At 47.9% G+C, this 243,793-nt stretch overlaps 3 protein-coding genes across 9 annotated transcripts; 2 read left to right on the top strand and 1 right to left on the bottom strand.

Moving 5' to 3' along the window:
* The first annotated feature begins 795 nt into the window (after nucleotides 1-795).
* Nucleotides 796-8,528, top strand: LOC113875353 (bcl-2-binding component 3-like). The gene is made up of 2 exons (XM_027513669.1): nucleotides 796-829; nucleotides 7,918-8,528. The coding sequence occupies exons 1-2, from the start codon at nucleotides 796-798 to the stop codon at nucleotides 8,526-8,528; spliced, it is 645 nt and encodes a 214-aa protein (XP_027369470.1).
* ADCY7 (adenylate cyclase 7) lies at nucleotides 8,048-70,672 on the top strand. Of its 6 annotated transcripts, none has more exons than XM_027513623.1 (27): nucleotides 8,048-8,109; nucleotides 27,948-28,022; nucleotides 41,564-41,995; nucleotides 44,040-44,249; nucleotides 45,330-45,482; nucleotides 46,206-46,355; nucleotides 46,621-46,769; nucleotides 48,133-48,244; nucleotides 51,904-52,031; nucleotides 53,404-53,562; nucleotides 53,780-53,912; nucleotides 56,992-57,183; nucleotides 57,543-57,577; nucleotides 58,048-58,131; nucleotides 58,336-58,408; nucleotides 59,701-59,798; nucleotides 60,715-60,799; nucleotides 61,172-61,297; nucleotides 62,125-62,223; nucleotides 63,163-63,356; nucleotides 64,233-64,320; nucleotides 64,659-64,814; nucleotides 65,505-65,651; nucleotides 66,442-66,546; nucleotides 66,934-67,048; nucleotides 67,835-67,959; nucleotides 68,141-70,672. In XM_027513623.1, the coding sequence occupies exons 3-27, from the start codon at nucleotides 41,768-41,770 to the stop codon at nucleotides 68,285-68,287; spliced, it is 3,291 nt and encodes a 1,096-aa protein (XP_027369424.1). In that variant the 5' UTR covers nucleotides 8,048-8,109; nucleotides 27,948-28,022; nucleotides 41,564-41,767; the 3' UTR covers nucleotides 68,288-70,672. The 6 variants fall into 6 exon arrangements, with proteins under 6 accessions (XP_027369424.1, XP_027369421.1, XP_027369422.1 ...); XM_027513620.1 differs by having other exon boundaries at nucleotides 8,065-8,109; nucleotides 64,230-64,320; XM_027513619.1 differs by lacking the exon at nucleotides 8,048-8,109 and adding an exon at nucleotides 26,970-27,067 and having other exon boundaries at nucleotides 64,230-64,320.
* A 1,156-nt stretch (nucleotides 70,673-71,828) lies between these two features.
* On the bottom strand, nucleotides 71,829-116,934 carry BRD7 (bromodomain containing 7). 2 transcript variants are annotated; one of them, XM_027513625.1, is made up of 17 exons: nucleotides 116,668-116,934; nucleotides 116,017-116,225; nucleotides 98,662-98,791; nucleotides 98,290-98,347; nucleotides 94,482-94,626; nucleotides 90,529-90,639; nucleotides 83,766-83,950; nucleotides 82,631-82,754; nucleotides 81,920-81,995; nucleotides 79,075-79,182; nucleotides 78,556-78,691; nucleotides 76,847-76,958; nucleotides 75,463-75,519; nucleotides 73,416-73,530; nucleotides 72,980-73,123; nucleotides 72,479-72,622; nucleotides 71,829-72,170 (listed from the first exon to the last, which is right to left on the bottom strand). In XM_027513625.1, the coding sequence occupies exons 1-17, from the start codon at nucleotides 116,714-116,716 to the stop codon at nucleotides 72,115-72,117; spliced, it is 1,959 nt and encodes a 652-aa protein (XP_027369426.1). In that variant the 5' UTR covers nucleotides 116,717-116,934; the 3' UTR covers nucleotides 71,829-72,114. The 2 variants fall into 2 exon arrangements, with proteins under 2 accessions (XP_027369426.1, XP_027369427.1); XM_027513626.1 differs by having other exon boundaries at nucleotides 71,937-72,170; nucleotides 73,416-73,527.
* Nucleotides 116,935-243,793: the final 126,859 nt, after the last annotated feature.

The following is a 243,793-nucleotide window of genomic DNA, read 5'->3' as shown; positions in this document are numbered from 1 at the left end:
AAGTAACTAATTCAGACTTGAAAACAGGATTAAAATGTTGAAGAGAAACCCATCAGAAATGTCAATTTTTTTTAAAATTATGAAAGTATGATAACACATTTAAGGAGACTTTGAAACTACAGAGCAAAGTTATATATGCTGCTAAGTCGCTTCAGTCGTGTCCGACTCTGTGTGACCCCAGAGATGGCAGCCCACCAGGCTCAGCAGTCCCTGGGATTCTCCAGGCAAGAACACTGGAGTGGGTTGCCATTCCCTTCTCCAGTGCATGAAAGTGAAAAGTGAAAGTGAAGTCACTCAGTCGTGTCCGACTCTTAGCAACCCCATGGACTGCAGCCTACCCGGCTCTTCTGTCCCTGGGATTTTCCAGGCAAGAGTACTGGAGTGGGGTGCCATTGCCTTCTCCAAAGTTATATATAGTTCCACTGTCTATTACGGTTATTTAGGTAAATTAAGACTTCGATGGAGTTTCAATATCAACTACTCAAAATTTAATAGAATGAATAGAAAAGTAGGATATAGTAGGCCTGAAAAGCACTATGAACCAATTCAACATAATTAAAATTTATACAGTTTTCACACAACAGCAGGATACATTCTATTCAAGTTCCCATAGATTATAAACCAGGAGACACTGGAACATACCCAGGGACATAAAGAAAAGGTGCAAAAATTTCATGGTCTAAAGATACTGAAGTCATATAGTCTGTTCTCTTATCATTGTGGAATTTTGTTAGAAATCAATATCAAAAGATATTTGAAAATAACCCACATATTTCAAGTGCAATGTGACCAAAAATGTCAATGTTTAATGCCAACATTAATGTGAAAGGTAAGGAGAGGGTTAAAAGTATCAAGTGACCTAATCAAGTGGTGTATCAATACTCAAAAGAGTTATTGCTCAAGTTGGATTGCAAATCACTTTTGTACTTAAATCACTTAGCAGGTATCTTGAGGAATGTGGTTTCATGCAAGCACTCAAAATAGTTGAAAGGTGGTTACATCATGCATCTTGTTTTTAAAATCCAATTCAAGAAAACAGTGCTTTCACGTAAGTAGGCAAGGCATCTGTACAGGAAGATCCAAGTGATGGGGGAAAGGTAACGCAAAACAGCCTGTGGAGAAAGTGTGTAAGGCAGCCAGGCTGGCACAAGGGGGTCCTGACAGGTTGGGCTGGGCCCTGCCAAGGTGAGAAGCAGGTGGATCAGGCCAGAGCAGCAGTTTTGTTCATAGTTTGAAACCAATAGTTTTAAAAGTTTGTCTCCATTCCTTCTGCTTTCTACCTCCCCACATTTTGGGAGAGTAGAGTGTTTGCTTCCATGTCTCTAAATAATATATCTCTAATACTCTTCTTGATTTTTTCGTACTTGAAATTATGTATTGACTTCCCACCAACCCTGAATTCCTGTGCCCCAGCCTCCCAACAGTTACACTCAATTGTGCTTAGCAAGTGTACAGTGGTTACACTATCATTACTATGTGGATGCTGTTCTCATCCACTGAGATGTATAACTCTTTTTCTTTGTACAATTTTTGTTTGTTTTTCCTGGTGTTTTGTGTGTGTGTGTTTGTTTTTCCATGTTAATTCACCATCAGTTCAGTCGCTCAGTCGTGTCCTACTCTTTGCAACCCCATGAACTGCAGCATGCCAGGCCTCCCTGTCTAACACCAACTCCCGGAGCCCACCTAAACTCATGTCCATTGAGTCGGTGATGTCATCCAACCATCTCATCCTCTGTCGTCCCCTTCTCCTGCCCTCAATCTTTCCCAGCATCAGGGTCTTTTCAAATGAGTCAGCTCTTCGCATCAGGTGGCCAAAGTATTGGAGTTTCATAATTCACCATAAACTCTGCCAATTTCCCAAGTCTCTCCACATTCTAAGGTACATCAGAGGCATCTCCCCTGGAGCTTCTGTCCAGCTGTGCCTGTGCACATCACCCTGGTCTGTCCCACTTCCCACCTGGACATTCCCTTCAAGTTCCCTGTGTTGCACCTCCTGTTCTCTGTATCCTATGCTTCCCTCTTTTTGATAAACTCTCTCCTTTCATTAGCACACCCCCTCCCCCCGCCCAGTAGTTTGGGCTTCCCTCATAGCTCAGTCGGGAAATTATCTGCCTGCAATGCAGGAGACCTGGGTTCGATTCCTGGGTTGGGAAGATCCCCTGGAGAAGGAGGTGGCAACCCACTCCAATATTCTTGCCTGGAGAATCCCATTCACAGAGGAGCCTGGTGGGCTACAGTCCATGGGGGTCGCAAGAGTCAGACACGACTTAGCAACTAAACCACCACCAGCCGGTAGCTTCCTGGAAAAGGGTACACAGACAGTAAACACCTGAAAATGTCTTTGTTCTTCATTTATGCTCAACTGATTGGCTGGCTGGGTATAGAATTCTGAGTTGGAAAACATTTTTCCCTCAGAATTTGAAAGCATTCCTTCATCACTCTCACTGTTGTGAGAAAAGCTGGTTGTGACCTTTTTTTTTTTTTCCCTTTCTTTCAAAATGTTTAAGATCTTCTCTTTGGTTCTCAATGGCCTGAAATTTCACTACTATGGAACTGTGGTGGTTCTGTTTCAAACAGCTGTACTGGGCATTAGATAGCATCACATGAACTTCAGTGCTGAGAAACCCTGAATTCTTATCCAGTCTGGCATTGCATGATCTTTATTACTGGAAAATCTTGCATTTTTTATCTTCCTCTCTTCTGTTTTCTCAGGAATGCCAGTTATTCTGATAACTGTGTCTATTGGACTGATCTCTCATTTTCTTATCTCTTCTTCTCTATTTTCCATCTCTGACTTTTTATTCAACTTAACTTTATCTTCCAACCCTTTTAATGGCTTTTCATTTTAGCTATCATGTTTCATTTGAGGTTTTTTTTTCCCCTCAGATGTTCCTTGTCAAAAAGTAGTATCCTATATGATTTTGTGGTTATGACAAATTTTTGACTCTCTGAAAGTATTAGTGATACAGGTTTTGCCTGTATAGTCTCTGTGAACTTTTTCCTCCCTCCTATTGTCTTGGACTCTGTTTTTCAGGGTTAGAGGCTTTCTTCGGATTCCTGGTGTTTTCTCGTTGCCTACATGTGTGTAAAGAATGGGGCCTAACAAGTTCGTGGGACACTCTGGACCCAGTGTGGCATCCAGCTGTGTGCTTCTCTCAGGGTGATCAGGCTTGATGGGGGTCAGGGGAGGGTCTTCAGGGGCTCCCCACAGAATCCCTTCAGCCTGGGAGGAAGAGTCTGGCTGCCAACATCCTGGGAGCTAGCTGAGTGAGTGGGGAAGAGGGCTGGCTTGGGCAAGGGGGGCAAGGCTGGCTATGTCTCAGTTTTCCATATAAATTTGCCTTTTAAATTTCTCTTTTCTGACAGCTGGACTTGGCGTAGTCCATTCCAGAGACTTGTTTTAGCTTTTCCAGAGAAAACCCTTGCAGACTTCTGTGTGAATGAGGAGGGGTACCCAGCTGGGGGTGGGCGGGGACGTTGGTGGTCAGGGTGGGGGAGAGGCTGGCAGTCTTCACTGCTCCTGAGGTTTTCAAACTACCTTCTTTACTTGAACCCTATGATGCTTCCTGAGATACTTGGCACTTCCACTTTTCAAGACTTTGGAGCTTATCCCAGTATAATTGGGATTGAGTGTTCGTTTCCCCAACTGCCAGGGGAAGATTCAGTTTCTCATGTCTGCCAAGTCAGCACCACTGAAAAGCCTGCTTTTCACCTTCCAAATCTGTTTTTTCTTCATTTTCTTCATTCTTATGGGACTTAAAAAATGCTTTTATTGCTGTTTTAGTAGGTTTAAGGAGGCAGCAGTAAACAACGGGTTCAGTCTACCATCTTTTCTGACCAGTTTTTTGCCTTCAATTTTATTGAGATACAACTGACATACAGCACTGTGAAAGTCTAAAGGGTGCAGCATAATAATTTGACCTGGCGAGTTTTCTAATATAAAATTGGGTTGCCAAGGAGAAGGGTGTAGGAGACTATATCCCAAACCTTGAGAATGAGTTATCTCAGGGAGTGGCATTTCATCCTTCTTATCCTTGGATTGTTTCATTTTTCTACTGTGAAGTACATTTCCCCTTTCTAATTTAAAATTGATATCCACACAGCCCATACACAGGTACTCACAGGGCATCTGTCCATGGCAAGACTGCTAAAGGGAGTGAGGACAAGAATAAAGCTCCTTCTTCCTTAGGGGTAAGTAACAAGGACCATCTGGCTGGGAAGGTGGACGCTGCTCCACATAGTAATGAGTGAAGAAGTTGGACCAGGTCTGAAATGACAAGCACCAACCTCAGGAAACTTGTGTGCTGTCCTGCCCAGCCTGATAAGGAGACGGGTTGAGTTTGCTGAGATAGGCAAATCATAACTTCTTCTGTCGTGATTTATTTTAGGTTTTTGAATCTTCTTCTCCCTACACAAGTGAAACAAGGCCCCTGAACTGTTGTCTACCATAGGAATTCATTCAGGCAACAAACGTTGATGGTTTTCTAGCAGCAGACACTGGCCCTGTGGAGGGGGGTGGGGTACACTGCCCCTGGGGCAGTTAGAGGGACTCTTCAGACAAATGTGTTTTCAACACTGTGGATAATTAAAATCACAAACATGCTTGATGTGGGCATTTGGAGACCCACTTACCTGGACAGACACGTGCAACTTTTAACTACAACCCTTCAGTGTGGATTTGACTTCCTATGCAGGCTTCTCCAATCCAAAATTACTAAAGTACCTTCTTTTGTAAGTTTTGTTTTCATGAACAAAGATCTTGAGTCTATTGGTTGACTGTTGTTGTTACTGGTCTTTTAGTATGGTGTGAGTTCCATTTATCCTTACAATTTAGAATATACTATATTGCCTTTTTGGCTTCCCAGGTGGCTCAGTGGTAAAGAATCCACTGTACCTACCACGTAGGAGATGCAGGTTCGACCCCTGGGCTGGAAAGATCCCCTGGAGATGGAAATGGCAACCCATTCCAGTATTCTTGCCTGGAGAATCCCCATGCACAGAGGAGCCTGGTGAGCAACAGTCCATGGGGTCTCAGAGTTGGACACAACTTAGCAACTAAACAACAATAACAAGAGGTGCTATGTATCAATAATAATTCTGCCTCTGCTACTGTCTGACTCTGTGAGACCCCATAGACGGCAGCCCACCAGGCTCCCCCATCCCTGGGATTCTCCAGGCAAGAACACTGGAGTGGGTTGCCATTTCCTTCTCCAATGCATGAAAGTGAAAAGTGAAAGTGAAGTCGCTCAGTCATGTATATTGATGAAGCCATTCCTTCCCTTTCTGATTTCAAGTGCCATCCTTGACACGAACTAAACTCATGTGGGGGTTTTTACTAATGCATGTTCACAGACCCACCCCAGGACCAGAATCTCTGGGAATAGGATCCACCCATAGTTGGAGACCAGTGCCTTAGAGCCTTCTACACAGGCTGGCTCAGTCGAGTCTGGCTCTGGGGCCCCAGGAACCACAGCCCGCCAGGCTCCTCTGTCCATGGGATTTTTCTGGCAAGAATACTAGAGTGGGTTGCCATTTCCTTCTCCAGGAGACCTTCCTGAGCCAGGGATGGAACCCTCATCTCCTTCTTTCTGAGGGGATTCTTCACTGCTGAGCCTCCAGAGAAGCCCCACCCAGGAGCTGGGTAGAAGGTAAAACTCTTGGTGGCCACACCAGAACTGCTGCATCTGAAATTCAAAGTTGGGCCCGGCAGTGTGCGTTTTCACCAGGCTTCTGGGTGATTCTCATGCTGGCCACAGTTTGAGAATCACTGACCAAGGACTTAGGATGCAAGAAGGCAGCCACTGAGGTGACCACAGCACTGATGGGGTGATGGAACTATCCTGGCAGTTCTTGGTGAGCACTGAGGCAGGCGTCATGGTTAACTCACTTTCTCCAGCTCTGCTTTTCTGTTTGCTGTCAAGAGAATTGGTCATAGAGTTGCATAAAGATGACACACACATGCACACATGCAAAGGTGGGAGGTCGTAGAATCGCTCCCTGCCCTGACCGCCCCCCCCTCCCCCCGCCCCGCCACACACACCATGAGGGGCTGAAGGCTTCCAGCTGAAGGACTGCAGAGAGATTGCTGAACATAAGCCCCAGCTGGGTCATCGGATGCCTAGGGCCCCGCCTCTCTCTCTAGGGAACACACTGCCCCAGGGCAGAGGCACTCACTGTTCTTGAGGCCTTGGAGCACACAGGTGGGTCCTCTCACTTCCTGAGTGGTGGCGGGGGGGAGGGGCTGCAGGAGGTGGCGGGCACGGAGCCTGAGCTGGTTCTGCTGAGGATTAGGTCTGCCTGCCCTGGCTTCCCATTTCCTGTGGAGGAAGTCCCAGCCACTAGGAAGACCTTCCCCTGTGAGCCCTGGGGAAGCAGCAGTGACCTGTCAGGGCTCCAGCCCAGAAGGCCAGGGGCCACCTTCTGGAGACCCAGAGGCTGTGGGAGCCTGAGGCGGTGCCCGGCCTGTCTCTGGGGAACGAGGCAAGGCTTGCTGCTGACAGACAGAAGGCTCCGCTGGGATCTTCCCACCTGCCACCTGAAATGGACATCACCTTCCAGTGTCCCATCATCTGATTCCTCAAGGTCCAAAGTAGGTGGCCTCTGGGCTGGGTTCTAAGTCCACTGTGGGGTCAAGGCTGTGACACACACGCTCAGGGTTTCATCCCCGGGGGGTTACCTCCGGGTACCTGACTCCAGGATTCCATCACACGGTCCCAAGTAGACCACAGTTCATCAACCGGCTTTTCACAGGATCACCTGGGGGTTCGTTCAGTTGCAGACTCCTAGGCATCTTTCCTCAGAGAAGGCAATGGCACCCCACTCCAGTACTCTTGCCTGGAAAATCCCATGGATGGAGGAGCCTGGTAGGCTGCAGTCCGTGGGGTCACTAGGAGTTGGATACGACTGAGCGACTTCACTTTCACTTTTCACTTTCATGCGTTGGAGAAAGAAATGGCAACCCACTCCAGTATTCTTGCCTGGAGAATCCCGGGGACGGGGAGCCTGGTGGGCTGCCATCTATGGGGTCGCACAGAGTCGGACACGACTAAAGCGACTTAGCAGCAGCAGGCATCTTTCCTGTGGGGCTCTGGCCTCTGAGGTTGGACCTGAGATATGGGTATAACAGGGGCTCACTTGATTCCTCTCAGCAAAACGGGAGCCCCCAGTTAACACGGTGGGCATAAGGGCGCTTCGGACAAGTGGGAAGAGAGAAACTCATGCAGGTCTATGAGCTAAATGCCCTCCTCATCTTGATTACCCCTTCAGTCAGTTTCTGTCCCTCCCAGCCGTGACTCAAGAGGAGGGTTTTCTTGCTCTTCCAGCCTTGGTGCTTCGGAAACAGGACAGCGGTTTTTTTGTTTTTTTTTTGCTGCCAGTTCTGGGGCCCCACCCTGGGTTGTCGGCAGCAGTGAGTGGGGTCATGACAGGGTTACGACACCTACTTTCTGAGGACAACTACTTTCTGAGGCAGGCTTGGTCTTCCTGGTGCCAGAGAAGAAAGTCAATCAAGGCCAGACTCGCGGTTGGGGTGGATCGGACCTCCAGACCCCCTAGGAGTTGAAGGCCCGAATGAAACAGTAGGTTGCGACTCATTTCCCTCATCTTGGCAGGAGGGTACCAGACCACAGTCTATGGATCCTTCTAGAAACGGGCGTTGCTAGTGGGGGTGGGGTGGGAAATCGGAGCAGAAACAGCTGAAAGAGTTTGCTAGAAAGTGTTTCCCTCCGGGCGGGTGAGGCTGCACCTGGCGCGTCCAGACACGTGCGTGACTTTGAGGAAGAAATGAGTTTGGAGAAGGTTTTATTTCCTGCCCACGTTCCCAGGGCGCCTGGCCGCTGGCTCCCACATCCGCGTGGGCAGGCGGGCGCCGGCCGTGGGGTGTCCGCGTTTTCAGCCTTTCTGGGGGAAACCGAGCAGGGCGGCGGCACGCGGCGCTCCCTCCCGGCCGCGAGGTCGCGGGCTCGGGGCTGGGCCGGGCGGCCAGCGGGGGGCGCCTGCGGCCGCTCCGCCGCCCCCGCCCGCATCGCGCGATCCGGCCCGCGGCGGCGCGGCCACTCGGGCGGCGGAGCGGCGGGAGCGGGAGCCGCGCGGAGCGGAGCGGGCCGGCAGGTGAGCGCGCGCCGGCGCCGGCGGGGAGAGGCGCGGCCGGCCGGGCCGAGGGGGCGCGCGGCCGCCAGTCGGGTCCTCGGACCCCAGCGCGGCGGGGCGTGGGCGTGGGGGGCGCGTCTGCGGCTTCCTCGCCTCCCGCCCGCCGGGGCCGCACCCAGACGGAGGGGTGGGTGTGGGCCGGGGCGGCTGCAGCCCGGCCCCGCGCTCGGCCTGCCTTTTCCCCGTCTCAGGAGCCGGGAGAGGCCAGCAACTTGCCCTCGGAGCCGCCCCCACCCAGGTCTTGCTCTTTCTCCAGCCCGAGCTTGGGTAGGGTCTTCTCAGATGTCCCCCTCCGTCAGGTACTTCGGGGAAGACCCTGGCCCAGACAGGACCCCAGCGCAGGAACTGGGCCCAACTCCACTCTCCGGATGACAGACTGAGACCTCACTGAGGGGCGTGGCTCTGTGCTCCCCGGGTCCGGCACCCTCCGACCGCTCTGTTGAGATGCCCATTGGGTTATGATGGTAAAGAGGGGCTGGTTTGTCGGGTTTCCTAGGCTCTGAAAAGGCAGGGGCCCCTGGAAGACCAATGTACTCTGTTTAAAGTAAGAAATAACTCAGAGAGAAAACTCAGGTAAGGACAAGACTAAGGGCTGGCTAGAAGCCGTCCAGCTACAGCCAGCAGTGAGCAGGACCCCCTTGCCTGTGGGGGGCCAGGGCAGTGTGTAGATGGAGAGCTGGCAAGACAGAAACCTAATCTTTCACGTGAAAGGGAAGCTAACCATCCCTGGTTGGGAGTGAAATGCTGGAGGCTTTCTCAGTGTGGGCTCTAGTTGTTCTCTCTCCTGGTTTATATCTTTGATCCCCTTTCCCAAAGGCCAAGAACACTTGTTCTTTCTGCAGCCAAGAGCCAAAGCTGGAAAATGAGAGTTGGGGCCGTTTCATTACAAGTAGAGCCTTTAAGGTGAGAGCCACAGGTGCCCTTAGAGGTTGGGCTGTGTCTGGAATCCCCAGATCTGGACTGGCCTTAGGTTCAGGGCCCTCATGGCTTGCTGAAGCCTCACACCTGGTCCAGGATGATGTTCAACAGAAACATGCATGAATGAATGAGCAGCTGTGAAGCTGAGGGGACTTGACAAGCTGGGGCTCTGGGCCCTGAGAGGAGGGCCTCTGGCATTCAGTCACTGCTTTTCCACGTGGCCAGGTGCCCTCCTAGGAGAGGGGAGCGTGTCCCACTGTGGACCTGGAACTCTCAGGGCAGATCCCTGGTGGAGTGAGGAGGCCTCATTGGAGTGGCAAGCTGGGTCTACAGGGGGCCTTTTGGATCTGCCTCCCACTGTGCTGAATGTTTAGGTTCCTCAGTGGCTAGATCTTCCTCAGCCCTTGATGCCCTCGGGCTTATAAGCATGGTTGTTCTTGGGCCTTTTATGGAGGAAGGCAAGAAGAGGCGAGAGAGTTCTAATTTCTGAGGCCAGATGGCTTACAGAGCTGTGGCATGTTCCTTGTACCATTTGATCCTGTGAGTTAGGACAGGAATGATCAACACCGTTTACGAGTGGGAAAGCTGAAGTCTTCAAAGGGCTTGTAGCAAGTTAGGCCTGGAGTGGGGACTAGGGCCTGGCCTTCTGGTCTTCCTGTCCAGTTTTGGCCTGGTTCTGGTGGAGTCTCGGTGCCCATTAGGAGCCTGATCCCACCCCGCAGGCAGTCTCAAGCGGGCCCGTTAAATCCCCCTCAAGAGTGAAACATACTGCCTGTCCACCTACCTGCCCAACTCTTCCTTCTTCCTGTTCCTACCCCTCACTGGGGGATGCTCTGGGGTTTTGCTACTGACCCTACCTTTTGGAACCCCTTCTTTTGTAACTGGGCTCAAAGGAACTGCAAATGGGGGGGTAAAGACTTACATAGCCTCCATGGCAACTCCAACAAGGGAGCCTTGAATGGCCTGCCTGGGCAGGAGGCAGAACAGCGAGTTAGACGTGGTCCCTGCAGTCGGAAGCCTGCTGGCTAAGAGCGGTGACAGTGCTTACAGTTTAGTCCCAAACACCCCTGTAGAGAGAGGCTCACAGAGTAGGCAGGCCATCTGTCTAGGGTAGATGGAGGCGTCTTCATTGCGATATCTTTTCGGGGGGGGGGGGGCTCTGTTAATAGATCCTTTTCTTATTTATTCATGCTTTCTGTATTTTCAACATTGTCTACAATGAAGAAGAAAAGCAAAACTCTCTTGTTTGTTCTGGAAGTGTTTCAAGAGCTATTCTAGCTTCTGAAACTTTGAATTGGGCTTGCAGGTGAGGTCTGTAAACTTCCAAATTTAATAGGATGTGCAAAAGGAAGGTGCCAGGATTTTGAGCTATTTCAGCACAAATTAGCCTCTCGAGTGGCCTAGAACTCAGGCAGTAGACGACACTTGGATCTATTGCAAAGCCTCTTGTTGGCAGCATCACCTCTCCTGCTGCGAGTCTGCTGGTATTTGTGGCTCACAACTGACTGTTGAAGAGCTGTCTGATGGGGCCTGGCTGGCGGGTGGACGGGAGCCAGAGGTGATGGAGGCAAGGTTGGTGGCAGTTTCCAGCCCTGAGCCACGCCCATCTGGGAATCAAAGAGAGTGGTTTCCTAAGCTGATGCCGCCTGGTCTGGGTTGGAATTGGGGCAGGGGCTTTGGCCAGAGAAGAATGGATGAGTCCACATCTCTGGGGGTCCTCACTGAGGAAGCTGAGTTTCATTTCCTGAGCGTGATCAGCCCACAGCCTCCTGCTCCTCTCTGCATGTAACACAGGCTGCGTGATGCCCTGGAGTCCTGAGTCCTCTCTGCTCCTTGCGGTGAAAACTCCACTCCCACCTCCAGCCCTTGCCCCTCCTTCTTCCTATAAACACTTGTCTCCAGTCAACTCTCTCATGTATGTTAGGACATGCTCAATGCCCTCTTGGACAAGTGACCCCAGGGATGGTGTGGGCCAGGGGCATGGCTGGGGGCCCTTTTGATTTCAGGCTCTGCCCCTTGCGTGTTTGTTTTCCTTAGATTTTTGGACATGGGCATTTGAACCTTGACTGTCACTTTAAGAGGGGAAATAGAAAGGCAGGAGCTGTGGTCCTCCCAGCTCTCCACTGCCTAGCTTGTATAGAGGGAGCTAAATGGGGCCTCTCAGGTTAGGGTGGGCATTTGGCCAGGGCCCTTGCCAAGTGTGGGGAGCTGGCAGTGGGAGGTCCAGCCAGTGTGTGCACAGGAGGCCACCCCTTCAGTTAATGACCACCTGCTGACTGAGGTGGCTATGAGCAGCCATCTACCTGTTTGCAGAGAGAGGCACTGTTTTCAGTGATTAACAACAAAGGCTAGTATTTGCAAGCTTTTATGCCTGGAGGACAAGAACACAGACTCTGGAGGGCATCTCTCGGGCTTGAGTCCAAGCTTAACATTTCCTACCTGTGTGACTTTGGGCAGGTGCTTCAACCTCTCTGAGCTTGTTTCTTATCAATAAAAAGGAGATGGAATAAGAATACTTATCTCCAAAGTCAGGAACAGCTCCTGATTAAAAGAGACCAAAGTGACATGACAACCAAATGCAATATATGAATCTGTGCTGAAACAAATTACATAAAGAATGTTATTAGGACAGCTGATGAAATTAGATATGGACTGTAGATTAGACTCAGACTGTAAAGAAGCTGCCTACAGTGCAGGAGACCTGAGTTCGATCCCTGGGTCAGGAAGATCCCCTGGAGAAGGAAATGGCAACTCATTCCAGTAATTTTGCCTAGAGAATTCCATGGACAGAGGAGCCTGGTGGGCTACAGTCCACGGGGTTGCAAAGACACATGACTGAGCGACTCACACTTATAGATTAAAGTATATTAATATTAAGTGAACAAATTAATATTAAGGACCAAATATAGGGCCTTGTTCTTAGGAAATATGCACTGAAGTATTTAGAAGCTCACTGTATAAGCAGCCCACTCTCAAATATTAAAGAGAAACATATGTATAGACAGATAATAAAAGTGATAAATAAATGATACAAATAGGCAAATCTGAATTAAAGTATAGGAGAGTTCTTTGTAGTTTTCATATAACTTTTCTGAAAGTTTGAAACTATTTCAAAATACAAAGTTAAAAGAATGCCTATGGTTAACTCATGTTACTTAGTGCCTGGCACTCATTGAATTTAGCTGCTGTTGTTACTGTTGCTTTTTATTATCATTAATATGGACAAAGTGTATCTTATTTCCTTGTTACAATACCTTGGGCTATTTTTCCACTTTACAGATGACAGTTGAATCCCAGAGAGATTAAGTCATCAGGGCCACACAGCATTGAGTCCAGAGAACCTATAGGAGAACTGCTTGAAATTTATTTTGGATTAATTGCCAGCATCTGAAACCATGAGATTTTATGTAAAAACCCAGATTTCTTTTTTTTTTCAGTTATATATGTAACATATTTGTAGTTACATATATAAATTTTAATATGTATTTATTTTTCAGATTCTTTTCCATTATAATTACTAGGTATTGAATATAGTTCCCCAAGCTATGCAGAAAATCCTTATCTATTTTATATATAGCCGTGTGTATCTGTTAATCCTAAAACAAACAAAAAAATGAAGTTGCTAATTCATGTCCAACTCTTTGCAACCCCAAGGACTGCAGCCCGCCAGGCTCCTCAGTCCAAGGGATTCTCCAGGCAAGACTCCTGGAATGGGTTGCCATTTCCTTCTCCAGAGGATCTTCCTGACCCAGGGATTGAACCCAAGTCTCCTGAATTGCAGGTGATCTCCTGCATTGCAGGCAGATTCTTTTACCGACTGGAACACTAGGGAAGCCCCCCGTTAATCTGATACCCCTAATTTACCCACCCCCTCTTCTCTTTGGGAATTGTAAATTTGTTTTCCAGGTCTGTGAGTCTGTTTCTGTAAAAACCAGATTTCTGATTTCCTTTGATAACTCAGAAGGCTTGCAGCATTGGCCACACTCCTTTGTGACAGCTGCTGGGTGAAGCTTGGCAGCAGAGCATCCTCACACAGAGCTTCCAGTTTGCCCTGGTGCCCAGACAGCCAGCCTGCCTCACTGGTTGATGTCTGCTCTGGCCTCTGGGGGATCTGAGTTTGCTGTCTGAGGGGAGTGTCAGTGTACATCTGATCCCAGGGCGCCAGGTCCGGAGGCTGGGGCTCTCCCCACCCCCACCCACTCCCCCTTGAAGTGGGTGCACCTCCTTGGCCCAGCCTGCACTTGAGCACCTGCCAGGTGTGTGGGGAGAGGCTGGGGGCTGCAGGCAGGCGGAGCAGGAGCCCGAAGGTGTGTAGCTCCCGCCTGCTCTGTCCTGCCAAGTTCCTATCTCCCCTCCATGCTGCCTGCAGCCTCAGCAGTGCTCCTGGCTCTGCAGAAGTGGTACAGGGTGGTTTGCTGATACCCCATGAAGAACTCTCAGAAGGGCCCCCAGGATGCAGTCTTCGTCTTGGCTTGGTGTATGTAGGTGGGTGATTATTTCTCTTCTCTGAGTCTCTGGGTCTTCCTCTGTAAAATGGGGCTGTACTGCCTCCATGAAGGATTGGAGGCTGGCACATCAGGTGGGGGTCTGGGGATATGGTCGTAGGACTTCCCTGGCAGCTCAGATGGTAAAGCATCTGCCTACAATGCAGGAGACCCGGGTTCAATCCCTGAGTCAGGAAGATCATCTGGAGAAGGAAATGGCAACCCCCTCTAGTACTCTTGCTTAAGAGAATCCCATGGACAGAGGAGCCTGGCGGGCTACAGTCCATGCGGTCGCAAAGAGTTGGACAGGACTGAGCCATTTCACTTTCTTTTTCTCTCACTGTTTCACTCCACGTTTGGCCTCTGATGCCCCTGGTCCCCAAGAGGCAGAGGAATGAGCAAAGGCTGGGAGTGAGGGCACTGGCCCACAGGGAGTGGGGCAGGGAGGCTGGGCAGGTGTTGTTCCTGTGGCCTTGTGGGTGTGCCTTATTGTCCCCAGTCTCACAGAGGAGGGGACAGGCCCCATGGCCAGGCGGGAGGGGCTTGCCTGGTGGGTTTGGTGTCTGACAGACGGGGAAACTGAGGCTCAGAGAGGCAGGGTGACCGTGGGGAGTCCCACACAGCCAGGCAGCTTCTGCCTCCTGGGCCAAGACCCTGAGCTGCGTTCCTGGGGAGGAGGAGAGGATCAGCTCATTTCTTATTTTCAGATGGCTTGGATTTTATGTTAATTACAGAAATAATTCTCATTTATTATTAAAAAGCAGAAAACCTAAGCAGTTGAGTGGGGGAGATAAACCAGAATCTGTGCTCATTAATGTAACCCATTACTGCCTTGGTGTAATCTTTCCAGATGATTTCTTGTTTTTTTTTTTTTTTTTTAACGTGTGACAAGAAGAAAAAAAATGAATATCACATTTCTTATTCTGTCCCGCTTACTCCCAGGCTTTGGGAGTAGAGGTGTTAGGTTTCCCAGACACGTATTGGGCTCATCCCAGCGTTTTGTACACCAGGAACCCTGACTGATTTTCTCAGCCCTGCTCTTGCTGGACACTTAGATTTTCTCCAGTAGTTCTGCAGTTAGATCTCTGCGCTAAGGAGCCCATAGCTGTCTTTGTACACACTTGGGATTCTTTTCTGTAGGGTGAATTAAGACAGGTCCACTTCTCACCTTGAAGGCTGGATGCAGGTTTGTGGTAGGGCTGTGTCTGGGGGCGTGGAGGTCTTGGGCGCCGAGAGCAACTCCCTCCTCCATAAACTGCTTTGTGGTCAGAGGATGAGACAGGGAGGGGTGCCCACTGGAGGGCTTTGCCAGGAGAGGGGTTAAGGTGCCGCCGTCCAGGCTGGTACTGGAAGCCTTTAAGCTCCTGTGGGGGAGGCGGGTGGAGGCGAAGGAGAAGGTGGCCTGCGCTCCGGGCTGGTCCAAGGTTGGTGGCGCCTGCAACCCCACAGCCTGTTCTGCTTCTGCAGAGGGGCCTGGGGTCGTCTGTGCCCATGCTCGGGGGTCAGGCTAGGAGTGCATCCTTGTGATTTGGGGGACAGGGTAGCAAGCTCTCCCCCACCCCTTCCAGGGAGCCAGGCTGAGACTGCTTCTGTGCTTCCAGCTTTGAGACTCCCTGGGGGTGGGGGGACATTTTTCGTCTGTAGGGAGGGGCTGGAAATGATACCAGCATTGAGCGACTCAGATGGGAGAGCCGATGCCAGAGCCCTGCCAGTGACTGTTTCAGCATTGCGTTATGGAGAAACTAGACGCCCACGAAGGAAGACAGAGCAGCATGCCTGCCCACACACACTTAGCCCCCAGATGTCACGGCTTCCAGCCCGGGCCACCCTAGAGCCACCTCTGCTCCCACGCACTTCCCCCTTCCAGACCTCACGTCACTTCATCTGTGGGAATGGTAGTACAGCCATGCCTCTTTTTATTGTGCTTTGTAGGTAAATTCTGTGTGTGTGTTTTTCTTTCTTTTTTTTTAAAAAACAAATTGAAGGCTTGTGGCCACCTTGTCTTGTCAGATGATGGTTTGCATTTTTTAGCAATAACGTATTTTAAAATTAAGGTATGTACGTTTTTTAGATATAATGCTGTTCCACACTTAACAGACTACAGTCTAGTGTAAACATGACATTTATATGCACTGGGAAACCAAAAAATTTGTGTGACTCACCTTGTTGACATATTTGTTTATTGCAGTGATCTGGAACTGAACCTGCAATACTGAGAAAGTATTCTTGTTTATATTCCTAAAAGAGAAGGAATTAAAAAAAAGAAAGAAAAAAAAAAGTATTATCTCCACATCTAAAACTTAGCAATATTCTTTAAAATTATAGCTATCCAGCCAATGTATTATGTTCAGATTTCCAATTGTTACATACAGGTCAAAAATAAAATTTAAAAAATATTTTAGTTTTTAAAATCAGAATTCAAATGACGTCTACATAATGGGATATCTTTAATGGGTTGATATCTTTCTCCAGTCTTCTTTAATCCGTAGTTTTGATATTCATTCATTGTCTCTCTTGTGCCAGATGTTCTGCTTTTTTGAGCTCTCTATAATGATCAACACATTCTTTATCCACCAAACCTCCTATAAATTGGTAGTTGTGTCTCTAGCCTTGATCTACTTTAGCTTCGACTACCCCCACCCCTGGAGAAGGAAATGGCAACCCACTCCAATGTTCTTGCCTGGAGAATCCCATGGATGGAGGAACCTGGCGGGCTACAGTCCATGGGGTCTCAAAGAGTCCGAAAGGACTGATGCACAGCACACGCCCACCCCGCCCTGCGGCCACCACAAGAGCACTTTGGAGAGGGGGTTGCAAACTTCTGTTGGGAGGCTTGCATTGTCTGGGACAATCTCTTCTTGTAATCTTAAGTGGCTTTGAGATAGTAGTATTTTTCATTATTATAAAAACCTTTCATTTTCACCTGGTTACAAGTGGTGCTGAGTGAGTGGAGAACTTCCAGACTCAGGCCGCTGTTTTTCCTCATTCCTGCTTTTTTTCCATAGTAGTTGCTTTTCCCCATTAATCTTTTAATTACTCGGGTAGTGTACTTTTATTAGAAAAAATTGGAAAACAGGCATAAACAAGAAAAGTGTGAAATTAAAACTATGCTGAATTTTATCACCTGATGATAACCCCTAAGATTTGGAGTATATCCTTTCAGACTTTCTTGTGTGGAATATATATATACACACACACCCGTGTATGTGCATCTGTGATACTGTTAAATGAAAGGTGGAACTCTGCACACGGGTGTGTTTTCACCTTGTGGCATCTCCATAACTTCCTCCCCAGGATCTGTAGGGAGGGACGTGGTCTTTCTCCCTGTCCCTCAGTGGTTCACACCGGGCGGAGTGTGGGGAAGGACAGGCGGCTGCGGGTGTAGCCCAGCTGCCAAGTTTTTCAAAGGAAGTAAGGACTTTTGGTTGGCAGGGCAGTTGCTTTCACATCTGTTCTTTTAGGATTCTCTGCAGTTGCTCAACACACTGTGACCGGGCTTACCCCTTTCCTTGTCCAAAGTCCTGTCCCGGAGGCCTGGCAGAGGCTGGGGCCAGGGGGTGGTCATGGGAGCCAGCCCCCTGCCTCCTGGTAGGCTGTGCCACCAACAGGATGCAGGGTTGTTCATCTTTCCTTGTCTGGCATTGGAACTGGGACAAGGAGCAGCTGTTTAGATCTCTACACAGGCGGGACAGTGGCTAAGGGAGCCGACTTTGGGAGCAAAGATGCTGTTTACTTCTTAGCACATGTGTTTTTTTTGGAGTGGTTTGGTAGCTCACCCCAAGTCACCCCTTAGGACCACCACTGATTAGGAGTGAAGGCCCTTGTTCCATCTTGTAACTTGGAGGATATAAGTGAAGGAGTGAGCCAGAGCATCTCCATATGTTTCCCGCCTGAGCAGGGAAGGGATCTTAGCACATCTCTGAGTCTGCAGTCAACCGAGAAGAGATGAAGGCAGAGGCGCGGGAGGTGAGTCGCTGCACTGGAATGCAACCCCCTTGGGCCCCAACCCAGCAGTGTGAAAAGTCCATCTGGGAGGAGGGTGAGTGACGGGACCACAAGCTTGTGCCTGCCTCAGCGAGGCTGTCTCCTTGAGGATCTCACTTTGGTCCCCCTGGCCCAGCGCATGGAAGAGCTGAGGGCCTGAAGGAGGGGCAGCCAGGAGACGTGATGCCAGTACTGGGCCAGACTGCTCTGTCCTCCCAGGCCGAGTGAGTGCTGCTGTCTGCACAGAGAGTGGGTTCTGTTTTTCTGCTCTGCATTCTTGTTAGAAGACTCTGGGGGCAGATCAGTTTGGCAGAAATGTACAAAGCCCTCTTGAGTGCCTGGTGCTTGGTGGTGGTGGTGGGGGGGGATGCTGCTGGAAGAGAAGAGGTCACCCCTCCCCCCGTCACTCCTGATCAGGTAGGGATGCTGCAGTGCCAGTGCATCAGTCCAGTCTTGACAGGGGCTGGAGGATGCGCTTCCGAGGTGGCTCAGACGTGTGGGTGGCGGGTCGATGCTGGCTGTGGGCAGGAGGCCTCAGTTCTTACCACAGGACTGCTTGAGTGCCCTCATGGGCAGCTGGCTGGCTTCCCCTAGCGTGAGTAATCCAAGGGGGAGCAAGGTGGAAGCCGCAGTATCTTTCATAACTTCAGAAGACAAGCATGTGATGTCTATGGTATTTTGTTGGTCACCCAGGTAATGTGGGAGGGCACCATACAAGGGCGTGGATACCAGGAGGCAAGGGTCACTGGGGCTGCCTACCGCCATGGCCCCAGCAGCTTCCAGCTCTTATTCTCCCAGCCTAGTGAAATGAGAGCACCTTTTTTTTTTTTCATTGAGTTCCTACAAAAGTCCCAGAATTGAGCATTTTAAGTCACCTGCCACTTTAGGGGTCACTCTTTGAGTCACTCTAGGGGAAGCCAGCCAGCATGTCATGAGGACACTCGAGCAGTCCTGTAGTGAGAACTGAGGCCTCTTGCTCACAGCCAGCATTCCTGCCCATTCCCCAGTGGACACTGACCAGAAGCCCACCCCTGAAGGGCTGACTACCCGTAGGAACAGGGAGCTGTTACTGGACGTGGAAGCTGCGGAAGGAGTAGGGCAGTGTGTATCCTCTAAGGAGAGCCCTGTGGTCCAGAGGAGGTGACGATGGGACATTGCTTCCGGAAAGGTGGCATTTGTCCTTGTCTTGGCAGGATGAGTAGCATTTTAACCATCCCAAGTGGCAGGAAGGCCTGAGCCAGGGCACAGCGAGGTGAGGCAGCTGGATCGTGGGGTCACGGGAGATCAGGCTGCAGAGATGACTTGGGCCAGGCATGGTGGTGGGTCAAGCGGAGGAGCCAGGATTTGACTCAGGAGACACCAAGAAGCCATGGAAGGTCTCTGACCAGGGCAGGCATGCAATAGAGCCAGGATCTAGAGAACACCCTCTGTCTGGCCCTCCTTGTCTTCGGCTATAATTGAGCACTTACCGTGTACCCTACACACATTTCTCACTTAACCCTCACAGCCTCCCAAGGTGTTGGATGACATCACCCTGACTTTATGATGGGCCAAGGTCCCTCGATGGGGCCTCTGACTGCAGAGCTCTCGGCCTCTTCATCCCATATTCATGGGACAAAGGACTGTCATGAGAGTGAATCACCAGCCTGATTGCTTGGACCCTTCTCAGGGCTCCTCTGGGGTGTGGCAACTCTCGTATGGATGGTTTCCGTGTCCGCATTCCCTCCCAGACATCTGCCTGGGGTGCTGTGGGGTTTCTTCCCTAGGGGGAAGGGCTTGACATCTGGGTTTGTCAACTGGGGCCAAACTATTTGCTCAGTGTTCAGTGTTATTTGTCTCTTGGCCGACTGCCAACCATGCCTGCCTTGTTTTCGTTGCAGTTTTATTCCATCTTGCCCACCATTTCACGGCCTTGCCACTCTCTTGTGTGGGGACTGGTGGCTCCCACGCAGCAGCCAGGCACTGACTAGGCCATCTCCCTGGCCTGAGATACCCTCTCGTGGGCCTCTTCCTCCTCTAGGTGGGTGAGGTCTCTCTCCCTTGAGCTCTGGACCACGTATCTTGCCTTCAAGGATGCCCCTCCCAGATCTTTGTGCCATGTCATCGGTGGGCACATCTTAGCCTGGAGCTTGCCTGGCAGGGGGTGTGTCCAAGTCATGCTTGTGTCCCCAGCACCCGAGACGGGTCTTGCCCACAGGGAGGAGAGGGGGTGTTGCGGAGTGAGAGGGGAGGGGCTGGTTGTGCTGTGCGCCTGGCACCTTGAGTGAAGGAAAGCCAGCCTTCCTGGCCTGAGGCTGAGGAAGCCCACAGCTGCCCCTCCCTGGGGGGAGTTTCTCCAGCAGGAGCAGCCTGACTCCAGGGAAGCCATTCTTTGCACCTGGGGAGGGTCATGATGTGAGTGATTGAAAGCACCAGCTATAGAGTCAGACAGACCTGAGTTTCAGTTCTGGCTCTTCCCGTTGTTTCTTTTTTTGTTTTAGCTGTGTGTGCTTGCGCGAGTGAGTAACCTCTCTGAGTCTCAGTTTTCTCTCTACAGAATGGGCATGATAGCAGGACCTCCTCCTGAGGCTGGGCATGGTGCCCAGCACACAGTCGGTGTTTAAATGCTGACCCCAGGTCCTGCCTGCTGGGACCTCACAGTTGGTGTGAGGGGTGGGGTGCCAAGTGCCCAGTGACTGGGGCTCAGGGTGCAGCAGGCCGGCAGGGAAGAGTGCCTCCTCTGAGGAAGGAGCTGGAGGGGAGACCTGGGGAGGGCGAGGCTGGGGAAACTGGGCTCCGTTCTCTTGTCTGGAGGAGGAAATGGCAGCCCACTCCAGTATTCTTGCCTGGAGAATCCCTTGGACAGGGGAACCTGGCGGGCTGCCGTCCATGGGGTTGCAAAGAGTCAGATACGGCTAACGCGATTTAGCTCACCCTTCTTTGTTACTGAACAATAGGGCTTACTGTCAGGATACAAGGTAGAAAATGACCCCAGGTCCCCGTGTCACATGTTCAGGGGATGCCCTGTGGACCAGGAGCTGCGTCTCTGCGCCCTGCTCCCTTCCTATCTCCTGCCTCACCGCTGAGCACCCCACCATTCCAGAAGGGAAGCTGAGGCCTGACATTGGAAAGGGAAACTGGAGCTCGATGAGTGGCTTCCAGGGACGCAGGGGTGCTGGGGTTCTCTGGGGGCTCTTTGGAATAGGGATTTCAACCCGGGGCCTTAACCTCGGCCCCTGGTCTGGGCCCAGCATGGGGCAGGGGGCAGCTGTGAGATGGAGAGGCGGCAAGCCAGGCTGGAGACTTTGACCTCTCAGAGACGGATGAGGCCCCCTCGCTGTGTGGGTGGAGAAACTGAGGCTCAGGGCCCTGTGTGAAAGGTGGAGCCAGGAAGAGGCTCCCTGGAAGGCTTCTGTTGCCTCTTAATTGCTCGTTAAGGCGCTGCTCACCCCCTGCCTCCAGCCAGCGTCACCGGGCTTCTAATGCAGGCTTTGGGTTCTTGTTTTATTTTTACTTTATGAAAATTGTTCCAGTTTGAAGCTTCCAATTTCCATGAGGTCATTGGAGCCGGGAGCCTGGCCTGACGGCTCCCCCCACTCCTGTCGAGGGCTCTTGCTGTAGCTGGGAGAGGGGCCCCCGCCTGCATACCCCGAGAGGCGCTGAGCTGAGGGCTCAACGTTAGCCTTTCTGCTGCTCCCGCCGCCAGAGCAGGAAGTTGTGGGTCCAGATGTGAGTCATTCTCATTAGGTAGCCGGTGGAAGGAGCCTTCACGTGTGTGAGTCTGGACGCTGGCCAAGGAGGGGCAGGCGACGGTCACCTCTGAGCGGGCCCTGACCCTGGCCCAGCTGTTGGGGGGCCCTGGAGGAAAGCCAGGTAAAGAGGGCAGAGGGGATGGGGCGCCATCTGTCCTAGAAGCCTGGGGCCCCTGGGCAGCACCCCTCCCCACCAGGCAGGCCTGGCCAGGGCGAGGGTGGACGTGATCTGGACTGGCGGTAGGGGAGGCTTTGGATGGCCAGGTGTGGGGCCTCCTGGACAAGGTCACTGACTTGTCTCAGCCTGACAAGAAGCTGCTGTTACGACTGTGGTGGTGGTCATTTGGTTCGGTCCACCTAGACTGCCGTGACCCACAGACTCTCAGGTGTCCACATTTCTCTTCAAGGTTGTAGCTGCACATTTACAAGTACACTTTACTTTTCTCAGTGAAAGTAAAAGTGAGCTGGGGAAGAGCAATTAAATTTATTTTGTTAGATTAAAAAGAAATACACCAAAACCACACTCTGAAAGTGATGCATGCCTAAGAGACAAAGAACAAGATGCCTGAAGAAAATGGATGGAACAGTCTCTCTTTACCTCCAAGTCCTCTCAGCCCAAAGCTCTGGGACTAGCAATATGGACCATGGGGAGTGGGTCCTTCTGGATCTTTCTGCCTGTTCATCCAAACACAGACACAGGGCAAAGCAAGCGGCTCTTGTCCATGTCATCACATGAGGGTTAGGACAGCGGGCCCTGGCCGGCCCCTAAGGGAGGGGATAGGGAGGGGGAGAGAAAGCTGAGGCCAGGGCTGGACCTCCAAGAGACAGACCCCCCTGGCCCCAAGGCCTAGATGGATGGCCGCAGCCCAGACTGGCTTTGCCTGCAATGGCTGTGTGACCGTGGCCTGTCACCGGCTCTCTCCACCACAGACACGGGAGTGGATGATGTGAGGGGTGACTAGACCACCGTTTCTCAGGGTAGTGGGCCCTGCTTCTCAGCTGGTTTTAGCCATGTGGATGAATGTGCTTAAAATGTAGGTATTCGTTTTAATGTGTTTCAGAAAAGGAAAAAAAAAAAATCTGTAAATAGGACCTGTGACTTCATGCATGTATTTTTGGCTTGGACAGGGCTAAAGAAGACACAGAAATGAAACGGGGAGACTTAAGAGGAAGTGTAGTGGGGTTGGCTCCGCAGGAAGTGTGGGCGTCCAGCGGGTGCGGAGTCTGGAAGGCTCATCTGAGCGCCTGGTTTCTGGCCCGGCTGCGGGCCTCCCCCCTCCAGATGGGCCCTGGCTTCCTGGAGTTTTCCTGTGGCTCCGGGTGTGGGGGAGGAGGACTCTTAGGTTGTGAAGCCTCTGCCCTCCCGGGGAAGGCGTGAACTTCATGGGGGAGTCTCCAGGGGTAATTCATTGAAAACAAGAGTCTGTTTGCTGGCGACCATTTCCCCAGGGGTGAGGTAGGGGGTGAAGGGCAGTCGTGGGGCCTCTTTGCCAGGAGTAGGTCTGGGGACAGGCAGGCTTCCTGTGGGCCCTTTGGGGATGGGGGCTGGTACAGTGGGGGTGAGGGGCAAAAATGGGGCTTCCAAAAAGCCAAAGGTGCTTTTTCAGAGGAGACAGAGGCCCGACTTGATGTTACTTTGGGGATGTGCGTCCCTTTCCAGTTTGTAATTACTGCTTTAGCCCGTTCCCTGCCTACCCACCCCTTCCAACCCCCACCTCCTGGTGTGGTAGTGTTGTCTACCCCCCGTTTGTGGAGGGGAAGCCCGAGGTCTTGTCCTGGGCCGCACAGGGAGCCAGCCAGTCCTTGGGGCATCCATTGGTGTGCGCTGCCTCTCAGGGCGAGCCGCCATGTTTGAGGCCTGGCGTGGGGTCGGGATGCTGCGCCTCGTCTTTGGAGGGGCTGGTTGGGGGAGTGCGGCCGAACGGGCTTTGGGTGGCTTTGGAGGGCCCTGGGGCCGAGCTTTCCTGGTGGAGGGTCTTGTCTGCCCCCACCTCGGGGTAGCCAGGGCTGAGTCAGGGCTCTCGCCCCAGTGGGGCCTGCGTTCTTGGACATGCACTGGCGTCCTGCCTCCGTGGGGAGGTGCATGACCCAGCCCTTGGCATTTTCTATGACTTGCCATCCCAGCACTGCTGGGTCATCAAGTGGTGGCCCGTGGCCTGTCCCTCACCTCTCTCCTCCTGCCGTGGGCACGTTTACACTGAGCTAAAGGCAGCTATCCATGTCTTATTGCCTAGGCTGAGGTCAGTGCTTAAGTCAGCCGGGAAAGTTCCGGGTCTCTCAGGAAGCTGGCAGAGGGGTCACCTCAGGCAGGGTCTCTGAGTCAGTGTGGCCACGTCCAGCCTTTGGTGGGGTCGGGTCTTAGGGATGAGTGGGAAGTGCCAACAGCATTTCTTTTCCTTTAAAAGACCGCAGTAGCCAAGAGCTGGGAGGTAGTTTGGCTCAGTGAGTCAGGCCTTGGTATGGGAACAGCAACCAGAGAAGCAGGGTCTTCTGGAGGCCATCAGGTCCAGCCCCCTGCCTCCAGGCAGAGCTGGATTAAGGCCTGGGTTCAGTGCCCCCTCCGCCGTCTCCTGGCAGTGTGCAAGATGAGCAGGGGATTGAGCTAGTTTCTTGTATCTGTGAAATGGGTCACGCATGGTACCCAGCGTGCTGGGTAGTTCTAGAATAAAGGAAGGAGTGTGCATGGCATGGCCAGCACGGAGAAGCCGCCGCCCCCGCGGAAGTGTTTGTCGTTACTGTCGTGCAGCTGTGTTTGGGGCTCTCTCCCCGGTCCTGCCTTGGGTGGGAGGGTGGGCATCCTTGGAGAAGGGAACCTGGGAGGGGAGGGGAGGCTGGGCAGGGCCGGCTGAAGGGTATTGCTGAGGGGCCTCCCTGTAGCCCTTGGGGTAGTCACAGTCTCTGGGTTTCTCAGTTTTCTCCTCTGTAAAATGGCAGCACCCAGGCAGGTTGCTGGTAAACTTAAGGCCTGAAAAATGCTTCCCAGGCATCTGAGACCAGCAAACTGAGGCCTCCCGTGTTTCTGGCAGTGGCAAGCCCCCTTCCTTTGCCCGAGGGGCCCAGCAGCTCTGCCCCTGCCCTCCCAGCCCAGGCTCACTTGTGGAGTCTTCACTCGCCCACCTGTGGCTCCTCCTGCCATCACCTTCCAAAGAGGGTGGCCCGGTGCCCACCTGACAGCCTTCGACATCCGGCTCAACCTGCCATGGCCCACGGATTTCGCAAGGGGCTCTGTCACGGCCGGGGCCTTGCTCAGTGCCTGGCGTGGGCCTGCGGGGCTGCAGCATCTCTGCTCCCCAGGCGCCCCTTTGCCCACATCCCCACCCACTGCACCTCTAGCACGACAGGGCCTCAGGATGGGGCGGGGCGGGCTGAGTGAGCCCGCTTTGTGAAAAGTTACCTTTTCACCGAAAGACGGCTGAAAGCCTCCTCTCTGGCGACCCTTCTCCCCGCGAGGGCTGGGGCCACCTCCGTGTGCTGATCTCTTTGATGGTCTTGCTTCATCGGTGTTTTTTGAACAGAGTGCTGTGCTGGGAGCTAGACTGAGCCCACCCTGGGTGAAGAGCGGCTGGGACGGCTGACCTTGAGCCTGGAAACGAGGCCTGTGGGGTTCCTGCATTCCCCTAACACACAGATGGATCAATTCCTCCTGTCCCGTTTGCGTTCAAACCCCTTCTCCTGGCTTTCGCCCGTCCCCACCCCCCATCCTTGCCCCACCTCTAGATCTGTCTGCTGAGCTGGGCTGGGGGGGTGATGGTGGGGGTGCCTGTGATGTGGGGGAATGCGTGCCACTTGTGGGTGGCGAGCAGCATAGCGGGCCGGGCTTTCAGGCATCAGGGGCCCCCAGGGGAGATGCAGGCAGTGGTGCCACCGCCCATCTTCGGGACCCAGAGTACTGGGTGAAGGCCTCTGTCTTCAGGATCCGAGCCTCCTCGCCCTTGAAAGTGGCTTAGTTCACCACCTCAGGTGCAGCCGACTTGGGTCCGGGGCTCCTGCTGTCACTGGTTGGCCGAGCGGGGAGAGGGCCAGGATCCTGGGGTGCGGCCCCCTCCCTACACAGGTGGGGAAACAGGCCCAGACGCTGGTGTGCTTTCCCGGTCAGAGCTGTGCTGGAGGCACGTTTCCCCTGGGTGCACTCAGCAGGGAGCTGTGGGTTTGGGGTGGCCAGCCCCTCTTTCTGCCTCAGTCTCCCCATCTCTGCAGTAGTCAGATTGACTCTGCCTCCCATCCACCTCCCTGCCGTGCGGGCCAGGGAACCCCCAGGTCTGCCCATCCCTGCTCCCCGAGCCCTACTCCTCAGGCATCTCCTTCAAGCCCCCATCTGGCTCTGGGAGGAGGAGCCCTTTGAAGTTGGCTGGAGGCATTACTTTAATGGGGCCCTGGCCTAATGGGGAAGCGTCTTGTTTTGAAACACCCAGACTCCCTGGAGCCGCTGCCCAGGTTCCCTGGGGACGGGATGCCTCGGCGCCTCCCACTCAGGCCTGGGACAGGGGCTGGCACCCTGGGATCTCTCTGCCAGTCCGCTTTCTGGCAGGGGAGTGAGAGAAGAGAAAAACTGCCTTTTGGGGGCTGATGGCAAGTGAGGTTTTGCTGTGAGGGCTTTGTCTCAGGCACCCTGGTCCTCAGCTATGTTCCTGCCCCGCAAAGCCCACCTCTCTCTCTTCTGGGCTGGAGATGATGGAGTGGGAGTGACATCAGTTTCTCCGGCCCACCCCTCCTGTGTGGAGCCGGCTGGGGTGGCCCCACATAACGGCACTCCCTGGGTGCCAGCCTCTGGGTCAGGCCCCTGAGCCTTAGGTACCATCACACGTCCATCCTGCAAATGAGGTAACCGAGGCCCAGAGAGGTCAATTAATGTGCCTCAGGTCACCCAGCCTCTCTGATGTGGAGCTGGGGGTTCTTGCTCGTTTGGTCTCAGAGCTTGTGCCTCTCAACCACTAGGCTTTCCTGGGTTTACAATTGCTTGGCCTGAAGCTGGGCCCTCGCCCACCCTGGCATTTCTTTGCCTCGAGGGGCTTACGTGGCCCGCGTCTAGTCTCTCCCCTCCCCGCAGCAGGGCCTCGCAGGGACCCTGCACCCATCTTGTTTGTTGTAGCCCCAGCACCTCACCTGGTACCTGCTGTGGGCAGGAGCCTGGTGAGCACCCGTTGGATGGCAGCTCAGGGGCCTTGGGCTGGGGTAGAAACAGCACCGCAAGGTCAGCCCCCTTCCCCGTGAGAAGTTTCTGGATATTATAAGGAGTTTTCGTAGCCATTAGGTCATTTCACTGCCAGAACAGCCCAGGGAGCCAGGGAATGTGTTTGTTCCCATCGCTCAGGTGAGAATTGGGAGACCTGAGAGGCAGGTGACCCGCCAAAGCTCATGCAGACAGGACTAGCAACACCAGGCTCGGGGCCCAGGCTCCGCAGTCCAGGGCAGGCTGTTTTTGACTCAGTTTGTGAGTTTGGGGGGTGAGGGTCCCCGGTGTGCCAGGCGGTGTTGGGTCCTGAGAGCGGGGCAGTGTGTGGCCAGACACTGGCCTTGGGAGAGGCGGTGGCAGGCCAGGATTCCTGTGCTGTGGTGGGACGCGCAGGCTCTGAGTCCAGGTTGGGCAGCCCTTCTGGAGGAGGTGGCCGCTCAGCCTGGCTCTGCAGGACGTGTAGGAGTTTGCCAGGCGGAGGGAGCTGGGGCTGGAGAGGTAGGCAGCGCTCTTAGGCTGCCTGAGCCTGGAGACAGAAGGGTGGGGCTTGTTTGGGGAACTGAAAAAAGTCAAATCTCACAGCCACAAAGAGGGCCTCAGGAAGCACTGGAGGAGTGTGTTGGGCAGGGGTGAGTAGGACGGAGCTCATTGACCGTGGGATGGCAGACAGGTGAGGGGAGGCCTTGGGGAAGATCCCAGGGGAGGCTTGGGTTTGGGGGAGCATGTGGCTGCCGTGGACCTAGGCTCCATCACGGCGACTGCCTGTGCCCAGGGGAGGCTGGCTCTGGAAGACCAGTCTGTGAAGGGAAGGGGTGGGCTAGGAATGGGGGCACTTGGGCTTGGGGGAGAGCCATGGGGAGGGGTGCCTGAGCCCCTGTATTTGCGGCTCCGGAAGCCAGGCTGTGGTTTCAGGGGGTGTGAGGGAGGTCGGCTGGGGCTGCTTCCCTTGCAGAAGGGCTCTTCCGGGCTCCGGGCTAGGCCTTCACCAGGCAGCCCTCCCCCTTCTCCCCACTGATGTGCCCCCTTGACCTCACACTGTTCTCAGGAAGCCTTGAGGAAGGGGGGTCTCGGCCCCTTGGATGAGGGCTGGGTTCTGTGGTGGGGGTCTCTGGGCAGTGGCTTTGGGAGCCGGACTCAGCAACAATGCCTCGCTGGGCTCCATGGGTGCAAGGGGAGGCCGTGAGCCCCGTAGGGCCTGCTGAGTTCTGTGTGGGGATGCCTCTCCATCTGCCTGTCCCGCTCACCTCTCTGCAGCGAACTTCTCTAGTCGCCTGAGCAAGGAGGGACCTCGCAGGCCCTGGGGGCCTTTCCTGCCCTGGGAGGAATCAGGCCCAGAGAGGGCTTAGAGGCAGAGCTCTTTAGGTCTCTGTCCCCTGCACTGCTTTGTTTGCAGCAGGTGGGGAGACTGAGGCAGGGAGCACTTCGAAGCAAGGCATGGGAGAGGCAGGAAGCAGGACAGGAGGGTCTCTCCTGGTTGCTTAGTGTTCTCTTCCACTTTCTCTTCCCCAGGGCGGATTGTTTCTCCAGCTGAAGACTGCCTGAGCGCAGGGTCTCCTCCCGTCTTCCCCGCACCCTACCCTGAAGGTGAGACTCAGGGCTGGTCCCCGTGTGCCCGCCCATCCAACCCAGCCCAGGGTCAGGTGGTGGTGGAGGAGTTGGGCCCCAGCTTCAGGGAGCTCCCAGGCTGTCAGGAAAGGGGCAGACATGCTGTTCATGATGCTTCTTGGGGGAAGGTCCCTGAGTTGAGATGCTGGAGTCAGCATTTCCCAAAGAGGATTCATTAGAGATCTAATGAGAAAAGAGCCTCATGAACCAAGAAGACTGACAAGTGTTTACTCGTGTTTATTAATTCAGCAGCTTTGCTTTCTTACAGGACTTCTCAGAATCTTTAATTCGCTAATGTGTACAGCCTATCTTTGAAAGTGAAAGTGGTGGTTGCTCAGTCATGTCAGACTCTTTGGGACCCCATCGACTGTAGCCCACCGAGCTCCTCTGTTCATGGAATTCTCCAGGCAAGCATACTGGGATCGAAACTGGGTCTCCCACATTGCAAGCAGATTTTGGATCTTCCCTGGTGGCTCAGTTGGCAAAGAGTCTGCCTGCAATGTGGGAGACCCAAGTTTGATCCCTGGGTCGGGAAGATGCCCTGGAGAAGGGCATGGCAACCCACTCCAGTATTCCTGCCTGGGAAATCCCATGGGCAGAGGAGCCTGTTGGGCTACAGTCCATGGGATCGCAAGAGTCAGACATGACTGAGCAACTAAGTCTTGGATATCTTGAGAGAAAGAGGAAGAGAATGGTAAGGCCTGTGCTGCCTGTGACTAGAGACTGGGGTGTATGTGGCCCCGCATGTGCGGCTCCGTGTGCACGGCTGTGTGTGTGTGCTTTTCATGGCCTTGCGGTTGGACAGAGCACACATCAGGAGATGCCGCTGTGGGGTTCGGACGGAGCCTGGGCCTTGGAGTGGGCAGTTCTGAGTTCACATCCCAGCTAGGAGGCTTTGGACAAGTAGCTTGAGATCGCAGAGTTGGTTCCCCTGGCTGAAAGTAGAGTGCGAGCACCCGCAACCCACCGTGGGGGTCAGGAGGCAAGGACTTCACCTGTTTGCAGCAGGTGCTCAGAGGCTGATGGGTCAAGGACGCCTGCGGGCTGGTTGCCTGCCCTCTGTCTCCCCGTCGGGTTCGGGGTGTGCAGAGCATGCCTTGAGGGAGGGGTATTGTGCTTTCTCTCCTCTCCGCAGCCCTAGAGGCCTTGGGGGTGAGGACCCGATGCTGCCTGGAGGCTCTCTCTGGCTCAGGCCCACCTTCCTTGACCCAGTGGACAGATGCTCTCTTGAGCCCAGCAAGGCACCGCTTAGAGAGTCAGCCTCTGCGAGGATGACCCTGCTCAAGCCTCAGAAAGCAGCCCAGAGGGGCTGGCGCTGCTCTGTCCACTCTAGAGGCCACGCCACTTCCGGAGAGAGCTCTCTGACCTCTTCAATGCTGACCTCTTCAGTGCTGTGGCCTGTGACCGCATCTGGGCTGCCTCTAGCCCTCGAGGCCCTTTCTGCCGCCCTAATAGAGCTGTCCTCTTGACTTGGGCATGCTGTGCCAGGTGCAGCCCCCACACTCTGCCTGCATCGCCTCCACTGAATCCCCTCAAAGTGCTGGGCGTTAGAACATTATTCCCCCATGTTTTTTTTTTTTCAAATGAGGAAACTGCAGCTCAAAAAGGATAGGTAACTTTTTCAGGGTCGTGCAACTTAGATGTGACGAACCTGGGGTTCACTTTTCTGTTTTTCTTATTTTGTTTGTGTGTGTGTATTCTCAGTCGCTCAGTTGTATCCACTTCTTTGAAACTTCATGAAATGTACCAGCCAGGCTCCTCTGTCCATGGGATTTCCCAAGGAAGAATACTGGTGGGGGTGGCCATTTCCTATTCCAGGGGATCTTCCTGACCCAGGGATTGAACCTGCATCTCTCTGTCTTCTGCTTTGGCAGGTAGATTCTTTACCACTGAGCCACCTGGGAAGCTCTTTGATTTATACACTCTATTTATGTTTGGAAAATCACATGGACAGAGGAGCCTGGTAGGCAACACCCCATGGGGTCGCAAAGAGTCGGACACGACTGAGCGATTAACACATATATTTATGTTTGGGGTATTCACATACGTATTTATATATCTGTGTGCACACACATATACACCCACTCTGACATGCCAGGAACACGTCTATGTTAATATATTTAGAGTGTCACTTCAGTTATCAATCGCTTTATAGTGCCCTTTGAGTTTCTTCTTGATTTTTTACTTTATGTATTTATGAAAAACCTCTTTATTGAGGTATGAGTGACATACAAAAAGCTGTGCATTTTAATTGTGTACTACTTGGTAAGTTTGGAGATATGTATACACCCATGAAACCATCACTGCAGTCTTTGTTGTACGCCTGTCCCTCACAGCCCAAAGTTTCCTCCCTGCTTTTAATTTATCATTATTATTATTATGCTAAGAACACACAAAATCTACCATGTTGAAAATTAAGTATTCAGTGCAGTATTGTTAATGATAGGCACTATGTATATGATAGATCTTGTTTTTTTCTATTGAAAACTTTAAAAATTACACAAACTATATTATAACCATAGAAATAGAAACTGAAAATGAGAAAATTTGTTCACTCTGTTAAAGTAGCAATTTTGGTGTTTCTGTGTCCTGGTTCCGTCCTAATCCATTCCAGGCGTGACCTTCCCCATGTGGATTTTTCACAGGATACCCAGCCATAGTATGGCTCAAGCTGCTGTATCTTTTTGACAGCTGCATGGGATTCTACTCAGAGAAGGCAATGGCACCCCACTCCAGTACTCTTGCCTGGAAAATCCCATAGACGGAGGAGCCTGGTAGGCTGCAGTCCATGGGGTCGCTAAGAGTCGGACACAACTGAGAGACTTGACTTTCACTTTTCACTTTCACGCATTGGAGAAGGAAATGGCAACCCACTCCAGTGTTCTTGCCTGGAGAATCCCAGGGACAGGGGAGCCTGGTAGGCTGCCATCTATGGGGTTGCACAGAGTCGGACACGACTGAGGTGACTTAGCAGCAGCAGCAGCAACCAGACAATACCTTCTCCAGACTGATACACACATTGTTTTCAGTCTTTCGTACTTACAAATAATGCTGCAATGAGTAATCTTGTGTGTAACTCAAATTGCACACATGTTAAAGTGTTTGTAGGATAAATTACTTGCTGTAGGTTTGCCAGGTCAAAAGGTGTGTGTGTACGTTAGTGACTCAGTGAGGTATGACCAGAATGCCCACCCCAGAGGCTGTGCTGAATCTAAAGCCTGCCAGGGTGAGTGTCTGTTTCCCCCCAGTCTGGCCAACACAGATTTGTGAAATGCTTTGGTCTTTGCCAAGTAGATATATAAAAATGGTTTTCCACAGTATTTTTAATGTTCATTTCTGCTATTATGGGTGAAGCCAGTTTCTTTCCAAATGTTTGAGAGATTTGGATTGTCCTTCTGTGAACTTTCTATTCATACTCTCCTCCCATTTTTCTGTTAAGTTATTGTTCTTTTTGATTTGTAGGAACTCTTTACATATGAGGGAGATTAGCTCCTTGGAATAAAAATCACAAATGTCTCCATAATCTTCTGTTCATCTTTTGATTTTGCTTTTGATTGCTTTTACTATGTAGAAAAAATTTTTTAATTGTAATGAATTTATCAGTCTTTTCATTATGCTTTTAGGTTTCATGTTGGGTTAGAAAGGACTTAGTCACTGCAGCCTTATTTGAGAATTCTTTCATGGTTTCTTGCCCTTTGGAAATCATCCTAGTATAAATTATGATTCAAGCTTTCTCTCCCTCCTCTGGGTTTTGCTAACTTTTTAAACAGGCAACTAGCAGTGCGGGAGTTAAGACTTAAATCTAAATCTTTCTTGCCGTCTGCAGGACAGTGGCTGCTCTGGGTTAAACCCACCATTACCAGTGGACCCACTGGGTGGGTCATGGGAAGCCCAGTGTTCTGACTTCTTGGGCAGGACTAGCACCACAGGAGGTCTCTGAAGGCCAGCTGGACTTCCCCTTTCTGTTCTTCCTTGTCAAGGGGAAAGGGAACAGGAATGAAACATGGGCGTGAACGTGTTTTAGTCTAAAGGGGGAGCCTAGTAAAGGCAGGGCTTAAAGGAGTGAATCACTAATGGTGGAATTTCAGGCAAGAGTGCGGGGAAAATGTAGCTGTTCTTTCTGATATGAGAGCCTGGTTGAGCAGTCAGTCAATCAACACTGCTGCCTGAACACCCGCTGTGCTCAGGGCCCTTTGCACACCTAGGGGGAGCGGGTACTGAAGTCTCTGCCTTCTGAAAACTTGGGCCTGGAGCCGAGTCTGCTCCTGGCCTCTGGCCTGGGTGCTGGCACACAGAAGGTGTTGGTGCACATCTGCTGAAGCCCTGAGTGCAGATCTCTGTCAAGATGAGTGAATGAATAGATGGACTCTTTACAGGCGGTCCCTAACCCTTGTTAGAATTGGCGCAGGAGATGGCAGAGCAGATTTATTATCCCAGGCGGCTGGAACCTTGGGGGTGTTTGTGTTTCAGGGATTGACTAGGTCATGTCTAATCCGGAGGAGAAGCAGAAGGGCAGATTTCAGGAACAAAGAACAATTCCCTACCCCACCCCTAGGATTAGCCCTCTGGGGCCTGGTGACAGCACTTCTTGTTGGGCCTCTGAGATCTGACTTAAAGTACTTCCTTTGCAAGAGGGAGAACCATGGCCCAGATCGGGTAAGGGTTGCAGAGCATGTTGGCAGAGCCAGGGGGCTGGGACACAGGTGTCTGGACCCCAGGACTGAGTGGCCACCTGCGCTCCCTGGAGGCTGGGTTGGAGTCAGCCTGGGGGTCTTGGGGAGCAGGGCTGGCTGGGGACTTATGCTGTTGGGGGATTTTGGCTTCTGCCGCTGCCTGGTGGCACTGCAGGCTGTCCCTCGGAGGTGGGGAGGTCAGGGAGAGGGTTGTTAGGGACTCTGCCCCCTGTGCACCTCGGTCTCTCTTGTGGGGATTAATGGCTGGGCTTTCTCAGCTCTAGGAACTGAGCTTGCTTCTGGGCACATGTGCTGTATTGTCCTCGCAAACTTGGCCTGTTGGCCACGAGGACCCGTGCCTCACTCTCCCCCTACCTTGGCCATCAGCTTACTGGTGAGAACACAGGCGTGGAGCCTGAGAGCCTCTGCCACTCACATGGCCAAAGGCACAGAGCTGGGACTCGAACCCAGGCCTCCTCCCCGCCGGGCACAGATCACCTGGGGAAGGTGTGGCGTAGCAGGTGCTGCCTGTTCTGCGGGAGGCCTTTTTGCCTGGTCTCACCATCTTATGCCTTAGTGCCAACCCCTACGAAGCCGCCCTGCCTGCTTTCTCCAGCTTTCTGCCGGGCTCAGTTTGGCTCATCCGTTTGTCTGTCTCTCAAGCACCCGCCAGGGCCCAGCTGCAGGACATGGACTTAAATCCCACATCAGTTTGGTGAGGCAGAGTGGGGATGTTTGAGAGGCATCTTGGAAGAACTCGACAGGGACAAGTGCCGGGAGAAAAGGGTAGGCAGAGTGAGGCTGGGCTCCCGCACAAGCTATGGCTTGGAGAAGGTTCCCAGGTGCCTCTTTGTGCTGGGCCGGCAGAGCAGCTACTGGCTTCCCCTCTCAGAGCTCTGGGTCTCCTGAGGGAGGTGACATTAACGTGATCAGAAAGTCTGCCAGTCACCCGGCGCTAGGCTGGGGGGCACTGGGCTGGGGGGCTCCTGCCTGCTGCAGTATGGTCACGTGGGCAGAGCGTGGGCGCAGGGACTGGCCCAAGAGGCCCAAGTGGGGCCTCTCCTCTCCTTAGGCTTGCCTGCCTGCCCCGCTTCACACCCCAAGGCCCCACTTCCCCTTTCTGGGGCCACCAGGCCCTGTGCAGCAACGGGGCCTGCTAGGGCAGGGCCAGAGGAAGCTGGGCTGGGTTCCTGCCAGTGCTGCTTGGGTGAGGAAGTGGGTATCCTGTCTGTGTCTGTGAAAGCTGGGGTGGGCTAGCACTCCCCTAGGGGTGTGGTAGGGCTGGGAGGGGGCTGCCAGATCAGGCAGTTCTGCTGGCGAAGGGTTTCCTGAGCACCCAGAGGGCCAGTTCCTGCAGTCATAATTTGAGGTCCTAGCACCCTCCTTCCAGGCTCTTCTAGCTGAGGAATGTGGACCCCTGCCCATCAGTATTTGACAGGAAGACCCCAGTCCTGTTTTGGTTGCAGGGAAGGGAGAAGACGGTGTGTGAGGGTAGCTCAGAGCGCTTCCTGGAGGAGGAGGCCCTCCTGGTCTTGCTGGCTATGAGGACGGTCCCTGGCATAGCTGCCTGATCTTGCCCCTGGAAGGCAGAGAGAGGTACTTTGACTGAGTCCACTTTGCCCCCAACCCTCTCTGGAGCCTTGCAAACAGGGAGGGCTGGAAGAGGTTGGCATGTGGAGATGTTCTGGGCTCTGCGGATGTTAGTACTGTGAGGGAGATGGGCAGGATCCTGGGTGGCCTGTATTCAAATCCCGGCTCTGTTTTACTAGCTGTGTGACCTCAGGCAAGTAACTGAAGGTCTCTGTGCTCAGTTCCCACATCCATAAAAGAGACACGGGAGTCTCACCTACAGGGCAGGCATGCGGATTCAGACAGCGCTGAGCACACAGTGAATGCCCAGTAGATTCTCTGATGGTCTTTCCCGCTCAGTCACAGGCCCTGGAGACGCAGGGAGCGCGGAGCCCACCGGGGCCGCTTGGGGGAGCAAGCTTGATTCCCCGGCTGTCAGTTTCTGCCTAAGCACATCCCTGGGCTCCCTAACTCCTCTTGCACAGGAGTCTCTGGAGGGTACTGGAGAAGATACAGGGAGCACCCTGCCTCTTGCAGCCTTGGGCCTCCTGCTGCTCCAGTCAGTCAGGGACCTGGTGGCCAAGGTATAAGACCTAGGTTGGGGTGAGGAGGGTTCCCCAGAGGAGGTCTCAGCCAGGACTGGTTGTGTCTCAGGGGCCTACTCCCACCTCTGAACCAACTTTTCTTGACTTGGATCCTCAAGGGGTCATGAGGGCTTTCCGGACACAGCACACTGGGGCAGGAGGCCTAGCACGGACCTTGGGACTCTTGGTTGCAAGTGCCGGAAGCTCACTCTGGCCTCAGCCGTGGGGGGGCATTGATTGTCCCTTGTGAGTCAACATCTTGGGGTTGCTTGAGCCTCTGACAGAGCTGGATCTGGGGGCCCCGGGGCTATATTCAGGGCTCTCTCTCCAGCTCTCCATGTGGGCTTCCTTGTCACATCTGTCACTGTGTGGCTCCCTTGGCTGCCGGCTCCAGGCCACTGGCAAAGAGAGCATCTTTCCCTCATGGGCCAGCAGAAGTCCCAACGAGGACTCTCACTGGGTCTGGTCCCACATCCATCCCAGGTGGCACTAGTGGTAAAGAACCCACCTGCCAATGCAGGAGACGTAAGAGACGCAGGTTTGGTCCCTGGGTTGGGGAGATCCCTTGGAGGGGGGCATGGCAACCCACTCCAGTATTCATGCCTGGAGAATCCCATGGACAGAGCAGCCTGGAGCAGTCCATGGGGTCACACAGAGTCAGACGTGACTGAAATGACTTAGTACGCATGCACACGCCATCCTTAAACCAGTCGCTGGGGCTTGGGAGAGACTGTGCTGATAAGCCAGACCTGGGTCACGTGTCCCCCAAACTAGGGGCTGGGGGAGCGGGAGAGGACTGTACCTAGCAGAAGCGGGAAAGCCTTCCCACTGGACCCTTGGGGAGTCCCCCTCCTTTTTGAGAAGGGGCCGCTCCCCCAACAGCGTTGCTGTGAGGTGGGAGGGACAGCGAGGGAAGCCTGGGACTCCAGCCCCTCCAGGTAACGGGGCCTCAAGGTCTCTGCACTGGATGTCCGTGGAGTTCACACAGGACCTGGGGGATGGGGGTGAGGGAGTGCGGAGGCGGGTGGGCTGGGCCTGGCTTGACCTAGGGTCAGACTTACAGCCAGAGCAGCGCCCGGTGCTGGAGAAACCGCCCTGAGAGGGGATGAACTTCCCGTCACAAGGCCTGTGAGCTGAGGTTGCAGAACGGCAGGAGTTCATCCAGGGGCTCAGAGGGGCCCCCGAGTTGCCAACTGAGCTGGCACTGGCAAAAGAAGGGCCTTGAAACCTGCCCCGACTGAGAGGCCTCTGGGTCTCATTTTGGGGAGAAGCTGGCCTGTGGAGCCCCTGGAGGAGGGCATGGCAACCCACTCCAGTATTCTTGCCTGGAGAATCCCATGGACAGAAGAGCCTGGCAGGCTACAGTCCATGGGGTCACAAAGAGTCGGACACAACTTAAGCGACTTAGCATGCATGCATGGCCTATGGAGATACCCATTGGTGCTGGCTTGTCTGTGGGAGGTAGTACCATAGCCCTTCCTCCCAGCCTGGCCTTGCACTGCTCTGTTTGTTCCAGAAGCTGGATGGCGTCCCTGGGTGGATCGAGTCCCCATGCCCATGCTGCCCATTGTCCGCCTTCTCGCCCGCCTGCCGTTGCCCAGGAGGTGGCCTAAATAGATCCCCAAGAGAAGTGTTTACCAGGCCTGAGTTTCCGAGGACTCTTTCAGCTAATCCCTCTCTCTCCCTGCCTGGCTCAGCCAGGCTTTGTGTGCCTGGAAGGGCAGGTTGGCATTGGGGGTGAAAGGCCCCATGGGGTGTGTGTGTGTGTGTATGTATGAGTACACACACATGTGGGTGGGGGTGCACTTGTGTGCATCGTGGCCACCCACAGTCTGTTCTGGGGCTGCGCCGGGGGGATGGAGCAGCGGTGGAGAGTTGCCTTGGCCCCTTGGAGTTTGGGTTTCTTAACCTGGCAGTCCTGGTGCCCTGGGGTTGGCACCCGGCCACAGAGACAGTCAGTGTTGTGAATAGTTTTGGCAACTGGTTCAGTCCTTGGGAGCTGCTGCTTCTGGAAGGAGCTCTGTAGGGAAGCCTTTCCCTGTTGACTGAAACCATGAGGCTGGGCCAAGGGGTCCTGGTTTGGGAGCTGGCAGACCCGGGCTTGAGTCCCAGCCCTTCTGCCCACCAGCTCCAGCTGTGTGATTTTAGGCAAGCCGCTCAACCTCCCTGGGTTCGGTTTCGCCTGCCAGGTTATGAGGGTGAGAGTGGGAATGTGCGTGCAGGCACCTGGTGTGGCGGTGTTAAGCTGTTTCAGGTGCCCTGGAGAGGGGGCTTCTCAGGGCAGGCCCCTCGTCTTGCTTTGTGACTCCTTCGGCACGGGGCTGGTTAGTACTCAAACATGCCTCTGCTGGAACAAAGACTAGTGAGTGTTGATTTAGAGGTGGCAAACGAGTGGGCTGTGCTACATGAATTTTAGAATTTTTTTTTACTGAACTGTACTTGATTTACAGTGTTGAGCCAACCTCTGTTGTACAGCAGAGTGACTCAATTATACACATATAGACATTCTTTTATAAAATATTCTTTTCTATTATGGTTTATCCCAGGAGATACAGCTCCCTGCGCTATCCAGTAGGACCTTGTTGTTTATTCATTCTAAATACGATAGTTTGTATCTAGTAACCCCAAACTCCCAGTCCCCTCCCCACCCACCCCCCCGCCGCCTCCTGGGCAACCACAGGCGTGTTCTCCGTGTTCTGAGTCTGTTTGGTAGGTACGTTCATTTGTGTCATATTTTAGATTCCACATGTGAGTGACATCATATGGCATTTGTCTTCCTCCGTCTGACTTCACTCAGTGTAATCATCTCTATCTCCAGTTGCGTCTGTGTTGCTGCAGATGACGTTATTCCATTCTTTTCCGTGGCTGAGTAGTATCCATCGTGTGTGTACAGCGTCTTCTTTATTCATCTGTTGATACATATGTAGGTTGTTTCCATGCTTTGGTTGTTTTGTTGTTTAGTCACTTTTGGCTATTGATACCACTCAAATTTTAAAAATTAGCTATCAACATTTGAAGACCGGTATTTCTTGTAGAAATCAGATTTGTAGCTTGTTCAGGCACTTTGAACACTTTGGCAGCCCTGGCTCAACCCCCTCAGGGTTGCCTGGGTTAAAGAGGTGGTTGCCAAGGCTTGTGGACACCTGCCTGGGCCCAGGAGGAACACAGGGGCCTGGACCTCTGGTAAAGAGCCCCTTCCTCTGCCTCCAAGTATGTGGTTTTTCTGTTTTGTACCCAGGATTTGAGGAACAGGAGCTCCCAGATGGAATGATGCCTCAGGTGGGTCCTGATTCAAGGTTGCCCTGGGTTACTCAAGGCAGCTGACGCTCACTGGGGGTCTTCACTTAGACGCTGAGATTCTGGGTGCCCTGCTGTTCTGTCTTTGGAGTCCCTGGACTGACGTTCCTTTGCGGCTTCCACCAGTGGCCATCTGCAGCCCTTGTGACTGCCCTGAGCCTTCCCGCGTCTGACTGCCTCCCTGCCCTCTGCCACCCGCCTTGTCCTGGCTCCTGTCCCTGAGGCAGGCCAGGATGATGTTGGGGGCCTGGACTCCCAGTCTGCTCCCTTGACCCAAGATTCCTGTTGAGAGTGTGGCAGCCGCCCCAGGCTCCAATGGCTGCATCTAGGGATTGCACATTTTTGGGTAACTTTCTCTCCCTGGAGACTGGGAGCCCTAGGGGAGAGAAAGCCAGCCTGGCACACGGGAGATACAGTGGGCCTGGTGTGCCATAGGCATGATTAGCAAGCCTTTTGGGGATAAACTAATGAGTAAATACATGAATGGTGCTGGAGAAAGAGGGAGGCCCTCTGGGCTGAGCGTTGCAAGCCTGGGGTCTGCTCTCAGTGTCACTAAGGGTCCACTGTGTTCTTCTCTGAGGTTCAGTTTTCTTTTCTACGAAGTGGAACTTGCTAGCTTGTCAAAGGGTCCTTTTAGAAAAATTCAATCTTAGGTGGAAACTTAATATTAATGCAAGGGGGATGCTCTGAGTGAAGCTGGTGTTCGGGTCTAAGACTCACTGAAAAGCTCCAGTAACCGAGTGAGTGAGGTCTTCACACAAGAACCGCTGGAGCAGAAGAAATCCTGCAGACAGACTTCACGCGTGTGGCCACCTGACCCAGGACAAACGTGGCTCCACTGACACTTTTGAGGGAAGAATGTGGCTTCACTTAAGGCCAGTGGAGTAATCAGATGCCCATTCAGAAAAAGGAGCTCGCCGCCCCCCCCGTCATACTGTACCCCAAAATTCCGTGAGATGGAACAGAGGCCTACATGTGGTCAAACTGCGAGAGCAGTGCTCTCCAGGAGGAGTTTCTGGATGATAGAGGGGCTCCAGATCTGCACTGGCCTACGTGATACCCGGTGGTATGACTGAGGGACTGACTTTTGTTTAACTTTAAAAATGTTTATGTAATCATCATGCAATTGTGTTGTTGTTCTTAGTCGTTCAGTTGTGTTTGACTCTTTGTGACCCGTGGACTATAGCCCACCAGGCTCCTCTGTCCACGGGGATTCTCCAGGCAAGAATATTGGAGTGGGTTGCCATCCCCTCCTCTCATGCTATTATTATGCTCAAAAAATTAAGTGTAATTTACTAGCCTAGTCCCACCTTCAGTTCACATGTATTTATTTGGGCGCTGCGTCTTCCTTGCTGCATGGGCTCTCTCTAGCTGCGACGAGCAGAAGCTACTCTCCAGTTGCAGTGCGCAGGCTTCTCATCGCAGTGGCTCCTCTTGCTGTGGAGCAGGGGCTCTAGGGCTCTCAGGCTCAGTAGTTGTGGTGCTTGGGCTTAGTTGCTCTGTGGCATGTGGGATATTCCCAGACTAGGCATCGAACCCGTGTCCCCTGCCTTGGCGGGGGGATTCTTAACCACTGGACCACTAGGGAAGTCCCAGTTCCCATTTAGATTTCACCACTTGTTTCAAAACAACTTTTTGTAGTTGCGCATTTTTTAAAAATTTTATTCATTTGGCTGTGTCAGGTTTTAGCTGCAGCACATGGGATCTTGTTCCCTGACCAGGGAACACACCTGGACCCCTGCACTGGGAGTGTGCAGTCTTGGCCCCTGGGCCACCAGGGGAGTCCCTGTAGTTGGAGTGTTTTTAAAATCAAGGTCTAGATAATGTCCACAATATTGGGTTTGTAAGACTTTTGGGTTTCTTTGGTGGCTTAATCAGTAAAGAATCTGCCTTCAGGGTAAGCAGGTTTAATCCCTGGGTTGGGAAGATTCCCTGGAAAAGGGAATGGCAACCCACTCCAGTATTCTTGCCTGGAGAATTCCGTGGACAGAAGAGCCTGGCAGGTCCACGGGGTCACAAAGTGTCAGACATGACTGAGCAAGTAACACCTTTTTTTGTTTTTTGTAAGATTTTAAAATTTATTTTATCGTGTAACATCCCCACTTTCTCTTATGTCACTGACTGGTTAATAGTGGGCTATTTGTCCTGTAGATCAGTAGTTTTCAAAGTATGCACCAGCAGCTTCAACATCTCCTGGGAACATGTAAGAAATGCCCATTTCTTCTCAGACCCCATCTAGTCCTGCTGAAACAGCACTGGGACTGCAGCCCAGCGATGTGTGTTTTAGCACATCCTCCGGGATCTCACCTGGGTACCACTGCTGTTGTGACTACCCCGCTTCATAGATTTGGCTGATTGCGACCTCCTGTTGCCATTTACCTTCTCCAGTTGGCCTCTATATGGGACTGAATTTTTCATTTCATTAAAAAAATTTTTAATTTATTTAATTTTCACTGCATCGGGTCTTCGTTGCTGCACGTGGGCTTTCTCTAGTTGGGGCGAGGGGATTACTCTTCGTTGCAGTATGTGGGCTTCTCATTGCAGAGCACGGGCTCTAGATGCACCACGTCAGTAGCTGCAGTGCCTGGGCTCAGCAGTTGTGTCTCTCGGGCTCTAGAGCACAGGCTCAGTGCGGGCTCAGCAGTTGTGTCTCCCGGGCTCTAGAGCACAAGCTCAGTGGCTGCGGTGCCTGGGCTCAGCAGTTGTGTCTCCAGGGCTCCAGAGCACAGGCTCAGTGTGGGCTCAGCAGTTGTGTCTCCCGGGCTGTAGAGCACAGGCTCAGTGGCTGTGGTGCCTGGGCTCAGCAGTTGTGTCTCCAGGGCTCCAGAGCACAGGCTCAGTAGCTACGGTGCCTGGGCTCAGCAATTGTGTCTCCTCGGGCTCTAGAGCACAGGCTCAGTGGCTGTGGTGCCTGGGCTCAGCAGTTATGACTCCAGGGCTCCAGAGCACAGGCTCAGTAGCTGCGGTGCCTGGGCTCAGCAGCTGTGACTCCAGGGCCACAGAGCACAGGCTCAGTGGTTGTGGTTCATGGGCTTGGCTGCTCCATGGCGCATGGAAACTTCCCAGACCAAGGACTGAACCTGAGTCCCCTGCATTGGCAGGTGGATTCTTTACCAGTGGACCACCACGGAAGTCCTAATTTCACTTTTAATCAACTTAAATTTAATTTTTGACAGTGATGTGTGGCTAGTGGCTACTGTGTTGGACAGCGCAGTTTTAAGAAATACAGGAAACTAGCTTTATGACCTTGGGGTGGGCCAGGCTTTAAACAAGACCTGAAAGTTAGGTTTGGGCTAAGGTTGGTAGTCACACCTGGGTGTGAGTCCTGACCTCGCTCTCCCCCGATGCCCAGCCTTCCCAGTCCAGGTCAAATCTCGGTCTTCTTGTGTCTCTGCAGAGCTGAGGACCCCGAGTGGCCATTCACTTGGACCTGAATGCAGAGGCGGATGCTGGCCGTGCAGTAGCCAGGCTTGGCAGCAGGAGCAGTGCGGGCCCTGTGTACCCATGGAGCTGCCAGCCAAGGGGGTACCTTCCCAGCCCCACCTGCCAGGCTGGGAGAGGCCAGAGGCCTAGGTGCGCAGCCGTGGGTGTTGGCAGACAAATGCTCCCCAGGCCGTGGGGTTTCCTGCGTGGACCACTGGGTGTGCCAAGGTGGAGGATGCCAGCCAAGGGGCGCTACTTCCTCAACGAGGGCGAGGAGGGCCCCGACCAGGATGCGCTCTACGAGAAGTACCGCCTCACCAGCCAGCACGGGCCACTCCTGCTCATGCTCCTGTTGGTGGCCATCGCTGCCTGCACCACGCTCATCGTCATCACCTTCAGCTACGGGGTGAGTGGGGGCAGCCCGTGGCTGCTGGGGCTTCCCTGGGGTCCAGGTCTCAGCTCTGATGCTCTGTACTTGTGAGGCCTTGGGCATGTCATTATCTTCTTTAAGCCTGAGTTTCTGCATCTGTAAAGTGTTATGGAGCATATTTAGGCTGGGTTCAGTTCAGTTCAGTCACTCAGTCATGTCCAACTCTTTATGACCCCATGAACTGCAGCCCACCAGGCCTCCCTGTCCATCACCAGCTTCTGGAGTTTACCCAAACCCATGTCCATTGAGTCGATGATGCCATCCAACCATCTCATCCTCTGTCGTCCCCTTCTCCTCCCGCTCTCAATCTTTCCCAGTATCAGGGTCTTTTCAAATGAGTCAGCCAAATTAAATGAGTCAAATGAGTCAGCCATATCAGGTGGCCAAAGTACTGGAGTTTCAGCTTCAACGTCAGTCCTTCCAATGAACACCCAGGACTGATCTCCTTTAGGATGGACTGATTGGATCTCCTTGCAGTCCAAGGGGCTCTCAAGAGTCTTCTGCAACACCACAGTTCAAAAGCATCAATTCTTTGGCACTCAGATTTCTTTATAGTCTAACTCTCAGATCCATACATGACTACTGGAAAAACCATAGCCTTGACTAGATGACTAGACAAAGTAATGTCTCTGCTTTTTAATATGCTGTCTAGGCTGGTCATAACTTTCCTTCCAAGGAGTAAGTATCTTTTAATTTCATGGCTGCAATCATCATATGCAGTGATTTAGGCTGGAGGAAGACACATTTTTAAAAATTTTTAGGTCTGGGGTGGTTTTAGATGGTACATTAATTTGAGCAAATAAATGGCCATCACTTTTCTCCACAGTGGACTTTGATTCTGCTGAAGGTCTAGGTCAGGGAGGGCCGGTGTGTCCCTGCTCCCACTTCTGGTACCAAGGCAGACCTCATGAATCAATCCCAGCACTTGTGCTCAGGGAGCCTGGCCATGGTCTCAGAGTCCTTCTCAGCACAACTGTCCAGGTGGACACCACAGCCATGACCTGTGTGTGGCTGTTAAGCACTTGAAATAGGGCTAATATGTCTAAATAACTGAATTTTCTATTTTGTTTCATTTTTATTTATTTTTGTGCTTTGGTTGTGGCATGTGGGATCTTAGTGCCCCAACCAGGGATTGAACCTGCACTCCCTGCAGTGGAAGTGCAGAGTCTTAGCCACTGGACAACCAGGGAGGTCCCTTAAATTTACTTTTTTTTTTAAATTTACTTTTAAATTAGTGGAAATTTAATTTTGAATAGCCACAAATGACTAGTGGTTGCTGTATAGGACAGTAAGGTTCTAGGAGAAAACATCAAAGACTACAGGGTATTAACAGAGCAGTCTGAATAAGGTAAGGTGGCCAGCGCCCAGTAGGTGCTCCATCAGTGCTGTCTGTGTCTCTGTGCCTGTAAACTCAGGGACGTTTGGTCACTTGGCAGCTGGTTACGGAGTACCGCTGTGGGCCTGCCCCCAGATCAGTCTCTGTGCTCATCTTGCTTAGGGGCCCCTGGGGGAACCAGGTGCCGGCCCGCTGTGCATGGTCTGCCCTGTTACCCTCCTCCCCGCAGGGTGCACGTCTGCGCCTCTCCTTCACACCTCCCCTGTCTCGGATGCCCCTGGTCACCATTTCCCCCTAAAGAGCCTTTCCTCTTTTAAGAGTTAGGAGCGGTGGCCCCTCCCCCCGAGGCTGTCCTCAGCTTTGCTTCTGTGTGCTTATACCTGTGACCTGCAGGTGTGCACAGAGGCCCTGGGGCCCCTGCGAGGGTCGCTGTGGGGAAGGGAGTGGGGAGTGAGACCATCCCAGGGCCGGGCCGGGGAGGGTGCTTAGGGCAACTGGGGAAAGGTGGTGGTACAGGCAGCCCCAGCCGAGGCAAGGGTGCCAAGCCTGAGGGGACACAGAGCCTGATGTGTAGAGGGAGGAAGGGCACCGCCCACGAGGAGGGAGCCGCTGGTGACCTTTCCTGGAGGAAGTGACACCCTGCTGGATAGCCGTGGCATTTCTGTGCGTGTCTGCCCCACCCAGGACCCCTCCAGACACCGGGCCGTCCTGGGGACGGCGTTCTTCACGCTCGCCGTGTTTGTGCTCCTCTACGCTCTGGTGTACGTTGAGTGCCTCGACCGGCGGGGGCTCAGGATTTCCGCGCTGCTCATCTGGGCCTGCCTTGTGACGCTGGGCTACGTGTTGGTGTTTGATTTCGACTCACCGAGGAAGGACACCTGTGTCTTGGGGCAGGTGAGAGGGTGGGGGACCCTGGTGCCCATGGGGGTTGGGTGCGCTCGGCAGCTCCTGCACTCCCTGGGCCTCAGGTCCGTCTTGGAGGCTGATCAGTATTGTGTGTACCGGCCACAGGCCCTCCCCTCTTTCTGGGCTGTGGTTCTGTGACTGAGAATGGGCCCTGGGCTGGTCTTGTTCTCTCCGCTTTTCACTGATGAAGTGGGGGTGAGATGGGAGGAGGGTCCACCTGAATGTCTAGCCATGGCATTTCTGGAAATGATACATCCCCAATCAAAGAGGCAAAGAGGCCCGAACTGGCTCAGGTGGCAGGAAAGGCCCGGGGTCAGTCTGGGGTTTCAGCAGGCTGGCCAGATCCTGTTTCCTTCCAGCTCTGCTTTCCTGTCAGGCCATCCCCAGCTCAGCACACAGATGGCTGCAGCGCCTCCAGGCTGCTGTCCACCAGCCTGCCCCGGCCGGCTGAAAGAAGGAGCCCTTTCTCAGCCAGCTTGAGTCACACTGGCTGGCCTGGGTCATGTGCCTAGCTTGGATGGTCATTGTCATCAGGGGTTGGCCCCAATCTGACCATCGGGGCTGGGGTCATGGAAGCCATGCATGGAAGCGTGGGGATGGGCAGTGCTCCCCGAAGGGTGCAAGCAGGCAGGCCAGCTCTGAGAGTGGATGGGGTGGGTGGGCCCGCACCGCTGGATGGGGCAGGTGAACGGACCCTGCCCAGCCTTCCAGTGGTTACCATTTTTTCAGAGGAAGAGCTGGGGGCAGCCGGCACCAGGCAAGGGCTCCCTGGCCCCCAAGCGCAGTGGAGGCTCAGGCTGGGTAGGTTCAGCCTTGGCCCCAGACCCTGAATCAGCTTGTAGGACATGATGCTGGCTGGGTAGATTTTTGACTTTTTCCTGTTCTCGCATGTGTCTGCTGCTGCTTCTCACCACACAAGGTGGGGGAAGGGGCCAGCCTGAGAGCAGAGGGCACCAGGGTCCTGGATGGGCCGCTGATGACTCAGCGTTCAGGCTTCTGGGGCCCAACTAGCCGGGCGCAGCTGGGCAGGGGTGGCGGGGCAGCCACGTCATGACATGCTGTGTGCAGGTGCCCTTCTTCCTGTTCGTGGTCTTCGTGGTGTACACGCTGCTGCCCTTCAGCATGTGGGGCGCCGTCACGGCCGGACTCGTCTCCAGCATCTCCCACCTCCTGGTGCTCGCAATGCACCAGGAAGACTTCACCAGCCCTGTGGGGCTGAAGGTGAGGGGCGCGGGGCCGGCTAAGCCCCGGGGGGAGCTGTGCTTCGGGCTGAGGGCAGCTGAGGCTGGTGTGGGCGAGTTGGAGGCCTTGGAGACAGAGGTTGGCTGACAGGTGGACTCCAGGCCAGGCTTTATCCCAGTTGGCAGGTGCCCCGCCCTGCAGTCTTTGCTTTGCCGGCCTGGGGTACCCCAGGGTTCAGCCTCTCCCTCCAGCCCTGACCTTCGGGGTCCTTCCTGGGTCCAGTGCACTCTGCTGGGTGAGACCCTGTTCAGAGGTTTCCCCTGCTCGTGTTGGAGCCCCACTGGACAGGTTCAACACCCTGTCCTGCCTTCATGTTGAGGGATTATGAACGGTCAGTGTGGATGGTCAGTTGTGTGTTTGGTCTGGGAGGCGAGGGCCAGAGCTCTGGGCAGCCAACCAGGCGCCGTGCCTTCCATGGCTGTCCTTGGTGCCCCACTGGGCTCTGTGAGGAGACATGCTCCTGCCTCGGTTTTAGCCGCTCTGGGTCCTAAGCCCTCCATGCTAGGGGGTGCCTGGAGGATGCAGACACAGGCTTGAGTCCCGTCCTGCGGTCACAGCGACTCACTTCCTCAGTTTCCCTGCCTGCACCCCCTTGGAGGCCAGGGACTGGGGAGAGGGTACCAGCACCAGCCCGCCAAGGGGACCGGTGTCCTGGGGGCATGGGCCAGGCCTGATGCTGAGCCTGCTGTGGCCCACCTGCAGCTGCTGGCCACTGCGGTGGTCTTCGTGTGCGGGAACCTCACAGGCGCCTTCCACAAGCACCACATGCAGGACGCCTCCCACGACCTCTTCACCTACACAGTGAAGTGCATCCAGATTCGGCGTAAGCTGCGCATCGAGAAGCGCCAGCAGGTGGGGACCCGCCGCCCCCTGGAGCCGCCGCCCCTCGTCCCCCTGCCATCTCCCAGGCCCCATGCCCTGTGTCCTTTCTCTGATGATAAGTGTGTACACAGGGCGCCTGACCGGACACCTGTGCCGGCATCCCCTGGGGGGCTGCTGGGCCACGGGAGGTGTGTGCCCGCGGGTTGGTGCAGGACGTGCACCAGCTGCTGGGGGGGAGCACAGGGTGCGGAGAGGACGGGGGCCTGACGCCGCCCCGCCCATGCCCGCATGCCAGGAGAACCTGCTGCTGTCTGTGCTGCCTGCCCACATCTCCATGGGCATGAAGCTGGCCATCATCGAGCGGCTCAAGGAGCGCGGGGACCGCCGTTACCTGCCCGACAACAACTTCCACAACCTCTACGTCAAGAGGCACCAGAATGTCAGGTGGGTGGCCAGCGGCCCCGTGTGCCCCAGTGTCTCCTGGGAAGCCCCCTACCCTCCTACCTGGGGGCCCAGGAGACTCCCCCAGACTGGGGAGAGGTAAATCCAGGCCCCAGACCTCAGTCTCCCTGCTTGCTCCCCCAGAGAGTGAGGTTGGATTACATGAGTACTGGAGGAAATCCTCTTCCTGCTAAAATGGTCAAACTGTGCACGGTCGTGACTGCAGGGAAGGAAAGGGTCATTTGCAGGTGATTCTCCACAGGGCACAGGATCCCCCCAAAAGGAGGCGAAGTCCCCCCCCGCCCCAGGTGACTTAGTGGCCCCCCAGTCGTGACACTGATTTTGACAGACTTGAAGGGCCTGCAGAATCTTACTCGATGGCGCTGCCCTGAGTGAAGTGTAGATGCGGGTGCCGTGAGCTCCGCTCCGGCCCTCTGCCTGTAGCTCAGCCTTACCCCTGAGGCTGCCCATGGCTGCTGTCTGGGCTGCAGATGGTCCAGAACCACAGTCTCGGGAGCCGGGAGATCTGGTGCCAAATGCAGCTCTGGCTTCCCAGCGCATCTGCACCTCCCTGGGCCTCAGTTTGCTCATCCGCAGAATGGGGGTTCTACAGGGGCAGTGTGAAGATGAGAGGTGTGAGGGCACTGGGTGTGGAGCTCGCCTGGAGGGAGCATCCAGCCACTTCTTTGTTGTTGTTCAGTCGCTCAGTCGTGTCTGACTCTTTGAGACTCCATGGACTGCAGTACTCCAGGCTTACCTGTCCTTCACTATCTTCCGGAGCTTGTTCAAACTCACGTCCATTGAGTCAGCAATGCCGTCCAACCATCTCATCCTCTGTCATCCCCTTCTCCTCCTGCCCTCAGTCTTTCCCAGCATCAGGGTCTTTTCCAATGAGTCAGCTCTTTGCATCAGGTGACCAAAGTACTGAAGCTTCAGCTTCAGCATCAGTTCTTCCAATGACTATTTAGTGTCGATTTCCTTTAGGACTGACTAGTTTAATCTCCTTGCTCTCCAAGGGACTCTCAAGAGTTGTTGCATCTTACCAAGGCTTTAGTTCCGACATCTGGTGAAATCAGGTGTGGGGAGGTTGAGAAGTTCCCAGGGGCCCAAGAATCCACCCATGAGAGTATAGTTGAGTCATCTATGGTAAGGGCTCTAAAGGGGCCAGGGGTTCCAGAGGGCCTTGCAGACTGGGGCTTGCTCCATTTGGCTCTGGTGTAAAGCTTCTGGAACTTTAATTTGTCTTTATGAGCAGGAGCTTCTCTCCCATCCCTGTGGAGGTGGAGGGCTTGCAGGGGTGACTGAGTGCAGGGCTGGCAGATATTCGGGGGTTTTGGTCCTGACCCTTCTCCCACCCCACCCCCAGCATCCTCTACGCTGACATCGTGGGCTTCACGCGACTGGCCAGTGACTGCTCCCCCAAAGAGCTGGTGGTGGTGCTGAATGAGCTCTTCGGCAAGTTTGACCAGATCGCCAAGGTGAGCATGCTGCTTCCGTTCTTCCAGTAGCAAAGTCAGGAACACCTCCTGCTGCACCTACAGGGTGTCCTGTGTCCAGTGCTGTTTGGAGACAGACACAGGGAGGCCTGGGTTGAATTTCAGCATCCAGTCAGCAAATGCTTCCCCACGGTTGGAGTGGAGGCTGAGCCAGGACCCTGTCCAGAGTGTGTCAGTGCATGCTGGGGAAGGCACTGGGCTTCCTGAGCTCAGAGGAAGGCTGCCTGGGGGGCAGGTGGCTCTGTTCTCACTACACGAGGTTGGTAGCCTCTGCCACACTTGGGAGCCTCACTGGGGAATGCCAGGCCTTACCCAGAATCTGCCTTTTGACAGTATTCCGGGTGAAGAGCCTGCACATTAAAGTCTAAGAGGAAGGGGAACAGTGTTATGGGCAGAGGGAACCAAATGTGCAAAAGCCTAGAGTAGAAAGAGAGCTCTGTATGCCCACATGTGGAAAGCGGCTCCATGTCAGTGGGACAGAGTGTGTTCATGGGGGCTCATGGTCACAGGGTCAGACATGCAGGGACTTGACAACTGAGGTGAGGAGTGGGCCTTGACTGGAGGACCCCTGAGGACCCTTAGCAGGTGCCAAACCTGGAGAGTGTTGGGCAAGGGGAGTCTCCAGGATATAGACAAGGCAGGAGGGGTCTGAAGACTGAACAGGGCTGAGCCGGGACCTCACTGTTTTGTCTTCACACACACAGCTCCCGGTGTGTGTGTCTGGGCAAGAGGGGTTGTGAAGGAGCCTCAGTTCTTCATTAATTTAGCACATGGTCTAAGATCAGCTGAGGGTCAGCCCTGGGCTCACATGGGGCCTCAGGCTGCCCTCAAGTAGCTCCCAGTCTGCATGTTGCCTGGTTGGAAGAGGGGCACAGAGGGTGGGACTGGGGAGTGCCTCGCCCAGCCTCAGGTGGTCAGGAAGGCTTCCTGGAAGTGGTGGCCACTGAGTAGAGACTCAAGTGTAAGATTTAGGGCAGTGGCTCTCCATTCTGGCCACTTGTTTGAATCACCTGGAAAGTTTAAATGAAACACCAATACCCATGCCCACACCCTTGGGAGTTTTTAAGAGCCTCCTGGGTGACTCCATGGGCAGAGAATCAGTGGTTTAGAGTTTGATGGGAGGCAAGTTCTGGCCCCACACTAGGAAGAGCTGCTCATTCTTGGGAGAGACTGCCTCACCAGGAGTGGGCAGCGGGTTCCATCTCGGAGGATGAGCTTCCCATCACAGGAGGTAATCAAGCTACAGTTGGACACCACTGGCCAGGGGTGCTCTGGAGAACTGTTTCCCTGGGTCCTGTTGAATGAATGACTCTGAGGTCCTGTCTAGCTGGAAGCCTTTCTTCAGGAGCTTCCTTCTTTCATGATTTTCCCTGAACCAGCAGGTGGGGTTTCCCAGAGGTTGGAGGCCATAGCTGGCTCTTTCCCTGCCAGAAAGCCAAGGCCTTGCCCTTGGCTTCTTGGGCACAGCCTGCCCTCCGTGGCAGGCCCATGAGGGAGCCCCACTGTACAGATGAGAAGAGGGAGGCCATGGCAGGGGCCAGTCTTCAGGCCAGAGCGTCCAGTCCCTGGGCAAATGCAGCAGGCAGGGCTGGCTCCAGCCTCTTGTCCCCAAGCCACCAGATCCCAGAACGGTAACCTCCTGGCGAGAGACAGGGCCTGCTCCCAGGGGTTTCTGCGTTGCCTCTGGGCTCAGCCACTTCCGCTCCCAGCGCACTGACCCAGCTCCTCCAGTGCTAAATGTCAGAGGCAGTGGGAGGAGCAGCCGGGGGAGTGTGGCCTCCTGACAGTAGAGTTGGATCCAGACTGGGATCCTGCACCTGGCCTTGGAGGAGATAAGGGTGGCTGCGCCCTGAGCCGGTGCCCGGGTGTCCCAGCCCTTGACAAGCTTCTGCTTTCTAGGAAAGCAGTGTCCTCACCTGGCTGCTTAGGCTGTGCAGAGCTCAGCGTGTGCCAGACTGGGCGGCCCAGTGGGAAGCAGCAGGCACACGCAGAAGGGTCCTTGGAGGGCGGGCTTGGGACTGCTCATAAAGGCATGGCAGGTAGGGTACCCCAGGGGAGGGTACCCCCAGGGTACCCCTTGGGGGCGTGCCAGGGAGGGGGCACTGGGTCTGGAGACAGAGGGTATCCTGGTTCTGGGAACCAGCTCTTTGGGACCCTGCAGGAGGGAGCCAGGGCAGGGCTTCCTGGTGGGGTCTCTGTAAATAAAGCATGCAGTGGGGGTGCAGCGTGGAGCATGCAGCCCAGGGGGCAGCTCCTTCCTGTTCTCCCAGCCCCCACCCCCAGGCCTTGGTGTGTGTGGCCCCCTTTACCCAGGGCTTATGGGGGTCAAGTGGCTGTAGCGTCACCTCGGATGGGACCTCAGACAGCCTGCCTGGCCTCCCCTTCCCCTCCAAGAACATTCTCCTCCATGACTCCACCTTCTCTCCCCACGGCCATCTTTGCTCTCTGCTCTCTGCCCACTCCCCAAACCTTGTGTCCCTGGCAGCTTAGCTGTCTCCTTGGTTACTTTTGACACCTATGAAGAAAGCTGAGTGCGGAAGAATTGATGCTTCTGAACTGTGGTGTTGGAGAAGACTCTTGAGAGTCCCTTGGACTGCAAGGAGATCCAACCAGTCCATTCTAAAGGAGATCAGCCCTGGGTGTTCATTGGAGGGAATGATGCTAAAGCTGAAACGCCAGTACTTTGGCCACCTCATGCGAAGAGTTGACTCATTGGAAAAGACTGATGCTGGGAGGGATTAGGGGCAGGAGGAGAAGGGGATGACAAAGGATGAGATGGCTAGACGGCATCACCGACTCGATGGACGTGAGTTTGAGTGAACTCCAGGAGTTGGTGATGGACAGGGAGGCCTGGCGTGCTGCAATTCATGGGGTTGCAAAGAGTCAAACACAACTGAGCAACTGAACTGACCTGACTGACTGACCCTGAAGCTTATGGCTCCTATTGCCTCTCTGTTTTCACTCCCCCACTTCATCTGCACAGACTGCTGTGCTGTGTCTCCAACAGCTTCATGGCCTCAGGGCCTTTGCACAGTCTGCTTCCCTCTGCCGGGGATGCTCTTCCTCCAGCTCCCTACAGGGCTTGCTCCATTGGCTCCTTTAGGACTTTTCTCGAAATTACTTTCACTGGGAGGCCTTCTCTGGCCTCAGGAAGCTTCTTCTTCCTTCTCATTCCTCATTTTTCCCCCCTCGTTTTTCTCCATAGCACTTATCATCATGGGTGTCTATCGATTTTATTTATCTAGTTTAGTGTCCAGCCCTGCCTCTGGCCGCAGGGTTGTTTTCTGTTTTGCTCACTGCTGGGTCCCAGTGTCTGGGGCAGGGCAGGGGTCTCAGTAGAAGCTCAGCGCATGGGTGAATGAAACCAAAGGTAGTGGCTCCCTAGAGGCACTCAGGTGGCCGCCCTTCATAACACTTGGTTTCATCCTTGACACCTGCTTAGGGTTCCTCCTACAGAGCTCCTGTGTCCCCAGTCCTTTTGCCAGGCCCAGAAGCAGCTGCTGGTGTTTGGTGCCCCAGGGGAAAAAGCCTCTGGCCGGAAAAGAGCCTGGCTGACTCTGGAGGGTGTGGGGAGGTGGCTGACAGGCCTGCTCCCTGGCCCTTGGGCCATCTGTGGACCAGGCCTCTCCCTTGACTTGCAGGCCAACGAGTGCATGCGGATTAAGATCCTGGGCGACTGCTACTACTGCGTGTCCGGCTTGCCTGTGTCCCTGCCCAACCACGCCCGTAACTGTGTGAAGATGGGGCTGGACATGTGTGAGGCCATCAAGTAGGTAACACAGGCAGGTCCAGGGCCCGGGGGCTTGTCCCCACGACGGACCCTTCCTGCTCCCCAAGGCATGGTGGGGAACACATTGTCCCCACTTTCCAGATGAGAAATTGAGGCTGAAAGGGTGCAGAAGGCTTACCTGGACCACTCAGCAGTGTGTTTACATCCCTCCCTCTGGGCCCCACTGGGACTCCGAGTAGCAGAGAGCCTCCGGAGCTCAGAGCTCAGGGTCATCCTGAGGACGGGCAGGGGACTCTGTTTCTTTGGAGACTGAGCCTTTGCAGTGGCAGAGGAGCTGGTTAACATAGGGTCTGACTCCAGGCCTCCATCTGCTTCCTGCTCCCCCTGTGAAGACACTGGGAGTTGGGGAACTAGCCCTTAGCTGCAGGGAGACCCCCAGCATCTCACGGCTCCTTTCCACCAACATTTAGCTCCCCATGAGGTTCCCTGGAGCCCAGGGCAGCTGTGGTCTGTGGTCAGGCAGGTGGTGGAGGGCCAGGCGGGCCTGGCCACCCCAGCCAGTGTTCAGGACAGAGCAGGGTGTGGCTGCACTGCCTGGCAAGTGCACAGCTCCTGTGCAAACCCAGCTCCAGCTTGTCTTCCTCCTGAAAACTTACCAGACAAATCGCCGCCCGGGAGTCAGGGGTCCAGGTCACAGTCTGGCTCTGCATCACCGCCTGAGTTATCTCAGGCTGGCGCTGCGCTCTCGGGGGTCACTTCCCTCCCTGGAGAATGTGGATGTTGTGCGGGGGCCTCTGCTCCCTCTGGCTCTGACCCCAGCAGGCTTGGTCCGTCTCTCCAGCCCTTTAGGGGGCACATGGCACTGGCTGCTCCCTGGACCCTCTCCTACTTGTCAGAGGGACCCCAGAGGGCCCTTTCCTGTTGGGGGTGCCTTGTGCCCCAGGGAAGCCTAAGTTGGGGCACCTTGTACTGAGTACTCCTTCAATCCTCAGTGCTCCCATTTCCTAGAGGTGGGGGTGTGTAAGGCCCCCCAAGGCTGTCCCCATGTTCTTTGTTTCTGCTGGGTTTGGGAGGTGCCTGGCTCCTTCTGCAGACCCCAGCTGGGGCTGCCGGGCAGGGGAACACCCAGTGATAGACTCTTAAGGCCTTCCCCACAAACCATGGTGACCGGTGACAATTGGAATTCTTCCTCTTTTTAGTAGCCTTGAACTTGAGGGTGACCACATCCATTTGCACACTCCTGGGGATGGGAGGAGGCAGCCCTTCAGGCTGAGAAACTTGTCTCCTGTGAGCTGGGCCTGCCCTGTCCCCACATGCTCCTCATACCCTGTACAAGGACCTGGAGCCTGTCCTAGGGCTTAGGGCCCCTTGGGAGCCCTGGCTGAGGTGGGGTGGCTGGCCTCTGCCCCAGGCAGGTGCGGGAGGCCACAGGCGTGGACATCAGCATGCGCGTGGGCATCCACTCGGGGAACGTGCTGTGCGGCGTCATCGGGCTGCGCAAGTGGCAGTATGACGTGTGGTCCCACGATGTGTCCCTGGCCAACAGGATGGAGGCGGCCGGAGTCCCTGGGTGAGGCTCTGCTGCCGGCGGGCGGGTCAGAGGTCACGGGGCTGACTGTGGGCTGCCGTGGTGGGGGGTCAGCATGGGCTCAGACAGGGAGTCCGTGGCCCTGAAGTGGGGGGCGCTCGCCTGGGCTCCGGTCTGCTCGGCCCTGCTGTGCACCCCCGGGCGGGTCCTCCCACCCTCTCTGGGGGCACTGCTGCTGTGTGACTCTGGTCTCCCCCAGCCGGGTGCACATCACAGAGGCGACGCTGAAGCACCTGGACAAGGCGTATGAGGTGGAGGACGGGCACGGGCAGCAGCGGGACCCTTACCTCAAAGAGATGAACATCCGCACCTACCTGGTCATCGACCCCCGGGTATGAGACTCCGCTGCGGCAGCATGGGGGTGGGTACCACGCAGGAGCCAGGGTCCGCACCTGGGGAATGGTGCCCTCAGAGAGAGAGGCGGGAAGAGTGAGCGTCCCGTCACCAGGTATGTTTTAGGCCCCAGGTGACATCTTCTCTGGGCCTCAGTGTTCTTTTCTGTGAAATGGGAATGGCAGCAGTGCCTACCTCAGGAGGAGAAAAAGCCAGTCTGACCGAAACTTTCACCATGAGCTGGGTGCATGGTCAACGTTCTCGAACGAACTCTAGTGACATTTATTAGTTTGTTTTCCACGAGGTTGTCACTAATCTTCCAGATTTTCAAGGCACATTTTAAAAACACGCCTTGGATGGGAGTCAGGGGAAGCAGGGGTCGGCCAACGGGCCGCTAGGCAGGAGTCTCCGTGTGTCTGCCCCGCCGTGTCCGCCTGCCCCGCCGGTGCCTCTGTTCTCTGTGGGCCCCTCTTTCTCTCTGGACCCCGTGGCGGGGCAGGGTGTGGGGCTGTGGGGCTCCTTCCAGGCGCCCGGCCCGGGTCCTGCCCCCAGCCCACCCGCGCCTGCAAGGGCCATTCTTTCCCGCCCGCGGGAGGCCCGCTCGTCTGGCCGCCCTCGGTGAGTCATCCTTGGTGCTCGCTCAAGAATGTCGGCCGGGCCGGCTCTCTCGGCTCCCTCTCACTCTGGCCTTGGCTGTCCTCAGGGCTGACCTGGCTGCCAGTCTCCAGGGGGGCTGAGGGCCAGTCTCTGAACTTCTCCTCACCCCCTCGGCTTCATCCTGCCAGCGTTCCCAGGGCACCCTCGGTGGGGGAACCCCGCCTGGGTATCCTGGGGCTGCTCCCGGCCCCTCACCCTGCCGCTCTGGGCCCCGCCCACTCCCACGACCCCCCACTTCCACGCCCCCCCCCTCCAGAGCCCCGCCCACCCGCCGGGCCCCGCCCACTCGGACCGCAGCACTTCCTCCCCCGCCCTGTGCCAGCCTCCCGTCCCTCCATGCCAGGCTCTTTCCATGGCAGGACCCAGGTCACTGCTGCTCCCTCTGCCCAGAGCCCTCTTCCCTCTGTCCCAGGTGCTCCTGTTTATCCTTTTTATTGTTTATTGTCAGTGTGAGCTCCATGTGGGCAGGCTTGGGCGGGGGTCCCTCTGCTCTGCGCTGCAGCCCCCAGTCCTCGAACAGCACCTGGTATGGAGCTGGGGCCCAGACAGCAGGTGAATGAATGAAGCAGAGCCCTTGAGCCCAAGGCGGTGGTAGGCATGGCCCCAAAACCCACCCCTCAGCAGGTACAACCACGGACGCCCAGTCTGAGTCGCGTTCCAGATGAATGAGGGAGGTTTTAGTACGAGTGTCTCATGCAGGGTTAACTGGGCTTCCTGTAATTTACCTGGCAACCCTAACTTCCCCTTCTTTGTTTAATTTTACTCATTCATATAGTTAAAAAATTCAGAAAGCCTGAGGGGCGTGTTGTAGACAGTTTTCCACGCATCCCTGTCTAGAGCTGGCATGTCCCCTCTAGAGGGGGCCAGTGTGGTGAGTGTGTTCCCCCCAGAGTTGTCTATGTGGGTAAGTAGACGGAAGAACTCTGCCCTCCGAGTAGCGCCCCCTCCTCCCGCCTCCCCACCACCAGTGCGAACCTTGCAGTGTAGCTCGGAGACCTCTTCTGTGCTCAGAGACCACCCGCGTCTCTTTTCGTGACTGCAGCGCACACCACACGGATGCTCGGGCTCATCACCCGTCATGGAGGGGAGGCCAGTTGCCAGCTCTGGCTTCTGTGGGCTTAGGTGTGTGAGGTCCCCCCGTGGATGAGTGTCCAGAGGTGGCTGGAAGGGGGGCCTGTGAGCTCTCCCTGGGCCCTGCTTGTGAACAGGTGCATTTTTACTCAGAACTGATGGATCTTCAGTACACACTGAACTTTTAGGGACAGTATCTGGCTTCCCTGTCCTAAGAGAGAAAGTGAGAACGTGCCAGTGACCTTGAACTTGAAGAGCTGAGTGCCCTGTCGGCAGGGCTGCTGACAGTGAAGGGGGAGGCAGAGAAATGTGACCACCCCCCAGCCACCTGACTTCCAGGGCAGGTCTCTCCCTGCCGGGCAACGCTCGCTTTCCGGACCCTGGGACTTTCCTCACAAGGACAGAATCCCGTGCTATTTCCTCTGGCCGGCAGACAGATGTGGCTCAGGGGTTAAGAATGTTTCTATCCCAGAAGGAGGCAAGAAGCTTCCAGGAAAGTTGCTGCTTGTGGCTTGACAAGCGTTTGTGGCTGTAGGTGCCGGTCCATGTGGGTGTTTGTGGGAACCCCTGCAGACCGGGACTCCTGGAGGGCAGGAGCGTCGGTCGGGGGGAGGACTCAAGATGGCTCAAGCTTGTCCCTGGTGGCCTTTTGGATGGTCCCAGGTGGGTGGTTGTTCCAGGTGGGGGGAAGGTGGGCCCCTCGCTTGGGGCCTGGCTGAGCTACCACATCCCTGGCACGGGCACAGAGGGCATGTGGCGGATGGTGGACCCATGCTGTGGTCTGAGGGCTGTACGAGTGGAACTCCCTGGAGTGCTGCCCCATGGGGGTGTGGGTTCAGCCCTGGGTTGGCTGTCGCTCCAGGCTGCCGGCCAGCACTCCCCTTCCTCCCGCTGCTGCCAGGGGACGACATGTGCCGGCCACATGAGGGTGGGCAAGGCAGGATGCCTGTGGCTTCCCTGGGCACCATCTGCCCGGGGTACCTCCACTGGGAGGGGCCAATGGACTTTCACGGGCCAAGCGGGGCCTTTGGTCTTGGGACCTTAACCCACTTCTTGCCCTGGGGAGGTGGAACTGGGTCTGAGGGGCTGTGCATGGTTGTGGATGGGGCAGGGAGAGGTCCCCGAGCTGGGGCCTCCTTGGAGCCCAGCTGGTGAGTGCACTGGGCTTCCACCAGTCCCCGAGGGGCTGTAGCCCCAGCAGTTTGCTTTGTCATTTTCTCTTTTCTCCAGATGGACCAGCGCTCTGGGCAGCATCCCCTTTCTCAGGGAGCAGGGTGTGGGTGGGGGCCCCTTCCTGGGCTGAGAAGGGAGTGAGGGATGGGACAAGGCTGTGTCTGTGTCTGCCCTCAGAGCCAGCAGCCGCCCCAGCCCAGCCAGCACAACTCCAAGAACAAGGGGGACGCGACCCTGAAGATGCGGGCGTCCGTGCGCATGACGCGCTACCTGGAGTCCTGGGGGGCAGCTCGCCCCTTCGCGCACCTCAACCAACGCGAGAGCGTGAGCAGCAGTGAGACCCTTGTGTCCCATGGGCGGAGGCCCAAGGTAGGACCCTCTTCCCAGGGAGCTGGGAGCCGGGGCCCCGGGAAAGGGCAGGGGGTCAGATGCTAAGGGGTCTTTCCGTCTTGAGCCTCACTCTCTGCATGTGCAGGATGGTTCTGGGCTCTGCCCTCCCTCCTTCCCTCCTGGGGCCCTTGGGGAAGTGAGGGCATTTGGAGAATGCTCCAGGGGGCTGGGGATGTCCCTGGCCTCCTGATTCCCCAGACCAAGTTCAGCTTCAGTCCCAGGTGCCTGCAGCCTGGACGGTCCATGCATCCGAGGGTACCCAAGATGATAGACCCAGTCCCAAGACCTGCACCAGGCTCATGTCCTCGAGAATAAGCTTCTCTTCCTTTCCCTTCCAGGCTGTTCCCCTGAGGCGCCATCGGACCCCTGACAGGTTTGTGCCCTGGCCCCTGCTTTCCTGGCCTGACTGGCCTCTGTCCTGAATGGCAGCTCCACAAGGCTCAGCCTTGACTGTGGATTTCGCCTTGGTTTGGGTCAGAGTGTTTCTAGGAACCAGAACTTCACAGTGTTTGAGTGCCTGCTGTATACTCACCCTGTGGTGGGGTTGTTGGGGTTGGTGTGAGGGATACCCGGGATTTAGTGAAACAGACTTTGGGCCAGGATCGGCCCTCTGCTTCTTGCTGGGCTGCTGCTGGGTAATGCTGTGTGATGCTGGGCTTTCACTTGCCCTCTCTGGGCCTTAGTGGGTCCAGCCTGACCCTCCTCCATCCTGCATGAGGCTCTGGGACCTCCTGTGGGCACCTGGGAACCCCACTTTGGGTGAGTCATCTCATCCACACCCCTGCCTGTGGGTGAGTGGTTGTAGATCCCCAGGCTGATGCCGCTGTGGGTGTCTGATTCCAGAAGCGCATCCCCCAAGGGGCGGTCAGAGGACGACTCATACGATGATGAGATGCTGTCAGCCATCGAGGGGCTCAGCTCTACCAGGTAAGGCTCTTGAGACCCCCGCCTCCCTCAAGCAGGGACCATCTTCCTTGTGCCTCGTGTCCACGGGCTGTGTCCACAGGGCAGCCACCTGAGGGTGGGCCCTGTGCTCCGCCCCCACCCCCCCTCTCCTCTGAGGGTGGCCCCTGTCACCCCGCCCCAACTCCCCCAGGCTTCACCTCTTCCTGCTGTGTCTCCGCCCCACAGACCCTGCTGCTCCAAGTCTGATGACTTCTCCACCTTTGGGTCCATCTTCCTGGAGAAGGGCTTCGAGCGAGAGGTGAGGACCTCTGAGCAGCCCCAGGAAGGGGGAGCTCCAAGGTCTGGGAGCAGGGGACAGGGGCAGCCAACACCCCCGGAAGGTCTGCTCGGGGCGGATGCTGGGGAATCATTCCAGCTGCCACCAGGGTGGGGTCGGGAGCCCACCAGGCCCGTTGGGGTCTCTGTTGGCCTCGCCGCTCTGCCTGCCGTGTCCCGGGAGTGGTTCGCCTGCTGGGGTTTGGGAGGCTTTGCTCCCTGTATGCCAGGCCTCAGCTGATGGTGCCAGGGCACACAGTGGCAGACAGTGTTGACCTTTTTAGGAAAAAGCCCCAAACTTAGTATTGGTTTGATGGGGCCCAACTGGTCCCCCCATCTAGCTGCCGTAAAACCACGCTGTGTCCCGCTAGTGACCGTTTTTTTTTTTTTTTTTCCAAATTTGGCTCTGCCATTCTTAGTTGTGAAATGAAGCATCTTCAGTTTTTTGTTGAGGCATGCAAGATCTTTAGTTGTGGCACGTGGGATCTAGTTCCCTGACCAAGGATTGAACCCCGGTCCCCTGCGTTGGGAGGACAGAGTCTTAGCCACTGGACCACAAGGGAAGTCGCCATTCACTTATTTATTGAGGGCCTATGGGTTCTGGCAGCGTCCAAGGCCCACGCGTGGTCATCTCACCCTCACCTGCTGGCCGAGATGGGTGCTAGTACCCTTTTCGCAGACTGAGGTTTGGAGCGTCTTGGCGTCGGGTGTGGCCTGAGAGGGTGGCCCAGCCCGTAGTGCCCATATCATCCTCCAGGGGCTCCCTGAGTTGGGGTCTCCCTGCATGGGGAGCTTGGGGCCCGAAGGCAGGCGCGGTCACCAGGAGAGCCGTCTGGTGGCCTCCTGCTGCTGGGAGACCCAGACGGGGCAGGCAGCACAGGGCCCCCCACCCATGGGCTCGGAGCTCAGGCCTGGCTGTACTGCTCAGTTTGGGGTGACATCAGACCCACTGGTAGCCCCCATCACTGTAACCCCGCAGCTCACTTGGGCTACGGGATTTTCAGGGAAATAAAGATAGAGACCCGAGCTGGGTGGGGGAGGGGAAGGGGTTTCCTCTGAATATAAAAGACAGTCTGCAAAACGGAAACAAATGAGAAGGTTTGTTCAGGATGATGTAACAGCATCACGGTGAAGTCAAGGAGGCGGTGAAAGGGTGTTTTTTAAAAAAGATGATTAACCAGAGCCAGGGTGGAGCTGGGAAGGGGTCAGGGCAAGTGGCTCTGTGGGTGGGGCCTCGGCTGCCCGACCACCCCTCACAGTCTCTGTTGCCCCCAGTACCGCCTGGCGCCCATCCCCCGGGTCCGCTACTACTTCGCTTGTGCCAGCCTCGTCTTCGTCTGCATCCTGCTCATCCACGTCTTGCTGTTGTACAGGTCAGTCGGGGGCCGGGCCGGATGGTCAGGCCCACCAGGGTCAGGTGAGGAGGGCTGGGGACCCACAGATCCCAGCCTGGGAGAAGGGGCTGGCCGTGAGTAACTCTAGTCACTTTAGACCTCCGAGCTGCAGAAACCAGCCTGGGTGCGGTGGTCCCCATACCTGGAGTTGCCAACGTTCAGTTTTTAATTAAAAAAAAAAAATTATTTATTTATTTTAATTGGAGGCTAATTACTTTACAATATGATGGTGGTTTTTGCCATACACTGACATGAATCAGCCATGGCAGTTTTTCATTTTAATTGAAGGTGCGTGCTGTCTCACATCACAGGCCTCCCTGCTCCCACATGCCTCCCACCGCTACAGTCACCGGTTATCTGTGTGGCCCTGGAGGCATTTCAGTTGCCCTGGGTGTTTGGAGTTGTAGAAGGGCCAACTCCTAAAATCGTAACTGCCACCATCTCCCTCTTAGGTGTGGGAAATTGAGGCTCCGGGGTGGAGGTGGAGGCCCTATTGATGAGGGGGGGCAGAGGAGGGGGTGGAGAGGGACAAGGGGCTGAGGTCATGGGAGAGAGTAAAGTCAGCTCCTTGGTGGCCTCCTGAAGGGTGCTTAGGCCAAAGGCTCCGCTAGGACTGTGGTTCAGGATATGCTTAAGAAAGACGAAATAAGGAGCACGTTTAGATGTGCTTATGTGCTTGCTGGACAGGAGTGTAAAGGCTGTGTAACCACTTATTTCTTGTGTACTGGGCCCAGAAATGGGGAGGGGGCGTGATGTTGATCCTGGGCTTGTGTGTTGTTTTGTGGGGCAGCCAGACCACAGTATGTAGAGTCCCCCTTTGGCTGAGGTGCTGGGGGTGGGGAACATGCCCTGAGAAGAAGGTCCCCTCAAACTTACGTTTTTCCTTCTTCTCCAGTATGAAGACTCTGGGCGTGTCCTTTGGGCTGGTGGCCTGTGTGCTTGGGCTGGTACTAGGCTTGTGCTTCGCCGATGTGTTCTTGGTGAGCAGGAAGCCCCTGACTGAGCGCTGGCCGGGCCCCAGCAGGTGTCAGGATGGTCGTGACCCGAGCCCCAGCCCCTCCCCACGAGCTCTGCACCCCCAGCCTGGAGGACAGTGCTGAGTGCCCTGGAGGCTCCTCCCAGGATCCTCTTTCGTAGGTGCTAGTGGTCCCCAAGTGGCCATGGCTGTCCCAGCCGCAAGGGTGGGGATGTCCCTTCTGCCTGCTCACATGTGTCCTGAGCTCTGGGCTGGACACAGGCACAGCACCCTGATCCCCGCTCGGAGCTCTCAGAAGCTCTCACTCTGCTGTGCCTTTGGGCTGTGGGCCCCCTGAGTGCTGTGGGTGCTCGGTGACGACACTGTGATTCCACAGAGGTGCTGCCCGGCCCTGGGGAAGCTCCGAGCCATTGCCGAGAGCGTGGAGACGCAGCCCCTGCTGCGGGTGTCCCTGGCCATCCTGACCATCGGCAGCCTGCTCGTCATTGCTGTCGTCAACCTGGTGGGTGCCGAGGCTGGGGCTGGTGGGCCTGGCCAGGACTCCTCGGGCTGAGCATACTTCCAGGAGGAGGGAGCCAGTCTTCGACCCTGGGAACTTCTAGGTTCTAGAATCCCATAATCCTGTTGCCTAAAAGCAGCATCTGATATGGCCATAATCCACAGCCTGGTGGGCCGGGCCTGTGGCAGCCCCCGTGGCGGCTCCGAGCTCCTCAGCCTGCATTGGTCACACGAGGACTCGGGGCCCCCACAGCGCTCACCCGGCCACCACAGTGTCCTTGACGTCCCGGTCTTTCTCCAGCCCCTGAGGAGGTCCTGTCTCAGCCTCTCTGAGACCTGTCTCCTCACTGGGGTTGAGCTGCCCTGGGCACGCGCTGGGGGCCATGCGGGTCCCACTTGGCGGGCTGGGCTCACATGCTTCGTGCTCAGATGGCACTTGTCCTGGCTGGTCCTGCCTGCTCCCACATCTAGAGTCAGCATCTCCTCCCAACCTCCCTGTCCCCTGCACTCGGGACTCTGTGACCGCCTCCCTCAGCATCCCCTGGGGAGAAGCGGACTCACTGAAAACGCTGCTCCCAGCTTCTCTCCGAGTCAGCCCTGGGGGCCCTGGGGCAGGATCCACATGCCTTCCGCTGCAGTGGAGCTGTGGCTGCGGTGGGAAGAGGTCGGGGTGCCGTGCCCCTGGGCTGGGCTTAGAGCCGCGCCCGGCAGGAGATGCTCACTGTGCCGTGGAGCCCCGGGCCCTGCCCTCTGCCCCCAGCCCTGCTTGGCCTGAGCAGACCCTGGGTCGCCCCCAGACCACCTCTCACAGGGCCCTTGTCTTGTCCATAGCCCCTGATGCCCTTCCGGGACCGGGGGCTGACTGCTGGGAACGAGACGGGCCTGAGGGCTGTGAGCGGCTGGGAGATGAGCCCGTGCTACCTCCTCCCGGTGAGTGTGTCCCTCCGTGTGCCCCGTGCCCACACTCGGATTTCCCCCGCACACTCAGAGCGTGCTGAGCTCCGGAGCCCGTGGGCTCTCCCAGGAGAGGCGAGAGTGCAAGGCGGGTGCTGGCACCTGCATCCAGGGCGAGAAGGTTGTCCCCCTCCACGCCCACCCGTCATGATCTCCCTTCATGGTTGGGGGTGTGGCGTGGGGAGGGGGACGGGTTTGCCTCAGAGGCAGCAGAGCCAGGGCTGGGCCCAGGTGGGCTGACACCAGAAGCCGTGCCTGGAGTGCCTGCCTGGACAGAAGGAGGGACTTGAGGCGGGTTGTGGGGGATTTGAGCTGGTCTCTGAAGGGCAGAAAGGTCATGGGTCGGCAGGGAGGTAGGAGGTGGGACAGAGAGAAGCAGCCGAGGCAGGTGGTGGGCACAGAGGTTTCAGTGGTTGTGTCACAGGGAGGAGGTGGGGGGCGGTTGGGAGATGAAGCCAGAGGTAGGTTAGATCCAGCTCTGGGCAGAGCACAAGGGCCAGGGTGAGGAGGTCGATCTTTATGCTGGGGGCGCTGGGGAGCCACAGCAGGATCTGGAGGAGGAGACTGACAAGGGCGGAGATGCACTTCGGGAGGGACCAGCTCCTGGCAGAACTCAAGACTTGTCACGGCCACATGGCAGGGGCATTTTCATTCACTACATTTTTTTTCCTTTTAAGTGAGTTCATTGGCTGTAAGTGGAAGTAAACTTATGCTAAAAACAACATATTATAGAACGTTTTAGGTTCCATTGCCTGCTCCTTGTTAAGGGAGGCAGGAGAGAGAGGCTGAAGACACGCTGGTTCTTCATGGAGTCCCCTGTGGCTAAAGGTGTCCCTCCTTTTGGCGACCTCTGGTCCGGGAGGTGCCTCTTGGTGACGGGAGGTGGTGGGCTGACCGGCGTCCCTGTCTCCCCAGTACTACACCTGCAGCTGCATCCTGGCCTTCATCGCTTGCTCTGTCTTCCTGCGGATGAGCCTGGAGCTGAAGGTCGTGCTGCTGACCGTGGCCTTGGTGGCCTACCTGGTCCTCTTCAACGTCTACCCGAGCTGGCAGTGGGACTGCTGTGGCCACAGCCTGGGCAACCTCACCGGGACCAATGGCACCCTCAGGTGAGCCCCATCCCTCACTGCCGGCCCCCTGCCTGCTGCCCGTCCTGACTGTGGCCCACTGCAGCGCCCTTTGCTTGGTCTCAGTGCCATTTCAAACTCTGCTGCTTTTGCATCCACGGTCCCCTCCCGGACAGCTTGTGGGCTGGACTGGCAGGTGGCGTGGTTCCCACTTTACAGAAGGGGAAGCCGTGGCCCTGGGTCTGCAGCACTCAGGACTGAATGTGACTCATCGGCAGGGGGTGTGTCCCCGGTCCCCAGAGGCCACCTGGTCTTCCTGTCTCTAGGCCAGTCTGGGGTGGGAGGTGGAGGCTGCAGCCCTCAGCCCAGCGCCTGGCTCTGAGCCGTGTCCTGGGTCTCAGAGTTTTGCAGAGAGCGGTCGTCTCTGGTCTGTTCCCAGACACATGGAGGGGCTGGTGTGTGCCTGATTCTGGGGCTGGGGGCTCAAGTGGGCCAAGGAGAGAGACCTGGCTGCCTTGAGCTAAAAGGCAGGAACCGGGGACCCAGAACAAGGCCTGTTCCCATGGGCCTGGCTTGCACCTGTGACCCCTTCTGCAAGCCCCGCTCAGCTTGAGGAGCGTGGGCTGCCTTTGGGTGCCCCCCTACCAGCCTGCAGTGCTTTCCTTGACTTTGCCACGACCCTTCCCTGTGACCAGGTGTCAGCTCCGATGTCACCTCCTGTCAGCCTCCACTGTACCTCCGTCTTTGCTTTACAGCCTGAAGCGTCTTGTTTGCCAGCCATGCGCACGTGAGCTCTGAGGGCAGCACCCCTCCAGCTGGCTCACTTTCCCAGGGGCGAGCACTGGGTCTGGGCCCGCGTTTGGGGTGCTTCCGGGGGAAGTGGGGGTGACGTCTGCCTTTCCTCCTCGTGTCCAGCAGCTCCTCATCCTGTTCATGGCATCTGAAGACGATGACCAATTTCTACCTGGTCTTGTTCTACACCACCCTCATCATGCTCTCCAGACAGGTGCAGCCCGGGAGGCCCCTCTGCTTGGAGAGAGGCTGGGGGTGGGTGGGGTGAGGGCGGCCTTGGACTTGGAGCCGCACATAAGACGTAGTCCTTTCAGGACGTTCTGCTCCTGGGGTCAGGGGTCCTAAGTCATCAGGACTTGAGTGACATTTAATCGTGTGGGTCACTTGAGGATTGCAAGTCTCGGCTGACGGGGGTTTCAAGGCCACCGCAGGGTGGCTCTTGAGTTGGCAATGTCAGCCAGAGGCACACGGAGGCTCCGTGGCCCCTGGGGTTACGAGTGTGCTCTGCCCTCGCTCACTGCGGCCAGGACTCAGATATCCCCCTGTCCACAGATTGACTATTATTGCCGCCTGGACTGTCTGTGGAAGAAGAAGTTCAAGAAGGAACACGAGGAGTTTGAAACAATGGAGAATGTGAACCGCCTTCTTCTAGAGAATGTCCTGCCCGCGCACGTGGCCGCCCACTTCATCGGTGACAAGTTAAATGAGGTGGGGACAAGAAGGGACTAGTCACTCTGGGCAGGGAGCCCCGAGGCACGGGTGTGGTTCCTGGAGGGAGGGTGCTTTCTGTACTTGGTCCCTGTGGCACTGGCCTCACCGATGCTCCCAGGAGACTGTGTGGCATTAGCTGTAAGAAAACAAGCTTCGGAGTCAAGAGACCTGCGTTCAGGTCTCACTGCCCTGAGCCTTGGTTTTCACATATATTAAGTGGGGCTGATAGTACTTGGCTGGCAGAATCGTTGCAAGGAGCACACGTCCAGGTATTTGTAATCCGGACCATCTGCTGATGAAAACTTGCATTTCTACCAGTTCTGTGCAGCAGAGTTTCCTGTCTATGGAAACTCAGGCCCAGCAAGCAGAGAACCCAGGCCTCCTGACTGTTAGCATTTATACCCGGGGGTTCTCAAGCCCAGCTGTGCAGACACAGGGGACCTAAAGGAGCCCCAAACCAACCCGAGTCCCACCCTCCTCAACAAACTGATTTAGAGCCTCCTGTTTTGTAATGGTCCCCAGTTGAGTCTCATGGCAGTCAGGTGGAGAACCTGCTCAGCCCCTCCCGCCCCCGCCAACAGCTGCTCCTGGAGCATGAGGAGGGATCGGCGCCGCAGGCTGCCCGCCGCCCTGCTCCCAGGAGGCCGGGCGGCCATGGGTCCTGTGTCTCCCCCTCCCCCAATCCAGGACTGGTACCATCAGTCCTATGACTGCGTGTGTGTCATGTTTGCGTCGGTGCCGGACTTTAAAGTCTTCTACACAGAGTGCGACGTCAACAAGGAAGGGCTGGAGTGCCTGCGCCTGCTCAACGAGATCATCGCCGACTTTGACGAGGTAGGGTCTCCACGCAGCCTGGAGAGGGCGGGGCGGGCCCAGGTTAAACACGTGCACTGCGGCTCCCTTGGGGGGAACACACATGACACAAATTATGAAAGGTACACACACATTTGCATTTGCCTTTTCTGTCTCTTCAGCATGTAATGTGTTATCTTCTCTGTGATTGGCAGCTTGCTTAGATCTAGGTTGTAGAGTTGTTGGATTTCTTGCTTAGCCTGTGCTGGCAGTCTGTTGCAGAGTTAGTCACTCAGTTTGGGCTTAAGTCTTAGCTGCAAATAATCCGCATGCCTGTGTAGACTCTGTTGAGTAGTGGGGTGTTTGCATCTTAGTAGGAATTAGACTGGGCTTCCCTGGTGGCTCAGACAGTAAAGAATCTGCCTGCAGTGCTGGAGACCTGGGTTTGATCCCTGTGTTGGGAAGATCCCCTGGCGGGCATGGCAGCCCACTCCATTATTCTTGCCTGGAGAATCCCCAGGGACAGAGGAGCCTGGCGGGCTACAGTCTGTGGGGTTGCAGGGAGTCGGACACGACTGAGCAACTAAGCACACAGGAATGAGACCAGATGAGAATGAAAAAGATCAGGAACGTCAGAGAACAAAGGAGCAGGGAGAGAACCCAGAGGCTGTCCCCACCTGTACGGAGGTGTGAACTCAGAGGGCAAAGGCCCAGCGGGAGAAATGTTTGCGTTTAGAAGTGGTGGTGGGAGAGGACCCTACCCCTTCTCAGGACCGGGGACCAGCCCAGGCTGCAGCCCTCTCGTACGGCCCTGCTTCCCTTTGTCCTGCAGCTGCTGTTAAAGCCTAAGTTCAGTGGTGTGGAGAAGATCAAGACCATCGGCAGCACGTACATGGCCGCTGCGGGGCTCAGCGTCCCCTCGGGGCCTGAGAACCAGGTACTCAGCCACTCTTCTGGTCTCACGCCGCAGCCCCAGAGGACGGGGAAGTGAGCACAGTCCCAGCCCGACACTGTGCTTGAAGGGGCGCCTCTCCACACTCCCTCCTTTGAGGGAGGGGCAGAGGAGCTCATGGCTCAGCCCGACAGAGGATCTGGTGGAGGGGTCGGGACAGGGGGCCCCTCGCCAGGAGGGGAGTCTAAGTGGGTGCTCGGGTCCTGGACGCCCTGTGGAGGAGGCTCGGTTGGTACCGCTCTGCCTGGCAGCGGCCCCCCGTGGCTTTCACACCCAGGCTGGCACACAGTGCTCTTCGGGTCAGGGTGCTCTGGAGGCAGGAAGACAGGGCAACGCTGCCCACGGCCCCGCGTACAGCGCTCTGTCCCGCAGGACCTGGAGCGGCAGCACGCCCACATCGGCATCATGGTAGAGTTCAGCACCGCCCTGATGAGCAAGCTGGACGGCATCAATCGGCACTCCTTCAACTCCTTTCGCCTCCGAGTCGGTGAGGCCCTGGGAGGGACTGCGCCGGGGCTCAGGGTGGGACTGTGCAGCCCTGCCTCCTGGCAACCCCACTCAGTTGGGTGTATGTTGCCATCTGTTTAGAAAAACTTTAGAAATCCCTCTCTGATTTTACAACCCAATGACTGGGCAATTATTCTTTCCTTGTGTACTACTTTTCTTTGAAGGCTTTAAGTAACCAGGAATATATATTGCCACGGGGAATCCACAGTTGTGAACAGGTGACCTTAAATATCCTGAAAACAAAGCAAAATTATTAACCTAAGTGGTCCCTGATAGCTAATACAGTCAGTGCTAAAGCCCATTTACTGTTTAAGAGGTGATTAGCAGATACAGATACAGTAAAGCATCCGCCTGCAATGCAGGAGACCTGGGTTTGATCCCTGGGTCGGGAAGATCCCTTAGAGAAGGAAATGGCAACCCACTCTAGTGTTCTTGCCTGGAGAATCCCATGGACAGAGGAGCCTGGCGGGCTACAGTCCATGGGGTCACAAAGAGTCAGATGCGACTGAGTGAGTAACACACACACAGCAGATACAGGAAGTGTTAACACTGGACTCAGGCTCCACATCGTCAAGTCTGAAAAGGAACTGCCGGGGAGCCCTCCCCTCGCATCTCAAGTGCCATCTCCTGTCCCAGATGCAGGAAGCACCGTCCCTACCTTCATTTTAGTGGTTTTGCCAATGCTTTCTGTGGTAGCTCGGTGGATTCTGTAGCCCTATAGCTGGAGGCTCTGTCTCTATGATCTGCCAACTGCAAATATCTTTAGGCATAAATCATGGGCCTGTGATTGCTGGAGTGATTGGGGCACGAAAACCTCAGTACGACATCTGGGGAAACACGGTCAATGTTGCCAGTCGAATGGAGAGCACTGGAGAACTTGGAAAAATCCAGGTAAAAGCTCACCTGGGGAAACCTGTGCCCAGTGGAGGTGAGGGAGCCTGGGCTTTCGGTCTGCCAGGGGATTCTAGCCACCAAATTCTGGAGGGAAACCAGACCCTGTCGGCCAATTTCTCTTTGTCCCTCCCACAGCAGGTCTTCCTCCTCTGAGGACTTAGGCTTCTTTCCTTTTCAGGTTACTGAAGAGACATGTACCATCCTCCAGGGACTAGGGTATTCCTGTGAGTGCCGCGGGCTGATTGACGTCAAAGGCAAAGGTGAACTGAGGACTTACTTTGTCTGTACGGACACCGCCAAGTTCCAAGGCCTGGGGCTGAACTGAGGGCTTTCGGTAGGTGCCAGACATGCTGGAGACCCATTTCCTTCTCTGAAGCAAGCCAGGCGGAAGGCCCAGCCCCACACCAGGCACAAAGGCAGTCCAAGGGATTGGTCATCCCCACCTGAGCAGGTGGCTGTGCGTGCGTGGCCTCCTTGGACTTGCACTAGGGGACCTGTCAGCTTGGGGCGATCACCCGGCCTTCCACACAGGCAGCCAGAACCTCTGTGCTGTCCGAGTCTGCAGGGCAGCCTCCAGCCCAGCAGGGAACAGCTCATCTGTGGGCCGTGCACTCATCCCCCAGGTGCTGTGGAGGAGGCCTTGGGGCGTGACCTGGAGACCCCCCACCCTGCCGCCCACGGCCTGTGAGCTCCACGTGCGGAGCGTGTCTTTTCTCGTCCAGGATGGGTGGGATTCCTTTCCCCCCAGCACACCAGCTATAAGAGCGCACACTTCTCATATAGGTATTCTGGTAAATGGAGTTGAAAGATTGTTTTACATCTACACATGGGTTCAAACAATAGGGAGAAAGCCCCACAGTGGACACTTACTTCTTTTCCTCTTTGGCATGTGTCTGTTTAAACATGGATACATTATTGAGGTGTCACCCTCTAAATGGCTTCTGAGACGCTAGATAAATTCTCTTCCCTCCGGTGTAGCCTCTTCCTTGGTGACCACGGACACGCAAGTGGGACCACTGCCCCACGTGAGCTCACGGGGTCAGCTCAGCCGTGGGATGGAGCTCCAAGGAGCGTGGCTCGCCACAGCAAGGCAGTGAGTGGCAGAGCCTTGGCTTAAATCAGACAACTTTTAAGCCAGAATTAAGTTTAATAAGTGAAAAGCCTTAGAAAATAAGGTGTAAGCTCTCAGCCCTTCCTTGACTCCTCATGCATTCCCGAGCGCCCCCTGCAACCTTGCAGTCTGTTTTAGCTTTATACTGGAAAGGAGTGGCGTCTGAGAGAACCTGACGGGCTGCAGTTCTCCCCTTCAGTCATCACAGCTAGCTCTGAGGAGGACCTACTCAGCATTGGCATGTGCAGAGGTTCCTGGATCTGGGAAGCCAGGCCTCTCACAAACAAGCGCTTGCATGTTCTGAGCTGACTGAATCCAGGCAAGTGAAAAAGCCAGGTTTGTGAGGTGTGGTGTCTTATAGCACCTCAGCTCCAAAAGAATCCAAAGAAGTCAATCTGTGTTTTAACATGAGGCAAGACCAAACTGCCCATTCCCTTTTCTGAACTGCCTTCACTGCATTATAACCAGAGTATCTCCAGGGTTTCTAATACAGCTGAACTTCACTGTATAGCAGGCATTCTAGCCAGAAGACATCCATGAACCTCCCCTGAAATTATACGGAAAGTCTTGCATTCATGAGGCTTCAAACGATGACACGGCCTTGCAGACAGGTGACTGAGCAGCCGAGTTTGCCTGGGACGGGGGCGGTGGAGTGAGCCGGCACCCCAGCCAAGGCAGGGAGGGGACGGGAGCCGCACCTGCTGCTGGCCGGTGCTGGGTGCTGGGGGTTGGGTGGGCTGGTGGCAGCTCTGAGGCACCCCGTGAGACTGGAACAAGAGGAATGAATCAGGAGAGCTTGCTGTCCTAAAGGGATTTCATGGTGAAAACGCTGCTAAGGGAGATAAACCTTACTTAAATTGCCTTTCTCACACACCAATTCTTCATCTAAGTACTACACTGGAATCTATAGCCTTGAAATCAGGAGTGACTGGGCTTTCCCCGGAGATCACGAAGGTTGCCACTGGTCCAGTGTAGACACATCGGTGTGCTGGGCCTCTCTGAGGTGGACGTGCTTCTACTCTTGCAACATACAAATTACTGTTTGCCTCCAGCAGAGAAATCCCAATTGGGAGTTTAAAAAGTAATTGGTTACCATGTATGTATTTTTCTTTCACTGTGCTCAGATGAGAATAATATTAAGTTTTGAATTTCTGACATTCAGATCATAGTGTATTATAACTGACCATAAAAATCACTTACTTTTTATAAATTCATTTTCCAATTACCAAGTCATTTGTTCACAGGTGTCATTTTGCTTTATGACAAGACAAGTATTTTTCCTAACACTGACCTTCTCTATGGGTCAGGGACAGGCTTCATATCTCTACGAAGGTGGCCTCACTGATGCTAGTGAAGTTTTCTGGTTTCCTTAAGAAAATCTCCTAACAGAAAAGATCATTAACCACTGTATACATTGTGTACATGTATAGAGGTATGCTTTGAGACAGTACATGAAACGACTAGGGGTTATTCTATATACTGAATATTTATAGATCTGTAACATTTGTTTCAAAATGTTATATTTCATTTTTATAAAGTACCAGTGTTTCTCTTTTGTTTAGCTTTTCATAGATTAAATCAGCAATCTGGAAAACCTGACTGTCCTGGAGTGTTTTGAATTTAAATCTTTTCTTGGTCTTTGGGAACTATTTAGCTAAATAGATTGAAAGTTTTAAGAGTTGGTTGCTGCCTGAATTATATTTGAGAGACAAACTCTAAAAAGACTTGATAAATATTGATAAATACATATTTGAATGGATTCTTTAATTCTTCTGGCATATGCTTTCAAGTATGTTTTTGAAAGATTAGGTCATCTTAACTCTCTTGAGAGATTCAATTTTCCTTCACCCTACTTGTTAAATGTTAGTTTTCAAAGTCAAGAAAATAATAAAACAGCTTCCAGCCTGGGTGTTTTACACAAGGGCTCCGTACAGTCTGAGTAGGGTCTGAAACTTGATTTGTTCCCTGAACTAGGTTACCTCTAGTGCCTGGTCATAGAAAAGGACCACGTATCATTTCCTACTTAAATAGTTAAACTGCTCAGGAACTTAACCGTTGCCTTTCAGATAAAGTAGATAAGTCTCAGTTAAGGGGGCATGGCAGAGTCATAGGTGACCTGTTGAAAAACAGTAAATAGCAACATCAACTTTCCTTAAGCTTGGTGATTTCCTTACATATTCACGGACAATTGAGTTTGATTCCTATTTGGCTTGTCCTTTTATTATACTGGGAAAACCCCTCTACAAATGGCAAAAATAAACCAAAAAGGAACACCAGACAAGTTAGTGCTATGAAACTCCTGACATGGTTTTTGTTTTGCTTTTGTGGTGGGAAGCCCTGGTCCTCCCACATAAGGACATCGTCCTCAACACGTATGTGGGGGACACGCTAGTAAATTCTAAAGTTGCATTTGTTTTCATGGTGTAACAACGGGAATCTCACTGGATGGTAATTTTAAAGAAGAGCTCTCAGTCGTGGTCCTGCCCGTGAAACCTAAGGAAGCAGCACTATCCCTCCTCCGCAGGCGCACGATCCCTCCTCCGCAGGAACTCTGCCCAGGCCCACCCATCCACTCTCTGCTCGGCGTTCCAATAGGTCCACATCATTCCTTCCTCACAAGGCCACTTTTTGAATAAATCCTCGAAGTGAAATCTGGAAGTCAGGAACCATTTGGTTATAATTTCCTTAAGGAGAAGAAAGGCAAATATGGGAAAATGAGGGATTTCAATGATTTGGGCAACTTTTTAATGGATGGTCAGCAAAAAGGCTGTTTTATTCTCCAAGCTTTTCTCTATCACTTCCTCCTCCGATTCAGCCCCAGGGAAGGGTGAAGGGGTAACTCAGCTGATATGTACAATACAGCTCATGGTCCAGGTTCAGCTTTATTACCTAATAGAAGTTCAATCTCTGGAACATTAAAATTAACTGTTCCAAAGTTTTTAATTAAAAACACAATTTACAAATATTTAATATCTTCTGAAAAGCATTTCCAAGTAATGAAAAAAATATATACATAATATATAATCAAATACCAGATAGATTCAAATCCCATCAGGTTCACACTCAGTAACATCAGTCTTTCTAGGTTCTTCAAAATCTGAAAGAAAAAAAAAAAGGCTTTATTTAGCACCTTTTTTCCTTTTAATTAAACAGGGGATGTGACAGTAAAACAGAGTAACTGTTGACGGCCCTTCTTCACTATGTTCAAGGTTAAAGACTAGGCAGGTGTATCACTATAGTTTTTTTTCCCCACAAATGTGTGAGGTCTTGATTCCTTAGACAAGATGGAAAGAAAACTCGACTAGTTCACACGTTAGCATCAGAGACAACAGCTTTCAGATGTTGCTGGAGGCAGAGGACTGGTGTCCCCTAGCCCTCCACTCTCCCAGAGACACAGGCACGCACCTGCCGTTAAATCCACAAGGTTGTTTGCAATGACCGGGGAGGGGACGGAAATCCCCATCGCTTTTCGGACTCCGTATGTGCTTACAACATCACCTGGAGTTACTTGCTGTGCAAGTTCCTTAAGGTTATTGGTCACTTGTTCAGCTAGGGGAAAAAAAAACAACAGAAAGAGAGTTCAAGGTACTGAAATGTGCTTCCTTTAGGTAACTGAAAAAAAAAAAAAAGCCCAATAAACATGAATACAGAAAATGAACTGTCCATGGTGTTCCCTTCAGTGTTACTTTAGAGTGGTATCACTACTCAAGAAATGCTCCCTTTAAGCAGCTTGCTTCTCCAACCAGGGGCTTCCCTGGTAGCTTAGACGGTAAAGAACCTGCCTGCAATGCAGGAGAGCCCGCTTCCATTCCTGGGTTCGGAAGATCCTCTGGAGAAGGGATAGACTACCCACTGCAGTATTCCTGGGCTGCCCTGGTGGCTCAGATTCTAAGAGGTACCACATACCAAGATGCATTTCTCTGTATGACGGACCCAAGAGACAGATCATGTTGGGAGGGGGTCTGGTGCTCAGACGCTCATTCTGGGCTTCCTGGAGCTCTCTGAGCAGTTTGGTGGTCTCATCAAGTTTCCTCTGGAACACTTCAGCTTCTGTAAGAAAAATAACTTATTAAGGACATCATGGACCTCTTGTATCTGATCCTGTGCAATAAATTGAATACTGTGCTCTGGGGTTTTGCCATTATTGCTTAGTCCTCTCTCCTCAAAGGAGTAATCCCCCCTAAATGAAATCAACACCACAGACAGGCTTTAATGTTCACTGAGCTTGGCCAGTCACCATGTTCCTGCAATGAATGGCTATGCTAACCTGTGCTACTTTGACATTACATCTTGCCTGCCTGTGTCAGGAAGTGTTTCCTTCAAATCCTCTGGAGACACTCACCTTCAGAGTCAAAAACTTCAACCGGAGCTCCGAAGTTTGTTACTGCTTTCAGTGCTGTAAGCTTGTCTTGATTATTGGAGTCCAAACATCCTGTTAGTTCAACTTCTGTAACCTGCTTAAAAAAAAAAATTATCTGAGCTTGCTAAGCCCTGACAGTGCTAGAATGAGAAGTTAGTAAGACAGCTTGTGTTTATAAGCCAAGTTATTTCACTTATTTAGAGTTATAATTCTGATGCCATAAAAACCTTTAAAATGCCACTCCTAAATCCTGGCGCAAGTGTCCCTAAGCTCACACTTCTTGGTAATGGAATGGTGTGTTTTACACACTCTGTTATTTGCTTCATCGCCACTCTAATGATGAAAGCCTTGTCACTGCCCTTTTGGTGACTGTGATGGTGCTGCAGTTTCTGAGGTTCACAGGCAATGTTTTAGTCCATACACTGGCACTCCCTCATGGTAGAACTCGAACGTGAGATACTTCCTGGGTTCTCCTCCGGGCCTCAAAGTCAAGCTGTTACTACTGCATGGGAGAAACAAAATCCTAAAATGGGTAGTTTTATTTCTGGAGTCTCAAGACTCAGAATTTCCATAACCCCAACACTGGTTTTTAGGAAATGATCAACGGTGACAATGAGTAACCCAAAGTTAATGGTTCCATTTACACTCTGGTATTGCAGTCTGAGCTCAGACACGTGGGCTAAGTGTGGTGGAGAAAACCCTATCAGTACATACTCGGGTCTGCCACCTCAGCTGGGCCCTTACAACTTGACTCAAAACACTTCTCACCCAGCTTTCCTTCCCATTCTCCAGCTTTCCTTCATTCTTACCTGTTCACCATGTACATGACCTTGCCTGGCTCATCTTTCTTGGAAAAGGACATGACTTTTTAAGTACCATCCACATTTGCATCTATCTTTACTTGATCTCCCATCTTCAAGTTTTCTTTCCTGTAAAAGGCTTACAACTCTGTGATCTAAGTCATGTAACTCATGGCGTCTTTATCTTGTCGCCACCATTTTACTGAAATTACTCTGATTAAGGTTACAAATGACACGTCCTAGAGGGCTTCATGCAGCACCTGACACTGCGGGACTCTTTCCTGCATGACTCTGCCATGCTTCTCCTACCTCAACCATTGGTCTTTCCGAGGGTTTTTGGCCTTTTCCTTATGTGTTCTGTGTTCTGCCTGGACAATCCCATTCACTTAATACCTACAATAATTCTACCGTGACACTAATGACCTCTAGATCAACACACCTCCAGTGATGTCCCAAACCACACTCACCAGCCCTGAAACCAGATCTTTCTTTCCCTGATGAAGGCTGCTCCTTTCCCTGTACATCTGAGGTGAGCTAACAATGCCAGTATCTACCTTGTGCATCAGGCCCTATCAATTTTACTTCTACTGTATTTTTCTTTATTGTACATCTTCATTCTCTTCCATTACATTGTTATCTAAGCAAAAAACAACTAGCTTAAGTCCCATAGCTTTTCACTGGTCCACTCCCTCCAGCACCCCCTTCTCTTCCACATCTAATCATAGCAGTCTCTGAGGAGAAAAATCTCAACTTCTTAGCACTGCATATACAACTTGTCATCTGCTGCTCCTCTCTCCTGGCACCCTGTGGTCACTCACTTGCTGGGTGCTCTTCAGCCCTGCCTGCTCAGATTATGTCATTACACATGGAGTTCTACCCTCTTCATACACCTGGCCCTGTGCTGGGAGAACCTTGTTCATCTTTCCAGACTTTCCAGTTCATCTGGAAGCCTCTCTGTGAGGGCCTCACCAACCGTCCAAAGCAGCTGGCTCCTCCAGCCTGTGTTCCCACAACATGGACACATACACTGTACAGTAACCGGCTGCAGCTCCCTCGTTCACATGCTTGTCTACCCCACTCACTGCTGCGACCTTCTCCACGGGCAAAAACAGTTCTTTGATTTCAGGAGATAATAAATATTTTGCTTTTAAAATAATAGCTTTATCATTTAGGCTTTTTATCTTATTTGCCATTTAAATATTTCTTGTAAAGAAACGAAATATAATTACCTCCATTTCTTTTGCTGTGTCAAGTATCCTAGTCTGGCCTTCATCTTCAGGAGATGACTATAAGGATAAAGAAAAACACTTTATTAAAGAAAACATCAGGTGGCTAAAATCTCTGACAAACAGAAGACAGGAGAACTCCTAGTGTATTCTACATGAAGAGGCAATATTCTCAAACAGCAGCAGATGTGTATAAAATATTCAAATGCTATAGAGAAGGTGAAAACTTCCCATAACCCTAGTCTTCAGAGATAATGTGTATATAAACACATATATCATGTGCAAAAATCAATGATGATCTTTTATCTTGAAAGGTTATACTGTGATTTATTTAACTGATTTCTAGTTTTAAAAAATTATAAAAACTGTATTCCTTACATATAACTTCTGTCTTATTTTCTAGTATAAATTCTGAGAAGAGGAACTGCTGGATCAAAGGGCAGAGACATTTTAAATTTGAAATATACTGCTGTATCAACCAAATGAAAGATAAGCAATTAAAAAAAAAAAAAGATAAGCAATTTTAGTTCAAGACCTTTAATTAATTCAGATTAATTGATGGGAAGTATACAGTAAAAATATTTCTGAACTGATGTAAAGCTGAATGTTTTTTAGGTGATGTAAAGAAGGCAGTTTTGTGCTAAGATACAAGACCGTACAGCAGTTCTCACTGAACTTCAGGCACTGACTCAGCTGTGCTGACAGGCCGCCCAAGGACCAGCAGGCACAGGTACAGTGAAGGCAGAGTGCACAGCAGCTGCAGGCCGAGCCACCAGGAAGAGTCATAACCCCCAGAAGATGCAGGGATCCTCTAACCATGGTGACACGGACATTCTGGAGATTAGCTCTCCTCTCCACTGAACGAACATTTTCTGGTTCTCATCTTTGAGTCACGTCTCTGAATTACCCTGGATTATGAACTATGTCCAACTGAACTGGAGCTAATTTACAAGTGTTAACAAAAGACAGCAATGAGGAAGCTTTTTACTTTTTTACTTGAGGCTCCACCACTGTATTATTACTACATAAGGAAAAGGACATTCCCTATCATTTTAGTCAACTCAGTGTCAAGCCGGTGAGCCCAGACTTCCTTTTTTTGTTCGGGTACATAACACAAGCTGACTTCTGGGTTATAACCCCAAGTTTTGATTTCTACATTTCCAAGATGAGGAGATAAAGACAATCATCTGGCCCTCACAGATCCTGGTAGCCGAGTTACTTGTTTCCGTTCATTGTCCTCCACCCATGGACTCCACCCGGGCTGGGCTGTCTTTTCAGTGGAATGGAGTTCAGCTGCCACACTGGTTAATCCCATGGTTTCATAACACTGATGACTAACACTGGAGAACCAATGATAAATCACCCTGTTCTTTAGCAGCATTCTTACCGTCTCTGACTCCTGCAGGGTTCTAGAATGTCCTCCTTTTGTTAAAACATCCAGTAAACTATCTGCCATAACATATGGATAATCTTGGCATGTGGCCAAAAACTCATGGATGCTGGAAAAGAGTGTTGGGAAAGTCACTTTCATATAAATGATCTCCACTGGTGTTCTTCCTATTACAGCCAACTGTTTAATTAGATGCCTTTAACTTACACCCACGATGTGAAACTTTCCATCAAGACAGAACACAATTATACTTACATATTTACCAGTGATGGATTTATCATCATGAGAGAATTAAGCAATATCAAGAACACCATGAAAAGGAAATGCTCCTGGGGGAAAGTTCAAAGAAAAATAAGATCTCGGTGATGGTGGGGATGAGGGCTCAGTCAGTGGAATTCTTTGCTTCTCTCTCTTCACTCCTTCCCTAAGCTAAGTTGCTTCAGTCGTGTCCGACTCTGTGTGAGACGGCAGCCTACCAGGCTCCCCCTTCCTGATCGTATTTGCCTCAGGGCTCTTGTATGTACTAAAACACTCTCAAAGTTACACCTCCGGGTTGGGCTACACTCTTTGGCAGCTCCATTTGGAGGTCAAATAGCCTCATAATGTCCAAAATTGAATTGCTGGATCTTCCTCCTGAAGTAGTCCATCTAAAATCTTCCCTCTTAGTAACAGCAATGTCATCTTCTATGCTTCATCTAAAACCCTGGAATTCTCCATGACTTAGTTCTCTCACACCCCATTTTAGTGAGTCAAGAAATCCTACTTAGGCTGATGCCTGGAAAGTACGGCACCAGCAATACCTTTATGTGGAATGCATGGATGAATGAATAGTCGAGAAAGGATTTATTCAAGCTGGTGAGAAGAGGTCTAAAGGATACAAACGGCTTGATCTGAAACCACAGTCACTGACTTGTAAAAACACTGCCACCACTACCACCATATGTATACAAACGTGAACAATTCCCTCTTTTCAGAGAACCAGGAAACTGCTTAATCTACTGGGTTACAGTCTTACACATAATGAAAGTTTACAAAATTCCACTGCCAAGAAGGAATAACCCAAGCTAAGCCCAACCCAAGCCAGAATGCCAGTAAATCAGGACGGTATCTCATTATGCTGATGCCATGCAAAGTACCCAGCATCCTAAACAAGAGCACACAGTTAGCTTCTCACAGAAACATGTGATGAGGGCTGGTGGAGTGGAACTGCCAGTCTACTGGGGCCTGATGGGTCAAACAGGCTTGGATGGGGGTCGGCTTTGGATCAAACCAGGTCCTACCTCCTATCTTGGGGAAAATGTGCGCTGGCTCTGACTCTGATTTGATCCCCCACAGCGATCGAATCTGGAACAGCTCACTGATGCACACACATGTTACAATGAAGCAGGTGGCACCCCAACATTCTGAAGCGACAAGCTCCTGAATTTTAGTAAGCGGAAGTACCAAACAGCTTCAAAAACATATTTTTGAAAAATACTGCAGATGCCAACACCAGAAAATATTAGGAAGACACATGCTTTCTTTAAAATATTTACTTTCCATTAAAGAATGATGATAACTAAGGGTCTGTTAATTGTCAATTAAAAAATTACTGAACACATTTCTTACCATTTGAATAACTCTGTAGGTCTAGCAACAGATCCCTTATGTGCATCAGTGTTTTAGGACAATGCAGCTCTCAGAGTACCAATGAATTGATGACTCACCTGAAATCACTGGGGAGATCAGGGTCTTCCCCATAGGTTGAATAGATTAAATCAGAATCGTCCTTGCTGATATTTGCAAACGTGGAGTCATAATGTGGTGCATAAGAACTGTAGGGTCCGTAACTCAAGTATAACACTGTTGATGAAAACACAGGCAGAAACACAATACTATTCTTTAACTTGTATGTCAATCTATTTTTCTAATTATTAAAGATTATTCCCTTCTAACTTTGCTACTTCACTGACTGGCAAACAAATCCAAGGTAAATTATTTTCTCAAAAATACATACTTATAAGTCACAACTCTAGTGAATCTTTTCTCACAATGGGGAGGGGAAAAACAAGAAAGAAAACTCATTCTGAATATTAATACTGATTTTTCAGTTTCTTCTTTAAAATATCTAATTAATGTTGCAAAAATACCACAAATAGAGTTAAAGTAATGGTAATTATGCTTCTTTTCCTCAACTCCTTGAAAATGAGAAGAGAAAAAACTTTACTACCACATGGGAGCCTTACCTGGAGTTACTTTGTTCCTTTTATCTTCTTTGAACCCCTGCAAAGTATTCACTCCAGACTGAAGTCTTCCAGTTGTCATCCCCAGTCTCACAGGACAATAACCTGGTTCTAAAACATAAGAGTGAGCATGGTGGAGATGGCTCATGTGGCAGTGACCCCATGGTGCTCTGCAGAGTGCCTGTGGACACACTGCTTCACGACATCCACCTGACTCCGGGCAGCCCTTACTATATCCATATATATATATATATATATATATATTTTTTTTTTTTTTTTTTTACCCATTTTTAACAAAAAAAATCTGAGCTGAGAAAGGCAGGAATGTAGCCAGGATCCAAATCTGGTCCTTTTCATCATACTCTGCAGTATCCTCGTATTCTTTATAATCATGTTGCACTTCACTTTAAAAAACATTTAAAAGTTGGACCTTTCAGTGTTAAGATGATGGAAGTAAATCAGGAGAAAAGGTCAAGTAAAAGAAGGGGAAATCCCTGATTAAAGACAAGAATTCATAATACATTCAGGATAAATTAATCTCTACAAGAGGCAGACTTGTACTGCAGAGACGAACAGCCTTTAAAGACGAAAAGCCTGTAAACCAGGCATGAACCCCTGTAATGATGTTGGAAATCTGTGATATAAGCATAAGAACAGAGAAGGACGGTGTCAGGAGAGAATGTGGTCTCTAACAAAATCCAACAGAAAAGACTGTTTTCTTCTGAAGAGCTCTGGTTTCTGTAACAAGACCACCCTGGAATAGAGTCTACTTCCACATGTGATCAATGTGACAAAGTAGAAGCACTTGTGAGAAACTCCAAACCTCTGAACAAAATCTTCCTTCCTTGGTAAGCATCTGGTGTCTTAATTGGTACTAGTACCTCCAACCAGGAGGATGAAGCTGAGACGCGAACAGGGGTATCTTCCACCTTAAACCAGTAAACTGGCCTCCTGGGGAGGCAGCTGTTGAGTGTGAGGATCAAGTCAGTGTTGGCCGCATCTGAAAATGTCTACAGGAGCTGGAAACCCCGAAAACCAGACCAAGAGCAGAGACTAGAACCCCAGGTACAAAGAAAGGGGCAGACCTTTGTGCCTTTTAGAAAGGTTTCACCTAAATCAACTTAGCTGCATCTCTTATCACCAAATTTTCATCACTGATAAATCAGAAAGAGCAATGTTCTCAATCCTGTGGCATTTTCTATGACCCAAGGCCCTAAAAAATTCTACTATGAGAAGTTCACATAAAAGTAAAAAATGGGGCCAGAGCGAAAAGAGCAAGTTGTAGGTAGTGGTGGCAGCAGCAGTGGGGTGTGGGCAGCGGTGTCGCAGGGCCACAGCCACGGCGGGGGCGGCTCCTCCGGCTGAGCAGCAAGGCCCGGTCTATGGACTGTACCTCTGCCTCAACCTGGAATGGCTGCAGGGCCTCACAGGATTTTTTTTTTTTTTTCCAAAATAAATAAATAAAAAAGTAAGAGTTTTGTTTTGAAATCACAGCACCAGTTCCTTTCCTTCTAAGTCAAGGAGCCTATTAATGTTCTCCTGCTTCAGCATTTCAAGAGTGCGCTGCAGTGCTAAAAGGAAACATCGACAGGCTGGCATCAAGCTCTTCTCTGCTTCAAGGTTTTTTTTTTACTTGTTATTCCCCAGTCCCTTACTCACCACTTTGGGATCAACCTAAACATCTCTTAAGGAAGCAGTCTTTGACCTCCAGACACTGTTACTACTCTACTGCTCTGTTCCCCTGATGTACTGATTCATGGTGGACAGGCTACCTCTTGATTCTTTTTGTTATTCTTTCCCCACTGCACAGAATGTAAGGGAAAGGACTTGTCTGTTCCTGTTTCGTTCCCTTTTACACCTAGCTCCACCTCCAGCTCCTAAGACAGTGCCTTCCTCATTGTAAGAAATAAATATTGGAAGCTATTTCCTGGAATCTTGTCATTATTCATTTCTGTATCCCCAATTATCTCCCTCCTAATGGTAGTAGGACGTTATTTATAAACATTCTCATGCTTATCACAACATGATTCCCTTCAAGATAAATGATACATATTTCCCATTCTTACCTCAAATTTCAAAATATTCCCTCTATTTCCATTAAAATATCATTTGAAAAAATAAAAGTATGACTGATGTTCTAGAACAGTGATTCCTAACCTTTATAATCTTTCTATCAACCATGGTGAAAGATATCATGTCATTTACTATATATTATTTCACTACCATTAAGGTACTACTACATGGCATATATATTCATTTTATTCCCTAAAAAGTCTGTTAAATTTTATTATGCCATAGTCTGAAGGTTTTGAGATATTGCCCGAGTCTTTTTGAGGTATCTCAAGAAGTGCCAGTGTCTCAGGGCTAGAAATGACTGCCTAATATTTTGGGTTTGTTAATGGTGGGTATGATAGTACAGGTATTTAGATATATTTAAGTCTTTTTTCAGGTGGACCACATTTTTAAAGTCTTTATTGAATGTGTACAACACTGCTTCTGTTTTACGTTTTGGTTTTCTGGCTGCAAGGCATGTGTGATCTTAGCTCCCCGCCCAGGGACTAGACCCGCACCCCCTGCATTAGAAGCAAAGGCTTAGCCACTGGACTGCCAGGGACGTCCTAGGCACTTTATGTTTTAAAGAAAACTTGATTTTGTAGTACTTAGTTTGGGATGAAATAAAGTAGGCTGGCTGTTAGTATGAAGTACAGGATACCCAGACAAATTCTTTATAGATGATGATAGTTGGGTTTATCAACATTCAGACTTGCTCCTCTAAAATGTTCACCAGGGGACTGCTCTTTGCCACATTAGCATCAAGTCCATGTGCGGTCTAATTCTGTGAACCCACCTCCTACAACAGGATCCACAGGATGGAGAAGTCCCAATGTTGTTGTTCCATCTGGTTTTCTCCTTTCAAATTCACACTGCAAAGACCCAAAGTATTCAAATGGCATGAACTGTTCTATATATGATACATATGTATGTTGCTCACCAGAAAACCTCACCTTAGTTTAGTCAAACTAATATTACACGTGGCTATCATCATACTCATATCAACTTTCACATATGTATACAGGTGCTGATGGGTTAAAGAAATAAAGGTTAGAAAATCTCAGAATTTTAAAAGAGCTGCGTGGGTGCTTAAGGCCACCAAGTTCTGTTTAAACTGTTTAAAAAAAGTATACTGAAAACCAGGAAAGGGAAGTGACTTACCTAAACCCATGGATTAATTCATTTGGTTTTAGAACCAAGGTGCTAAACAACATGACTTCAAAAGACCATGTATGTTTTCTTTTCATCTTAGAAGTATGTGGTTCATTTTCCAACATTTGAACACATTAATGTCCCTTAAAAACCCCAAACCCTTCTAGCCAGTAACAGAGGATAATATGAATTATGTACTTTAAAAACAGGTATATTACTACTTTTTCTTCTGTGAGCGCTATCCTGAAGAGCTCTATGGCAGATATGGATTAAAAGTACACAAGCAACTTAAAAACTAAAAGTTTCAGACAACCCGAATCAGTAGGTAATGAAAAGAAAGGAAAAGCTCCATCACCTGACTATTAACAAGCCTCCTGGTCAGCTTTCCTCCAGATTCCTTAACGATGCGGTCAATCTGCTCCTGCTCTCTTTCTAAATTATTGCTTTTAAATTTATCTTCCAGCACATCTTTGTCTTTCCTGAAAACACACATTAATACTAAGTAAAAAAAAAAAGAAGAGGAGAAGATGAAAACATTAAAATGTAATTCTAAATATGAATACAACCAAAGTGGAGAAATGTGTGCTACTGACACCAATTAAAACTTTGTTCCCTAATGACCTGGTAATGGGCCCCAATGACACACAAACACTAAGGCAAGCCAAGTAGTCGGTCAGCTCCCTCCCGGTGTTCAGTATTATTTGTCCTACACATTTTTCTTAGTATATTCATAAAAATGAACCATATCTCAAATATATTTTAAAAGCAGAGGGGTGCACAATTTGTTTTACAATTTGGTACACTGAAGTCCAACTTTTAAAATTTAAAATAAACATATATTACAATGTATAAATCTTAGAAATATAAGAAAAACCTGTCACAAGTTCACGTCGTGCTGTAACAGCAGAAGTCCCAACCTGCTAACTAAACCCCTCTCCCAGAGCTGACAGCGAGGTGCTGGGAGTCAGGGCAGGGAGGCAGCAGCTGAGCGGGATGGACACATTACGCAACTGAGTCAGGCCACATCAGCTGATGGCTGGAAGGACCGTGGTTCACACTGCTCCTACCAGCTGACGCCGGGTGGAAAACATGCACACATCTCAGAGACAGCCCATCTGTTTAGAAGGCAGCTTTAACTGTGCTTAGGCTTAAGTACGGGCTCAACTCCTTTGTGGAATGAGGTAATGAATATACAACTTTTTCTTAAATAGCTCCATTAATATAAACTCACTGTCAGCATGAGTCCCTCGAGACTATTTACTGGTTTTAAAACGACTTCCCTACAGAATAGACATTCAGAACTATTTTCTGAATTGTGTTTCGACAATGACAAACTGTGCTTTGTATGAGAAAAGGGGTGTCAGATCATCAAAATGGACTTTGACAAAACCCAACCAACCATGGACCCAAGGCAGGCCCCTGAATTGTATTTTCTCCCCTTACTGGCGTGGAAAAGACAGCTTAACCGTAATATTCCAAAGATTCTTTACTTTTTATTTTCCTTATTGGGGCTCTTGAAGCCCTGTGCCTCAGCGTCTCCAGCATCGTCCCTCTCTCTTGGCCAGGAACCGCTGTCCTCCCCACTCTGTGAGGTGTCTGTCCTGTCTCTCTGCTTCCGACTTTTCTGCAAGTCTGCCATGAAGTCTATGCTCTGCTTCAGGCTCTGAATTCTCTCCTAAAAATATTCAGCAGTATTCTTATTGTATATTTGCCATTCATTTGTAAAGTAACGCATTTTCCCCCATAAGAGTTTACACTTATCCTGTCATTAATTAGGGAAGAAAAACAATTAAATGTAATCCTACCAAGCAGAATAGTTAGGAACCAGGACAATAAAGTCTATTCCTTAATTCAGATAATTTCCAACATAAGAGAATGCTCTGCAACTTTACTGCATCGTCAAAAAGTTCACAGGAGAGAATGTGTGAATAAAGACTAAACCTTCTTAGCAGTAGTAAATATAAAGTTTAGTAGAATAGTGTGTGAAAATTTCATATTTAATAAAACAGTTCATCTTCTGAGATTTATGAATTATTAGATATTTAAAACGAGCATGTGAATATGGGAAGATCTCTTACATTTTGGCATCCTGGGATGGTCACTGAGGACTGGCATTTTTCTGTGTGAAAACACGCCTCAAAGAGAAAAGGCTGCTAGCAGAGTTTCTTTTTAAGAACGCATAATGTTCTAACCAAAGAAGTATTGTTTCTATTCTGTGAAACATGTGAATTTTCCATTGCATCCCTTACGGTCTGTGGTTTCTGGACAAATGTTAAAGAGGCAGACTTGTTCCTAGCAACTACTCTGCCTTTTAATTCTGTGTTGTCAATGGACAAAATATGGAGTGTAGTCTCCTACATAGCAACAGTAGGGAAGACTTCTACAGAGTAACAGAAACTAGAACTGGAAAGGACCAGAGGTCATTCAGATAAGAACAATGTAGCCCAGAAATGCTAAATGACTCAACTAAGGTCTCAGAACCACTGACTAAGAGCAGGCCTCTTGGATCTCATGATGGGGCCTTTTCTCATCATACTCTGCTGTGTTAGCAGTGCAGATTGTGACAGCCTCAGGAAATGGACCCTGCTAATTTTACTGCACTATAGTTTTTAATTATATTAAAACATATATGATATATATATAAATACATATATAACATACAAATGCTGCTGCAGAGAGAGAGTGCACTTCCCTCATAGCTCAGTCAGTAAAGAAGCTGCCTGCAGCGCAGGAGACCTGGGTTTGATTTCTGGGTGGGGAAGATCCCCTGGAGAAGAAAATGGCAACCCACTCCAGTATTCTTGCCTGCAGAATCCCATAGACAGAGGAGCCTGTCAGGTTACAGTCCATGGGGTTGCAAGAGTCAGTCACAACTTAGTGACTAAATCACCATAATTTTTAAAATGATGTCAAAACTATTTAAGTAATAAATTTTATTGTAGACAAAGACATGGGTAAAGGAGAAAATAAGAACCTTGTTAATTTATTATCTAGAGAGGAAAAGTGTTAACAGATTTAACATTGTAGTATTTTTCTAAGCATTACACATATTAGCAAATCAGAATTATACTGAATAAGCAAATTTTCTTTCAGTTAATAAACTATATCTCCCCTCTGTTTCATTAAATATTCTCTAAAATATTTTAAGTAACTGTATAGTATTTTATCCCCTGTGTGTCCCATGGTTTAATTAATGACCCCCTACTGAACATTTAACTTATTTTCAAGTTTCTGCTATTAAAAATAAAAATCTCTAGGAATCCCTATCTCTTTAGAATAAATCAGAGGAGTAAAACAGCTTTCCTGGTGGCTCAGTGGTAAACAATCTGCTACAAGGCAAGAGACCAGGGTTCAATCCCTGGGTTGGGAAAATCCCCTGGAGAAGGGAATGGCAACCCACTCCACTATTCTTGCCTGGAGAATCCTACGGACAGATAAGCCAGATGGGCTACAGTCCATGGGGTCGCAAAGAGTTGGCCATGACTGAGTGACCAACACGTGAGTAAAAATACTAGGTCAAAGGGAATGAATATTTTTTCAGGCTTTTGATGTTTACTGTTAAACTGCTTCCCAGAAAAGTTTTAACAATTTTTAGTGTTTGAACATTCCACCAGTGTTTGACATTTTCTCTGACTCCCTGGCAAACTGATTAGTACCATTAAAAAAAAAAAAATACTGGACTTTTCCTGGCAGTCTAGTGGTTAAGACCTGGAACTTCTACCGTAGGTGGCTCAGGTTCAATCCCTGGAACTTAGGGGTGTGATCAAAAAAAAAAAAAACAACCGATTTTTAAAAACAGGTCTTATTTTAATATGTACTTAAAAATATTAGTTTGATTATTTCTATATGCATTTAGTGGCCATTTGTGTTTCCTCTTGTGTATGTCACTTAAGTCATTTTTTACTCATCTACTTCTAGTACCTGAAACAGAGGCTGGCATATAGAAGGTACTCAATAAGTGTTGGTTAAATGAATGGGCTTGGATCACAAAGTTCTCAGTAACCTTTTAACTTCCATTCTAGAATTTTATAAAGCAGAACCTACATTAGGAATATTTTCAAACTTAGAAAAAACAATGCATCAAATTAAAATAATTCAATTAAAGGAATTTTCTAAATTTCAACACAAGTCATGGAAAAAAGTTGAGTTTAATTAATTTTACTTTAAAAGCTGAATGCTGAAGCTGAAACTCCAATACTTTGGCCACCTGATGCGAAGAGCTGACTCATTTGAAGAGACCCTGATGCTGGGAGGGACTGGGGGCAGGAGAAGAAGGGGACGACAGAGGATGAGATGGTTGGATGGCATCACCGACTCGATGGACATGGGTTTGGGTGAACTCTGGGAGTTGGTGATGGACAGGGAGGCCTGGCGTGCTGTGGTTCATGGGGTCGCAAAGAGTTGGACATGACTGAGGGACTGAACTGAACTTTAAAAGCAATGTCTTTCTTTTTCGGTAACCCAAAAGTCTCCACATCAGCATACTGTTTATCAATTCTCCATTTTACAAATGACTAAAGGGTTGATTCTTTGCCATTTATTATTAATGGCTAACACCTACTGTGTTAGCCTAAACCTGTACGTGTTCTACCTACACCTATACTGTGTTATACCTATACGTTTGATTCCTGGGTTGGGAAAATCGCCTGGAGAAGGGGCTAACAGTGTACCTATAACCTATCAGTACAGGTATCGAACCTGTACCTCTGAGCTGTCACTCATAGGGTGTAATTCTGTGAGGTAAGTACTACTGTTACGCCATTTTATATGATGGTAAAACGGTTGAGAAAGGTCACATGGCCTGCCTAAGGTCACACAAGTGTCTCAATAGCACAGCCAGGACTTGAAATCTGATTAGTCTGACCCAAGGTCACTATAAATATAATACAGCATTTAGTATTTATTCAGGAGGTCAAAACAGTTATTCTTCATATGTCCACTCTTTATAAAAATAACACATCTACTAACAGTCACTATTTGTGTATAACTGAAAAAAATGATGAATGACTGCTCTACAACTTTTACACTGAATTAAAAACCAGTTATTTTTCAAAAGACACCATTCATGGAAGGGTGTGCTAGGCTCTCTTGGGAGATGTGCTATTAAAAAGAGTAACTCAGAAGGTCTAAATTTAAACATTTAAAAATCACTGTTGTAAGAATCTCTCCCATCTAGGGTGGAGAGAATAGTCAACAGGAAGCTATAACACAGGATGGGTAGGGCTCCTCAACAGGAAGAGATCTGAAGGAAAGGAAGACAACAGAGAGAGAAAGGGGAAAGTGGACAGAGGTTTTTTTTTGTGCTTCCAGACACCCCACCCTCAATAAAATGCAAGAGCTTCTGGAATCATTTGCATCTTGTATTAACTGTATTATTTAAAGATGAGAAAACAGTGGTAAATCAAAGTTGAAAAATTTACTGGATATATTATGTTTGCAAATCAAACCTTATTCTAAAAATTAAATGTGCAGATTCTGGAGAAAACACGGCATTTTTGGGGTGTACCTTTACTTCAAATACAAAAATAAATATCTGCAGGTTAAAATAATTTGAATATGGCTTGGTCTTGGATTCTGAGTATTTCTGCAAAGGATGGGATAAACACTTTATATTCCCCTTTCCTCTGCATATTTTGCCAAAGATGGGTAACTGGCTTACATTACAGCTTCCCAAGTCTTTAGGAAAGAGTGGAAATTGATGTTGTCTAAATATTAGGAGCGCAAGAATGATCATCAATCTAAATGTTTTTCTTTCCTCAGTTAAGTGGATCCAAGAAACTTTCAGAGCCAAGCACACAGACACCAAGACATCTGCACCTCAAGGCAATTCTTTAAGCATAAAACTGTGACACAGATCAGATCAGATCAGATCAGTCGCTCAGTTGTGTCCGACTCTTTGCGACCCCACGAATCGCAGCACGCCAGGCCTCCCTGTTCATCACCAACTCCCGGAGTTCACTCGGACTCAAGTCCATCGAGTCAGTGATGCCATCCAGCCATCTCATCCTCTGTCGTCCCCTTCTCTTGCCCCCAATCCCTCCCAGCATCAGAGTCTTTTCCAATGAGTCAACTCTTCACATGAGGTGGCCAAAGTACTGGAGTTTCAGCTTTAGCATCATTCCTTCCAAAGAAATCCCAGGGCTCATCTCTTTCAGAATGGACTGGTTGGATCTCCTTGCAGTCCAAGGGACTCTCAAGAGTCTTCTCCAACACCACAGTTCAAAAGCATCAATTCTTCAGTGCTCAGCCTTCTTCACAGTCCAACTCTCACATCCATACATGACCACAGGAAAAACCATAGCCTTGACTAGACGGACCTTTGTTGGCAAAGTAATGTCTCTGCTTTTGAATATGCTATCTAGGTTGGTCATAACTTTCCTTCCAAGAAGTGTCTTTTAATTTCATGGCTGCAGTCACCATCTACAGTGATTTTGGAGCCCAGAAAAATGAAGTCTGCCACTGTTTCCCCATCTATTTCCCATGAAGTGATGGGACCAGATGCCATGATCTTCGTTTTCTGAATGCTGAGCTTTAAGCCAACTTTTTCACTCTCCACTTTCACTTTCATCAAGAGGCTTTTGAGTTCCTCTTCACTTTCTGCCATAAGGGTGGTGTCATCGGCATATCTGAGGTTATTGATATTTCTCCCAGCAATCTTGATTCCAGCTTGTGTTTCTTCCAGTCCAGAGTTTCTCATGATGTACTCTGCATATAAGTTAAATAAACAGGATGACAATATACAGCCTTGACGTACTCCTTTTCCTATTTGGAACCAGTCTGTTGTTCCATGTCCAGTTCTAATTGTTGCTTCCTGACCTGCATACAGATTTCTCAAGAGGCAGGTCAGGTGGTCTGGTATTCCCATCTCTTTCACAATTTTCCACAGTTTATTGTGATCCACACAGTCAAAGGCTTTGGCATAGTCAATAAAGCAGAAATAGATGTTTTTCTGGAACTCTCTTGCTTTTTCCATGATCCAGCAGATGTTGGCAATTTGATCTCTGGTTCCTCTGCCTTCTCTAAAACCAGCTTGAACATCTGGAAGTTCATGGTTCACGTATTGCTGAAGCCTGGCTTGGAGAATTTTGAGCATTACTTTACTAGCGTGTGAGATGACTGCAATTGTGACACAGATGACCACCACAAAAACTGGAAAACCACGTGCACCTGCGCACGACTTGTTCCTACTATCCTCCAACTCCCCTCAATTTCAGCCTGAGCTCTTGATTCTGATTTCTTTCTCTTCCTCATACCCATTTCTTTTTCTTTTTTGCAAAATCATTCTATCTTGTTCTTCTTGGTATACTCCCTACTCTGGCTCTTATCTAAAATCAGCATATTAATGCTAGCAATTATCTTGGAGACCTTCTTCTCTACAGATAAGAACACAGAGGCCCAAGGTCCACACGTTAGTGGAAAAGAGGTAAAACTGGAACCCAGTCTTCTGACTTCCTGCCAAGATACGGTTTGTCTCAGTTAATTTTCCATCTATTCAGAGCTGTGAGAAAAACCTCACAAGACGTGATTCATCTGGTGAGTTCTCTTCCTCTTCCAGTAGATGCAAGTGATCACTCAATTTCATCAGCCACGGCTCTGCAATGAGACTCCTGTCACTCTTTGCCACTATCTACGGCATCTTTGTTTTGAATAAGTTATTGTGTAAGCTTCCTCATGAAGCTTGATGATGATAATGATGTGTCCTCTACATACATTTCTCCCACTTCACACACCTTACTATGTATCGCTTCTTGTTCTTGGGAGAATCTGCTCCTGTGGGGAGGTGGCTTTCAGACAATTAGAGGAGTGATTCCTCATTTGTCTATTTCCTTTCTTTCTACCTGAAGGAGATCCTGTGCTTCACCAGAACATTAGCTTCCACCCCTGCAAAGGGAAATAAGGTACTATTCTTCCAAAAGATTTCATAACTCATGTAATCTATCCTGTCCTGGAATTCAAGATGATATCTGTTTCACAGTCAATATAAGTCTATCTGATGAATACCAACTCAACAGCTTCCAAATAAATAATTACAAGTGAATGCCAATATTTATTTGTATCAATTCCAAATGAGAATCTTCCTGCTGTAATTTTCTTCTCTATGTTAAAGTTTTTTTTCATTTAATATTTCCTACTTTAATATAACCTGTCTATAAAATAAAACCTGAACTGTACTGGATCTGTATCACTATGACCAAAATCAAAGGAATATAAATTTTATAATAATTATTATTTATGACAAAGAATTTCCTTTACCTGGCTAAGAATTTTCATCCCTGAGTGCAACAGCTTTTTCGCAGCTTTATAATAAATCGTCTCTGGTTTGTTGTAAATCATAGCGTTAGTACACATTAGTTTGAAGTTATCCTGCAGAGAAAATATTAGGGAGGAATGCATTAAGACAAAACAAAGTACCCTCCTGTCCTGGTCTAAAATTATGCAGGTCCTCAAAAAACTCAAAACAACAACCATCAAACAAACAAAAACAAACCAGTAAAAAAACACCATCTTTCTGTTTACTAAACAACATTAATAGCAATTTATTAAGTTTTAAAACTAACAAAACAAATACTGCTAAATTAATTTAAACATCCTACTACATTCCTTTACAAATTCTTAAACATTCTATAGTAACTGCATAAACTTTAGATTCGGGGATAAAATTTTAAAATGGGTTTCTTCAGTATAATATTATTGCACACAAAGAAAATTAGAAAATACTTCTATTTTACATTTAATAATTACTGAGTATTTCATTTAATTAAAAAAATCCTTAGTTTAAAAACAAACATCTTAATTATCCATTGATGAATTAAATATTTTATTTTGGATCTTGACTGAAAACTGGGACAATTGTAAATTATCTTAATAATATTTCCTACCAGAGTCAAAATAACTGAGCAAATGGCAAAACATTTACACTAATATTCTTTTAAGTGTTTGGATACTATTATAATTTGCAGAATGTTGCAAAGTCATGCCAACCTGAAATAAACCATACAACTTCAAAGACTTACAACATGTAACCAGAGTAGGCAAACTATCAAAACTGTACTTTTGGTTTAAATTTCAAAGTATGCACATGTGCTAGGGAACTCAATTCCACTGCATATTTTCATGGTTAAGTAATTTTTACATTGTATAAATGTGAGAGTGATTATGCCAAGGCCTTACTAAATAAAAATGATAAAAACTCAACAAAAAAGAACCTGACCCTCAATCTCCTCTGAATTTAAAACATTTAAGCCCCGCTATTTAATAACTAGTGATGACAGCTTAGAACATTTAATGTAATGAAAACAGGTAGACTGAATATTATTTAAAAGTACATGAGAAGACTGAGTCAAGTGTCACAATAAATTTGGTATTAAATTTAAAGCAGACGAAGTATATGTGGATCCTTAGTTCTTGGCCAAGTCTCTAATCAGTTAGGATTTTGTTAGGTCATCATCTCTAGGAATCTGAGGAAAGCTATGGATCCACTCCTCAAGCGCACACATGTAATACAAAGGTGAACACAAAATTTCCCTGTATGTAATTTTATAAAATTCTTGATCCCTCTAAAGGCTCATCCATGGCTACCCAAAGGACCCCAGGTTCAGAACCTTTGGTATAGATATTCTGAAAAGCTTCCATTCCATTAAAATTATTAAATATATATTTGGGGAAGGAGAGGCAAATGAGGGGAGACAAACTAGATGACTACCACACTAAATGATCACTGGTCCTATACCTGGAAAAAGTACTGGATCATTCTACAGATTACAGGTCTGACCCATTACTTCATGAATCTTTTAAAAATTACGTATTTCTTTAGTAACATTTTTGGCTGTGCTGGATCCTTGTTGCTGCATGGGCTTTCCTCCAGGTGCGGAGAGCATGGGCTACCCTCTAGTTGTGAAACGTGGACCTCCCAGTGTTGTGGCTTCTCCTTACAGAGCACAGGCTCAACAGTTATGGTGCACAGGCTCAGATGCTCTATGCCATGTGGGATCTTCCTGGGTCAGGGATTGAACCTGCATCTCCTATCTGATCCCTGGGTTGGGAAGATCATCTGGAAAAGGGAAAGGCTACCCACTCCAGTAGTCTGGCCTGGAGAACTGCATGGACTGTATAGTCCATGGAGTCGCAAAGAGTCAGACACGACTGAGTGACTTTCACTTTCACTCTTCCACTGGCAGGCAGGTTCTTTACCACTGAAGCTCCAGGAAGCCCTATTATTCCATGAATCTTAACTGTCATGTGCTAGGTTGGAGAAGGCAATGGCACCCCACTCCAGTACTCTTGCCTGGAAAATCCATGGGCGGAGGAGCCTGGTGGGCTGCAGTCCATGGGGTCGCTAAGAGTCAGACACGACTGAGCGACTTCGATTTCACTTTTCTCTTTCATGCATTGGAGAAGGAAATGGCAACCCACTCCAGTGTTCTTGCCTGGAGAATCCCAGGGACAGAGGAGCCTGGTGGGCTGCCGTCTACAGAGTCAGACACGACTGAAGTGACTTAGCAGACTTTACTGGATTTTTGTGTAATGGCAATTGTTCTTTCATAAAGTTGAATGACCTTTCTGTATACTTCCAAATATTTAAAAAAAAAAAAAACAACCAACCTCAAACAGTTTAATGAGCTGGATAAGCTAATTAAACTTTACATGGGGCTACTGAATTTTCCTGAGAAAAAAATATAGCTCTACAGAAAACTCCAAAGTTAAAAATACTTGTTCATTTTAATTATGATAAATCTTGACCATCTGCTCAAAAACACTCAGTGGGCATACTTCTACTCTCTCTTGTCATCGTAAGGGAAAGATCAAAGGAAAGTTATTCACAGAAAGGAAAAAAAACTGAAAAATTTTCCATTAAGCAATAATAAGATCAGAAACATGCTGAAATAAACAGTTTTAGCTTAATTTTCACCAGATGAAAAGTTGAGAAACATTTCTGTTTCTCTGAGTACAAGAGAATATAATTCAGGTTTTTCAGAGTGAAATATACAGTCAAACTGATAGTAAAGACAGAACTAAATGCTAGTATTATTCATAAAATTCAGCTAATCAACGTGCATGAAAAAAAAAAAAGAGACCAAGTAAAGATAACATTTACTGTCTTATTTTCCTTCTATAAATGATTAGGGTCTAGTCCGTGGGTCAGATGAAAACACTACAATATTCATTCAGAAAAAAAAAACAAAGGTAGAGTAGACACACTGTTTAAACACTTTAGTTTGTGGTGGTTTGGTACAGAGCAAATTAAAACAGAAAACACACGGCTCCTTTTCTTAGGATGATTAAAATGAAAAGCTTAACTCTGAAACCAGCATCTGCTGCTGCTGCTAAGTCACTTCAGTCGTGTCCGACTCTGTGTGACCCCACAGACGGCAGCCCACCAGGCTCCCCCGTCCCTGGGATTCTCCAGGCAAGAACACTGGAGTGCATTGCCATTTAAAGACAGAAAAACGTCAACTATAACACTAGGCATGTGTATCATCTTCATGGCTTGTAGGTTCTTTACTTGTAAGTTTAAAATTTCTTATTGCTGAATGTTGAAGAAAATATGCTAAAAAAAATATAGCCAAAGTGAATTCAGGGAGCAACTCACTTTCATCAAACTAGAAAATGCAATTAAACTTCTGCTTGGTATTTCTCGACAAGCCAATTTATTCTCTATTTTACATGTCCAGAAACAGAAAAAAAGACTACTCTAAATCAAATTCCATTAAAATACTGACTTTGTTCAATATTTTGTAAAAATCTATAATGGAAAATAATCAAGAAAAAAATATATAGCCAAATCACTTTGTGGTACACCTGAAACCAATACAACATTGTAAATCAACTATACTTCAATTAAAAAACTATCAATTTTACCTGTATTCATCTGAAATTTAAAATCAAACATTTTCATTTTAAAGGATGAGAAAATATTTCATAGAACACATGAATTTCAAAATTTTACCAAAACCCACAAAATAATAAAGACAGCAGATGACTTATTTTGTCTGGTTTTCTATCACCAAGCTCAAACATGTTTTCTAAGACAAAAAAAATACAGATTTTTGGATATTAAAATAAACTTGAGAATGATTCTGAATACCAGACATGCAGATTTCTACAAAGACTTCGCATACCCAGGATCCAAAAGTTTGGCTCTTAATTGAATAGATACTGTAGCATAGCTCAGTCTATTCTCCAATACAACATAAATAACAAGTTACCTTCAGTTCTTCTATGGACTGGTAATCATTGTTCTTGATCTTTTCTTTCATGGTACTAAAATCCATTGGGTGTTTAATGATCATGGAGTAGCCGGGGGCAATAAAATCAGTCACAGGAAATGAAAAGAAAGCACTTGGGTCTTTTCTGTGAAGACAGGAAAAAAGCAATTTTATTTCTACTACAAACAAAATTACTGGTCAAGGAGTATTAAGTCAGAGGAAATCCTTCAGATGTAGAATTTGTAGCAGGCTAATATGTTTTTCACTAAAAACTGAAGTAATGATTTTAAAGACTAATAACTATTTAATAAGGTTCAGATGCTTTACATATAAATTGTACCCTTAAGACAGAATCTTTTAAAATATGCAGCTTAATTAATTTGCAACATCTCCAACACAGGGAAAGATGAAACAAAATAAGAAATCTAGACTAACTAAAAAATGTCTTGTACTCTGGGAGATTAATACTATGTATTTTTTATTAACCATAGAGAAAAAGCAGAAATAGTAACTAAAATACACATCTGCAGTCTTCCACACTGGTTTCTAGCTAGGCTTGGACTCTTGGTGGGTCACAGAGCTGTTGCATACTCATGAGTACAGCTGGCCCTCTGTATCTGTGAGCTTCCCAAACGTGGATATGAGAGCTGACTGTTCACTGGACTGCTGCCATTTTATGTAAGGGACTTGAGCATCCTTGGATTCTGGTACCCACGGGGGCTCCTGGAATCAATCCCCTGTGGATACCAAAGGACAACCATATACATTTTCTTAAATTAATGGGTATAACTTCTATCGTGTGTGTAGGGGACTGCTCAAAAAACGGACATTAAAAAGGTTATCATAATACCTCCAAACTTGAGACCCAGTGCTTTCTATCATAGGTTCTTTTTTTTTTTTTAAACTTTACAATATTGTATTAGTTTTGCCAAATGTCGAAATGAATCCGCCACAGGTATACCTGTGTTCCCCATCCTGAACCCTCCTCCCTCCTCCCTCCCCACACCCTCCCTCTGGGTCGTCCCAGTACACCAGCCCCAAGCATCCAGTACCGTGCATCGAACCTGGACTGGCGACTCGCCTCATACATGATACTATACATGTTTCAATGCCATTCTCCCAAATCTCCCTACCCTCTCCCTCTCCCACAGAGTCCATAAGACTGATCTATACAGCAGTGTCTCTTTTGCTGTCTCGTACACAGGGTTATTGTTACCATCTTTCTAAATTCCATATATATGCATTAGTATACTGTACTGGTGTTTTTCTTTCTGGCTTACTTTACTCTGTATAATAGGTTCCAGTTTCATCCATCTCATTAGAACTGATTCAGAGGGTGTGGAGAAAAGGGAACTCTCTTACACTGTTGGTGGGAATGCAAACTAGTACAGCCACTATGGAGAACAGTGTGTAGATTCCTTAAAAAACTGGAAATAGAACTGCCTTATGATCCAGCAATCCCACTGCTGGGCATACACACTGAGGAAACCAGAAGGGAAAGAGACACGTATACCCCAGTGTTCATCACAGCACTGTTTATAATAGCCAGGACATGGAAGCAACCTAGATGCCCATCAGCAGATGAATGGATAAGAAAGCTGTGGTACATATACACAATGGAGTATTATCATAGGTTCTTAACTCTGGCTGTGCATGAGAATCATGAGAGGAGCTTTAAAAAGAATTCTGGTGCGGTGGGAGGCTAACCCTAGACTCACTACACGCGAATCTCTTGGGGGAGGAAGAGTGGTCCAGGCACTGATTTTTCTAGGCTTGAATTTTGGTACTTACAAACTTACAGGACAGACAGAGTTGAAAACCACTGCTCTATATGATTAGTTCATTAGACTGTTATTTTCCTCTGGAAATTTGGCATATCAAAGCTTTCTTACTCCAAATAACCACAGCATTAAAAATGCTTAAAAAGCCATAATAATGGCAGCAATTTAAAAAATAAATTTACCACATGCCAGGCACAGTGGTAGGGAATTGATGTATTTTTATATCTAATGCTCACAAAGGGAGAAGGCAATGTCACCCCACTCCAGTACTCTTGCCTGGAAAATCCCATGGACGGAGGAGCCTGGTGGGCTGCAGTCCATGGGGTCGCTGAGTCGGACACGAATGAACAACTGCACTTTCACTTTTTACTTTCATGCACTGGAGAAGGAAATGGCAACCCACTCCAGTGTTCTTGCCTGGAGAATCCCAGGGATGGGGGAGCCTGGTGGGCTGCCGTCTATGGGTTTGCACATAATCGGACACGACTGAAGTGACTTAGCAGCAGCAGTAGCAATGCTCACAAAAGCCATCAAGGAGCTGGTATTCTTACTTAAGAGATGAGGATACTGAGGCTCAGAGGTCATATTATTTGTTTTAGGTCATAAATCTGATAAAATACAGAGTTAGAATCTGAACTCAGGTGTGTGTGTATCTGTCTTGGTTCTTCCCAGCAGGACACCTAGCTGTAAGAGTAAAAAATATTGAGAATAAGCAAAAAGTTCCACTTTGGAACTTACAGATCCAAATGCATACTGTCCATAGAAGTTACTTGAATAACACCACAAAGCATCTCTGGTGGACCTCTTCAGAGCAAATTATCTAGACTTCCTAAAATTAGTCATTTTAATATAGAGTCTGACTTGGTTTGACCAAAGATGCTATTACTAAACCTGGTCAATTACATTCTTTTCCAGTATTTGCGCTGAGCCTCAAGGATCAAGAATCACTACAGCTATTCAAAAAAAATATGGCTCTAAAGTTCTAATTTCCATAATGTTCTGAGCAATGTGAACATTCTCAGACTGAGAGAGACTCTGATAAGTAGATTTCTCTTAGGGAGACACCATTAACTTATATTCTGGTCTTATATCGCAAGAAACAAAATTAAAAGGTAGCCGAACACTTTATAGTCAAAAATTCTAATTGAGTTGGAATGCTCAATACTTAACCTGTTCACTCCTTTGGGACAAGCAATGAATGACTTATTCAAGTGTAAAGACTTGAGATGTAAATTTCTCAACTGTTCTTTAACACCAAAAAGGAAGAGAGGTCACTGATTTCTGATTTTCACTGAATAGGTGTTGAATACAGATAGCTTTATTTTAAAAAATATTTATGATAAGTTCTGGGGTTGACATATAAGTCCAACACAGTCAGAAGAAATCTCACGATATGAATGGATGCCCTATATCCATGAATCCTCTGCTAATAATGTAGATGTCTTTGGGCTAAAACTTTAAATTCTGAGTGAACTGAGGTATCAAAATATTTTAACAAGGATCAAGTTATTTTTTTCTCTTTTAAGAACTTCACATTGGTTTTATCAAGATACTATAATTTTTACAACAAATTTCTGCACTTAAGAGAGGGTACAAATCTTATTTATGGTATTTTGTTTCTTCCCCCAAACTTGGTAATTACTGAACACTCACAGCAGTGATAAGCAGCACAGACATATACAAAGTGTTTTGATCTATTAGCAAATGGAAATACCTGTATTGTTTAATCCTGGTTTAAAGCTGTAACATCAGAAGTTACTTTAGATTAAGGAAAAATCTGCCATTAAGAGGATTATGTAACACTCTTCAAGCTGCCAGTTAAAACAACCCAAATGAGAACATCTAAAAGTCAGCCTCTTGGAGTACTTCTATTGCCAGGCAAAATATTTATCATCCACTTTAAAATCAAGTACGTTTGGATACAGGCCACAAGATGTGACTTGAAATAATAATGAAAAGAAGTGGTTTGGATCCTCTATTTCCCATTTCAATTTCCAAGTTACAAAAATGCTAGAAAAAAAATTCACCTCTGCAGTTGTCTCATCAGTTGATTCAAAGCTTCTTGAAGAGGTGTCTGTTCTACTTCTAAAGCAAAGAAAAAAGAGCATTTTAAAAGAGAAGATCTAGAGAGTATTGTTTAGCTTATTTTCTATACATGACTTATCTCATATCCATCATTAAATTATCTCATACAGAAATTCCATTTATTTTTCAAATATGCTGAAGTGAGAACAAGAAGTTTGAAACAGAAATTAACTTAAAGTTCTTAAGCAGTAATATAAGAAAATGTAAACAAATTTTAATTTAACAGCTTTTAAACTTTTAACTTTCCCTGGCTAACATCCTTAAAATAATTTCAGCTTCCTCATTCAGGACAGTTAATTCAGAGTTATTCCAACCTTCTTGTTTGGCTAAAGAGCTTGCGAGAGGCTTCTCAGGAGGCAAGTCTAATCGTACAGGGGCCTGACACTGTAGGTCTTTTTCTGCCTCAATATCCACATGGTCACGATCTCGTTTTCTTTTATCCTCCTAAATGGAACAAAAGGAGATAATTTACAAATATTTCAGAATTTATTCCTTTAAAATAAATCATTTAATTTCAGTGGAAAAAAATAAGATGCCACTGAAGATTATTAATAATGAAATTTTACTGCCATCTACTGGGAAATAAGAGAACACCATGTTCATAAATGGGGGAAAGTGCTTCTATATGCTAGAATTAAATAATCAGAAAAATAATACTATTCATAAAAGCAAAATAACACACCAGGAGTAAATCTAATAAAAGATGACCAATTACCTTTTAGGAAAAATTATGAAACATTATTGAAAGGCCATTGTGAAAGACCTGAATAAAGGAGATATACCATGTTCATGAACTGAAAGATAGTCAGTTCGCTCCAAAGTAATCTATAAATAAAATGCAAAGCCTATCAAAATTGTAAGACAGGATTTTCCATGAAATTTGACAAGCCAGTCATAATTTATCTTGAAGAGTGAATTATCAGAACAGTTTTGAAAAAGGTCACAATAAAACGTGTGCTATCAGTTTGTATAAAGTGACAAGACAATGTAGGTCTGACACAGGGACAAACAAATCTATGAAACAGAGACCAGAGACAGACCTGTGCACACAGACAAGTCCTGACAGATCGGAGCGGCGCGACAAATCAACTACAAACGGGCAGTGCTAGGACAACTGGTTATCTCGATGAGATTAGAGCTCTACCTTATACCCCATGCAAAAATAAATTGTAGATACATTAAAGACTTAATTTTAAAACTTGACATAAAGTAAAAGAATCTTTATGACTTAAGAATAGGGAAAGATTTTATCTATAAAACTAAAAGACTAGCTACTGACTGAGAAACACAAATAAATCAAAATATTAGCAAAGATTACATAAAGAGCGTCTACAAATTCATGTAAAAAGGCAAATAACCCAACAGAAAATGGGTAAAGGAAATTACAGGTAAGCCCCAGAAAAAACACCTAGAAATGTTAAGAAACATGAAAACTAGCTTCAAGACTCCTGGAACTCTGGGAATTATGAATTTAAAAACTGGAAGGTACTTCACATCTCTATGAGTGGTAAAAATTAAAATGTCAGAAAATTTCAAGTTTTGAAAAAAATGTGGAGAAATAGGGCTCTCATACCTTGCAGTGCATTTGTGTGTGCTAAATCGCTTTAGTTGTATCCGACTCTGTGTAACCCCATGGCCTGCAGCCCACCAGGCTCCTCTGTCCATGGGGATTTCCTAGGCAATAATACTGGAGTGGGTTGCCATTTCCTTCTCCAGGGGATCTTCCCAAAGCTGGGACTGAACCTGCGTCTCCTGCACTGGCAGGTGGATTTTTTTACCAACGACCCACCAGGGAAAACCCACAACAACCTTTTACCCTACTTCTCAGTTATTCTACTCCTGGGCAGGTACCCTGGAGAAACTTCCTTTCACAACTGTATATGAAGACATGCACAAGAATATTTACTTCAGCACTCTGAAATAGTAAAAAATTAGGAACAACTTACTAAAAGGAAAATGCTACTAAAAGCAAATACATTAATAAATTATGGCATATTTACACAGCAGGTAAAATTAATAGGCTAAAGTTACACTGTATCAGCATGTATTATGTTTAGAAACAATTTCTAGAGGAAAAAGTTGAGAATTGTTACAAGATCAGCTATGTAAGTTTTGAAAATATTCAAAGTGTACTTTACAAATATACACAGAAGTAGTAAAAATATAAAACAAGTTTACACGATACACACCAAATTCATGGTTCTCTTTAGAGAATGAGAAAGAGGAATGGATTCTGGGAGGATACACAAAAAGCTTCATTGGTGTCTGTACTCTGATATCTTTAAAAAAACATAAAACCAAGCAAAAAGCAAAATGTTATGTTTTGCTAAAGCTGAATGGTTGGCATCCAGGTAATAGTTTAAAAAAAAATCCTGTTTTTTGCATCTTAAAAATTAAATTTTAGAGTAAAATTGCCCCAAACCATCTATTTTACACTCCTGAGAATCAAGATTCTCAATAGGATCTTATTTTCTTGGTCTACGTCCTAATCTCTTATTCTAGGATGCAGAGTGGTGGTTCTCAAAGTATGGTTCCCAGACTAGCAACATCAGCATTATCTGGGAAATTACTAGAAATGCAAATTCTGAAGGTCTCATGAAGGTTCTCAAGCATCAGCGTGCATCAGAATCATTTGAAAGTCTTGTCAGAACACTAGTGATTGGGTCCTGTCCCCAGAATTACTGATCCAGTAGGTCTAGTGGAGAGTCTGTGAATCTGCATTACTAACAAGTTTCTAGGCTATGTGGGTGTCCATGCAGGGATCACACTTGGAGCACCAGTGATACAGAGCTCCACGTTCTATAGTCCAAAGCATCTAATACAGAAAATATCTGGCTGAAGCGCCAGAGAACAATGTTATAAATTGTACTTACTGGGGACTTGAGGTCAGTTTCCATTAAGTTGACTGGTGTCTTTTTTTATGGCCCTATGACATATTCTGGAGCAGTAATTTTTGACTCAGGGAAGTTTTGTATATTTTCTCCAGAAAAACTGGCATTAATCTTTTGTAGATTGGCAGGTTTTGAACATCTGTTCAATGGAAAAAGACCTCAGAGACAAGATCTCTTCCTGTTAAATGTAAACAGTGGATAAAGGACAGCTTGAAAGGCAATTAAGCACTCTCCTAGGTAGAAAGAACTAAGGCCATAGTGCAAAAAGTCTAGAGTAGGGATTGGCAAACTTTTTTGGTGAACAGCCAGGTAACATAAAATTTAGGCTCTGTGGTCCATAATGTCAGTGACAACTATTAATATTAACCTTTGCCAGTACAGCAAGAAAGCAGCCACAGACAACATAATGGGTGTGGCTGTGCTCTAATAAAACTTTATGTACAAAATCAAGTGGTGTTGGCTCTAGTTTGCTGACACATGGTCTAGAGGCTCAAGTTCTTGCTCTAGCTTCATCTTTAACACACTCTGACCTTCTTAGGCACTCATTGACTTTCACTAGGCCTCTTTATCAGCTGCAAGATAGAGATTCAACTGTTGATTTTTATTTACCTTATAGAGTTTATGAGATGGTGAAATGACCATGAAACAGAAAAGCTGAAAAAGTACCAAAGGAAGGTATTATGTTTCTGAACTGCCCCTATCTGGTAACTTCATCTAGTTAGCCTGATCTACAGTAAGCACTTTACTATTTGGTATGGCAAGAGAATATAGCCTTCCGGGCTAGAGTCCAAAAGAGAAAAAGAATATAAATAACATACACTTGGAAACTACCCTAAAGTGAAAGGAGATATTGTAACATGTTATTGCCAGACTAGAAATTAGGAGATCTAGCTTCTAATTTACTAGAATGTAAACTTGAACAAGTTCTTCTACTGTTTCAGTCTCAGTCTCACCTATAAAACAAGAGGCTTTGATCCCTACAGTTCTTTTTCCACGTAACACTCTGATGATTCCTACCTTCCAATTTTCTTCTTCATGATTCCAAAATACTACAGAATCCAATTGTTAACGTCACTTACTGAGAGTAAGATATGTAAAACCAGAAGTTTTGGTTAATACAGAGTATTTTGCTAATTACACAGAGAAAACTTAACAGAAATACTAAAGCCATTTAACTTCAGGTAGGAGGGTTTATAATTACAGTTTATAAAATGGGTTCAAATTCTGGCTTTGACACTTATTAGCTATGAGGTCATGGAGTAACTACATAAGGTAGAGCAGGGGCCTAATTTCCTCATTCTTAAAATAGACACAATAATATATACAATATGTACCTTAGAAGCTTGTTTTGAGGATTAATAAGTATATGTGAATTTTTAGCACAGTGCCTAGCACATGGTAAATATTTATTCACGCATTCAATAAATAAATGGCATTTTACTCTGCAGACACACACTGGTGGATAAACAAACACAGCCCTGCCCTTAGGAAGCTGACAGTGTAAAATGAGGCAGACTTTAAACAACTTGGTAAAAAAAAAATGCAAACAGATTTCAAGGAGAGAATAACTGCTGGATGAGTTTAATTTAGAACTGGAGAAGTGTGGGAAGACTTCTATGAGGAAGTAGCATTTGAGCTGAGACCTGAAGGAGAGAATTCAGCCAGGTTGGGGGTGGGAGTCAGGGTGGAGATGAAAACAGAATTCCAGGGAGAGTAAATATTCTGTGTGTATGAGGCAGAATAGAGAAATAGCGGCTATTTCTGTAACTACAAACACACTGCACTTATATCAAACTGGATTCCTATTTACCCATGACTCAATGGTAAATTATTTTATTAATTTGTAAAACTTTTTTTAATTGAATGAAGTAAATCTTTGCTCATATTATTACTACTAGCTCATTATACTATGTTACAGATAGACACGCTTGCCTGTTTCACTGGAGTTCCTGGTGAGGAGGGAGGGGTTCAAGTGTTATTCAGCTCTCTACCCCCAATCTCAATAATGCCGAATACATAATATTTGTAGAATCAATCAATCATTAAGAGATAGCATGAAGAAGGAACAAGAAAGCATGAGAATCACCAGCTGAAGTTCTAGGTATTATCCCTCAGATTGGTTACTTTTCAGAAGATGTATAGATAGATACCTGGGCTTTCTTGGTGGTTCAGATGATAAACAATATGCCTGCAACGCAGGAGACTCAGGTTCAATCCCTGGGTCAGGAAGATCCCCTGGAGAAGAGAATGGCAACCCACTCCAGTATTACTGCCTGGAGAATTCCATGGACAGGGGAGCCTGGCGAGTTAACAGTTCATGGGGTCACAAAGAGTCACACATGACTGAGTGACTTTCACAACAACAACAACATACATAGGTATTGATGTTAATCGCTCAGTCGTGTCCGATTCTTTTTGACCCCGTGGACTACAGCCCACCAGGCTCCTCTGTCCATGGACTTCTCCAGGCAAGACTGGAGTAGGCAGCCATTCCCTTCTCCAGGGGATCTTCCCCACCCAGGGAGCAAACCTGGGCCTCCTGCATTGAAGACAGATTCCTTACTGTCTGATCCACCAGGGAAACCTGTATTTGAACACTGCTTCCAGTGCAAACTGCAAAACAATTTCAGAACTTTGCTTTAACAGTTGACCTTATAATTCAACGGAAAAAAATCACTTTGAAGCTATACTTCATCTTCGGCCCTACACTGAAAACAGCATCTGTCCCACAGTTTAGCCCTTAGATGCTTTCCCTAGTCCCCAAGGCAGAACGAGGAACACCATCCTCTGTACTCCCAGAACACTTCAATCACACCTCTGTTAGAATTTACCAGGCCATGAAGTTTATCTTTTTGTGTCTGATTCCCCAGCCTAACTCTGAGGTCCTATAGAGTAGGAACTGTATTTTATCTTTATTATTTGAGTCTAGTATTATACATAACAGGTTTTTGGCAGATATTTGCTGAAGAAACAAACAAAAAATCCTTCTATCAGAGGGCCAATACTGCTCTTATGTCCTAAGTCAAGAGTCCTCCTTTTCTCTTGGTAGATCCTATGTGACTAAGAGGATCACCTCAGGAGAGAACAGCCAAGCGGGGTAAAGTGGGGAGGATTTTCTGCTGACTGGAATAAGCTATAAAAGCCTTGAGATCCTGGGTGTGGCAGATTCACACAAAAGAAGTCAATGAATTGTGTTTTGACAGAATTTCCACTTTCTTCAACAATTACCGTCATTCATTTCTCCTCTTGAGTAATAAGCTACTTTACAGTTAATTCAGCAACAAAATGAGATACTAACAGTACCTACCCCATAAAGCTATGAAGTATTTAAATAGTAAAGAACTCAGAACAATGCTGAGCATAAACACTCAAAAGTCAGTTTTTACGAATATGTATGCCTCCTGGGACCCAGTACAGGACTTTAACAGAACGGAAATTTACTGTATAGGAGTAAGTTTAAATTTTCATTAAGTTTTACTTACATTAATTCAAAAAGATGTATATAAGCCTATGTTCACTGCAGCATTATTTATAATAGCCAAAATATGGAAACAAACTGAGTGCTTATCAATGGATGAATGGAAAGAAAATACCACATTGAAATGAAGTATTACTCAGGCATAAAAGAAAGATGAAATCTTGTTATATGCATCAACATCCATAGATCTTGAGGGCATTATGCTAAAGTGAAATAAGTCTGACGGAGAAAGCCAAATACTGTTATGATTTCACCCATATGTAGAACATAAAAAACAAAAAAGAAAACAAAATAAATGAACAAACCAAACCAAAAAACCCAAACACACAGACACATAGCATACAGCAATGGTCACCAGAGGGTAATGTGGAGGAGGGTGAAAGGGATAAAATGAATCAATTATTCTGATGGATGGGAAGTAAATTTTGGTGGTGCTATAGTGTACACAAAAGACAAAATATAGCAGCAGCATTGCATTGTGCAGATATATCACATTTTGTTTATCCTTTCACCCATCAATGGATATTTGGTTTGTGTCTACCTTTTGGCTATTATAAATAATGTTGCTATGAACATGGGTATACATGTATCTGGACCCATGAAACTGGTGTTATAAACTGTTACATCAATAAAAAATAAGTTTTACTTAACTCTAGCTTGTGAATAATGTCCTATGAATGCTTGTTGTTTTTGTTGTTCAGTCGCTCTGACTCTTCATGACCCCATGGACTACAGCACACCAGGCTTCCCTGTCCTTCACCATCTCCTGAAGCTTGCTCAAGCTCATGTCCATTGACTTGGTGATACCATCTAACCATCTTGTCCCCTGTCTCCTCTTCTCCTCCTGCCCTCAGTCTTTCCCAGCATCAGTGTCTTTTCTAATGAGTTGGCTCTACACATCAGGTGGCCAAAATACTGGAGCTTCAGCTTTAGCATCAGTCCTTCCAATAAATATTCAGGATTGATTTCCTTTAGGATTGACTTGTTTGATCTTTTTTGATGTCCCTGCAGTCCAAGGGACTCTCAAGTCTTCTCCAACACCACAGTTCAAAAGCATCAATTCTTCTGCACTCAGCCTTCTTTACGGTCCAATTCTCACATCCATACATGACTACTGGAAAAAACATAGCTTTTGACTAGATGGACCTTTGTCGGCAAAGTAATCTCTGCTTTTTAATATGCTGTCACAGCTTTTCTTCCAAGGAGCAAGTGTCTTTTAATTTCAGGGCTTCAGTCACCATCCGCAGTGATTTTGGAGCCCAAGAAAATAAAGTCTCTCACTGTTTCCATTATTTCCCCATCTATTTGCCATGAAGTGATGGGAACGGATGCCATGATCTTAGTTTTTTGAATGTTGAGTTTTAAGCCAACTTTTTCACTCTCCTCTTTCACCTTCATCAAGAGGCTCTTTAGTTCTTCGCTTTCTGCCATAAGGATGGTATCAACTTCACATATGAGGTTATTGGTATTTCTCCCAGCAATCTTGATTCCAACTTGTGTTTCATCCAGTCTGGCATTTCACATAATGTGCTCCGAATATAAGTTAAATAAGCAGGGTAACAATACACAACCTCGATGTACTCCTTTCCCAATTTGGAACCAGTCCATTGTTCCATGTGTGGTTCTAATTGTTGCTTCTTGACGTGTATACAGGTTTCACAGGAGGCAGGTAAGGTAATCCGGTATTCCCATCTCTTGAAGAATTTTCCACAGTTTGTTGTGATCCACACAGTCAAAGACTTTAGCATAGTCAATGAAGCAGATGTTCTTCTAGAATATCTTGCTTTTTCTATGATCCAACAGATGTTGGCAATTTGATCTCTGGTCCCTCTGCCTTTTCTAAATCCAGCTTGAACATCTGGAAGTTCTTGGTCATGTACTGTTGAAGACTAGCTTGGAGAATTTTGAGCACTACTTTGCTAGCATGTGAAATGAGTGCAACTGTGTGGTAGTTTGAACATTCTTTGGCATTGCCCTTCTTTGGGATTGGAATGAAAACTGACCTTTCCCAGTCCTGTGGCCACTGCAGAGTTTTCCAAATTTGTTGGCATATTAAGTGTAGCACTTTAACAGCATCATCTTTTAGGATTTGAAAATAGTTCGGCTGGAATTCCATCACCTCCACTAGCTTTGTTCGTAGTGATGCTTCCTAAGGCCCACTTGACTTTGCACTCCAAGATTTCTGGCTCTAGGTGAATGATCACATCATCATGGTTATCTGGGTCATTAACATCTTTTTTATATAGTTCTTCTGTGTATTCTTGCTACCTTTTCTTAGTATCTATCTTCTGTTTCTATTAGGTCCATACTGTTCCTAACCTTTACTGTGCCCATCTTTGCATGAATTGTTCCCTTAGTATCTACAGTTTCCTCAAAGAGATCTCTAGTCTTTTTCATTCTAGTGTCTTCCTCTATTTCTTTGCATTGTTTACAGAGGAAGGCTTTCTTATCTCTCCTTGCTAATGCTCGTAATTTTAAAAAAATTAAAGAAAAACACTTGTCATTTTATTCTGATAACATCCTTAATAACAGGACTAGCCTAAATTCTTTGAATATCTACACCTGACGCTGACTTGCAAAGCAGTCAAGATAGAATTTGGGTTAGATTATGCTTTTCTGAAGAACAGGTTTGAGTTCCAATAAAAGAATACAGACTTCTCACCTGAGCTATTTCAATGAAAAAGTCTCCTTACGCTCACTATTCTCTTCAATATCTGCTGATATTGTTAACAGATTATCATTACTAAGGCTCAACTTTTTATCTTTCACTCAGTAAGTTTTTGACTCTCCACTGCTTACATATTCAAGTTCAAACTCCATACTCTGACATCTCAACCATCTTTTGGATCTTATCCTATACTTCTCTTCATGGATTCTGTGCTTTAAAAAAGAACTACTTATGTCCCTTATAGACACACTCACATTTGCCCACTATCATGCTTCTGTTCTTAACTCTCTACTGGGTGTGTAAGCTTCCTTACCTTCACAGTAATGCAACATTCTGTTCAGGGGTCAGCTTCTCAAGTCAGCATATAAATGAAAACTGGGTTGTCAGATTATCTTTGAAAATACCTGAAGAAGCCCATGAAGTATAATACTCATGGCTTTTTATACATACGATCCCTTATACTTAATTGTATGATATGAAAAGAATATTTCTACTGTACTACATAATAGCTCAGAATATACAGCTGACCCTAAATCGACTGTAGTGTAACATGACTACACTCTGATCTCTAAATAAAAGCTCAAATGCTACTTTCTGAGCAGTCTTCTGTGATTCCCCTCAGTGCCAAGGAATCTAGGACTCTCAGAACTAGAATTCTGCCTCTGTCAGGGCACTGATTTATGCTTCCATATACTATAAAGGGATTGAGGGTTGGGGTCCATTTCAACAACTCTTTTAGACTAAAGAGCTCTTTTAAGAGCAGCATTTTGAATTCTTGTGCTAGCCCTGTGTCCTTGAGCAGTTACTTAACTTCTCTGAGCCTCAGTTTTCTCATCTATTTAAAAGAGGCAATGATTTGATCCAGCAATTCTCCTTCTGGATATACATCCAAAAGAACAGAGTGCAGGATCTCAAAGAGATACATGTATACCATGTTCATAACAACATTATATATAATAGCTAAAAGGTAGACACAAACCAAATATCCATTGATGGATGAATGGATAAACAAAATGTAATATATCCACACAATGCAATACTGCTGCTGCTGCTGCTAAGTTGCTTCAGTCGTGTCCAACTCTGTGCGACCCCATAGACTGCAGCCCACCAGGCTCCCCCATCCCTAGGATTCACCAGGCAAGAACAATGGAGTGAGTGGCCATTTCCTTCTCCAATGAATGAAAGTGAAAAGCGAAAGTGAAGTCACTCAGTCGTGTCTGACTCTTAGCGACCCCATGGACGGAGGAGCCTGGTAGGCTGCAGTCCATGGGATTTTCCAGGCAAGAGTACTGGAGTGGGGTGCCATTGTTACTATTCAGCCTCAAAAAGGAAGGAAACTCTTAACACATGCCACAACATGAATAAACCTTAAGTGAAAGAAGTCAGTCACAAGAAGACAAATATTGTGTTACTGTATACTGTATTCCACTTATATGAGGTATGTAGAGCAGTGAAATTCAGAGAGATATAAAGCAGAATGGTGGTTACCAGGGGCGAGGAGGAGGCGGAAATGGGGAGTTGTTTCATGGGTATGAAAAAGTTCCAGAAATTGGTGGTACAACAATGTGCGTATTCTTAACACTACCAGACACTTAAAAATGAAGAAGATGGTAAATTTTATACCGTGTGTATTTTACCACAACTTTAACAAAGAGAGAGATGATAATACCAGACTTATAGGATTATGGTGAAGAGTAAAGTGAGAAAACATACATAAAGCACTAAGCACACAATCTAGAATGTAACAGTTGCTTTTTAAAGTACCAGTTATCATTTGTAAAGTGTATATGTAGTTCTTAGTAATCAAACGCAGTGGGTGGTATTAAAGACTATTGCTTTATAGGAAGAAAACTATTGATCCCATCTGTTGGGCATTTTATCTACTATAATCAGTGCCTTCCTACTCAAAAGGACATTACTAAATTTTAAGACATCTTTGAAAAATTACAGGGTTTTGTGTTGTAAACATCTGTGCTTCCCTAAAACTTTATCTTCGTATTTTTCTAAGTAAAAGAGTCTTGATTTTTATTAAGATATAATGCCCCTAACTAAAACACATTTCCCAACCTTCCTGCACCTTCATTTACCAGATAGAGTGGCTAAATGATGAAATACAAGCAGAAGTTATGAATGCCTTTTAGAAAAACACTTTAAAAAGGAAAAGGCACATCCCTTGCATTCCCATACACTAAAAATGAAAAACCAGAAAGAGAAATTAAGGAAACAAGCCCATTCACCACTGCAACAAAAAGAATAAAATATCTAGGGATAAATTTACCTAAAGAGACAAAAGACCTGTATGCAGAAAAGTATAAGACACTGATGAAAGGAATCAAAGAAGACACAAACATATGGAGAGATATACCATGTTACTGGATTAGAAGAATCAATATGGTGAAAATGACTATACTACTCAAAGTAAACAACAGATTCAACGCAATCCCTATAAAACTACCAATGGTATTTTTCACAGAACTAGAACAAAAAAAAATCACAATCTGTATGGGAATCAAAAAGACCCTGAATAGCCAAAGGAATCTTGAAAAAGAAGAATGGAGCTGGAGGAATCAACTTTCCTGACTTCAGATTATACTACAAAGATACATTAAAACAGTATTGTACTGGCACAAAAATAGAAATATAGACCAATGGAACAAGATGGAAAGCCCAGAGATAAACTACACACCTATGGGCACTTATCTTGGAAGAAGGCAAGGAGATACAGCAGAGAAAAGACAGCCTTTTTAATAAGTGGTGCTGGGAAAACTTGACCTCTCTTTAACACTTTAACCACACACAAAAAAAATTCAAAATGGATTAAAGATTTAAATGTATGGCCAGAAACTATAAAGCTCTTAGAGGAAAACCTGGGCAGTACATTCTTTGACATACATCACAGCAAGATCCTCTTTGACCTACCTCCTAGAGTAATGGAAATAAAAACGAAAGTAAACAAGTGGGACTTAATTAAAGTTAAAAGCTTTTGCACAGCAAAGGAAACAATAAACAAGATTAAAAGACAACCCTCAGAATGGAAGAAAAATAACAGCAAATGGAACTGACAAAGGATTAACCTCCAAAATATATAAGCAGCTCATGCAGCTCAATATCAGAAAAACAGACAATCCAATCAAAAAATGGGGAGACAATATAAACAGACATTTCTCCAAAGAAGACATACAAATGGCCAACGAACAGATGAAAAGATGCTCAACATCGCTCATTTGCATATTTAGAGAAATGCAAATAAAAACTACAGTGAGGTATCACCACGAACTGGTCAGACTGGCCATCATTAAAAAATCTACAAACAAGAAATTCTAGAGAAGATATGGAGAAAAGGGAACTTTCTTGCACTGTCGGTGAGAATGTAAATCGATACAGCCACTATGGAGAACAGTGTGGAAACTCCCTTAGAAAACCAGGAACGGAACTACCATGTGACTCAGCAATCCCACTACTGGGCATACACCCTGAGAAAATCATAATTAAGAGACCCATGTATCCCAATGTTCACTGCAGCACTTTTTACAAAAGCGAGGATATAGAAGCAGCTTAGATGTCCATCAACAGATGAATGAATACAGAAATTGTGGTGTATATATATACACAATGAAATATCACTCAACCATTAAAAAAAAGGATCTGAGTCAGTCCTAATGAGGTGGATGAGCCTAGAGACTATTATACAGAGTGAAGGAAGTCAGAAAAAGACAAATTTCATATATTAATGAACGCAAATGCAATCTAGAAAGATGGCACTGATGAACCCACCTGCAGGACAGCAATGGAGAGGCAGACATACGGAGCAGACTCGAGGACAGTGAGGGAAGGAGAGGGTGGGGCGAACTGGAGAATAGTAAGGAAACATCTACATTACCACAGGTAAAACAGAGAGCAAGTAGAAATTTGCTGTGTGACACAGGAAGCTCAATTCAGTGCTCTGTGACAACCTAGAGGGGTGGAATGGCGAGGGAGATGGAAGGGGGTTCAGAAGAGAGGGCACGTATGTATACCTGTGGGTTTGATCCCTGCGTTGGGAAGATCCCCTGGAGAAGGAAATGGCAACCCACTCCAGTATCCATGCCTGGGAAATCCCATGGACAGAAGAGTCTGGCAGGCTACAGTCCATGGGCTCACAAAGAGTCAGAAACGACTGAGCACACATGCACCTAGGTGGCTGATTCTTGTTGATGTATGGCAGAAACGAACACAGTATTATAAAACAATTATCCTCAAAAAGAAAAGAAAAGAAAAGGGCATGTTTTATTCTTTTCTTGTGCCCTTCCTCCTTCCTGCTACTGGAACTGACAGAAGAGCCACCAGTTCCTCAGAACCACATATACTCTAGCCCCTTTCAGACCCACAGGGGTCACAAAGCTGACCTTCCCCAAGAAAAGACCAGGGGTAGCTGTTGTTACTAAAACTCCCTGGAGATCCAGAGCACAGCTTGGAGAGAGGTGTTCTTCTGAAGTGTCCCGTCCCCTTCCCCAGTCCAGTTTGAAAAAAAGGGATAACCCAAAAAGCCTCTACAGAATCAGTGACACCCCAGAAATGTCTCCTGGTTCTCCCTGAGTCCTGGGAAAGCAGGACCTGGGCAAATTCACTTCACTTCTTTGAGTTTTCACTTTACCTTTTACACAGTGCTTCCCTCACAGCTCAGTTGGTAAAGCATCCGCCTGCAGTGCAAGAGACCCTGGTTCCATTCCTGGGTCAGGAAGATCCCCTGGAGAAGGGATAGGCTACCACTCCAATATTCTTGGGCTTCCCTTGTGGCTCAGCTGGTAAAGAATCCGCCTGCAGTGCGGGAGACCTGGGTTCAATCCTTGGGTTGGAAAGATCCCCTGGAGAAGGGAAAAGCTGCCCACTCCAGTATTCTGGCCTGGAGAATCCACGGACTGTATAGTCCACGGGGTTGCAAAGAGTCGGACAGGACTGAGAGACTTTCAAGTTCACAGTGGAAATCATTAACCTACTGCCCTACTCTGCAGGGTATTATGTCCAAATGAATGGTGGAAGCAAAAGCATCTTAGTTTGCAATGAAATAAAAATACATAGGTGGCTGATGACACTCAAAGCCACAGTCAAGAAAGGGCAGAGGGAGAGACTTGCAGGAACCTATCTTGAAGATATCCTTATAAAAGGATATAAAGAGATGTGAACGGTGAGATTCACTGCAGCATTACCTGTAACATTTAAAAGTTATATAAAATAAAATATGGTACAGCAATATAATCAAATTCAGTGTATTTAATACAAAGATGAGATAGTTGATAAAACAAGAAATGAAAAGTATAGTAGCTGGCGTAACAGTAGTAACTGCCAGAACTAAAACCAGGAGTGGTTAAAAGGAGTTACCTCAACTTCCAGTTAAATGAGATGATGGTGGGAAGAAAGAGCAGAGAAGACCACAGAGGATAAAAGATGTCAACACATTTGGGAAATGAAAGGCAAGTGGAGGAGTCTCCAGAGCAGAGAAAACAAGATACCTCCTGCCTGCAAGGAAGGAGACACCTGTGAGAAAAGTTCTAACCCCAGAAACCTGGGAAAGGGTAAAAGTTGGGTGGTTCCTGATGGAAGTGATCAGGTCCGTTAGTCATGCCCACAGTGAAGTCTCTCAGCTGACAAACTTTGTCTAGGCACAAAGCATATAATCCGCCTTTCTGTGCTTCATATTTAAATAAAAAATCTATTACAAAGGCCTAACAGATAATTAAATGATGCTTCTGACGCTAAAAGAAAAGATGGAATAAATAAACTGAAGAAACTTGAGGGGAAAATAGAGACAATGCAAGGAGAAAAAGAAAACTTAAAAGAAAAATATTTTTAAAAAAAACCCCATCAATTTATATCTCAGAGAAAAAAAGATACTACATGTAAAAAGAACAGGATGCTATTAAAACAAGGATGGTTACAGAATATGAAAAAGTTCTCGGAAACTCAAAATACGAGATCTGAAATAAAATCCAAGACCAGAGCCAGAGGACAAAGTTCAGGAACTTTCTTTGAAAGAAGAACACGAAAAAGCAGAGGAGAAAAAAAAAAAAAACAACACAAGAAAATTAGAGAACCAGTTGAGGGTCCAACATCTAATAGCAGGGGCTCTGGAAAGAGCAAAGAGAGAATGGAGGAAAGGAAATTATCATAGAAACACTTCAAGCAAACATCTCGGAACTGAAAGTAACAGAGCACTGAAGACAATGGAAAGATTCTAAACGTTTCCAGAGAGCACATACTAGCCATGTTTAAAGGACTAAGAATCAGAAGGAAACAGACTTCTCAGCAGCAAATCTGGAAGCAAGAAAACAACAAGCAATGCTTTCAAAATTCTGGCAGAAAATAACTTCCAATTTGGAGTTCCATGCTGAGTCAAACCATTAATCTCTATGAGGAGAGTATATGAGAGTACAATAAGATTTTTCAAACATGTAAGAACTTAACAAAAATCTACCTCCTATGAATGCTTTCTTAGGGGGTGTGTAGAGTTAAGAGTCCACCACAACGAAGGCGTAAATCAAGAGAAAGATATGGGATTCAAAAGCAGGCAAAGGAGTCCCAGGAGGTCTAATCAACTAATCCAGATTAGAGCAGGTAGTGACAGAGATGGATGGATGCCAAGACGGATGTTTCAAAAAAAAAAAGGGGGGGGGGACGTGTTTGCCCACATGAAAAACAGAAGCTAGGTGGCTTTTACAAATCTGTTAAGAGTTTGAAGAATTAGTACATAACAACCAAATGAAAGCAATTAGCCAACTGGTCAATAGCAGACCTGTATTTGTATATTACACTTGTCTCCAATAAACAATAATTAGAAATGAACACTGAACACTGAATTTACTAAGAACTGAGATGTATCTACAGTGGGAGAATGCAGGAAGGGAAAGTGGGGGCATGGAGCTACATAAGGACATGAATTTAAATTCTCATCTTCTGTAACATGATGTCAATAAAAGATGTACAAATGAAATCAGTAAACAGCAAAATAAACCAACATTTAGAAATGGAGATAAATATCCAAAGAAAAACTAAAAAGTTTGGGAAGGATGGAACAGGAGTCTGCTTTTATGTTTAAATGTATTAATAGTACTCTTGACTTTTTAAAACTATGCTCATAAATTACTTTATCCTGTAATAATAAATAATTAAAAAACAATCCCCCCACAACAAAACTGGTTATTTCTGGAGAGAAAGACTAAATGAGATACCTGAGTGAGGAAAACTTTTTCTCTCATCCTTCTTGTTCACTTCTATATTATTTGAATTAAAAAAAATCATATGCGTATGTGGCTTTTACAATTTAGGGAAAAAACATTTGACAGTTCTATGTATTGTCATAGTCTGTTGCTGCTGCTAAGTCACTTCAGTCGTGTCCGACTCTGTGTGACCCCACAGACGGAAGCCCACCAGGCTTCTCTATCCATGGGATTTTCCAGGCAAGAGTACTGGAGTGGGGTGCCATTGCCTTCTCCAAGTGTCAGTCTAGACAAAGGCAGTAAACACTGGGGCAGAAAGACATATAGGAAACTCCAAAAAGAGACTAAGATTTAGGGACTTACCAATGTGTTTAATCACATGGTCTAGAACATTTCTGTTGTATATATAAATATAAAAAAATTATAAAAATGAGCCTATGGAAATTTAGCTTCAAGTTCCAGTAAATGATTCAATAAGTCACTTGGTGACAGGTTTAAATCTGGGAAGTGCAGAGGTAGTCTAGGACAATTCCAGGTACATATGTGATCATCCTTGGAAGGAAAGTTTATTATTACTATTTTACCCAGATGACAAACAGAGATGGCAGCCGCTTTCTTTTTTCCTTTCTAGGAACTGCAGATGGTTAAGAAAATGCTTATTTTTGTTACTGCTGTCATATCCCTTGAAGGTTTCTGATCAAATTATCTCTTCAAGACTCAGATTTTGTCTTAAAAGATGAGAGTCGTTCATTATGTATTTGGCATTACAGTATTTCAGAACAAAATCTGAATCCCAATAGACCCATTTACTTTTTTTAAAAAAATTATTTTTAATTGGAGGTTAATTGCTTTACAATATTCTGTTGGTTTCTGCCCCTTATCAACACCAATCAGCCACAGGTATACATACATCCCTTCCCTCTTGAACCTCCCTCCCAGCTCCCATAGGGGGAAGGAGAGGGTGGGGTGAATTAAGACAGCAGCACTGAAACATTTACATCACATGTAAAACTGGACAGCCAGTGGGAATTTGCTGTATGACGCAGGGGGCTCAAATCTGGTGCTCTGTGACAACACATTTACTTTTGAAATGACTGTTTTCCCAAAACCTCGAACACTGAGCTTTGCTAGAGCACGACTTTCACCTTTCCTAGATGGAAAAACGACTCTTTGAAGCAGCTCCTGAAAATGAGGACTTAGCTGTTCACTCACCTGATGTGTGAGTACAACTAAGAGCATAATTAAAGAGTTGTTGAAACTCATAGATGACTCATGTTTCTATGCTGCCCTGCTCTTCCTCAAAGTCAGCCCGATTTTATGGGCATTTCAGCGTCTCATTTGATACAAAGAAAAAACAAAGTGAGGTTGGCAGGGGGAGGCGGCAACGCTCAGAAAAGTGGTACCATCTTAAAAGCTGAAGCAACGCAACGACCTTTTACCTTTACACGTCTCCGTTTTCTCCCCTTTTCTTCCCCTGGAATCTGCTTCTCTCCTTTCTTTCTCTTTTTCCGCTTTCTCTCTTTGTGTTTGTCATGATCGTTTTTGTCTTCAAAGAGGCTGGAGTCGTGCCCAGAGCTGCCCGTGGAGAGCTCGGTAACTTCGTTCCCTCCCACTTTGAGGACCAGCTTCAGGGGCTTCTCTACATACTCTTAAACGAAAGAAAGAGTCTCGATTAAAGGAGAGCCTCGCCGGGTAGTATCCAAAACGCAGAGTAAAACTGGGTAGGGAGAGTCAGTCTGAGGCGCACAGGCAGAGGTGGCCAATGGCACGCAGTGGGCGCCCCTCGGCGCACCTGTTGAATGACGGACACTCGCCAAGTGGACGCCCCGAACGCTCCCGGGCCTCTCGGGCCCGCCTCACACCTCCCAACCGGAGACCCGCCCCGGCCGGAGGTCCCGAGTTCGAACGCCGCCGCCGCCTGGGTGATCTGGCGCGGCTCAGGCGGGCCGCGCCCCCTTCGCGGGTCCAGGCCTGCCCGCGGGAGGTGCGACCCCCGGCCCGCCTCGGAAGCTTGAGAGTAGTCTCGAAGGCACGAAAACTCCACCGAGCGCCCGTGGGCTCGCCGCCCCCCACCGTGGCCCACTCCTCACCCTCGTAGAGGTGTTTGTCCGACTTGTGCTTCTTGTGCTTCTTGCCCATGTCCGATCGGGCCCCGGTGCCCGCCCCCCGCGCCAGGCCCAGGCCGTGCGGCGCCGCTTCCGGTCCGGGCCAGGCGAGCGGAGGGCGGGAGCGGGGCCCGCGAGACCCCGCGCCGCGAGGCAGGGGGACGGCGTGCGCCCAGCGGCGCGAGGCCCCTTACGAATACACCCAGCCGCGCCCGAGCGCGCGAGACCCAGCCGGAGCCGGAGAGCGGCGGCAGGTTGGCGAGCGGCCGGCGCGGAAGCGGGAGAGAGGGCCTGCCGCGCGCGCAGAGAGTGGTCGGCTGGGAGTGGCGGCCCCTCGCGGCTGGAGGTGGCACTGCAGCCTGAGGCCTGGGGGGCGGAGTCTCGGGGGGCGGAGTCCGGCTCGTGGGTGGGGCAAGGGCGGGGTCCACATTCTGAGATTTCCGTTTTTCTGTCTGCCTCCCTTCCTGATATTCAAGCTGGTTTTAGAAAAGGCAGAAGAACCAGAGATCAAATTGCCAACATCCGCTGGATCATGGAAAAAGCAAGAGAATTCCAGAAAAGCATCTATTTCTGCTTTATTGACTATGCCAGAGCCTTTGACTGTGTGGATCACAATAAACTGTGGAAAATTCTGAAGGAGACGGGAATACCAGACCACCTGATCTGCCTCTTGAGAAATCTGTATGCAGGTCAGGAAGCAACAGTTAGAACTGGACATGGAACAACAGACTGGTTCCAAATAGGAAAAGGAGTCTGTCAAGGCTGTATATTGTCACCCTGCTTATTTAACTTTTATGCAGAGTACATCATGAGAAACGCTGGATTGGAAGAAACACAAGCTGGAATCAAGATTGCCGGGAGAAATATCAATAACCTCAGATATGCAGATGACACCACCCTTATGGCAGAAAGTGAAGAGGAACTCAAAAGCCTCTTGATGAAAGTGAAAGTGGAGAGTGAAAAAGTTGGCTTAAAGCTCAACATTCAGAAAACAAAGATCATGGCATCCGGTCCCATCACTTCATGGGAAATAGATGGGGAAACAGTGGAAACAGTGTTAGACTTTATTTTTCTGGGCTCCAAAATCACTGTAGATGGTGACTGCAGCCATGAAATTAAAAGATGCTTACTCCTTGGAAGGAAAGTTATGACCAACCTAGATAGCATATTCAAAAGCAGAGACATTACTTTGCCAACAAAGATCCGTCTAGTCAAGGCTATGGTTTTTCCTGTGGTCATGTATGGATGTGAGAGTTGGACTGTGAAGAAAGCTGAGCGCCGAAGAATTGATGCCTTTGAACTGTGGTGTTGGAGAAGACTCTTGAGAGTCCCATGGACTGCAAGGAAATCCAAGCAGTCCATTCTGAAGGAAATCAGCCCTGGGATTTCTTTGGAAGGAATGATGCTAAAGCTGAAACTCCAGTACTTTGGCCACCTCATGCAAAGAGTTGACTCATTGGAAAAGACTCTGATACTGGGAGGGATTGGGGGCAAGAGGAGAAGCGGACAACAGAGGATGAGATGGCTGGATGGCATCACTGACTCGATGGACGTGAGTCTGAGTGAACTCCGGGAGTTGGTGATAGACAGGGAGGCCTGGCGTGCTGTGATTCATGGGGTCGCAAAGAGTCGGACACGACTAAGCGACTGATCTGATCTGATCTGGATAAAAAGGCTGTGACAGATACACAAGAACTGTTAACAGTGGTTATCTCAGGAGACTAGGACTGAGAGTGGAGTTGATTGGTTTAGTTTTATGCTTCTCTATTTTTTTGAAAAATTTCTCACTTGTATATTTATTATTTTTTGAAATGAAAAGAAATAAAATTTAGAAATCAGATTGAAAAAATGATGAAAATAATCTGGATCCCCACGAAGCAGAGGTCCAGACTAACACTACTGCTCTGTTAATGGAGGTCCACTCCTCTTTCCTCCTTTAAGCCCTGCTTCTCCTTGACTTTATCCTTAGATGCTGAACCCTACTGGTGAGGAGTTATTCACAGTTTTGCTCATTAGCACTTACCTGAATGTTAAGATGTGTTTAAGAGACCACACCCAGGGATGATGGCTGAAGAGAGACAAAATAATGTTGATATTTTTTGACATGATAACCTTGTAAGGTAGAAAGGGAGAAATATATTCCCATTTTATAGATGAGGAAATGGATGCCCAGAGAAATGAAGTAAGTTGCCACTTACTGGTAGGGCCAGGCTTCAAATCCAGGTTTTCTGAATCTGAATCATAAGCTCTTTTTACTCGTGAATATGATGAAAGTGGTCTTGACTGTCTCTACGTTTAGGCTTACAGTGCACTGTGTGTCTCCAGATAAACCTATACTCACAAGAAAGGAACTGACATCAGTCATTTATACTTAAGAGTTTGGACCTCTGGATCACTTCTCCCAGGAAGATGTGTAGCTTTTACTTGAACTGCAACGGTTAAGTGGTAGACTTGTAATTTAGGGTCCTGTGGTCAGAGAATGATAGAAACCCAGTTTGAATTTTTTCAGGTGAATAAAAAGATTAGTGGGTCACATGTCCAGGAAGGGAGGAGTAAAGCTTCCCCGAAGAAAGACAGGAGCCAGGGATTTGATACTCTCTTTCTTTGTCTCATCCTTCTGTGTTGGGCTCCATTTTCTTTTCTTACATGACTGAAAACATAGTTTCCAGCAGCTGTATCCTGACCGATTGGGAAAAAGGTCTCTTCCCTGTCAGCATCATCCAGGAAAAAATTCCAGAGAAGGTCTCTGATTGGCTTGGCTTGGTTCACATGTTTTATAGGCAAAGGATTGGGAGATGGATCCAGCTTGGATGCCAAGTGCATCCCTATGGCCAAGAGGAGTTAGAGTCTGTGACTGGCTGTCCCCAACAGAGTCCAGTGGTTAGCCAGGGAAGCTGAAGTTGCTTTAGAGGAGGGGAACTGATTTTTTACAAAGGATAAAGGTTTGTATCTTTTACCTCCTTGTAACAATCCACTCTGGCATCTCTGAGGCAGAGTTCAGAGTGGAGGAAAGGGGTTGTGTTGAAGAAAGGAACCTCTGCTGCTCTGAAATCAAGCCACCAATGCCCCCTGGTGTAGAGTAAAGCTTCAGTTCAGTTCAGCTCAGTCACTCAGTCATATTCGACTCTTTGCAACCCTATGGACTGCAGCACGCTTCCCTGACCATCACCAATCCCTGGAGCCCGCTTGAACTCATGTCTATTGAGTTGGTGATGCCATCCAACCATCTCATTCTCTGTTGTCCCCATCTCTTCCTGCCCTCAATCTTTCCCAGCATCAGGGTCTTTTCAAATGAGTCAGTTCTTTGCATCAGGTGGCCAAAGTATTGGAGCTTCAGCTTTGGCATCAGTCCTTCCAATGAATATTCCAGACTGATTTCCTTTAGGATTGCCTGATTTGATCTCCTTGCAGTCCAAGGGACTCTCAAGAGTCTTCTCCAGCACCATAGTTCAAAAGCATCAATTCTTATGATCACATCCATACACAACTACTGGAAAAACCGTAGCTTTGACTCGACAGACCTTTGTCGGCAAAGTAATGTCTCTGCTTTCTAATATGTTGTCTAGATTTGTTATAGCTTTTCTTCCAAGGAGCAAGCATCTTTAATTTCATGACCGCAGTCACCACTGGCAGTGATTTTGGAGCCCAAGAATATAAAGTCTGTCACTGTTTCCACTGTTTCCCCATTTATTTGCCATGAAGTGATGGGACTGGATGCAAAGCTTTGATGCAGCTTTCAACCTTTTCAAAGCTGTAACTCTTTTTGTTTTAAGGAGGACTGCTATGCCAACTCCACCTATGGATCTGGCCTTCACTGTGGAGTGGATCTGGGCTCCCTCCAGGCTGAACCTGTGAGCTTACCTGCCTTCTCCCCATCACCCAGTGTGCTCCACTAGGCAGGGTTTGGCCCAGGGGAGCACAGCACCTTTGTCCACAGAACCCGACACAGTGACCACTACTCTGCAAATGCCCCTCAGAACCAGCTCACCCTTGCTTCATGTGTCTTCCCTCTGAGCACCCTTTGATGGAGGAAATAGGTCTGGTTACCTCATCTTCATTAGGGAGCTTGTAATTTCCTTCCTTCCCTCAACAGAGATCTTACCTAGGTCCAAAAGTCTTCACAGCAGGGAAAAATGGGTAAGAACTCAAAGCAGAAAATACCTCGAAGAGAAAGATTCCTGGGAGACAGAAACCCCAGCTCATCTACTTTTTTATTCCCAGCTCAAGGACAGTACCTGGCACAGAAAAGTCACCAGAAAATTCTAGTTGAACTAAACCATTTTACAGTCTGTCTGAGCTAAAGACTGCCTCCTGGTCGTCACATGCTCCAAGTGAGTGTGGACTGGCCCAGAGACTGACTTCTGACTGTAGAATGCGGGCAAAGTGATAATATGTCACCTCTGTGATTCAGTCCCAGAAGATTGGGTCTTTTATCTTATTAGCCAACTCTGTTGTCTTCTTGGCTTGCATGCTTTGGTGAAGCAAGCTGCACAGTTGAAGAGGCTACATGCAAGGAATGAAGGGAAACCTCCAGCCAACACCCAGCAAGCACTGGGGCCATCAGTCCTGCAGCCCATGAGGCATCGGTCCTGCCAACAAGTCGCTGAGCTCCAGAGTGAATCCTTCCTCAGCAGAACATTCAGATGAGACCTCAGCCCTGGCTCACTCCCTGACTCAGCCTTGGAGAGACTCCAAGGCAGAAGACCCAGGGAAGCTGTGCTTAGACTCCTGACCCACAGAAACTGTGAGGTAATTAATGTATGTTTACATGAACCACGAAATTTTAGGGCAGCTTGGTGTATAGCAATAAAAAGCTCATACAAATATCATCCCAAACAGGGAAACTTTCTGAGCCTACTACATATCTCAATCAAAAGGAACAAAATGACAGAAATTGAGCAATTGCCTGGAAATAGGACTTGGCTGGAATGTTCCCTACGCTGCCTATCCCCTTTTATCCTCTTCTAGCCAGGTGAGAGGAGCACTCTATTTAATTTTATTGAGACAGGTCTTTTTTTTAAATATTGATTTTTTATTTTTTGACAGTGCCATGGGACGTGTGGAATCTTAGTTCCCTGACCAGGGATTGAACCTGCACCCCCAGCATTAGAAGCATGGAGCCTTAGCCACTAGACTGTCAGGGAAGTCCCAAGAGGAACACTCTTATCTCTGTCCCACAGGTGAGGAAACTGAGGCGTGGAGAAGTCAAGTGGTTTATCTATGATTACACAGCTTGCCTGCCTGGGATCTGAATCTTTGTCTGCCTACCTCCAAACCCCACATTCTAACCATCAGGTCACAGTGCTCTTCATAAAGGGGGTCAGATAATTTCCGAAGTCCCTTCCTTCCTGTTTGGAATAGCGTTAGATAAAAGCAAATTCCAGAAGAGGATCTATGTGCTCACATAAACGTGTAGAAATGGATGTTTGTGCCTTGAAGAGGGTCAGAAAGTAAGTCATTGATTTATTTATTGTTTGGCCATGCTGGGTCTTCATTGCTGGGTGTGGGCTTTCTCTAGTTGCCGTGAGTGGGGGCTGCACTCGAGCTGTGGTCCTCACTGGGGGGCTACTCTTGTTACAGAGCACAGGCTCTAGGCTCATGGGCTCCAGTAGTTGCAGCTTGCAGGCTCTCGACTTCCAGCTCTAGTTGGTTGTCCAGCAGCATGCGAGATCCTCCCAGACCAGGGATCGAACCTGTGTCCCCTGTACTGACAGCTGGATTCCTAACCACTGGAGCTCCAGGGAAGCCCCAGAAGGTAAGTTAAAGAAAGGAAATAGTTTTACTGTTTATGGAGCCAGGGGAACTGGACCAGTAAAAAATGACTGCTCAGCTTAATGGCCCAGCTCTCTCTTGGCCGAATGTCGGGATTTGTGTAGCATCGTGGTTCTGACCTAAGGGGAGGCCTCTTGGCAGTCGCCAGTTGTCCCTTATAAGGACAGGGAGCTTCTCTCTCGTGCATCCTTCTTGGTGGCAGAGGAGGTGGACGATCTTGGGAGAGGACAAGGCTGTCTCTGTACCTTGCTTAGTCCCACACAGTACCTTACTACATCTGTGGGCCTCTGTCACCTCGCTTGCAGCCTGGTTTGCTGCAGCTCCATCATGGAGGCAGGATGGGTGGCTTCTCTTTCCACGGTGGATCTGCCTGATACACTTCACCAGATCCTGAGAACACACAGCCCTTGATGCTTTGGGCATGAATAATGGCTGTGACACTTGTTGAGCATGGGCTGTGCACCCGTCACCCATCCATATCCTTCCTCAGTGTCTTCCCTGCAACACCCAGATGAGGATATAGTGTGTGTGTCTTACAGGAGCAGCATCAGAACCAGACAGGAGGCACCTATGTCCCATAGCTATTGGGTGGGAGTCGGGGTGAAAAAACACCAAGAATAAGACCTGGAATAGAGTAAGTGCTCAATACATGTCAGCTGCTAGTATTAACTTTAAAATGTTCTATGATCCTTTATTTATTTATTAATTTTTGTTGGAGTCCAGCTGCTTTACAATATTGTGTTAGTTTCTGTTGTACAGCAAAGTGAATGAGCTATATGTTTATTTCTGGCCCCTCTCTTTTGGCTTTCCTTCCCGTTTAGTTCACCACAGAGCATTGAGTAGAGTTTCCTGAGCTATACAGTAGCTATAGTTATCTATTTTATACATAGTATCAATGGTGCATATATGTAAATCCCAATCTCCCAATTCATCCCATCTTCCCTTTCCCATCTTGGTGTCCATATGTTTTTTCCTATACATCTGTGTCTTTATTTCTTAGTTGCAAATAAGATCATCTAAACCATTTTATACCATTTTCATATATATATATATGTTTATATGTGATATTTGTTTTTCTGACTCACTTCACTCTGTATGACAGCCTCTTGGTTTCTGTAAATGTCACAATTTTGTTCCTTTTTATGACTGAGTATAAAATATCCCAGAAAACTAAGATCATGGCATCCAGTCCCATTATTTCATGGCAAATAGATGGGGAAACAATGAAAACAGTGACAGACTTTATTTTGGGGGGCTCCAAAATCACTGAAGATGGTGACTGCAGCCATGAAATTTAAAGACGCTTGCTCCTTGGAAGAAAAGTTATGACCAACTTAGCATATTAAAAAGCAGAGACATTACTTTGCCAACAAAGGTCCATCTAGTCAAAGCTATGGTTTTTCCAGTAGTCGTGTATGGATGTGAGAGTTGGACCATAAAGAAAGCTGAGTGCCAAAGAATTGATGTTTTTGAACTGGGTGTTGGAGAAGACTTTTGAGAGTCCCTTGGACAGCAAGGAGATCAAACCAGTCCATCCTAAAGGAAATCAATCCTGAATGTTCATCAGAAGGACTGATGCTGAAGCTGAAACACCAATACTTTGGCCACCTAATGCAAAGAACTGACTCATTGGAAAAGACCCTGATGCTGGGAAAGATTGAAGGCAGAAGGAGAAGGGGACGACAGAGGATGAGATGGTTGGATGATATCACCGACTCAATGGACATAAGTTTGAATAAGGTTCGGGAATTGGTGATGGACAGGGAAGCCTAGTGTGCTGCAGTCCATGGGGTCACAAGAGTTGGACATGACTGAGCAATTGAACTGAAGTGAACTGAATTGATGATCCTTTAAAAATGAGATTCAGATAATGTCACTCCCCTGCTCAAAACTGTCTCATGTCTCTCCACCTCCCTCAGAGTCAGAGCCACACCCTTACCTTGGCTTTCAGGGTCTGACCTGGCCTTGCTCTCTTTCCAGCTCCATTCCCTAACCCCCGCTCCCCGCCCAACATTGCCATGGTCCTGCCACACCAGCCTCCTCCCTGGTTCTGACATGCCTGGCTTCCTTCTGCCTAGGACCATAGCCTCTGCCCTTCCCTGTGCCTAGCACACTCTCCCCTCAGCTCCTGACCTGGCTCCTGCCCTTATGTCGGCCTGGTTTCCAGCGTGACTGCCTCAGAGAAGCTTCTGGAAGGAGACCCACAGTGGCACCTCTGACTTCTCGGCCGCACCTGGCTAGGCTTCTCTCTGTGCAGTCACGTATCTGTTACCCACGTGTGTGCACATTCCCTCGCTCTCCTCACGGGACTCCCAGCTCCTTGAGGGTAGGGCCTGGGCCTGTCTGCCTTGCACTCTGTCCCCCGCACCTCACACAGTGCGGGGCGGGCTAAGCGCGGGCCCTGAAGCAATAGTGTTTGGGATGAAGGAATGTTTTTGATGATGATTCTCTTCCCCGCTCCTCCCTTGAGGGTCTCCTTTGGTTTAGGACTGGAGGTAACGGGTGGCCCCCTCTGGGAGAGTCTCGGAGGAGGAGGAGAGAGCACCGGGGAAGGCTGGCCACTGGGGGGTGTGGCATTCCCAGGAACCGGCCTCTGCCCGCTCTCTCAGGCCATGGCCTCTCTGCGGTGGGGAGGCCGGGGCAGGCCAGGCCCTGAGCAGACTCATCACCCTGAGGTGCGCCAGGCTCCCACCACAGCGGGGCCTTCCAGGCTTGGCACTCCTGTGGAGAGGGACACAGCTGACATCCTGGATACCTGAGGTAGGACAGCTGACACCCTGGGGTAGTGTGGCCTCCCCTGGTTGGGGCAGTTCTGGGAGAGCCAATGCTGACCCTTTATAGGAATTCCCTTACAGCTGACAGATGAAAAGGGCTTCCTGCGAGCCGACCCCCTGGTCCAAGTTACACTGAAAGCCCTGAACATCGGGGGCTCCCATGACCCCCACCTCTGCCCTAGTGTGCTTCCCAAAGCCCCCCTCATGCAGCAGTGAGGTAGGGCGAGGAACTCCCACAACCAGTAGTCCTTGGGCTACACTTCTCTTCATTTGTCTCAACCTCAGTTTTCTCCTCTGAGGAATGGGTAGAAACAGGCCTGTGCTGTCTGTGTGGTGGGCAGGAGGGTCAGGGTAAGTGAGGTGTGAAAAAGCTTCTTGCACAGTGTCAAGGGTGGGAAAGGGCCCGCTCTCCTGGATGCTCTGAGCGTGCCCTGTACTCTGTCCCTGTAGGAAGGGGAGGGAGGTGGCATTTCCCAAGCCCAGAGCCCCAGGAGCTGCAGCAGATGCTCCCGTTTGGCAGCAGGGACAGGCTTACCTGGCATCAGCTTGTTCATGCTGCTGGGAGAGGCCCAGAGGGGGCCGAGGCGGGGTCGGTGGGCAGATCTTTGGGGATGCAGTGGCCTGAAGTGATTCGCTGTGGCAGGCTGTTGACAGTGCAACTCCCAGAGTTGTTCACGGTCACAGGGAGTTGCCCCAGGCACCCGCCTCTGAGTGAACAAAGGAGAGGTGGCAGGTGGCATCTGTCCCTGCAGAGAGCCTGGGCTGCCTCTGTCCTCGTGGCTCCAGAGCTGCTCGAGTGCTATGAGTCCAAGCCATGGTGCTCATTGCTGACAACCCCAAAGTCATTTGGACTCAGATTCTGCCATGACAGGGCTTCCCTCATGGCTCAGATGGTAAAGAATCCGCCTACAATGTGGGAGACATGGTTTTGAGCCCTGGGTTGGGAAGATCCCCTGGAGAAGGGAACAGCAACCCTTTCCAGTATTCCTGCCTGGAGAATTCATGGACAGAGGAGCCTGGTCAGCTACAGTCCATGGGGTTTCAAACAATGAGACTGAATGGCCCACGACTCAGTGACTAACACTTCTGCCATGACAAACCCAGAACCCTTGATCAAATAGAAAACACAAAATCAATTTTTGCAAAGGGTGTAAAGTCTGTGTCCTGATTCTTTTTTTTCACCGAACAAACATGTGATTGTTCAATTGTTCTAGGGCTTTTTTTGGGGGGAGGGGGCGTGCTGTGTGGCATGTGGGATCTTAGTTCCCTGACCAGGGATTGGTTCTGCCTGCATAGGAAGCACAGCATCTTAACCACTGGACCGCCAGGGAAGTCCAAGGACCATTTTCTCCGTTTTACTGCCTTTCCTCCTGTCAGTGATTATACCTATGTGGATCTATTTCTGTGTTATCAGTTCCATTGATCTATTTGTCTGTACTTTCATCAACATCACACTGATTTGACTGCATGCATGCATGTTCAGTGGCTTCAGTCCTGTCTGACTATTTGTGACCCTATGGACTGCAGCCTGCTAGTCTTCTCTGTCCATGGGATTTTCCTGGCAAGAATGCTGCAGGGGGTTGCCATGCCCTCCTCCAGGGGATCATCTTGTGTCTCCTGCATTGCAGGTGGATTCTTTACTGCTGAGCCACTGGGAAGCCCACTGTCTTGATTACTGTAGCTTTATGGTAAGTCTTGAAGTTGAGTTGTTCAGTCTTCCAATTTTGTTCTTCTTTAGCATTGTGTTGACTACTTTGGGTTTTTTGCCTCTTCATATAAGCTCTAGAATCAGCTTGTCAATATCCATAAAATAATTTGTTGCAATTTTGATTGGAATTGCATTGAATCTATACATCAATTTTGGGAACAACTGACATCTTGACAATAGTGAATCTTCCTATCTGTGAATATGAAATATATTTCCACTTATTTAGTTCTTTTTTGATTCCTTTCATCAGAGTTTTTTAGTTTTCCTTGTATAGATATTGTACATATATTTTTAGATTTATGTGTAAGTAGTTCATTTGGGGGAAATGCTAATATAAATGGTCTTGTGTTTTTAATTTCAGATTCTACTTGTTCATTACTAGTGTATAGGAAAAGGATTGACTTTTGTATATTGACCTTGCTTCCTGCAACCTTGCTATGATCATTTATTAGTTCCAGCTTTTTTTTCAGTCCTTTCAGATTTTCTACCCAGATGATCATGTAATCTGTAAATAAAGACAGTTTCTTTCTTCCAAATCTGTATTTTCTTGTCTTGTCTTATTGCATTGGTTATAACTTCCAATACAATGTTGAAAAGGAGTGTTGAGAAGAGACATCTTGCTTTGTACCTGTTCTTAGAGGGAAAGCTCCGAGTGTCTCACCATTAGGTATGCTATTAGCATAGATTTTTTTGGTAGATTTTTTGGTAGATAGTTTTTATCAAGATGAGGAAGTTCCCCTTTGTTCCTAGTTTACTGAGAGTTTAAAATTTTTACATATTTATTTTTGAATTTACTGATTTATTATTATTTTTCGGCTGCACTGAGTCTTCATTGCTGTGCGTGGGCTTTCTCTAGCTGTGGCAAGTGGGGGCTGCTCTCTAGCTGCAGTGCGCAGGCTCCTCATTATGGTGGCTTCTCTTGCTGCAGAGCACGGGCTCTAGGCGAGCAGGCTTGAGTAGTTGCGGCCTGTGAGCTCAGTAGTTATGGTGCACAGGCTTAGTTGCTCTGTGGCACGTGGGATCTTCTCCAACCAGGAATCAAACCCATGTCCCCTGCATTGACAGGTGGATTCTTAACCACTGGAAAGTGAAAGTGAAAGTCGCTCAGTCATGTCCGACTCTGTGACCCCATGGACAATACAGTCCATGGAATTCTCCAGGCCAGAATACTGGAGTGGGTAGCCTTTTCCTTCTCCAGGGGATCTTCCCAACCCAGGGATCAAACCCAGGTCGCCAGCACTGCAGTTAGACTCTTTACCAACTGAGCCACAGGGGAAGCCCCTTAACCGCTGGACCACTGGGGAATCCCTACTGAGATTTTAAAAATCATGAATGGGTGTTGGATTTTGTCAAATGCTTTTTTTTCTGTCTGTTGATGTGATCATGTTATTTTTCTTCTTTAGCCTGTTGATTTGATGGATTATGTTAAGTGATTTAAAAAAATTTTTTTATGTGGACCATTTTTGAAGTCTTTATTGACTTTGTTACAGTATTGCTTCTGTTCTATGTTTTGTTTTTGTTTTTTTTTTTGGCTAAGAGGCATGTAGGATCTTAGCTCACTGACCAGAGATCAAACCCACACCCCTTGCATTGGAAGGCAAAGTCTTAACCATTGGCCCACCAGGAAGTCCCCTATGTTAAGTACTTTTTGAAGATTGAATCAGTCTTGTGTCCCTGGGATAAATCCCGCTTGGTTGTAGAGTATAATTTTTTTATTTATTATTGGATTATATTTACTAATATTTTATTGGGATTTTTATATCTATGTTCATGAGAGAGATTGGTGTGTAGTTTTCTTTTCTGGCAATGTCTTTGACTGGTGTTAGTTATTAGAATAATGCTGGCCTTATAGAATGAGTTAGGGGGTCGTCCCTCTGTTCTATCCTCTAAAAGAGGTTACAGAGATTTTGTGTAATTTCTTCCTTTAAATGTCTGGTAGATTTGGCCAGTGAACCTATTTGGGCCTGATGTTTTCTCTTTTGGAAGGTTTTAATGATTGATTCAATGTCTTTAATAGATATGGACCTATTCAGATGGTCTATTTCTTCTTTTGTGAGTTTGGCAAAATTGTGTCTTTTAAGGAATTGGTGCATTTTATCTAGACTTTCAAGTTTGTGGGCATAGAGTTGTTCATAGTATCCCTTTATTATCCTTTTAATGTCTGTAGGAGCTGTAATGATGCCCCGCTTTCATTTCTGATATTAGTAATTTGTGTTTTTTCTCTTTTTACTAGCCTGACTAGAGGCTTATTGGTTTTATTGATCTTTTCAAAGAATGAGCTTTTTGTTTCATTGATTTTTCTCCATTGATTTCCTATTTAACCAATTTTTATATCTTAGAAACAAACACATTGAAATTTAGGTCACTGATTATTAAAAAGTAAATGTTAAATGTTAACACTTTTAACTTAAAAGATAAAATACACTTGCAGTAACAAGATACTGCTTTATTTCCTGTACACAGGAGCCCTGCTTAATATTTCATTTGAAATAAGAAGTTGCTAAAAAATCTTTGAAAACCACTCAATGATATGATCTCCAGGGGCCCTTCCATGGCTCTGTGATCCAGTTATATTAAACAATGCTGTGATCAGATGTTTTTGTTTTAAAAATATCCATCTTTAGTAAATTGTAAAGCCATACAGATTAGTTAGGTTTGGATATGTGGTTGGATAAAGTTACTTGGAAAATCATACAGGGTGAGAACCCCTGGGCTAGAAATCAGAGGGTCTAGTCCTTATCCTTGTATTCCTTAACCTTCACCTGAGAGTCAGAATGCTCTTTATTGGTGTCAGAAACCCACCCCTAATAAGGTTAAGCTTTAAGCATGGCTCCATTCAGAAGCTCAAATGATGTCACAAGGTAAGAGGCTTTCTCTGTCTTTGGGCTGTTTCCTCTGCTCTGGTCATGTTCTCAGACAGACTCTAATGACCTCCATCCAGCAGCTCCAGGCTGACATCTTCATAGATCCCAATTCAGAGAAAAGAGAGTGCTCCTTTCTCCAGGGGTCCAGCAAAAAGTCATGGGTTTTTCTGATTGAACAGATTTACATCACGTGCCTACTCTGAACCAATCACTATGAAGGGGCAGGAGGTGGCCCTGATGGTGGTGGTCAAATCTAGATCATAAGTTCACCCCTAGGATTTGGATGGGAGGCCTGTACCACCTAATCCACGTGGCCTAAGTTGAGGTCCCCAAGAAAAATTAGGATGCTGTTATCACAGGATTAGAGAATGGGTGCTGGATAGGCAAAGCCATTCATTAGAAGCAAAAATGAAATAGTCTCTAAACTCAGCTTCTGCACCTGCCTTGAGGGGACTGCCATTGTGAGGGCCCAGTGAGAGGCGGACATGGACGTCAGGGAGGGCTGGTGCCTGTCCTGAGAGGGATGCGGTCTGGAGGCACGCTGCTGTGCAGACTCGGCTGGCAGGCAATACCTAGTTGAACCGAAACATAAGATGTTTAGTGAAACCAACAGGTTTCACAAAATGTGAACTCTTGGCCCTCATGAGACTGGTCACCAGTGAAGAGCTGACAGACTCTTTCTGGCTAATCATGTTCTGATTGGTTTTGTCGACACTGCCCTGCTCACCCCAGAGGCAAACGTGCCTGTTTGCTCAGGGAAATGCAACCAGGGAGGCTTTCTCTGCCCCTTTCTCTCCTGTGATCTTGTCTTTCAGAGGCAGCTGGGGATCAGACTCGGAATTGCTGACACTGTCAGCCCCAGGATAAAATTTGTGAGGCTCAGCCAGATCTGTTTGTGCCAAATTTGACATTGTCATTTGACATGTTATTCTCACTTGGAACCCTGATGGTTTGTTATAATTGTTTAAACCTCCGTGTAGGTGATTTGGAAAGTACAGATTGATGAATACCCATCTCTTTTTCGTTTCTGAGGCAGAAAAAGGAAAAACAAGTTTTCCCTTTACTCAGGAGGAAAAAACTTGGAATGCAGCCTTTTCCTTTGTTCTTGCCTCTTCAGCTTTCACTTGGGATAAAATCCCCTCCTCAAAGCCTTCCCCCAGATCCCCTATTAGGAGGAAACAGCCCACTCATCTATATGTCCTTGACATTAACTTATGAGAGCTGCCATGTTTCCCAGCTTCGACTCTGCCTCACTCTCCATCCATTCTCCCCATGACAGCCAGAGTGACCTGATCAACACGGATTAGCTTAGGCTGCACCTCCCCTCTGTTCACAACCCTTTGGTGGCCTTCCTTCACACTCAGATAAAACCTAAGCTTTGTGGGGAACTCCCTGGTGCTCCAAGGTTAAGACTCTGCACTTCTATTGCAGAGGGCATGAGTTTGATCCCTGGTCAGGGAACTAAGGTTTCACATGCTGCTCAGTGCAGCCCAAAAATAATAGGAAAAAAAAAATAAAACCTAAGTGTTTTCCCTGGGCCCTCCTCTCTGACCCAGTCTTCTGCCACAATCCATTTTGACTCATTACACTCCAGACATAATATCCCTAATGTTTTTTTCTTTTTAAAACAATGTATTTATTTGTAATTGAAGGATAATTGCTTTACAATACTGTGCTGCTTTCTGCCATACATCAACATGAATCAGCCATAGGTATATATATGTATGTCCCCTACGTCTTGAAGCTCCCTCCTACCTCCCACCCAATATCCCTAAGTTTAGTCTTGAACATGTCACATTCTTCTATATACATGACCTTCATACTTGCTTTTCCCTTATTCTGGAAAGCTGTTCCCACATTTTTCATGCAGTCAGTTCTTTTTTATCTTTCTCAGAAAGGTAACCCCCTAAACCCCGCTGACACGAGTCCCTTTTAGTTTCTTTCGTAGCACTCTGTGCATTTCCTGTTTCCTTTAAATACATCACGTTTGCAATGACATATTTATGTATTACGTCTCCCCATTAGACTGAGAGCTTCATGAGGCCAAGAGGGGTTTTGTTTACTGCTATGTCCCCTGCAGCTGGCACTTAGCATGTGCATAATACATTTTCGTTGCCCCAATGATTGGAGGGTTGGGGCTCTTTCTTCAGGTGAGCAGGACTTCCTTCTGTGTTCTTTCTTCTTGCTGTCATTGATTTCTTCTTCCAAGAGGGGATTAGGGGTGAGGAGGTTGTGTCACCCTTGCCTCCATCTCCCTCAAGGTAGTTACCTGGTATTCGTTCACAGTGGACACCCAGTGATGGTTGCTGAATGAATTCACATTACATGTGCTCTCCAACCCTGCCCCCTCAACTGCATAGCCAGCCACTCGTTCAAGTGGCAGAGATTGCAACCTATGGGATGAGACTTCAGAGCTGCCAAGCCACTGACAAATCTAAAACTCTCTCTTATGCTGGTGATTTGTGGTCCCTGAGATTCTGGCACAACAGAGCCTGGACAAGCGCTAAGAATCGCCATCGAAGAAGCAGCATACCTAGATGAGGTATTGCCTGAACTGAGCCTAGAGATCTCCTCCAGGGGCAGGGACTAGTGGTGGGGGGGTGGGGAATGCAGTGACAGCCCCTGAGCCCCAAGACTCTCACTTCAACAGATTTTCATTCAGCAAATAGTGATTGTGTTGGAGTCTGTGGGGGCCTCAGACAAGAATAAGACACAGCCGCTGACATCAGGAGGCTTGAGGTTTCATAGAACAGATACATGGCTTACCACTTTCTAGTTGTATGACCTTGACCCCATTACTTAACTTCTGCAAAACCTCAGTTTTCTCATCTGTAGGATGGGGTAATAAATGTAGCAACCTCATAGGTGATAATTCAGTGTGTTGATGCATGGAAAGTGCTTAGGACAAAACTGGGCTTAGTAAGGGTTGGCAGTAAGTATTATTTGCTGTTCTCAGACGGGGATGGGAGACATGTGCAGCCCTCTAAGGTTAACCTCCTGTTTACCATTGTTGCCAGGCAGAGCTGCCCTCTGGTGGCAATCCTGCAGAATGACCATCTGTCCTGGGACCACTTGCTCATGAAGCCAACCCTGGTTTTCAACCTGAGACCATTTAGGCATATGTGTGAGGAAATTATCAAATAAACCGTTACCAAGCACTTCTAATTGAAGGTATTCTAAGGCGTAAGAGTTCTGGAAATGGAAATATCTCAAGTGTGGGTATGTGGGTGGGTGATGTGCTGCTGGTTGGGCTTCCTGTCAGTTTTGACCAGGAAGGAACCAGAGGTGGGAGCACTCCACATTTGATAAAAAGAAGAGCCAGGAGTCAAAGAAGTTTGCCAGGCAGGCTTGATGATATCCTGGCTCTGCCACTAGACAGAGTCTTATTTTCACCACTTAGTGGCTTAAGGACCTTGGGCAAGTCACTTGACCTTTCTGATGGTTTCATGGGATGGAAATAGTAGTGATATTACCCCTGATAGATTTGTATTAATAGTATGCATCTGATGGGATAATGCCTGTGAAAAACCCTTTAAGAACTATAAAAAATATTACTGAAATCCATCAGTGCTAAGATGAACTTTTTTTTTTCTTAACATTTCCTATTTCTGAAATTGGAAGAAATTACAACCCATGGTATAACATAATTTAACTGGTGGTTTTAAGTTTTGCTTAATGGGTCATAAAAACTGTGTGTGCTGCAATCAGGGGCATGTCATGCACAGATATGAAGAGATGGTAGTTGAAACAGTGGTCACTGTAACTTCCCACCCCTCACCCCCGACTGCTACCCTTACCCAGAAGCTCTCAGAGACCGCGAGTAACACCTTTTCATGTGTGCACCCTCAGAATCTGGCAGAGTGTCTGGCACAAATCAGTATTCAATTAATGCTTTTTAAACATTTCTCTTATTTATTTGGTTGTGTCTGGTCTTAGTTGCAGCACGTGGGATCTTTTGTTGCAGCACACAGACCCTCCAGTCGTGGCACCGGGCTTAGTTGCTCTGTGGCATGTAGAATCTTAGTTCCCTGACCAGGGATCGAACCTGTGTCCCCTGCAAGGTGGAATGTTAACCTCTGGACCACCAGGGAAGTCTTCCTCAATTAATGTCTTATCCTTTGATAAGGGCAAGTGACCAGCTCAGAGGCTCGGTCAGAATCACTTTTGAGAAGCCAAACACAACCTTCTTACCTTCCAATTTAGTCTTGAGGAATGGTCCCGTGCATTTTTTGTTTCTCTGGCCACCTAGCATCCATTCACCTTATTTTCTGAGATCTGCTGTGGTCCACCCTCACCCATTTCAATGAAATACAGAAGGAACACCTTCTCACCACCTTCTCACGCCTCCTACCCTCTCATCTCCCTGTTCCTGTGCCTAAGGTAATTAGCATAGAGCAGCTGTCTGGCCTCAGTGATTGGTTCAGAGGTTAACATATGACCCAGTCAGAACCTTTGCGATAACAGTGAGACTTTTGCTGGGGTAGCTACTATCTGTGCCCCTACCAGAGCCCCTTGGCATCTGTCATTTCCATGAACACTGGCTGAACTTCCAACTGCCAGTTCGTGGAACTCTGCCTGAGTCCATTGTGCTGTAGGCCTGAGTAATAGAATCAGTGTCACCAGGGAGCGGCTGGGGCTGGGATGAGAAGAGTAGCATGCCTCATGTGCAAAATGTAAGGAGTCCTAGGCCCAGCCCTGGAGCAGCCCTCAACCAATGGCTGATAGGGGCTGGTTGATAAATGCTGCAATGTCCTTCTGGGTGCATACTCTACCCTGTTTCTCACAGCTCCCCAGTGAGATTAGGCTCTGGCCGTCTGTGGAGATAACTGGCTCAGTAACACACCCTTTATTGGCTTCTTTTCCTTCCCTGGCTCACTTCCCCATTCTCCTACCACTGTTTCCTGTGATTGCTTCCCAATAAACCACTCATATTCAAATCCTTGTCTCAGGGTCTGTTTCTGGGGGAGCCCAAACCAAGACACCTGTTGGCTGTGATTAAGGGCTGCTGTGGCTCTAGGAGCTGTTGCAGCCACTGTCTTGCCAGCCGTGGAGGGCAGAACCTATAAGAATGGAGCTGACATGGAAGCGAGCAGAACTGAGATGGTAAATGAGGTGATTTTAATGAAGTTTTGCTATTAAGATCTCACACTACAGTGCAGACACTTTGTGAAATTCCCCATGAGATCTGTGCACCTGTATTTTCTCTCCGACAGTCAGCCACCTCTTCTCTCTGCCCTCTCCAAAAATTCTGTTGTCCAGAACGATTCATCTCTGTCTCTCAGCTTTTGCACCCACTCAACAAACTTAGTCTCCTTTGGGATTTACCATTTTGGAAGTTGTTCAGATGTGGGAGGGGACTGCAAAGAAAAAGCAGAAAGGAGTGCACGTGTGGTATGTGCACATGTGTGTATGTACGTTTGTGCTTCTTTGCAGGATTCATCTCAGAGGCTCCAAAGTCAGGAGATTCCCAACAGCCTTGTCTACTCGGAAATCACGTGGGAAGCCCACACCAGGGGCTCTCACTCCCAATATCTTTCTGAGGAAACTTTTGTTTCTCTCACCTCTGCTTTTCTCAATTATCTGTCTCTTTTTTTTTTCTCTCTGCCTCCTTCCTCTGTTCTTCAGAGAATCATTGACTTACACGACCTAACAGACTGACCCCTCCCTGTTCAAATTCTCCGGGAAGAATCTGACAGGCTCCGCTCAACTGCCAATAGATGGCTTCCCCTGGGCCAGGTCCCGCCTCTTGTCCAATCAGCTGTGGCTGTGGTGATGGAGGCGGGGCCTTGGGGAAGGTGGTTCAATGAACTATCCCCCAAAGCTCCGCCCCATTTAGGTGTCTGCTCACCGAGCCTCAGGACAGTATCTGGGAGAAAAGACAACGATAAAAGCGAATAGTGACTGAGTAGCTCTTTAAATCAGGCACGGGACACATATTACGTCTTTTATAATGAAATTTTGTCCAAATATTAAGTGTACAGCTCTTCTATCAATTATATCTATTTACCTGATTACTTCTATTAACTGATTACTTCTATCAATTCTTATAGCAACCCCACGATGACAGGTGTGATGATTTTTATCTTTAACGTACAGGCATGAAAACAGGCTCAGCAAAGTCCATTCACTCCCCTAGAGAGTGGATCTTTGATTTGAACCCAGGCTGTACAACTCTAGAATCTGATTGCAGGACCACTACCGAACACTGCTCATGTCACCAGGTCACCTTCGGGGATAAGCACAACCTGTGGTCTTGGGCAGTGACAGGGAGACAAACAGGTGACGTTCATTTGCAAAGTGTGCTCGGTGCTGGGTGGAAGAACTCCAGCCCAACGCTCCCCTCTCGGCCATCCTTCACCCCCCGCCCCCCGCCCCCTCCTGGCCACTTGGTACCTTCCTCTGCTTTTCCGGGCAGCACAGCTGCAGCTGGAGGCAGCCTCTGGGAACCACCAAGAGGCTTTATGATGTGCAGATGGTGTTTCCGCCGAGCCCCTCGCTTTTCATGTCTGTGGCCTCTGGGAGCTGGGCCAGCCCAGATGTCCCTGATCGTGAGAAAGGCTCCCCTGGCAAGACTGGCATACGATGCCAGCGACGGTGGCCTCAGGCCAGCTCTGGCTGGGAGCCTCTGGTGAGGGGGCTTGGCTGGATGCTTGAGAGGCGGATGAGTCTGTGTCATTTGTGTCCAGCCCCATGGATTAGGATGATGTATCTGCAGAGCCAGGAATATCACTTCTGAGGCTACAGACAAACAGACACTGCACAGCTAGCCTTTCAAAGGGACTCTAGATTGATCTCTTTTTTCCATGCCTGTTGTTTTATCTGACTCGCAAGCTATCTGTGAGCACAGACTGCCTCTCCCACCAGAGGAGGTGCCCTCCTGTGACAGGAACAATCTCATCCCCATCAGGGATAGACTGGGCTGAGATCAGGAGCCCTGTGTCCCCTCTATCAGACTTGGGAGCTCTACAGTCAGGGAGAAACGTACCTGTGCCATCAGGAAAATGAGAACCTGCCATCTTCTTTCAGACGAGGAGTTCCCCAAATCAGGAGAATGTGACTCTTTCATCAGACTGAGAGATTTAAAAGTTGAGTACTCTGTACTTGTCTCTTCCATCAGGCTGAAAACTCCCCAGGAAGAAGCAAGTGTCTCTCCCAGTGGAACAGGAGCTCCTCGAGACGGGGGGGGGGGGGGGGGGGGGTGATGGTATTTCTTCCTTTCTCTCTTCCCAAAGTGTTCAGACAAGGCTCTGTCTTGCAAAGACACCTAGTGTAGGAGAGATGTCTACAGACAATCCTGGGGGACAGGCAACTTCCATTCTGGACTCTGCAGGCCTGGCCTTAGTCAACCATCTTGGAAGGGTGGGACAGTGACAGCCGAAGTGGGTGCTGGAGAAACATGGGTCAGGAAGACCGTGAGACTGATGACACCTGGCCAGTGTCTGTCTCGTGACCTGCTGGAGAACCTAGCTTTTGGCTCAGGGCTTGTTCTTTAACAAACAAGAGCTCAGTGATGATGACAATACATGAATGAATGAATGAAGACCTGGTTTCTGCCTTTGAGATGCTCACCCTCTCCTAGGGGTGAAATGAAGCTCACTTTTCTTGAGTGCCTCTATGCACTGGACACTATTTCAGGCTCTTTAATGTATATTACCTTTTTTAATACTCAAAACCACCCTAGAGGATGTTTTACCTTCTCCACTTTACAAATGAGAAATTGAGGGGCTCAGAGACCTGTCTGAAGTCTCACAGCTGGGTTGAGATTTGAACAGAGATCCTTTGATTTTCAGTAATGGACCCTTTTCTTGGAAAAATTACTGTCATTTAATTTCAGAACTACCTAAGATAGGTATGTATGATGTGGCATGTGAACTGAGGGAGAGAAAGGCTTCAAAGAATGAGTGATGTTGGATATGGGTTTTGAAGGATGAGTAGGAGTTCATCAGCAAAGAAGATAGGGAGGCATGTTTAGAAAAGGAGAGACATTTTGTCTACTTAAAAGACTCTCGTCTGGGGCTTTTGAGCAGCCACCCCCTCCCACCTGTGCTCTTCTGTCGCCCTGCCTTTCCAGGAGCTGGACTTCCTCCCTTTGTTCAAGAGGACAGACAATCTAATCTCATGCTGGTGCATCACAGCTGAGATGCCAGGAAGTCTCTGCTGTGAGCCTCCCACCCTGGCGCTAGGGCCAGCTGGGCTTCTAGGAGGAAGGAAGGGTGATTGGGGGCCAGTTTTGATGAGAAATTCCCTCTTGGGCCCTCTGAAAAGGGCAGGGCAGTGGAGGAGAAGCTGGGACCCAAGACCTCCAACTGGGCAGAGGGAGGAGGCAGAAAGATGGGGATGGTGAGTTGTCCCCCAGACCTGAGACCAGTGGCCCTCTCTCCATGGTTTAGAAAACAGGCAGCAGTTTATCACGTCTTCTGAAGGCGGACCTTAGATACATCTTCTGGGGACAGGCAGGTGTTACATTTTTCTGGGTGATAGTGCGGAGTAGGTCTTCAGTAGATTCTTTGGCTGTTGATAAGTGGTCACACTGTGAAATTCGTCATTTTGCTAAAACTGGGTAGAATGAAGTTCAGCTCTTAGTTGAGCTCATTAGGATCCAGTTAGAATCACAGTTTCAGGGAGATCAGAAGGAAGGAGCCAGGACCCTCTAGATCTGCAGTTTTTAACTTATATGTGTGTTTTTATCCGCAGAGCCTTAGAACAAGCCTGGAGATTTTACCTGAAGCCTGATGTATTTATCAGATAAAAGCAGAGAAGCAGGGATTTAGAGGACTGCCTGCTCAGCTTTCTCTTGACCCCACCTTGGCCCTGTAAGGAATGTTCCTGGGACCCAGTTCTTCCCAGCACCTGAACATCTCTGGTGAACTCCGACTCTCAGGTTTTGTCACGAGAACCACTGAGGTACTGAGAAGGGAATGATTTATCTGAGGTTGCATTGGTAATGGATGGGTATGAGGGATGATATCTTCCAAATTCCTGGCCCGGAACTAAGAGGGTGTCTGTTAAGTTTGTATTGCTGGCTCTGGTGCCGGCTTCTCCAGGCTCCCCATTTGGGCCAGTGGAAAGCCCGAGGCTTTGGGCTCTGGGTACTGCTACCCAAAAAGGATAAGAGAAACTCTGCCCATGAGGGTCGGGACAGCCTTTCTGTGGAAGGGCTGGCTGAGGTTCAGAGAGGGCCAGGCTCAGATCCCCAGGTGTCAGCCAGGGCGTTCATGCAGGACCAGGTCAGCGTTGCCTGCGGTTCTGTTCCTCCAGGATCTTCGCTTGTCCCAGGTGCTGTCCGCCAACGGAGACTCTCCCCAGGGCCCTGGCAGCCAGCCATCCGCCCAGGCTTCATCCAGCCGGGAGCCGTGAGAAGCAGGTTCTGATATGGAAGCTGCCAGGGCGTTACTAACGGGCTGTCGGTTGCAATTAGGGCAGCGGTCTTTCATCTCTGTGCCACTCCCCTCCCACTCAGGACAGCCTCACATCAGCCTCCCATCCCATCCTGACTCCATCTGGCCAGTGTTGGGTGCCCCTCCTGAGGTGGGACACTGGGTTGGCGGTGGTGGGGGTGGAGGGGTCGGACTGAGCTGGCCTCAATGGAGACCGTTGCCGGGGCGGCTCTGGATTCGATTGTGGAGTTTCCCGGGTTCCACCTCCAGCGGGCCCCTCCATCCGTCCCTCGGCCCCGCCTGGCGTGGCCCCTCTCCGAGCCTCGGCCTGGAAGGCTCCATCCACAGCAGTCAGGCCTGCCCGAGATTACCTAGGTGTTCTGGTGACTTCTGAGGGCCTCGCATGAAAGATAACACCCAAATCAACAAATCTGCCATTGTGGCTTTGAAGAGACTGTTTCAATCACTTTATTTTGTCTTTATGTCAGGTTTGCCAGATGGCTTGGGTCTTTCTGAGGTCCTGTACCGAGGGGGCGCAGAGAGAACTGGTGCAGCTTCAAAGCTCCTTTTTAATCTTTAGCAACATCACAGCGGCTGGGAAACTGCCTCGGCTCCCTCCAGTCTCTCCCACAAAAGAGGCGCGGCCGAGGCTCTAATGAAAGCCAGATAAAGGGATGGCTGGAATCAGAAACAGAGGGAAAAGAGCAGTCGTCAGTCTTTCTTGTAGCTGTTTCAAAAGAAATTCTAAGACAAATTATGGCTTTGGGTGTTTTTCTAAAAGGACTGAAGCAGGGAGAGGAGCCGGGGGAGGATGCCTCGACCCCTCAGCACCCTTCCCCTTGCATAAAAGGCAGAGGAGACTGAAAAAAGGCCGAAATACAACAATAAACTTTCTGCGTGTGCGTGGGGATGAAAGCCTGGCTGGCATAATTATGGGCGAGGGTGCGCCGAGCGGGCGGGTGCCCTTACCTTGCCGCCAGCGCTATTAATGATGAAGCTCCCTCCTCTTTCTTCTCTGGAAGGGACACCTCTGGTTTGGGGGAGTGGGGCTTGGGGGCTGCGCCCGCGGCTGACATCTGGCACCAGGCCATGGTTGTGTGATGCGTGGCTCCATCGCACACAGGTCCATTCGCACACCCTCGCTGGCTGCCAACGCCCATCATCCACGAGAAGCCTCCCTTCCCATTTGCCCTCCTTGATGGTTTCGAGGTCTGTCTCTCAGGGACCCGGGGAGGGGTTTTCTGACCTATGATTCCGCCCACACACGCTCTCTCCTTCAGGAATCGGCCCTGTTCTAGAGGGCTCAGAGTGGTGGAGGAGCCTTCAGCTCTCTTTCCAAGGGCTGCACTGTCTTAAGTGCCCTCCTCGAGGGGATCTTCCAGATCCAGGGATCGAACCCGAGTCTCTTAGGTCTCCTGTATTGGCAGGTGGGCTCTTTACCACTAGCACCACCTGGGAAGCCCGTCTTAAATGCCCAAAGGCCAAAGGGCCGGGCCAGTCCGATGCTGCCCTGTTCTCCAGCAGGGGTGGTGCCCTGGGCTGGTCTCAGCTTCTGTCTCCTCTCTCAGTTCCCTTCAGTTCAGGTCCTTGGCAAGACCTTGAGGGAATGGGGCAGCTGAGGTGTGATAGGTGGCCAGGGAGGAGGCTGAAAACTGGACCATACAGGAGGCTTCCAGGGGAGGGGCAGGGTGGACATTCAGGGGATGCTGAGCAGTGTCCTTGTGAGGGCATCACTGGCTTTGAAGTTTGGTGAAGGTCTGCAGAATCACAGGCCCCCAGAGCACCAGAGCCCCTCTAGAGGTGGCAGATTGAGATCCTGGGAGGGTAAGGGCTTAACCACGGTCACGTGGCAGGTTAGGGACAAGCAAGACCTCAAGTTCATGTTCCACAGGAGGACTTGGTTATTTTGAGAGACTGGGCCACTTGTGGGGTCAGAAGAGAGTTCAGATCTTGAAGGGAGAGTTGGATCGTGTGTGGCAGGTTCCCTTCACACTGGCCCTCTAACGCCTTCCTTTGCCCCTTTGCAGGGCTCAGTGGCCTCTGGAGCCTTGGCTGAGAGGGGTTCCTGGGGCTCCCTGGGCATCGGATCCATTGCCCAGGATGCAGTCAAGTGAGGAACACCCCCCCATATGGGCATGTCTTCACTCACTTGTCTGGAGGCTCTTGCTGTGCATCTGAGCCTTGAAGAGAATTGAAACTAAAGAAACGTAGCCACCCAACATTTACCTGCTGGTGTTAAAAGGTCCCCCCTTCAAATGGCATTATTTTGCTCTTTTTATGGCTGAATAGTATTCCATTGTATATACGTACCACATCTTTCTCCACTAATCTGTCAACGCATTTAGGTTGTTTTAGGTGGATTTACGTTGTTTCCATATCCTGGCTAGAACAGACTTATTGTTGTCAAGCGGGAGAGGTGGAGAGAGTGGGAGGGAGTGGGAATTTGGGGTTATAACTATTATATTTAGAACAACAAGGTCCTACTGGATAGCCCAGGGAGCTATACCCAATCTCCTGGGACATAATGGAAAAAAACATTTAAAAAAGAGTGCATATATGTATAACTGAGTCACTTAGCTGTACAGAAGAAAGTAGCACAGCATTGTAAATCAAGTATACTTCATTAAAAAAAAAATCTTCCTGTTTCCCCATCTTGTTCTCAGCCCCAGAGAGGAGAGAGTTAGATGTGTTGACAGGTGGGCAAGGGGGAGGGCAAACCTCTTTTTCTTATTGTCTGCCTTTGCTCTCTCCCTGTGTGGTTCCCACTTTGTCTGTCTGTCTGTCTCCTTCCCATCCTTCTCCTGTGATATGTCCAGGTGTGGGACTCTGGTTTTTGTTCTTGGCAGTGGGGTTTCCATAGCTTCCTGCCTCCAGGCACATCTGGTGCCTCATCTTCCTGCTGCACCTGTTGCTGGGTGCCAGAGGTGGAGGACCCCTGGAGACTGAGGGGTGCAGGCTAGCTGGAGGGGGAGGGGTGTCAGGGTGGCGAGGGCTGTTATGTCAACTCACACTTGCCCCCTTGGGGCAGAGTCAGGCCCCTGCCAGGCCCCTGGGCTACTTCAGTGAAGGAGAATGTGGGCAGATGAGCGGTTGTAACCATCTGGGGTAGACCTCTTCTCCTGTGTCTGGCGCACACTCCACCATGCTCCCCTTGGGACAGTATTGTACAGCAATGAGTCACAGGTTCTGGGACCACATTCCTGAGGATTGAATCCTGGCTCTTCAACGTAACTGGGGGCCCTTGGATGATGACTTCACCTTTTGTGCCTCACTTTTCTTATCTGTCAAATGGGACTAATAATTGTACTTAGCTCATAGTGTTGTCATGGGAAATAAATGACTCACTGTATTGATATGAATATTATTGGCAGAAGTTTTCTGTAAAGTGCTTGGCACATCATTGGTGCTCAATTAAATCTTGCTTTGTTACTGTTATTATTCTAAAATTATTTATTATTATTTCTCAAAGTATGGAAGCATGATGGGGCAGGAGGGAGTATGTATTAGTCAGTTTCCTCTCAGTTACAAATAAAAGAAACCCAGATCAGACTGGCTTGAAAAACAAAAGGAAGTTGTTGGCTCACATGAGAGTATAGTCTAAGGGTACTAATGAATTTCAGGCATGGCTCTATCCAGAGCTCAACTCAAATAATATCACCAGGATACTGCCTATCTTTCCATCTCTTGGCTCTGTTTTTCATGGTATAGGTTCCATTCCAGGGGTGTGTTGGAGCCAACTGTAAAACATTCAGGAATTTTGGGCAGTGTTGCTAAGTCTTTGGTAGCATGAAATTGGCCATGGTGGGAGTATTTCTATCATGGAAATTGGCAAATACCGCAAACCAGGGCTGGCTTTCTTTATTCTTTTTCTCTGTGGGAGGAGAGCTAATTCACCAGCACACAATGGCTCCGTTCTCCAAAAGTCCCTTCCTTTGTACTGGCAAGATGGCTCCCAGAGCAACTGGTTGACATCCCACCACCTATGCAGTCCCAGTGGGAAGCAAGTACCTCTTTTCCAGGAGTTCCAGAAAATGCCCCAAGGTTGGACCTCACTGGCCTGGCTTGGATCACATGCCCATTTGTGAAATAGCAACTGAGGCCAGGATGCCAAGGTACAGACTGGTACACGTTCTTTCTGGAGCTGGGAGATGGGGTCCACTCTCCCTGAACCACTTGGAATGAGAGTGGGTGGGGATGGTTCCCTATCGTAACAAACAGCCATGGAACCTGGTAGCCTGCAACAGGAAGTGTGTATTGCTTGCACATCTGTGGTTTGGCTTGAAGGCTCTGCTCCAGGCTGGGCTGATCTGAGGCAGCTAGCTGGGTTGCCTCTTGTTCCCATTCTCTCTTCTCCTCCACTGGGACCAGCTGAGCTGCCCAGAATGTCCTCCTCAGGGTGACAGCAGCGTCACAAGATGAGAAACAGCGATGCTCTCACAAGACCTAGGATCCTATTGGATAGACCATCAGTTCCACCTCATTTTATTGCCCAGAGCAAGTCACAGGACTCTACCTAGACTCCAGAGGTAGGAATGTACATCGTGATTCTTCAGTGAGATAAACTAGGAAGTCCGATGGTGAAAGGTTTATTTAATTTTATTTAAAATTTTATTATTTACTTGTCTGCATCAGGTCTTAGTTGTGGCAGGTGAGATCTTCATTGTGGAACAAATTTCTCTCTAGTTTCAGCACATGGGCTTAGTTGCCCCACAGGCATGTGGGATCTTAGTCCCTGGGCCAGGGACTGAATCCTTGTACCCTGCATTGGAAGTCAGACTCTTACCCACTGGACGACCAGGGAAGTCCCCCAGTGGTTGAAGGGTTTAGATGTAGAGAGGGAAGAAGAACTGGTACTGTTGAAACAAACTGGGGACAGATATGGCTGTGCTGGTGTTGAGGGAGAAGGAAGGCCTGCAGAAGAGGCTGGAACATAATGTAAGGACTGGAGAGGGGCCTGCAACCTCTGTTGACAACACTGTGTGGCATAGATGACCATCCTTGGTCTCCCTGACTCAGGGGAGCTGTCTTCATTTTTGTTTCACTAGGAGCAGGTCCTGAGTGAGGGTCTGAGTACAAGTTAATTTATTTGGGAATTGCAGCCATGAAATTAAGAGACACTTACTCTTTGGAAGGAAAGTTATGATCAACCTAGATAGCATATTAAAAAGCAGAGATGTTACTTTGTCAACAAAGGTTCGTCTAGTCAAGGCTATGGTTTTTCCAGTGGTAAGGTATGGATATGAGAGTTGGACTATAAAGAAAGCTGAGCTCAGAAGAATTGATGCTTTTGAAATGTGGTGTTGGAGAAGACTCTTGAGAGTCCCTTGGACTGCAAGGAGATCCAACCAGTCCATCCTAAAGGAAATCAGTCCTGGGTGTTCATCGGAAGGACTGATGTTGAAGCTGATACTCCAATACTTTGGCCACCTGATGCGAAGAGCTGACTCATTTGAAAACACCCTGATACTGGGAAAGATTGGGGGCAGGAGAAGAAGGGGACAACAGAGGATGAAATGGTTAGATGGCATCACCAACTCAATGGACATGAGTTTGGGTAAACTCCGGGAGTTGGTGATGGACAGAGAGGCCTGGCGTGCTGTGGTTCACAGGGTCGCAAAGAGTCGGACACAACTGAGTGACTGAACTGAACTGAATGCCGAGAAACACTGACAGGGGAGCAGTGATGTGCTGGTAAACTGGCTTAAAAAAAATCAACAAAACACCTTATTTCTAGTGTCTGCCAATTTCCATGGTGTAAATGTTTCCACCATGGCTGATTTCAAGCTATTGGCATGATGTAACTGAGGGAGAGGCTGGGAAGAGATGGGGAGAATGGGTTTTCAGGGGCTTCAGCACACCTCCGTACGTGAGACAGAAAAGGAAGGTGGCTGGAAGCCAGCTGCCAGGGCATGCCTCTAGAGCTTGGGACCACGGGGACTGCTGGAAGTGCAAGAAGCACAGGCTTCTGCGTTACCCCATTGGGGCGAGGGCCTGGGGGGCCACCTACCAGCTCCCCGTCCACTGTTTGTTCAGGCTGTTCCTTAGGGGATGGTAATCCGCTGCACTTCTGGCCGAGGCTTTGGTTGCCAGAGGAAGAGGCACAGGGGCTAGAGGTTGCGAGTTGGGCTAGCAGGCGTGGCACTGGTAAGGTCTGCTTGGGGGACCACTGGAGAATTGTCAACAAAGAGAGAAACGTCTGGGATTTCCCTGGTGGCCCAGTGGTTAAGGCTTCACCTCCCAGTGCAGGAGGTGTGGGTGTGATCCCTGGTCAGGGAGCTTCATGGCCAAAAAACCAAAACATAAAACAGAATCAATATTGTAATAAATTCAATAAAGACTTTAAAATGAACCACATTAAAAAAAAATCTTAAAAACCAGTGAAACCTCGCAGCCTCCAGGGTCCCCTCCAGCTTCCAGACCCCGTTCTTCCCCAGCAGACACGTCTTCGTTGGAAGAAACATCACCTGCTTCCCTCAAGCAAGAAATGAAGTAAAAATCCTTCACATTTTAAAGGGTGCCATTTCTTTGTTCTCTGGGTGTGAGGTGTTTTCTGGCATATTTTCAGATGTGTCACTTCTCTGTCTGGCAACCCACTCCAGTATTCTGGCTTCTGTCTGGCCCTTGATGGGGTGGGAATGGGGTCATATTGTTAATATGTTAATTTCTTGCTTTTTCTCCTGCTGTCTGATGTTTCTTGCAGTTGGGGAGTCTGAAGAAAATGCCCTCTGTTTTTTTTTTTTCCAATAGTGAAAATCCATTCATTTATTGGGAACTCACTCAGCTTTTGCTTCCCTGGTGGCTCAGGTGGCAAAGAATCTGCCTGCAATGTGGGAGACCTAGGTTCGATCCTTGGGTTGTGAAGACCCCCTGGAGAAGGAAATGGCAACCACTCCAGTAGTCTTGCCTGGGAATTCCCATGGACTGAGGAGGCTGGAGGGCTACAGCCCATGGGGATTGCAAAGAGTTGTACACGACTAAGCGACTTTCACTCACTCACTCACTCACTCAGTTTGGTGATTTGCTGGTGGATGCCTTACCCAGATGCCTTTGAGGGTCATAGCTCCCACCTCTGGCTTCTCACTGCAAAGAACTGTGTGACAATCTGAGTTCATTCTCTGCATGCGGGAGGGTGACTGGCCCCCATGGAAGGAGGCCTGAAGTGTCCCAGGAGCAGCCCTCAGTGGGGGACTGCTGGGAAGTGGTGGATGAATCCCCCTCGGGTGGGAGACCCCTCAGGCAGGTCCTTGGGTGCAGGTGGGATGAAACCCCTTTCATCCATTGCCGTCATCTGCTTGGTAGCCTGTCCTTGGATGCCTTCTCCTCTTGCCTCACTTCCCTGAGTCCCTACTGATGTGTCCTGGGACCACTTCCCTGATAAGCTGCTTGCGCTCACGTTCTTGTCGCAGGGTCTGCTTCAGGGGAACCCATCCTGGGGCACCATGTGTCATCCCTTTGGCTTCTGAAGGAGACTCATCTGATGGGACTGGAGCTGGGTCTGATGGTGCTTTCTGATCCCTCCCGACCCAGGGCTTGGCACAGTGTGAAGGGGTCTCCAGGGTTTCAACTTTTCTGGTGGAGGAGTCAATGTGAAAATCCAGATCCAAGGCATGCATGGTCAGTCACTCAGTCTCATCAGACTCTTTGTGACCCCATGGACTGTAGCCCCTGCCCCTGACCTCCCCTCCCCGCCCCGGCTCCTCTATTCATTGGATTTCCCAGGCAAGAATGCTGGAGTGGGTTGCCATTTCCTACTCCAAGGGATCTTTCCAACCCAGGGATTGAACCTGTGTTTCCTGCCTTGGCAGGAGGATTCTTTACCACTGCGCCACCTGGGAAGGCCTCGGATCCAAGGAGGCATCAGTCAAAGGTTGGAGGGCAGGCGGAGATGCTGGGGTCTACAGGTGCCGCGTCCTCTTAAATCTGCTCACCTAGCCCCCTGTCTCCTGAGCCCCAGACCTGCGCATCTGACCAGACATCTCCACCTGGACTGAAACTCAAAATATAACATCGCCCAAGTCCAACCTGCCTCCTCTTGGGCAATGAAGGAGGACACTGGGGCCAACCTTCTCTCCTTAGGCACAGGGTCTTGTTGGTACTCTGTACATCCTTCCCAAAGCTCTCCACTTCTCCCTACCTCTCCTGACACCTGCCTGGCCCCTGCCAGCATCACCTCTCCCCTCCAGTCTTGTGACCTTACAACCACTCTTCTGAAGCAAACTTGGCCACATTGCTCCCCACTGAAAGGCCTCCACTGTGGCTCTCCATCTTTATGAAGAGGAAACACAGATACTCCTTGGTGTAGCCAAGAAGCTCCCCCTGACCACCTCCATCCTGAGAACTGGTCCCCATCCAACCTCCAGGTCCCATACTGTCTCCTCCCTTTAAGACCCAGAAGCCCAGGGCAGGAGTGCCCTCAGTTCCTTGAACTCCCTTTCTTTCATCCGCTGGCTTATCATAAGCTTTCTGTCTGCTCCAACCCTTTCTCCCTCCGCCCCTGGCTGACCTGGACTCATCCTTGAGGTTTAGCTTGAATGCCACTTCCCTGGAGAGGGTGCCTCTGGATCCCTGGCCTGGATTATAAAAGCCTGTTTTCTCATGAACCCCTGTGGTGATGTCGATCTCCTGAATTATAACCTGTTATTTGATCACGTTGCTCTCGCGCGAGGTAAACTTTCTTCGAGCAGAGGCAGCCTCTGAATTACTCCTCGCTGTATCCCTGGCCTCTGGGGAGGTTGTGGTTTCCGGGGAGTAACTCAGGCAGTGGAAGGATGACTTTTCTCGGGCCTGGCTTGGAGGAGTGCATCCAGGGAGCTCAGCTTCTGGCTCTCCTGGAGGAGATAGAAGGTTTGCAGCCTTTGTGTTCCCCAGGACATCTCATTCAGGCCCTTCACGGAGAGAGAGGGGCTCAAGGAATGGTGAGGGGGAGGGAGAGAGGGCAGGAGAAGAAAGAAAGCCCTAATCCGTGGCCCAGAAGAAATGAACATCTCTGACTTCCCCCTATCCCTGATCTAAGTAGGTCACACGGAAGAACTCGGAGTTCCTGTCAAAGTTTCAGGCAAAAACAATAACTTGGTTTTGACCTTGCTCTCTTCAAAAAGCAAGTTGCTGCTGAGCTGCAACATCAAAAAGAATAAATAATTGTTTTTCTTTTTTGTTGTTATGATATGGATCATCTGAGCGGTTAGTGGTAAGCAAGCGGCTTTGATTCGGCTCTGGCTCCCCAGCGCTTCAGCCCCTCTTTATGTCAGCAGGCTCCTGTTCCCACCCCAGGATAGCAGAATCCCTTGATTAAATTCATATTTGTTTTAATCTTTCCCTGTGTCTGATCTCGAGCTCAAAGATGGTCAGGAAAAAAAAAGCCAGCTGCCCCGCTGCGGCCACGGGGAGAGCCCGTGTCAGGCCCCACGCTGTTTGTTCTGTCCGGCGCGATAAGGCAGCCAGCCCGCGGTGCCCTGCCAGGCCCGCCGTGCCAGCCCCCAGTTCCTGCACCACCGGCGGCTACTGGGGCGGCCCGCCGAGCTGCCAGGCCGCAGGTGAGAGCGAGGAAGGTGGGGGACCAGGCAGCTGGCCACATCGGCCGAGGCCTGCGGTTGGACCCTCATGCTGCACTTGGCGTGCTGGAATTCTCTCTAAACATCTTGAAGCTGAGAAAAGTATGGACCTTAGGTGCACGGAATGGAGTCAGTTCGTAGCAGGCTGCTATCATTTGTCTCTGTTTTATAGCCTCCCCCTGCCTGCCGCGGGTCACTTTCTTCCTTCCCCACATTCTGCCAGCGTGGAGGCAGGCAGCCTTTCCATGTGTTGGGTAAACATGCTTAAGCACATAATGCTGCTTTGTATGTGGGTGTCTGTTTCTTCTCTTTTTATGGTGCTAAGATACCTTGCAATGCGGGAGACCTGGGTTCAATCCCTGGGTCGGGAAGATCCTCTGGAGAAGGGATTGGCTACCCACTGCAGTATTTTTGCCTGGAGAATTCTATGGACAGAGGAGCCACCAAGTCCATAGGCCAGAAAGAGTTGGACATGACTGAGTAACTAACACTTTCACCTCCTTTTTTTTTTTCTTTCCCCAAAATACACATAACATAAAATTTACCTTTTTGGTGCATGAAATTTTAGACTAGAGAGAAGCATTATGTTCTGTACAGTGTAGCAGTCAAGAGTACAGGCTCCGCTTTCAAGCTGCCTGAGTTCAAAACCCTGGCTTAGTTACTGGCTAGTGGTTACTTAGCCATTTGGAGGCTCAGTGTCTCTATCTGTGAAATGGGATGGTCTACTTGTTCCTACATCATAGAGCTGCCTGGCATGTGCTTAATTGCTGTCATGTCCAACTCTTTGTGACCCTGTGGACTATAGCCCACCAGGCTCCTCTGTCCATGGAGCTCTCCAGGCAAGACTACTGGAGTGGATAGCCATTTCCTTCTCTAGGGGATCTTCCCAACCCTGGGATTGAACTTGGGTCCCCTGCATTGCAGGTGGATTCTTTATCATCCGAGCCACCAGGGAAGCCCAAATGCTTTACAAGGGTTAGCTATTTTCATTATTCTTTTATTTTTTGGTTCTTTATCACTCAGCCCAATATCAAGAACTACTCACACTGCTGTTTTTTGCTTTTAATTGTATTCTATATTAGGTATCACCTGCATTTTGCTTTTTGATTCCCTAAAAACGGATGCCTACTGGGCAGGGCACCAGTGAGCACCCCTTGTGGATCAGTGGGAGGATTTCTTCCTGATGTGAGGTCACTGGGTCCTAGGTCAGGGTTGGCAAACTTTCCGTGGAGAGTAAGACAGTAGATGTTTTTGGCTTTGTGATCCATCCAGCTTCTGTTGCAATTACCCAGCTCTTTCATTGTAGCACTAAAGCAGCCATAGACCATATGTAAATGAATGTGCATGGCTGTATTCTAACAAACCTTTATTTACAAAAACAGGGTCTGGCCAGATTTGATCTGCAAGCTTGCAACCCCTGAGCCAGGTCCTAAGTAGACCCAACATTGCTGAATCCCTCCAATTGCTCTCAGATGGGCCACACAGTCTATTCTCCTGTTAGCAGTGCTGATGAGTTCCTGTCTCTCCATGTCCTCCTAGCGGGATTCTCCAAGTCACTGGTCCAGAGGACAAGGAGGATCCAAGGGGACCCATGCCTGCATCATCCTCTGGCTGCCTCTCTTGCCCTCACTCTCTGTGACTTTCTTTCACTGTGAGGTTTGGGTTGCTGACATCTGTTGGTTGAGACCTTGCCTTATGAAGTTTCAGCTGTGTACCTGGGACATTTGAACCATTGTCACTGCCATCTATTGTGTGCCAGGTGCTGTGCTAAGCATTGTACGAGTGTTAGCCCTCTCGGTATCCCCAACAACCCTGTGAAGTAGGTGCCAGTGGAATTTGCTTTTTCAGATGAGGACTCTAAAGCTCAGATAGGTGGAGTGACTTGCCCAAGATCACAGGGCTGGGACAGATAGAGGCAGCACAGGAGATAACATCTGCTTAACGCCAAGTCGAATTCCACTCTAATCCCTCTCCCTGGGGCTCTGTGGGAAGCAGGGCGCATCTGTAACCAGCTGAGGCAGGTCCAGGAAGCCCAGGCAGGGGCTCCTCCATGTAAAGTGCTTAGCACAGTGCCTGGCACACAGTAATGGGAGGTAGGAAGGTGCAGAGCAAGAAGGGGTAGGAGTTGATAGCACATTCGGCACATTCGGCTCTAAGATGCCCTGTGGAAGTGCGGGCACCTCCATCTAAGGAGCCTGTGCTGGCAGTCCTGACACTGAAACCCAGGGTGGAAAATTCTTCTGTGGAATCAGCAACCTGAGAGCCGCCTGAGATGAGGGAAGGACTTGGAGCAGAAAGGGCAGAGGCTCGACCACGTGTGCGTGTTGAGGAGCAAGGCCTGTGTCTGGACCACCCTGGATCCCCTCTGTGCTTAGACCTGTGCCTGGCATTTAGTGAGAGGAAGCAAATAAGTCGCTTGAACGTGAACTAATACAAATGATGTTTTCCAGCCATTTAAAAAAACTATATCTTTATTGACATGTAATGTACCTAGGGGAAAATGCATGAATCATCAGAGTATGATAAATTTTCACAAAGTGAGTACCGAGAGCAAGAAATAGAACTTCACCAGCACCCCAGAAACCTCTTTCATGTCCCCTCCCAGATACCTCCCACTCTCCTGGCTTCTAACAACATGACTTAGTTTTGCCTGGTTGTGAACTTGAACTTGCTATAAATGGAATTATCAGGGAATATTCTTTTGTGCTTGGTCTTTTACTCAACACTATGTTTGAGATTCATCCATACTGTTGGTTAGGTGTAGTTTTATTTGCTTATTTTCATTGATGAAGAAGTATACATAAATATGTGTATTTCTTCACTTACATAGCTTTCCTGTTGGCTCAGTGGTAAAGAATCCATGTGCCAATGCAAGACATGCAGGAGATGTGGATTTGATCTCTGGATTGGGAAGATCCCCTGGAGGAGGAAATGGCAACTCACTCCAGTGTTCATGTCTGGACAATCCTGTGACAGAGGAGCCTAGCAGCCTACAGTCCATGGGGTCACAAAGAGTTGGACATGACTTAGCAACTAACAGCAATAATATGTATACACACATAGTCTCATACAAATAAATTAAATAATTGAATAAATAAATTCAACTGTGATGTATATATATGGATATATATACATATCCATATATATCCACCCAGTCTACTGTTTCTGGGCATTTAGGTAATTTCCCCTTTTTGGACTATTGTGCATAATCCTTCTATAACTTTCTTACATGGATCTTTAGGTGGTCACATGCATGAGTTTCTATTGGGTATACATGTAGGTGTGGAATAGATGGGTCCTAGAGGGGCAAGTGTTTAGCTCTATGTAGATGCTGCCAAGCAGTTTATGTTCCCATCCTAGCACGTGAGAGTTCTGTTTGCCCTAGACTGCATTAGGGCTTGCAACTGGCCACTGAGTTTTCAGGTGTCCTTAAACTTCACCAGCCTGTGGCTTCAAATGAGGTCACCCTAACACATCTACTGGACTCTTCCTGATTAGATAGTTCCTCCCTTCCCACCTTCCTTCATAGAACTATAGTGCATTTGTCAACCCATCATAATGACAACATTTATTCAGTAGTTGCTAGGTATGTGGTACAAGTACTGTACAAAAATTAGCTGATTTAATCCACACAACAACCCTTAGAAGTAGGTATGTGTGTGTGTGTTAGTTACTCAGTAGTGTACGACTCTTTGTGATCCCATGGACTGTAGCCCACCAGGCTCCTCTGTCCATGGAATTCTTCAGGCAAGAATACTGGAGTGGGTTGCCATTTCCTCCTCTGGGGGATCTTCTCGACCCAGGGATCCAACCTGGGTCTCCTTCCTGCATTGTGGGAGGATTCTTTACCATCTGAGCCACTAGGAAATTCCCCTGAAGTAGGTATACCTAATATTATCCCATTTTACACATGAGGAAATGGAGACACAGAGATGGGAAGTAACTTGTTCAAGAGAACACAGCTGAGAAGTGGCAGTGCTGGTATTAAATGCCATGAAGGCTGTCTTCAGAGCCTCTCTCGTTAAGCATCATCTCACACCGCCAAGTAGCTCAATCTTGTGCCGTAGCCTCTGGGCCACCACTTCTCCCAGGCCTCCATGAAGCCACACTCTCCCTGTGCTGCTCAGGCAGTGCCTTTATGGTATCTTGTGTTTTCAGGCCACTATCTGGTGCTGGTCTGGGCCCCCTTCCCTGGAGACCCTTAGGCTGCTGTCCAGTGAGCTGCCAGGCTCATGTTCCATAGGAAGTGGGTAGGGGGATGGGCCCCTGGACTGAGTCAGAGGACCCATAGCAGAGATGCATGAGCCCTTGGGTGTCCCAGCTCGTGTTGCCATGATCACTGGCTTGAGAGGAGGAGAAGATTGATTAAGAGCCAGCAGGGCAATAACCATTATTTCTCACCCACTCTCAGGCTCAGTTACCATGTCTGGCTCATAACATCAGACTTACCTTTTCTTTAGGGGGATTTATATTTTCAGGGTCCCATTCAGTCTGGGTTCTGGTTTCATACAATGGAAATGGGTGTCGGCAAACTTAAGCAGAAGAGGAATGGAAGGAAAGAATGTTGGTAGCTTGTAGAATCAACAGAAGATTGGAGTCCTCTGAAGTAAAGGCCAGAATCCAGGAACAAGGGATGTTCTTTCAAAATAGGAAGGACATTTGAATTCTGAGTAGGGAGGAGGCGGAGAGGGGAAAGAGAGAGAGAGAGAGAGTTTCTGAGAATTTGGGATCTGCCACCACCCTCTTAGCCTGTTAATACGCTGAGTATGCCATACCTGGATCCTTGTCCTCTCCTGGAAAGCCCTTTAGCCCTAGACTTGACCCCTATGTAAATTGGTTGTCACTAACAGGAAGCCCAGGAAGGCTGTTGCAGGTCTCCTCAGGGGTTGCAGGATACTTTAAGTAACTTCCATTGTGAGTTGCTTTTTTTTGCAACAGTGACTTGGCTGCTTAAAACAAAAAATAGCTAAATGAAGGACTCAGTGCTTTTCCAACAAAGATTTGCCCAACTGAAGTCCCAGCACCATCCAACAGTGAGGGACACGTACAGGGCAAGAGCTCCAGGCACGCCTCTGATGAATGGAACGTTGAACTTAGAAATGATTTATGCAGCAATTTCTCACCTCTTTATTTCTCATTCCAATCCTAAGATAACATTTAAAACCTTAACGTTGTTTTCAGGAACAGCCAAGAAAAGAAATTGTTCATGCCCTCGTTACTGTTGGAAGTTTTGTTTTTCTTTGTGGAAACTACTTGAATGCAAAGTCAATATGCAATAAAAGTGTGAGAAATATTGCTGAATATATAAAGTAAGCAGTATTGGATTTAAATGCATTTTAAAAATTTAAAGGCAAAAATAGATTGCAGATAGTAGTCCCTGAAAGAAGTTTTACAGAGTTGTAAAACAACAACAACAAAAAACCACCATTGGGTGCAGCCGAAGTTATTAAGGAAAATTTTCATTTTGACCCTTCATTTCACTGAGCTCTAGAGACAAATTAAAAAATTTATGGCAACATTGGAAAGCCCCTGCAGCAGCCAAGACTCCTTGAAAATGATTTTGAAATTTAAAAATGGAAAGCTGAACAAAAAGACTGACAAGTGCTTCTTAAAAAATGTTGTATGAGAGTAGAATTTAAAGAAACCAAGAGTCCCCCAAATTCTGAAAACAGCTGAGGACGCTTTAAGTGTGGCCAAACTATCTACTAGTGAAAAAATCATCAATCCAAGAGATATTAACCAAAAAAGAAAGGAAGGAAAACCAGCGACTCCTTCTGACAATGTGTTGCCTTGGCCATTCTTCCATCTGCCAGTACTCCTGTAGCTGTAGACGTCTACCAAACACATGAAGGATGCTGGTGGGTCTTGGGTGCACCACTCACCCCCCACCCGCTACAGGGCCAGGTCTGGCTCTGGCTTTGCCCACTGAGCCACTGCTGCTGTCCCATCATTGTTTCTGAATTTTCTGTCAAGACTACTTACTCTGTTTGAACATTTATCTTGCTTATTCTTTAGGAACTGCATTTCTGTGTGGCCAAATAGCTCCACTTGAGGAGGGAAACCTCCTTTTTTATGGAACAATGCTGGCTAATAAAGGGAGGAATGAGACAATTAGGAAATAGAAAATGGCCATTTTGCAACTATCAATGAAATAATTGATTTAGCCAAGCATTGTCAATGGGTGTTGGAAGCATTAGGTAAAAAGCTGACCGAGAACTGAATTTTTGCACAGTATCAGGGTACCAACCCTTAAGTCTACTTGCCAAAGGAAATATATAATTGCATAAAGGCAAGATCTGTCTGTTGCCGCTTTATCCTGGAATCAAATTGAACATCACTAATCTGGGAATTCTGGTGTTCCTCCCAATGGGACGTTACAGTGAAGTACAGAGTTTCACCTTTGAAGAAGTGTTCTTGACAATGATGTTGAACCAGCCTCTAGTCAACTCTTTTTTTTTTTTTCCTGACTGCATGGCTGGACATGTGGGACCTTAGTTCCCTAACCTGAGATCAAACTGTGCTTCCTGCAGTGGACAGATAGCGTCCTAACCACGGGACTACCAGGGAATTCCCACTAACTAACTCTAGCCCTAACTGATGTAATAGAGAACAGAGGACAAATTAATGACACCACAAGGGAACACTCAGATAGACAAATACAGAATGTGCCATATTCCTTAAGATAAAGAGTAAGCAGTGACAGATTTTATTTTCTTGGGCTCTAAAATCACTGTGGCTAGTGACTGCAGCCATGAAATTAAAAGACACTTGCTCCTTGGAAGGAAAGCTATGACAAACCTAGACAGCATATTCAAAAGCAGAGAAATTACTTTGCCTGCAAAGGTCCACATAGTCAAAGCCATGGTTTTTCCAGTGGTTGTATATAGATGTGAGAGTTGGACCATAAAGAAGAATGAATGCTGAAGAACTGATGCCTTCGAACTGTGGTGATGGAGAAGACTCTTGAGAGTCCCTTGGACTCAAAGAAGATCAAACCATTCAATCCTAAAAGAAATCAACCCTGAATATTCATTGGAAGGACTGATGCTGAAGCTAAAGCTCCAATACTTTGGCCACCTGATGCAAAGAGATGACTTATTGGAAAAGATCCTGATGCTAGGAAAGATTGAAGGCAAAAGGAGAAGAGGGCAGCAGAGGATGCGATGATTAGACAGCATTGCTGATGGACATGAAGTGAAGCAAACTCCAAGAAATAGTGAAGGACAGGGAAGCCTGGTGTGCTGCAGTCCATGGGATGGCAAAAATTTAGACATGACTTAGTGACTGAACAACAACAATCTTTAACAAAGTCAGTGTCAGTTTTGTTAGATAATGGTACTGTGGGAAATTATTCTTGTTTGTGTGTGTGTGTGTGTTAGTCAGTCAGTCGTGTCTGACTCTTTGTGACCCCATGGACTATAGCCTAACAGGCTCCTCTGTCCATGAGCTTTTCCAGGCAAGAATGCTGGAGTGGGTTGCCGTTTCCTTCTCCAGGGGATCTTCTTGACCCAGGGATTGAACCTAATGCATGTTTGACAATGCCTGTTCAAGTATTACTGTCATGATGCCTGCAATTTACTTTCAAATGGTTCAGAAAAAAAGAGACAAAAACGGGGTGAAGCAAATATGTTAAATCTGGAGGAATTTTTTTGGATGTTCATTTTGCTGCTTTGTTTTTCTGTGTATTTCAAACATGTCTTCAAAAAACTTAAAAATATTCCAGTGCATATGAAAACTTTTAAACCTCTTAATAGTCTGGTCACAAATAGCAAAAATATAGGGCAGTGACTAAAGAAGAGGAGAAAAAGGGGCTAATGCTATAAAATGCTGACTTTACAGCCCCCACAGCAACAATAACCTCAGGGAGACGTGGGTGGTGGGGTCTGGGGGTGACTTTGCCACAGTGCGTGAGATTCCCCCATGCTGGTGGCCCACCAGCTCTTATGGGAACCATTGCAGGGGTTTATGGCTAGGTTTACGAAATTCATCCAATACTTTGGCTCCTGCACAAGAAACACACATGTGCTCTTGGGAAGGTAAGTGTGCCCATGGAAAATCTTTTTTAAAAAACCTCAAAACCAACAACTCACCAGTCCTGTAAAATGTAGGTGGAGCCTACAAATTGTGTCTCACTCTTCCCCATTCTCCTGATTTTAGGGTCACCTCCCCTGAGGTTGGGGCAGCCCTGGCTTGCCCTTCGATTCAGAAGCTGTGATTCTTGATCTTGGCTGCTAAGAAAGCCCTGTGTAACCTTGAACAAGTGATTTGCCTCCTGGGGGATTAGATTTCTTACCAGTAAATAAAAAAAACAAAATTTGTCTCTTTGAGTTTTTTTTTCTTTTTTAGTGCAACTTACATAACATATTAAAGTGAACAATTCAGTAGCATTTAGTTCATTCTCTGTAGAACAGCCACCATCACCATCCCTCTGCAAAGCTTTTTCACTTTCCTAGGTGGAAACTCTGTATCCCTTAATCAACAGCTTCATATTCTCTCTTTCCCACCATTCCTAGAAGTGACCCATTAGCTTTCTGCCTCTATGGCTTTACCTATTCTGGATATTTCATATCAGTGGAATCATACTATATGTGCCCTTTTACGTCTGGCTCACTTCACATGATATTTCCAAGGTTCATCCATGTTGTACCCTGTGTCAGAGTACATATAATATTGTATGTATATACCATAATGTGTTCACCCATTCAACTGTCAGTGGACATTTATTTGGGTTATTTATACCCTGAGGCTATTGTGAATAATACTGCTATGGACATGAATGGACAAATATTTGTTTGAGTTCCTGTTTTCAGTTCTTTTGAGTTTATATCTAGGAGTGAAACTGATCAATCATATGGTGATCCTATGCATAATTTTTGAAGAGCTGCCAAACTGTTATCCACAGTGACTGAACTGTTTTACATTCCCAGCAGCAAAATTTGAGGGTTCTAATTTCTCCAAATCCTCACCAACACTTGCTATTTTATTTTTTTTTAATGTAACTCTCCTAGTGGGTGTGAAGCACTATTTCAATGTGGTCTTGTGGACGGAGGAGCCTGGTGGCTGCAGTCCATGAGGTCGCTAAGAGTCGGACACGACTGAGTGACTTCACTTTCACTTTTCACTTTCATGCATTGGAGAAGGAAATGGCAACCCACTCCAGTGTTCTTGCCTGGAGAATCCCAGGGACAGCGGAGCCTGGTGGGCTGCCGTCTATGGGGTTGCACAGAATTGGACACGACTGAAGCGACTTAGCAGTAGAAAAGATCAGCCCTGGGTGTTCTTTGGAAGGAATGATGCTAAAGCTGAAACTCCAGTACTTTGGCCACCTCATGCGAAAAGTTGACTCATTGGAAAAGACTCTGATGCTGGGAGGGATTGGGGGCAGGAGGAGAAGGGGACAACAGAGGATGAGATGGCTGTATGGCATCACTGACTTGATGGACATGAGTCTGAGGGAACTCTGGGAGTTGGTGATGGACAGGGAGGCCTGGCGTGCTGCGATTCATGGGGTCACAAAGAGTTGGACACGACTGAGTGGCTGAACTGAACTGAACTCAACTGAATGACTAGTGATGTTGAAATCTTTTAATGTACTTTTTGGCCATTTGTATATCTTCTTTGGGAAAATGTCAAGCTCTTTGTCCATTTTTAAAAAACATATATTTTATTGAAGTCTAGTTGACCTACAGTGTTTCGGGTGCACAGCAGGGTGATTCAGTTATACAAATACAAATACATTATTTTAATTTGTTTAAGCAAGTATATTATTTTTGAAATTATTTTCCATCATAGGTTATTACAAGATATTGACCATAGTTCCCCATGCTGTATAGTAAACCTATGTTGCTTGTTGCATATGCACTTTTTAATTAGAAATCTAGCATTCTATTCATACTAAGTCAAACAAATAGAATAAAAATGTCATGATTTTTTTAGTTAGGCAAAAATTCATAAATTTTCTAAAATATATATGGTATACATATTTTTATATATATGTGTGTGTACCAAAGCTTTTCTACTGCACTTGATAAAGGCTTGAGAAAGAAAAAAAAGAAAAGAAAAAAAAAAAAAAAAAAGGAAAGATGGGGAAATTAGAGAACGTACCTTAAATGAAATGGGAGCACTGAATATGAAATAGAAAAAGTGAAACAAACTGGATAAAAGATCATCATACGGTCCAGTTGTTTTTAAATGTAACTGCTCATTAGAAACATGTCTGGAGCTCTGGAGAAAAAAATCAATACCGGAGCATTTGTATTTTTCAAAAAATTTCAAGATAATTCTGATATGCATCTAGATTTTAAAAAGTGATTACAGGGTTTTCTATTAGACCCTAATTTTGCTGATATAGAGTTCTATTATTTTTCAGTTAGGGAGTAATAGTTACATAATCACAAGAGTAAAAGATGTTTATCAGTTTTCACAATCAATAGCCAGACAACAAAATTAAAGATAATTACAATTGCAAGCCATATTGGGAACATGATTAACTTAACAATAGAAAACAATAACTTACAATTTGGGGGGAGTCAAGCTGGATTTCGGTAAGTGGAAGTGCATACATGCATATGTTTTCTTCCACCCAGCCAGTCTATGTCTTTGGATGGTGCATTTAATCCATTTACATTTAAGGTAATTATTGATATATATGATCCTATTACCATTTTCTTAATTATGTTGGATTGATTTTCTGTAGGTCTTTTCCTTCTCTTGTATTTCCTGCCTAGAGAAGTTCCTTTAGCATTTGTTGTAAAGCTGGTTTCATGCTGCTGAATTCTCTTAACTTTTGCTTGTCTGGAAAGCTTTTGATTTCTCTATCAAATCTGAAGGAGAGTATTGCTGGGTATAGTATTCTTGGTTGTAGGTTCTTCACTTTCATCATTTTAAATATATAATGCCACTCCCTTCTGGGTTGTGGAGAAGGAAATGGCAACCCACTCCAGTGTTCTTGCCTGGAGAATCCCAGGGACAGAGGAACCCGGTGGGCTGCCATCTATGGGGCCGCGTAGAGTCGGACGCGACTGAAGAGACTTAGCAGCAGCAGCAGCCTTCTGGCTTGTAGTGTTTCTTTTGAGAAATCAGTTGATAGCCTGTTGGGAGTTCCTTTGTATGTTATTTCCGGTTTTTCATTTGTTGCTTTTTATGTTTTATCTGTCTTTAATTTTTGTCAGTTTGGTCACTATGTGTCTCAGTGTGTTCCTTTTGGGTTTATCCTTCCTGGGACTCTCTGTGCTTCCTGAACTTGGTTGACTATTTCCTTTCTCGTGTTCAGAAAGTTTTCAACTATTATCTCTTCAACTATTTTCTCAGGTCCTTTCTCTCTCCCTTCTCCTTCTGGGACCCCATAATGTGAATGCTGGTGCATTTAATGTTGTCCCAGAGGTCTCTTGGGCTGTCTTCCTTTCTTTTTGTTCTTTTTTCTATATTCTGTTGTGTGGCAGTGATTTCCACTGTTCTGTCCTCTGGGTCATTTATCTGTTCTTCTGTCTTAGTTATTCTGTTATTGATTCCTTCTAGTATATTATTCCGGAGAAGGCAATGGCAACCCACTCCAGTACTCTTGCCTGGAAAATCCCACGGACAGAGGAGCCTGGTAGGCAGTCCATGGGGTCGCACATGACTGAAGCAACTTAGCAGCAGCAGCAGTATATTATCCATCTCTGTTTGTTTGTTCTTTACTTCTTCTAGGTCTTTGGTAAACATTTCTTGCATCTTCTCGGTCTTTGCCTCCATTCTTTTCCCAAGACCCTGAATCATCCTATCATTATTCTGAATTCTTTTTCTACAAGGTTGCCTATCTCTACTTTATTTAGTTGTCTTTTCTGGGATTTTATCTTGTCCCTTCATCTGGGACATAACTTTCTGCTTTTTCATTGTGATTAAGCTTCTTTAATATGGTTCATGTTTTAGCTTCTGTGAGATTGTGCTTCTTCTGTCTGCCCTCTGATGGATAAAGCTAAGAGACTTGTGGGAGAACTTCTGAATGGGTGGGACCAGTGGGCAGGGCCTTGCTCAGTAAAGCTTTAATCCAATTATCTGCTGATGGGTGGGGTTGCACTCCCTTCCTGGTAGTTGTTTGGCCTGAGGGGACCCAGCCCTGGGGGTCTAGCTCTATGATAGGGTTAATGGCGAACTCCAGGAAAGTTTATGCCAAGGGGGATCTTCCAGTGCCTCCATCCCTGTGGTGAGCCCCTGCCGACCCACACCTCCACAGGAGGCCCTACAACACTAGCAGGGAGTTTTGGCTAAGTTTCCCGAGGGGTCACTGCTCCTCTCCTCTGGGTCTTCAGATCAGATCAGTCACTCAGTCGTGTCCAACTCTTTGCGACCCCATGAATCGCAGCACACCAGGCCTCCCTGTCCATCACCATCTCCCAGAGTTCACTGAGACTCACGTCCATCGAGTCAGTGATGCCATCCAGCCATCTCATCCTCTGGCGTCCCCTTCTCCTCTTGCCCCCAATCCCTCCCAGCATCAGAGTCTTTTCCAGTGAGTCAACTCTTTGCATGAGGTGGCCAAAGTACTGGAGTTTCAGCTTTAGCGTCATTCCTTTCAAAGAAATCCCAGGGCTGATCTCCTTCAGAATGGACTGGTTGGATCTCCTTGCAGTCCAAGGGACTCTCAAGAGTCTTCTCCAACACCACAGTTCAAAAGCATCAATTCTTCGGCGCTCAGCCTTCTTCACAGTCCAACTCTCACATCCATACATGACCACAGGAAAAACCATAGCCTTGACTAGACGAACCTTTGTTGGCAAAGTAATGTCTCTGCTTTTGAATATGCTATCTAGGTTGGTCATAACTCTTCTTCCAAGGAGTAAGCGTCTTTTAATTTCATGGCTGCAGTCACCATCTGCAGTGATTTTGGAGCCCCCAAAAATAAAGTCTGGCACCGTTTCCACTGTTTCCCCATCTATTTCCCATGAAGTGATGGGGCCAGATGCCATGATCTTCATTTTCTGAATGTTGAGCTTTAAGCCAACTTTTTCATTCTCCACTTCCACTTTCATCAAGAGGCTTTTGAGTTCCTCTTCACTTTCTGCCATAAGGGTGGTGTCATCTGCATATCTGAGGTTATTGATATTTCTCCTGGCAATCTTGATTCCAGCTTGTGTTTCTTCCAATCCAGCGTTTCTCATGATGTACTCTGCATATAAGTTAAATAAGCAGGGTGACAATAGATAGCCTTGACGAACTCCTTTTCCTATTTGGAACCAGTCTGTTGTTCCATGTCCAGTTCTAACTGTTGCTTCCTGACCTGCATACAAATCTCTCAAGAGGCAGATCAGGTGGTCTGGTATTCCCGTCTCTTTCAGAATTTTCCACAGTTTATTGTGATCCACACAGTCAAAGGCTTTGGCATAGTCAATAAAGCAGAAATGGATGTTTTTCTGGAATTCTCTTGCTTTTTCCATGATCCAGCGGATGTTGGCAATTTGATCTCTGGTTCCTCTGCCTTTTCTAAAACCAGCTTGAACATCAGGAAGTTCACAGTTCACATATTGCTGAAGCCTGGCTTGGAGAATTTTGAGCATTACTTTACTAAGCGTGTGAGATGAGTGCAATTGTGGGTAGTTTGAGCATTCTTTGGCATTGCCTTTCTTTGGGATTGGAATGAAAACTGACCTTTTCCAGTCCTGTGGCCACTGCTGAGTTTTCCAAATTTGCTGGCACATTGAGTGCAGCACTTTCACAGCATCATCTTTCAGGATTTGGAATAGCTCAACTGGAATTCCATCACCTCCACTAGCTATTTTGTTTGTGCCCTCCAAGACTGGGAGTCTCTGTTTCCCTCAGTCCTCTGGAAGGCCTATAGTCAAATCCCACTGGCCCTCAAGGCTAGATTCCCTGGGGATTCCCAGTCCCTTTGTTGGGTCCCCAGGCTGGGAAGCCTGATGTGGGGTTCAGAACCTTCACAATAGTGTGAGAACGTCTTTGGTATTATTGTTCTCCAGTGTGTGGGTCACCCACCTGGCGGGTATGGGATTTGATTTTATTGTGATTGCTCCCCTTCTACCATCTCACTGTGGCTCTTCTTTGTCTTTGAATATGGGGTATATTTTTTTGGTGGGTTCCAGCGTCCTCCTGTCACGGTTGTTCAACAGTTAGTTGCGATTTTGGTGCTATTGCGGGAGGAGATGAGCACACGTCCTTCTACTCCACCATCTTGAACTGGAAGTCCCTCCCTTTGAGTTGGGTTGCTTTCTTTTTTGTCATTGAGTTACAAGGTTTCTTTATATATACTTGATATTAATCTCCTCTCAAATATACAACTTGCCAATAATCTCTCCCCATTTTGTGGGCTGTTTTTTCACTCTCCCGATAGTGTCCACTGAGGCACAAACATTTTAAAATTTGATGAAATTCAATTATCTATTGTATCCTTTTGTTGCCTGGGCATTTGGTGTCATATCTAAGACTCCACTGACAAATACAAGGCTGTAAATATTTACGCCTGTGTTTACCATGAGGTTTACAATTAATATCCTAAATTTATAACAATTTAGTTTGAATTGATTTCAACCCAACTTCAATAGCATACAAAACCTCTGTTTCTATACAGAAATCTGTTTTTTGTTACTACTGTCAAGTTTGCATCTGTATACATATATGCCTATTAACGTAGATTTTAATTATTGTTTTATACCTTTATATTTTAAATCAGATAGGAAACAAAGAGGAGTTAGAAACAAAAAATATAATAACACTGTCTTTTATATTTACTTAAGTAATTATATTTACTGAGATTCTTTATTTTATCAAGTGCATTTGCGTTACTGACTAGCATCTGTTCATTTTAGCCCAAAGGACTGCCATAAGCATTTCTTGAAGGTCTGGCCTCCTAGTGACAAACTCCCTCATCATTTGCCTGCCCGTGAATCTCTTGATTTCTCTCTCTCTCTCTTTTTTTTTTGAATGGACTTTTAATTTTTTTAATTGTGATATATATATATATATATATATATATAACATAAATATACCACTATGACCTTTTAAAAATGGACAATCCAGAGGACAATGACTGCATTTACAGTGTTGTGCAGTCATCATCAGTATCTGTTTTCTGAACTTTTTCATCATTTCAGACAGAAACTTTGTACCCATTAAGCAATAACTCTTCATTTCTCCTCTAACCCCTGCTCCAGACACTGGTAACCTCTGTTCTTTCTGTCTCTACGAATTTGCTTATTCTTGATCCTCATTTAAGTGGAATCAAACAATGTTTGTCCTTTTTTGCCTTCTTATTCTACTTAGCATAATGTTTTCAAGATTTGTTCATTTGGTAGCGTGGATCAGGATTTCATTCCCTTTTGGCTGAATAATATTCCATTATATGAATAGATTTCATTTTGTTCACTCATCAGTTGATTATTGTTGGGTTGTTTCCACTTTTGGGATATTAAGAGTATTGCTGCTATGAATGTTGATGTAGGAGTATCTGTTTGAGTCTCTGTTTTCAATCACCTTATGCATATATCTAGAAGTAGAATTGCTGGATTATACAGTAGTTCCGTATATAACTTTTTGAGGCACCATTTTACATTTCTACAGCAATGTGTGAGGATTTTCTCTGCATCCTCACCAATACTTGTTGTCTCATCTTTTTAAAATAAATTTCAAAAAATAGCCATCTTGGTGGGTTTGAAGTGGTATTTGGTTTTGATTTGTATTTTCCTAAAGACTAGTGTTGCTGAGCATCTTTTCATGTTCTCTTGGTCATTTATATATCTTTGGAGAAATGTCAAGTCTTTGGCTGTTTTTGAATTTGGTTATTGTTTTTTGTTGAGCTTTGTGTCATTTTTCCCCCCATTCTCTTGATAGTATCTTTCAATGCACACAATTTAAATTTTGATGAAGTCTATTTAATCTATTTTTTCTTCTGTGACCTGTGCTTTTAGTGTCATGCTCAAGAAACCACTGCCAAATTCAAAGCTGTGAATGTTTTCTTCTGTGCTTCATTCTAATAGTTTTTATAGTTTTAGCTCTTAAATTTAGGTCTTTGATTCACTTTAATTTTTGTATGTGGTATAAGGTAAAGGTCCATCCAACTTCATTTTCTTGCATGGTGGCCATACAGTTTTTCCTAGCACCATTTGTTGAAAAAATTGTCTTTTCCCAGAATGGTCTTGGCACTATCATTATAACTCAGTTGACTATACATGTAAGGCTTTATTTAGGATCTCCCTATTCTACCCAATGATCTATATATTGATCCTTATGTCAGTACCATATTGTTTTGATTATTGAAGCTATAGTATGTTTTGAAATTGTGAAGAGCAAATTCCCCAACTTTGCTCTTTTTCAAGATTCTTTTGATTATTTAGTCCCTTAAAATTCCATATGAATTTTAGGATGACTTTTTCTATTTCTGCAAACTACACTGTTAGGATTTTGATAGAGATTACATTAAATCTATAAATTAACTTATAAATCTATAAATACATTAATTAAATAGATAAATTAATTATTGCTATTGGAGAAGGCAATGGCACCCCACTCCAGTACTCCTGCCTGGAAAATCCCATGGATGGAGGAGTCTGGTGGGCTGCAGTCCATGGGGTCGCTAAGAGTCAGACACGACCCAGCGACTTCACTTTGACTTTTCACTTTCACGCATTGGAGAAGGAAATGGCAATCCACTCCAGTGTTCTTGCCTGGAGAATCCCAGGGATGGGGGAGCCTGGTAGGCTGCCATCTATGGGATCGCACAGAGTTGGACACGACTGAGTGACTTAGAAGTAACAATATTAAGTCTTCTAATCCATAAACATAGCATGTCTTTCCATTTATTAGATCATTTTTATTCTTGGAGCAATATTTTGTCATATTCAGTGTATAAATCTCTCACTTCACTGGTTAAATTTATTCCTAACTATTTTTTAGTTGCTCTCATAAATAGAATTATTTTATTAATTTTTGATTGTTCATTGTTCAGTTCAGTTTAGTTCAGTCGCTCAGTCGTGTCCAACTCTTTGCGACCCCATGAATCACAGCACGCCAGGCCTCCCTGTCCATCACCAACTCCCGGAGTTCACTCAGACTCACGTCCATCGAGTTAGTGATGCCATCCAGCCATCTCATCCTCTGTCGTCCCCTTCTCCTCCTGCCTCCAATCCCTCCCAGCATCAGTCTTTTCCAATGAGTCAACTCTTCGCATGAGGTGGCCAAAGTACTGGAGTTTCAGCTTTAGCATCATTCCTTTCAAAGAAATCCCAGGGCTGATTTCCTTCAGAATGGACTGGTTGGATCTCCTTGTTAGCTTATAGAAATACAGTAATGTTTGTATGTTGATTTTATATCCTACAGGGCTTCCCTGGTGGCTCAGATGGTAAAGCGTCTGCCTGCAATGTGGGAGACCTGGGTTCGATCCCTGGGTTGGGAAGATCTCCTGGAGAAGGAAATGGCAACCCACTCCAGTATTCTTGCCTGGAAAATCCCATGGACTGAGGAGCCTGGGCGGGCTACAGTCCATGGGGTCACAAAGAGTCGGACATGACTGAGCGACTTCACTGTATATCCTACAACTGTGCTAAATTTGTTTATTAGCTCTAACTTTTTTCCCCCATATGGATTGTTTTGGGTTTTCTAAATACAAGATCATGTTGTCTGTGAATAGAGACAATTTTATTTCTTCCTTTCCAACTTGGATGTCCTTTGATTCTTTTTCTGGCCTACTTGCTCTGGCTAGAACTTCCAATATCATGTTGCACAGAAATGATAAAAACAGACTTCTTGTCTTGTTCCTGATCTTAAGGAAAAAGCGTTCAGTATTTCACTATTGAATAAGATGTTAGCTGTGGGCTTTTCATATATAGTCTTTATCATGATGAGGAAGTTCTATTTTATCCAAAGGATGTTGGATTTTGCAAATGCTTTTCCTGCATCAGTGATATGTTTTTTTCTCCTCATTCTATTAATGTATTACATTAATAGATTTTCTTGTGTTGAACCATCTGTGCATTCCAGAGGCAAATCCTACTTGTTTATGGTGTGTGCTCTGTGATTCTTTTAATATGCTGCTGAATTTAGTTTCTTAGCATTTTATTTAGGATTTTGCATCTATATACATAAGAGATATTGGCCTGAAGTTCTCTGTCTCTCCCTTTTTTTTTTTTTTTTTATTTTGGCCTGAAGTTTTCTTATACTGTCTTTGTTTGGTATTGGAGTAATTCTGGCCTCATAGAATAAGCAGGAAGTATTTCTTCCTCTTTGAATTTTGGGAAAACTTTGAAAAGAATTAGTGTTAATTCTTCTTTAAATGTTTAATAGAATTGACTAGTGAAGCTGTTTGGTCCTGGGGTTTTCTTAGTTGAGATATTTTGATTACTAATTCAATCTCCTTACTTGTTATAGGTCTGTTCAAATTTTATATTTCTTTTTAAGTGAGTTTTGACAGTTTGTGTGTTTCTAGGGTTTGTCTCTTTCATCTAGAGTATTCAATTTGCTGTCACTTAATTGTTCATAGTATTCTGTTTTAATCTGCTTTATTTCTATAAAGTAGGTAGTAATGGCCCCACTGCCAATTCTGACTTACTTGAGTTTTCTTTCTTTTTTCCTTAGTCATGTAAGTTAAATTTATCAATTTTGTTGATCATTTCAAATAACAAATTTTTGTAGTTGATTTTTTTGTGTAGTTGATTTTCTCTATTGTGTGTAGTTTTGTGTAGTTGATTTTCTCTATTGTTTTTCTATTCTCTCTTTTATATATATTTACAAAGAAATTCTAAAGCCTTTGACTGTGTGGGTCACAACAAACTTTGGAAAATTCTTAGAGATGGAAATACCAGACCATCTTACCTGTCTCCTGAGGAATCTGCATGTGGGTCAAGAAGCAACAGTTAGAACTGGACATAGAACAACTGACTGGTTCAAAATTTGGAAAGGAGTACGACAAGGCTGTATATTGTCACCCTGCTTATTTAACTTATATGCATAGTATATCATGTGAAATGCCCACTGAGCTGGAACCAAGATTGTTGGGAAAAATATCAACAACCTCATATAAGCAGATGATACCACTCTAATGGCAGAAAGTGAAAAGAACTAAAAAGCTTCTTAAGAGTGAAAGAGGAGAGTGAAAAAGCTGGCTTAAAACTCAACATTCAAAAAACTAAGATCATGGCCTCCAATTCCATCATTTCATGGCAAATAGAAAGGGAAAAGTGGGAGCAGTGACAGATTTTCTTTTCTTGGGCTTCAAAATCACTGTTGATGGTGACTGCAGCCATGAAATTAAAAGGCAATTGCTCCTTGGAGGGAAAGCTATGACAGACCCAGACAGCATATTAAAAAGTAGAGACATTACTTTGCTGACAAAGGTCTGTCTAGCTAAAGCTCTGGTTTTCCCAGCAGTCATGTATGGATGTGAGAGCTGGACCATAAAGAAGACTGAGCACCGAAGAATTGATGCTTTTGAACTGTGATGCTGGAGAAGACTCTTGAGAGTCCCTTGGACAGCAAGAAGATCAAACCAGTAAATCCTAAAGGAACTCAATCCTGAACATTCATTGGAAGGACTGATGCTGAAGCTGAAGCTCCAATTCTTTGGCGATAATATAATATAGTAACTCTTGAAATCAGATTCTCCCCAGGGACTGCTGTTGTTGATTAAAAAAAATTATTTATTTAGTTTAGCTGTGTTGGGTCTTGGCTGCGGCAGGTGGGCTCCTCATTGCGGCATGCGGGAGCTTTTGTTGTGCCACACATGCTCTCTGTTGCGGTGCATGGGCTTCTCTCTAGTTGTGACATGCAGGCTCCAGAGCACATGGGCTCAGCAGCTGCTGTGTGTGGTCTCTCTAGTTGCAGTGAGCAGGTTCAGTAGTTGCCTGGTGGCACGCGGGATCTTAGTTCTCTGATGAGGATCTAACTTACCTCCCCTGAATTGGGAGGCAGATTCTTAACCATTGGACAACCAGAGAAGTCTCCTGTTGCTGATTTTGAGGGCTGGAGTGATATTTTGCTTAATGACTTTTCCAAAGTATTTTTTTTTTTGCAAATACCGTGGTCCTTATTATGTGTGGTCACTGAAGTCTCTATTCCTTTAGCTCAGTAGTTAGCCAGTGGTCTGAGAGATTTCCTTAAATGCCAAGAGCCAAAAAGAAGAAATATACTCTTCTGGTCTTTGCAGATTAGCTCTAAGCTGGATTCCTCTTTTAATGCTAAGCCAGGTATATACAGTTCTGTCTTAACGTTCACCTCCAGCTTGCACAGATGCCAAAGATCAGCCAAAGGTGGAAGCCTACAGTCCTATTGGATCTTTTCTGAGTATCCAGCCCTTGGCATGCATGTTGCACTCCAGATTCTCTGGTATATGTGGTAGTCCTAATGTGGTAGTCCTCGTTGCCCCAAGAATCTTTCCCCCTAGCCTCCTTCTTCCCAGACTTACACACCTGTCAACTACTTGCTTGTCTGTCCCCCCAGGTAGTTATAGGTAGTGTAATGCTTTCTACAGATGCCACATAGAAAGCCACTCCATCCTGAGGGGGACAAAACAAAGATCAGTTTCTGTGGTAGTCCTATGGGGAACTAGGAAACACACCACTACAACTTTTTGAGAACAAGTTCTATATTGTCCTCCAGCCCCATCCAGCAAGCCACACCAAAAATGCAGGCAGCTGTCCACATGGCTGCCACTGAGCTGGAGAATGGGGGATGATGGGCAGGTAAGAAATGTTACACATTTTCTTATTAAAATTTAGCAGACTGCTTATTAAGCACTTCCCTAGCTGCCATAGCGTGTGTGTGTGTGTGTGTGTGTGTGTGTGTTTTAGTTTCAACCTAGACAGTGTATTAAAAAGCAAAGACATCACTTTGCCAACAAAGGTCTGTACAGTCAAAGCTATGGTTTTTCAAGTAGTCATGTACGGATGTGAAAGTTGGACCATAAAGAATGCTAAGCACTGAAGAATTGATGCTTTGGAATTGTGGTGCTGGAGAAGACTCTTGAGAGTCCCTTGGATAGCAGAGAGATCAAACGAGTCAATCCTAATGGAAATCAACCCTGAACATTCACTGGAAGGACTGATGCTGAAGCTGAAGCTCCAGTACTTTGGCCACCTGATGGACAGAACCAACTCATGGGAAAAGACCCTGATGATGGGAAATATTGAAGGCAAAGGAGAAGAGGGTGGCAGAGGATGAGATGGTTAGATAGCATCACTGACTCAATGGACGTGAATCTGAGACAACTCTGACAGATAGTGAAGGACAGGGAAGCCTGGATCACTGCAGTTCATGGACTTGCAAAGAGTTGGACACCACTTAGTGACTGAACAACAACTCACCATGGAGACGGCTAACTGGGGGGTGTGTGAGTGCAGCCTAGAGATTTTACTGAGCTTCACCATGATCTTATTTATGTTTATTTTTAAAAATATTTATTTATTTATTTTTGGCTAGGTTGGGTCCCAGTTGAGGCATGTAGGCTCTTCATTGCGGTGGGCAGAGTTTTCTCCAGTTATGGTGCTCTGGCTGCAGAGTATGGGGGCTCAGTACTTGTGACTTGCAGGCTTAGTTGCCCTGAGGCACGTGGGATCTTAGTTCCCTGGCCAGGAATCCAATATGTGTCCCCTGTCTTGGACGGCAGATTTTTAACCTCTAGACCACCATGGAAGTCCCTGCCATGATTTTAGAAGATGGGGCTTTTCTGGCCATGTTTTCTGAGAAGAGGAATCATGAATATGACCTGCTGGTACTGCACATGGTTTTAGATCAGGAAGACCCAAGTCTGAGTCCCACTTACTAGCTCTGTGACCTCAGGTAAACCAATGATCTTTTAAAAAAAATGTTATTTTTGCCTCTTTATTTGGCTGTGCTGATCTCAGCTGAAGCACACAAGATCTTTCAGTTGTGGCATGTGAACTCTTAGCTGCAGCCCATGGGGCCTTTTAGCAGCAGTTTGTGGGACCTAGTTCCCTGACCAGGGATTGAACCTAGACCCTCTGCATCGGGAGCACACAGTCTTAGCCACTGGCAAGTCCCCAAACCAATTAATCTTTAAGCCTCAATTTTCTCAGCTGCAAAATGAGGCCAGTAAGAAAGAATTGGCATTAAATTAGTTAAACCACGAAGAACCCTTGACATATGACTGAAATATAGCAAGCTGCGATACTCTCTATGATTAGGGGAAGACTATGGAAGTTCGCATGCCAGGAGTTTGGCGTAGTAGGTGAGTTAAGAGCAGCAGAAAACTTTAGGAAAATCCAGCTGGTGGCCTTGCACAGGGTGAAGGAGGGCAGAGGGTGGGGATTAGTTGCAAAGCAGTTGCAGTAATGCCAGAGGTTGTTAGTGCAGATTCAGGGCAGTGGAGGGACAGGGGTATGATAGGGAAGGACGGTCATGAGAGCCTGGGGAAGGAGCAGCGGGCAATGGTGACATTGCATGACCCCTCTCAGCATGTCCTAAGTACCTGTGTTGACTGATCCAGTTTCCTTCTGATCAGCCAGCTCAGGCCCTGCCCCGAGTTCTGCATGTCTATCTGTGCCCTCCAGCTGGTGGGCTGGGACAGCAGGGCAGGCTATTGGCAGTCTGCTGAATGCTGAGATCCACAACTTCCCAGTTGTTACTTTGAACATCAACCCTGCCTGCTAGCCATCTCCTCTCCCTGAGAGTATAGAAAGGCTAGCTCTGGGGGATCATCCCAGAGGCCAAGGGCAGGTGCTGGGAGCTGAGGCCATGCTGGGAGCTGGCTCTCCCCTTGAAAGTGAAGCCACGGGCTTCAGGCTTACTGGCCCTGGGCACCACTGGGGTCTCCTCCTGCTTCCACTGGAATCAAACCTGCCTGGGCCCTTTTTCCAAGTCAGCTGAAAAGTTTCTAATCTCTTTGCAAAGTGTCAAGTGTCTTCCAGTGCCTTGAAAGGTGATTTTCTAAAAGCAGATCAAACAGTTTTGACATTTGCTGCCGAGCCATTTAAAGTCCTACTACAGGCTTGCCGCTGGCCTCGGCGGCTTGACTGGCTGCAGATAAAGGCTGAAGCGGCATCACTCGTCACAGAGACGAGGAGCCTGCTCGTGGGAGCCGCATCCTGGAGAGAAACATATTCTGTAAAAGTTAATCTGCTGCTTTGTCTTGGCCAAAAATTTATGCTTTCATGAAAGCCAGGCCCTGGCCCCCAATTGAATTCTGCACACACATTTTTTTAATTTGCTGGAATTTGCAAAAACACATCAGTGGCCCTGCTGCCTTGGGCTTTTCATGTTCAGCAAAATAATCCCACGGCATCGCCTTCAAAGGGCTCTCAGCATCACACTCTCCCCAGTTCTATTCCAGCTTTCCAAAGAGGGAGCTGAATGGTGCTTGTGATAGAGCCTGTGGACAGCACGGGGCTGGGGGTCACTCGTCCACTGTGCTGTGAGGGGCTGCCAGCCAGGCCCGTCCAGAATGGGCTTGCTGCCTCGGATACCTGCAAGGGTCAGGCCAGGCAAGGAAGTGAGCCAAGAGAGCCAGGGGCGAACACTGAGGGGTGGTGAGGACTGAGGCGAGCAGGAATCGGTGGGTCCTACTACACGGGGCAGCTGGCCTTGGCGTAGAGCAATTGTTGCCATGTGGGGACGCGAGCCCAGTGCCCTCAGAGTTTCCCGTTTCCCTCAAGAAGCAGAACATTTGGCATTTAAAAAATGTGAAATCCGTCCATTTTTAAATGTTGGACCCAATTCTCTTCAAACACTCTGCAGGCCAAACCAAACATGTCCGCTGGCTGAATCCGGCTTGCAGGGCTGCTGGTTTGCAGTCTTTGATGGAGGAGGCAGAGATAAGATGTGGGAAGGGCAGACTCACCTTTTTTTGCTTTAATCTGAGAGATCGTCTGGTTCCAAGGTCTCAGATGGGGAAACTGAGGCCCATCTCTGTGAGATCTCACCACTCTTCCTCCTCCACCTAATGCCTTTCTCCTCCAAGACTTAAGGATGTTACTCCCCAAGATATGAGATTTAAAGGGTGACATTTCCCCAGAACTTGCATTTTAATAAAGGAGTTCTAAAGGCCTTTATAGGGCTTCCCAGGTGGCTTAGTGGTAAAAAAGCCGCCTGCCAATGCAGGAGATGTGGGTTTGATCCCTGGGCCGGGAAGATCTTCTAGAGGAGTTCATGGCAACCCACTCCAGTATTCTTGCCGGGAGAAACCCATGGAGAGAGGAGCCTCGTGGGCTGCAGTCCATGCGGTCGCAAAGAGTTGGACATGACTAAAGCAACTGAGCACACACGCATGCACACAAAGGCCTTTGTAACTCAAGGAAATGCCTCTCTTTAGTGGTGGGATTGGAGAAGGAAATGGCAAACCACTCCAGTACTGTTGCCAGGAAAATTCCATGGACAGAGGAGCCTAGCAGGCTACAGTCCATGGGATCGCAAGAGTCAGACAGGCCTTACTGACTAATGCACCAATGGTGGGATTTCAGACAAAGTGACAGGGCAGAAGGATGAGGGCTTTTCAGAAGTCCCTCAAAGGGCTTCCCTGGTGGCTCGGTGGTAAAGAATCTGCCTGCCAGTGCGAGAGACGTGGATTCGATCCCTGATCTGGGAAGATCCCACATGCCACAGAGCAACTAAGCCCGAGTCCCACAACTCCTGAGCCTCTGCTCTAAGGCCTGTACTCCGCAACAAGAGAAGCCACTGCAATGAGAAGCCCCGCTCACTACAACTAGAGAAAAGCTTGCACAGCAACGAAGACCCAGCACAGACAAAAATATAATAAATAAATAGAATTAAAAAAAAAAAAAGTCCTTCAAATGTTATATGACTGTCCACTCTGCTCAGTCCCAAATGGTTTGGGATAGGTTCTTCTCCCACAAACCTTCTGGGGGTACAACTTGGCCCCCGTGGGAAGCAGGACCACTGGAGCTCTGGGGTGCACGTTTGGCATCTCCACACCTGCCATCTGGCATGAACCTCCCAAGGTGGCTCTGACTCTGGCTGATGGCTGGCATGGGAGGTGGTGCCTGCCTCCCTGGGTGCTCAGGAGAACAAGTTAAATTCAAGTTGCAAAATATGCCCAGGACATGATCCGGGCTCAGCCAGAGCAGAAGCAGTTTGCCACAGGGAGAGGATGGCATTTTCACCTTCTCTGCCCTGGTCAGCGAGGCTTCTCTCCTGCCCCTGCTCCTGCCCATGTCCTCATCCTGCCCTCACCCCTCATCATGTGCAGCCTGTCAGAGCCCTGGCCACCAAATTAGCCCTTTGTGATTTTATTTGGCTTTTATTGGCTCAAGCTGGATGCTGGAGATGGAGCCAGATGTGAGGCCCCAGGACCACTTGAAAGGCCAGGTAATTAGCAGCATCTGCCTTGGCCTTCTTATCTTGACAGGCGGACATACAGAGCAGTGACCTGGGAGCTGGAAGGCAGCTGCCTTCTCCACATTAAATGAGGCAAAGGCCAAAGGGGAACCTGACTCAGCCTGGAATGCCACCATCTGTGTGTGCGTTTGCATGTGTGTGCAAACGTGAGAGTGAGCATACTGAAGAATTATCCCCTCCACCCACTGCTCTCTTGTCCCCACATTCAGGAAGAACCATCTGCCAACCTCTAAACACCTAAGGGAGAATTATTATTTTAAAGTTGAGGAATGATTTATTGTTGTTTGTTTTTAGTCACTAGATCAAGTCTGACTCTTTTGCGACCCCATGGACTGTATCCTGCCAGGCTCTTCTGTCCATGGGATTTCCCAGGCAAGGATACTGGAGTGGGTTTGCCGTTTCCTTCTCCAGGGGATCTTTGCGACCTAGGGATTGAACCCATGTCTCTTGTGTCTTCTGCTTGGTAGGCAGATTCTTTACCATTGAGCCGCCAAGGAGGCCTTGAGGAATAATTTACATACAGTAAAGCATATGATTATTTCTTTTGCTCTCCCCCTCCACCTGTGGGATCTTCATTCTCTGACCAAGGATCGAACCCACACCCCCAGTGTTGGAAGCATGGAGGCTTAATCACTGGACCACCAGTTCAGTTCAGTTCAGTTCAGACGCTCAGTCGTGTCTGACTTTGCAACCCCATGAACCTCAGCATGCCAGGCCTCCCTGTCCATAACCAACTCCCGGAGTCTACCCAAACTCATGTCCATTAGAGAAGCCTCAAAATGTGTGATCATAAGTATTAATATTTAGTTTGATGAGTTTTCACAAATGAGTAATATTCACATAAAATCTATATCCTAATGAAGATATAAAACATTTTCATTACCCCAGAAAGTTCATGATTCCCCTCTTCAATGAACCCTCTCCTTTCCCACACACAGGGAACTATAGTTTTGATTTCTATTGCTATAGATTAGTTTTTGCCTGCTCTTAAATATCACGTAAATGGAGGTTTTTCCTGTGGTCATGTATGGAGGTGAGAGTTGGACTGTGAAGAAGGCTGAGCACCGAAGAATTGATGCTTTTGAATTGTGGTGTTGGAGAAGACTCTTGAGAGTCCCTTGGACTGCAAGGAGATCCAACCAGTCCATTCTGAAGGAAATCAGCCCTGGGATTTCTTTGGAAGGAATGATGCTGAAGCTGAAACTCCAGTACTTTGGCCACCTCATGCAAAGAGTTGACTCACTGGAAAAGACTCTGATGCTGGGAGGGATTGGAGGCAAGAGGAGAAGGGGACGACAGAGGATGAGATGGCTGGATGGCATCACTGACTCGATGGACGTGAGTCTCAGTGAACTCCGGGAGTCGGTGATAGACAGGGAGGCCTGGCGTGCTGCGATTCATGGGGTTGCAAAGAGTTGGACACGACTGAGCGACTGAACTGAACTGAAATGGAATCATGGAATATACATATAAACTCACAATTTTTTGTGTCTCGCTTCTTCTGGGCAACATAATGTTTTTGGGAGTCATCCAAGTTGTTACCTATATCAGTAGTTAATTTCTTCTTATTGCTGAGTGTTATTCCATTTTGTAAATGTTTCACAGTCTGTTTATCTAGTTTCTGGTTGATGGATAATTCTGGCTTTTGGTGAATATGAACAAATAAGTGTATTAGTTTTCAATGGCTACACCACGAATTGCCATAAACTTAATGGCTTAAAACAGCACAAATGTATTATCTCACAGTTTCTATAGATTAGGTGTCCAAGGCAGGGATTAGTGGGGTCCTCTGCTACCAGTCTCATCTGGCTGGAACTAAGGTGTCTGCTAAGGCTGGGTCTCATCTTAACCTCAGGATCCTCTACTAAGTGTATAGAATTGTTGGCAGAATTCAGTTCCTTGTGGTTGTTGGACAGAAGTTCTTAGCTCTCAGAGGTCACTGTCCATTCCTTGCCACATGACCCTCTCCACAACATTGCAGTTTGCTTCTTCAAGACCAACAAACAGGGGTACATCTGCTGCTGCTTAAAATCTCTCTGACTTCTTCCATCTCTGACCTCTGACTGTAAAGCGCTCACCCAATTAGGTCAGGCCCACACAGGATAATCTCCCCTTTGATTAAAGTCAGGTGATTAGGGACAGCTGGAAAATCTCTTCACCATTGTCACATAACATAACCCATAATACTCTGGGCAGGAATTCTAGGAGATTGGAATCTTGGGAGCCATCTTGGAATTCTGTCTACGACAAGCAACTCCGAACATTCTGGAATTATTTTGATATTCAAGTGTGCATCTTTAAAAAAATCAGAGCATTTCCCATTGAGCTAAAACAACACAATCCCACTTAAAATAATTATTTCTAAATATCATCTTATACCTGCCCCATATTTAGTGAGGGGAGCGGTTGTCTTAGCAATGTGTTTTAGCTGGTTTGTCCAAAGCAGGGTCTTGTCTAGGACCTTTCAGTCCTCTGGGCACATGTCTTTTCCATTGCTCTCCATCCATCACAGTGCTGTTTACTGCGGCTGGTTGAAGACAGTGGCTCTATCATCTGGCCGAAGACTCTGCCCTCTGGACTAGGGTGGTGGCTTCCTTTAGGTACCATTTAGCTCGTTCCCTTATCCACTGTACATCCTGTGACCTGGACGTCAAATCTGAAGTTCGATGGCCCCAGGTAAACATTTGTTGGCTGGAACACATCATGAGAAATGCTGAGAGCATCCCCCTGTATCACTTGAGGAGAACATGATCTGTGGTGGTTCTATCGTTGGTGCTTCTCTGGTGGCTCAGATGGTAAAGAGTGCCTAAAATGCAAGAGACCCAAGTTCAATCCCTGGGTTGGGAAGATCCCCTTGCAAAGGAAATGGTAACCCACTCCAGTATTCTTGCCTGGAGAGCCCCATGGACAGAGGAGCCTGGCGGGGTATAGTCCACAGGGTCGCAAAGAGCTGGACATGACTGAGCGACTTTCACTTTCACGTATTGTTGGTGCAGGACTGACTCTTGGATCAAGGTGGGCTTAACCCTTCCAGTTCTGTTTCTTTCCTCCTAAGTCATAAAGAAATCTGTGGGGTCTTTCTTTGTGTAATTCAAGTGTCCACTTATGCATCCACTGTTCACCTAAAGGTTTTAACAAATCAATTGATAATCCTTCCCTGATTCAGTGACTTCATTAGGGCCAAGGGTGGACTTGGGACCTAGCATTTCCATTCTGTAAGGCGAGGATTTGGTCTGAAATCTGCCTGGCTTTGGTTCCAGGAGGCCTATCCTCCCTCCATCTGGGACCATCTGTCATAGACCCTCACCAGGCCCAGGGGCAGAGGTGGCCTGAGATGGGAGTGGATGGGGAGACATAGTCCCACAGCAACACGCATGCAAGTCAGGTATAACGCATTACTTCACATTATTTCACTGGCCTCCAGGAGGCCAGCTCATGTCACTGTTGAGTCTCTGGGCCCTGGGGCAGGTTGTCCATGAGTGCCAAGTCACTTTAGTCATGTCCAACTCTTTGTGATCCATGGACTGTAGCTCGCCAGGCTCCTCTATCCCTGGGATTCTCCAAGCAAGGATACTGGGGTGGGTTGCCATGCCCTCCTCCAGAGGATATTCCTGACCCAGGAACTGAACCTGTGTCTCTTACTTCTCCTGCACTGGCAGGCTGGTTCGTTACTACTAGTGCCACCTGGGAAGCCCATGTCACGGGCCTCCCAAATGCTTCTTGACAAATGAATGCATGGTAAATGGATGATTGAATGCTTATCTAGCTCTAACACTGGGCTTCTGATCATCTTGAAGTCTATACCTATCTTTGGGTCCCCCAGTTCTTTCTTAGGCTAGAGTCAATTCACGAGACTGAGCAATGCACCAGGAGACCACTCAGTGGGTCTTCGATTGGTACTTGCTTTCACCTTGGTGTGCTGAAGGCCCTCCTCCTCCCAGTGCCTTAGTGGGCCTGGCTGGGGTTCTAGCTTCCTCAGGTGGAGCTCAGCCCACCTGCTGGACTGGACTCTTCGAGATACTCTCTTATTCTCTGGGGTCCCATCACAGTGAACTAGCCAGGCCAAGCTGCGGCTGGAGGTATGACCATGCAACAATGGCGTTGCAACCCACCCATGGGTGCCCATCAGATCCCAAACATGGGGACACTTTGGCGAGTTTGGGTGGGGTGCAGATGCTCTCCAGATAGCACTCGCTCCACCCCAGTCTCCCTCCTGGAAAAGGGCTCAGCTGTTGGGCTCTGACTCCAGGCCAGCTGCCCCTCCTGTGGAGAAACCTGCCTTTAATTTAGATGTTCTATTTCTTTCTCCGTGGAAAAGTCTTTGTGGTACCAATTAAGGAACACTTTCATCCCCTCCTGTGTGAGCAGTGAGGAATTTGGGGACAGCCTATGAATGGCTCCTTTCCACACTAATTCCAAAGGCAGAGTGACTTTTTCTGGGGAAGGATACCTGGCCAGAGGCTCTGGGTGGGTCCTTCCCAGTGGTGTGGAGGTTGGCACCCATGGAGGGCTTGCTCTGTGCCGGGCACTGTGCCCAGCGCACCTGTAGGGACCACCTCACTGCATCTTCCCAGCCACCCTAAGGAAGGTCTATTGTCATCCATGGTTTACAGATGAGGAAACTGAGGCTCAGGGAGGTCAGTGTCCTGTTCAAGGCTAGGCGAGTGGTGGATGGTGGAGCACAAATATGAACCCAGCTTGGTCCGATTACAGGGTCATGATGGCCTAAAGTGGTTCATGATGTCAAGAAAGTATGTTATTTGGTGTCTTTATTATAGGACATCAGATCCAGAAAAATGCATGACCTGGGCCAGATGTGGCCACATTTCGCACAATTTAGTGTTTATTCTTCTACATGGAGTCTCCTGTGTGTCTGTGTGAAGTCCCTGGATCGGGTCTGCAGCTCCCGGAAGATCCCAGGTTGACTTGGATCTCGAACTTCTATTTGGGTGTTTTAGGCTCTGCCCAGTCTGTTCCTTTCGTGCTACCCAGCCTCAGTCCCCACTGTATTTCTCACACCTTCTGTTCTGTGTGAGTCTGTAGTCGCTCAGTCATATGTGATCCTTTGGACTATAGCCAGATAGGCTCCTCTGTTCATGGGGTTCTTCAGGCAAGAATACTGGAGTGGGTTGCCATTTCCTTCTCCAAGGGATCTTCCCAACCCAGGAATTGAATGCATGTCTCCTGTGTTTCCTTCATTGCAGGCGGATTCTTTACCCAATGAACGAGTAGGGAAGAACCAGTGGCTGTTCTGAGTGCACCAAAGTGGTCCCACTGTTCTGGTCTTGGAGGATTTGCTTGGCTTCAACACTCCCTGAGTCTGGAACACTGATGGACTGCTTCTCTCTCGATATTCCAGAGACAAGGATCATTTGGTCTATCATGAGAATTCTGCATCCCTTCACACATCTATCAGAAAGCTGATCATACTGTATTGCAATTTCTTTAAGCTCAGAAAAAATTTATAATATCCGGAAAGTTATAACCTAACAATTATCAATATGCCCACCACCCATAACTAACATATGACAAAATTTTGTTATCTCTGCTTCAAATAGTTTTTCAAAAATAAAAGATACACCATACCACTTAAAACATGAAAGTCCTATCAGAAGCCCTTACGTATTCATTCTTTTCCTCCCTTCTCAGAAACTGTCACTGTGATCTGTTTGGTGAGCCAGCTCACATTTTTATATCTTTATTACAGTTTTGTCCAGCAATAAATAATATATAATATTGCCTCTTCTGTCTAAAATCTTCACATGTTCATATCATTTAGTATCTTGCTTTTATGCATAAGTTTATATTTTAGAAAAATTTTGAGATTTTGTTGATCAGTCTGGTTCTGGGAGTTGTGTTTAGCAGGGATTACACATCAGTCAGCAGATGCAATCGAGGCTACTACTTGCTTGAGTTTACAATTGTTTACTATCATATTCCAGGATCCATCTGTTATTCAGGAGTCAGATTAGTGAATTCAATGGGAATAGGAGAGATCCCACAACTCCATGCCCTTTAGGTTTTAAGGCTGGTACTCACCTCTGCCATTCTCCCTGGGCCACAGTATTATTTTTTATTTAGTTTCCTTAGCCAAAGTGGGAGGGTGGTGTCAGAGGCTTCTTACGTGGCCTTCATCACTGTGATAGCTCTTATACCACAGGCCAAAGTGAGGGGGTTGTAACAACCATCGTGAGTGTATATTTCCATTCCACATTTGGGGCTGGGGAAATGACCAATAGATGGGTCTAGGGATTCCAACATGAGCCAGGATATCGTTTATTGCTGGCCCCTGTATGTCCTTCTCTATTAGCGAGGGCATAGTACTACTTCAGTTTCTTGAGTATCAGCATTAATTCAGATCATGTATCTGAAAGTTGCTGAAATGGAAGAGCATTCCTCTCTCTCTAGTGTATGGTTATCTACTAGAGAAATAAGTGACTGTAGATACCGCTGGAGAGAAACTGGGGGAATTATTTCCATACATACCTGCCATGCCACTGACGGCTCTTCGTCATGGTGACCGAGCTTCTTGTTTAGTCAGTGGTTTCTGGGTCTGAAAACTGGCTCAGAGCCAGAAACTGGCCAAGGAATTATGACTTTACCAGGATGGCTACCCTCGGCCTTCTGATAATCCATCCTTGATTTCTTTTGCTTTTATGTGCTAAGTCGCTCTGATCATCTTTGACTCTTTGCGACCCCTTGGATTCTAGTGCGTCACGCTCCTCTGTCCATGGGATTCTCCAGGCAAGAATACTGGAGTGGGTTGCCATGCCCTCCTCCAGGGGATCTTTCCAACCCAGGGATCGAACCTGTGTCTCTTAAGGTCTCCTGCACTGGCAGGTGGATTCATTACCACTAGCGTCACCTAGTTCCTCATCTATCTTGCCCCTGAGGATATCTTTCTCGATTAATGATTCCATAATCTTTGGCTCATGCTCTCAGGTTTCCACTTCAGTTTTGCTTTTCATTATAATAACTGCATTCATTCTGCTTCTGCTGGTTAACCACCTATTCAGTATCTTGTCATCCCCATTGCAGTCAGTTCTAAAACAGCATCTTCCACCTTCCGTGTAGTTTCTGTATAGGACTGCCTAAATGCAGTGAGCTTCTTAGTGATGCTGGCGCCACCTCCCCACATCATTCCTCATCACATTGGTAAATGGAGTGTACTCCGGGGTTTCCATGGAACATAACTAGCTGGTAGGTATTTCAGCCTTACATAGCATATCCGCTCTAGGATGCCAAAGTCTATGAGTGGTCTGATTCATTCCTCTGTCATCTGCCGTGACAACTCTGGAATTTTTTCCTTCACTTTATGTGGTCCATCACTTTTTCCAAGCATACAAAATCCATTCTAGTAGCAAGTGAATACCATCTCCCAAGGTCCTTGCTGGGGTGTTAAGTCTGATCATGGAAAAGGGCTCCCATATCAATCAGTTCAGTTCAGTTCAGTCACTCAGTCATGTCCGACTCCTTGTGACCCCATGACTCACAGCACGCCAGGCCTCCCTGTCCATCACCAGCTCCCGGAGTTCACTCAAACTCAGGTCCATTGAGTCAGTGATGCCATCCAGCCATGTCATCCTCTGTCTTCCCCTTCTCCTCCTGCCCCCAATCCCTCCCAGTATCAATACACTCTCCTTTATCCAACTTTATAGTCTGTTCCTCTTAGTTCAGAACCATCAGCATCTAATTCCATTGCATTCTCCTGGCTCCTGCCAGTATTTAGCTTGTGGATGAGATTCCACAGCTCCTCTGGGGGTATAGTCTTTCCCCTTCATTGTGGCCAGATTGGGACTTGATCCTTGTTACTGGTGGTCACCAGGAGGAAAGGTGGGAGTAAATTCTGTCTTAAAAGGTAGTGGCCTCTGCACCATCCTTAAGCAAAGGAAAGCAGTGGCTTTTAAGAAAGCAGGGACCACTTCTAGGGCTAGAGGGGTCAGAAGGATCTAAGATTTCAAAATTCTTGAGCACACTGACTCCAACCCAAGTGCCAAGGTCCCACTCCTTCCAACCAGGGTGCTAATTTTGGCATAAGTATTAATAGCCTTGTCGGGGCTAAGAATTTCATTTCTTTGGAGTGCGCTAGTTTTTTAAATTGAAGTATAGTTGATTTACAATGTTGTGTTAGTTTCTGGTGTACAGTAAAGTGGAGCGCTGCTATTTTTATAGGCAAGTCCTATAGGCTTTATCCTGAGCTTTTTATGCCTTCTTGCTGCAGGAGATGAGAGTCTTATATCCCACCTTAAGATGGTAAGTAATTAACTTCAGCCTTTCATTGTCTTGCTCCAGAGCATTTACAACACTCAACATAGCTATCAGCAGTCTTTCTCAAATACCTGGGATATTGTTATCAACCAGTGCATTCTCTTCTACCTGAATCCCATCCTAGCTCACTCCCCGTGAAAGTCTTAACAACTGGACTACTTCCACTTGCCAGGGGCTTCCTGTGTTCCACCCATCCCGAGTGGTGGGGTCATCATTGCTAGCCGGATGGTAGGATTATCCAGCTCTAAAATCTCAATTTAGAGTGTTTATCCATCCTTGGACCACCTCTATTACAGGTGGGTTTCCAGAGAAACAGAGTTGAAGCAGAGATTTGCACACACGGGATTTATTAGGGTGTACTGTTGCAACTGATACCTGTCAGGGACTGTGGGAAGCAGGCTTGGGTGAAGGAACTTGGGTTGCATTGCAGTTGCATCAGAATTCTCAGTTGGGGACTTCTCTGGTGGTCCAGTGGTTAAGAATCTGCTGTGAAGTGAGGGGAACATGGGTTCAATCCCTGGTTGGGGAACTAAGATCCCACATGCCATGGAGCAACTAACCCTGTGTGCCACAACTAGAGAGCCTGCATTTTGCAACTAAGACTCGAGGCAGCCAAATAAATAAGTAAAATATTTTTTAAAAAAAGAAGTCTCAGTCAATCCCATGGGGAGTGCTGAAGCTGGGACAGCCCTTCTCAATTGTGCTGAACGGAGGCAAGAGAGCTGGGCATCTATGTCCTGGTGCTGACCTGTCTTTGGAATTGTGCTTCCTTGGGGAGAGTGTGTAACCTTGGGCAGGTCAGTTCCTTTTCACTGAAGACCATTCTTAGAGGAGAACTCAGTTATGAGTCATTAGCAGCCAACACTCCCTGAAGATGGGGGCATAAATGCCTCAGGACTGAAGGAGGGGCATCTGGGCAGCTCACAACAGCATCCACTATAGAGAGGTAAATTGTTTCTATTACCCTCTCCCCCGCTGCTGTAACAAATTTGTCATGATCCCCTTTGCACATCTCCTTCCTTGTGCACATGTATAAGCAATGATTCCTCATCTTTCTCACCTCACACAGCATTGTTGGCATATGATAGTTTGTGTACGTCACACTGGAGTAAATAGGACAGAGTTTCAAGCCCTGGAGTGGGCTGGTTGTGCTGTAGTGTGCAGGGGGACTCAAGCGGGCCCTCTCCCTGCCGCTGATGCTCCCAGGCCTGAGAGGATCAGTATCTCACAAGGGTTGGAATTCTCTACTGGGGATATGAATATACCTCGATGAGGGGTGTAGGGTATGTACATTGTCAGCTTTCCTATGTATTGGCATCTGTTTCACAGAACTCTAAGGGGAGGCCAATCCACACTTTTCAGACTTGAACACTGTTGTGAATCTGATGGGAAATAGCATCTCATCATTTTATTGTCCATTTCCCATTTCTTGTTTACCAGAGAGACTGGGCATCTTCACACAAATCTGTGGGCTTTTTGCTTCCCTCTTCTGTGACTGCCTCCTCATTTCCATAGCCCTGTTTCCTGGTGGGCTGTTTGTTTTTTCCCTTGATTTATGGAATTCATTGCATCACTCCCAGCTGCCTCTGCAAAGTCATTACCCTTGCTGCTGTTACTGTTACCTCCCCACCCAATAGAGGCTCTGATCCTTTGCATGTTTATGTCTGGAGAGAGACGCTGTCAGGTTGCCGGAGAGAGTTCAAGTCCCATGCTTGCAGCTTTGCTGCGAGGGAGCCTTGGAAAGCAGGCATCTGAACTTTCAGCTTCTGTCGTTGGAGGTGAGCTCAGCTTCTCACCAAGTTTATGAAGGTGATGGGTTACTCAGAAGACTGTCAGGTGGGGAATCCCTCCTTGGAGAATGATAAACATCTACCCCAGTGTTAAGGTTTAAAGGACATGGAATGTGTTCAGAAGATGTTAGTTACTTCTTTCTTCTTCCTGGATTGGTTCCACTTGGCTTCCTCCATCCTTCACTGAGAGGATGGCAAATTAAGTGCACTTGTGTCACACAGGCATTTATCCAATGAAAATTGCCTACTCTCTCCCAGCTCTGTGTTTGCAGGTTGTGGCAAAGAAAACTAACAGCTCCCCTGGGACAGGAGGTTTTGTCTGACTGTGAGCACACGATTATGTGGGAGAGAATGGAGGAAGCAGGTCTCTGTTTTTGCTGTCCCCTCCAGTGGTTCAGGGACTTCCCAGGTGGCGCTAGTGGTAAAGAATCCACCTGCCAGTGCAGGAGATGTATGAGATGCGGTTTCGATCCCTTAGTCGGAAAGATCCCCTGGAGGAGAGTAATGCAATCCATTCCAGTATCCTTGCTTGGAGAACCCTATGGACAGAGAAGCCTGGCATGGTCTGGTCCCAAAGAGTCAGAAACGACTGAAGCAACTTAGCATGCATACACACCAGTGGCTCAGATGGTAAAGGATCTGCCTGCAACACAGGAGACCTGGGTTTGAACCCTGGTTCAGGAAGAACCCCTTTCTTGCCTAGAGAATTCCATGGACAGAGGAGCCTGGCAGGCTACAGTCCATGGGGTCACAAAGAGTCGAACACAACAGCAGCTAATAATTTCACTTTCTATTGAGTTCAGTCCCCTGTGTCTCTCCCACTGCCCTGAGTGAGTCTTACTTTTGAAGACAGGTATTTTCATACACCCCAGCCTCCTGACAGCATTCAGGCCCCTCATTTGGTAATCAACCATCGACACAGTGACCTGTGGCAAGACTGGAGGAAAAGCTGCTTGGGTTGGATTCATTAAGAGTCTGAGTGATCGTATACTTGGAGATGTAGGTGATTTTCAAGGATGATCTTTGACTTTACGTAGTTTAACTTTTGTGAAAGGACTTTAGAATTTACCTCCTATCGAAGAGGACCCCATCCCTCAACCCTACCCCAGACAGATGGAGATCTCATCTCAAGTGTTGCATGTGATCAATTGATTATGATGGTCTGGAGGATTGCAGAACAGAGGCTGAGGATGGTGGTTGATTAGTAATGTCTGCCAGAAGGACAGGAGTGCAAAAGGGTGGCAAAGGGGCTGAGTATTTGGGAGTCTCTGATTCATTGTCTTCCCCCACTGGGAGAAGTCTGAAGCTCACTTCTCTGTTTTCTCTACCTCTTGTAGAACTGATTCCCTTTCCCTTCAGTAGCTCCCCTGTCTGCCTCTCAGGAGCACAATTTGAAGAGCAGGAAACCTTCTGTTAGCCCAAGGTGAATGTTGGTGTGTATTGTTAACCATCAATATGTCCTGTCTTCTGTGAGTTTGAGATGCATGAAAGTCTCAGGGGTGATTGCTAAAATTGGGGCAGGGTCCTTCTAAGCTGAGGTGGACCACCAGCCTGGAGAGCTCACTGTGACTGGCCTACACTGACTTCTCTGAGGCTGGCACCATACCAGCACCTCTCTGGTGATTCCACTTGGAATCCTAGAGCATTTTCACCGCAAGGCAGCAGGGAACCTCAAGCTCCATCATTGTTCAGTTAGGAGAGGGGGCCCAGAGGCAAGCTGGAGCCTTGAACCAGGATCCCCTGACCCCATCACCCCTTCTCAGGAGTGTGTGACACTTGTGGGCACCTCATTAGCCCTGGCTTCAGCAGGGGCAGCATCTGGAGGTCCTGGGCTGTGGTGGGGGCCCAGGACCCAGGGGGCACTTCAGGGGTCTTTAGGGGGGCATCACAAGGGCTGGACTCTTTAGTGGAGCCCTCCTTGGCTCCCTAGATGCTGCCCTCATATTGTTTGGTGGGCATTCCAGGACCCCAGGATGAGGGGATGTGGGACTTGCACAAGCTTGGTGGTCCCTGCATCCATCATGGGCAAAGACCGAAGGTGTCTCCTGGGCCATCCACTTGCCCCTCAGTGGCTGCCACTATTCCTGGAGGCTGTGGACCAGTCTTAGCTCATAAAGTGGGTTGGGGGAAGAGAAACAACCAAGCTGTATTTGGGAGCAAGCAGTCTCCCCTAAGATTCTGGTCACCCAGCTCCCTCTGCAGAGATGCCCCCCACCCCCTCCACCTCAGCAGCACGCCTCCCACAAGACTAACACAGTCATCCAAGATCAATTCTTGGGGCTGCCTCTGCTGCCAGACAAGCAGTGGGATGAGAACAGTTGCAGCCTGATAAGTAGGGGGACAGACCCTGAGAAAGGAGTCACATTCCTGAATTCTAGTTCCTCCCAGTTTGTTCACCTGTGAGATGGGGGGAGAACAGGGCATTTTTGGCTGGTTGCACACATAACACACGTCTTCATCCGCATGTATGTAGCGACTTCTGATTGGCCTGGGGATGGGAGTTTCTGGTGAGAAGAGGGGCAGGAAAGAGAGGAAGTGGGGCTGCAGAGGGTGTGTTCCCCCAGGCTGCCTTGAGCTGTGGACTTTGTAGAGAGCTACAAAGTGAGAGGTGCAAACTAATGAGGCCCCAAGGGGATTTTGTGAGAAGGGGAACCCAGTCCTAGAGGAGTCCGGATGTCAGCAGGCCAGAATGAGGCCCTCCCCACCTCTGCACAGAACCCAGCCCCACGCTGGGATAGGAGGAGCCCGTGGGGAGCACTCTGGGCTGCATCCTCACAATAGACAGTGGGAGCAGCTTCGTGGGCAGGTGGGAGCCAGGGCTGGAGAAGGGAGGGCAGGGCTGGGCCCACACAGTTTGTGGGTGCTGCCGTGCCATCGCAGAAGCAAGCCACCTGGGCAGGGGCCGAGTGTGTATCCCAGTGCCAGGAATGGAGCCTGGCATGCGGTGAGTGCTCCCTGAGGGCTTGCTGACTGCCTTGAGGGCTGAGCTAGGGGTGCATCAATGCCCTTCGGAAACTGTGGAGTGCTGCGGCACGTGGGAAAGATACCAGGGAGTAGTGTCACTGGGGTGTGGCGGACACGAGATGGCCTTCGAGAAGCGGGCTCTGGCCCAGTGGTGAGAAGAGGTTCCCTGACAGGTCCCAGCGTGAGCTCTCTCGGGGCCACCACGGCTGTCCAATCTGGGTCACACCCTTCGGTGACTGGGCAAAGGGGGTCGGACAAGGCCACGGGTATGTTTGTCACACGTGACACTTGGCTCGAAGTAGCCTTTGCTCTGCAGCTAAGCCTGGGCTCTGTGGGGCTGGCAGGGGGTCATCTGGCAGCCAGTGGTCTGATGGCTCCCGGCCTAGCCCTGTCCCTGCACTCACTTTTCCTATCCCAGGTTACTACTCCTAATTTAAGCTCTTTTGCTAATAGTTTTATGGAAATATAATTCCTGTATCGTAAGGAAGTTCCCACGTGATGTGTACACTTCAGTGGTGTTTAACACACTCACAGAGCGGCACACTCACCACCATAGACGATCTTAAAACCCTTTCGTCCTCCAAAGAAACCTTGTGTTCATTAACAGGCACCCCAGCTCCTCTCTGCATGACCCCCCGCCCCCCTAATCCCCCAGCCCTTGGAAACCACTGATTTACTTTCTGTCTCTATAGATTGGCCTGTTCTGGACATTTTATGACTTCTTTTAAAAATTTTTTATTTATTTATTTTCCATTTTGGCCATTCTGGGTCTTCACTGAGGCACACAGGCTTCTCTAGTTGGGGGGCACGGGCTCCAGAGCGTGTGGGCTCAGTAACTGTGGCTCTTAGGCTTAGTTCCCCAACCAGGGACCGAAGCCATGTCCCCTGTGTTGGCAGGCAGATTCTTACCCACTGGCCATCAGGGAAGTCCCTCATGGCTTCCTTCACTTAATGTTCCTGAGGGTCATTCACAAGGTAGCAAGTATCAGTCCTTCATTCCTTTCTATGGCCGAGTCATCTGTGGTACGGATTCTGCCACACTTCACCCATCCTTTCATTGTGGACATTTGCATCATTTCTACTTTTTGTCATTTATGAAGAATGCTGCCTTAACATTCGCACACAAGTATTTTTTTTTGGACATAAGATTTTACTTCTTTTGCATATATACAGCTGACTCTTGAAAACACCAGTTTGAACCATGCGGTTCCACTTACACATGGTTTTTTCCCCAATAAATACATACTACAGTACTATGTGATATGAGGTTGGATGAGTTCATGGATGTGGAACCACACATGCATGCGGCCCATGGACCGTAGCCTGCCAGACTTCTCTGTCCATGGGATTCTCCAGGCAAGGCTACTAGAGTGGGTTGCCATTTCCTCTTCCAGGGAATTTTTCCTGACCCAGGGATTGAGCCTGTGTCTCCTGCAGCTCCTGTGTTGTGGGTAGATTCTTCACTGCTGAGTCACCAGGAAGCCTGGAACCACAGATATGGAGGGCCAAATATAAAGTTATGAAGCAGATTTTTTTATGGTCTGGAGGGTTGGCGCCCCAACCCTCATGTTGTTCAAGGGTCAGCTCTACACAGAAGTAGAATTACTGGTTTTATGGTTATCCTACACTTAATTGCTTGAGGAACCAGCAGACTGTTCCCCACAGGGGCTGGATCATTTCATGTCCCAGCAGCGGTGCACAAGGGCTCCCATTTCTTCCCATCTTTGCCAGCACTTGTCATTGTTTGAATTTTTAATTGTGGCCACTTTAGTGGCTGAAGGGGCATATCATAGTGGTTTTGATTTGCATTTCCCTGAAGGCTAATGTTCTTGAGCATCTTTTTGTAGGCTTATGGGCCTGAATAAGGGCTTCCCAGGTGGCACCAGCGGTAAAGAAGCCATCTACAAATACAGGAGACATAAGAGACGCAGGTTTGATCCCGGAGTTGGGAAGATCCTCTTGAGGAGGAAATGGCAACCCTCTCCAGTATTTTTGCCTGGAGAATCCCAAGGACAGAAGAGCCTGGTGGGCTACAGTCTATATGGTCGCAGCGTGAGATACGACTAAAGTGACTTAGCACCCACACACATGGCCCTAATAAGGATTTTCTGTTTCTAACTTCATCTTAGCTTTGCTTCCCAAAGAACCCCATTTGCTATGGGCGTTGAGGGGAAGCTGGTGTCTCTTTCAGTCTCTGGGTCTCTTCTGTCTCTTTCTCTCTGTCTGTTGCTTTCTCTGTCATCGCCTCTCCCTTCTTTGCCCATGGTTTCTGGGAACACACTGGTTATACCCATTGTGTTTGCAATTCTTCCTTTGCAATAAAAGCACAAAAATGTCAGCTTGACACCATACCATGGCAACTGCCCCCATAACAAGATACATTTATTTGCATGGGTTTCCTGGAGATTGCCCAGCACCATTGGGCCTGCGGCCCATCCCAGGACCCATGTTTATCTTCTCATTCTCAGCGTGATTCTGTACCAGCACCACCCGTGTGCTGCCTTCTTCTGTTTGCTGCTCACCTTTCCTGAAGTTGCCCTCATATCCGTCTTTTCTCTCCAACCCAAGGGGGCTTCTCTGATGGCTCAGATGGTAAAGAATCCGCCTGCAATGCGGGAGACCCTTGTTCAATCCCTGGGTTGGGAAAATCCCCTGGAGAAGGGAATGGCAACCCCCTCCAGCATTCTGGCCTGGAGAATTCCATAAACTGAGGAGTCTGGTTGGCTACAGTCCATGGGGTCGCAAAGAGATGGAGACGACTGAGCGACCAACACTTTCACTTTTCAAAGGGATGTGAGCTCATGACAGGCAGGGCCCTGGGCTTTTTGTCTTGCTCCTCCCTCCATGCAGGTGCTGGGCTGGGCCTTCGAGAAGACTTGAAGCTTACAGTCAGGTCGGAGTTGGGGGTCAAATCTGACGGCTCATGAGCTGTGGGAGGCCAGGGCCCTGTCTGGCTTGTTCACCCAGTGCCCAGAATGGTGATGGGTGTGCAGTGGGCTGTGGTATTATAAAGAATAGATTTGGCCTTTTTCCTTGCTTCCTGACATGGAGTTCCTAAAACACCCTTGCTTTTTCCTGAGTGATGGGAGTGTCTTTTATTGTTCCTAATGAGCTCCTGTGCCCATACTGGAGTTTCTGGCGATAAGGTGACTCAGAGTGGCCCCCTTAAAAGCTTTAGCATGGGGGCTGGTCACCAGAAAGACCAAATAGTTATTGGAGGTGGGAACTTTCAGCCCTGCCCCCCATCTCTGGGGAAGGGCTGGAGATTGGGGTATAAACACTCTTGATCAAAGACATTCAGTTAGGGGACTTCCCTGGTGGTCTGGTGGTTAAAATTCTGTGCTCCCAATGCAGGGGGCCCGGGTTTGGTCCCTGGTCGGGGAACTAAATCCTGCATACCACAGCTAAGACCCAGCACAGTCAAAAAAAAAAAAAAAAGACACTCATGGGTGAAGACATTGAGGTGCTGGGAGGGTGGCACACACGCTCTAAAGCTCTCCGCTTCCCTCCTCCTCGTGCCTCACCCTATTCAGGTCTTCTGTTTGGCCCTTCCTGAGTTGTATCCTTTATAACAAATAAGTAATCCTGAGTAAAGGGCTCTCTTGAGTTCTGAGTCATCCTAGTGGATTATGGAACCTGGGAGTTGTGAGAAGCCCCACATTTGCAGTTGCTTGAGCAGAAGGTGTCATCTGGGAACCCATTTGTGGCTGACATCTGAAGCGGGGGGAGTCTTGCTGACTGAGCCCTAAACTGGTGGATCCTGATGCTGGCTCGGGTGGTTCGTATCCGATTAAAATTGAATTGGACACCTAGTTGGTGTGGGAGAATTGGGGAAGGAAAAACCACGTATGAGCCCCCGAGGAACACTTGTAGAGTGAACAAAATTTTGTTTAGTGCACAAAGAAAGTTAACTTAAATTAAGCACTATATCGTATGCCAAATGCTTTATGTTCATTCATTCAGAAACACTCTTTTCAAGTAAGTATTGCCTGCTATGTGCTGGGCTTGGTATTTGGGTATACCTATGAATAATTAAGAGGCTTCCCAGGTGGTTCAAGCAGTAAAGAACACACTTGCCAATGCAGGAGACTGAGAGACGTGGGTTCGATCCCTGGGTCAGGAAGATCCCCTGGAGGAGGGCATGGCAACCCACTCCAGTATTCTTGCCTGGAGAATCCCGTGGACAGAGGAGCCTGGCGGGCTACAAACAGTCCATGGGGTCGCTGAGAGTCAGAAGTGACTTAGCACACACACACACACACGAATAATTAAGCCAAATCAACAAACAATTTTAGCACCTACTACATGCCTACACTGTTCTAGGTACTGGGGATACAGCTATGAGCAATTAAGTCTACATTAGAAAAAAGTCTGTTGAGTTCCTACTATGTGTCCGGCCTTGCTCCAGGCCTGGAGGGTAGAGCAGGGACCAAACAGAATTGATACTATGCGTGCATTTTGCAGGACTCCTAGGAAGTAAATCCTCTGGTTTTGTTCATTTTACGCTTGAGGAAAATGAGGCTCAGAGAGGTTTATTGTCTTTTACAAGGTCACACAGCCAGGGCACTGAGGCTAGAACTAACCCCTGACCCATCTGACACCAAGCCTGTGTTCTCACCCTCAGGTCCAGGCTGAGTGTTAACGCTGGGGTGAGTCCTGGGGTCCACTTTGCTGAGCACTTTAGGGCTCCTGCACCCCTCACACGTGCCTCCCTGTCCCCTCTGGCCCCTCCATCCATGCCCCTTCCTCTCTGATACACAACATTGCAACCGTGGCTGGCAGTGTTCCTGAGTGACACCCCCGAGTGCCGTAACGTGTTTTCGCCCACAGAACCCCGTGTTCAGCAAATTGCTGTGACCGAGACCCTATCCAGTTACCTGCCGCGTCAGAGGTATGCTCTGCAGTGCTGCCAAGCAAAGCAGAGTATAATACTTCTAAGAATTTTAACCATTAGATAAAAAAAGCACAGCCCTGGCAGCCCCTGGCAGGCGCTGCTGAGCGGGAACCAGATACAAACCAAACAAGAAGGGCTCGTCCTATGTGTGGGCTGATGTCTTTCCCGGTGGGTTGGCCTCTCTGAGTCCACAGTCACGTTCTCAAAGCCGTGGGTTACCTGGTGCCGGTGGCTGGCTGGTTGGAAGCAGTTTCTGTACAAGGCCGGGGCCTGAGCCATCTGTCTCCTGGGAGTGGGCTCAGCAGAGACGACCCCTGAGATCAGAGGCTCTGTACGCTGCCCTAAAGCCACACCTGGTCAATTCTTCAGCTGTCCCTCGCCTCGGCAACTTGCAAACTTTGGGCAACTGACCACCTTGCTGAGCCCCGCTGGGGATGGTAGTATTAATCATGATATCTATTTCACGTGTGAGGAGGAAACAGGTTGATATAAGCCAAGAGAACCGTGTGTGCCCACCCTCAGGGCTCTGAAGCTGTTAGCTGTCCCTGAAGGTCAGACACTGCTGTCACATATCTCTGGGAGTACCTACCAGGCGCTGCAGGCGCACAAGGAGAAGTGGAGCAGGTGTGATCCCTTCCCTCTGGAGCTTATAGTCCAGAGGAGTGATGGAGACACAGAAACAGACGTTAGAACTGATAGGAAGACTTCCCTGGTGGTCCAGTGGTTAAGGATCCTCCTGCCAATGCAGGGGACACAATTCCACGCCTGGTCCATGAAGATTCCACATGCCTCATATCAACTAAGCTCATGAGCCACAACTACTGAAGCCTGGGCACCCCAGAGCCCATGCTCTGCGACAAGAGAAGCCACAGCAATAAGTCTGTGCATTGCAACTAGAGAAAGCCAGCGCGCGCAGCACCCAAGAACCAGTGGAGCCTAAAAAAAAAAGAACCGATAGGAGGTCTTCAGCAGATGGGAAGACAGGGAAAGTTACTCTGGAGGACTTTGAGCTGAGACCTGAATGATGTGAAAGTTGTGAGGGTAGAGGAGAGGGACAAGCTTTGTTTTAGAGGAATCAACAGAGGCAAAAGTGAAAGGGTTAGTCGCTCAGTTGTGTCCAACTCTTTGTGAGCCCATGGACTGTAGCCGGTCAGGTTCCTCTGTCCATGGAATTCTCTCGGGATGGTGGAAGTCTAACGACCCAAGGACTTGAGGCAAGGCCCATGAGGCTGGGAGGCAGAGTGACAGGGACTGGGAGATGGTACTGGGCAGATGCAGAGGGGCCAGGTCTTGGGTGCTTTGTAGGCCAAGTGTAGGCGTTTTGCATCTCGCCTAAGATCAACAGGAAACATTAAAATGTCTTAACCAAGTGGAGGCGTGATTAGATCAGTATATATTTTTTTGGCCACACCCCACAACAGTATGCAGGATCTTAAGTTGCTTGACTAGGGATGGAACCCACACTCCCTGTAGAAGAAGCATGAAGTCTTAACTACTGCACCACCAGGCAAGTCTCAGATCAGTATTTTTATAAAGATTTGTTGTTATTGTAGTTTAGTTGCTAAGTCATGTCTGACTCTTTTTGACCCCATGGATTGTAACCCATGGGATTTCCCTAGGCAAGAATACTGGAGTGGGTTGCCATTTCCTTTTCCAGAGGATCTTCCCCAGCCAGGATTTGAACACACATCTTCTGCATTGGCAGGCAGATTCTTTACATTGAGTCACCAGGGAAGCCAGGCTGCTATGTGGAACACGGGGCACAGGGGGCCAGGAGGGCAACAGGGAGGCCTTCCCAGTGGTCCAGGCAAGAGAAGACAGTGGCCTGGACCAGGGTGATGGCAATGGGGTGGAAAGCAGTGGGCAGATTCGAAAGGCCTTGTTGCTATTGTGGATGTAGGGTGGGCTGCTGAGAGGGTCTAGAAGCAAATGTCAATGCCTGGAGTTCCCGTGGAGCTTAAAGAACCAGCTGGGCTCATCCAAGCTGCACTCAGTTCCCAACCAGTGGTCTTACACCTGACTCTTGACAGTTAAAGCCTCCAAAGGCTGCAAAAGCTTGAGCTGGACATGGCCCTCCACATGCTCAGGCTTCTCAACCTCTTTCCAGATGTCCCAGAGGGATTGAGTCAGTCTCTGTCCTCTCCCGCTGCATTGGGGGAGCCGGGTTCTGACCCTCTGGCCTCCCCGCTCAGGGCCAGCCCCTTCCAGGCAGAAGCCAGGCCTGGCAACCCTGGTGGTTCAGTGCATTGCTTTCAGATCTGGTTTGGTTCAAGGTTCTGCCAGTTACCACTAGCTATGACACTGTGGGGCTAACCTTTCTGTACCTCGGTTTCTTCATCTGCGGTATGAAGGGGACACCTAGCTCGTGGGTTGTAGTGAGGATTCAAGTGAGTCATCCACACAAAGCATTCAGAAAATGCTGGACCCAGAGCAGGTGTTCAGTACGTATTAAGTCTTATTGCTCCTAATAGCTGTAAAATGGGGATAATGATCACAGGGCTGATATGAAGGCCACATTGGTAATGTACCCACTGTGATGGCTGGTGAGGGCTCAAAATCTCAGTGTTGATCTTTACCATTGAGCAAAATTGGAGACAGCTTCAGATCCAGTGAGAATCTTTTAAGTCAATTTTAGAAGGGAACGAGAAGGAGCTATTAAAGTGATACAGTAGAAGAATGATATGGGAACCTGATTATCCTACAATGTTAAGTTGGAAAAAAAAAAAATCAGGACTAAAAGTCCCTATGGTCTGGACTTCCCTGGTGGTGCAGTGGATAAAAATCCACCCGCCAATGCAGGGGACATGGGTCCAATCCCCAGTTCAGGAAGGTTCCACATGCTGAGGGGCAGCTAAGCCTGTGCAGCCCGCAACTACTGAAGTCTGTGCTACTGCAGCCCACCTACCTAGAGCCGATGTTCTGCAACAAGGGAAGCCGTGGCCGTGAGAAGCCTGTGCACAGCAACGAAGAGCAGTCCCCCGCTTGCTGCATAGAGAAAACGTGCTCACAGCAATGAAGAAGACTCAGCACAAGCAAAAATAATTAACTAATTAAAAAAAAAAAAAACATCCTGTATGGCCTGAATGTATCTCTTCAAAATTCATATTTTAAAATTTAACCCTCCCAAAAGTTGAAGGTGGAAGAAGGTAGGCCTTTGGAAGTCGGTTATGATGTGAGAGTGGAGGCCTCATGAATGGGACTAGTGCCTTGTAAAAGGGATACTAGAGAGAGCCCTTGCTCCTTCCATCAGGTGAGGATGCAGCAAGGAGCTGAGGGTGGTGAACCAAGAAGCAGGCCTTCATCAGAAGGTGAGTGTGCTGGCTTCTGGATCTTGGACTTCTCAGCCTCCAGAACTGTGAGCAGTAAAATTCTGTTGTTTATAAGCCATCTAGTCAGTGGTATTTCATTACAGCTGCTTGAACAGACCAAGGTAAAACCGTCATGTAGTAGGTCAGATAGTGGTTATTTTTATTATTATTATTTTTTAGACTTTCCACAATTGAAAAAATTTCAACCATGAACGTGCATACGTTTGTCTGAAAATTAAAACACTTATAAATAATTTCTAATGACAAGGGAACGTGCTCACAGTCCAATGTTTAACTGAAAAAAGAAATTAGGTCACGAAATTGTTCAGCGGCAATTCACCTACACACACAACAAAGTACCCAAAAGAAAATAAATATGCTGTGACATCAGTGTTTGGTATTTCAGAGCAAGGGTGTGGTAATTTTAAAACATGACCTCAAGTTCTTTGATCTCCTCCCTCTGAGAAGAGAAACTTGAGGCTTCTCGCCCTTTAACCTGGGTGGGCTTGTGTCTGCTTTCGCCACTTAGAATATGGCGGAAGCGACCCTATGTAACCTCCCAGACTAGGTCATAAAAGGCCATAGAGTTTCCCTTCATTTGCTAGAACCTTCTCTCTTGGAGTCCTGAGCATCTAGGTAAAAAGTACAGCTACCCTGAGGACGCCATATTGTGAGGAAGCCTGAGCCATGAGGAGAGGCTGTGAGTAGGCACTTGATTCAACCCGGCCCAGGAGCCCGAACTGTGAATGAAGAAGCTTTTAGGTGATTCCCAGTCCCCAGCTTGAGTCTGTCTAGCAGAGGCTTCAGACGTCATAAAGAAGAAACAGGTCATCCCTGCTGTACCTTGTCCAAAATCCTGACTCATGGAATCTGTGGTCATAGTTAGATGGTTGTTCTCTGCCAGTAATTTGGGTGGTTTGTTATATAGTGATAGATCACTGGAACTGAAGGTTTATGGGACATTTTTACTCTTTTAACTTACTTTTCTGGAAACTTAAAGATTTTTATTGAGTTGGTCAGAAAGGTTTTTTTGTTTTTCTGTAATCTTACAGGAAAAACTAGAATGAACTTTCTGGCCAACCCAATATTATGGCATACATTTTTTATTATTATGAAAATATTTATAAGGAGGTATTTGTTGATATAGAGTGGATATAGAGAGGAAATAAAGAAAGGAGAATGAAGTAAAAGGAGAGAGGGAGGGAGAAAGGAGAGGGTGAATCATTTTTGTGAGAAAGCCTCGACTCCATCCCTTTCAGTAATCACAGAGCTCAGACAAGCTTCCCCTGGACGTTTCTCTCCTCTGTGATTCATTCTTTCGGACCTTTACTGCTATCTGGCTGTGGGTCTGTGTGCAGCTCATTCAACCTTTCTGAGCACATTTTCTTACCTGTCAGATGCTGCTGCTGCTGCTGCTGCTGCTGTTAAGTCGCTTCAGTTGTGCCTGACTCTTAGCGACCCCATGGGCTGCAGCCTACCAGGCTCCTCGGTCCATGGGATTTTCCAGGCAAGAGTACTGGAGTGGGGTGCCATTGCCTTCTCCGACCTGTCAGATGAGGCACGTGCAAATACACAGACATGGATGGAATGCGGAAGAAACAGGATTCAAACCCAGGGAAGTTCTTCTTGCTCCGTTAAAGGGTCTAGAAAAAGGCCTGGGGTGAATATTAAGAGAAAGGAGCTGCTTCCGCCCAGCCCCTACCTGGGAGCCCTCTGTGTGGGCTGCCATGGGGGCCAAGGTGCCAGACACAGAACAGGGAGACTGGGGACTCAGGCAGAGATTGGGATGCTCAGTCCCTCCAAGAAACCAAGTGATCCTCCCAGAAACCTTTCACCCTTGCACTCTCTGAATGAAGTCATTCAGAGGAGGAAACCCAGCCAGCCGATGTTTTATGCGTGGTCTGGACTTGCCAGCAGCAGCAGGTCTCCCAGGGAAGTATTATTTTAAGTCAGAGCATGTGAGTGAGCTGGGAGCTTGAAAGAAGCAGATTGGTCACCCACCTGTCCACCCCTCATTCCAGGACCCTGGGTGGCCCTAGGCAATGTTAACCCAAACTGTGCCCAGCACAGGGGGAGCTGGCCTGAGCCACGCTTCCACTGGGGGAGTGGCTGGGGTCTTGCCCCTCAAGGCTCTCTATTGTGCAGAAACTAAAGGAGCTGGCCATTGCAACACCTGCATGACCACCTCCCATGGGGACCTCAGGCCCTCCCTTTCCAGGTGTTGGCTCTGGTAAGGCTCAACCCAGGGGAGGGGGACAGGCATGTTTCTCAGATTCTGTGTGAGAGGATGTAACCTTTATCAGCCTTTTGAAATTGCTCTGCTGCTGCAAACTGTGATCTGACTCCTGGGAGGGGGCTACCTTTTTCATCACCCCTAGCTTCCTCCTGGGACAGTAAGTAAACTATTTCAGGATTGCCACTGAATCCTGGGTAATTAGCATCTTTTCCTGTCAAGTTTCCAGGTCCCCCACCCTGCCTTGCTTTCAACTAAGTTTGAGCTGTAGCGTGGCTGGTGTTTATTGAGTACCTACTCTGTGCGGAGTCCTTCTGTGCACATTGTCTTTTTAAATCCACACAACCCCTGGTTAGGTACTGCTATGGGCCTTATGTTTGTTATGGGGAAACTGAGGCTCAGAGAGGAGCGTGATTTGCTCAAGGTCATATAGGGAGTTACAGCGGAGCTGGACACAGATTCAAGCCTGCCTGACCCAAAGGAGTGCTCTCCGCATATTTTGAGTCTTGACCTAGTAGCTTCTTTAGTTTATGAGTCAAACCCCACAGCTCAGAGGTGTTTTTCCTACACTCTTCCCTTTTGATAAATAATCAGAAGCTACAAAAGAGAGTCCCTTGGACAGCAAGGAGATCAAACCAGTCAGTCATAAAGGAAATCAACCCTGAATATGCATTGGAAGGCCTGATGCTGAAACCAAAACTCCAATACTTTAGCCACCTGATGCAAAGAGCTACATCATTGGAAAAGACCCCGATGCTGGGAAAGATTGAGGGCAGGAGGAGAAGGGGGCAACAGAGGATGAAGATAGTTGGATGGCATCATTGACTCAACGGACATGAGTTTGAGCAAACTTCACGAGATAGTGAAGGATAGGGAAGCCTGGTGTGCTGCAGTCCATGGGGTCACAAAGAGTCAGACACGACTGAGCAACTGAACAACAGAAAAATGTGGAAATAGAAGGAACCACGGAGATCACCTCTTTTCTGCTATTCATTTCTCAGAAGGAGAAACTGAAGCCCAGAGAGAGAACAGCCTTACTCAAGGTCGCATGATGCCCCAGGGGCAGTCCCCAGTGGTTGACTCTACTCCAGGGCTCCTTCTATTCCAGCTTATGATATTCCATCACTTTATCTCCCCCGCCTCTGTCTACCTGTCAATAGGACCAGTCATTCCAGCTCCAGTCAGGGATGTGAAGGTTCTTGGTGCCCAGATGGGGCTGATTCCCCTCTGCTGGTCCTGTTGAGTCCTCTGCCCCTTTTGACAGGTTAGTTACAGGCTGGGTCAGAGACAGGGCCTTCATTTGAAAAGTCTCCACAGGGAGCCCAGCCTGGTGCTCAGGGATAACCTAGAGGGGTGGGAGGGGGGATGAAGGCTCAAGAGGGATGGGATATAAATATAATTATGGCTGATTCATGTTGTCATGTGGCAGAAACCAACGCAACACTGAAAAGCAATTATCATTGTTAATGTTCACTTGCTAAGTTGTGTCCCCTTGTTGACTCTCGGCAACCCCATAGACTGCAGCACTCCAGGTTCCTGTGTCCTCCATTATCTCTTGGAGTCTGCTCAGATTCATGTCCATTGAGTTGGTGATGCTATCTAACCATCTCATCATCGGCCGCCTTCTTCTCCTCCTGCCTTCACTCTTTCCCAGAATCAGGGTCTTTTTCAATAAGTCAGTTCTTCACATCAGGTGGCCAAAGTATTGGAGCTTCAACATCAGTCCTTACAATGATATTCAGGGTTGATTTCCTTTAGGATTGACTGGATTGATCTCCTTGCCATCCCAGGGACTCTCAAGAGTCTTCTCCAGCACCACAGTTCAAAGGCATCAGTTCTTTGGTGCTCAGCCTTCTTTACCATCCATACTACTGGAAAAACCATAGCTATGACTATATGGACCTTTGTCAGCAAAGTGATGTCTTTGCTTCTTAATACTCTGTCTAGGTTTAGTCAGAGCTTTCTTTCCAAGAAGCAAGCAATTATCTTCCAATTAAAGAAAAAAAACTAGAGGCTTCAGCAACTGAGTCTGCAACCTGAATGCTTCTGAAAAACACTGGATATGTAATTGTAAGTACAGTTTCTTGGGCCCCATCATTATAGATGATTCAATAGGTCTTGGCTGAGGCCACAGTATCTCTATTCAAGTAGCTATCAAACAATCACTATGACTCAAATGACATTTAAGAATCGCTTGGTATATTAAGAAACTGTTCATACTAAATACAGCAAGAAGTCAGGGTTTTTAGCAGAAGATTCATGGAAAGGTGAGTAGCTGGGGACTCAACTTCTAATTAGTAATAGGTTTTCAGAAGACAAACAGCTCCTTGAGGAATATAGGAAACATTATCATAAATAATGTCTATAAATATAATTGTATAGTGTTTACGTCTTTAATGTCACTGATACTTGGGGCTAAGTAAGACTTGGCTCCTCCTTAATTAAAATAGCCTGCTACACACACACACACACACACACACACACACACACACACAAAAGAAATGTCTCATGTTTAGGGCCTGACTAAGAGTGGCTCTGAATTATCTCCACATGAATGACCAAGGTCCGCACCAGTCAGAAGCCTCTCCAGGTCTTCAAATGAAAAAGAATTCAATAGGAGGAGTTGATTATACAAGAGATGTAAGAGCTGAAAAGCCAAACAGAGAAAGGCAAGAAAGCCAGGAGCCTCGCAGGGGCAGGAAGTTGCTGCCACCCCAGGGCCAGAAGCAGAGAGAGGAGGTGGTGTTCCCAGGGGCTGGGAGCTGGGGCCAAGCTAGAATCTGGGTGGGGACTTTCTGGGGGGGATGGGATCAGAGGCCCAGCACAGTCTCTGTTGGAGACACCACAGGGCATACAGGGACGGGAGGGGAGATGGGAGGAGAAAGACCTTGACTTTTGCCTCCTCTCACTCTCTGCAGGGCCTCCCATTGGCCAAACCAACCCAGAAGCTCTATGGCAAAGGAGACATAGTTCCTGTCATATGGAGAAGGGCTAGGATCTGGGTTTCTCAGGTGGTGCTAGTGGTAGAGAACCTGCCTGCCAATGCAGGAGGCGCAAGGCATGTGGGTTCGATACCTGGGTTGGGAAGATACTCTGGAGGCGGGCATGGCCACCCACTCCAGTGTTAGAATCCCATGGACAGAGGAGCCTGGCCGGCTACAGTCCACGGGGCTGCAAAGAGTCAGATGCGACCGAAGGAACTGAGCACCCACTGGGATCTGGGATCAATGGGCACAAGGTCATCAGCATCGCTGAGGAAACAGCATGGAAGCTGTGTTAGCAGTCATCAAATGTCACCAGCAACTAACATGCAGTCACTCCACTTTAGCCATTTATAGACAAGGAAGCAGGGGCACAGAGTAATGAAGTGTCTGAGCCAGGCAGCAGGGAATCTGGCTTTAGCTCTGATGTGGGGTTTTAACTCCCTACCCCGACCCCTGTTTGCTGCAGACACCCTCCAGGGCTGGTCCCCCACCCTGCTCAGGGATGTGGACTCTGGGTTGAGTGGCACCTCCCTTAGTATTGGGTGGTTGTGAAGTGGATCATTTCCATATCTTACAGCTGAGGAAATGGAGGTACAGACAGGTCACTGGACTCTCTCACGCCAGTGCTCCCAGATCACCTAACTCACTGGCGGCTGTGCTGGGGGTTTGAACCTGTCTCTCCTGGCTCCAAAGCATAAGTCCTTAAACTCTCAGGCTTGTTGAGGAAGGCAGACATGGGACCTCTGACTGCATCTCGGGTGCTCCCTGGAACCCCTTCTTGTGGCCACCGTCTGCCTCCCCTACAGGTCCTCTCTAGCTCATTAACTCTGCCTGGAGGGCCGGCGGGGGTGGCTCAGGCATCACCCACACGCCCAATTAGAGGAATTCACAATGTCGTTTATTTATCAATGACTAAAGTTCATTTGATCATGAAGGATGGAGCCCTAACTATTCTCCGAAGCCACTGTTGTCCCTCAGCTGTGCCTTTGATCCGCTAATCCCGAGTTTATAAGGTTAGGGGATAAGCGGGCGGAACGAAATTCTTTTCTCTTTCAGTCCACCTAAGCGGCCATGAAACCCCCAGACATCATAGACCTCCTGGGCTCCCTCGGCCTCCTCGCCGGGATAGCTCAGATGGTGCGTGAAGCGGGTCCCCATCTGGGGGTTGGGGGTGGCGCTCCTCGTCGGATCTTCCTGCTTCTTCCTCCTCCTCTTTCTTCCCCTCCTCCTCCTTCACATACCAGCTTCTTCATGCTGACTTCAGCCTTGGGAAAGTCAGAAGCCAATCCAGCCAGTGATTTGGCCAAACTTTTGGGACCCACTCCTTTCACCCCATATGTCCTTCCAAGAGACTTCCCTGGTGATCCAGCAGCTCAGACTGCGTGTTCCCAACGCAGGGGGCCAGGGGTTCAATCCCTGGTCTGGGAACAAGATCCCACATCCCACAAACCATTCCATCTGGAGCCCTTCGGAGGCGACAGAGGCTCTGTCCCTGGTAGAGGGACAAGACTTCAGACCAAGTGAGCCCCACCCATGTGTATTGTGTTTATAGCTCAGTCTGTTGAGGAGTGTGAGAGATCTCTAGTCAGATCATTGGGGTATAAATCCCAGCTCTGGCCTGTTAAGGGACCTTGGACAGCTGGTTAACCTCTCTGAGCTTCCATTTCTTTATTTATAAGATGAGAATAATGATGGTACCCAGCATCAGTAATTTAATTCTCACTATGAGGTACTCAGTGGTAAAGAAAGAGTCTGCCTGCCAAGCAGGAGACTCAGGAGACTCAAGTTCTATCCCTGGGTCAGGAAGATCCCCTGGAGGAAGAAATGGCACCCCACTGGAGGTTGGAACACTGGCAACCGATATTCTTGCCTGGGAAATCCCATGGACAGAGGAGCCTGGCGTGATATAGTCCATGGGGTTGCAGAGAGGTAGACACAACTTAGTGACTAAGCCACACGAGGATGAGGTGAGGACACCTACAGCCTGGTGCAGAATAAATGCTTAACAAAGGGCGCCTGTTCTGACGGTTTTTGCGATCATCCATAATAACGAGGACAACTTGCCTCTGGGCAGTGCTGCTCATGCGTCTGTTTGGTGGTGGGTCTGTGGCTGTCGTCTGCTTCCATAAATCCAGAGTCAAACTAGGAGGACCCCGCTATGTGGCTTAGACCAGTGCTGGGAGAGAGCTGCCAGGAGGAGGGCCACAGAAGAGAAGACGGCAGGTCAGAGGAGGCCAGGACCACTTTGAGGTCGTTGTTGTCCAGTTGTTCAGTTATGTCCAACTCTTTGCAACCCCACGGACTACAGCACGCCAGGCTTCCCTGTTCTTCACCATCTCCTGGAGCTTGCTGAATGGACTTAGGTCCATTGAATTGGTGATACCATCCAACCATCTCATCCTCTGTCATCCCCTTCTCCTCCTGCCCTCAATCTTTGCAGCATCAGGGTCTTTTCCAATGAGTCAGCTCTTCCCACCAGGTGGCCAAAGTATTAGAGCTTCAGCCTCAGCATCAGTCCCTCCAACGAATATTCAGGATAACAAAAAAAAATATTAAGATCATAACAATTCATAAAGCCTTTATATACAAAAGAATTTCAAGGGCAAAGATTGGATCTAGGCCCCCTCCACTGGATGGGAGGGAGGCTGGTAGGGGCAGAAGTTCTTCGGGGGTCCGGGGGCAGTGTCCATCCTCATCCTGTTTCCAATCAGCCTGGAGTCCTTGGCCAAGTCCCCTCATGTGTGTGGATGATATGGCCTGCCCTGGCACACGCCTCTGTTTTGCTTTAAAAATAACTTTGTTTATTCATTGACTGTGTTGGGTCTTTGTTGATGCAAGGGCTTTTGTCTAGTTGCAGCAAGCAGGGATTGATGTGGTGCTCAGGCTTCTCATTCTCTTGTTGTGGAACATGGGCTCTAGGGTGCTCGAGCTTCAGTAGCTGTGGTGCTCGGGTTCAGTAGCTGTGGTTCCCTGGGCTCTAGAGCACAGGCTTGGTAGTTGTAACACACGGTCTTAGTTGCCCGGTTGCACCTGGAGTCTTCCCTGTTCAGTTCAGTTCAGTTCAGTCACTCAGTCGTGGCTGACTCTTTGCGACCCCATGGACTGCAGCACACCAGGCCTCCCTGTCCATCACCAACTCCCAGAGTCTACTCAAACTCATGTCCATTGAGTCGGTGATGCCATCCAACCATCTCATCCTCTGTCATCCCCTTCTCCTCCTGCCTTCAGTCTTTCCCAGCATCAAGGTCTTTCCAAATGAGTCAGCTCTTCGCATCAGGTGGCCAAAGTATTGGAGTTTCAGCTTCAACATCAGGCCTTCCAATGAACATTCTGGACTGATTTCCTTTAGGATGGACTGGTTGGATCTCCTTGCAGTCCAAGGTACCAGGGATCGAACACAGGTCTCCTGCTTTAGCAGGTGGGTTCTTTACCACAGAGCCATCAGGGAAGCCCTGCCACTGTTTGTAAACTGTACTCTGTAAGCTCTTTCAAGCCAAGACTCTGCTTTATTCATTTTCATGTAACCCACATGTCAGCAGAGGGCACCCCACTTATAAGATGGACAGAACATAGACTCCCATCCTGTGTTCACATCTTGGAGCTGGGAGTGGGGTGGGCGGGCCACCACGCCCTCCTGAGACTCCTGCAAATCCCTAGGTGTTCGCATGTGCTGTCACTTCTGGTCCTGACTCCCTGCTCTCTGACCTCTCCCCTCACTTGCCTCTCTCCCCCATGACTGTTTCTTTACTTGGCCTTGTAGTAGCCCCAAAGCGGACCCTAACTCTTTCCCCATGTCCCCCCCAAAGCCACTCGCAGGTCACTCCTTTGCATAGACAACTTGGAGGGTTGGCAGTTTCAGGAGGAGGAATGGTGAATTACAGAAATTGACAAGTTACAATCAATATTAATTATCCTTCTCTGGAAAAGCCCCTTAGCTATGGCTCCTACGGAAGTTTTTTACTCTATCTGGGCTTCTGCCATCAGCCCCACTTTTTCTCCAGCTTACCTCTAACCCCTTCTAAACCCTTGTGCAGAACAACTGAATTCATCATTGTCTTCTGGGCATGCATGCCAAGGTCCCACCTTTGCACACAAACTACCCCAGCAAGACATTTTCCTATACAAAATTTTATCTTTAAGAGAGCCTTTGGAACAAAGTGTTAAATAACTTTTCTTTTTTCCCTTAACCCTTTTACCTGCACACCAGGGTGCGCAGGTCTGTCTGCCCTCATTTGTAAATGGGAGTCACCGTCTTTACCTTTCCATCTCACTAACCATTTTTTTTAATCAAAAGGGAATTGTAAACAAGGAAACAGAAGGGCCACATGAATGTTCAAATCCTTCTTATAATAAATATTCCGTGCTGATAAAAATGGCACCATAAAAACTTTGCAAGAAGTTTGGTTTCTTCGGTTTGGATCACCAAGTAGGAAGTTTTTGACCTTGCTGACAAAATAGCTCTTTGCTCTCCCCACCGCTGAGATTTGCCGGATGTGGGAAGGATGGCAGAGAGACTCTGAGGTTCCCTGTTAGAGAAAAGATGCCCGCCCCCTTTTCATTTGGTCCCTCTGCGGGGTGGGGTTGGTTTTATTCCTTTTTTTTTTTCCTCTCTACCATATGCAAATCTTCCTCTCAGCTTCCCTCACAGCTTGATAAATGATTGGTTCTCGCTTTCAACATCAAGAGCAAGGCATATATTTTTCTACTTATGCACGATTCTGTGTCTAAGTTCTTGGGCACTGAGAGAAAACAATATAGTTCTCCTGCAGGAGGTAGACTGTGTAAATATATATTAGTTTGGGGAGAAGGAATGAGAAATGATAAAATATTCAGAAAGCGGTCTGTTCTTGAGGGATGTTATTCCACACAGCCAGGGAGCAGATTAATGACATCGTTTGCAAGGAAGGGAGAACAGTTCCATAAAATATGTATTAGTGGGGTTGGTGGTGTGATGGGCGGAAGTGCTCAGGCTTGGCCCTGTGGGCCCCAGCCTCAGAATCAGATACCCAGTTTTGCTCTCCTTCACCAGAGCTCCCAACAACTGGCTCTGGGATCCTGGATGATGAATGCTCTGATGAGGGATGCACTGGCTATACTCAGCCAGATGTAAGGCAGTGAATGGATTCTTCGATAGAAGTACTGAGAGGAGAGTTGGGAGGCTTGGCCTGCCTCTAACAAGCTGTGTGGCCTTAGACAAGTTACTTAACCTCTCTGGGTCTCTGTTTCCTATATTATAAAGTGAGGAAGACTGGATGATTCCTAACAGGGCTTGGGTACATAGCAGGGGGTGGGGAGGGGAGTCACTAGGAATGAAGCAAGCTGGGAAAAGTTGTATTTGGGAGGCCTCAACATCTGGGAGTGTACTGAATATGGCTGGAAGAAATTCTTTGATAAGGCAGTTGAGGGTTAGAGTATAGGTCCTGAGATGCCCGCGTGAGTCACAAGTGACGGTCCCCAAATTGCATTCTAAGGTGGATAGTCCTCTTAACTTTAGGATTTTGTTTGGCTGAACAGAGGTGCAAGTTTGGGGCCAGAGCGGAATTGCTTAGAGGAATGGCCAAGGAGAGAGTGGCTGAAGGTGACTGACACAGAGTGGCTTCTCTGCTAAACAGGAGCAGGTAGATATTTACTTTCTCTTGGCCTGCCTGAGGGGCCCGCCTGGTTTGGTCTGATTCTCATCTCTTAGGTTGCTTCTGACTCAGTGCAGAATTCTTTGTCCCATTCCTACCCACTCCCACCAAGCCTAACTGCGGAATATAGCTTTTATTCCATAGGGCGGCCTCAGTTTTCACAGATTAGTAGTAAGAAGTTTGGACACACGTTCAATGTGTTGGGGATGCCGGCAGCAGAGACGGGGCTGGGGGAGCCAGTGGCGAGCTTGTCACCACAGGTGTGATGGGTGTGGCTGAGCTTGGCTCGGAATCCCCCCACACTATTCCTGTTCAGGCCCACCTGTGGCCTCCTCTGTGACCCTTTCTGGATGCTTCCTCTGGATGCTGGGGTTTACCCCATGGAAGTGCAGGGCAGTCAGCATCGCTGGGATCAGAGTACAGCCAGTGACTGAGTTTCTCACCCCTCTGACGGGGTGCCTGGGGTGATCTCTCTGCAGTCCCCAGGGGGAGTGAGCCCTGGTTGCCACAGAGATGATCTGCTCATTACAACCCCTATCGGCTTCCTCCCCTTCTCTGTCTCCCATCCTCACACCCTCCCTGCTGCTTCCTGGAATCCCCTCCCAGATGAACTCTGTGTTTCAAATCCCAGTCTTAGGGTCTGCTTCTGGGAAGCCCTGCCTAAGACAACAGATGTAACAGAATGAAAACAAATTACAGGATAGGGGTTTTAATGAGCCATTAACATGACCCATTCACTCTCAGTCCCAAGGCAAGACAGCTCTGTTGTATCGCCTAATCCTGGGACACTAGGGAATCTATCCAACCACTCCTGGGCACATAGCTAATTTTTTTTAAAGTAAAAAAATGTTATTTCCCCTCTTGATAAGCCATTTGCAATTTTCGCACTGTAAAACAAAACTGTGGCATGGTTTTCACAGTTTAGTAGCTGATTCTATGCGCTTTTGACAATTTTTTATCTGTTTTGGATGTCACAGTATCTATGTGGGGATGGGGGAGGCAGACCCCTGGAAACTATACCTGCTTATGGTCCCCCTGACCCAGCCCATAGCCACCTGTCCCAAGAGGGAGCCTCTGACCCTTTTTGATGTCACCACCCACCCCAAGCCCAGAGGAGAGCTGGCTCCGTCCGGGGAGAGTGACTGTCTTAGGCTGGGCCAGCTCAAGGTGACTGAGAGCCAGGGATAACGAAAGCTCGGCTGGGGTGCGCTTGTGGGGTTGGCTCGAGGGGTCTTTCCCAGGTGGGACTCTTGATGGATCTAAGACTTTGCACGTGAAGTGTGTGCTGGCACACGCTTGAATCTCTGGAAAGTCTTGTGGGAGAGGGGAGATGAGCCTCAAGGTGCTCCCGGGATCCAGAGGGGGAGGAGAGAAGGCTATGGACTTGGTTGATTCCTGGGCCTCTAGAAGCTACTGGATAGATGACAGGTTCAGGCTGGATGCCCCCCAGCGTTGCTAAGTCAGGGTGACTTTCTCTGGGAAAGCTGGGCGCAGGTAGCTCTGAGCAGACTGGCAGGCGGCTGGGCAGGCCCCAGGGTCCCTTTGACACTGTGACTGTCTTTTGGAGTGGCTGGCCAGTGCTGGTCAGGCGTACCTGTGTGCACTACCTATTTAGGATTGGGGAGGGGTGACTTGGGCAGGTGCTGATCCACGGGTTGGGGTAAATAAAAGAGAGAGCTTGCTTTTTTTTTTGAAGTGGGAACCCCCTGGGAGTTTGTACAGGCATCCCATCATCCCAGAGAAGGCAGGATCTCTTGGGTTCATTGTAAAGTGCCTACTGCATCAATAAAATGCTTGTCGTCTTAGTATTTAAAAAGCCCCAGGGTCCCCTCCCCTCATCACACATCTGCAGCCACATTGGGCTCCTGTGATGAGGGATGAGGTTGGTAGATTGTCACCTGCTGGGTAGTGCTAGTCACTCAGTTGTGTCCGATTCTTTGCAACCCCATGGACTATAGCCCTCTAGGCTCCTCTGTCCATGGAATTCTCCAGGCAAGAATACTGGAGTGGGTAGCCATTCCCTTCTACAGGGGATCTTTCCAACCCAGGGATCGAACCTGGGTCTCCTTTATTGTAGGCAGATTCTTTACTGTCTAAGCCACAGGATACCTGCTGGCAATTTCTACTGTGGTTGTGAGAGAATCATGTGATACCTCTGTAAGTTTGGCTGCCCAGAGTTTACCTGGTGTATACCTATGGCTGATTCATGTTGATATATGGCAGAAACCAACATAATATTGTAAAGTAATTACCCTCCAATTAAAAAGAAATTAAAAAAATGTTTATCTGGAAGATGAGTCCATGGAACAACAGCAAAGAGATAGCGAGATGAGAAAGGGAAGGTGACCACGTAGTGTGGTTCTCAAGCTTGCTACCTCTGAGGACAGCTGGGGTGTACCCTGCTCGGGTGCTGTGGGAGCCAGTGTAGAACTTGCCTCTGGGTTACCCTGCCTCTCCTTGTATGAGGCAGCTGGGATATTGATACACCAACTCCCCTTTGACAGAGCTTGAGAGCTTGTTCTGGGGTGGTATTTTTCTCCTGTGGGTGGAGTGGACATGTGGGGCTCTGGCCACTAGAAAAAAACCTTCAGGCAAAGAAATGTGGGTGCTGGCAGTTGGACAGACCCAGAGTTACAGGAAGGGAGGCGACAGCATCTTCTACACACCTGCCCCAAAGTTCTCCACTGCTCCACGCAACTTAGCCCTGAACTTCGAGGCCCTGGCTACCTGGCACCTCCCATCTTGCCAGCCTCATACTCACCCCACAAAGCCTCTTCAAAGGGGGACCCTGGGACTTCTGCCCTCCTACACCACTTTCCCTCTCTGGAATGGCCAACCTTATCCTCTCCATCCTCTAAAGTCCTCCTCCTGCACGGATCAGAGGCTTCTGGGAGCTTGGCCATCTATAGTGCCCACTCTGTCCTAACCAGGGGTGGGTCTGGTTGGTGTTTTCTTTCCTGGCATGTAGCTCGCTTCCCCAAAGAGACAGCATGCTTGAGTCTTACACAGCTCTGAGTCTCAGTGCCCAGAACAGCATCCGACATAGTACGTGCTCAGCAAAAGGCTGTCGTGGTTGCTGAGGATATGACGATGATGGTGGTGAAGGTCACGAGGTCTCCAATCAACAGGTCCTGGGCTCACTCCATAGCCAACTTGCTCTGCTTCTTCTGACAGGTCACTTAATCTCTCTAAATCTGTTTTGCCATAGCAGACTTGCTAGCTATTCTAAATGGTTCCCTTTTTCCTCCTGGGGGACTCAGCTCACCTACGCTTCCCTGCCTCCTGGGTGGTTAGGAGCACCCATGGGACTGAGCTCCAGCAAATGTGTGTGGCAGAGGTGATGCCCCCACCACAAGCTCCTTTCTAAAGCCTTCCAGGCGCGATCCTACCTTATATTTTTCTATCTGCCACTAAAGACAGAAGAGACCTGGCTCCTCCCAGGGAGCACACCAGGGGAGGAGTGCTGCCCGGAGGGGACCCCACCCACAGATGGTTCCATGGGCTACCTGGTGAGTAGGAAATAAATATTTTTTGGTGATAAGCCACTGACATTTTAGGATGATTAGAGCGGTTTGTCTACCCGGAATAATGTAGAAATATTTAAATGAGAGTGGTGTCAATGTCGCTTGGCTGTTGCCATCTTTAAAGATACAATGTGTTTCAAACATGCTGTACAAGTCCACTGGGGCTGCCATAACAAAGGACCATGGACGGGATGCTTAAACAGCAGAACTTCATCTTTCAGAGTTCTGGAGCCTGGAAGTCTGAGATCAGCAGGGCTGGTTTCTTCCGAGGCTTCTCTCCTTGGCTTGCAGATGGCTGCCTTTCCTACATCTTCACAAGTCTTCCATCTGTTTGTGTCCAAATATCCCCCTCTTATGAGAACATATTTTGGGCTCCAAAATCACTGCAGATGGTGATTGCAGCCATGAAATTAAAAGACACTTACTCCTTGGAAGGAAAGTTATGACCAACCTAGATAGCATATTCAAAAGCAGAGACATTACTTTGCCAACAAAGGTCCATCTAGTCAAGGCTATGGTTTTTCCAGTGGTCATGTATGGATGTGAGAGTTGGACTGTGAAGAAAGCTGAGCACAGAAGAATGGATGCTTTTGAACTGTGGTGTTGGAGAAGACTCTTGAGAGTCCCTTGGACTGCAAGGAGATCCAACCAGTTCATTCTAAAGGAGATTAGTCCTGGGTGTTCATTGGAAGGACTGATGCTGAGGCTGAAACTCCAATACTTTGGCCACCTCATGTGAAGAGTTGACTCATTGGAGAAGACCCTGATGTTGGGAGGGATTGGGGGCAGGAGGAGAAGGGGACGACAGAGGATGAGACGGCTGGATGGCATCACCGACTCGATGGACATAAGTTTGAGTAAACTCTGGGAGTTGGTGATAGACAGGGAAGCCTGGCGTACTGCAATTCATGGGGTTGCAAAGAGCCGGACGTGACTGAGTGACTGAACTGAACTGAACTGAACTGATGAGAACACTGTAATATGGAGTAGGGCCCACCTAATTACCTCGTTTTTTCACTTAATCACCTCTTTAAAGGCCCTGTCTCCAAAGACAGGCACATTCTGGGGTCCTGGAGGTTATAAGACTTCAACATACAAATTTGTGGGGACACCATTCAGCCTAAAGCAGATGCTCAGAGAAAATTCTCTCCCTTCCACTCCAGGAAACTCTAAGACACCCTAGTAATTAAGAGTGATCTTCGTGAGACTTCCCTGGCAGTCCAGTGGTTGAGAACCCGCCTTGCAAGGTAGGGGATGCCGGTTCGATCCCAGGTCACAGAACTAAGATCCCGCATGTCGTGGAACAACTAAACCTGAGGGCCAAAATTAGAGAGTCCACCAGAGAGTCCGTGCACCGCATCGAAACATCGGCATGAAGCAACACAGCCACAGATAAGACCCAACGCAGGCAAAAGAATGAGGACTGCAGCACATCCAGCTCGCTCTGAACTGTGATGTCCAGAAACGTCAGATGGGCCCTTAAGTCAAAGGCCATACCTTGAGGGAACTGCAGAGAAGACACGGTGAATTTCACGAGATGAAATTCACCAGGTGCGAGGGCTGCTAGGGCAGGAGGAGCCTGGGCTGGGCGTGGGGGGAGGGGCAGCCAGACGCACCATATGGCAGTCTTGGCTGTGACCCCATCGCTCTGGGGGACCCTGGAACAGTCACTGAGCCTCTCTGGGTCTTGGTGATGTCATCGGTGACATGCCTACTTCTTCTTCCTGGCTCTTTTCTTTCTCCTGCCTCCAGCCTGTACTTCAGCAGGGCTTTAGGGGAGCAAGTCAGAGTAATGACATCAACCACAAACGATTTCTTGAGCGCTTACTAAGTGTCAGCCACTTCACAGAGCACTCTGGGTGAGTTATGTCACGGCCTCCTCGCTAAGTGGGTTCTCTTGTTATCTCCGATTGAGAGTGGCCCAGATGGGTTAGAGAACTTGCTCAAGGGACACAAGCGAGAGGCAGGGCTGGCGAGTTGGGTTATTTGGTTGACAAAAGGTGCAGATATTGCTTCCTCAATGTGGCAGTCAGGAACTGGCCATACCAACTGTGCTGCACCCTGGCATTTTTATCCACGGCTTGGGCTGGAGCCTGCCTTCGTTCTGCCCTCAGGAGAAGAAAGCCCGCTCCAGCTGCCTTCAGAGTTCATCCTGAAGCCTGGCTGCCCTCCCTGTTGCTGCGCCGGCGGCGGGGAGCTTTCATTCAAGTGGAATTTAGCCGAGGACTTTTGTAGCACTTCATTTACATGTATGCCAACAAGCTGAAATGTGCAGCAACCTTGGAACACTTTCAAAGGCAGGAATAATTCCTCTGAAATAGGTCTTCCGAAAGCTTTATCTTGTCCTTTCTTTTTTTGTTAATCTTGGAGCCCCTTAGCATGTCAAAGCAATTTTTCTAATGTCACATCTCCTAGACGTTAGCATGAAAGGGCTTTAAGAGATGATTTGAGAAAGAATAAATGTTGAATGAGCATTTATTATAGAGTCGTTTATGCTACATTTGCATTTTGACTCCGTTTCTGCCAGGCGGGCTGGAGAAGCAAGCTGATTTGAAAGTCAATGGCGTCTAAACACGAGATGCTACAACTCTGTTTACACTCGGCTGTTTCCTCAACATGTGAATTTGTTGAAAGAGAAAATTTCATTAGGCCGGTGTGTCTTGGGGAATGAGATTAAGCAGAGTTGTGTGTCTTAACACTGAGATAGAATTCCCTTCAGGACTGACCCCCATAATCAGGAGATCGAACCCACCTCTCCTGAATCGGCAGGTGGATTCTTTACAGCTGAGCCACCAGGGAAGCTGTGGTCTGGAGGCCGTGGAGCAAAAGTAAGGGAAGCTCATTTTAAAGCTCAGTTTCTTTCTGTTGCTGTGTTAGTCGCTCAGTCGTGTCAAACTCTTTTTGACCCCATGGACTGCAGCCTGTCAGGCTTCTTTGTCCATAGGATTTTTCAGGCAAGAATACTGGAGTGGGTTGCGATTCCCTTCTCCAGGGGATCTTTCCAACCCAGGGATTGAACCTAGGTCTCTGGACTTGCAGGCAGATTATCATCTGAGCCAGCAGGGAAGCTGATTTCTTTCTGTGCACCTGTTACATTCATCAGCGGTGTCCTGTCTCCTTCAGGAAGCTGGCCAGGCCCAAATGGCATAATGTGCAGTGGTTAGAGCCCAGAGAGTGGGTAAGCCTGCCCGGGTGCGACCAGACCCAGGCAGACTGATGGTAATCACTGTTTCCTCATCTGGGACATGGCCACAATAGCTGTCCGCATGTCCTAGGGTTGATAGGGGGGTGAAATGGTAGGTAGATGTTGTCTAGTATGATGCCAGGCACACGGGAAGTGCGCAGTAAACATTAGCTGCTTTTAATATTTTTATTGATTCTTTTTTTGGTCTGCAGAACTTGGTAAAAGTTCCAGAGAAATGACTGGTTTATGCCAACTATGGGCTTGTCCATCTCTGAAAGAAGCTCTTTCTGTGGGTTCCACCCACAGGCAGGTGGGATGTAAGTGGGTTCTGGACTGATGGGCAGCTTAGGGATTGCTTCAGGCCGTGTGTGTGTGTGTGTGTGTGTGTGTGTGTGTGTGTGTGTGCGCGTGCGTGCGCATATCCACAAGAAAGAGGGAGAGAGGTATCAGCTAAACCCACTGAAGGCTCTTGAAGTTTGGGTCTGCACCCTGGGATCTTTCCAGCTCTGGGGTAAACCTCTGTCACTCCAAATTCCTTGAAAGGTCTTTTCTGTCTGTTGTCCCAACAGCTCCTCTTGTTCATCTTCACCAAATTTTGGCACTTTGTGGCTCAGATGGTTAAGAATCTGCCTGCAATGCAGGAGACCCCAGTTCAATCCCTGGGCCGGGAAGATCCTCTGGAGAAGGGCATGGCAACCCACTCTTGTATTCTTGCCTAGAGAATTCCATGAACCAAGGAGCCTGATAGGCTACAGTCCATGGGGTTCCAAAGAGTCAGACATGACTAAGTAAATAATACTCACCTTCATGTTCAGTCAAGTCTGTGGCAGTTTTTTGAGCTAGGTTTTAAAAATTAATTAATTAATTTACTTTGGGCTGCACTGGGTCTTCACTGCCGCGCGTGGGCTTTCTCTAGTTGCGGTGCACTGGCTCCTCATCGCGGCGGCTTCCCTCGTTGGGGAGCATGGGTTCTAGGGGTCGCAGGCTCCAGTGGGTGTGGCATGTGGTCTCAGTAGTTGTGGCACACGGGCTTAGTTGCCCTGCAGCACGTGGAATCTTCCCAGACTAGGGATTGAACCCAGGTCCCCTCCAGATTCCCGATCACTGGATCACCAGGGAAATGTGAACTTGGTTTTTAAAAGCCACCTCACCATGTTCCAAGGCAGCCTTAAATGGGGGGGCCCTATCTGTGCCAGCTGGGAGGGGCTGTACTGGTTGCAGAGGGGAGCCCTGTCTCCCGAGCAGGACCTCTACCACCCTCACCCCCACCTTTCTGGAGCACAGGAGCAAGTCTCCTGCCAAAAATAAGTCACCCGCTTCATTCCACAAGTGAAGGGAGCTGAGCATCAGAGGGGGCTTCCCCCACCCCTTGTCACACAGCAAGTCAGTGAGCTGAGCTAGGCTCAGTGTCCAGGCCTACAGAGGCTGGCCTAGCACCCTGGTCAGCCTGCAGACTTCCTCTCAGCCCTGTGCCATTTCTGCTATAGGACTGGTTCTTTCCGTTGCCACGTTGTGACTGACTCTTTGAGACCCCATGGACCGCAGCATGCCAGGCCTCCCCGTCCTTCATTTTGCCCAGGTTCATGTATCTTTCTGGAATAGATCCCAAACCTACTCCCAAGGCCAGGTCTGCTTGGCCACTACTCTTGCTGTCATCCATAATCCCCTCCCTGCCTTCTCCTACCCCCCTGGGAGGAAACTCCCCTAGTTCCATCCCTGGGTAGGGAAGATTCCCTTGGAGGAGGAAATGGCAACCCATTCCAGTATCCTTGCCTGGGCAATCCTATGGACAGAGGAGCCTGGCGGGTTAGAATCCATGCTCTTGCAACGAGTCACTCAGACTTATAACACAAAGGACCTGATTCCAGCCACCACCCTGAGACACTGCACACCACACGGCGTGCCTGTGAAGAGAACCGTGGATCGCAGGACAAATGTTGTTCAATGTCCCACCACCAAAATCCCAACTCTGCCACTAATCAGCTGTGTGACTCTGAACAAGTCGTTTAACCTCTCTGAGCCCCTGTTTTCTCCTTCTTGTAAAAAGTGAAGTGAAAATTTCTCATTTTGAGTCCGACTCTTTGCAACCCCATGGAGTGACTGTAGCCCGCCAGGCTCCTCTGTCCATGGGATTCTCCAGGCAAGAATACTGGAGTGGGTAGCCATTCCCTTCTCCAGGGGATCTTCCCAACCTGGAGACTGAGCCCAGGTCACTTGCATTGGAGGCAGATTCTTTACCATCTGAGCCACTGTAGAAAGAGACAAGTTTCTTCCCATCTTTGGCCCTGTTTCCTCTTCCAGAAAATCGAGGTTGGAACATCTATTTCTAAATTTCCATTGAGCTCAGCAGGCCTCAGACCCCCTGGTGCCAGGAGTGGGATTTGCCCTCCTCCCTCCCTCTCAGAGGGGAAAGCAGGTCCCACAGAGGCACCCATCTCACAAGAAAGCCCCAGCACTCCTACAGCTGATCTGCAGCCTGTGGTGAATTGTCCTTGTTCTGTAGAAAGAGGGAAAGACTGCCAATCGGGGGCTATCTCAAAATACAATCGTAAGTTTTGGCTCAGGAGGAGAGAGAGGAAGAGAGAGGGAGAGACAGAGAGAGAGTGAGAGAGAGAGAGAGAGAGAAGAAAAAAAGCCCACTTCAAGGCCAGTTCCCCTCCCCGGGCTGGAAACCTGTGTGTGTGAGATGAAGGGAGCGGAGCGGAGGCAAAGGCTGGCCTTCTGATGGAGCATGTGGTGCCCACTTTGAACGGTGGCCTTTGTGCCTGCCTATTCAGGGCGGCCTCAGGACAATGGGGGGCAGACACGCAGGGGAGGACAATGACGAGGACATCACTGCCGCTTTGCATTCCCTTTGAAGTGGCTCTGCCCTGGCCCCCCGCTGGCTCCAAAAAGAATGCTTTTGTTGCCCGCTCCAAAGATGCTGTAAGATGCTGTGGAAAAAGTAACCGGAGGGGATCTGCTCGATTAAAAAAAAAATTAAAGATAAGAAACAAATCAAGCCGGCCATGTGGGGGCTGGCGGTAGCTTTGAACCCTGAGAAGAGAAGGGACATCGCGATCCAACCTTTTATCTCCCTAGGGGAAGTGACTGGCTTCTGAAGGGCCCTCTCAATGGGAGCGGAGGCTCGGTGGGTGGGAGCGGTGGGGGCCAGGGTGGGAATTCCTAGCCTGCTGGGGTCTCCCAGGAGGGTCTGCAAAGCCGGAGCTGGGACACTGAAAGCCAAAGTTCTGTCTAGTTGGTGTTGCTTGGGCAGAAACCAAAACAGTAATCGGGTTTACTGAGTTAGTGTGTGCCAGGTTTGGTGGGGTGAGTGAAGTGAAGTGAAAGTCACTCGGTCGTGTCTGACTCTGCGACCACATGGACTATGCAGTCCATGGAATTCTTCAGGCCAGAATACTGGAGTGGGTACCCTTTCCCTCCTCCAGGGGATCTTCCCAAGCCAGGGATCAAATCCAGGTCTTCCTCACTGCAGGCGGATTCTTTACCAACTGAGCTATCAGGGAAGCCCCCCAGGTATGGGGGGGGAGTGCTTGCTTTATTGCTTGTGTGATTACCTTAAAAGTGCTTCCCTCTTAATCACGGCGTGAATGTGCGCACACAAAATGACTCTACATCGTGGAGGTGGAGGTTAACACCAGAATGATCTAAATCGGGAATCCACACTTTGGGTTCAAGGCTGCAGGAAGCAGGCTGAACAAGGAGAGCACTTGGAAGTTCCAGGGGGTGCCATTCGTATTGTGGTTTGGTGTGTTACTTCCTGGAGTTGTGCAGTGTACAACCTTGCATTTGGACATGGTGCCCCTGACAGGAGTGGTTAAGTAATATATGAATTATCCCCATCAGGAATCTGCATCTTCAAATACTGTTATCAAAATCAACATCAAGAATGTGTTTATTAGCCCCAGGATTGTTGGGAGTAGTGTCTTTTTTTTTAAATACTGGTGACATGAATGGAATTCAAGACAGGTGGTTGGTTGGTAAGGTTGTACAGGCCTCACTGTGAAAAATGAGATATAAGGATCTGGGAAACCCAGCAGTCTAAGACCAGCTTCGCATCATGTCTGACTCACTGTAAATGCCCTAAATTGTTATAATTATCCCCGTTCTACTGCTGAGGAAGCTGAGGCTCAGAGAGGTAAAATAACTTGCCCAAACACACACCCCTGGTAAATGAAGTGCCAGATTTTGTGACACTCTGGGGCTCTTGAACCCTGGCCTACTCTGCCTTTGAGAGGGAGACTTTTTCAGTGGGGCAGTAGCTAGGTCAGATGGTGACTTGATGTGGCCTTCAGGCCACATGTACCAAGGCCCCTTGTGCAACAGGACCTGGCACCCAGATGATGAGCCAGAAGTCCCTCAGAACTTCCAGGTCTTCCCTGAGCATCTGGGCAGCTCTTCCTGCCTGCCACCCTGAGAGGTTGCCCTCAGAGGCTTTTTTGCAGGAAGTATTCATGGGGCAGGACCAAAGAAGGTCTTGTATTGGTGGGCAACCCTCTGGATCCCTTCTGAGCATCTAGTCCCACTTTGGTATGCCATCAAGAACCAGAGCCCCTGGGGCTCTCCTTTGGAGGACTCCTAGTGGGTTGTCCACACCGCAGAGAGTCTAAGTGCCTGGGAATTAACACGCTCCACCAGTACAGGTATATGAAAGCTCCCGGGTCCCAGTTGGGAAAATTCCCAGGTGAAAGTCACCCTGCAGAGTCCCCTGTGGGATCAGTTTGAAGCTGCCCTCTTGGCGGAGGTGGGGGTGGGGGTGCCTGAGATCACAGTGTTCTTGGTCCTGCTCTTCCCCACCCTGTTCCTCTCCCATCCCCTCGCCAGTCTCCCCAGGAGCACTTCCAAAACACATCATGTGTGCCCGAATCCTCACCTCGGGGTTGGTCTTTGGGCTACAGACCCAAGATGGCTGCACCCACAGAAAGCCCATGAGGCAGGAGAAGGCCCAGGATGGGCACCAAGTCACCAAAGTGAGGCTTTCCCCTGGGCAGTGAGGATGCAGCAGGCGCTTGGAGAGAGTCGGAAACCACGTGCCCACCACGTGAACTGGCTGCCTCGACTGCCTTCCCTGATCCCCCTGCTGATGCTCTCGGGGGACCCCTCCATCTCCCCCAGGGAGTGAGCGGCTGAGTCAGGACTTGAACCCGGGTCTTTTGTCACAAGCCTATGGCTTAGAAACAAATGTCACTGCCCTCCCCCACAAACAGCCACACGCATTAACTGTCTGCAGGCTCCATGCTTGGGACTTATCCAAGTACCTCATCTTCCAGGTTCCGACTCACTGCCCCACAGGTGACCAATGGACTGAGAGAAACCCAGAGGCCACATCAGGGGCAGAGACCATGAGCTCTGCAGGAAGCAGAGGATGGAGAGGAAGGGAGAGGGGACCTGAGAGCCTGGGAAGGCTACGACCCCAGGAGTCTAGCTTTTCCTGTCTATCTGTCTGTCTGTCTGCCAGCTGGTGTCTCTGGGTAACCAGCCCCTTTCAGACTCCCTGGCAACCCTGGCCGCTCTGGCCTGCTTGTCTCCTGGACAGGCATCTCTGTCTCAATCCCTGTTTCTGTCTCTTTATGGCTCCCCAGGGTTACAAGGAGCCTTCAGTGGTTCTGAAAGCCAGAGACCTGTTTATCCTCAGCTCCTGGGCTCCCAGCAGCCCACAGGTTGACATGGGAAGGCAGTCTGTGTCTCCCTACCCCTCCTGTGGGTGAAGCTCCTGCTCTCAGGCACTTCCTTGCACCCTTGGGGACTACAGCCCAGAACCTGAGCAGCCTACTCAGCCCAAGCTCCTCGCCACCTTGAGAGAGCCTGAGAGGGACCCTTGTCTGCTGGATCCAGGGTGTGCTAAGTAACTTGCCAGGGACTGCAGGGGGCAGGAAGAGAGACATAGGGCTAGCTCTCTGCACTCTGGAGCACTGGACCCAGGATACAGGCCTGGAAGACATCAAGCCGCCGGGAGCAACTAGATGACAGTGGTCAGTAGGTTGTGTTAGACTGGCAGGAACTCAACAGAGGGAGAGGAGGCCTGTTCTCAGGTCAGGAGGGCTTCCTGGAGGAGGTGTATGAACCAAGTTTTGATTCCTGGAGCCAGAAGGCTGCAGAGAGGATCAGGAAACCATTGATGCCTTTTGCCACGCTTCTGCCTCACACAGCCTGACCTTGTTTTTAACCCACTTATTTCCCACAACCCCGCAAAGTTTGTCCTTTCTTGATTCTAGATGGGAAAACGGAGGCATGGAGCAGTTATAGAGCCACATAGCCAGTGACTGGTAGGGTCCTGGTGGGAGCTGTCAGTCTGTGGCGGGGCACACAGACCCTGCAAAGGAATGAATCACTGTCATTCAAGGCCATACAGCAGGTGAGAGGCACTGTGTGGGCTTGGGGACTTCCAGAGGGGTGAAGTCTTCATGGAGGAGGAAACTTTCAAACCAGGCTCTTGCAGCATGAGTAGGAGTTTGTTTAGGGCAGAGGAGGGCACTCCGGGCGAAGAGAACAAATGATAAAGCATGGAGGTCATAGAGCAAGGTGGAACTTGTGAGTGGTTTGGGGGTGGCTGGGCAGTGAGCTGGAGGGAGATGAAGTTGCAGACAGCATGTAAAAAATTTATTGAATGAATGAATAAATGAATTGTATCCCCAAGGTCTGTTAGTATATAGGAGTTCAACAAATACTGGTTAAATGAATGAACCAACTGTATTTCCCTTGCCTAGCACGGGTGCCTGGCACCCAGGCATTCAGTACATATTTGCTGAAATTAACGAATGAACTAATGAAGCGGTGAGGTAATGGAATCAGCCGGGAGGGAGATGACTGGCCTGGCCTCGCGATTCGGACGGTCAGCCTGCGCCTGTGCCATTCAATCCCGGCCGCCCCTGCCCCCATCGGTGAGCGCTCTAACGCGGAGCAGATGGCGGGGGCGGCGCGGGCAGGCCGGGCAGGGCTCTGAGCCCAGGCGGCGGCAGCCGGGCCTGATTAGGGCCCCCTCCCGCTGGCGGCCGCTGGCGCTTTGAAGTGAGCCGCTGCCGGGCCGCTCCGGCCGCCTGGCCGTCCCTGCCGCCAGGCCGTCGGTCCGCGGCTGGCGGCGGGGCTGGCGGCGCGTGTTTATCCAGGTGCGGGCTGGGGGCTGGGCGCGGGGATCTTCTTTCCTCCAGGCCCATCTGGGACTTCAAAGCGCAGCGCAGGGCTCAAAGGCGGCCTCGGGGTTGGGGTGGGAGTGGGGGTGGGGGTGGGGGGCTGGGGCGGGCCTGCTGGCTTCCTGCGCTCCGCTGGGCCCCCAGACCCGCGGGGGTCCTGGCACCGCTGTCCCCCACTCCCATCCCGGAGAGCGCTTTATTGAGCGCCTACTGTGTGCCAGTCCCTGTGCTCAAGTGCTGCTGTGCGTGTAGGATGTCCTGATTTTTAACTACATCTGCAGAGACAGGCCAGGCTATGATCCCCATTTTACAGATGAGAAAACTGATGCTCAGGGAAGTCAAGGGCTTGCCTGACCCCTCTGCGGCAGCTTGTTATCCACCAGGGCCTCTCTGCAGCCCTGCCTTTAGGAGCAGCCCCCTGCCGGTTCTGTCTGAGGCTTGGCCCTCCCACGTGTAGACACAATGGTTACAGTTTATTATAAAAGCAGTGGGCTGGTGTGTCTTGAGCTCCTACCTGTGCCAGGTGTGTGCCAAGCCTGTGCTAGTGCTCCATCTGCTCACACCATCCTGTGAGGTGTGCATGGCCACCGTTGTCCTAATTTCAGAGAGGTCAAGAAACTTGCTTAGAGTCACACAATTGATAAACGCCAGAGCCCAGATTTGGACTTAAGGCCAATTCTCCAGAGTTCTCCCTCTGCCCATCAGATTCCACCGCACTTGCTCCTCGGAGCCCTCCCAGGTAGCCCCAGCTCAGATCTCTATCAGTCAAAAGAACAGCCGGTAGGATTTAGTTATCCACACCCTCCATGCACCTCATCTCACTCTCAGGCAGCAGCAGCGCTGCCATCATCGGGCATCTTGTTAGAAATGCAGAGCCTCAGGCCCACCCTGGAATATGCAGAAGGGAGTCTGTGTTTGGAAAGATTCCCGGTGAATTGGACGTGCATTAAAGTTGGAGGGGCACTGGACCATAAGGCCATTTTGGCTAAACGTCTGTTATTGTCCCTGTGTGGGAACCTGTCTTTAGGAAGTTGTTCCTCCCTCATCAGACAGGGAGTTCCCCAAGGCAAGAGCCGAGCCTCCCGTCAGACCAGAAGTGACTCGGCAGTGGTGCCGCGTCCCCGGACAGGCTGGGATCTCTGCCATGACAGTGCTGGGCCTCCCCACTAAACCGGGATCTCAGCGAAAGCCGAGATGGTTTTTGGTTCCAAACCAGGAGCCTGCCTGAAACCGGAATCTCTGGGACCCCCCGCCCCTGTGAAACCTGGCTCTTTTAGGGGTTGGGAGCCACCTGCGAGGAGAGGTGTCTGATATTTATGCCTTTCCAGAGGATGGAGAAGCCTGGTGTGGAAGAGCCTTGACCCCGGGACCCTCATGACCCGCTTCCTGGCCCTGGGTGTGCCTGTCTGAGGGTCCTGGAGGGGCATGGTAGGGGAGAAAAGACAGATGCCAGCCACAGAGGGATCGTGTGTGTTGCTTGACGCCAGGCCTCTCTGGGTAGACATTTGTCCTTGTGTGTCACCAAGGGACCGTTCAAGCGGCAGGAAGCCTGGGCGGGCGCAGGAGTGAGCCTGCTGGCAGCGGGAGGGTATTTTTAGAGCTTTGACTGACAGCTCTTTATTAAGCTGTCGCTGCCTCTATCCTGCCTGCACCCCCACCCCCTCTGGCCTGGATAAAAGAGAAAGCGCATTGTCATTTTGTTAAGAAGAGGGTCCTGGCAGTCCTTCCTTGGTCCCTCGCCCACGGACAGGTTATTTCTCGCTGTATCTGGGGGTTCAAGCACCCCTGCTGGCACTTCCAGCGTGCCCTGCAGCCTGACCCTTCACACACCTGGCAGTGATAAATGGCTTCAGCGTCGCTGCCATCACCTTGCACCCTCTGATCCCGCTCACTTTGTTCTCTTTTTAAAGCCAGTGGGCGGGTGGCAGGGGGGCTCTCTCTCTTCTTCCTCTTCTCCATCAGCCGTCTCCTGGATACTTGCAGGCCTGTGCTCTGATACCACTTGAAAGGGACTGCGACACTCAGTTATCTGGTCTGGGAAGTCCGGCCATGAGTTGTCTGTGCTGACTGGTGGAGTATGTCGGGTGGGAGAGCATGCCTGTGTGTGGATGTGGATGGGGGCATGAGTACCGTGTGCATGCTCCTTCAAGTTAATTTTGCTGCAGGGTAGGAAAGCTGTTGGGTTCTTAAAAATTGATCTTGCAGTGTGTGTACAACCCTGAGTATGTACATGCATAGGGTGTGTGTGTGTGTACACGCGCGTAGAGCTGGAGATGTGTTACTATGTGTGCCTTTTAATTACTGCAGCTTTATAATTTATAGTGATGTCCAGTAGGGTAAGAATGTCTCTTTTTCACTACACCCACAAACATCCTCTGTTCTTTAAAAACTTTTTCTTGATGACTCAGTGGTTCCACTCTTAGGATAATGCCCAGCAAGTTTGTGCATAAATGTGCATCAAAAGACAAGTACCAGAATGCTATTTGCAGTCTCTCCAAGCTGGAAACTATCCACATGCCTGTGAACAGTAGAATAGATAAATAGTGAGATAGTTGTAATTTGGGTATTACACAGAAATGAAGATAAATGATTGACAACTGAAGCAACAACATGGGTGAATTGCACAATCATGTTGAGTGAAAGAAACCAGATACCAAAAAGCACATGTGATATGGTTCCAAGTGTAGGGAGTTCAAAACCGGGCAAAGTTCGTTAAGATAGAGACCTCAAAGTTGTTAATGACTACAGGAAGGGTACAAAGAGGTCTTCTGGGACAACAGTCAGTCTGTTGATCCAAGTGTTGGTGAAATGGTGATTCACTTTGTAAAACTGCATTGAGCTATACATTTCTAATTTGTGCACTTTTCTGAATATATGCTATTCTTATGTTATAGTCATTCTTCCATAGAATTTTTAGAATCAGCTGAGCAAGTTCAAGGAAAAGTGCTGTTGGGGTCTTGTTTGGAATTGCATTATGTTTTGGATTAATTTGGAAAGATGTGTCCTCTTTACAACATTGATTCTTTTCCTCCATGAACATGGTACATCTCTACACTTCCACCTCTTCATTTCCTCAGTGAATTCTTACGGTTTTCTCCAGAGTCCTGTGAAGTTCTGACTGGGTTTGTTCTGAGGTACCTCGTGTACTGTTGTTATATGAAGGGGATTTTTTTCTTTTATGTTTTCAAATCTTTTTTTAAAAATTGTGGTGAAATATACATACAATAAAAATGTCATCTAAGCCTTTCTAAAGTATAATGGTTTAGCGGTGGTAAGTATATTCACATTGCCGTGTAACCATCACCATCATCCATCTCCAGAATGTTTTCATCTTCCAAAGCTGAAACTCCGTTCCCATTAAACACTATCCCTTCTCCTCTCCCACCCCCAGCCCCTGGAAACTACCCTTCTACTTACTGTCTCTATGAATGTACCTATTATATGTACCTCACAAAAGTGGAATCAGACAATATTTGTTCTAAAACTGGCTTATTTCACTTAGCATAGTGGTTTAGTCTGTTCACCCATGATATAGCATGTGTCAGAATCTGATTCCTTTCTAAGGCTAATTCTGTTGGCTGTACACACCACGTTTTGTGTATCTATTCATCCATCTGTGGATACTTGGGTTGTTTCTACCTTTTGGCTATTGTGAATTATGCTGCTATACACACTAGTGTACAAATACCCCTTTGAGTCCCTGCTTTCAATTCTTTTGGGTATATGCCCAGATGTGGAATTGTGGGATTATATGGTAATTCTGTGTCTAATTTTTTGAGAAACTGTCCTATTGTTTTTCACAGTGGCTGCACCATTTTCCTTCAAATTAATTTTGCTGGGGGTAGGGAAGATGTTGGATTTTTTAAAATTGATCTTGCAGTCGTGTGCATATCCCTGAGTGTGCACATTGCACAGGGTGTGTGTACGTGTGGTAGTCACACTAACAAGAGCTTCACCTTTAGATAACTTAGAATGCTTCTGACTGCACAGCACAGAAACCCCACATCCAAGTGGCTTAAAGAGCCAAGAACTTTATTATTTCACCCATCTGGGAGTCTAGAGGTAAGGTGGGTTTTGGCCATGGTAATCAGCAGCCCAGTGATATCATTCTGTCTTTCTGCCCCACCACTCTCAAAGCCAGATAGTTGTAAAGTGACTGCCAGTGACAAGGGTGGCCACCAGCTTCTTTGGCCATGTCCAGGTGGCTCAAATGTAAAGAATCTTCCTGCCAATGCACAAGGCATAGGTTTGATCCTTGGGTTGGGAAGATCCCCTGGAGGAGGAAATGGCAACCTGCTCTAGTATTCTTACTGGGACAATCCTCCACAGACAGAGGAGCCTGGCAGGCTGCAGTCCATGAGGTTGCATAGTCTGACACGACTGAGCGACTGAACAACAACAACAGATTAAAAAAAAACAACAACAAAACCAGGGTGGTGTAGCGGACACTGTGGTGTGCAACCCAGGTGGCCCTGTAGGATGGCGCCTCATTGCCTTAGCTGTGGAGTGCTGGTGGCTAATCCCTCCCGCTGGAGGGAGGGAGCACCCCCGCCCATGTTTATGCCGCCCCTCCAAATGAATGTGGACTTTGTTCAATGACTGGTTTGAGTGCTGTACAAAGGTTAGACCCTGCCTCAGTTTGGGGCAACTCTGAAGGGCCTTCGGGAAGCCTTCTGTGGGGTTGCCAGAGGCCTCTGTTTTAGCTGGAAGGCAGCCCACTCCTCACTCTGCCCAACCCAGGTGCCCTTACCCTCAGGGTGGGGCCCCCCGAGAGGACTCCCAGCAATCTGCCACACATGACTCTTCATCCCATCACCTGGTTCCTAGGATGCAATCTAACAGAGGTTGTCTGTACTAAATTTAAATGAAAGAAGTATTTTAGAATGTTCAAATTTCCCATTTTACAGGAAGACACACATACATTTGGGGAGAGTTTAAAATATTGCAGGGTTTGGAAGAAGAACTGTTAATTTAGATGATGACAGATCAAACTAGGTATCTTCAGCTAGTTTCTTTCTTTCCTGATGTTATGTAGATAAAGGCACAGCTCCCATTTGAAAACACTGCAGATTTATGATACATGACACTTACGGAGCATTTGCTAAGCACTTACGTATAATTCCCATCTTGTCCTCACCATAATCGTGGGATTATGTTATCATGGGTGTTCATCATATTGTTATCATTGCGTTTTAAGGCAACAGAAGTGAGACTCAGAGAGGTTAAGTAACTTGTTTAAGATCACACAGACGTGTCAGGGTTTGATTAGGAAAGGAGAACCTCTGCAAGTAATACAAAATGGATTTACTATAGGCGTTTGACCTTATGAGATTGTTCAGGCTGTTGACTCTGTGTCTGGGGTTGAGCCTAAAGTCAGTCTGAAAGATGCCTGGAAAGGAAATTTGGGTGAGAGCAAGGACAAATGAGAAGCGTGTCTATCTCTCACCTTCTCCAACCTGGGTGCCGAGGATGACCTGTGGGAGAAGCTAGAGTGCTTCACCACAGAGCTGCACGCACGCCTGGCCCTGGATCAAAAGATGCAGAGGGAGATCTGAAACAATCTGGAGAAGCCAGGGGCTGCCCTTGCAAATATAGATGACCAGCAGATTGCGGGCAGCCTGAGCAAGCCGCCACGGGGCCTGGGGCCCTGTGTGACCTTCGGAGCCTAAGAACATGGCTGCTGCTTCTCTCCCACCTTCCAGATCTCACATGTAAGGTCTGACCCATAAGGAAGTTCAGGGACAACAAGGTTCTAGTTTAGTCAAGTTGATGCAGTGTGAAAGGATGGCAGTACTAAGGGGTAAAGCCAAATCCTGTCTTCTACCGAAGCCCACAGGGTATGATTTCCCTTTGTCAGAGTGTGTGGGTAAGGGGCCGATGGAGGGGTGGGGTCAAACCCACAACTTTGGGGCCGGTCATTGGGTGAAGTGACCTGGTGCAGCAGCAGGAGCCATGGGAGTTACTCAGTTGCAAAGTCATGCCTGTCTCTTTGCAACCACATGGACCGCAGCATGCCAGGCCTGGAGACTGTAACAAACTTGAAGAGTGCATGCCCTCTCTAAAGCGGGGTAACCGTTCCTCAGCTCCACCCAATTGCAGCTATTCAGAAATGTGGGAGTGGTATGGCCAGATAATCGGATTTTTGTTTTTTTCACTATAAACTGTAGATAGTAAATTTGGAGTGTGTGTGTTTGTATGAACTCTGCCAATTTGAATATGTTGGCAACCAATTTGTCTTTTTAAATTTGTTTTATTTTGTTACTTCTTATTTTGATATAATTTCAAACTTAAAGGAAAAAGTTGCAAGCATATTACAGGGAACTTCCCATATAACTTTTACCTAGCTTTGTCATTCCCTTCTCCCTCTCTGTCTCTCTCACTCTCTCTCTCTCACAAACACATGTATTCAAATATGTGTACATTTTTTTCTGAACTGTTTGAGAATAAACTCTCCCTTTACTCCAAACACTTCAGTATTTCCCCAAAACGAGAATTTTCTCCTACATAACCACAGAATAATTTTTAAAATTTGAAACATTAATGTTGATATCATACTATGATCTAATCCACAGTCCAATTTCAAGTTCTATTTTTTTTTTCAGTCAAGTATCTAATCCAGCATAGTGCAGAACATTTTCGTATATGACACTGTATTTACCAGTTTGAATTTTTTCAGACATCACTGTGTAAGCCAAACAAACTCTTACAAGTATTGGATTTGACTTCTGGGCACCCAGTGTGTGACTTTTGACCCTGGCGACCTCTAAGGGTCCTTCTTGTCCTGGTAGATTCTCCCCAATATGCTGGCTTAGTTGTTGGGCTGCTGACTGAAGGCTTCCCCATTTTCTCATAAGCTTGGGAGGCAGCCCCCACTCTCTGGCTGCAGCTCCCAGGCCAAGATGGTTCCTGGACCCTGGTTACCTTTCTTTCCCCTTGTTTTTAGCCACATCGCAATCAGGGAGATGCCCTGACTAGACTCAGCCAGACAGAAAGGTGTGATCAGATTTAAGGCAAGGACTGGACTTTCTGCATCCCTTCCTGGTGCATCCGATATCCCCTCTTTCCTGCATCCTCTAGCTACGTGAGTGCATTTTTTCCTTGCGTTATAGAAAATAAGTTTTATTCTCTCATATGAAAACATTCTTATATTTACTTCTGCACATTCATAAATGCAAAGTACTCTTGGAAACTATGTTTTTCTTGCCCCCTATTTGGCTGCACCTGGTCTTAGCTGCTGCATGCAAGATCTTTGTTGCTGTGTGTGTGACTTTTGTTGCGGCATGTGGGATCTAGTTCCCTGACCAGGGATTGAACCTTGGGGCCCTTGCATTGGGAGTGCAGCGTCTTAACCACTGGACTACCTGGGAAGTCTTGAAAACTATGGTGATGCATTTTTCCATCAGTTGGCCATCCTCACTTTCTTTTTTCTTCCTCCCTTCCAACTTGTGCATGCAAGCTAGAAGTATCCTCCCAAGTCTCTGTCCATCTTCATATAACCACATATGCTCACATCATACACATGCATGCTGCTGCTGCTGCTAAGTCACTTCAGTTGTGTCCGACTCTGTGCGACCCCACGGACAGCAGCCCACCAGGCTCCCCCGTCCCTGGGATTCTCCAGGCAAGAACACTGGAGTGGGTTGCCATTTTCTTCTCCAATGCATGAAAGTGAAAAGTGAAAGTGAAGTCGCTCAGTCGTGTCTGACTCTTAGTGACCCCATGGACTGCAGCCTACCAGGTTCCTCAGTCCATGGGATTTTCCAGGCAAGAGTACTGGAGTGGGGTGCCATTGATACACATGCATAGACATGTACATATGTACCATTAGAGGGTCTTCTCCTCCATTGTTTATATGACCGAAACAAGATATTATGGGGGCTCCTCTGTATTTTGCTCTTCTCCTTTGGTGGTGTGGAAGTCCCTTGGTCTAGCCCTAATTCATCACTTGCACAGGCTGAGGAGCAGCCCAGGCCATGCTGTGCCATCATTCAGTCAGTCATTTTCCTCTGATGGACACTGAGGCTGTGTATTCGTGAAAGTGAGCTCTGCTGTGGCCACAAGGAAGCTGTGACACTGCAGTGGCTTGTTTCCTTCTTGTTCCTGTCCCAGGGCAGTGTGTTGTACAGCCCTGGGATGGTGTTCCCTGAACAAGGACCCAGGCCCTGGGTGGTCACTGCAGAGGGGAAGAGAGTGAAGGGGGATTGTGCAGGGGGCTTTACAGCCACACATCACTTCTTCCCTCCAGTCTACTAGCTAGAACCCAGTCACATGGCTCCAGCCAAGCTGCAAGGGAGGCTGGGAAACCAGGACTTCTTGTGTGTCAGTCTGCCATGCTTTAAAAATTTTTTTAAAATTTATTTATATTTATTTCTGGATGTGTAGGGTCTTCATTGCTGTGCAGGCTTTGCTCTAGTTGCAGTGACCGGGGGCCACTATCTAGTTGTGATACACAGACTTCTCATTGCAGGGGCTTCTCTTATTGTGGAACACAGGCTCTAGGGTGTGCAGACTTCAGCAGTTGTGGCTCCCGGGCTCTAGAGCACAGACTCAATAACTGTGGTGCAATGGCCTTAGTGGCTCTGAGGCATGTTGGATCATCCCGGATCAGGGACGGAACCTGTCTCCTGCACTGGCAGGCAGGTTCTTTACTGCTGAGACACCAGGGAAACCCTGCCACGTCTTCTTCTGAGAGTTTAGAAAGCACGCGTGTTTATCTTTGGCTGTATCAGGTGTGTGTTGAGGCGTGTGGGACCTTTCGTGGCAGGGCTCTGGCTTCTCTCTAGCGGTGGTATGTGGGCTCCAGAGTGTGGGCTCAGTAGTTTGTGGCACGTGGGCTTAGTTGCTTCATGGCACGTGGTATCTTAGTTCCCCGACCAGGGACTGAACCCATGTCCTCTGCATTTAGAAGCGGATTCTTAACCATTGGACCACCAGGGAAGACCTTTGAGAGTTTTTTTTTCCATTATGAATAATAATTCAATAAACATCTTTCATCATTTGTCCTTAGGATATGATAGCTTAATTTCTATCAGGGTCAGGATTGCTGGGTTAAAGGAAATCAATATATATATATATTTAAATGCAAAGTTTTCATGTTACTCCTGAAGTTTTAATTGATGTTGCCAGATTTCTCCCAAAAAAGACAGTAATAATTTATATCTTCAGCAACATATGAATGCAGCTTTTCCCTAAATCCCTGCCAGCAATTGCATTCTTGTTCTTTTAAATTTTCCTCTGTGATATCTCATTGTCAGTTTAATTTGCATGTCCCTGACCACTAATGAGTGTGAGCATCTTTTCATTTGTTTGTGGCCATTTGGCTTCATTCTTTTGTGAATTGCCTATTCAAGTCCTTTGCCATAATTTCTTTTGCGTTGTTTGCCCTTTTCTCTTCACTTTGTAAGAGCCCTTTGTATATTATAGATGGTAACCCTTGTCCTCTGCATCACAAATATTTTTTTCATAATTTATTGTTTATTAACTTTGCTTATGGCATCTTTTGCCTTACAACGGATGAACATTGTTATGTAGTCAAATGCATCTGTTTTTTAATTTCTACATTCCGGTTTTGCATTCTTAGAAGGCCTTTCCTGACTTGAGTCCTTTAAGAAGTTGCTTTTCCTTCATGGACTGTGAACTGGAAGAGTCCCTCCTCCCCTCTCCTGGGTATTTGCAACCATCCTTGCTTCTCCAGGCCATGTGAAAACCAAAGGCCCAGACTGAATTCCTACAAAGCTTTCCAGGTTTTTGGTAGCTGAGCAATCTGGGTCACACAGATGGAAGTCAGGGAGGCAGTGTGAAGTTAGAGGGACCTTGGGCTTGGGATCTGAGAGCCTGGCTAACAGAACTGGTTTTGAGTTGCCTGTGTGACCTTGGCTGGATCACTTGGCCTCTTTGGCCCTCAGTGACCTCACTGGGAACATGGTAACCCTTTCCTGCTGTGAATCACAGATGATAAAATGAAAGTTCAGGTACTCTGCAGGTTTTGAAATGCCGTTCAGAGGTTGAGATGCAAAAATAATGTGACACCTGACAATATCTGAGTCTCAACAAGAAGTGACTTTACACTCCTCATCTCATTTAATCCTCAGCAATTCCAGGTCATACGTCTCATTACCCTCTTCTTAGAAGTAAAGAAACATAGGCCCAGAGTGGGTAAGTTACATGTCCAAAGTTGCACCACAGAGGAGTTGCAGAACAAAGAGTCCAGAATTTGGAATTGCTAACCCGTGTGTGTGTGTGTGTGTGTGTGTGTGACACAGGTTTCAGTTCAGGAATGTGAAGTCAAGTGGGCCTTAGGAAGTATCACTACAAACAAATCTAGTGGAGGTGATGGAATTCCAGTTGAGCTATTTCAAATCCTAAAAGATGATGCTGTGAAAGTATTGCACTCAATATGCCAGCAAATTTGGAAAACTCAGCAGCGGCCACAGGACTGGAAAAGGTCAGTTTTCATTCCAATCCCAAAGAAAGGCAATGCCAAAGAATGCTCAAACTACTGCACAATTGCCCGCATCTCACATGCTAGTAAAGTAATGCTCAAAATTCTCCAAGCCAGGCTTCAACAGTATGTGAACTGTGAACTTTCAGATGTTCAAGCTGGTTTTAGAAAAGGCAGAGGAACCAGAGATCAAATTGCCAACATCCACTGGATCATCAGAAAAGCAAAAGAGTTCCAGAAAAGCATCTATTTCTGCTTTATTGATTATGCCAAAGCCTTTGACTTTGTGGATCACCACAAACTGTGGAAAATTCTTTAAGAGATGGGAATACCAGACTACCTGACCCGCCTTTTGAGAAATCTGTATGCAGGTCAGGAAGCAACAGTTTAGAACTGGACTTGGAACAACAGACTGGTTCCAAATAGGAAAAGGAGTATGTCAAGGCTGTATATTGTCACCCTGCTTATTTAACTTATATGCAGGGTACTTTATGAGAAACGCTGGGCTGGATGAATCACAAGCTGGAATCAAGATTGCCGGGAGAAATATCGATAACTTCAGATATACAGATGACACCACCATTGTGGCAGTAAGTGAAGAAGAACTAAAGAGCCTCTTGATGAAAGTGAAAGTGAAGAGTGAAAAAGTTGACTTAAAGCTCAACATTCACAAAACTAAGATCATGACATCTGGTCCCATCACTTCATGGCAAATAGATGGGGAAGCAATGGAAACAGTGGCAGATTTTATTTTTTTGGGTTCCAAAATCACTGCAGATGGTGACTGTAGCCATGAAATTAAAAGACACTGTTCCTTGGAAGAAAAGTTATGACCAACCTAGACAGCATACTAGAAAGCAGAGACATTACTTTGCCAATGAAGGTCCATCTAGTCAAGGCTATGGTTTTCCCAGTGGTCATGTATAGATGTGAGAGTTGGACTATAAAGAAAGCTGAGCACCGAAGAATTGATGCTTTTGAACTGTGATGTTGGAGAAGACTCTTGAGAGTCCCCTGGACTGCAAGGAGATCCAACCAGTCCGTCCTAAAGGAAATCAGTCCTGAATATTCTTTGAGAGGGATGATGCTGAAGCTAAAGCTCCAATACTTTGGCCACCTGATGTGAAGAACTGACTCATCTGAAGACTCTGATGCTGGGAAAGATTGAAGGTGGGAGGAGAAGGGGACAACAGAGGATGAGATGGTTGGATGGTACTACCGACTCAATCGACATGAGTTTGAGTAAACTCTGGGAGTCAGTGATGGACAGGGAGCCCTGGCGTGCTGGCGTGCTGCAGTCCATGGGGTTGTAAAGGGTCGGACATGACCGAGCGACCGAACTGAACGGAACCTGTATTTGTGTGTGTGTGTGTGTGTGAGAGAGAGACAGATTGGCAGGGAGAACTTTATAGTATTTTAGAGAGACTATGTAGAACTTGAAGGTTAACATGAAAAACACGGGAAATGCTATAAAACACTCTGAGTGTTTACCAGTGATCTCAGATGGCCTTGGCCTGTGACAGCTTGGAGCAGGGCTTGAGTTCCACAGATTGGGCTGGGTCATGGCTATGAAAGCACCATGTCCTAGCCACTAGACCAGCGGTAAATGACAAGGGCCCTGGCCTTCACTTTGCAGATAAAAATTCCTACAAAGACAGAAAATAGGGAAGCAAGTGAAGTATTTATTAGGAGGAAAATAGTACAATCTGTGTGGATAGACACATGGGTGAACGCAGAGGGAGAGTCCCTGTTTTGGGCCCTTGTGGCAGTTTGAATTATTTTTGTGGGTTATTTCTTCTGGGTTTCCTATGGCCAATCATTTTGATTTGCCTGGTTCACAGTCCATATTTGGTATACCTCAGGACCCTCCTATGTATGCACATGCATCTCTTAACCAAGATGGATTTTACTGAAAAGGTGTCTGGGTAGAACATCCCTTGACATGGCTCCCCTTTGGTCTCCAAGGAGTCTTTTCTGTGCCTGTGTGGTTGGAGAGTCTCCTGACTTTGAGAACAAGAAATATGTGATCTTGACAAGGCCCAGACTCCTCCTTTAATTGTCCTGCTATTCTCGTCTTGGAGTTTTGGTCAATAGGGAATAAATTTCCAATTGGTTTACTCTGGGAGGGTGAGCCCATCTGCCTCCTGTCTCACTGGGAGGAACATCTCCCCGACATTCAAAGTTATTAAAATCTATTAAAGTGAACAGGGTGGTGTCCAACTAAGACTGGGGCCAGGAGGGGTGCAGGAAAACTCTGATATATACAAGCAGCTGACCTGGGCTGGGGAGCTGGGCAGTGGCTGTGCCCTAAGGCACTACAGGTGTGGGGCTCATGGGGCTGAAGCGGAGGCGAGGGCTCAGCTGTGGCCTAAATATCTGAGGAGTGGAGATTCACATTGATTTGAGGTGTACACTTCCACAGACCCTAAATGCCTTCATTGGAATGGCAGGTACTGTCCCATAGACTGACTCCCCTTTCGTGCTAATAAAACCTTAATTAGATGGCCGTGTCTTCAGGGGAGACTGGCCATTCTCCCAGTCAAGGAGGTTGATCTTGACCAGTCTGGGCCAATCACAATAATGCCTTTCTCCTGGGCAGAGACAAACTTGTGATGCAATTCTGGCCAGTGAGGCATGAGGAAAAGTCAGGGGAGGGGCCCTGTTTAGCTTGAGAGTAAGGCTCAAGGTAAGGATGTTTCTTTTTTCTACCTTTGGACATTATTGTGTAAGGATATGATGCATGGCACAGTTGCAGCCATCCTGTAACCACGAGAAGAAGGACCAGCTCTCTAAAGGTGTCAGAGCAGAATAAACAGAAACATGATGGCAAGGAGTGATGATGCAATGAATTGACCATATGTTTTGTGAGGTGATACATTTCTCTTGTTTAAGTGACTTTCAGTTGAGTGTTCTGTTAACTGCAGATAAATGCAGCCTATCTTGGGCTTCCTTAGTAGCTCAGATGGTAAAGAATCTGCCTGCAATGCAGGAGACCTGGGTTTGATTCCTAGGTTGGGAAGATCCTTCGGAGAAGGGCATGGCAACCCGCTCCAGTATCCTTGCCTGGAGAATCCCATGGACAGAGAAGCCTGGAGGGCTGCAGTCCATGGGGTTGCAAAGAGTCAGACACGACTGAGCGACTAAGCACCGCGCTGCACTGCAGCCTGTTTTTGTACATTTTGCTGAAGTAGGAACAGACTCAGACTGGGAAGGTGAGGAAGACATTATCTAGTTAAGATAATTAGCAAGTACTTTAATCTCAGGACTGCTTTTTTTTTTTGGCCACATCACGTGGCATGTGATTTTAGATTCCCAACCAGGGGATGACGCCCTATGCACTGGAAGCATGCAGTCTTAACCACTGGACTCCCAGGGAATTCCCTCTCAGAAATACTTTACACTCTTCAATGTATTGAGGACCCCAAAGAACGTTTGTTTATGTGGATTACAGCTATCAGTGTTCACTGTATTAGAAATTAAAACTGAGAATATTTAAAACTATTTATTTGCTAATTTTTAAAAAGTCCTCTCTTACATAAACATAACTGTTTAGTGAAAAAGAACTAGATTTCCCCAAGCAAAAATGATTTGGTAAGAAGAATGGCTTGATTTATTTTCACTTTTGTAACTCTCCAAATGTCTGGCTTAATGGGAGACAGCTGGATTCTCCTATTGGCTTCTGCATCCAATTTGTTCCAACATCACATGTCCTGTAGCCTCTGGAAAATGCCACGGTACGCTCATGAAGGAACGAGAGGGAAAAAGGCAAATGACGTCTCAAGGTTTGTATTAGCTGTCTGTGGCTGCTGTAACAAACGACCTCAAACTTGGTGACTTGCAACAATAGAAGTTCGTTCTCTCACAAGTTTGGATGCCACAAGTCTGAAATCCAAGTGTCAGCGAGGCCATGCTTCCTCCACGGACTCTGGTGGGAGGGGCGAAACCATTCGTTCTCTCTTCCGGCCTCTGGTGGCCGCCGGCACTCCCAGGCTCACAGCTGTGTCACCTCAGTACCGGCCTCCAACTTCACACCAGCTTCTCCTCTGTGTGTCTGTCTTTTAAAGAAATTTTTACTTGTTTACTTATTTCCGTGTCTATCGCCAACTCAGCGGTGCAGAATCTGCCTGACAAGCAGGAGATGTGGGCTCGGACCCTGGGTCAGAGACCATCCCCTGGAGGAGGAAATAGCAACCCATTCCAGTGTTTCTTGCCTGGAAGATTCCATGGGCAGAGGAGCCTGGCAGGCTACGGTCTATGGGGTCTCAAAAGAGTCGGACATGACTTAGTGACTAAATGACAGCAAAAATCTCGTGAAGTCACTTGTTATTGCCCACACAGATAATCCAGGTTGACCTCCTTAGCTCAAGATCCTTAATTATATCTGCAAAGAGGGTTTTTTTTTTTTTTTTTTTTTTGCCAAATAAGATCCCAGTCACAGTTTCTAAGGGTTAGAACACCAGAATATCTATTGGGGGACCACTATTCAAATAACTACAGTATTATAAAAATAATTTTAACTTGTGGACCCCGTGAAAGGATCGTGGGGATTCCCATGGTCCCTAGGTCACACTTTGAAAACCTGGGATCTAGTTTAACGGTGTTCACACACATGCAGAAGCAGTCCCCAAGCAAACAGTGGAAGGAGGGCCAAATATGCTTTCCTAAAAAACTGGTGAAAATAAAGTTCCCAGGGAGAGTCCTAGAGGAATGGTTCCAGAAAAAGAGATGATAAGTATCTGGTGTGTGAGCTAGGACTCAGGTCTGGTGGAAGACTGGGGGTTGGGGGGACCATGACAGGTGCAGGGAATGCCTAGTTTGGGGTTGTTTGCTGGGTGAGACTGTGATATAACCCCGTCCATCACCCTAAAATCAGTCAAGGCTGGTGTCCACCAAGACTTATGCTAGAAGAGTTGCTGGGGCTCCTGTTGGGGCAGGAACCGGGCAGGATGTGGTGGGTAGGTTGGTGATTGATCCATCACTGACCAGCTCAGATTAGGAGTCACAGGGCAGAGGTGATGGAGAAAACGTAAGAAATGCCCCATAGATTGTGAGAGGGGACCCATTCCTAAGGTCCCAAGAGATCAGCCTGGCTGGTTGGTACTTCAACCAATACCCAAGGTGTTGAACCATTCATGGAACCAGGAACCCAGGAAAAAGCCAACTCAGACATTTTCCCATGTCCTACCTCCCTGAGGGGCTGGTGAGTGGTCTTGGGACCCTTGAGTCATGTGGATCACATTTTAAAAATCACAGATTTGGTCCACTCCTCCCCGTTTTACAAATGGGGAATCATAAAGAAAATGATTGATTGTTACACAAATGCCCCAAATACCCAAACCCCACAGACTCTTTCTTTTTTTTAATATTTATTTTTATTTCTTTGGTTGTACTGGGGCTTAGTTGCAGCACATGGGCTCTTCAATGCAGAATGCAGGATCTTTAGCTATGGCTTGTGAACTCTTAGTTGTGGCAAGAGGGATCTAGTTCCCTGATCAGGGATTAAGCCAGGCCCTCTGCATTGGGAGCGTGGGGTCCTAGCCTCTGGACCACCAGAGAAATTCCCCCATAAACTCTTTTATGTCAGAAAAATCATCTTTAGAATAAAAAAAGAAAGCAGAGTTGGAAAATATCTGCAATGTATGCAAAAGGCAAAAGATGAATGCCTCCAATCTGTGAAAATAAATTCAATATCCTCAGCAGACAGAAAAACAGGCAAAAGGCACGAACAAGTAACTTAGAAAAGAAATATAGATGGCTAATGAATATAAAACAAGCTGTTCAACCTTACTAAAAAAATGAAAGAAATGAACAAATATCTACAGTAAGCTGTGATTTTTCACATATCTGGGTGGCCAAGACTGGCAATTCAAATAATTGATAGTATCCAGCTTTACAAGTGTGGAAGGAAAATTGAACTTTGTGCTGTTGGAGGGAGAATTAATTGGTATAGTCGGACAGAGGGCAGGTAGAAAATGTGAATCGAGATGGAAAGTGGACCTACCCTTTGACTCTGCAGTCCCACTTCTGTAAAATGGGGACAATAAAAGTCCCTATTTCAGTTAACTGTTGAGAGGCTCAAACAAGCTAATCCATAAAAAGCATTTAATACAGTGTCTGGCAGAAAGAGTTTGAGAAATGTTAGCTACAACTAGGAATTTCTCCTAGAACACAAGCTCCCACATGCAAAATGATGTGTGTGTAGGGTATGGCCTCTGTGGTTTTGCTTTCAACAGTACAAAAATGGAAAACAAATTGATTGCTCATCAAGAATTAAGGAGGCTAATTCCATGAGAGTGATGCTCTCTGCGGTTGCAGGATGAACCAGAAAAAGATATGACGGTCCTGACTGATACTGTTTCTTAATCTGGATGCTGGTGACAGATGTGTTCACATTGTTAAATTTATCAGGCTGTATCCTTGTGATTTGTGCCCTTTCCTGTACATATGGTTCCACTTCAACGAGGAGTAAAAAGCACCTATCTGTATTAGAGAATGGTCTCATCTAAATAAATATGTACTCACACATATATAGAAACAAGTCTAAAGGGACATGGCTCCATTATATTTTAAATGGTTTCTAGGTGGGAGTAGGAATCATTTTTATTTTCCTTTGTTTGTTTATCAATATTTTCTGATCTTCAATGAGTGTGCGTTACTTTTGTAATTAGAGGAAAACATAGCCACCATTGTAACTCTTTGGTTGTAAGAGTCAGAAACTCAGCTCAATCTTATTTAAAGAAAAAAATGCAATTAATTGGCACTTGTGACTGAAAGTTTGGGAATGGATTTTGTTTCAGGCCTGGCTACAGGTGCATATGAGGTCATGGGGAAGCTGTTCCACCCCATTTCTCAACCTTCTTGGAGTTCATTGGTCAACAGGGAAGGTGAGAATCAGGGGGTGTGTCCATGGGTCCAAGTGACCAGAGCTGCTGCACAATGCAGAAGAGGGAGAGGCCTCCAAGGGCCTTTGGGAGGAGGAGGCCGTTGACCTAGGCCTTGAGTAGTGGGAGGGCTTTCGTGGGCAACTGAGAGAGAAAAGGGTTTCTCTCTGGAGTCCAAAGCTCTACAAAGTGCTGTGTGCATGGTGGTAGCATGAGCATCTCAGTTGGTTGGAGTATGAGGCTCCTTGTTAGAGACAAGAGTGAAAATGTGGGCTAGGGTCTGACCGTAAGGCTTCTTCAGTCCTAGGGGCATTAATCAAGTTTCTTTAGGCTCATATTCTGCAGAACCCCTATTCAAATGGGAATCATCCAGAAGTGTGGATTTAAGGAACAGCTGGTTCCAGGTGCTCAAACTATATTCATTACCAGGACCGAGTCTCTCTGAATCTCTTTATCTTGGGTCCAGTTTCCTCTCTTTTGACTTTATTCTCAGAGTGTACCTCACTGGCAGCATCAGGCCCAAATGCTACTTAGCAACCCCAAGAGACCAAGTATCTTTTCCCCAGTAATTTCAGCCACAGATCCAGGATCTATGCTCACTGGTTCACCATGGGGAGTTCATTGGTCAACAGGGCAGGTGGGAACCAGGGGTTATATCCGTGGGCCCAAGTGAACAGAGCTGTGGTCATTCCTGTGCCAGTCACTGTGTGCATTTGTGCGTGCACATGAACTATGTGTTTATCTGCTTTCCTACACCAGTCACTATGGTCGGGGGCATATTGTCTTGAGAATTCCTGGACCAAGGGCTGGTTCACACAAGTGATTCATACAAGTTGCTCAGTAAAAAGGCACTGTGATCAGATGACGAGTGGCTGCTCTCTGGGTAGGCACAACTGCATCCAATAAAGGGAAGACAGTCTCCTCTGGAGGCAATGATTCAGGCTAGCCAGAAGTAAGACAGCCTTTCAATGCGGAGGGGCACTAGAACAGGAAGTCCAGTTTCCCTTACATCTCCTCTTCCCCTCAAAAGCCAGAAGCCCAATAAGACTGGGTGCCATTCTTGTCCACCCTTGAATTCACCATGCTGCCTGGCACTTACGGGTGTGTGTGGAGTGCATTTCATGAAGTCCATGTAGTGACCTCTGTTTTAGCCAAATTTCTGCAGGTTACAAGTGACAAATACTCAGTTCAAATCAACATAACCAAAAGTGGGGAATTTATTGATTCTCATGTAATTGTCTTTGGGTGTATTTTTTGCTTCAGGTATGGCTGATTCAACTGCTTAACCGATCCCATCAGGTCTCTCTCTCTCTGTCTCTTGGCACCCTCTGTCTTTTTTCCATGCTTTCTTCAACTTGGCCTTATTCTCAGGCCTAGTCTTGTGAGGTGGCAAACATGGTCCCTACAGCTCCAGGCTGACATCTTACCAGTTTAGTAACCCCAATGGAAAGCAAATAGCCATTTTCCAATGATTCCATCAGACTCTTATTGGTCCAGCATGGTCCACCTCTGAACCAGTCACTGGCCAGGGGATGAAAGCTCTGATTGGCCAGTCCCCAAACATGGACTCCCTAAAGCTATAGGTGGTTGAGGCTGGTTCGCTAAAGAAAATCAAAGTTATTGGAATAATGGCTGTTATCCAAGCAAAACTAACACACGTCCACTCACACTGACATCAGACCTTTGGGTTTCCCTGGTCTGGGGGGACCAGGCAGAGCCAGTAGCTCTGAACCCACAATTAACACCCTTTTAGGGAAGAACCCACGGCTCCTACCTGCAGAGACTCGCCCTGAGTGGGGCTATGAAAAGAAAGAACAGGGGGAAACCCGTCATCCCTCCCCTTTGGAGCTGCTGGTGCCAGGTTTCTGGCTGAGCTTCTCTTAGAAGACTGGATCACAAAGCTCTGGAAATGGGTGTTTGGGATGGAAACACAGACACACAGGTAATTACGGCGTCCTGCTCGGCGCCACCCTGATTAAGGCCGTTCCCTGGTGGAGGCCAAGATTTAATGTTTTCTTTTATAGTGTTTGGTGGCAAGAGGGCAGTCCTGTCCTCTCCCCTTGCTCTGATACATCCCTGTCTGGCTGACCGAGAGCTGGGTGGAGAGGGTGGCCTGGCTGGTTGGCAGGGAAATGAGAAGGCCTGCCTAGGCCCCATGGGAGGGACCCAGCTGCCCTCGCAGAATAAGGGACAGGAGAGGTGGCTGGCAAAGCGAGGAGGCAGAAATGTCAGTCCTGGTCAGCAGTTCTCCTGCTGAAGTGGTGGTGGGGCAGAAGTGTGCCACCTTGAAGGGAAATGTTAGGACTCTCTTGGCTCTGGGGCCCTCCAGGAAGTGGGAAATGGCTTCCAGAGGGCTGGCCAGGAGCATGGTCATCTCCTGACGTCTGATTCCATGACCCTCCCTCAAGCAAATAAAACAAGCAAGACCTACTGCCAAAAAACATGTGGAAAAGTCTGTAGAATCTCTTGAGACAAACAGCATTTCCCTCTCCTATCCACACTGTGGGCTTCCCAGGTGGCGCTAGTGGTAAAGAACCCATATGCCAGTGCAGGAGAGGTAAGAGACAGTGGGTTTGACCCCTGGGTTAGGAAGATCCCCTGGAGGAGGGCATGGCAATCCACTCCAGTATTCTTGCCTGCAGAATCCCATGGACAGAGGAGCCTGGCATACTACAGTCCATAGGGTTGCAGAGTGTCAGATACGCCTGAAGCGATTTAGCATGAGTGCGTGCACACGCACCCACACTCTAGAATTTTCCACACTCCACAATGAAGACTCTATCCACAATATAGAATTCACTGGATCACAGAGCCAGCAGGGACACAAAAATCATATAGTAGGTGAAGAAACTGAGGCCAAAAGAGAAGTGATTTTCTCAAGATCCCAGAGTGTATCTGATTCATGTAGGTGATGGTTAGCAAATAGATCTCACCTTGAATGGCAGTGCTGAATGATTGGACAGCTAGAGGCTCCGATGACATGAGTCTGAATTCTTCATGTTCAGTGGAGAGCAGACACTTGATCGATTTGTGAAGCCTGTCGTGGGCCCTGGTGGAATGTGGTGGTGAATGTGCCAAGTTTCTCCCATCCCTGCCTAGATGTTAGAGGGGTGCTCTGAGATGGGCCCTGAAAATAGGCCATCTTGAAGGGTTTTGGCTGGATCGAGAAGATAAATGTCAAAATGGGTTTGCTGAGAGACATGTGAAATCTGTGAAACTCCTCAGTGAACCTCCTTCAAGTTACCATGAGGGATGGACAGTCAGGGTTGAAAAACGGGAACTTCCAAGGTTTTGCACTTTAGGGACTCTTATGATGAAGCTTGGCCCAGGAGCATTGCCTGGACAAGGGCTGAGAGTCCCCTAGTCCCTTTCCTTGAGGGGATCCAGATCTTGGTGGTAGATTCCAAGATCCTTGGAAGAACCAGCTTTTGTGTGGAGACGTCAATCTGGGATACTGGTCACAGAGTGCTTGAACCGAAATGCCAGAGCCCAAGGCCTGAGAGTCTATACACCTAAGTTCTTCTCCTGCCTCCTGCCTCTCTTATCACCACCTTGTACCTGGACCAAGCCTCTTTCTTCACTGAACTTCATCTACATAATGAATGAAGGTCCAAGTGTTCTCATGGGTTCCTAGAAGCTCTCACACTTGACCAAATAATCTAGTTTTTTAAAAAATATGGTAAAATACTTGTACTGCAAATTTTACCACTTTAACCACTTTAAGTGTATAGTTTTGTGATATTAAATATATTCACACAACTGTGCACCTCCAGGATTTTTTCTTCATTCCCAACTTTAACTCTGCACACACCAAATAATAACTCTTGATTTTCAAGTGCCCTTGGCCCCTGGAAACCACCATTCTACTTTCTTCCTCTATGAATTTGCCTATTTTAGCACCCCCATATAGATGGAAACACATACTGTTTATCTTTTTGTGGCTGGTTTATTTCACTTAGCATAATGTTTTTGAGATCCATCTGTGTTGTAGCATCTGTTAGACTCTCTCTTTTTAAAGAAAAAAGGCTGGATAGTATTTAATATAGTTTTAAAATTTTTAATATTTACTTTTTAAAGGTTGAATAATATTCTCCTGTAGGTATCTACCATATTTTGTTTTTCCATTAATCTATTGATGGCTCCTTGGGGCACTTCCACATTTTGGGTATTGTAAAATAAGGTTGCTGTGAACATGGGCATACAAATATCTGTTTGAGTATATACCCGGAAGTAGAACTGCTGGATCATATGGTAATTCTATGTTTAATTTTTGAGAACTCACCATACCATCTTCCACAGTAGCTGCACCATTTTACATCACCAAGAGCAATGTACAAAGGTTTCAATTTTTCCACAGCCTCATCACACTTATTTTCTTTTTTGCCTTTGATAATAGCCATCCTAATGGATGTTACATGGTATGCCATTGTGTGAATTATATTTCCCTAATGGCATCTGGTCCCATCACTTCATGGGAAATAGATGGGGAAACAGTGGAAACAGTGTCAGACTTTATTTTTGGGGGATCCAAAATCACTGCAGATGGTGACTGCAGCCATGAAATTAAAAGACGCTTACTCCTTGGAAGGAAAGTTATGACCAACCTAGATAGCGTATTCAAAAGCAGAGACATTACTTTGCCAACAAAGGTCCGTCTAGTCAAGGCTATGGTTTTTCCTGTGGTCATGTATGGATGTGAGAATTGGACTGTGAAGAAGGCTGAGTGCTGAAGAATTGATACTTTTGAACTGTGGTGTTGGAGAAGACTCTTGAGAGTCCCTTGGACTGCAAGGAGATCCAACCAGTTCATTCTGAAAGAGATCAGCCCTGGGATTTTTTTGGAAGGAATGATGCTGAAGCTGAAACTCTAGTACTTTGGCCACCTCATGCAAAAAGCTGACTCATTGGAAAAGACACTGATGCTGGGAGGGATTAGGGGCAGGAGGAGAAGGGGACGACAGAGGATGAGATGGCTGGATGGCATCACTGACTCGATGGACGTGAGTCTGAGTGAACTCCGGGAGTTTGTGATGGACAGGGAGGCCTGGTGTGCTGCCATTCATGGGGTCACAGAGTCGGACATGACTGAGCGACTGAACTGAACTGAACTGAATGATTATTGATGTTGAGCATTTATATGTGCTTATTGGCCATATGTATATCTTCTTTTGAGAAATGTCTATTCAAGTCTTTTGCCCATTTTTAAATCAGATTGTTTGCTTCTAGCTTTGTTTTAATCTCCTAGCAGCACCCTGGAAGATTGGTGCTAAAAAATGGTAATTTTCTTTTCGTTGTTTATTGAGGTATAACTAATAAATAAAATTGTGACATATTTAAAAGGTATGATGTGATGATTTAATATATGTATGCATTATGAACGAGGTTTTCCTGGTGGATCAGATGGTAAGAATCCCCCTGCATTGCAAGAGACCCAGGTCTGATTCTTGAGTCAGAAAGATCCGCTGGAGAAGGGAATGGCTACCGACTCCAGTATTCTTGCCTGGAGAATTCCATGGACAGAGGAGCCTGGTGGGCTACAGTGCATGGGGTCACAGAGAGTCAGACACGACTAAGCATATACACACATTCATTGTGAAAAGTGTCCCATGATCAAGTTACTGAACACAACTATCACCTCACATGCTTACCTGCTGGGTGCGTGTGAGAGAAAATGTTTAGGGTTGATTTTCTTAACAAATTTCAAGTATATAATACAGCATTGTCAACCATAGTTATCATGCTGCACACTAGCTCATCAGAATTTACTTATAACTGAAAGTCTGTACCCTTTCACCATCCGCTCCTCATTTCCCCAACCTCACACCCTGCAACCATCATCCTGCTTTCTGTTTCTGTGAGTTCGACATTATTTTAAAGGTTCCAGATATAAATGAGATCATACAGTATTTGTCTTTCTCTGTCTAGCTGATTTCACTTAGCAAAATGTCCTCTAGAAGCTTCATTCTTTTTTAAGGCTGAATAGTATTACATTGTTCAGATGTGCCACATATTCTTTATCCATTCATCCACTGATGGATACCAGGTTGTTTCTATGCCTTAGCTATTGTGATAATGCTGCTATCACTTTAAGAATGGTTTTGTTTCCTTTGGATATATACCCAGAAGTGGAATTGCTTGATCACATGGCATTGATAATTCTAGATTTAATTTCTTGAGGAAACTCCTTACTGTTTCTCATAGTGGCTGAACCAATTTACATCCCTGCCAATGGTGCAAAAGTTAGGACGGGTAATTTTTAAAAATTAATTTATTTGGCTTCATCAAGTCTTAGTTGTGGGTTTGATCCCTGGGTCGGCAAGATTCCCTGGCATAGGAAATGGTAACCCACTCCAGTATTCTTGCCTGGGCAATCCCATGGACAGAGGAGCCTGGCGGGCTACAGTCCATGGGGTCGCAAAGAGTCGGACACAACTGAGCACACGCAGGTCTTAGCTGCACCACATGAGTTCTCTAGTTGCAGTGCGAGTGCTTAGTTTCTCTGCAGCTTGTGGGATCTTAGTTCCCCAACCAAGGATCGAACCCA

Source organism: Bos indicus x Bos taurus, chromosome 18 (assembly GCF_003369695.1).
Source record: "Bos indicus x Bos taurus breed Angus x Brahman F1 hybrid chromosome 18, Bos_hybrid_MaternalHap_v2.0, whole genome shotgun sequence".
Classification (NCBI taxonomy): Eukaryota; Metazoa; Chordata; class Mammalia; order Artiodactyla; family Bovidae; genus Bos; species Bos indicus x Bos taurus.
Note: the sequence above shows the minus strand (reverse complement) of the source record. Positions and strands in the feature narration are given on the sequence as shown.

Bases quoted from the DNA above. Each gene is read 5' to 3' on its own strand.
- LOC113875353 (XM_027513669.1), top strand. From the start codon at position 796: ATGTCAATGTTTAATGCCAACATTAATGTGAAAG. The intron at 830-7,917 runs GTAAGGAGAGGG...GAAACCGAGCAG, and splicing joins TGCCAACATTAATGTGAAAG to GGCGGCGGCACGCGGCGCTC.
- ADCY7 (XM_027513620.1), top strand. From the start codon at position 41,768: ATGCTCCCCAGGCCGTGGGGTTTCCTGCGTGGACCACTGGGTGTGCCA. The intron at 45,483-46,205 runs GTGAGGGGCGCG...GCCCACCTGCAG, and splicing joins CCAGCCCTGTGGGGCTGAAG to CTGCTGGCCACTGCGGTGGT. The intron at 58,409-59,700 runs GTGAGGACCTCT...TGTTGCCCCCAG, and splicing joins AGAAGGGCTTCGAGCGAGAG to TACCGCCTGGCGCCCATCCC.
- BRD7 (XM_027513625.1), bottom strand. From the start codon at position 116,716: ATGGGCAAGAAGCACAAGAAGCACAAGTCGGACAAACACCTCTACGAG. The intron at 73,124-73,415 runs GTGAGTGTCTCC...TTTTTCTTACAG, and splicing joins TGAAGTTTTTGACTCTGAAG to AAGCTGAAGTGTTCCAGAGG. The intron at 72,623-72,979 runs GTATGTGGTACC...TTTTTCCCCTAG, and splicing joins ATACAGAGAAATGCATCTTG to CTGAACAAGTGACCAATAAC.